General features: G+C 39.0%; 1 protein-coding gene across 4 annotated transcripts; it reads left to right on the plus strand.

Annotated features, from left to right (window-relative positions):
• Positions 1-42,460: 42,460 nt before the first annotated feature.
• Positions 42,461-181,821, plus strand: Scn2a (sodium voltage-gated channel alpha subunit 2). Of its 4 annotated transcripts, none has more exons than XM_052725825.1 (27): positions 42,461-42,689; positions 90,199-90,516; positions 91,384-91,501; positions 101,610-101,700; positions 102,645-102,773; positions 103,156-103,247; positions 104,315-104,587; positions 107,242-107,305; positions 108,071-108,212; positions 108,351-108,557; positions 109,803-110,090; positions 120,992-121,339; positions 125,502-125,631; positions 130,270-130,508; positions 132,938-133,111; positions 134,942-135,298; positions 145,347-145,826; positions 155,416-155,536; positions 157,683-157,837; positions 159,435-159,608; positions 162,333-162,455; positions 164,589-164,870; positions 165,808-165,861; positions 169,078-169,215; positions 169,740-169,844; positions 175,313-175,583; positions 177,965-181,821. In XM_052725825.1, exons 2-27 carry the CDS (start codon positions 90,250-90,252, stop codon positions 179,158-179,160), a joined length of 6,018 nt encoding a protein of 2,005 aa, XP_052581785.1. In that variant the 5' UTR covers positions 42,461-42,689; positions 90,199-90,249; the 3' UTR covers positions 179,161-181,821. The 4 variants fall into 4 exon arrangements, with proteins under 4 accessions (XP_052581785.1, XP_052581783.1, XP_052581787.1 ...); XM_052725823.1 differs by lacking the exon at positions 103,156-103,247 and adding an exon at positions 103,343-103,434; XM_052725827.1 differs by lacking the exon at positions 103,156-103,247 and adding an exon at positions 103,343-103,434 and having other exon boundaries at positions 90,306-90,516.
• Positions 181,822-229,760: the final 47,939 nt, after the last annotated feature.

Here is a 229,760-nt window from a genome sequence, read left to right on the forward strand (position 1 = left end):
GTCAAACCAGTGTATGGTTCTCTTAGCTACTTCCCCTTCTCGCTGGGGGATAAGCTCATGGAAACATATGCATGTAGAGAAAGCAGAATATGACCCTAGGCATCCCTTTCCTGTATAAGCAGACTGCCAAACCTGCCTGCTGAAGACTAAAATTGTCCCTGACCCGCAGATATTGTTACCTCTCCACACTTCCTAAGAGACCCATGCGCCCAATTACTCCATTTCTGCTTATCAGGATTAGCAGCCCATGCTTACAGCTGTTGTTTACCAGTGTTTTGTACCTCTACCTACCAAGTCGCATTTGTTTCCCTGTCCTTGGGAAAGAAGTCAAGAAATAGGTAAAGTCTTTTGAGCCTCAGTCTGGGCTGTGATGGACTGACATAAGCACCTCTCTACCTCGAGCGGCCATCTGTGCCCTGGAATTTCCAGGCACCGGAGGTCAAGCATTCTGAGTATCAGCCCAGCAAGGCTCAATGTCTGACACACGAGAATGCTCTAACTAAGGTCGCTTGTGGAGGCTTCCTTTCTTCTCCACAAACTTCCTTTCTAGCCTCAAAGAATCTGTTTGGATCTCTCATTCTATATCACGCCCACTGAATCTGTGTATTTTCCTCTCAGATTGTTCCTTCTGACACCTAAGGGATCAGGTATTAAGGACGCAATAACAAAGCATTGAGCTGGGTGGCTAAGACTCCAGCTTCTAACCTGTGGATACCATGACTGAATATCAGGGCTGTGAAAAATCTGGCAATTGTAACAGGTTTATGAATACACAGTGACAAACATGTTAATTCAAACCCAATATAGAACAGATTCCAGGTGTTTCTGACAAGGCTCCCCCATGTTGCATCCTGAAACTTCGATGCAATCTTGGTTCTTAGTATGCAGCAGGCACATTCCCCATGCCATCATGCCACAGTGCTAAGACATTGCCTGAGTCACCTGACATGAGACTGATCTGAAGGAATTGCAGTGGTTTTACCGGATATACAAAGTGTTCTGCTCTTACAGAAACATAATAACTTTATTATGGAAAACAAAGACTTTTAATATATTCCTACTGTCATTCCTCAGCAGGAATTAATTTTATATACCTGTGGACTTTGTTGTACTCAGATGTTTAATTTTTAAAATTGCTATATGAGTTGCTGACTTGAGCTTTATAAAAATCATTAGGTAAATAGTATCTTGGGATCAGGAAAGAATTCCCAACAATTTCTGAGATGTCCATAAACACCCATCTGCCATTATGATTACAAATTTATGGGGCAGTCCCAACATTGACAGGTGTAAAGTCAAACCATGGACCAACTCCACAAAATGTTGAAGACTCTTGGTGCTCCACAGTGTCAAGTCTCAGCTAACCCCTCACATTTACATTGAAATATCTTAAATTTAAAACACAAAACATTTCCACGAAGGCTATATTTGTCTTGAAGAACTGTCTGGAAGAACCAGGAACAGTGACTATATTTATAATGGAAAGAATAATAAGAAAATGAATATTTATTAGTATTATATGCTAGACAATGTTCTAAAAGCGTGTATTAATTTGAGTTTTACCCATAGAAATGGTATGATACACATTTTATAGATAAGCAATAAACTATAGAGGGAGACAGAAATGCACCAGTCAGTATTTCACAGATCATCTACAAAATAGAGTGAGGTATTTCTGATGCTATGAATGTTTGCCATGTGCTGGAAAAATGTAAGTGAAAATAAGTATCTATAGATTTAAACCATGGCTACTCACACTGTGGAGGTTTGAATGAGGAATTTCCACCACTGTATAGTATGTTTGGACACTTGGTCCAAGTTGGGAAGTGATGCCTGGTTGGAAGACACACTCTGCTGAGGCCAGGCTTTGAGAGCCTATCAGAGTTCCCCCTCACTGTGACCAGTGTGTGGATAGAAATGTGATCTCTCAGCTTCCCGGACAACCACTTGCTGCCAAGCCTCCCCCAATATTACAGTGTCTCCCACAGCAGAAATGTAAGCCCTCTCAAATTCCTCTTTCTATAACTTGTCTTGGTCATGGTATTTTATCACAGCAACAAAAAGTAACTAATACATACATGTCCCTAAAAATTGTGATATGTTTTATCTTATAATTTTTTCTACCATGAGATACCTATTTTCTAGAGACTTTTATATTTTTTTCTCTTCTAGTCATACCAAAATTATTCCCTTCTCCATCACTTAACTAAAGGCTTACTAACTCTTCTAGTCCCAAGGATAGCACTCGAATTTCACCACCACTCATATTAGTATTAGGTAGTGTGTTCATTCTGATGCTTACATACTTTTAAGTATCTAAATACTCAAACCGGTTTCTTGCTTATGTCAATGAAAGCATTGATTTGTGGAAGGGAGGGGATCCTAGGCCATATTTTAGTGACGAATGGGTTGAACAATACAAGAAAGTAGTAATCATTGTTTCAGTATATCTCACCACAAAAAGAGAAAAAGAGTCTGCAAGGAGATCGTCCCTCTATATTGCTGATGAAACTCACTTTTAAAAAAATTTTTATTAAATTTTCTATTCATTTTACATACCAACCACAGAGCCCCCTCTCCTCCCTCCTCCTTCCTCCCAGTCTTTCCCCACAACCCACCTCCCATTTCCACCTCCTCCAAGGCAAGGTCTCCCATGGAGAGTCAGCTGAGCCTGGTACGTTCAATTGAGGCAGGTCCAAGCCCCTCCTCCCTGCACCAAGGCTGTGCAAAGTGTCCCACCATAGGCACTGGGCTCCAAAAAGCTGGCTCATGCACCAGCAATGGATCCTGATCCCACTGCCTGGGGGCCCCCTAAACAGTCAAGCTAAACAACTGTCTTGCCTATCCAGAGGGCCTAGTCCAGTACCATGGGGGCTCCACAGCTATTGGTCCACAATTCATGCATTTCCACTAGTTTGGCTGGCCATCTCTGTACATTTTCCCATTGTGATCTCGATGTCCCTTGCTCATAGTATCCCTTCTCTCTCTCATCGAATGGATTCCTGGAGCTCGGCCTGGCACCCAACCATGGATCTCTGCATCTGCTTCCATCAGTCACTGGATGAAGGCTCTATGATGACGGTTAGGGTAGTCACCCATCTGATCACCAGAGTAGGCCAGTTCAGGCACCCTCTCAACTATTGCTAGTAATCTAAGATGGGGTCATCCTTGTGGATTCCTGGGAACTTCCCTGGCATTCTGTTTCTCCCTATTCTTATGATGTCTTCACTTATCATGGTATCTCTTTCCTTGCTCTCCCACTCTGTTCCCATTCCAACTCCAAACTCCCATTCCCCTATGTTCTCCCTTACCCTCCATTACCTCCCCTCGCCCCAAGTTTGCTCATGTAGATCTCATCTATTTCTCCTTCGCTGGGCAATCCATGCATCCCTCCTAGGGTCCTCCTGAAACTCACTTTATGTGGGCAGAAGTTGTCATTTTAATAGCAGAAAGGAAAAATGATGGTGAGGGTGACATGATTTGCCATGAAGTTAGCTTCGTGGTGGCTTTTGCACTCTCTACAGACAGAATGCCAGGTAGCATTTAGGTTATCAGTCAGTGGCTCCTGAGACAGTCTAGAGGATACTGATGACAAGCAGAAGGCTCTGTAACACCAGTGGTATCTGATCATGCTTGGTGTAGTAGTCAGTGGTCTCCAGAGGAAAGGAACGAACAAAATGAGGATACGTTAGAGATTTATTGGGTTAGATTACATGATATGGTCTAGGTAGTCCAACTGTCTCACACTGGAGAAGCCAAGAATCTGGGAGTTGCTCGAGTCATGAAGCTAGATGTTTCAGCAGTCCCCACCTGATGTTGAAGGCCTGGAGGATTCCTAGAGAGCTGCCAATCATTAGTCTGCATTGGAACCCAGAAGGAGATGGTTCTAATACAGAGGTTCTCAACCTGTGGGTCTCAACCCCTTATGAGGTCTAACTACCTTTTCACAGGGGTCACCTAAGGCCATCTGAAAGCACAGATATTTACATTGTAATTCATAACAGTAGCAAAATTATAGTTATGAAGTAGCAATGAAAATATTTTATGGTTGGAGGGGGTCACCACAATATGAGGAACTGTATCAAAGGGTTGCAACCTTAGGAAGGTTGAGAACCACTGCTCTGATATCCATGAAGAAATGTCCAGCAATGGGATAGATGAACTTGCCAGCAAGAGTGAAGGCAAGCAGGCAAAAGTGTCTTTCTTCCAACTCCCCTTTTTCTGGGCATTCGTCCAGAATCTGGGCTGTTCACATTTAGGGTGGGTCTTCAAATAATCTGATGAAGAAAATTCCTCACAGGTCTCCTAGCAGCATATCTTTTAGTTGATTCCAGATCCAGAAAAGTATATAACCAAGGTTAACCTTCACACTTGGTAAATAAGTCGTGGACAAATTAGAGCGATTCTGGGCAGAGCAGACCGACAGCCTCTAGGCACCTCCTTGGGATTCATCCACCCTTAAGCTTCCGTGTCTGTAAGGTCTGCAAGAACAACGTGGAAGAGCTTTAATTCTGCTTGACTCTGATTTTCAGAGCATCATAACCACATAATATTTTGTTGTAGTGCCTATAAACTCTGAAAAGATTCTAGGCATTTGGCCCCATTTCATATGTTCTAGAGCATGATGTCCCCAAAGTGGTGTTGAGAAGGAGGCCACTGTTGTGCTGAACAGTGAAATCCTATTAAATACACACTGGAATGGCTAAAGCTCAAAAGGCTGATAGTTTTATTTATAAGGATTCACAGAGACACTAGTGAGAATGGAAATTAGTGCAACCATTTTTTTTTAAATAGTGTAGTATTAGCTACAGCTGAACACAAGTGTACCTTTAGAGCAAGGGATACTACAAATGTGTGTGTGGACAAGAATGCTTGTGACCACATGACTGAAAACAGAACAAATGGGAAGCCACCTAAGGGTTCACCAACAAAAGAACGGTTCAAAGACTGGGGGCATGTCCTTGATCCATCATAGCAACATAGATGAAGTAAAGCCATTTCAGGTACCCAGAGAAACAAGCTGTCTTTCACAGCTGAGGAGAAAGAAGGCTGGCACACATAAACAAAACACTGTGGTTTTGTTATTAAATTTAAAAGCAGGCTAAATGAATTCTAATACCAGAAGTAAAGAGCAGCACTGGTTTGTCTTGAGATAAGACAGTCAAGCATGGTGGAGAGAGGTCATTATGTGGGTTGTATTTCCAATTCTCTATACACGTTGACGGTTTGATGCTTGCCACTTATAGAGATGGGAAGGGAGATGAAGGAGAGATGGATGGGACTTTCAGGGCTTCCTGTTTATATTTCTCTTCTACTTACATTTGTATTCCACACTTACATTTGTATTTTATTCATGTAAAATTTTCTAGAGCTGAGTGTTGCGATGTCTGAACTGGGATGACACTCATGACCCTCTTACTTCGGCCTCCTGAGGCATGTAACAGTACACCTCACTTATATCAGTGTCCTTTAAAAAAATAAGTGTAAAATGCCAAGATACTTTAAAGACACACCTTCATATCCATTATACGTGTATAACCCTTGGTCATTCCCTCTTTCTGTTGGGTATAGAATGATTCTGTCTGCTGTTTTGAGTGTGTTCTGGAATTCCTTGTCATTCAGCTCCTTTGCTTCTGTCCTGTTACCTTGAAAAAAAAGTTGTCTTCTGTGTGTTTTCATTCGTGGGAAATAAACACAGGTTAACTGGTCTCTTTCCACCCATGGCTTTCCAGCTTTGGAATCAACTTTACATTGCAGTCTTCTGATGATAAATCAGAATATAAACCTGAAAGTAGCACAGTTTAGCTCAATGCCTGGTGTGTGATATGTCATAATTAAAGGAACAAATGGTCCTATTCTGGGAAGACAATGAAAGACTTCCTTGGTTAGTACACCCCCTTTTCTATCAAGTGTCTTTAAAAATTGGGAAGTATAGATAATTTTCACATTTTTCTTTTAAAAAAAGTGAATACACTAAGCAAATGTTACATGATGGTAGAATTGGTTTTAAAGTCATGGTAATTGTCTGTTTAAAGTGTACTCACTAGAAGGACTGAGGAAATGATTCATACAGTTTATTACCTGGCAATTACAAGCATAAGGAGGTCTTGAGTTCATACCCTCTGAATCCACGTAAGAAGCCAGGTATGATGCACAGACCTCCAACCCCACTCTGTGGGTGTGGACATGTGTGGATGCCTGAAGCTCACTAGCCAGCCAGCCAACCTAGCTGGGTTCAGGAGGATAGTCTGTCTGAAAATATGAAAGTAGAGAGCAATCAAGGAAAAACGCTCAACATTGACCTTTGGCCTCCACATGTACATGCCCACATGTGTACGTGCACTTGGACACACACACACACACACACACACACACACACACACACTCTCTCTCTCTCTCTCTCTCTCTCTCTCTCTAGTGCTGAGTAAGTACACAACACCCACACTGTGTCCCACAAACGAAAAACAAATAAAAAATCTACCTATTCCACAAAATGAGGATATATCAAGGACTCGAATATTCCAGGTTTAATGACTAATTAGGTATGGTATAGTAATTAGATATATTTTAATTCAGCAACGTTAATTTATTTTGACTTTTATTATAAGGAGGAATACAGTAAAACATACTCAGTTTCCACGTGGCTTCTAAGGTAGATACCTCCTGCACCACGCCTGTCCAGCTACAGGATCGCAGTGCTACCTTGAAGGACTATGCCTCTGCAGTTGTGTTCCTTCCCTAGGAAATTGCTTTCCTTTACTGCCGTTATTATCATGATTTCCCTCTAGCACCTGGGCAACTGCTAATTACTCCAGAATACTCAGCTCAGGTAATGAACTTGATATCCTGTTGCTCTTCCCATAAATGACTTAGAAAACCTCCCCTTTATTCCCCAGAGACCACTTCAGCAGCATTTTTTTTTTTCAATTTGGACTGCACTGTAAATGCTGAGATCTTTCCAGTTGTCATCAGCAACACTTTCATTCACAAGACTATGGGTTCCTTGAGAACAAACACTGCAGCTTCCCATGTCTTTTTATAATTGCTTCATATGGTGCCTAGAACATGACATACAGACACTATGGTAGGATAGCACCATGATACCACCTATACGTTATTGTGTTAATATGTCTCTCCCATTTAGAGAAACAGTAGCGAAACCTTGCTACCCAAGGACTGGTTAGAACAAGAGTAAGATTACTCCAGCACCACTCATGCATGGCAACCTGTACTTCAGTGTAAAACACCAACTTAACTGTTGCATTTCACTGATCTACATACGTTAGATGTGGAAATGATACATTTGTTCAGATGACCGAATATTTTCAGGTGTCTGTAAATGCCCATGACTTATGGTAGAGTTTCATTAGAGAGAGACAGGTGTGATAAGGGCAGGTACGTGGAGCCAGAGCTGTACTTTGTGGCTTTCGGGAAGGACTGCTGGATAATCTGTTTACCCATACGCACATACTCTCCACTCTAGGGCTTTGTGACTAAGCAACAGACCTTTTCATTTTTCCTACACAAACTTTGTGAGTATGACACTGTCAGACTGTTGGATCATCCAAGCTAAAGGAAAAAAAAAACACTGCTGTTTTTCCCATGAGGCCTTGCATCTATTGCTAATAATAACAAGAAAGCACATAACACCTTCCAGGTAGACAATCTCTCATTCTATCATTTAATATTTAGTGCATATAAGTAACTATGCTCAATCTACATATGATTAACTTACTAAGAGAAACATTAAGATTTTAATTCTGTATGTTCTGTGTTTTGTTTTTGAATATTGACTTGCCTTATCATTTTGAGCTTCCTTTATACATTTGTTTGTTTTATATTCATTCATTATAAAGTAGATTATTTGGATAAAGGTTCATTTTATGGAAGATTTTTTTGTTTGGTTTTTTCATTTTTATTTCAGAGATAAACTTAGCAACTACAATACCAGAAAATTCCTCAGAGTCTCTACGCTCACTCTATTAGTGAAGAATGTAATTTGAAAAGACTTGGGGTTGGACTTGCTATGGATGATGCATATTGTCTGAGGGTTTTTTTTGGCATCCTTTGTTTTGCCCTTATTTTCTCTTGGTTGATGAATCACCTGGATCAGGTATTTTTCTTAGGGATTTGAAGCAAACAGTGTAATTCAAGATAAGGACTTCCTTTCCTTAGCGGCCAGAAGATGCAGCCCAGAACCTGGAGAGTTTGCTGTCTTGGCATTAATCTTGACTGTGGACGTGAGCCTAAGGTTCAGTCTGTAACTTACCCATGCAAGAAATAAATATTTGTTTTCATTATACAAAAACATTTTACTTCAATTTTGCTACCCCATCCAGTAGCAAAACACTCAAAATATTATTTTCAGGGCTTATTTCTCCTCCTCCTTGACTGCCAAAAGCATAAATAATTAATTTGTCAAATTTCCTCTAAACTATCTCTTCAACCCAATTCTTTCTTCAATAATGAAGTCTCAGTAGACACCAGCGTTCTTGTCCTAAGTTTGCTTGTGTGTGATCATGAACAAGTTGTTTGACATCCTGAAGATGTAATTCTAGTATCGTTAAAAGAAAGACAACACTGACACCTAGCTCATACACTTGTGTGGGTTTAATAATAATAATAATAATAATGAAAAGATGTGATCCACTTAACACAGGACAGCCATTGTCCCAATAAATATCAGCATTATATTTTCAGTCATATATTATTATTTTAATTATGGCACCATAACTGTGCAGCCGTGTGAAATAGGGAGACATTTTTATTTTCCTATTTCCTTGTATTTGACTAGTTTCTCATCACAGAAACCTTCCATTCATCAGCTTGTCACTGCTTCCACATCAGTGAGGTCCTCCTGACCAGCCCTTACAGATTCTGAAATCATTTTTCTGGTCAGTGGCCCAGCTCAGATGAAGCCCACCATTGCCGAGGATGCTAGCCAGAACACCACCATCAGCATGCTATTTTGCTCATCAAAATCTTTAAGGGGCTTTTGTCCTCTGCTTTAATAAGTCGAGTCAACCTTGGAGCCCTGAACCAAGTGCCTGTGCCCAGTAGCCACCACTCATGTCTAATCAACCAAATAGGGAAAGCTGTTTTCAGGGGGGAAAGGGAATTTTTAAATGGCATGGGCAAGTTTTTAAGTAAATGCAAGATATTTTATTTTAATGTGAGTAATTATAACATTGGATTTTATGAAAAGTAACTACATATTTGAGACATGCTTTCTTACTTATACAGGGAAATAACATCATAAAATTGGAAGTTTGTTCTAAAATGGCAGAAATAAAATGATTGATTAAACAACTTTGATAAAAATCTGAGTAATGACTGTATGCGATGATAAATGCACTAGACTTCTTTCTCTGTTTTTGAGTTTTTAGTTTTTATAATAAAATAGGCAATAAAAGATAATGAATTGGAAAACCCATTGCCTATGCTACATTTGACATTTTCTTAAGAACACTCTTTCCCACAATTCTTAAATACATCCTCCCTTTTATCATTTATCGTGTGTACACAGGTAAAATGATTATTAAATACGTTAGATCATTTTGATAGCTTGTAAATGTATGAAAGTTTAAGTGTCTTAGTGATCATTGTAATCACTAGGTTTTCTGAGGTGTCACTTGTGTTCATAGCACATGGTAAATAATTATGGAAATGAACATTGCAATCCAGTGAAATCCAGGACAGTTACCCAGGAAAGGGTTGTTTCTTTCCTCACACAAAAAAAGAATGCTTGTTGTAATCCTGCAGCATCGTAAAAACCAAGACCTAGTTAAGAAAGTGGCAGGGGTGGATGGGATGAAATTATGAGCCACTGTCAGCAGACTTCTAATTCAGGAAGCTTTAATGGCTGGAAACAGAGACGATTGCTTTTGAAATGGAAAATAAAGAGTTTACGGATAATGGTTCTCACAATGTGGCCCCAATGAAAGGGGCAGTGGTCACATAACTGTCTGTAGTTTTGGGGGGTTTTGTTGCTGTTGGCTTGTTTGTTTTTGCAGGAGGTCATGTCTCTTGGACCCCTGAATAAAATCTCAAAAGGAGGAGGTTACTTATGCCTGAAGCTAGGGTTTTGATAAAAATCTATGGCTGTTGGGTAGCATTATCAATATAAATGACATACTTGTAGTGTGTGTGTGTGGGTGGGTGGGTGTGTGGGTGTAATTTTAGGTTGACAATAATATGCTTTCTATGGCTTTTTCAAACATCTTTGATGTCTGTAGCTAGAGTTTTCCTGCCTGGCCCACAGTCAGGACAAATCTCTCTCACCTGCCAGTCCCACAGTCACTCAGACCCGACCAAGTAAACACAGAGACTTATATTGCTTACAAACTGTATGGCCGTGGCAGGCTTCTTGCTAACTGTTCTTACAGCTTAAATTAATCCATTTCCACAAATCTATACCTTGCCACGTGGCTCGTGGCTTACTGGCATCTTCATATGCTGTTTCTCATCATGGCAGCTGGCAGTGTCTCTCTGACTCAGCCTTCCACTTCCCAGCTTTATTCTCCTCCTTGTCCCACCTATACTTCTTGTCTAGCCAATGGCCAATCAGTGTTTTATTTATTGACCAATCAGCAACACATTTGCCATACAGAACATCCCACAGCAGATGTCATTTATCTGCCCTCCTTCCCTCTCTGTATTTGGCATCCCTTTTCCCTTCCCAACTAACTGCCTCTCCTCCATTTTCCATTTACAGCACCTGTATTTGTATCGTAACTCCCCATTCCCCTCTCTAGAGCCTCCCTTCCACATGCCACGACCCCTTTTCACTTTACTAGTTTCTGCGGTCACTCCATGTTATATACTCACATCTGAGAATTTGGAGCTAGGAACTGCAAGAACACACTGTGTTTTTCTTTCTGGGTCTGGGTTAGCTCACTCACTAGTTCCATCCATTCACCTGGAAATACTGTGATTTTATTTCCTCCTAGCTTAGTAGACCTCCACTGTGTATGTAGCACATTTTTCATTATCCATTCACCACTTGAAGGGCACCAAGTTGCTTCCATTTCCTAGATATTGTGAATAGGGCAGCAACAAACATGACTGCATAAGTATCTGTGTGGTGGGATGTCAAGACCTTTAGTCATATGCCAAGGAGAGGTATTAGTCTATAAAGTAGACCTCTTTTTTACATTTGTGATCCTCCATACTGATTTCCAGAGCATCTGCAGCATTTTGCAACTCCATCAACCGTGAATAAGGTGACGCTTTCCATACATCCTCACAAATATGTATTGTTTTCTTATCTTAGACATTCTGACCAAATGGGACGTAAGTTTACTTTGCACAGCTATGGTCCATGGCCTATTTTTAATTGGGTCATTTTTATTTTTGTAGGTCTTTTTTAACTCTTCCTTTTTGAGTTCTTTGCATATTTTGGATACCAATTCTCTATCAGATGTTGAGCTGATAAATATTCTCTGCTACCTCTCTGAGGACTAGCTCTCAGAGTACTGGAAGGTGCTGTGCAAACTGCCACGGGAGAAAAGCCATAGTCTTACCCAGATGTAATGCCTATGAACCACAACAAGGACCATAAATGCAAGATGACCTTGATGCTGTAGGAGTGACACTTATATCTTGGGGATAAGCAAGAGCCACGTAATTGGACTTAAGGTCTACTTGATAGGAGGAAATTTGTGCCCAGTATTGTAAACATAGCCAACTATTTCTGCCTGGAAAGGCCAGGGGATCTAGAGGAAAATCCACTACTGCCAATTATCCTAAAGCAATATAATTTCTAACTGCATTTTAAATATGTATTCTTATACCCACAGATAAGTTTAGATCTCATTCCTCATCCAAGAAGCCCCTTTTTTGCAGCAGAAATCTACACCTGGTCAAAATATAGAGAACAACTGACCCCAGTATGTCCAATTACAATTGAGACATTTACAGCCTCTGTACCCTAGGCTCAGGGAACATCCAGAGTAGAAATATCAGAGGACCAAGACCTCTGCTGCAAGTTTGTCTTCTATATATGACAGGAAAGCTGTACCCATGAAATCTCAACAGTATAGTTGCCTAAACAAGACCTGAACAATGACAACACCAGTTGACATGCCATTGTAGGTGAGGGAAATCTCATAAGGCCCTATCCTAGATGAAGTGCTCTATGTAATTAATGACTGTAGTCAGAACGAGAATCAGTTTTCCCTGCAGACAAACCCCCTAAATAGATATCCAATATCAAATGGTCAGCCTTAAAAATATATATGTAGAAGCAACATGAAACAAAATCAGCAGGTTGTATTTATTAGCGTGTGCAGATACATATATGCCATAATAACCAAGAAAAAGAGGCCATGAACTTGAGAGGACAGGTAAGATGCAGGACACTGGCACTGGAGCAGTTGGAGGCAGGAAATGGAGGAAGGAAAAGATGTAAGCACAAGACCCATATATGAAATTCTCAAAAGCAACTTTTTAAACTTATTTGAGAAAAAAAAAAGTAATACCTTCACCTTTCCTTAAAACATTCCCCAAGCTACGGGCAGAATTCATGCCAAATTGGCAATGTTTAGCCTTCTAGAAAATCCTTTCCTCGGTCACCTTAGAAGACAGGTGGTCTGGCTTTGGTCCTTGTTGGTTTGTGTCTCTGCACACCTGGCCTCAATTGCTCAGCCTCAGGTGGAGTGAGTGGGATGACACTGAGCTGTCACGAGGCAAAGAAACGGACTTAGCGCTGCGGTGTGCTCCTGCACCCAGCAGCCTGACTGAGCGGATGGGCGGGCAAAGACTAAGGGAGGCTCAGGAGGGAGCCAAACAGAACCACAGATAATGCAAACACAGACTTTAGAGTCTAGAATAATTCCTGGAATTAAGACCTAGTAGTTAAATGCTGGTTAACACCAAGGCAGGTGCTCCATCTTGGCCGGACGATTGTAAGCATTTGGATAAACATTGGTTGTTGATTTATCCTCACTGTTTTAAGAGTGACAGCTTCCAGCCTTCATGTAGAGTTTGCTAATTTACTCTGTCCAGCCCCTTATTTATTTATTTATTTATTTATTTATTTATTTATTTATTTATTTATTTGTAAGATTGCAGCTGAGAATGTAGCAGCCAAGTTTAAAGGAAGATTTATGGTTCACATTGTCTGTGTAGGTTTGGAAACACCAGCAAAAGGAGATAGCCTGATAAGCTCTATAGCTTACATATGGAAAATGGGAAGAATTGTCTTTCATCTCTGAGGTTTGATTATTAGGAGAAATCAAAGAGGTATTTTCAGTTTGTTTTGTGTGCAAACATAATCATATAGAAAATGACTAGGAAAGGATACACTAAGTCAAGAAAATTCTGAAATGTCAGGGAATAGTTTTAGACAGTGATGTGGATGCTTTGAAAATAATTTTGAGGTGTTCATTTACTCAAAGAACTATTGGATAAGTTGCTCCAGGCATTGTACAAGATGGTGGCATGCTAGAAAGAGAGGAATGTTCCCTGGACACAGGACGCTTGCTGCACATGGGAGAAGATTGTCAACAAAGCCAGCCTGCCTTTCAACATGCTGTGTGTGGGAAGGTGATGGTATGCACAGGTGTTATGGGACCCCAGATTGGGACTGCTCCTATTTGTGTGCTACAGAAACAGTTTCAAAAATGGGATAGCAGACTTAGAAAATGTAAATGTCCTGAAGTCAGAGACACTGCAAAGAATAGTGTCTGCAAAGCATAATAATGTGCACTTCTTAAAAACAATTTAAAGAAATTTTATATCTCTATTTTTGTATCAGTTGTATTTGGTGGCTTTGTGGATTGTAACTGGCTGAACCTTGATTAAAAAGGAATAAAGAGAAAGAGGTTATAAAAGCCTCATGGAATTAAAAAGGGCAGGGACTAGATGTACTTAGGACACGTTTGTGTCCAAGTCTTCAAATGCTGACATCAAGAGTTCATGGTGGCACATACCTTTAACTCCAGCTTTTGGAAGGTACAAGCAGGATGATCTTTATAAGTTCAAGATCAGCCTGGTCTACTTGTCTACAAAGTGAGTTCCAGATCCTGTTACAAAAATAAATATCCATTTCTCCTCATGTCAGATTCTATTTTCTCAAGTGCTTCCTTACCTTTCTGTACATAGAATACTCCAAAAATTGTGACTGACATCCAGCAAGATTGAAAAACAGTGAAAAGTAATGCAACTTACTACCATATGCCTACTAAAGTCCCAAGAAACACTCCAACCGAGTCAGTCTCAGAGGCTGAGATAATGTGAGACTGGATTCAGATGGCCAAACCTGGGTCCTGTAGCCATTTCAGAGAAGGAATCAGAATCTGCTCACCCAATCAGGTGTCCTACATGCAGATGGACAGTTAGTACCTGTAGGAACTGGGGCACTCTTCTTATGTGAGAATAATTATTGAATCGTGCTTCATGGGTTTATCTTAAATAATACTTTTGATTTGAGACCATTGTACACCCATAAGACTATTTTAAATGTCAAATCTTTTTCTCTTATTAAAAAAAATTACCGGGCTGGAGAGATGGCTCAGTGGTTAAGAGCACCGATTGCTCTTCCAGAAGTCCTGAGTTCTGGAATTCCCAGCAACCATGTGGTGGCTCACAACCACTTGTAATGAGATCTGGTGCCCTCTTCTGGCCTGCAGCGGCACATGCAGGTAGAATACTGTATACATAATAAATAAATAAATCTTGAAAAAAAAATTACCAACTTGCTCAATCAAACTTCCTCAGCTACTCTTAGAAACTACTGATTTAGTGATTTGTTAAAAGAGATTTCCAATTCATAGTTGAAATCAACATCTCTGCTTGGGAGACAGAGAGAGCTTATATTAATCTAGGATCTCCAGAAAATAGAACCTACAGCATGACAGGCAGGCAGAAAGCAAGACTAATAGATATAAGGCTAGATGGATAGACAAAGAGGTAGATAGGTAGATGATGATGATGATGATGATGATGATGAAAGATAGATAGATAGATAGATAGATAGATAGATGAATGAATATAGAAGAAAATAAATCAAGGTCTAAAATAGGTAGATGGAAGGACAGATGATATACTTACTATCAGAAACTCATTTGTGCAATTATGGAGGCTGAGGCTCCAGAGGGAGAGCAGACAACAAGCTGGAGACCTAGGAATCCCATACATTCTAGTCCAGAAGCAGGAAAGGAGCCTCATCCCTTAGATATTTAGGCAGAGATAAAAATCTTTCTTACTCAGTTTCTCTTCTATGCAGTCCTTAATGACTAAGGGGGTGCCTACCCACATATGAAAGGACAGCCTGCTTTGCTCTCCCAGTTCAAATGTTAATGTCATTCGGAGCCATCCTCACAGACACTCATAAATAATGTTCGACCCAACACCTGGGCACCCTGTGGTCCAATCAGGTGGACATGGGCCCTCAGCCTCACAGAGACCAGGTTCAATCCTAGAGTTGCTATTAAATCTTAAATATGAAGGAAAAACATGGGGCAAAAAGTAGAGATTTCTATGGTGTCTCTTGCACACATTAAGGGCATTGGCATTTGGTAGCACATTATACCTGCAGGATGCCTTCATGATGCTGTAAATATGCAAAACAATTACAAATAAGATTGAAGTCATTTTCCTAAAAGCCCGGTTCATCTGGTATGGTGTGTCCTATGCGTTAGCAGAGGCAAAGCCCTGTGCAGATGAGAAAAAAAATAAAACAAGACATGATTAATACGCCTTATTTATAGTTGAAAAAGAATCTCAAGTGCTGAAATTGAAACTACTTTCTGATTGTCATCACTGATCTGCTAGTGTTTCCCTGAGCACTTGGCAAATAAAAGGTTTTGCGTGCATGTGTGTGTGTGTGTGTGTGTGTGTGTGTGTGTGTGTGTGTGTGTTTAATATTGTGCTGTTTCATTTATGTGGTTTCCTCAAAGTCTGATCAATTACATTAATAATCCACATCACTTGGAATGAAAAGACATTTGTTAAGCCAACCTCAGCTTATGATTTATTCATTCATACACAGGGCTGCAGCAGCCTACCAAAAAGAATGCTCACTCTTTTTCTGATTGCCAAGAATCATACATCTTAGGAGCAATGATGTAGAATTAAAACGCCATCCAGATCTTGACACTTGGCTCCTGACCTTGACTAGCCTGGGCTTTGCTCTCTGGTCTGTATCCTTTCCTTACTACTGAAAGCACTCCTAGACATGCTCTCCTCTCTGACTCAAGGTGGCCTCCAGGAGCTCCAAGTTCAAGTCCAATTGAAAGGAAGGCACACCTCATATGATCTGTGCCAATGGTTTGCTTTTCCAATTCTTTGGCTTGGATTGGAGTTTATGTCCAATCTTGAACCAGTCTTGGTGACCAAAGGAAAACAGATTCTGACCAATTGTAAGTTACTCATTACTTGTCTGAAACTGAAGGTAGTGCAAACATCACTCATGCTGTAGGAACTGAGAACTTGACAAAATTCTCTGAAGAAATACTATGGGATGGAGATTAGAAGGTGAAGGGATGACCATAGGCCTTCAAGTTTGTCCAGTGCCACTAGACAATCCCAGAAGGAGACAGTGATGAAGACAGGGTGTCTTATGATGACATCTGCAGTCCTCAGGAAATAACCTTCCTAGAAATGGCTTCCTTAGAGGATTGTGCCCATAATGAAAATGTCTGTGGAAGTTAAACATCCAGAGGAAGTGGAAATGCCTTCTGCTGTCCCAAGGTCAGACAATGTTAGTGAAGATGCAGCACGAGTCTTCCTATGTCTTACAATATTTGTGTTTAAAATTTCAATAAAAACTTGCAGAACCCATCATTTTCAATTTTGTATGTATGTATGTGTGTGTGTGTGTGTGGACTTGTACACACTATTCTGTGCATATGGAAGTCAGAGGACAACTGGTGGAGTCTCTTCTCTTCTTCCCTTGAAGTGGACTTTGTCAAGTTCAGATCATCAGGCCTGGGAGCAAGCACTTTTACCCACTCAGCCATCTCGGCAGAATTTGTAGTTTTTGTGATGTTTTCCCATTTATTCTTTCATCTAGAATATTCCTAAGAACTTCCATCTCATCAACTAAGGAAAGTTCACTTTGCATGAATAGTGAATGAATAGGGGGTGGTCTGTAAAAGTGTTAGTTGATGTTGTAATTATCCATAACTATATTTTATATAATTTTATTAAACCATATATTTTATATAATTTTATTAAACCTAATTCACCCCATTTTTTGTCATTTTTTTTTGAGACAGGGTTTTTCTGTGTAACAGCCCTAATTGTCCTGGAACTTGCTCTGTAGACCAGGCTGGCCTCAAACTCACAGATCAGCCTGCCTCTACCTTCTGAGTGCTGGGATTAAAGGCCTGAGCCACCACTGCCTGTCTAATTCACCTCATTTAAAATAGAATATTTCATTTTATATTCCCAACTCAGTGGCCTGTATTTAAACCATTGTGTTTTTGTCTCTTCATTTTTTTAATAGTTGACTCCTTTTCCCCAGCAACTGAAATATTTTGAAGTCTATTCTGTTGTGAAATTATCTCCTTTTTCCTCTCTCTCCACTGCACATTGCATGGTCTGGGGTTAAAACAAAGCTTCAATGATTTCCTTATCCTTTGCCATATTCTTCTCCATCCAAAGGCCTCTGAGACAAAATATCTATCCATCACCAGGGCCAGACTTGAGGGAATGAATCCTATAACCTTCCCACGTGTGCTCTCTTTTAATGGTTGCTATGAACAAGAGGAAGTGGGTAATAGTTATAGGAAACCTCTTTCCTTGAAGCCCTCAAGTCATGGGGAAGATGAATATGCAGTAGTTCCTTTGTTGATTGCATGAAGAGGTGTCCCTCCCAGACCATCATCTACCTGGATGATCTGCCTCCCATGAATCTCAAAAAGCTATCAGGAAGAAAACTTAATGTTTTTTTGTTTTGTTTTGTTTTCAGTTCAAAAGTCTTCAAAAGGTGAAGGTTCGAAAACGTTCCTAAAGATTGGTGAGATGGCTCAGCATGTAAAGCATTGCTGTGCAAGTCTAACAGTATCACTTCAATCCCCCCAAACTACATAAAGATGGGGAAAAGACCAACTCTACAAAGTTGCCCTCTGATCTACACACACACACACACACACACACACACACACACACACACACTGTAGTAGGCATGGGTGCACACACATCATACACTTGAAAAAACAAACAAATGAAAAAGTCTTGTTGGCTTCTTTTATAAAATATAAATTTTAATTAGAGGATTTGCTCTTCCTGTTTTCAGCATCTACTGGTAAGCTATAGTAATCAAGACAGAATGGCAGCTCTTAGAAGGAAAGATGAATGTGTCAATAAAATAGAAACAACCACCCAAACGCAGAACCAGAGTATGAGTTGACCTATCCCATCATACATCCCATCTGTGATGTAAAGGGGTTGGGCCTGCAGACCCAAAGTTACAGCTCTCCATTGTGGGAGCCCACAAAGGTTCCTAGTGAGATCTGAGCTTGCTTTACACAGCAGGGCTGCATTAAGGGATGGCTTGACCACGTGCATGGTTACAGGTATTTGGAATGTTCTGTCATTAGCTGTGCTAGGGGGAGGTCTTTTGTTCCACCCCTTGGCATTCCTTTAAAAGCCCTTTAGTGGAGACAGAAGGAGCTAGTGGGTTTTGACCCAGGCCCTCTTGAGGCTATCCTGTGTTTCTATCTATCTCTCTCCTCTATATTTCTACCTAAATCTCTTATTCCTCACTCCTCAAGAGTACCCTGGGGGAGAAAAAGTGGGAGCAGGTCACCCACACTCATGACACAGAACAACAACAGGATATCCAAGAGGAGCCCCAGTGAGGGCCCAGTATTGATGATGTAGCAAAAGCCAGAGACCTCAAGCCAGACCAGCAACTCAATGCAATGAACACTTGCAAGTAACAATATATGGACTAAAGGACTGTGTGACTCACTGTATCACACTACAGCTTCCATAACAAGATTTTTCTTTTCTTTTCTTTTTTATCTTTTTTTTTATTCTGGGGTAGGGTTGTAAGGGTAGAGGGCAGATGGGAAGGGACAGGGAGATGAGTGGTATCGAGATGCATGATGTGAAATAAAAAAAAAGCAATAAAAAGTTAAATTTGAAAGAAGAATAAAATTTGGAGTCCAGAAATATACTCAGATGCTTTTGGTTAATTGATTGTTCTTAACACGACTCGCTGTTTTCCTTTATTTCAAGTAAAACAAAAAAGTGAACCATAATTATGGAATGTTTGATAGTCCACTGACAAATCAGCAGATTCATTTCCCATTGAAAGTATTTACAGTGGAGACAGACAGAATCTGTGTGTTTTATTTACCAGAATTTGAAAGTATTTAGTATAATAACTTTCTTAGGTATAATGTTCAAAATGTATAACATGGGTCCATTTTAGATCCAAGATTTAAGATTAGTTCCAATTGAGGATGTTGACTAGGAACGGGGAGCTAATACAGTGAGAGGCCTTTGAATCCTTGCCATTTGGGGACCATGTTGTAGAGGAAGAGGACAACATATGCTTAGGTAAGACAGGAAGGAGATTAAAGATTGGTCAGACTTGCAGGCCAGTCAAACTGCAACACAAGAGTTGCATGCACTCCAAGGTAGCTTAGAACGTGGTCCGACACAAAAACCAACTTTTAAAAACCATCATGAGATGTTGTTTGCTTTGTTTTGTAACTTTGAATGGATCTGGAACATGACCTTTGTATATGACAAGGTCATTTCCCAATGTTGGACCCATCAGACAGAGGTTGTCCATGGCCTGGGTATGTGCCTCCACAAATTGCCAGGGAAAGCAAGCAAAAGGAGTCATTGATACATCTCTTGCTAAATCCTTGATTTTTGCTTTTTGATTCCATCTCTTCTGTCTCCAGAAACCAGTTTCTCTCAAGTTACCAATGTGCTACAGTTACCAAGCACAAGGTCATATTTTTACCTTTACGTTAGATGACGTTCCTGAATTATTTTATGCCCTTTCTCTTTACTCATCTTTCTATGTAATTCTACTCCCCAATGGCTTTGGTGACTCCATTCATTTTAATGACTGTGATGGCTAATTTTATGTCAACTTGACAAAATATAGAGTTATCTGATAGGAAGAGAACCTCAATTGATAAAAATGCTTCCATAAGATTGGGCTGGAGGTAAGCCTGTAGGACATTTTCTCAGTTATTGATGTGGGAGAGCCCAGCCTATTATGGGTGGTGCCACCTCTCGGCTGGTGATCTTGAGTGTTATAAGAAAGCAGGTGAGCCAGCCATGGGAGACAAGCCTGTGTACAGCTTCATCGCTTCTGTTTCAGTTCCTGATTCCAGGTACCTCCCATGAGATCCTGCCATGGCTTCCAACAGTGATGGACTTATAAACTGTAATGTGAAATAAACCATTTCTTCCCCAAGTTACTTTTGTTCATGGTATTTATCACAGCACTAGAAATCCTAAGACAATGATTTTTCTCCTGTTTCTGTGTTCTTTCATTTTCAGTATCTTATTGCCCACTCCAGAAGCTAAAATTTAGCACTTGCATGTTTTACTTTCTAAACATGCTTAATTTTTTTTCCAGACAGGGTTTCTCTGTGTAACCTTGTCTGTCCTGGAACTCACTCTGTAGACTAGGCTGGCCTAGAATTCATAGAAATTCGCCTGCCTTTGCCTCCTGAGTGCTGGAACTAAAGGCAATAGCCACTACCACCTGGCTGCTTAATTTTATTTTTGATAACTTAATTTTTGAAATAATTATGATAGCATAAAATTAACTCACTCAAAAGTATACACCGAAATTCTTTGTCCATTCACAGAATTTTGCAGTGATCAACACAATCAACTTTTAATCACCGGAGTGATTAGAAAGAGAAAACCCTTGTTAATTGTGGGTTCTTTTCCATTTCCCCACCTTTCTTCACTAGCCTAGCCCTAGCCACCATCAATCTACTTTGTATCTCAGTTAGTTTATCTCTTCTGCATGTTTCAAATAAATTGAATCAATTGTACACGGTGTGGTATTTTGTGAATAGCTTCTTTCACTTAGCAAAATAATTTCAAGTTCATTCATAATGTAGTATGTATCAGTAATTCATCCATTTTGTGTGTGTAGTGTATGTACATGTGGGTGTGCATGTTCACATGTGTGAGTGAGCTCATGCATGTGTACATGCACAGTAGATGTCAAAAGTTGATGTTGGGTATCTTTTTCTATATTTGTCCACTTTATTTACTAAGGCAGAATCTCTGACTGAACGCACTGGTTCAGCTACTCCAGCAAGCTTGGTTAATCTAGTTAACAGGTTTGCCCCAAGGATTCCCTGTCTCTGCTTCCAGAGATCTAGGATTATACTCAGGCTGCCATGAGAGTCTGTTTTTTGTTTTTGTTTGTTTGTTTGTTTATATGGATGCTAATGACCTGAACTCAGGTCCTCAAGCTTATGCAGCAAGAGCTTTACCTACTGGACCATCTCCTCAGGCCTCCTTTTAAAATCATTGAACAATATTCCATTGTACAGACATACCAGATTTCATTTTCCCATTTATCAGCTGATAAACATTTAGACTACTTGTTCTTGTCTATTCTGAATACTACTACCAGTATTTGTTTACAAGTTTATATGTGGATGAATGCTTCTAGTCTCTTGGGCATATAAGTAGGAGTAGAATTGCTGTGTTGTTGTTGTTATTATTATTATTATTATTATTATTATTATTATTATTATGATTATTATTAACTCTATGCTTCACCTTTTGGGAAAACTGCCAGATTCTTTTTCCAACAAGGTCACACTTCTTTATTCTAATATCTCCACATCATTACTAATACTTGTTTTTTTATATATTGTTTAAGTTTTACAATTATAAACATCTTAGTGTCAGGGGTAGTTTAACATTTTAGTTTGGCATTTTCTAATGTGTTAGTTACATTTCTAGTGGTATAATAAAACACCATGGCTAGGACAACTTCTAGAAGAACAGGTTTATTTGGGCTTACGGTTCCAGAGGGAGAAGAGTTCACAGCTGTCATGATGGAGACGCATGGTGATAGGGAGATATGGTGACTAGAGTTGGAAGCTGAGAATTGGTAGCTCATATCTGGAACCATAAACATGAAGCAGATCGATCAGACTGGGGATGGTAGGAAGCCTTGAATCCTCCAGCCTGCTCCAGTGACACACTTCCTCCAACAAGGTAACACCACCAAAGCCTCCCCAGACAGTACCACCATCTAGAGCCTGGGTAGTCAAATGCCCTAGAATACAGAGGACACCTCTTTCAAACCCCAACATCTAATGATTAATATTGTCCTTTCCCTTACATTTAATGGTCACTTTTTTATATTTTCTTCAGAAAAATATCTACTGAAATACTTCAATTTGCCCGTTTTAAATAGTTAGGTGATTTTTTTTTTTTTTTTTTTTTTTTTACTATACGTATGTAAAAACTGCTTGCTCTATACACAAATCTCTCATCAGTTCTGTGATGTGTGAAGGCCGTCCTCCTCTAGAAGCCCTCTTTGCTTTCTTGGTGGTTCCCTTTGAATGGCAAAGGGTTTCCATTTTCACAAAAATCTAATCCATCTACTTTTCCTTTGTCACTTGTGTGCTCATCAGAAAAGTAGTTAGTTAGCAGAAGTTTCCTGTGCTTCCTTCTGTGCGATGTATGACTTTAGTGTTACAATCTAGGTCTGTGGTTTCACTTCAGTGTTCCTGTATGGTGTCAGAAGACATCTGACTTTGTTCTTTTAAATCAGTATCTCGTATACACAGCAGTCTTCGTGAAAAAGAATTCTGAAATTTCCTGGAATCATTTTCTCCAACCGTGCTTTGAGTGTACGTAACAGAAATTTATTCCCGATGCCAGGGCACTGGAAGTCCAAGATCAAGGGGTGGAAGCGTCTGCCTAGGGACGATCCACTTTCTGGTTCACAGATGGCTGTCCTCTTGTCTAACTTTACATGGCACACGTGGTCTGTGAGCTCTCTGGGTTCTCTTTGATAAGGGTATCAGTGAGAGCTCCATCTTCAAAGAGCCCATGTCCAGGATTAGATTTTCAAAATATAAACTGAGGCAGGTGGATAGAAACAGCACGTCTATGGCATATCTACCCCAAAGATGTTCTTGTCTCTGATTTAAAGACCTTATTGTTTTGCTCTGGTTTTTTTTTTTTGGGGTGTGTGTGTGTGTGTGTGTGTGTGTGTGTAAAAAGACAGACTATGTTTATTTCTATATCCATATGCTGATGTGAGTGTGTATAGAGTACCTCCATGTGTTTCCTGTGTGGCACCTGAAACAGCTTTTCATGAAAAAGATTACTTTTACCATAGATATTTAGAAGTTTCAGGGGAATTCATTACTACTTCATAACCTAAAGGACTAAATTCCTAGAAGCCACCTCCTTGCCCCATTCTGTAGGATCTGGTGTTGAAGAGAGGACAGAGTGACTGAAATGCGGAAAGCTAGCAAGTGTGGAGGAGGAGAATGCCCCGAATCCCTGCACTGGGTGCCAGAGGCAGGAAGATCAGGAGTTCAAGATTGATCTGGGTTGCATGACACCTTGTCCAAAGACACTTCAAAATAAATAAATATAAACTGAGGCCAGAGAGGTGGTTCAGTGGTTAAGCATGCTGGCTGCTCTTCCAGAGGATCAGTTTGACTCCCAGCACTCACATAGTGATTCACAGCCACTTGTAACTCCAGTCCCAGGGGAGCCAATGCTCTTTTTTTTGGCCTCCACAGGTACTGCATATACATGGTGCACAGACATACATGCAGTGAAAATACTCATACAAATAAAAAAATAATAAATATTTTAATTAGAAAATATATGTAAGTAAAATAAATAAGTTGTAAATGGAAAGTGTTCCTGTGAAAGTATGGGAAAGATTAATACATAGATGAGGCAAATGATAAAAAGAATACTGAGAATATGGCAAATTTTGATTTGTTTGTATTTTGGAGGAATTCAAGCATTGACTAGTTCTTTAAGAGACAGAAGCATAAATCTGTTAATACTTCAGAAGGGGCTTTAAGGGCCCTATGGAAAAAATATCTAATATGAATTGATTCTGAACTCCACTTATTTCTAAACATTCATTTGTTCCTCCATCCAAAAAGATACAGAGGAGGAATAAACCTTTTTCATAGTCTAGGGTATCATCTATAGAGATTCCATATCACAGTTAGTCAATGTCTGTCTGCTCTGGGCACTCTACTACATCCTTCACTTCTTCATGAGTGAGGAACATCTATCACATGTGTCCCTATCACATGACCTGACACTAACAATATTAATCAAAGCTTTCAGACAGCACAGAACTGGTAAATATTTGGGCCAAGATTTCTTCTGCTCCTATTCCATACTCTCCTAGTCTACACACACATCAAAGAATCAGTCTATTCTGCATGTCTCAGAATCAAGGCAAAATGTATTGTTCAGCTAATAAAAGCAATATGTGGTAAGATAGTCAGGAATAAGACCAGAAAGAGGAGAACAGGTAAGTGGGAATGGGGTGTCTTACCATGAAGACTAATGTGGCGTAAGGATATAGTTGCTAAGAATATTCAGCTGGGCCTAAAAAGAAATTGCCTTTTTGCTTCATCTCTTTGGGACAAATGTTGCTGCCTGATTTGACAGAAATGGTATTTTCTCTGCAGATACCTCTGAGCCATAGTCTGAGACACAGAGATAGTACTTGCTGGAACCAGTTCTGTCAGTATGCTTGAATAAGCAGAATTATTCCTTCAAGCCATCTGAAATGGAGCTGACTTCCCAATAAGCAAATCATAACACAGAAGAATGGAAAAGACAAACATTCATTCCTTCCAACTAGTGCTTGCATTAATCTGATTAATTAAAGCATGAATGAGAACTATTTACTTGTGCCTGTTGTAAAAGAGCAGCGCTGAATTACTTCTTCACCCTGGGAGACACACTGTGATTGTTGGCTCCCTTTCTGGTTTTAGCCTCACTGCTTTCTCGTGTTTCCCACTAGTTGAAGCTGGGCCAGTGCATGCCCACTGAAGAGGGTTGTGCAGTTTTGTTGGTGACTGAATTTAAAGAAAAGCAGGGTTTTTTTTCTAATGTCAAAATGGATCAGAATGCTTTCACCAGAGGAGCTCATGTGGGTGTGCCCAAAGACAATCTAAAAGAAAGCAAGAAGATAGAAGTCATTTTTACCTTTCTGAGGATATTTCCATGTTTTTAGTTCCCCACACAGGCTTGTCTAATCTAGTCAAATTTTCTCTACAAATTGTTGAAAAGCAGGAGGTTTAGTCCCAGTATCCTACCTGCTCCTTCTCTATTAGGCTTGCTAATGTGTCACAGGAGATAAACTGTTTCTGTTGAATCTGTTTCAAAGAAGGATGCGTCAGTGGCCAGTTGTGGTGTCATGTGCTTATAATCCAAGCATTGGAGAGGGTAGGCTTGCTACATAACAAGACCTTGTCTCATAAAAAGAAAAAAGAAAGAGGAAGGGAAGAAGGAACGGAGGGAAAGAGAAGAGAAAGGGGCTTCTTAAAGAGTCTTTAAAACAGAGGTACCTTATGAAATCTGGCCAAAATGGTTGAAAAAAGTTACTCTTATCAGGGTTCCATGCTAACTTCAGAATCTATTTGTAACCTGGCAATGTGTGTCTATCATAGCCATACTAAATATGAGAATGAGACTTAAAGTCATCTCTTGTCTTCATTTTCAAAAAATCTTTGTTTTCCTAAGACCATAAAGAATTAGTAGTTTTCTAACACAGTAATGAAAATAACAGCATAGGAAGTAAATTACAATCAGAATACATTTAACTCGTAATTAATTTTGACACAGAATGCCATAGAATTGAAACAATTAGACTGTCAAAATTTCTTAGCAAGAAAAGCAATATGCAAAGTCATACTTAAAAATACTGTCAAGGTTTATTTTCCTGAACATCAAGTTTTTTTAAGACTTAGACAAGGGCTGGAGAGATGGTTCAGCCGTTAAAGGCTCACAACCAAAACATCAAGATTTAGACAAAATAGAAGGCAAGAAAGGAAAGGGAAAAGTTTATTTAGTAACCTACAATATGTTGTAGCATTTTTCCCCCAAAATTGCAAGCTAATTAGTCAAGTGGCAAATTCATCAAACATATGTGGTAAAGGGATCTGCAGCACAAGAAGTTTGCATTGGACATTTCCAGAGGTGCACTAAACTATAGGCTGTTTTTCCTTTTAGGGAAGACGTTTGGTCTCTTCCTCGCTGATAACCCTGGAAGCTTACGAGTTATGTCATTTATCGTGCTCACTCATGCTATGAAATATGTCCTGTTTGGCCATTTGGTTGGGTTGCCTTCTCGTCCACTCCAAGGTTCCTTGCTTCCCCTCTGGGAGCCTGCAGGGAACACATTGATGTGGATGAGCTCAGGCACATGATGAGACAGGACCAGTTGGAAAGGGTTTGCTTCCATGTCTTTGGGTTCACACAACACACTCCCGAAAGGGCAAAGTAAGAGAAGGAGAGCCGAGGAGCTATTTCCAGTGTCGCTCTGATCCCTTGCTTCTGCCCACAGTGTTAATAATACTTTGTTCAGCACCCACACTCTCACTTTCATCCCAGCTGGGACTCTTCTGATTTGCAGTTTGCCTTTTGCTTTCACAGAGATTGAGTAAATGGAGGAGGTGCCGCAATGGCAAAGTTAAATAAATAGTGATAACACAGTGTGACAGTGCCTTACATCCATGCCAGCAGCAGAAAAGACAAGCCAGTTGAGTCCTGTGGACAATGTTATCAGGCTCTTCCTGGCAATACTTTCAACACAATCTCACAGCAGTTGATGATTTCAGAAATATCCCTGCAAGTATACTTTCATGTGATGGATTCTCATAGCATCCTTGTGTGTTTAGGTGAGGGAGGATAATACTGTGTGCTAAGGGACTTGGCTTATAGGTAGTTGTTGGGGGAAAATCTTCAGAGCCTGAGTGTTCAGCATCAGTGGCTTGCCAGATGGATGATGTTGGAAAAAAAAGAAATGAAAGAAAAGAAAAGAAATTTTTGAGAGAGAGAGAGAGAGAGAGAGAGAGGTGAAAATCCTTGTAACTATGAGTAGTCACCAATCTGTAAGCTAAGGGAACATCATGGAGATGAGGTAAAGGTCTCTCAGTAAAGATCAAAAAAACAAGAATGTTGTCGCCAAGTACATTGCTAAGCCCATAGCCTTGGACAAAAATGAGTCACGGAATGGATTTTAGAAGGGACAATTATGATTAGTTCTTTGCTTAGTAAAAATTATTCTGAAGACTGAAGGGATAGCTCAGCAATTGTAAGCACTGGCTGCTCTTCCTAGGACACAGGTTTGATTCCCAGCACCCAAATGGTGACTCTCAGACCCAGGGTATCTAACACCCTCTTCTGACCTCCACAGGCACCTGGCATGCACCTGGTGCACAGACACACATGCAAGCAAAACACCCACACATATAAAATAAGATAAAAATAAAACATTCTGATTACAGTTACTAGTGATTAGAACACAGCATAGATTTTTTTTTTCAAAATTTGCTACTCCAAGTTGAGAAGCAATTCCATCATCCTACCCAAAGCGCAGTTTCCAAGTTGCCAATTGTAAATATCTTTTCCTCTCTCAAAAAAAGCAAGCCACTCTGGAGGAAAGTGAGTGGGATTTGTGCTAGTATGGGGGGGAATCTTTAAAATATGCTTGAAGCTATATTAAAAAAGAAAGTGTCTATATCTATTAGTCCATTAGATATGAAGCCTCGATTCAGTATTGGCTTGAATTAAACACAGTGCTCTTTACACTCAAAAGACCCTTATTGGATAGAACTAGTGGGGAAGGAAAGGTAGAGAAGCACCCAGAGCCGAGGAGGAGCAGGAGGCCTGGGCACAGGCACACTGGGGAAACCTGAACTTTGCTGCTTCAAGCAGCACAACTGCCATTCTGTTTGTCCCAATGGCAGAACTCCCACTCGTGTATTTTAAGCACTCTGTGCTGGTACTCTGTTCTAAACTTACGAGGCTGGATGACTCCTAACTAACAAGTGTTAAAAATAATGATTGTAGCTTGGGGAATTTTTTTTTTTTAATATGTGGGTGGAGAATTTTCCTTCTTTCCAAAGTTCAATTGAAGAAGGCTTTTTAATGCTTATTTTCAAACACACAAATGTGGGAGCTATGAGATCAGTTCTCTGAAGTCACATGGATTCACTATTTTTCCCCTTTGGGACCCATGGCTGCATACGCATGCCAGGTTCCACTTCACCAAGTATTATGACCACACTTGAGGTGATGGTGACAGCTAGAGATCTCACTATCCTTTCAGGGCAGGCAAGCTATGTGGGCTGCTCCCTTTATAACTAGAACAACTTGATAGACCAATGTTTCCAATAGTGTGTGCTGTAGAACATCAGTCCCAGAGATGGTTCAAAGCAGAAAAATTGTGTCTTATAGAAGAGTCTCCACTAAAGAATCATGCTGTGGAATGTCATTCTGTATGCTGTGAATGTGTGTTGCTCTGATTGGTTGATAAATAAAATGTTGATTGGCCAGTAGCCAGGCAGGAAGTATAGGCAGGATAAGCAGACAAGGAGAATTCTGGGAAGAGGAAGAGCTGAGTCAGGAGTCGCCAGCCAGATACAGAGGAAGCAAGATGACAAGGCAGAACTAAGAAAAGGTACCAAGTCATGTGGCTAAACATAGATAATAATTATGGATTAATTTAAGTGTAAGACCTAGTCAATAATAAGCCTGAGCCAATGGCTGAGCAGTTATAATGAATATAAGCCTCTGTGTGTTTCCTTGGGGGACATGAGTGGAAGAGATTTGTTCCGACCACTAGCTGGCCAGGACACAGGAAGACTTCCAAATACAAAATCATCACAATTCATGCTAGTTCTTTGAAGACCTGAAATATATTCCAGGACAAATAAGTTTTCAGTTTATTATTTGCTCTCCAAGTCTCTCATTTTCCCATTGAATAGGATGTGGGCTTGAATGCCAGGTAACCCCAAATATAAAGTGGAGGACAACATCCAAGAAGGAAAAAACTCAAAACAGGCCCCAGACAACCTCATGAAGCTGAGCCCTTCTCAGTAGTCTTCTCTCCAGAGAAAGATAATATTTTATCCTTTTTGAGCTCAGATGTTTTCCAGTTTCTGTTGTTATACTGTGCAGCTTACACATCATTTTTTATACTCAACATTCTTAAATTACTTTTATTATTTTTCTCATTTTGTTCAGTATTTAATACTTAGACTAGTAGATATAGCATGCTATATCAATACATGCATTTTGCTGTCTGGAGATTCCAGCAGCACAGGGCTCAAAGGGAATCCACGGAGTTGATGTACTATGACATTTGTTTTTGTCTGAAGGGGTAAGGGAAGACACTCACACACTCTCTTGATGGTTTTCTTCAGAACTTTTCTTTATTTTTCTTTTGTATTCTGATTGTGTATTCTGTATTCTCTTTTCTTATCTCTATTTAGAGATGTCCCTTGTGTCTCTCTTGATGTTTTCCTTCTAACTGTATCTTTATTCCTTCCCTTACAGCTTATATACCCCAACAAAATCTTTCAGGCAATATAAAAATTGCAATGTGGTTGCATTCTGTTTTTCAAGTGAATAATTACAATGAATACAAGTAAAAAACAGTGTATTTTCCATGTCATTTACATGAATAAACATTTTATGTATTTACAGGTAAAAAAAAAATTACTTCCAATAACCCACTTACGTTCATACCCAGGTAACTTGTTATAGATTAATAGAATGTAAGCAAGCAAGGTATTCTTATCAGTCAGTTCTTCCGCTGGCAGGCTGCATTTTGTGGTTACAAAGCTAGGACCAGTCACATTATTTCTCATCTTAAAAGGTAATCTTATAAGGAATCTTAAGAAATCACAAACCTAAACTTTTATACATGAAAAACAATCAGTCAACTCTACTTTAAATCTTTAGGATACTTACCCACTCATCAATAGATTTTTATATCAAGAGATTGAAGGCAGAAATGGGTATAGGGAATAAATCATCACCTTTGGACATCAAACAATACTGGTAAGAAAGGCATGCCAGCTAATGATAATTGGGCTGCCTTGTTCTTGTTTCCTGACCTTAAAGAGTTCCTCACACAACTATGTGCCTTTCTAAAACTTTAGATCATCTTCTTGGGTTTTTCACCTCAAAGCTATATAACAAAAACATCTTAATCTAACTTTAAGTTATTTTCAAAGCTTTGTTTCAGCTACGATGCATACCAAAACCTGGGAACACATCTCCTAACATTATGATGAAAAGAATTTGAGTCAACCTAGCTCCTGGGACTCAGATGTTTTTCTTAATCATTAACCTAAGCCACAGTCTATATGGCTCCTCAACAGAAACTCATGTGTTCTAGCTGTGTGACACTTCCTTGTTTTTTTGTTTTTTTTTTTTTACCATCAAAACTCCATTTAACCTAACATTAGTATTATCAATTAGACAGTACAACTTAAGAAGAAATCATCTTCATAATCATCCACAGGTAAAAATGCCAGTAAAATGGGATATTTCTATGAGATAAACACACTACATTACAGGCAGTGGGGGATTTCCCCACATGATTCACACCATGCCAGATACCAGAGAAAGTTGGCAGTGAGAAACATGTAAAGGCACAGTAGAAGAAAAAGACATTCTGGAGTCTGTGGTCTGGGTCTTTGCCTATCTGAGATTCATCTGTCAGGGATTTACCTCCTGTTGCACTGACACCTCAAACTTTAATTACCACCTGCTGCTCCTCTGACATGGCCACCAACACATGCATACAATGCACCCATACATAATGATTAGGTGAGATATTGTATCTATCACCTCATATTTATCATTTCCTTGTGCTAGGAGCATTCAACGTCTCTTAGTTATTTTGAAATATAAAGGTAAAGACTTTATCGATCATCATTATCTTATTGTGATTTGAGTATTAGAAATAGACCCTCCTACTCAAATATACCCATATGTTTTGTACCACATAACTTCAGACAACTTTACCTGGGGGGTTGTAAAAAACCATTAGTATCTTGCAAATAAAATTTCTAAGAAATATATGTTCGACAACTCTAAGTCTGCCAAGGGAATCTTTGATTCTGGTTTATTGACTATAACCCAGGCACTATAATGCCTTAATCCACAATTTTCCTCACCATTCCCTGTTTCCTTGTTTATGCTACTTTCTACTTTCTATAAGTCTAGGACCTAGATTCTGTCTATCTAATGTCTTTTCACAAGCCTGTCCCTGGTCTTTTGGACCTTACTTGGATACAAGGAACAAAAGAGAATGTTGAAGATGTCATCAACACTTTGGGAAGGGACACCTGCACTGGAAGTGAACTCTACTTTTTTTTTTCTAGTGTTGGCTATCATTCAGTTACATATCCCCATAATCGGCCAGGGAACTGCCAACTGTAGTCTCATTATTTGTTGGGCAGTGCAATGAATGGTTTTGTGGGGGCTGGAGAGATGGCTCAATGGTTAAGAGCACTGACTGCTCTTGTAGATGACCTGGGTTCAATTCATAGTACCCACATGGTAACTCACAACTGCCTGTGACTCCAGTTCCAGGGGATCTGGCATCCTCACACATACATGCAGGTAAAACACCAATGCACATAAAATAAAAATAAAAGTTAAAAAAAAGAAAGGTTTTGTGAACATAGAACATCATCTCTACTGCTCAAGAGCTTGGAAAGTGTTAGAAATTCACATTGTCAACTGGTATGCCTCTTAGCAGTACTCTGTTTTGAAAATGACACTAGATACCTTCTTATGGGATAGAAGAAAAAGTTAAGTCCCCATGGAGAACTGCTCATTCTTTCCAGTCAGGCATTAGCTAGTTTGGTGGAAATACCTTTGCTTGGAAATCCAATGAGCAGGTTTCTAGTTCCCTGTCTGGAAGTAGTGCTAATGTTAAGTCACGGTTTTAGTCAAAGTTCTCCAGAAAGACATAATCAGTGGGAGACAAAAAGGAAGAGAGGAAGAGAGGTTCTCTATGATGAAAGGGGGTGATAGATGATAGATAACAGATAGCTATAGATGATAAATAGAGGATGGCTACATTTTAAACAGATAGTAAGGAGGATAGATAATAAGTAGCCTGGCTTATTATGAGAAGTGACGTGAAATTATGGAAGCAGAGGGGTTCCCCAGAAAGACATCTTTAAGTGGGAGAATGAAGGGAGGTGGTGGCGTAGCTCAGGCAGAACTAAAGTTAGAGTTTATGAACTAGAGAAGCTAATGGAATAAGACCTTAGCATGAGGTCAAAGGTTTGGTAGTATGGTAGACCACTGAACCAAGCCTCAAAGGCCAGAAGCTGTGGAATCTAGAAAACATATTAATAGGCAGAAGAAAAGGGGTACCTCAGATCTTGAAAGAAACAGAAACATTTCCCTTCTGTGTTTTGGTTCTATTTGAGCATCAACCATTTGGATGGTACCTTTCCGTACTGGGTGAACTCAAATTTTCTTCACCCAGTCCATTGATTCAAAAATGCCAGTTTCCTCCAGAGACAGCCTCAGAAACATACTCATTTTGTACTGTTTTCTGTGTAACCCTTAATGTTGTTACATTGATACTAAAACAATAACCACAGACATCTTTGCTGAGGAATAGTTTCCTTATTTGTGGAAAAAATATTTACATCTTCATCTGATCACAGTTTCTTGTCATGAGAGAGCTAAAGTGGATATAGGAGCCACCTAGCTCTCATTTAAAAATTATTTTAGCACCCCTCTTACTGGCATTCAAATTCTTGCAAATCCTGGGAGATTTCTTAATTCTAAGGCAACTATCCACTCACAGTAACAACAATTAGACCTTCATATTTGAATCTTTCTTCTTCCCCTAGAACCATTGTGAACCAGGAACCACCTTTCTGAATCTTCCACCTTTCTACTGTCTTAATATATATCTTAACATTTTCTTTCATTGTTCAGTATTTCCATATATACAAGTGTTGTTTTGGGGTATGTGCTCCACTCCTCCAGCACACAGCCTCATCATTAGAACGACACTTTCAGTGTGAGTTCAATTTGAATTTAAAAATTAGTATCTTTTATTCTTGGCTCACCATCATCATATACTTCATTTATGTTTGGTAGGGTAGCTTTGGACTTCGCTGTAAATATGGTTTAGGACATTTCTGGTCATTAACCTTTTATCTTTAGTATGTACATGTGTTTGGGATATGTGTACACATACATATGAATATGCAAGTGTACTACCCTGTTAGTGAACATGGGCATGCCAGAGGTTGAAGTTGGGAATCACCTTCTATCATAGTCACCTTATTATCCTAAGACATGGTCTCTCACTGAACCTTGGGTTCAAGATTGTCTTTTCAGTTTGACTAGCCACTGAGTCAGAGGATCCACCTGTTTCTCCCACCCAGTTTTGGGATTATAGTTGTGCAGCACCATATCTGGCTTTTATGTGGGTGCTTGGGATCCAAAGTCAAAACCTTGTGCATGAGAAACTGAAGCCTCAGCCCTAGCAGTACACAAGGGGTTCTTGTGTACATGTCTCCACAGGTGTGTAGACAATTCTAAATGAGGAATCAACTCTGGTTTAAGCAAACACGTCTTGCCATTTCTACCACTTTCTGCTCATTAATGAGTGACTACCAATTTTATCATCCTGCTTGTCACATTTACTGATTTCAAAAAGGCAAAATGTTTTATATGTTCTCTGAATAGATTTGAAGCCTTTGCTCACCTGAAAGGTCTGTTGCCTTCCACTCTGCATAGTGGCCTGGATGATCTGATGACTAGAGTATGCTGGGAGAACGTTGCTGTCTCAGGAGAACTCTGTCCCATTTCTGTTTATTCAGGATACTGGTCCTGCTGAGTAGAAGGTTCCACTAGAAATAAAGTCTCCTTTGAGGCCTGGGTTACTCTTTGATCTGTGTCACTGATTATGACTGGTCACAGACTGAAGGCATCACTGGTTGTCCAAGGCCCTTCTACATCCTTTCCCTGTACCAATGTATGTCTCTGGCAATACATAGTGTATCTCTGGCTATATATCTTGATAATGGCATTCTATTCTGGTAACAGACCCTTTTAAGCTATTAAATTTATTTTAATCACTATTTCTACTTTAGTATCATAGTGACTGGCTGCTCTTACATGGGGATTCTGCTAATTGGGAGATATGTTCAGATCAAGAAGATGTCCACTTAGTCAAATCAAAGGGACAACATTTGTTCTAAATAGACATGTCTTGGTAAGCTTTCTCTCCGTGTAACAAAATACCTTTAATAACTAACTTATGAGGAGATAAGTTGAAGGCCCACTTAAGAAAACTGGTCAAACCACCCAGTTTAGGCCTTGGAAAACTAAGTGCCTGTGATTGCATCTACTCATCCCACAGAGACAGTTCCAAAAGCTTTTGCTGAGATCAATTAGGCACAAGATTACTTTTCCCTATCCTGTGTTCACTAGGCCACTGAGAGCTGAAATTGCAAGAAAGCAAAAGCAGAGATTTACCTAAGGCACCTGAATCAAGCAAGTCTTTTTTTTTTTTTTTTTTAAGCTGACAATGACTGTTGTCAGTAATAACAGAGATGATGTTCTTAGAAACTCACTATAAAATGTGGCCACAAGAACTGTCAAAAAGGATGGACTTGACATTCAGTCCTCTGCCGGCCAGGGGGTTTTTGTGAAACTTGCTGAGTCTATTGTGGTATAGGGGTCGGAGAAGGTGAGTTTGTATAAGTGAATCTTCACCGTGCCAGATTTAGTTGTTTGCTCCAGGAAGAAAAAAAATAAACACCTCCCAATTACCAGTGTCAGGACAACCTAAACGTACTCACTTACCCGCAGCAGGGAGCTGCCAGCCAGCAGAACTGTATTTCTGGAGTTACTCACAGGGGTTTGTGAGTCTTACAACAACTGTAAGAACTTCCCATTGCCCCTGGGTCTTGGCATGCTGCTCTCGTAGGAAAGAGAAGGAAGCGGGGGTCCCTATGGGTCTTGCGCTTCTCCTCTTCCTCCACTGTCCCCCATCACCCACTTATTAGTATCTCGTGAATCTATAGTCTCTGTTCACCCTCATTCCTTCTGTTTCCTTTTCTGCTCTTCCTTCCTTCCATCCTTGGAGAACCTGTTCTCAAGCGCCACAGTGAAGAGAGACGTTCCCAAGGAGAATCTTCCATTCCCATCTCACCCTACTGACTCACAAAACCGATGAATAACTTAGGTGGAGACGACAATTCTAAAGGTCAGTCGAATCATCTCCTCCGTTTGTATCTTCCTCTCAAGCAGTGCCCTGAAGGAACACGAGCGCCAAGGACCAGGGTCTGAGTTAAGTTTAGCATGTGTCATTTTCCAGCTTTGTTTTTCAATCTGTAAAAGAGAATATAATTGTAATAAAAACTACTTCACAGGCCTGTTTGAAACTTAACGAGATAATTTGTGCAAAGTGCTTACTTAGTACACTGCTGCATTAAAAATATACAATAAATATTGTTTTGTTTTCTTTTTTAACATTCCCTCTTTCAAAGACTGGAAAATCTTCTGCTTGTCAAATTTTATGGAAGTTAGAAGGTCTTGTCAGCCTAGTTTCTGCCCCGCTTTTGTTTCTTCATCTCTCCATGCGTGACATGCTCTGGTGGTCAGGTTTTTGTCCATTTAAGACAAACTACAGTCACTTGGAAGGAAAGACTCTCACTTGGGGAATTGCCTCTATCAGATTGGCCTGTAGGACATGTCTGTGGGTCATTTTCTTGACTGATGATTAATGTGAGAGGGGCTAGCACGTTATGGGCCATGCCATCCCTATGCAGGTGGTCCTAGATTGTATAAGGAAGAAGGCTGAGCAAGTCATAAGAGCAAGCCAGTAAATAGTGTTCCTCTGTGATCTCTGCTTCAGTTCCTGCCTCCAGGTTCCTGCCTTGGGTTCCTGCCATGACTTCCCTTCACTGTGGACTGTAAGCTGGAAGGGGAAATGAACTCTCCCCCCCCCCAAGTTGCTTTTGGACATGCCATCTTTGACAGAGATAGAGAACAAACTAGGACATATAACATGAAATGTCAATAGCTTATGCTAACTGGAACTAGTGTGATAAGATTCTTATCTCATCAGTATTAGCAGACTTTGAACATAGACTGCAATAGCTACTCCCTAGGGCCTGAAAAGACACTTCAGAAGTTAAGAACACTCGATGCTCTTACAGAAGACCTAAGTTTGGTTCCTAGTAGCTACTTCAGGAAGTTTCCAACCTCCTCTAACTACAGCTCTGTGAGATTGGATGCCCTCTTCTGACCTCTCTGGGCACCTGCATTCATGTGTATATATTTACAAGTAGACACAAAAGCAGATACATAATTAAAAATAAAATAAATCTTAAAAAAATCTTCTCCTTGTATTGTGAATGTCTGTGATGCCCTAATGAGTGATAAAATACTGGAGAAGCAGTCGACATGGAATTAGAGTTTTCAAACTTTCCTGAGTTGGCAATGAAATATTTAAAAGACATTAGCAGACTTTAATGTGACTAAAACTATATAAATTAAACTATGGCTTGGAATTTTGCATTCACTTTTATTTCCTTGATGCATGTATTTTGCATATAAAAAATGGAGGCAAGAAAAAAGTAAACAATGTGAGGTATAAACAAGACTTTGAGTTTCATTGCTTCCTGTATCAGATGACTGATATGAATAGGTGAGTGAGAAATGGCAAAAAGAAAACATAAGAAAGCATGTCTTGATCAAGGATCAAAATTGATTTGAAGTAAAATAAGAGCAGTCCTTCTGCTAAACTTAAAATGATTTTGGAAACAAAGATATCAAAATAAGTATTTGACATTTATGGTTAAAGCAAAGCAACACAAGAGGAAAGTGTCGCTGGAAAATGACATCATGGGTTTGCTGCTGCTAGCAAAGTCAGTATCTAACTCAATCTGATTTCAGAAAAAAGTGTGCTGTGTATGGGAACACACACACACACACACACACACACACACACACACACACACACACATTCTTGTGCATAAACATACAAATACCTACCACAGAAAATAAAGTTGATATTTTGCATATTTTCTTAAAACAGATAAAATGTTCCAGATGACAATAAAGGTTCAACAGTCACCTCAAAGCCTGCTTACTCAGGGAAAGTGCTGGCAGGAAGTAAGAGCTGCTTGATGCTAATTTATCCAGATTTGGCCAAAATGCCCCTGAAAACAGCCCAAGAATGTAGCACTCTAGCTTCAAGACAGGAATTATCAAATAAATAAATTTAACAGATATTGTATGTATGTCCACATTTGTATGTGTGTGTGTGTGTGTGTGTGTGTGTGTGTGTGTGTGTGTGATCTAAACATATTTTAGATAGCTTAATAAAAGTGTGTGATATTTACTCCATTGATGGTCATACTTTATGCATGGCTATTAAGGAGAACATAGGAATTAAAAGATAAAAATCGAAGCATTTGTACAATAAAATTTAAAAAATGATGCATAAATTCTATTTGTGGACACTCATTCATTCATTACTCAGAAATAATTCGTGTTTCAGGTATGCATTAAAGACCCAGTCTTGTAGAAGTGGCCAAATAGAAGTTACTATAAAGAAATCAGAATAGAGAGTGAGGATATGTCCAAACTCAGATAAGAGACAAGGGTGTGGACAATACAGTGAGCACATGGCTAGACTTTGGTTTTAATGTGAAGGATGTGAGTAGCTACAGAGCATGTGGCATAACCCACAGTTTAGAGGAATTATCCCAGCCATTGCACCATGTAACACCATGGTGACTGAATATTGGTATGGAATAATCCTTTTGTATACTGTAAAGGTTTGTCACTTGAATTGGTTTAATAAAACTCTGATGGGCCAGTAGTCAGGCAGGAAGTATAGGAGTGGTGATCAAACTAAAGATGATGGGAGGAGAAGACTAGAGTCAGGAGTCACCAGTCAGACACAGCGGGTGCAGGAGATGAACATGCCATGCTAATAAAGGTACCACCACGTGGCAAAGCATAAATAGAAATATGGGTTAATTTAAATGTAAGAGTTAGCTAATAACAAGCCTGAGCTATTGGCCAAGCATTTATAATTCATATAATCCTCTGTGTGTTTATTTGGGACTGGGGCAGTTGGGACAGGAAACATCTGTTTACATAGGGTGTTCCAAAATGTGGCCAAAATTTCCAAATAAAACCTGACAAAACTTAAAAAAGAAGATTCTAGACATACAGGAATGGAGTCAAGCATGGCCTCTTGGTATCTGGCTTCTTGGTAGCTGCATTTTCTCCAGTGAGCTCTGTTTGCTGGCAGCTCCTTTAAGACATGAGATGGCTTCCTGGATCAGTGCTAGCAGCAAAAATGGGCACCTCTTTTAAGAGGCCCTGCTACCAAACATTTAAATGGTGTTCATGAGCAGCCAGTGGCATGCTACTCAGTGGTGGCATGGACCTAGAAATGTCTCAGAGTTGGGGTAGTAAACATGCCTCCATCATGAGACTAAGACTCTCAGGGAACCAAAGGGGAGGAGCCAGCACCAGCATGCCATGATCTAAGTTGCACAGCAGTTTTTTTGCTCAGCAGACAGAAAAGGTTACAGATGGGCAGTAAGGACAGATTCAGACAAAAAAGCCTCGAAATGGGTGACAATGTGTTTAAAAAATAAATGTAGGCTTGGGAGAGAAAAGAAAAAGGATAGAGAAAGTCCTTAAAAAAGGAATAGAGTAATAAAAAATATAATAAGCCACATAAAGAAGGAGAATACACAAAGAGTCTGGATACTGTATGTTATTGTGTTGTCTTTAAATTTTTTGACTGCTAATGAGCAAGTGATAACTGCTGAGAGACATTTAATTATAAAACTGTTATATTAAACTAACCTATAAATTTTAAAAATATGTTGACTTCAAAATTTAAGTCAGAAGGTATGTTACTTTGGGAAAGAGGTTCTGCTTTTATTTCCACAGGTAATGAAAAGCTGCAGATTCATTCTAGGTAAAGAAAAATCAGGTTTGATCAAGGAAGACCCCCTGAAAATTTTCCAGTGGGAACAGATAGCCCAGATGATCAAATGTTTCAGAGCACCTCTGTTGCAGTTTTCTCTGAGTTCTGCATCCAGAACAGCTTCAAGGATGTTGGCTGAGATGATCCAGCCTCACAGAACACTTCAGTCAGGACTTGATCATAATCTTAAATTTTCTCAGGTTCCCCCAAAGATTATCAGTGTCCCTTAATCAGCAGGAAGTAGTCTAGAGAACTACCACCACATTCTCAAAAATAAATTATGTGTATTTGTCATTGTTTAGGGGGTTGGTTACAAGTTGTCATTGTTAATGGTCAGGAAAAAAAGCTGAACAAAGGAGATTAGATTCAGTGATCTTGTTGCAAAAAGATAAGTGGAGATATAGAAATGACAGGATAAAAGGGTAGATTATTGAATCTACTTTAATTAAAAACAACTATTAATCTTACATATTTTACATTAGTATGGATTTTGGTTTATTGATACAAATTTAAAGTTAATTTTGTTATAGTATATATATTTCTACTTTTGTTTAGGGTATTATGTTTATGAAGCTCATTTAAAAATGTAATATATAATTAAGAAATACAGACTAATAGCCACCTATACTAACAAACTTATAGTCATGTTAATTAGGTTTTTAAGGTCATACAGAAATATATTTCAGATAGATAATCAATATTCAAACACTTCAAAGACCTATAGAATATGGCATTTAAAATGTTTTAATAACTTAAACTTTTCTTGACAGTAAGACATGTCTGCTCCTGGCAGCATCAATTACTTCAAAGAGAATGGTGGGCATCAAAGAAACTCCATATGGAGTTTGCTTCTTTTATGGCAAAAGGTAGTCATTTGGGGAAAAAAACTGCCCTTGTCTCAATTGCTGACAGTATACTGTTCAAAGTGGACCAGCAGGACACAAGAAAGGTGACTGCCAAACTTTGCCAAGACAAGGTAGGACAGTCCTTCAAAATTCCCTGCTTTACAGGGATATGCTGTCAGATATGCTAAGCCTATAGGCCAGAGTTGGATGCCCCAACATTACAGAGGAACTTTGGGTGACTGTCCAGGCAGCAAGATGTCCCTGTCATTAGGTAACATTTCACCCTTCTGGGGTGTTTGATGGAGTTGAAGACTAGATAGTTATGATTATAGTTTTCCTTAGTTATGATTAAAAGGTAAATTAAATATAAAACTTTAGACTCACCACGACAAGATGGATAATTGTTTTCTCTGATTTTGTCAAATACAAATAGACTAGATATTGTAAGTATAATTCCTGCTTGATAACTGTTTTCTTATACATAATTTTAATATGTTCAAGTTAAAAACCTCCCTTTTTGATTAGACATAAAGGGTGAAATGCTGTGGGATAATCCTCTTGTACACTGCAAAAAATTGTCACTCAAATTGGTTTAATAAAATGCTGATGGGCCAGTAGCCAGGCAGGAAATATATGTTCCAAGAGAGCCCGTAGTTGAGTTTCAGCACCACGGACAGCATTATAATCTGTGACTTGGTAACTGCCCACTTGATGGAGCTGGCATTGACAAAAAGACAGACCTACCTTTTTTTTTTTTTTTTTTAAATTTCAAGTGGGTTATTATCCAGGATTTCATAAACAATTGTAAAAAATTAAGTAAGCAAACTAATACATATTGACCCAAACTAAGGATGATAGGAAGGAGAAGGGTGGAGTCAGGAGTTACCAGCTACATGCAGAGGGAACAGATGAGTGTGCCATGCTAACAAAGGTACCACCATGTGGCAAAGCATAAATAGAAATATGGGTTAATTTAACTAAAAACAAACCTGAGCTATTGGTTGAGCATTTATAATTCATATGAGTCTTTGTGTGTTTATTTGAGACTGGGGCAGTCAGGACAGGAAATGTCTATTTACAGAAAATTGCATTTTTAGGAGCTTATGATGCTGTCTAAAGATACACAGAATTCTAGGACAGGTTAGGCATGTGCCCCTAAAGAGTAAAATTTGCTGTAAAAAAATTGGAGAAACACTTGCTTGTTAAGAAAATATTTAAATATTACATAGGATATTGTAAAAATCCCCATAAGTATAAATTTCAATTAAAATAGTTTAATGGTATTTCATGTTTGTAACAGCTTAGTATTTGATCATATCAGATAAAAGAAAAATTCTAAAAAACAGAAAACTTAATTGATGATGGCACAATCTATGTAACAGAACTTCAGCACACAGATAATAAAATCTAAAGTCATTCTTATTAGATTCATCAACATTATGACTTCTGAATTACGTGCATGCATATTTTATGAATAAAATATAATACAACTAATTGTGTATTAGATAATATTATTTATTGTTCCGATTTAGAATCTTTTACCTTTAAATTTCTGAGACATGTGTCTATGTGTGTATGCGTGTGTGTTTGTGACCGTGACTGCAGTGGCTGTAGAGTCTAGAAGAGAGTGTCAGATCCTCTGGAGCTGGAATTACAGGCAGTTTTGAGGCAACTGATGTAGGTGCTGGGAATCAAATTTAGGTCCTCTGAAAGAGAAGTGAATGCTCTTAATTACAGAGCCATCATTCCAGCCCCTGACTTAGAACTTGTGAAACTAAAATTTCTGTCACATTTTACCCAGATTTGATGTCAGCTAACCTAAAACCTAGCATTCTCCAAGAGAGCCCGTAGTTGAGTTTCAGCACCATGGACAGCATTATACTCTGCGACTTGGCTCCAGCCCATGCTTGATGGAGCTGGCATTGACAAAAGACAAACCTACCTTTTTTATTTCAAGTGGGTTATTACCCAGGATTTCATAAACAATTGTATAAAATTAAGTAAGCAAACTAATATATATTGAACAGATCATATACACAGTAAAACTTTGGTTTTCTGACTTATTTAACAAGTGGGAAATTTTTAATTCTACTCCTACCCTCCCAATGAGACCTAGCTTCACACTATAGTATAGCACAATTATCACATCTCAGATTGCCTGTACATTTTGAAATGTTTCAGAAAGCTTGAATTGACTGAAGGTTTTTCTTCTCATCCTTTATTATTCTGTTAATCACAAACATATCTGTTAAGAAAACATACTTCCCTACAGAGATCATTATTAACGGTAATTGTTACAATTATTTTCATATAGCAATTTTTAGCAATGTTATGATAACTTAGATTTTATTTAAACATAATAGAAACAAATCAAACAACCCCCAAAAGTTGAACTATAATTTTTAAAAATCAGAGTATAATGACTTTCCAGTGTTTAATTTGTGACTAATTCGAGTAGTTGAATTCAAATACATTAGAATTCTGAACTATATACATTACACCACTTAACATTATTTGTTGAATGCTATTCTGCCAAATGAGCTTGCATTACAGTGATTCCATTTGTGACCAGGAGATGGAGCTGTCACGCAAGCTGCTCTCTTAGATTTATTTATTTATTTATTTTAATTTAGCATGCTGTTTTCTAACAGACAGTGGGTACCATCGAGTGAGTGAGTGTCAGAACAGAAAGCTAAGGCAGAAGCAGAGAGGATGCAGTGATCGCCCTGTCTTGGCTTTTCTTTTTTAGTAAGGATATTGCACATGTGAGATTTTACTTTCTGCTGTAGGCTGAATTCTAGAGACCTGCATTGGAGACTGTTATATTCATCACGCACATGGATTCTGTGCTATGATTACCATTCCCTTTATTTCAGGTAAGCAAGCATGATTCTATTTTTGTCGCATCGGTGAATCACTATTCTGCCAAATGATGGCATTTAAATTAAGATGTGCTTTGTAATCTTGTATTCAAACCCAAAAGGTTCAAATGCTCTAATTCTGGCTGTTCTGCCTTTAAAAAATCTTCCTATGCTAAAATGATCAGTGGCTGTGCCATGTTGTATTTTAATGTTTCGTCGGCTTCTCAGCCTTTCATGTCAGGGGCTATATTTGTTTAACTTCGAAAGATAAAGCTTTCAGAGTGAGGGATGGGCCTTCTTCTCACAAGGGAAATACTGATGCCTAATGCGTTGAACAAATCATAGAGATGTAATGAAGCAGATTAACATGGCAGTGGCTCCGTCAGAGCTCACGGCTGAGCCCCCTGGTCACAGCCTCAGAGGCACTCCAGCATCCTGAGCTCAAGGCCTTTTGAACAATTGCTGCTGCTGAGATATTGGGATTCTGTAGGCTTTTGTTTTAACCTTTCAGAATGGTATATAAATCACTTCTCTCCCACGAGTGAAGGTTGATGTAATGTGTTTAATAGACTCCGAGTGACAAGATTGGACTCCCCCTCCCCCCATATGAGAAGAACAGTGAAAACTAATTAATTGCTGGGGGAAATGGATTTTCCTTATTTATGAAAAAAAGGACAGTGACCATTTAGAATAGTTCATATTGTGGAAGGTGTTCACATTTTAAATGATTTTAGGTCATGTGATGTTAGCTGTGCTAAAGAGTGGAATGACTCAGGAGGTGGAAATGGCATGCAACAACCTTTTTTTCCTCTGCTTCTTATGATTTCTCATAAAGATTCTTTTATGGCTATCAGTCTAATCAGAGAAGGAAATATAGAAATGTCACAATCAAAAGATGTGGTTAAAATTTGGCTCAACATTTGGCTTGATGTTAATGAATTTTTAAAATATATAAAAATATTTTTGTAAGATTGTTAGCTGCTTCACTCCCTGTTTTGGAGTGTGTGTGTGTGTGTGTGTGTGTGTGTGTGTGTGTGTGTGTGTGTGTGTGTGTGTGGTGTTTGTGTGTCTGTTGTGGTGTGTGTGTGTGTGTGTGTGTGTGTGTGTGTGTAGGTGGCAGGCAGTGGGATGCATGCATTCAGGATGTTTCTAGCTCAGTCATCATTTTCCTATAAAAAAGGTGGTTTGCTGTGTCTGAGATTGTGAAAGCTGTGGGTTTTCTGAGATGTTTAGGAATACTGAAAAAAATGTAATTTGACTATGCAGAATTCATGAAGAGTTTTCAGTTATATGTAGTTCAATACACAGGATGATTTTAGAATCACAGATTTCTATTTAGCATACATCTATCTTCCATTTAGAGAAGAGCACCAGTGGCTGACAGATTACATGGATTTTACATTAGGTGGATTATCACACTTAGAGTCCAGGCTCAGTTAAAAGCAGCAAGTATGACCAGTACTCTGACTGGCAGTTTTCAGTGTCTTCTACAGCAATTATCTCCACTGTGAACATACCCAAATGGCATATTCCAGGTGTGCTGATATTGACTCTGCTTGATGTTGACTTGGCAAATTCTGTAAAATGGTTTCTTTCACTGTACATTGCTCAATGGATTATCATAAACAGAATTAAATTTACTTAAGGTTCTTTCCAAAAGTCAGAAGAAAACAGCTTAATTAAACACTTATAGAGACTGCATTCCTTAATATTGTGTTTTCACTTTAGATTAGGGATACTGTCTACCTTGTGCTAATGAATGACATAGGCAGAGGCTTATAGAAGCCCATTATTTTATTTCTTCTATCCTATAGAATACTCTCTATATAGAGGGAGTAATTTGTAGATACTTAGATAGTACTGGGTACAGATTATATACTATTTCTTCAATATCTGGAGAAAAGAAGGGGATTAACATACGTCATTTCTACACAAATATTTGTGAAATACCGTATCTTTATCCAAGAATAGTTCATGGTAGGGACTGAAAAGTAATTACAGGAACTGGAGAGATGGTTCAATGGCTAACAGTGAGTACCACCTTTGCAGAGGGACCTGCATTCAGTTCCTAGCACTCACTCTGGGCAGCTAACAATCTTTGATAACTCCACCTCCAGGGAATCCACACCCTCTTCTGCCCTCATTGAATATTGTATTCACATGGCATGCCCATTCACAGACATACACACAATTTAAAAGTAAAACAAAGCTTGAAAAAAAGAAAAGAAATTTGTTTTTGAGCATATCACACTTCATCCTGGACTCTGTGGGACATCTACCTATTTACCTATACACCATTACCCCCACACATACTCTTTTACACACACTGACACACACATACACTTAAATAAAAAACTAAATAAAGTGGCCATGGTGGCACATGCCTTTAATCCCAGCACTTGGGAGGCAGAGGCAGGCAGATCTCTGAGAGTTCAAGGCCAGCCTGGTCTACAAAGCAAGTTCCAGGATAGCCAGGGTTATACAGAGAAACTGTTTCAAAGAAACCAAATTAAAAAAAAAAACTAAATAAATCTTAAATGGAAATATACGTGTGCAGATACTGTCATTGCTTAAAATATTATAAACACCAAAATATGGGATGGAGAAAAGGGGAGAGTGAGTGAGACCAGGGTATGAGGGCCTCTTTTATGCTCAGTACTGTGCAACAACTTGGGTTCAGAGTTGTTGATGATGTAAATCCTAGGAAAAAATGAATTTGTAGAAGATTAAGCATAATTAGATCTTTAAGAAAAAGTTGACTATAAGTTAACAATATAGATTTGCTCATTTTAGGGGTAGGGGTGAAGTAGGCATACAGGAGGAAACTGAACAGGAAATTATAGAGAATAAACAATGATCCAGCATGTTTGTACCTTTTGGGTTGCTTGGTGTATTTTTGTTACTATTTGGAGGGGGGCTAGCTACTAAAAGTGAAGGAAGAAATTTGGTTTTCAGTGTTAAGTATTCAACACATTCAAGTAAACTCTCGTGGGGGAGATTTGATGTCTAGATATCAGAGTATTTGTTAAGGCTGAACTTACAAACCTGTATGAAGTCATAGGGATTTATTATGACTATGTATGAGACATAGTCATAAGTCTCACATAAATGCAAATCCACAGGATATAGAAGTACAGATAAATAACTATGGTGTAATCTTCAGGTTTGGAGAGTAAAGGAAATCTGGAAAGGACATCAGTTCATTACAGGAAGTGATGGGAGAGGCTAGACAGTCATCAATATGATAGGAGTCACAGCAGATGAACTGTATTTCTGAACAAAAATCAGAAACAGTGGAAAACCCCTAAAGCGGTTGGTTGGCAAGGTAGCAGGATGAAAGCAATGGACTGAGTTCTGATTAGTAAGTCTTAAGCAGACTTTAAGACATTAGAAAACTGACCATGACCAGGGCCTCTGAGGGTTAACTGAGAAATGAGACAGTTAGGAAGTCTGTCTAAATATTAGGGAACTGACAATTCAGAGTTAAGGTGATGTTCTATAGCATGTAGAGGAAAGTGCCCTTGAGGAAAATTTCATTTCAGTTAGGATCAGAGAAAACTAAGACCAGAAGTCATTGGAGAAGAATTGAGGAGAGAAGCAACAATCATAGTGTTAGGAGAGGCAGGAAAAGAGGTTCAATGTCTGTTTAAAACCTGAGACCAGGAGGTTAGGGGCACTGGCTGTTCTTCCAGAGGACATAGGTTGGATTCCCAGCACCCACGTGGCAACTCACAACTGTTTAAAACTCCAGTTCTATGAGATCAACCACCCTCTTCTGGCCTCTGTGGGCCCTGAACACACATGATGCGCAGATATACGTACAAGACCCATACACATAAAATAAAAATAAGCAAATCTTAAGGAAAAAAAAAAACAACTCACAAGATCAGAAGAGATGGTGATGCTTCAAAATACTGCTATCGAAGTAATTTTGAGTGGTTTGCCCTTGTCTGTATGATAGAACATGAGATTTCTTAAATGTATTGATTTCTCAGAAAGGGCCGTTTGTGGCATATGGACTTGCTTGAAGGAATAATTAATCCTCAGTAGCAAAACACTTCCCTGCAGAACACAGTTTGGTCACATTAATCCTTGAATGAGCAGTTAATAACACTGCTTCACAGCAAGCACATCATGCAAATTTCCGTCATCTTACTCTTGTAAGTACCACTTAAAACTTGCTCTTGGTGGCTCCAATGCACACCTATTCCACACACAGTAGTTTAAATGGGATGTTCTCCGTAGGCTTAGATGTTAGAATGTTTCAGCACTTGGTTCTGTTCTTTCTGGAGGCTCAGGAGGGACAGCCTTGTTGGAGGAAGTGTGTCCCTGGAGGCAGGCTTTGAGAATTTAAAGACTCTCACCATTTCCAGTTCACTCTCTTGTTTCATGCTTGCAGTTCAAGAGGTGAGCTGTCAACTTCTGTTACTGCTGCCACGCTTGCCCCTTGCTGCCACGATGGACTCTTATCCCTCTGGAATCAAACCCAAAGAAAATCTTTCCTTCTATAAGTTGTCTTGGCCATGATGTTTTATCTTAGCAACAGAAAAGTGACTAAGACGATGTATCAGTACTCTGGACTAGTTTACTCACTTCTGAATGAATTGATCAAGCTCTTTCCTTAAGTCTCATTTCATTTCATTGGTAACCAGATGTGTGTAGAGAGAAAACAGTCTGCATATTCACAAACTCCTTTACTAATGTCTATGGAGCTTCTTATCAGATCTCCTCTTCTTTCTGTTGGCAAGCCCAGAATTCTCTGTGCTCTTTCTTAGAGTTGATCTCTAGTCAGTCACAGAATGGCAAGGTGATACCTTGAAGATGTTGATGAAGAATTTCGTCCTTCATATTGGAGCTGTTCTCCCAGTTCAGCCAAACTTGGTTCAGTTCAGAACTGGCTGAATAAAGTGTGGCGTCTGGATTCCAGAGCTCCCTGTATTCTGTGTGGTCAGAGTGAGGAGGTCAAAAGACGACATGTGAGATGCAGGATGTCTACTGAAGGCTTTCCTTCCCTCATTGCTGACACTGGGCAACCTGGTAAAGGCAGAGGTTCTGGGGCTTCCCAGTATTCTCTGTTTCCCTCTTGTCTTCTCCTGAGGACAGCTTAGATCTCTTCACAAATACCTCAGTTAATTCCTAAAGTGAGAGTATCTTTAGCTCAATACCTTGTTAACAAAATAAGATACAATTCAAATTGCATATGTGGTTTCTAAATTATTTCTTAATATGTTTTGGTTTTACAGCCATCTACAGAATTTATATCCTTGTAATTTTATCTGAATTTTCATACGACGGTCTTCTTAGAAGACTTAGCATGCATGGGGAGGATGGGGGATGGGAACATGAGGATCTTGATAGAGGGGGCCATTTGTGGGTCAGGGAGAAATGTGGTGCCAGGGAAAATCCCAGGAATCCACAAGGATGACCCCAGCTAAGACTCCTAGTAAAAGTGGAGAGGGTGACCCAACTGGCCATCTACTATAATCAGATTGGTGACTGCCCTAATTGTTATCAGGGAGCCTTTAACCAGTAAATAATGGAAGCAGATGTAGAGATCCACAACCAAGCACTGGGTCGAGCTCCAGGAGTCCTGCTGAAGAGAAGGAGAATGGATTTTATGAGCCAGGGGGCATCAAAGTTATGACAAGGGAACCCACAGAGACAGCTGTCCTAAGCTCGTGGGAGCTCATGGACTCTGGACCAACAGTTAGGAAGCCTGCATGGGACTGATCTAGACCCTTTGCATATGTATGACAGTTGTGTAGCTTGATCTGTTTGTGAGGCTCCTAGGAGTGAGATCAGGACCTGTTTCTGGCACTTAGCTGGCTTTTGGGAACCTGTTCCCCATGCTGGATTACCTAGCCCTGCCTTGATGCACGGGGAGGAATTTGGTCCTGCCTCAACTTGATGTGTCATGATTTGTTCAGCCCATGAGAGGCCTGCCCCTTTCTGAATGGAGAAGGAGAGGAGTGATGGGGAGGAGGGTAGATGGGAGGGGGAGAGGGAAGAAGATGAGGGAGGGGAAACTGTGGTCAGTAAGTAAAATAAATGAAAACATTTTTAATTTAAAAAATACATAGATGAAAACTTAAAGACATCTCACTAGGCTTTTTTGGTCCTCTCACATATGATTGTGTTTTGGTCAATGCTCATGATTCAGCAACTTTTTGAGGGAAGTTGCCTTTTCTATCTTTTCTTTTTTGGGGGAAGTTCTCTTTCTAGAAGGAAGGACAGTCTAATCTTTAGAAATTGCACCTTTCCAACTTGGCTAAATAAAGTCGAGTCTATCAAAGCAGCTTAAAAAAAAAAAAAAGACTAGCATGGGCCATTTGAATGTGTGATGGGTTAGGAATGGAAAGACTAACTCCATCTCATCCCACTGACATCTGCTGAACACAGGCAGTTGACTCTTGAAAGATGCCTCCATCTGGAGGTTCTGAAATAAGCATTAACCAGGAAGCAAACCTAAGTGATCATTTCACGGCTTGGAGCACTTCCGAAGGGTTTAATTGTTTGGTTTTGTTGTTATTTACCTTTGTAAACATCTATTTTATGAAACTGTGACTTTAAGATAGGTCATAGAAAACACAAAATAAATCTCACAGTCATGGTCTTCATTTTGCTGCTTCAGGCAAGTCTATGGGTAGACTAAAATTTCCGTTGAAAACCTTTGTAATGAATATCATACCACCCCTGGACACTTTCAGATTCTACCAGCTGAAAAATAAAAGGTCTGTTCCTTTTCTTGATGTCATTGCTTTGGGCAGAAATTATTAACACTTTTTATTTGACATGCTTTAAATACCAACAACAGTTGCAGGTGAGTTATTGCAAAGGAAAAGCAATTTTGTTAAAAACATAAACCAAAAGATTCAGACACAGACTCTACATATTAAGATGCTATCAATGTAGAATTTGCAGATGGCTCCTTCACATGCCTGTTATCTTTAGAATACGTGCTTGTATTTTCTTCTCCAAATTTTAATACAATAAAAGTAGAATTTATAAAAAAATAATTGGCTGATTTTTGTCTAATGATGAATTCTAATGTTTAGAATTCATAAATGAAAATCACTCATAATTTCCTTCCAAATAAGAAAAATGAGGACTTTAATAATGTAACTGCATATTATATTGATTTCAAAGTATCAAAGTTTTATTTACATTTTGAGGATAAAAGTGATTATCATTGACAATAGAGTGGTACCTACTGAAATATTGTTTTAATGTAGGAAAATACCACTTGAATCAGGAGCATGGAATAAAATCTTATTAAAACCAAAAAGTAAATTCATTTTCTTTACTTTTTTTAATAATCACACCACAATGTCATCTTCCCTTACAATTCAAAGCTGGAAAATACCTCAGTATGATATTTTATATTAACTTTCAATTAAGACCTTTAATTGAAAATTAAAGACTTTTGTTATGAAGACAGTATCATTATTGATGGCAATACAGACAGTTTTCAAATTTAATTTTTGAAACTTTCAGAGTTTAAGAGACAAGCATATCCTAATTTGTTAAATTTTTTGGATTATTTTTGAAACCGGGCCTTACTATGCAGTCCTGGTTGGCCTAGAACTTACTTTGTAGAACAGGCTGGCCTGGAATTCACAGAGATTCACCTGTCTCTGACTCCCAAGTGCTTGGATTTAAGGTATATGCCACCATACCTGACCTTGAGGAAAGCATATTTCAGTCCATTTTCTGTATCAGATTGTGGTAAAAAAAAAATAGTTTTTGACTGTTAAAAATATTATCATTTTAGTATGTTATTTAAAGTTACTAGAGGGTAAAATTGTAATAGAATAAAGTGACCCAAGGGAAAAATCACCCTCAAGAAGTGTATCAACCATTTCAATTACTATTACACTTTCGAGATCCTATATGTTGTTGCTATCTAGAATTGGCTGGGATTCTGTGTTCTCCATGTGAGCATGCCAGAATGGTATTAGCAGATAAGCGTGCAACTGTGTGAGTGTGTAACTTTACCCTACCTGCCTCTTGCATTGGGAGTTACATTTGAGAGGATAACAGTGAAACAGCAGAATTCTTATGAAGCTTGTGTGAGGAGTTGGTTAGACGGTCATAACAAAGGAGAGACTTTATTGTTAGATTTTTAAAGGTAACATGAACACTATTTCCTTTCTGTGGATAATTGATATCAAATGGGAAATACCTAAGACCCAAAGCTGGCCATCCAGGGAAGGTGCCAGTGATGTTGTTAACCATCCAACATTTATTACTAGATTGAATGTATTTCTCTTTTCCCGTGTCTCTTGTGGACTAAAGACTTGAGAGAGTCTAGCGTTAACAAAAACTCCTGAAAAGAAGCTGTGTCTGCAGAAGCTGATTGGCTGACTCGAGTCTCAGTTCTGAGGAGACATTGAAATGTCACAGGCCCAGAAGCTAATTACTTACATTGGGCTATTTCTGGCCCTCTGGAACAGCCATTCTTGGCCAACCTGTGTGAGAACTAACCTCTTGTGAGTAAGAGATGAAAACCTTTTGGAATCTATTAACTTAACTGACCAGTAGCTCCCACCGGCCCCAACAGTTAGACTCTCATCAGACGGCATCTTGGGCCTATAGAAAAGTTCCCCACATCTTGCTGTAGCCACCCTTTCTGCTGTACCCACCAATGTATTTCAAACTTGCCTTGATTTATGACTTTCTCTATTCTGTGAGAATATAAAACTTGATGAAACTGCTTCTATTTTTGAACATGGAATTTGAGGTAACCTAAGTTGTGTTCCTGGGCCACAGTCACTCAGAATGACTCCAGAAAAAATTGCCCATGACTTCCTTTAAGATGAAAGCTATTTAATTTAATTAATTTAAGTGGGAAAGTTGACCTTATGGTTTTTGTGTGCTTCAATTTCTTAGTTCTAGTAAATTTATTTAGTTTTTAGAATCTAATATTATTTAATCAAAATTACTCAACTGATTCTCTTATAAAGTAAAAATTTGTATATTATTCTAAATCTCAGCTTATATACTTTTTTCGTGTTGTCTTTTGTTCGTTTGGTTTGGTTTGCTTGTTTTCTCTCTCTCTCTCTCTCTCTCTCTCTCTCTCTCTCTCTCTCTCTCTCTCACTCTCTCTCTCTCTCTGTAGACAAGACTGGTCTCAAACTCACAGAGATCCGCCTACCTCTGCCTCCCAAATTCTGGGATTAAAGGTGTGCGCCACCACCACCTGCCCACTAGATGCTTGTTTTTGATGAACAGAAAATAAGTTTCCTTGAGCAGGCAAGACGGCTCCATCGGTAGAGACACTTATCATCTAGCCTGACCACCTGAATCCAATCCTGGGGACCCCATGAAGGAAGGAGAGAACCAATTCCTGACCTGCACAACCACACTGTGGCACACACTCACCCCCCCCACACCCCCGACACACAATAAACTTTTAAAAAATTTAGGAAGCATAGTGTGTGTGTGTGTGTGTGTGTGTGTGTGTGTGTGTGTGTGTAGATGAGAGGTCAATAACAAGTCTCTCCCTGAATCTCTCTCTCCCTTATTCTTGGAGATAGGATTTCTCATTCAATCTGGAGTTCAGCACCTCCAGCCAGTGTGACTGAGGTGTGTCTCAGGCATTTTTTTGTTTTTGAGCCTTTGCCTTCTGAGCACTGTATGGGCACACACTGCCATGCCCAGCATTTTCATATAGATGTTAGGGATCAAACTCAAGTATTCTTGCTTGTGCATTTTATGGTCCAGCCCCAGAACATTTAACACTTCCTGTATGAGCATTTACTGAAAAGTGTCCATTGAATGTATTTTTATACCTTATAAACATCAGAGTGTCAGTGAGAAATATCTTGTGACATAAAATATGATGAACAAAATTATCTAATTTTATGTAACTGAAATATTCCTTCCTTTATAGGATTCTCAGTTCTCATGTGCAGAATGAACGTCCATTACCCTTACTTATCTCTATACTTGTTATAATATAGATTAGACATCTGTGCACCCAGGTTATCATATCTCAAAAGAAACTTTGAACATTGGTGAGACAGATACTGTGTCTTTGTTTCCACGAAGCTACCCAGAACCGACACACACTTCTGTGTTAGTTGACCTTCCAATTGCTATGAAATAAAAAGCAGAGAGACTTCTAACTTAGTGTCAGAGACTCCTATCTATGGTGGCTGGGGGGGTGGTGGTGGTGGTGAAGGTAGAGTAGTATCCAATCCATAGCAGCCAGGGGCAGATCAGTGTAGCAGCAGGATGGAGGTGGGGCAAGATATAACTGCCAGAGACAGGCCCCAAAGACGTGCTTCTTCTAGCTAGGCCTTACCCCTGAAAAGAATAGTCCTTGCCCATCTTTAATTCATCAGTGGATTAAATAACTCATTAGGTCGGAGCCCCCATTATCCGATTGTCTCTGGAAGCACTTTCACAGACACACCGAGGTATTGCTCAGTTCAATCAAGATGACAATCAAGATTAATAATCACAGCTGACTTCCACCTTAGGCCATCAGTGCATCTGCAAGCTGAGTTATTAGAAGCTTCAATCCAGATACTGTTTGAAACGTCTTGTGTATGTAATGTAAATGTGCCCTGCTTCATGAAGGTTACTGAAATAAGTCATAGTAGTTCTTTTCATGGCTATGCCTTTAATAGTTTAATAGCCTCTTAATTTGGTTTTAGTTTCAGTTTACTCCTGTTGATTTGTACAGTGAAACAAATGTACTATACATAAAATTGTCAGAAGAAGATAATAACTATTTTTCTCACATCATCTGTCTCCTGTGTGCGCACATTCTCTCTGGAACTCCATAATTGAGTAATTTTTATACTCAGTGTCTTAGCTCAGTTTCTATTGCTATGAATGATAAAGACCATGACCAAAAGCAACTTGGGGGAAAAGGGGGTTATTTGGTTTACATATGCTGGGTTGCAGTCCGTTGAGGGAAGCCCACACAGGAACTCAAACCTGGAACCGGGAGGCCAGAACTGAAGCAGAAGCCATGAAGGGATGCTGTGCACTGGCCTACTCCCCATGGCTTACACAGCCTGCTTTTCTATCGAACACAGGACTACCCACCCAAAGGCATTACTGCTTGCCGTGAGCTGTGCTCTCCCACATCACCCACGTCAATCATTAATCAAGAAAATGCTTAACAGATTTGCCTACCTGCAATCTGATGGAGCATTTTCTCAACTGGAATTCCTTCTTCCTAAATGACTTCAACTTTTGTCAAATTTTGAAAAACAAGCCCCCCCCCCAAAAAAAAAAACCCAGCCAATCAATACATTCAGTAATAGAATTAACCAATAAAACACACACACACACACACACACACACACACACACACACACACACACACACACACACCATGTACATATGCAGCCCATATCTCCTTCCATCAGAACTGCAATCTAAACAATATAAAGACTTAACTTCCAGAGGGAGAATGAAATGCAGAGCGCAACACTCTTCTGGCATCTTGACTGCAAAGATGGTGGATTTGGCAACAATTTCAAATCTTTAACTGCAGAATTTAGACCACACTTTACTTATCTAGTCAGTGACCTCATGTTCTTCTTCACTTCCTCCCATCATTCTGCCATTTTGATTTTTTTACATTTGCTGACTCTGTCAAAGATCCCCTCTCCTAAAGGGCAACAAGTAAAGCATGGTACACCCCAGGCCAGCAGCATAGGAAACAAGAGCAAAGAAGAGTTTGCCGAATCCAGAAATCATTGCCCTTTGTGCTACTACACTGTAGGTGAGAATCTTTATTATTTTTGGTTGAGTCCCTTTGATTAAATGCTACCTTTTGGATATGTCATATATTTTCTGCCAGTAATTATATTGGCCAAATAACTAACATTTATGAAACATTTACTGCTATATAATCTTGTCTTTAAAAATTTGCAATTATTTCATCCCCATGATGATTCTGGGAGTTAGGTATTCCCACAACCACATTTAACATCAGAGGATATAAGGAAATTAGAAGTTGCATGACTCAGTAGTTGTTCAGTTGAGATACTTTCTTAGGTAAAGCAAAGTGCACAGCGATAGACATCAGATCTGGGCTTAGGTGTTGTAATAAATGATTTAACATGTTTTTAAAGATAAACACAAAGAACTAACAGAAGTATGATAGATCCAGCTACACCACTCCTAGGTATATACCTGGAGGGTCTAAGGCAATACACCAAACATTCAATAATTCTTGCACACCATGTTTATTGCAACACTGTTCACAGTAACCAAGATGTGCCGGGGCTGGAGAGATGGCTCAGTGGTTACAAGCACTGACTGTTCTTCCAGGATCTGGGTTCAATTCCCAGCACCCTTATGGCAGCTTACAACTATCTGTAATTCCAGTTCCAGGGAATCTGATACCCTCACACAGACATACATGCCAACAAAACACCAATCAATGCACATAAAATAAAAAACAAATAAAAGTAAAAATCATTATCGAAGATATAGAATAACCTAGAAGCCATCAATAGATGAATAGTTAAAGAAAATGTGGCCTCTGTCTATCCTAGAAGTAACTGAGGGCACAAAATTTCTTCTGCAGTCATGACACTTGGAATCCAGCAGCAACAATGAACAACAAACAAAATCCAAAATGAGCAACACATGGGGAAAGATCATTTACTATGTTGCCGATATATTTATCTTAGGGATAACACATTTGCTTTCTTACATTGCTCTCTCTGAAAATGTGCAGGGCAGCTCTGTAGCACGAAACTTAGACAGTCTTATTAATAAAATTAAACCCAGGAGCCAGGTATTGGGGTGAACGCTGAAAGGTCAGAGAAGCAGAACAAGCCACAACCACCTCACCTCACCAGTTCCTCAGCTGATCCTGTTTCCTCAGACTGAAAGCTTCTGAGTCCTTATCCAAATGAATCTCAGCTGAACTGTTGCTAAAAACTTAATGATTCAAGTATAGCTGAAAAAAATCCATCTACTCTTTGTGATCATTTCCATTGGTCAAAATCTATGACATAAAGAAAATTAAAAACTATATACTATTTAAATATTTACAGATTGGTTAAAGCTAATAAATTCATTTTATTCATCAATTATTATTCTGAAAATACATATTGTTCTTGTAGAATTATATTTATATTTTTATTTTTAAAAATCCATTAATTATGCAATTAAGACAAAAAGATTGACAGGTTTTTTGTATTGGAATGTTTTATTTTAGAATATTATTTTTTATTGAAAATAGATTTTTTTTTATTTTGCAATACAATTCAGTTCTACATATCAGCCACGGATTCCCTTGTTCTCCCCCTCTGGCCTCCCTCACCTTCCCCCCAGCCCACCCCCCATTCCCACCTCCTCCAGGGCAAAGCCTCTCCCAAGGAATGAGATCAACCTGGTAGACTCAGTCCAGGTAGGTCCAGTCCCCTCCTCCCAGGCCAAGCCAAGCGACCCTGCCTACGCCCCAGGTTTCAAAGAGCCAACTCATGCAATGAGCACAGGACCCGGTCCCACTGCCTGGATGCCTCCCAAACAGATCAAGCCAATCAACTGTCTCACCTATTCAGAGGGCCTGATCCAGTTGGTGACCCCTCAGCCATTGGTTCATAGTTCATGTGTTTCCATTTGTTTGGCTATTTGTCCCTGTGCTTTATCCAACCTTGGTCTCAACAATTCTCGTTCATATAAACCCTCCTCATTCTCGCTAATTAGACTCCCAGAGATCCACCTGGGGCCTAGCCATGGATCTCTGCATCCAGATCCCTCAGTAGTTGGATGAGGTTTCTAGCACGACAATTAGGGTGTTTGGCCATCCTATCACCAGAGTAGGTCAGTTCGGGCTGTCTCTCAACCACTGCCAGCAGTCTGTTGTGTGGGTATCTTGGTGGATTTCTGTGGGCCTCTCTAGCACTTTGCTTCTTCCTATTCTCATGTGGTCTTCATTTACCATGGTCTCCTATTCCTTGTTCTCCCTCTCTGTTCTTGATCCAGCTGGGATCTCCCGCTCCCCCAAGCTCTCTTTCCCTCGACACTCGACCTTCATTACCCCCACTCATGTCCAGGCTGTTCATGTAGATCTCTTCCATTTCTCCGTCATTGGGCAATCCCCGTGTCTTTCTTGGGGTCCTGTTTTCCAGGTAACCTCCCTGGTGATGTGAGTAGCAGTCCAGTCATCCTTGCTCCACATCTAGTATCCTCCTATGAGTGAGTACATACCATGTTTGTCTTTCTGAGTCTGGGTTACCTCACTCAGGATGATTTTTTCTAGATCCATCCATTTGTCTGCAAACCTCATGATGTCATTGTTTTTCTCTGCTGAGTAGTATTCCATTGTGTATATATACCATATTTTGTTTATCCATTCTTTAGTTGAAGGGCATCTAGGTTGTTTCCAGGTTCTGGCTATTACAAACAATGCAGATATGAACATAGATGAACAAGTGCTCTTGTGGTGTGGTTGAGCATTCCTTGGGTATATGCCCAAGAGTGGTATAGCTGGATCTTGGGGGAGATGGATTCCCAATTTTCTAAGAAAGCGCCATATTGACTTCCAAAGTGGTTGTACAAGCTTGCATTCCCACCAGCAGTGGAGGAGAGTTCCCCTAGCTCCACATCCTCTCCAGCATAAGGTGGTAAGATACCACCTTACGCATACGTAAGGTGGTATCTCAGAGTTGTTTTGATTTGCATTTCCCTGATGATTAGGGATGTTGAGCAATTCCTTAAATGTCTTTCAGCCATTTGAGTTTCCTCTGTTGAGAATTCTCTGTTTAGTTCTATAGCCCATTTCTTAATTGGACTGTTGGGCATTTTGATGTCTAATTTCTTGGGTTCCTTATATATTCTGGGGAAAATAGAATTTTTTTTATACAACAGATTCTAATAACAGTTTCCCCTCCCCCAACTCCTCCCAGATTCTCCCCAAATCCCTATTCATCCAAATTCTTTATTCATTTTTCTCATTAGAAAACAAACATGCATTTAAAAACTAATAATAAAATAAGATAAAATAAAAACAAACCAGTATAGGACAAAACAAACAAACAGACCCAACAGAAAAAAACAGAAAAAAGAACCAACAAGGAAGCATGAGGAACATGTGCAGAAGCAGAGGCACACAGGCTCACACACATAGACAATTCATAAAATTGCCTCTTCTCCTTTCCTCCTCCATCGTGCAGTGGACTCCTGACTGGGCTTCTCACCATGTCTTCTCACAAGACTTTCAGAATCAAGCAATGCCTGGCCAAGAAACAAAAGCAAATTGTTCTATTCTTCAGTGGATTCGGATGAAAACTGGTAACAAAATAAGTTACAACTCCAAGAGAAGACACTGCAGGGGAACAAAGCTGGGTCTATAAGGATTCACACAATGGCAAGACAGAGTTTATACTGAATTGTGGGTCATCAAGCAATCCTACCACATGGAGTTCAACATTTTAACCTGAAGACTTCATCGTGTTTTAAGTTGGGGGAGTAGTTTGTCCAGTAATAAAATGTAGAACCTTCCAAACTGAAAAAAAAAGAAAGAAAATTCATAAAATCAAAATGAAAAACCATGATATATAAGCAAAAGACATGTAAGGGTAAAAAAAAAGTCCAGATAAAGCAATATGAGACAAATATTTCCAAAAATATTATTGAGTCCGTTTTGTGTTGGCCATCTACTGCTGGGCATGGGGTCTGCCTGTCTGCGTGGTTTGTATATTCGGTTTGTGAGACTCAGCTGGGGAAAACTAATTTTCCCTTTGTGAGTGGCTATCAATTGCGGAGAAATTCTTGCTGCATTTCACAGAGAACTGGCACAGAAATTAAGGGAGGAGCTATTGCTATTCCATCTACAGAAAGGGGCAGAGGGGATATCACTACTTCGTGACCCATCACTTTTTCTGCTTGCCCTTCCTACCAGATGCTCAGATGTCACCTCCTGGTAGGCATCTGGTAGTAAGCACTCTTCTGAGAAACGTGTGACATTCTTCACATCATGATGTAGGCTTTGTCTGTACCATCCTCGATCTGGACTAACACGGAGCAGATTGCCTTACCACCCTCTTAAGCCATGTAGAGCCTAGGACAGCATCTAGCAAGTCATGGTCATTCTCTGACTCTTCTGTTCAAAAAGTTTGGGGAATCATGATGTGTAAAAATTACATTAAATTTGAAGTTGAGTGTCCATTAGAGCACAGCCATTTCATTAGAAAGCAGTCATGCTTAAGGTGTGTGTGTTTACAGCTGTTTCTACCTGAGGAAAGACTTACATATTTGCACTATGGACCACACGTATCCCTAAGCATTTGCTAAATAGTCTCTTACAAAAGGTGAACCTCAGACTCCAGTCTGTATTTTTACTTCACTATCAAGACAAGATACAGGTGATGCACAGCATTCAGATGACCACATCTAGTGAGAGATATGGGTATATTTACATTACAATATTGCCTATTAATTTTGCCACTTCTCAGCTTATTCTCCTCACTTAGTTCTAATTATAGGGTGTATCTCTAAATGATTTTTGATAATTATTTTTATGCTCTTCTTCAGTACTCACAATTAAGCTTCAATATTATTACATTTACATCAATACCCTCTCCTAGACTGGCAGAATTTGGTAAAATATTAGTTCTTTGAGGCCAGTTTTGTAAAGCTTCACCATTATCTTTCACTGTCATTAATGATATAATGTATGGAGAAAATTTTACTTTGAGACAGACAACATAGCCATGTAAGGGGATTCCTTTCATCTCAAATGAGTTGATGAGATACTTACTAAATACCTTTCAAGAATGTGAATATAGCTCATAATCATTTAGACACACCAAAAATAAAGCATTTTATTAGCATATTTCTAATATTATATCATTGTTTTCCTATTTTTGATGAGATTTTAGTATAGTATTTTATTAAGTATATGGTGAATTTTAATTATTTATTGTATTTATATGTTTTGTGCCTGTATTTAATAACAAATTTTATTGTAGATCTTGTTTTTGAGAGTACATTTGGTAACTTTTGATTATCAAATTTATATTTGCAGTTGAATCTATTATGAGTAATTTTCTATGTGTTTGTAAAATGTGAAAATGAATATTTCCAATCTCACTATTTCCAACCAAATTTCAATAACTTACTTATATAAAAACCTTATTTCATTTATTTTATTTTATCAAGGCAGGGTTTCCCTATGTAGCCCTAGAACTCAGAGATCCCCCTGTCTCTGCCTCCCACATGCTGGGATTAATGGCATGTGCCCCATACTGGCTAAAATCTTGCTGTTTTAAAGTAAATTTGTATATTTTAAGCTCCTTGTGACTTCTGACATTTGCACTTTCTTGCATCATTTTAACAGTCTTGTTTTCACAGACACACTTTTTCTATGGAATTTCAAAGAATTTAACACAGTTTTTCAAAGCAAGTTCCAATATGGGATTCGGCTATTGTCAGCTTTCTCATTTACTGGTGGTGTAGTTCTCTTGATTTTTAAGATAAAACTGACAGTTTTTTTCCATTTTATTGGACGTTTCATGGACTAAGTCCTAAGATACATTCCGGAATTATTCTGTTTACTGATTTATGGATTTCTTGTGCTCTTAAGTTTATTGCTCCTTATTTAAAATGATTGGTTCTTTTGTTTTGAAACAAATGGTTGATGGCTTTTCTGATTTAATACTGAATAATTAAAGAACGATATAAGGTCCATGAATTGTTTTTTTTGAAAACCACTGTGACCGTATCCCTAAAAGACTACATCTGTACTATAATTCTGAGATTTTTTTTTGAGCAAAGATTTTTTTGAAAGATTATTTTGTTTGCTTGCTTCTAGGTTTCAGATTTCAATTAACATTTTAGAGAATGTTGTAAATTTGATTAGTGTATTGTGGCCCAAACTTTTGGATAAAGTCCCCAAAATATTTCCTTTAAAAGCTATTCACAGTATGAAGATGTAATGTTGTTGGTAGAACACTTGCCTGGCACGCACAAAGCCTTGGGTTTGATCCCCCACACTGCACACTCAGCGTTGGGACGCATGGCACACACCTCTCCCTTCGGCCCTGCACAGGCTGGGGCTCGAAGGTCAAAGTCTTCTTCAGTCACATAACAAGTTTGTGGCCAGCCTGTCATGCACTGTCTCAAGAACCAAAAAATTGTTTTAAAGAGAGAGGAGGAGGTTATTCTACACGATTTGGGCTTTTATTATTTTGCTCTTTTGTAACTGCTCAGATTGATAAATTATAAAAAGCATTTTGTGTAGTACTCTTTGGTTCATTCTTGTTTTAAAAAAAAATCAGTCAAATCTCTAATGCCTACACGCTGCTTGCAGAATTTATCTCTCAAAAACTGAGAAAGAAGAATTTATGTGTCTCACAATTGTGTAGAATTTCTACCAGTTTTGTATAATGAACGGCTGCTCCTGATTTTGTGACTTTATGGATACTTTTATTCAAAATTTACCATTTTGATATGAAATTATCTCATCTATACATGAAGCTTTTTTGTTCCTTGATACATATTTTGTCTCAAATAACTTTGCAAAACCTACATTTCTGTTTCTTTTTGACTGATATATTTTTGCTCTCATCTTATTTTTAACTTTTGCAACTTGTTCCTTGCTCCTTTTGAATAAACAGCATCTGCTCCTCTCCTGCATTATGATCTAATTTGGTGCCTTTTATTAGTTAATGTGAATCAAACAATTCACAATTCATTATAACTGGCTGGTATCTTTGGTTTCTTGTCCGGTAATTTTTTTTATTGTTTCTACTTTTACTCCTGGTTTTTCTCTCTTTTTTTTTTTATTAATCTTATGGCTTTTACCAACTAGTCTTTTTCCCCCTCTGTTTTTTCCTAGTTATTTGTAATGCATTTGCATATATTATTTTGTGCCTGTTAATTTATCTTAAAAAGAAATTATGAGGGTCATGAATGAAACAATAGCTATTAGCTACCACTCTGTAAGACAAAATAATAATTATTTACTTACTTACCCAGCAATTTTCTCATAGATATGTGACTAGGGATGTAGTTCAGGGCTTACTTGGTGTGCTTGAAGCCCTGGGTATTTCCCCCTGCACGCCAATTCTAATCAGTCAGTCAATCAACATGTCATTTTATACGAAGTTCTGAGAAACATTTTTTCCTATTGTGATGTAAAGCCAGTGACAACCATTTGCACTTTGCCCTGTGGTTTAACTGGACTGCGCACTTCCCTGAAGTTCTTTTTGTTATAATTTCCCCCTTTCCTCTATCTTAAGTGTGTGCTCAGAATCACTTCCCCACACCACACAGCTCAGTGGTATTTTCTCAGCTGTGGCTGTGTGAGTCTGTTTTTCTAATGCCCTTATCTAAGTACTTTCAATTTTAGTGAAGAAAGGAAAATACAAGCCAATTCCAGCAGGGGCTGTGTAGTTTGATGTCCAGCATTAATCATGAGAAGTGATGCATTGTTTCCTGAATTCCATGCCTTCATGCGGAGCAGGGTTCCTGTGGGTGAGATATGCAGCATCCCACCACCAGTGCAGAACTTCCTCTTCCTTCAGACCTTGTCATGGCATCCAGTTGGGACTGTTGCATGCCTTAGCCGCTCTTTTCTAGCTGATCTTGGTTCTCTCACCTGGGATTGTGCTCCGCTTTCCCTCACACGGCTAGAGGAAGGGTTGTGTGCTCTGTGTAAAGCTCGCCTCCCCAGTTCTCTTAAAGGAAATATTTGAATTCAGCATATGAAGCACTGGTTTCACATGCATTTCCATATGTACTTCATTGACATTTGCCTCTCTTCCTTACTGCCTTTCCCCATCCTCCCATCCCTGCTGCTGCTCCTTCCCAAAATCCCCCCTTCAGCTCTGACGTCATATAGTCCATTACCCTCCCTTTTGTTCCCCCGACTCCCATAAGATATTTCTGACTCATGGTCTGTTCTCCAGTTTCATGACCTACACACACTACACACACACACACACACATACACACACACACACACACACACACACACACACACACACACACACACACACACACACATCCTTGCATGTTTTACAACATCCACATATGTTTTGTCTTCTCAATTTTTCCCTGGATGGTCAAGAATCTTTTGTTTTGCATCTGACAATAGAATAGGCAACAGGTATCTGTGATTTGTGACTATTTAGTCCAAATGTAAGTCTCTTCAAGTCCTAAAATTATTCATAAATAAAGAGCAGTTAGAATATAAATGTTCACAGACTCATAAGTGTGTTTTTATTTACTTAATAAAAAATTATTTGTGCTACCTTATCTTCAAATAATTTCTCATTCCCTTCTTTTTTTCAAAAAAAGAATCCCAGGCTCTCCCTCCTTCCCTTCCTCCCTTCCTTCTCGAATCTTGTTTTCTTTTTCTCCTCCCTCTCCCCCACCTCTTCTTTGGGGATGAGACCTTACTGCAGTGGACTGAAGCGCTGGAGTAGGAATCAGAAGAACGGATCTCAAATGTATTCTCCATAATGGTCAATTTTGTGAGCTCTGATTTTGTTACCCGTAACTTGGAAGGAAGAGGCTGTGTTGTCTATAAAATGTCGTAGAGTTCTACACTGCTTCCAGTAAATCTACAAGGAAAGGCAATGTTCTCTCATCTCATGAGAAGGGGCAGTCAGCCCTGTACCCTTAGTTTATGAGGGAAGTAGAAGTCTGTGCTGAGCAGTTAGTGTGCACTATATGGTTTGACCTTGGTTTGTGCTATTAACTTCCTAGTGTTTTATCACTTAGGAGAACAAGGTTTGCTAAGCCGTCTCAGTTGGTTATACCTGTGAGGTGAGATTGAGTTTGATGTGGCTCTCACCATACCTTGTCCGAGCTGCCCATGAATTTGGTCATGCTACCTTTGTGTTTATAATGCTGAGTGTTTTTCCAAAAGGAAACAAATATGATATTTCATTCACACTGGAGTGTTGCTTTATCATTGGTGTAATTATCTGCATTTGTTCCAGGAACTGGTTAATCTGGAAATGGGAAGGGTCTTTGAGTGCTTTGGTTACCTCTCAGGTGAAATGACCTCTGCTTTGTTTTTCAAGTGGTAATTACTGAAAAATGTCCCAAGTGAAACCATAATGAAAACTGATGTTTTACGCAAATGCTAATCCTGTCTGGAAATAATAGGAGGAGGCTTTTCTCATGAGTGTTCTGTGTCCATCTGTAACATCTAACAGTCTTCCACTCTATCCCTTAATTAAAACATTTTGTTAAATTTTAAAGTGTTGATTTTTAAATTAGTTTAAAACTTTTAAAATTATCGGTCCTTTGATGAATCTATAATTGGTCTTTTCCTTAAATGAAAACTATTTTAATTATGACTTAACTATCGAAAAAAATACATTTTAAACATAATGGTTTTTTTGTTCTTTAAAACTTTAACTCATATTTGTGATGTATTTTGATCATATTCACCCCCATCCCCTTGTCCAACGCCTCCCAGAGTCTCCCCCTTCCACCCCCACTCCAACTTCACACCCGCTCTAATTAATGTGTGTGTGTGTGTGTGTGTGTGTGTGTGTGTGTGTGTGTGTGTGTGTGTGAGAGAGAGAGAGAGAGAGAGAGAGAGAGAGAGAGAGAGAGAGAGCATCTTACTAGAGACTACACCTCCAAGGAAAATTGACTCTCCCCTAGCAACTAGCAACCATCCATAGTTCCCAGCAAGGGGTGCGACCTGGTGAACTCCTTCTCTTCTGTGCTAGAATGTTGATGGCTTGATCTTGTGCAGATCTAGTGGAGTCAACCACAGTTCCTGTGAAGTCATGAATGTCATGGTCTTGTCATGTCCAGAAGATGGTGTTTTAGCCCAGTCTTCCCCAACTCTGGCTCTTATAATTTTCCACCCCTTCTTCCATAATGTTCTTTGAGCCTTGATGGGGAGGTATGAAACATTCTTTCTTGATATTATTTTTGTTTTGGTGTGTGTGTGTGTGTGTTCAAAGAGACTTACACATTTTAAATGAAGAAAGACATAATGAGGACTTGGAAAGCCAGAGAATGTTTCTATTTTATCCACATCCAGTCCCCAAAACAAAAACCTTGGGGTCATCTTCAGTTTCTTCAGCAACTTCTCAAAAAAAAAAAAAAAACCAAAAAACCCAAACAACAACAAAAAAACACTTCAGTTTTTATTCAAGGAACCCTAGGAATCATCTCTCCTCAATCTCTATTGTGTCTGCCTAGATTTAGACTCTTGTTGTTTTTTCCTGGGTTTTTATCTTTTATAGCATTTTAAAAATCATGCGTACACACACACACACACACACACACACACACACACACACACACACACTCCACTGTATTCAGGTAATATCTAAAAGTAACTTGATCATGCTGCTGGCTTGAATCATGATCTTTGAAAAACCCCAGTGTCTAGCACAATATCTGTTTTATTAAACTTCCACATGAGGCAACTCTACCCTAAGGACACAAGCTTGAAGGTCACCTGGATAGAAAATCTAGGGAAATGACGATGGTTCTACATGTAAAATAAAAATCATCATCAGTAAAGACAGGTTGCTCATAATCATAATTTCTACTCAGTACAGTACGGGGAGTCCTAGCCAAAGTTACGGGACAAGAAAAAGAAATAAAAGCCCTTGAAACGAAAGTAGAAGTTATCAAATGTCTCTGGTTGTGGATGACACAATTTTATATGTAGAAAAGACTTGAGATGACATTTACATAACAACCATAGAACTAATAATGAACAAATTTAATAAAGTTACAGGATTCAAAATTAGAACATGAAAATCAGCAATTATTATGTACTAGCAATTGTTTATCTGCCAAAGAAATGAATAAAACAATCCTACTTAAAATTGTTTAAAACATTTAGGAAAAAAGATGAGGAGAGTGATGAATAATATCTACCATGAAAACTATCAACATCAATAAAATATATTGAAGAAATAAATATATAGAAAGATATACCTTGTTCACAGATTTGAAGAATTAGCATTCTTAAATGCCCAGTCTTCAGAAAGCAGTATAAAGATTCAGTGTAATTCACATTACTATTACAATGATGTTTCATATGGAAAATGTTTTTAAGTCCTAAAATTATATGAAATCACTAAACACAAATAAACAAAGCAATCATGTGCAGAAATATCAAAGCTAGAAACATTATACTAACTTATTTTAAAATATATTGTATGAAAAAAACCTATTTTCACGGCCGGGCGGTGGTGGCGCACGCCTTTAATCCCAGCACTCGGGAGGCAGAGCCAGGCGGATCTCTGTGAGTTCGAGGCCAGCCTGGGCTACCAAGTGAGTTCCAGGAAAGGCGCAAAGCTACACAGAGAAACCCTGTCTCGAAAAACCAAAAAAAAAAAAAAAAAACCTATTTTCAGTAAAAGAAAAATAAAATGCAATATAAAACTACAGTAATCAAAGCATCATGCTTCTGACATAAACCCTGATGCATTGACTAATAGAACAGAGCAATAGAGTGTAGAAGTGTGCCCATATGTTTATTCTAACTAATTTTGGTAAAAGTGTCACAAAATAGGAAAAGGATAATCCATTCAATAAATGACAGTTGAAAAACTGGCTATCCACATGCTGTGGGATGAAACGGAACCCTAATTTCATGCCATATATAAAATCAAACTTAAAACAGATTTACTTGAACAGTAAAACTACTAAAATAGAGCACAGAGGAGAGGTTTCATGGGACTAACCTGAGAAAGGATCCTGTTGGCTATGCTGGGGAAACACATCAGAAAAGAAGCTAAAAATGGACAAGCAGGGTTACAAAAGGCTAGAAAGCTTCTGCACGTTAATGCCAGAAGTCCACAGAGTGTAAGACAACCTGAAGACTGGAAGAAAGCCTTTGCAAACCAGGCATCCTATAAGAGGTTAATCCCCCAAATATATAAGGGATTCAAGCAGTGCAACAACAAGAAAACCAAAAACCTGATGAAGCAATTAATAAAATATACCGACATGCGTATGAATGGCTATCTAAACTGATATTTATTAAAATAATGTCTCTAATTTTTTGAATTAACATTATTGTTGTTGTTGTTGCTAGTAAATTCTACTGTAAGCAATGAACAAAACTCATTTCTGACTGATGGTAATTCAGATGGCCTTATGGAGCTAGAGAGCCAGCTCAGCCATTAAAGGCACCCTCTTGTCTTTTAAAGCATCCCGTTTCAGTTTCCAAATGGCCTTCTTATTCTTTCTAGCATTTCTAATTCTGTGTTGTTTCTTTTATCCTGTTTATTCAGGATCCTGCATGTCATGTTATTGAAAAGGCCGAGGTGCACGTGGATGCCATCTTTGCGTTCATCTTCATCCAGCCTCATATCCAATCTCCTTTGACTTCCCCCACATGCTTAAAGTCATCCTTCTTGGTTTCAACACTTAAGGATCGTCTTTGCTCTTGAGCTTATCCAACCCCCCCTTACTTTGAGAGAAATTCCTCTTAAACACTTCTCTTTTCCATGTGGATTTCTTATTCTCACTCAGTCTTTTATCCCTGTCTTCAGTAAAATGTGGCTCTCTCACCCTGAGAAATGTGTGCTTTGGTTGAGTTTTACTTTCCATCCTGAGTTAAAAACTTCCTAAACAAGTTTGGCTCATCTTATTACTTTACCTCTTTTTTTTTTTTTTTTTTTTTTTTTTTTTTTGGTTTTTCGAGACAGGGTTTCTCTGTGTAGCTTTGCGCCTTTTCCTGGAACTCACTTGGTAGCCCAGGCTGGCCTCGAACTCACAGAGATCCGCCTGGCTCTGCCTCCCGAGTGCTGGGATTAAAGGTGTGCGCCACCACCGCCCGGCTTACTTTACCTCTTTATAGCTCACTCACCACTTACCCACTTTTCATCATAATCATAAATGCACTGTAATATTAATATCTGTAATATTTTATGTGTCCTGTGGTGCATGTGTCTTATTATTTCACTGTCTTCCTTAAAAGCTTCAGCAAATTGCCAGTGACCTTTCATATCCTATTTGTCATTTTTCCCACTACACTATATTCTTTCTTAACTAAATCTGCAACTTGAACCTCTAGCCCCATCTAACTAACCTGCTATTGTCCCCATATGCCTCCTTTTCTATAGATCCAGAGCCAGATCCTGCTGAGAGCTGGGCTTGCTTATCATTTTTCTTTCAACTGCAATGTTCTCTTAGCTAGGCCATCTTTGGCAGCCCGGTATAAGTGCCACCTCAGCCAAGAAGCCATAGGAATCCCTTTGTATTAATTTCCGTTCTTATTGCTAGGAGAAATAAGCTGACTAATGCAACTTAAAGTAAGAACGGTTTGTTTTGGCTCGTGCTCCACCAATGTGGGGTAGGTATGGCTGCAGGAGCTTGAGGCAGCTGGTCTTGCTGGATCCATCCATAATCAGAAAGCAGACAGATAAATGAGGATGTTCAGCCCCCCTTTGTCTTTTTGCTAAATCTAGGACCTCAGCCTATGGGATGGTATCATCCTAATTCATTAATTATGACTCTTCCTGCTCAATTAACCCAATAGAAACTCCCTCACAGCCATACTCAGAGGTTTGTCTGCTATGCTAGGTCAGTCTAGAGCATATCAAGTTGATGATCACTGTTAACTATCACAGCCATCAGTGTCTGTAACCTTTTTCAAACAGAAAACAATCTCACTCTAAGTCCTTTTGGTTCCTGTTGAGAGGGACAAAATATAAGAACTAGTCTTGCTGTGGTCAATGATATATTTGACTAAAGTATCAAGTTGTTCATCTAAAATAATGATGCTCTCTATCCCTCATTGATCTCCCTCTCAGGACTAAAGTAAATGATAAGTAAAATAATGTACATAAAATCATGCTGATATATTAAATAGTTTATATAATACAGATAACAATTTTGGCAATATTTTTAGAAATTATTCTAATATTTTAAAAATATTTTTAGAAAATATTAAGCCTTAATGATTTTGTCACTAACAAATTGTTGGTGGCTTTGTTTTTAACTTTGTGTGTGTGTGTGTTCCTTTATGTCATTACTGGACTTGGTGTCACTGTCCTTTTTGTAGAATATTGTGACTACCTAGTTCACTAGATGGATTACTAGCTAGTTCTTTTTCAACTTTTACTTTTGGATATCAAATCTAGTATCTTGCACATGTAAGGCAAGAATTCTGCTATTGAGACACCCCAACCCTAATTATCTAAGTTTTTGATTTCTTTGGAGGCAGATGGTATGTTGGAGTCAACTCCTGTTTGTTTGGAAGCTAATTATCTTCAAGACATGATTGTGTGAATCATGTTTTACTTCCTGTTAAAGTGTGAATCCGTATCAGAGAAGCTTAGTGTGTTCCCACTGGTCATATGGAAACAGCAAACTGAAGGTGACCGAGAGGTGCATTCTGCCATTAGAAAGGGAGAGCAGAAGCTGGAGAATGAAGCAGATGGATGGCTGCCTCAACCCCCTTTGCCTGGCTTAGTGTAGCCAGAGTCCAGAAAACAGGAAGCAGACAAAGGTAATGGAGCTAGGATTCACGTTTTCTTTCACTGGAATCCAATTTCAATAAAATTAAATAAATATTTTTGAATATATGCTAACTTGAATTTGACCATTGTATTCCTCACCTGACCACACAATCTCAATTAAAACAAACTATCTTTGTGTCACCCAGTGAATCCCTTCTGCTCCCTGGCATATCACTGTACTTGGTCTCTGTCATGGAAGCATATTTTACCTGCTTAAGAACTTCACATGAATGGTACTATGGCACAATCCTTTTTTTTTTCCTTGGTTTCTTTGCACTCACCTTAATACTGTTTAAAATTGAACATTTCTTGTATGTATAATTAGTTCACAACTTTTTATTATCAAGGAGTATCTTTCCTTTTTCATTTCCCAGTTGATAATATTTGAACTGTCTGGGGATTTAGCTATTATATAAAAAATTAAAAATAAATTTAAAAGGTTGGTATGATCATTCTTGCCTGGTCTTTTGGGAAGTACAGACTTCATTATTCTTGTGACTATCCAACTTGAAAGACCAAGTTTTAGGGACAGGATTTTTCAAAAGGTGTATTTTAAATGTAATAACATGAGCAGTTTGAAAGTTAAACAGCAAAAGATACAGAGTGCAAATATTAAGCAAAAAGATGATAGGATTCTATTATTAACAAATAATGAATTATTTCTTGTCAAAAGATACTTATACAAAATAATCATTGGATAGGGAAGAAGTAATTCATTTGTTTATGTGCCCATTTGTATGTATGATGGTATATATCTGATGATGTGGTGCATGCCTACACTTGTATGTGTTTAAGTATGGATATGTTCATGTGTGCGTGGGTGCACATACACAACAGTGCACGTGTGGAGGCCAGAGGACAGCCTCTGATGGCAGCCTTTATCGTCCATCTTGGTTGAGATAGCGCTTCTCTTTTGCTGTTATCTGCTGTTGAAGCCCAGGTTGTGGATCCTTGAGTTGCTGGGAATTCTCCTGCCTCCAACTTCATTCTCACCACAGGAGCAAAAGGACCATCAATGTATGCTACCATGCCCAGCTCTATCTGAGTTCTGGGGATTCAGACTCACACTGACATGGCGGGCGCTTTTTTCCTGGAGCCATCTTCCCAACCAACCTCCGAGTAGGCAATTTTTAACGAGGAATAATAATTATTCAATGGTTTGTAAAACAACAGTCTAAAAACCTACAGCATAGTAAAAATTAGACAAATTTCTTTTTGTTAAAATTATTTTTTAGACAGAACCTCACTATGTTGCCCTAGCTGGCTTAGAACTCACTATGTAGACAGTGCTGACCTTGAACTTGAAATGATCTGCCTCACAGTGCTGGGATTATTTCAACAATCCTCTTCTAGGAACTGATAAGACAAAAAGACAAAAGGAAGTTAAAAACGGAAGAAATGAATAATACTGTCAATTATCAAACATAAATGTAATTGATATTTATTTATACCTCAAAACTTCAAGATATTATTTTCATTTTGCTGTACTGGTTTTGTTTAATTTTTAAAATGTATTTTTATTAGTTCCTTAAGAATTTTGTATATGTTTTGATCATTTTTACTTCCCAACTCCCTCCCAGATCCTCCTTCACTACCCACCAAACTTCATGTCTTTCAAAAAAAAAAAATAATAAAGACCAATTTGTGCTACCAAATATTTTTTTATGTGTTCCCTTCCATTGAAGTCTGGTTGACTTGGAAGAACCTATTCTCTTAGAAAAAAAAAAAACAATTCTTCCATTCCTGACGGCTATCAGCTATCAACAGAGGTAGGACTTCAGGTGCACCTCCCCTTCCCATGCTGGGATTTGATCTGGGTTAAGCATGTACAGGTCTTGTGTATGCTGTTGTAACTGTTTTGAGTTCATAGGCGCAGCTGCCCTGTGTGTCCAAAAGACAATGTTTCGTTATACATTACATATGGCTTTTATAGTCTTCCCATCTCTCTTCAACAAAGGTCCCTGGGCTTTGGGAGGAGAAGTTTCAGTATAAATGGTTCATTTAGGAATAAGCATTCATCAGTCTCTTATTCTCTGCACTTTGTCAAGTTGTGAGTTTCTGTGCCAATCACCATCTGCTGCAAATAGCAGTTTCTCTATTGAGGACTGAGAAATACATCAATCTGCATGTATAATAATAAGACCTTAGGAATCAGGTTAATGCTATGTCCACTTAAAAATAATTTTTAGTAGGTTCTTTCCAAGAAGGTCCTATGATCTGTCTAGTCATAGGTTCTAGGCCTGAAAATGATGCTAGGTATAGATTCTATCTGGTAGACTATGACTTAAATTCAATCAGAAAATGCTTGGTTATTTCTATGATATTTACACCATTTTTATTTTTTTTACTTTTAGAGAATTTCATTCATGAGTACCATATTTACATCATGTCCACTCTTCTCCCCCACTCCAGTGCCTCCTGGGTCCTCCATGACCTCTTTTTGTTTAATTACTATTGCTAATACATGGTTTTTATATATAAATATGTGTATGTGTTATGTATATATGAATGTATATATAAATATAGCCTACTGAGTCTATTAGTGCTGCTCACATATATATATTTGGGCTTACTACTTTAAGTTGGATAAACTAATAGGGGGCTTATTCCTAGAGAACACCAATTCTCCTTCTCTCAGCAACCATCAATTGTCTATAGCTCTTTATCTATGAGTTGGGCCTTGTGAGATTTTCCCTATCAACACTGGCATGTCAACTGATGTTGTCTTGACTATATATTGTTTAGAAAACATTTGGTAGAGATTTATTGGACACAGCTTCCCCTTCTTATATGGAAGGTACTAGAGCAGAGATCATGGTTCTCTGGTTCTTACAGTATTTCCACCCTCTCTTCCTCAATGTTCCTGAGCCTTAGCTGTTAGGGGTTGCATTGGAGATGATCTATTGGGCTGGGCATCCCATGCTCAACTGATCTCTGCATTTTGACCAGTTGTGGGTTTCTGTAATGGTCTCCTGCTGCTGCAAAAAGAAGTTTCTTTCATGAGGGGTCAGAGCTACACTTGAGGTGAATAAAAGGATGAATATATAAAATGCATTTAGGAGGTCCACTGGTTTAGGGAAATGGCTCTTGCAGTAGTAGGTTCTCTTCTAGGTTTGGTGACCTCACCAGCCATGGAAAGTGGACTTAGTACTTGGCATGGATTCCTTCCTGTTGAGTGGACATTATGTGTCCAATTATGTGGCTATGGTTACTCCTAATAGATAAGGACCACTATTGTACCCATGGAGACATCATATCATGCTGGTCATTGTGTTTCATAGGTTGAATAGGACGAGTTTATTGCTTTTTTCCCCTTAGTAGTTTGAATGTCACCCGATACCATGAGAGCTAGTCCTTAGGTAGGAGGCTTTGGGGGCAATTCCAGCTTGATTCCTCCAAAGCATGTGATGTCTTTAGCAATAGACTCTTACCTTTAAATTCTGGAATGCAAGAAAGGGCAAACGCAATAGTCTGTATCGTTTTGAGAGTCTGTTGGACTGCCTTGGCCAACAGCTCAAAGGGAGGCTTCCAATGGCTGATGTTGGAGTTTTGTTAGTCTCTGGCTCTTGCAGGGATCACTGACACCCTAGATATCATAACTTCATGGCATGCACATTTGTGTGTGTGTGTGTGTGTGTGTGTGTGTGTGTGTGTGTGTATAAATATAAACTAGTATGTTTCCTATGGCTTTTCAAACATCCCTTATGTTATTTATCACTCCTTCTTCACCCTCTGTATTGCCCTCCCTACCCATTTCTTCTTTCCCTTCTCAATTAAACTCCTCCCATCATTTTTCCTATTCCCTCCTGCACAGCACCTATATCCTACTATTCCCTCTGCAGAACTCTTTCTCCCTGCCTCACAATGATACCTTTTTACTTTCCTAGTTTCTGTGGTTGCTCCATGTAACCTACTCACATCTAAAGATTTGGAGCTAGGTAATTCACAAATAAGAGGGGACATGCCACATTTATTTTTCTAGGTCTAGGTTACTTTATTGACTATAATATTTTCTACTTCCATCCATTTACCTGCAAATATCATTTTTTTCTTTACAGAGCTGAATATAATTCCATTTTGTACATGTACCACATTTTCATTATTTATTTAAATTCTTTTCAATAGAACTTTTTACCACAGATCAAAACCTACCTATAATGTAAGTCTTGATCCATTTCAAAGATTATTTGATTACAGTGGATTAAATTAGAGTCCAAGAACAATAATATACATAGAAAAGTCTGTTTTTGAAGCTAAAAAGCACATGTTAAAAATAAGCAATTCATAGATTAAATGAAACATAGCAAGACTTCAAAACATCCTCTACTGAACAGTAATTAAAACAGTTTGTTAAAAATCTATATTGAAGCCTTTAGTCAATGTTGTGTTAGAAACTGTTCGAACAAATTATCACTTAATTCTCTTCAGAAGGCGTGAGGAAAAGATAGGCAGAGAAGCAGACAAGAGGCTGAGAAATACAGGAATGATGCCCACGTCATCCCATGTTGCCATCTTACAGCACATGTAATGAAGTCAGGGGGTCTTGACTAAATCACTAAGTAAATGCAAACATACAGAATGAAAAATAAATCTTTGGACAGCATTTCCCTAGAAATCCCCATAGTGTGGTGTACAACGATGCCAGAAATGTTTGTAGTCATAATCTACAATGTATTAACATTGAAGAGACCATGATGAAAGAAAAAGTTAGACGGTGATCACAGAGTTGAGTAGGAAGCCTAGGAGAGCTCTGAGATCTGTTATGAGAGATGAGACAAACCCATCTGCTTCTCCTGTCTGTGTAATCCATAATGACTATATTAAATTTGACTAAATGATCTGGTGGGGGTGCCAGCCAAACAAAATCCATTCTTTTCATTAGATTGACTCTGGTGCCAACTGAAGAAAAACTGTGCAAGATCATAAAGTAAGAGATGGCTCTAATTCCAAATCTGCTGTGTGTTCTAACTGACAAAGTCTTCTATTTGGAAAAATATTTTCTTTATAGAACACAAATCATTTCCCTCCCTGGCTCTCTTTTATGAGAAACCAAAAGGAAATTGGTTTGCAGTTTGTGATCATGATTTGAACTTTTCGAAAAAGGTGTGAGTCATCCCCTGCCCTTTGATGATTTCCAAATGACAAGGCTTTGCTTTTATGGATCAGTTCTAGCTTTTAGTTCTTTCAGTATATTTTTGCTTGGCTGGGGGTGAGAAAAATAAATGAGAAATGTCATTTATGAGTATAAGCCTGTTAATAAATTTGGAGAAAGCCAAGGGTCACGTTTTGGGGACAGAAAGATGGTTTTCAGAAGCTTTTGCCCTTTTCTTCTCTCCAGCAGACTTTTTTCTTTCTTCCTTTTTAAGGCATCTACTAAAGTCCTTGGATGGGGATCACATAAATTTAACAAGGGGTTGCTGCATCTGTGAACCTAGGTGAAAGTGCTATTTAAAAACTAGTCATATTATGAATTCTAACCATACTTTGAAAATTAGTGTATGTGGAATTGCTTCCAAAATATTTAAATATGGAATGCAGGAGATGACTTTTGTTTTAGATACCCTTCCTCTCCACTCACTGCTGTGGGCAAAACATGAAATTTAAGGGAAAAAATAAAAAATGAATTCTCAAATTCTTTGCTCTTCAAAAGAATGTTCTAATAATCTGGATTTTTTCCAGTAGCAGTCCTACGTGGAGTTAGCCAAAACCAAAGTTAATTCTTAATCTGGGGGAAAACAGAAGAAACAAAATGCAACCATGCCAAGCCTGATGGCCTGTGTCTGTCATCCTAGCCCTTGAAGAGCTGAGGCAGGAGGATCACAATGAATTTTAGATCAACCTATACTACATAGATGAATTCCAGGCCATCTTATGCTGTAGAGAACTGAAGCTAGGTGCATGTGAGGGTACCTGCCAATATATGGAATAGGTAGCACACTCCCAACATGGTCAACATCCTTTTCACTCCAGAGAGCAAGCAAACAAGTTATGTGTCAGTATCTGTTTTGTAGCTAGAGGTTTTGTTGTTGCTATCATCTATTCTGAAAGCTGTATCCTGGTTAAAAATAGTATCCCTTCTCCCCTCAAAGATGTTGACAGTGTTAAGGAAAGGCAACACTTTGTCTGTGTTTCCAATGTGCAGCTATTTCTGTGCTAAATGTGGCTACTGTGTTCCCTGTGTCTGTAAATCTGGTCCTGGATGCTGGCCCAGGCAGCCATACAGGTTTGGATTTTTCCCTGTATTCCTGGGCAAGCCTGTCCTGCATCAGCATCTCCTATGCTTGCTTAAGTGGAAGCCGAGGCAGCTGAATAACAGTGATTTTTCTTTCATGTGTGGGTTGATGGCTGGTTCTCAGGGTCTGGCTTGGGCTCTGGTCTTGACATTTATGTCACAGGTGTCGCTGGCGAAAGTGCTGTGCAACCAGATGGCAGGCCTTCCCGAGGTTGGCAGCATCTGCTGTTATCACTGCTACCTGTTCTACTTTCTGCTTCCTGTTCACTTGTCACTGCCTTGTGGTGTCAGTCCATGTGTCCGGTGCTATTTACCTTCCTCCAGGCCTTTCCAACTGTGGACACCTTTCCAAAAGTCCTCTCTGCCTGGAGCTGTCACATCCAGGAAGACTCACAGCAAGGCTGGTGGCTTCCTCACCTTCTTGCTTAAGCCACAGTTCTTTAGGGAGAAGCTCCCTCATCGCCCTACTTAAAATTGCAGCCTTCCCCTCTCTCTTCACTGTACGATTGCTCTGTGGTCCTACATTACTCTTTCAAAAGCAGTCACCATCAGCTTTTGTGTTCTATACTTAATTTACATATACATTACATATGCCTCTTCATTAAGTTGTATAAAATATAAGCCCACAAGGGCAGGATTTTGAGTGCCTAGCTCAATATTCAATGTTGAGCCAAAGTAGTTGGGAGAATGATGGTCCTCTGTAGGTGCTTAAAATTTTTGTTGCTTGGCTCACATGAAGCCTGGCTTGGATTCTCAGCAACAGCAAATAAAATATTTAAGTGTAATACAATAGAAACTGTTCAATGATTAACTGGATTATTAATACTGAAAATGTAGAAGACGGTTGTTTTACATTTAATTTTATTCAAATGGTCAACATAATGTTACATGTATAAGACCTTGAAAGGCACAGGGGCAAATGAATAGTCATAGCGTTCAATATTTTATGGGCATCGTCCAACTCTTTTAACCCTGTAAAAACCTAAGTACTTTCGTCAAAGAATCGCAACCAGAAAGCAGCAGAAGAAAGACGAGAACAGGTGCATCGGCACTGAAGTGACTGTCTTTCCAGAGGCGTGGTTCTACCAAGTAGCAGAAAGGAAACCCAGGTCTCCGGGATAGATGTTGCTCAGGCACAGCTGGAAGCTGAGTAGCAAAAGCACCCATGAGCCTTCCACAGACAAAGGCAACTGTGAAGGGAGGCATGCCCAAGTCTGGAGAGCTGTAGCACTCTGAATTAAGAGGCTGTATTTCCAAAATCATTAATTTGACATATTCACTGAAAATACATTTCATGTACTAGTCAACAGAGTAAAAGAAAGTTATTCCAGATGCTGAAAAAGATGTAAGAGCATCTCATGACATTGCTCTTGAATGCTTTTCGCACTCTCGTCCAAAACACTCATAATTAATTGCATTTTCTAAATTTATTCTTCTCTCATATATTGCATCCCAACCACAGTTTCCCCTTTCTCCTCTCCTCACAGACCCTCCCCCATACCCCTTTCCCCCATATCCACTTCTCCTCTATCCCTTCAGAAAAAGGCATGCTTCCCAACTAAACATGGCATATCATATTGCAATAAGACTAGGCACAGCCCCTCATATTAAGGCTGGATGAGGCAACCCAGTAGGAGGAAAAGGATCCCAAATGCATGCAAATGAATTGGAGATAGCTCCAGCTCCCACTGTTAGGTGTCACACAAGAATACCAAGCTGTACAATCATAACATAGGCAAAGAACATAGATCGGACCCATAGGCTCCCTGGTTGTCAGTCTCTTTGAGTCCCTCTGAGCCCTAGTTAGTAATCTAGCGAACCATGTTTACTGATAAAATAGTTCCTTACTTTGTCTTCTCCTCTGACACATTTAGATCTAGCTACACAAATGCAAATTTGAGTTCATTATTAATTCAACACCATATATTTATGAAGACCTCACATGATGCTCAAGTCATTAGAGACCAGAATTTCCTCACCAAGCCTGGACTAGCCATCTGCTCTGGAGGTGGGTGTAGGCGTGTGGGGCTCACCACTGATGAGGAGGATGAGATGTTCTATGGTCACCTCCAGAATTTGACAGAGGTCTTATCCAGACTTTACATAAATGATCTTAATAACTATAAAATTGTATTTTCATTTTTTATTTAGTAAGAGACAAATTACTAATAAATTATAGAATCTAGAAGTAAAAGAGGCTGGGTGGTGGTGGCGCATGCCTTTAATCCCAGCACTCGGGAGGCAGAGCCAGGTAGATCACTGTGAGTTCGAGGCCAGCCTGGTCTACAGATTGAGATCCTGGACAGGCACCAAAACTACACAGAGAAACTCTGTATCGAAAAACAAACAAACAAACAAACAAATAAGTAAATAAATAAATAACAGTAAAAGAGATTGTAAAACTTCATACATATGTATATCCAAGGTAAGAACATATAGCCAAGTATCCTGATGGTAGCATTTGCTTTGTCTCAAGCAGTGGAGAATTGTTAAGTATTTTTAAACATTCATTTTGTTTTGTGCAAGTCTTAGTATTTAACCATTGTTGCCTACATTTATTTTTTCTTTCATTGAAAACAGATCTTTTTCATACAAAATATTCTGATGAGTTTCTCCTTCCCATACTCCTCCCAGTTCTTCTTCACCACCACCACCCCCAAATCCTGATCCACATCCTTTCTGTCTCTTGTTAGAAAACAAACAGCCTTCTAAGGAATAAAATAAAATAAATCAGAAAATGATAACCGAACAAGAAAAAGAGCCAAGAAAAAGCACGCAGTTGCAGAGACACACAAGTTCACACACACAGGAATCGCATAAAAACCCAAAACTGGAAGCTATAATGTATATGCAAAGGATCTGTAATGTTAAAAAGAAATATGACCTGACTTGACATTATGAGACAAAGTAACTCCAAAGACGCCATTAAGTTCCTATTGTGTTGTGTTGGCCATCTACTGCTCCGAATGGGGCCTGCCCTTAAGAGTGACTTGTTGTATTTATAACAAAGTAAAGCTAAAGAATAGCACAATTTTAAGGTTTGTGCAAACATCAATTCTTCATTCAGATACCTCCAAACTGCAGATGATCTGGGGGTTTTGTACGAGAGCTAGCAAGTAGATCAAAGGAAATTTGCATTCAAATACACTGTTGGGACCCAATAGAAAAACCCCTCCTTACATAACAGCAATGCTTGGTGCTTCTGACTGGTTCACACTGGGTTGCATTTGCCACTGATAGAGGTAATTAAAAGGGAGGGCTCCAGTTGTGCTTTGTGTTTTCAAATCAAGGTGGAGATTATCATCTGTAAGGCCCAATGGTCTTTGACTTACTTTAGTATACAAAGAGAGATTTTTATTTAGTCAATATTAGTCTTAGATCTGCCCGTGGAGTCACAATAGCTTGTTGTACATTAAATACCCTCCAAGGTGTTCAGAGCAGAATCTCTGAAATCTCCTGCTATCCAACTGTTTCTCTGAGAGTTCACTGTGTGCAAGTCATTATTTTATGTACTAGAAGAATTACAAGGCAGAATATGGAAGAGCCTCCCCTCTTGGTAACACAGGTGATTGCCTCTATTTATACAAATAGTGCTTGGTTAACAAGTTTCCTGGAGCTTGAAGAAGTGAAGGAGCATGTTCAGTTGGAAAGCAGTGAAAATGTTCTTGGAAAATAGGATACTTGAGGCTTAAAGCTGCTAATGTTAGGTTGAACTGGTATGTGTTGAATTTTAGGTGATGGAAACCACATCAACTGACTCTTAGAAGCAGAATTACGTCAGGAAGCAGGCTTAGAAAAGCTTAGCTAACATGTCTGAGCAAGGTAAAGGTAGATAGAAAAGAAAAACCAAACAATCCATAGCACAATTTGTGCATCTTACAGATAGTAGTGGAGAAGGGTTGAATTCTTTGGTGGAGGTGACAAATGTGAAGTGATATGTTTATTATTTTTGGCCAAGAGTAGTTTGGGAGGTGAATTAAAGCCAAGAAAACTGTTTTCAAATGGAAGAATTAAAAGACTAATACCAAACAATTTTTTTTTGCTTTAGATGAGATATAAATTTAGATAATGAAGATCTAATTTAACAAAACTTTCCAGAGCAATTGGATATCGATAAGCTTTTTAAAACATCAAAGAGTATGGACTTTGTGTGCCAGTGAAATAAGACACAATCAAAAAGTATGCCCAGCAAGTGTATGTGGAGAACTGTGTGGAGGAGGGGTGGGTTGAGGGAAGGGGTGAAGTACGGACGAGAGGGGAAGAGTGGGGAGGAGGAATGAAAAGTCTAGTTGACTGTAGGTTGGGACCATGCAGGAAATGCAGCAAAGTTAAAACTAGAGAGGAATCCTACGTGTACCCAGTTACTCACACAGAACTTATAAATGAAACTCCAGAACATCAGACACCTAGAAGATCCCTTTTACCCTAATGAGGGATAGAACTGGAGAGATGCCTCGGTGGTTACGAATACTTTCTTCTTTTCCAGAGGACTTGAGTTTGGTTCCCAACATCTATGTCTGGCAGCTCACAGCTGCCTGTAACTCCAGCTCCTGGGGATCTGGCATTCCCTTCTGGGCTCAGTGGGCACTGAAACATACATGACCATACACATACAGATTACATGTACACACACATAAGTAAAAATAAAATATATGTTTTTTAAACTAAGAAGGAAGAAAGGAGTACCTTCAATGAAAAGAGAAGGGAGGCCTGCTCTTTTCTGAAGGAAATGGAGGAGGAGTGGATCTGAGGAAGAGGAGAGGTAGGAGTGGGGAACAGGACAGGGAGGAAAGGCAGGAGGGAAAACTGCTGTAGGGATATAATGTGTGAGAGAAGAGTAAAAGAAAAAACATAAGAAGAAAACTGCTAGGTAAAATATAGGTTTAAGGAAATTGATTTATTACTTGGTTGTGGTACAGTTTATCTCAGGTGTGATGCTCAGCTCAGTGATCTGTAAATCACAGAGAAAAATTAGATAAGATAAGGAAGATGAACTAAAAAGAGAAATATAAAAATTAAGCATCTACATATGACAATCACAATATAATACATAAATTTATATGGAAAAATCAAAATGGGCCTTCATTTCTCACTGATGTAAAGCTGAATCACATCAGTAACTTATATAAGGCCAAATCAATGAATTAACAAATGACAGGAGACCATTGGCTTCAAAGCTTCTGATCATTCCACTGCTCCATGTCTTGAGAAAGACAGACACTGCTTACAGAGCATGCTGAGACTCCGCTTTAAGGAGTTGATTTTGAGTTATTTGGTGGAAGTGGGAATATGTTGCATCCTAAATGAAACAAAAATACAAAGAGGAGAAGAATTAAGGAATTGGAGCAAAAAATAATTCATCTTAACTTGAATATGATCAGAGAGAAATAAGGGATGGAAAAAAGAGCTAAGAGTAAATGAAAAAAGAGAGAATGAAGTTGAGGATTTAACTATAAACATCTGACTTTCAAAACAGCTTAGTGTAATTGCACATTCTCTGTTTGCTCGGCTTCTTTTGAGATAACATCTGACTCAATAGCCCAAACTGGCCTGAGACCCACTGTGCAGCCCAAACCAGCCTTGAGCTTGTGACAGTCTTCCTACCTCAGCCATCCAAATGCTGGGATGGAAGGCATGAGCCACCTCCCCCTGTCTGTAATCACGTTTTAAAATGGATTCCACTAGAGCTGTATGTAAAGTGGACAGAGGAGGAACAGATTGAAGGTGACCAATTGCTCACTCCCTAGTATTGTTAACTGATAATGTGGTTCTAAGCTTGATGTTCCAAAGAAGGAGAAGAGAAGAGATGAGTGATAGTAATTGCAGAGGTCTGGTTGACATAATAGGATGGAGCAGCATGAAGAAGAGAGAGACAGAGAATGTCAACACTATGAAGCTTGGCCCAGGAGGTGGTGCTTCTAAAAGAAATTGAAAGAATAATTTGTCTTCATGAAAAGTTAACTTCAATTCCTCTGTGAATTCAGAGTATTACAGTACCTGTGCCCTAGAAGGTATACATTGCTTATCTATGTATTTGGTTCTGTCTATATATTTGGTTCCTGTTAGGGGCTAAAGATCGTCCTAAGAATAGGTGACACAGAAACAATGTTAGTTTCATTTTGACATCATATTGCTCTACCCAGTGCACGACCATGATAGTCCTTTCTAATTCTTCTTGTGATCTCCTGCCTCTCTATAGTTAGTGGTTTTCTCTTAGGATACTGTGGTAGTGTCACATTCTGGAGGACTGCCTTCAGATTATTTGAATCTCTGTTCTCACTTCATCAGAATGCTGGAAGTGCCTGGGAGTTTCTATTTCTTACATAGTTAGCAAATGACTGGTTACTACAGTTTCATGAAGGTCCAGGCAGGGTTTGGAAGTCAAAAGTTTGTTTGACTTCCTCTTCATCCAGATCTGCAACTCCATGAAATAACTTACTGTTTCATCCTAGGGAGACTTCCTTATCCCAATTCAGTATCTGCTTCTGGAGTAATTGACCTAGGGCGTGAACTTTGCACTAGAATTAACAGAGACAGACACTATAACTAATTCAACCATATAGTACTAACAGATGAAACAATAAAGCAAAACAAGAAAGACGATGCTGTCATGGTGTACATTTGAGTGTGTACAGATGGTTTGCAATTTTATACAGTATGCTTGGAGAAGGAATCATCATTGAGGAAAAATTTAAGCAAAGATTATGACATAGGAGGAAATGAGTCAAGCAGATGACTAGCTGTGTGTGTGTGTGTGTGTGTGTGTGTGTGTGTGTGTGTGTGTGTGTGTGTGTGTGTGTGCCACTTCAGGCAAAGAGAAAAACAGCTTATGTGTATAAGCTGAAGTTGTGTCTTGAGTACTTGAGAGTGATGACCATGTAGGATCATCCAGGGAATGGAAAAAAGATGGTAGAAGGTGGTAGTGGTAGTGGACAGATCTTCCCTACTAACATAAGGTTCTATACATACTCTGGTTCTGCCTTGAAAAGTGGAATTTCATTTTAGAAGTTTTAGCAAACTAGTGACTTGGTTTGTCTTGCATTTTAAGATAAGCTGGCTTCTACACTGAAGAGGTCAAAAATCAGTCAGGGAGAGCAGTTGGTTGAGAGTCCTAAGATTTGTAGGGAATCTTACCAACCTCAATGTTACAATGTGTCCCTGGTATCCCAAACTGATCAGCATCCCTGTTCCCATCTCTTCCCAGTGACCACTGTCACCCTCCATGGGGAACACTAAGTTTCTAATGGGAGGAAACATATTCTGCTGTCACTAACTTTGTTGGGACTTGGGGGCACAAATGCAGGCCAAGGTGCCATTAAAAACACACTCTGGCCTGCCAATGCCAAGGCAAGCAAGGAAGGTGCCTTCACATCACAGCCAACCCAGGTGTTCTCAGATGCAAAGGCTACGATCCACTGGAGAGGGGAAGTCTACCACAACAGTAATTAGAGGAGGAGGCTCACAGGAAGAGTAAATTGAATTCTCTGAGGGGCAGAAGAGACACAAGCCCATTTTAAATCAAAGGAGTCTATGCAGTTCAGTGCTTGCCCTGTATCTTATTGCTTTAGTTAGTGTAGCATTAAATAGCAAATAAAACTATAAGATCAGGAGAGCAGCCATATGTCTTTGTGTGTGTGTGTGTGTGTGTGTGTGTGTGTGTGTGTGTGTGTGTGTGCACATATGTGAGAGCACTTAAGCATGTGTGTGTAGTTAGTGTAGTGTATGCATGTATGTACACATGTGGGGGGTTGCAATCACCTCTGTGTACATTTGTGGAAGTCAGGGACTATCTAGTTAGGGTTTCTATGGTTGTGAAGGGACACCATGACCACAGCAGGCTCTTATAAGGAGAATATATACTTGAGAGGGCCAGTTTACTATTTCAGAGGTTCAGTCCATTATCATGGAGGGGAGCACGGCTGTATACAGGAAGACATGGTACTAGCAGAATAGCTGAGAGTCCTACATCTTGTAGGCAACAGGAAGTCAACTGAAACACTGGGTGGTTTCCTGAGCATAGGGGAACCTCAAAGCCCACCCGCACAGTGACACACTTCCTCCAACAAGGCCATACCCACTCCAACAAAGCCATGCTTCCTAACACTGTCATTCCTTATGAGAATATGGGGGCTAATCACATTCCAACTACTACGGGGACCAACTCTAGACATCTTCCTCTATTTTGGAGGGCACCTTATTTTGGAGGGCAGGGTCTCCAATGTGAATCGTGAAATTTTTGCTGGATTGCCTTGTTGACAAGTTCCCCAAATACACCTATCTCAGCCTCTCAGTGCCTGATTTACAGAAGGCATCACCATGCCCAAATTTTATGTGGGTTCTGGGAATCTGAACCCAGGACTTTATTCACTGATGCATCTTTTCAGTCTGAAATATCTCCCCTTACAATTTACTTTTTCAGAAAAAAAATTGCATGTTAAGTGATGTTTTTAAATTGACTTATATTTTCTCTGAGTTCATTATGATACAATTTGTAAACATTTCTGTTAAACAAAAAAAACAAGCAAAGACATAACGATCATTAAAATGAATGCTTGTCTTTAATAAAGATACTCAATGCATATAATATGAACACAAAGAACTGAAAAGGAGTTTGTCTCATATCAGAATGTATCTAGTATTGAAAAAGGAAAAAAATGACAATTTCCAAATGGTACATACTGCACTTTGGTTTTTCATATTGTATTGTGCTCCCTTCCTAATCTACCACAGAAAACATGAAAGTCTGGTTGTCCAGAACTTTCTCCCCCTTGGGGAAATTGTTCGTTACAGAAATGGGCTGGATTCGGGCTGAATAAAGAGAAAGGGAACACAAAGCCACCGCAGGTGACCACTAAAAAGCACAGGAGAACAGACTCGAACCTCAGAACTAAAGACGCTAAGAAATTCGGGGGCGGGGGAACTTCAAAGAAGATTTAACAAGTGTTACCTAAGTTTATGCACAGATTGAAGAAAACTAAGTCACTATTTTAAAACAGGACTTAAAAGGCGCTGCTAGAAACCCTTATTTCTCAGATTTTTCTCAACCTTCTTCACAATGGGGTGCCAAAGCCTCTAGGATGTTAAGTTATCCCAAACTATTAATTATAAATTACTACATGATTACATCTTTATCTACAGGAAATAATAACAGTCATTTTCTTGCTGTGTGTTTATCTTTACAGTACTTATTATATTATATAAATGTCAATTCTTAAGCAGAGAAATTAGTTATGCAATAGTTGCTACATAGCCTTGATTTTAAAATTGTCCCTTTATGTAAGTATAAGTGTATCATTTATATTTATATCATTGTGTATAATGAAATGGCATGGTTTGCGTTTTTCTTTCATCAGTGTCCCTTTGGCCCTGTGTGTGTTTATATGCATGTAGGTGCGTGTTTATGTGTCTGCAGATACAATGGGATGTGCAGACACATGTGCACATGTGTGCGGAGAGCAGAGGACAACCTTGATCGTTGAGTCCCAAGTGCCGTCCACCTTGTTTTCTTTGAGAAACACAGTCTCTGCTCTCATTGACCTGGAGCTTGCCAGGTGAGCTCAGCTGGCTGTCCAGGAAGCCCCAGGGATCTGCCTGTCTCCACCTTGCCGGCAGGGGGATTAAAAAGAAACAGCACTATGCCTAGACGATCTCACCAGCCTTTTATGTCCTTCTTTTTTATAATCTGGAAAACTAAAGAAAATAAATCATTGACAGAGAAGTAGTGGAGCAGTGGCAGTAGAATATAGAAATGCAATCTCTAGTGTTCTTTCTTTTTCTAACTTCTTTATATAATATTGCTCTCCCCAGTTTCTTATGAGGCTTCCAAAAATAAAGCCTCACATTAAAAGTTATTACAAAATCTTCTGCATAAAGAGTGATACAAATGAATATAGTTTTAAGTCTTCAGGTAACTGTGTGTATGTTCTGATATTGATGTTATTATTATTTGCCAAATTTTCAGGCATTGAAAGTTGACTGCTAGTATATTACTAAAGTACATATTTGTATTAATGTACCCCTTACTACACTAAACACAATTCTGGTTTTTTTTTTTTAAGATGTTTCATTTTTATTTGTGTGTGTGTGTGTGTGTGTGTGTGTGTGTGTGTGTGTGTGTGTGTGAAAGAGAGAGAAAGAGAGAGAGAGAGAGGCAGAGACAGAGACAGAGACAGAGACAGAGAGCAGAAAAGGGCATGGGACATACTGGACCTGGAATTATGAGAATTATGAGCTACCAACCAGCATTGGGAACCGAACCCTGGTCCTTTGGAAGAGCAGCAAGTGCTCTGAACCACAGAGCTGTCTGTCTAGATCACTCCCCACCCCATTCTGGTTTTGAGTACTTCTATTTCACAATATGACCTTACAGTTCACATGCTTTAAAGGAAGATTTTCTGCTCCAAAGCATGTGGCTCAGGCAAGTCCAGTTCACTGGAAATACTGCTATTGCTCTGCACAGAGTGGTCACTTAGGAGCCACCTAGAACTGGGGCCAGTGAGAGATAATGACAGCTTTTCTTGCTTTATTGTTTGTTTTGTGTGTGTGTGTGTGTGTGTGTGTGTGTGTGTGTGTGTGTGTGTGTGTGCAAGTGCATGAGAGCGTGCACACTGTTGCACTTTTGTTGTTTCCTATCACACTTGAGTTTGGGAAGTTGGCAGGCTGGGCTTTGTGTAACACCTATCACAACAGGAGCCTCTAAAAAGTACCTCTCACTATGGAAGTCAGAGCCAAAAGATCCAGTGTAACTCTGCACTGATGACATCAGCTGAGGTTCTGACTCACCCTATACTTAATGCTAGTCTTGAACAATAAACTACAAACCAACAAATCCTTTCTTTTTTTTTTAATTTTCTTTTTTGCTGCAACCAGTCTGAGTCACTTTCTCTTACAACCAGAAGATATCTGCCCCAGTGAGTAAAATACTACTTCTGGCTAACTTTTCCCCTTCTTCATTTCCAACAAGTACAATCTCCACTGAAAAGAAAACAAGAAAAAATGTGCAAATATGTATTTTTGGTAGACTAACTTCTATTAACTACTTTTCATGGAGATTACCAAATGCCTGACTTAAGGAGCACCACCCATCACGGTGGGGAAGGCATGGTGGCAGGAGGTGACAGGAGCATGTGACAGCTGGGGACATTGTGTCTGTCGTCAGAAATCAGAAAAATCTGGTAGTCAATTGGCTTTCTCCTTTTCTCCATTTTATTCAGCCTGGGACTCCACCTTCTGGGATAGGACCTCCTATATTCAATGTGAGTCCTCCTTGGTTTAAGCCTCTCTGAAAACATCCTCCAAAAACATGGCCAAAGGTGTGTCTCCTCAGTGATTCCCAACCCAGTCAGGTCAACAGTGAGGACAAACTTGCACTGCTGTCCAATGTGTAGTTCATGTTCACTTTGGGCTTAAGCTGCATGAGTGTTTCTTTTGATGACTGTGTAAAGGTTACAGGTTTCATTGTCAGCCTTTGAGCTTGAATCATGTTTACATGACTTCAGGAGACTTCTGAATCTCAGCGTAACTCTTCTCTTTTCAAATGCGAGTCTGGAACGTGTTATTTCATAGATTTATGGGACCGTGCAGGCAGGCATCTTAGCCCAATGACTGGCACATAGTAAGTCTTTCATTCTTATTATGTTATTAGTTGACAGAGTGACAGCTATGGTCTCAATCTCCAGTCAGAACTATTTTTTTTCCTGGTAGCTTTTCTTTTCTACATGTATTTTTCCTTTTGGACTTGTGTATGTGTATAGGGAAGTGGTTCTCAACCCATGGGTCATGATCCCTTTGAAGGTTGTGTATCAGATATCCTGCCTATCAGATAATTACATTACGATTCATAACAGTAGCAAAATTACAGTTATGAAGTAGCAATGAAATAATTTCATGGTTGGAGGTCACCACAGCATGAGGAACTGTATTAAAGAGTCACAGCATTAGGACAGTGGAGAACCACTGGTATGGGGTGTCTCTTTCAATGTGTGTGCATATTTGTATGTGTGTGACCAATGTACATGCATGTGTGGAGAGGCCAGCGATCGGAGCTGGGTATCTTTCCTGACTTCTCTCCTTTGTATTTATTGATCAACATCTCTCAGTCGAACCCGGAGGTAACTGCTTTGGCTAGACTGCCTAGTTCAGCTTGGAAACTCATGTCTCTGCTTTGGTAGCCCTGGGATTGCAGGTGGGCTGGAACATCTGTCTGCCTTTTTCTGTGGGTGCTATGGATCCAAACTGAAGTTCTCATTTTTGTGCAGCAAGTGCATTATTCACAGAGTTTGCCTCTCCAGACCCTCTGGTTTCTTTTCAGTGACCTAGTCTGAGAGAGAGAGAGAGAGAGAGAGAGAGAGAGAGAGAGAGAGAGAGAGAGAGAGAGAGAGAGAGAGAAAGCGCTTGGTGCATTATTAGGTTAAACATTTTTTACTGGAGAAAGTAACTTACAAAACGCAAGGGTTATCTCTTTGTTACATCAGCAAACAGTTTATTGGACCCCAGGTATTCTGGAACAGAGAGTAATGTTAAATCTGACTGTGTATAATGTGTCCATTACTATGATTTCATTAATGGAGTCAGCAATCCACTACTGAGATTTAAATGTTTTTAACCCTTGCCTATTTGCTTCTTTATACTTTTGAATTATTCATTGTGATTAAATGACGTTCTGGCTTAGAAAACACAAGGAATGAATGGAAGTGTTGCCAGTCAGCCGAATGCAGCTCCGTCGCCACCTGTCTTGATGCTCAGGTCTCCGACAGCTTGCAGACCCTCCGGGCTCCACCCCTGGACGCTGAGGGCTGCCTGCTGCGTACTCAGTGTTTTTCTAGGAAGGTGTTTTTCTTCACAGTTCCCAGCCCTCTAGTGGCAGTTATAAAAATGTCACTTTGTAGTCCCCACACAGGAAATGCCTGTTCTTACTTCAGTTACCAGAATCCTCTTACAGGAAGTTAGGTGTGGTCTTTAAAGGAGAATTTGGGAAAAAAAAATTTTTTTTTCTTTTTTTTTTTTTCTTTTTTAAAGCATGATGGAATTTTAGCTGCAGTCTTCTTGGTTCCAGCTTACAGACCCCAAACTCTGAGTCTAAAAGCTTCTGCAGGGGTAATGTGTTCCTCCTGTTCTTACTATGCTTGCAATCTGAGGCTTCTCTACCTTTGCAGTGGAATCCTTGGGGGGGGGGGGGATCTGCAGGGGGAACCCTTTCATTTTGAAGCTGGGGACTGCATGTTTTAGCATGTCTATCTCCCTAGAACACCAGGCATGGGTACAACAGTTTCCTCCCTTGAATGTGTTAGGAGCATCCTTTTGCCTGTGCCTACCGCTAGGCAGGAGAACCTGTGGGGATGAGTGAAGGAAAATAAGGAATGCTTTGGAGATCCTGTGATGCTGACAGGGCAGTCTGTCAGCCGGTGCCTGAGAGGTTCCGGGTAACTTCAAAAATAAATTCTATCTATACATACAGATTTATATATTTTTTTTAATGAAGCTATTCAGCAGCTTAGGGTGTTCAGATTTCCTTGTGTCTTTACCAGGTGTAGACTGCAGCAGAAATGAATTGGCAACTTGTTTTACTCTTAGAAGAGGCATTTCGTATATTACAGTGGCAACGCATTTCTGTAGTGTGGAGGTTAAAATGGATTTCTTTTTCTTTTAAGGAAAAAAAAGAAATAGATTAAGTGATTTTTGAAGAGATGGCATTCTAGGGTCAAAGATTTTGCTGTATTCTTTAGATAGCACAGAAATTCCTGTAACTGACTGAGGTCGCATTTGCAACCACATCTGTCAAGTTATCTGCCTTAATAAAACGTGATTATGTGATTTAAGTATCAGTTAAACTCCGTCTGTATCATCAAGAAAGCCCATGCCATAGAGGCTGTGCTTAAAAGAGAAACTGTGTTAGACTACTTTTTTTCAAGTCCAAATTCTGAAATGGATATTTGAACTACTCTGCTAGATTTTGTTGTGAAATGGGTCTTACTTGGAAACATGGTATCTCTCTGTGGTGTTTCTTTACGTACTGCAAATTTGTTAATTTAAGAAGCAATTACACGAGTTGGCAGCAGGTTGCTAAGCTAGGAGGCCCAAGCTCCAGACCTCTGATGTGAGGGACTTCCTGCCTGTGCTGGCAGGTGCCTGGTCCCTTCCTGTGCAGTTTGCCAGCAGTTCCAAACGCAGCCAGGCATCTCCTGCTCCTCCTTCCCACCACCACCACGACTACTACCACCACCACCACCACCACCCTCACCACCCCAACCTCACCCCCCACAGACAGGCCTTGCAGGATTTCCTGAGCTCTTTCCCAGATGACACAGTTTTGAATGAACTCTTAAAGGTGATAAATTGGGCCAAAGAAAAACTAGAAAAAGAAAATGAGAGAGAGAGAGAGAGAGAGAGAGAGAGAGAGAGAGAGAGAGAGAGAAGCAAGATTCCCACACAGCCTGCTTCTACGATTTTGTGTGATTTTTTTTCCTTCTCTTGTTTTGAATCTGATATATTTTCAGAAAGAATGCAGGGGGAAAAATGGCTCCCCAAAAAATATTCATGCGAGTGAAACAGCAAGCACACACCAGTATCTTCCATTTGCAAGCTCTGAACAGGGTGTTTTCCCCCAAGTAGCACAATCATTTCAAACATTTCAGGAGTGGGAGAATGGATTACCTCATACACACCTACTGGATGTGAGCGAAAGATCTCCTTGCAGGCAAATGAGTGCGTGCACCAGAGCTCACAAGGCTAGATGCAGTGGCCTTTTGGAAGTTCTCTAGCTGTTTGCTTGACAGACTTTATGCTCAGTGTCCTGTGACTGCCACCCTCACCTTTTATCTTAATGGTCCTTGCTTTTTCCCTCCTGTTTCTGTAGCACTTTCTTATGCGAGGAGCTAAACAGTGATTAAAGAAGCAGGATGAAAAGATGGCACAATCAGTGCTGGTACCGCCAGGACCTGACAGCTTCCGCTTCTTTACCAGGGAATCCCTTGCTGCTATTGAACAACGCATTGCAGAAGAGAAAGCCAAGAGACCCAAGCAGGAACGCAAGGATGAAGACGATGAAAACGGCCCAAAGCCAAACAGTGACTTGGAAGCAGGAAAATCCCTTCCTTTTATCTATGGAGACATTCCTCCAGAGATGGTGTCAGAGCCCCTGGAGGACCTGGACCCCTACTATATTAATAAGAAAGTGAGTCTTTAAGACCGGTTGCTTTTATTTTCCCTGTTACCTTAAGATGGTGAAGAACGTACCTCCTTCCATCTCTTAAAATATCTGTAGGATGCTGGCTGGGCCTGATCACACAGTGGAACAAAATTCTATGTGTTTTGAAAGTACTTGTTTGAGCCTGTGTTCTTGGGACAGGCAGATACTGAAGAGCCATCCTGTAAGAGGGCATGTGAGGAAGGCAAAGCCAGTTCATTTCTCTGAATACTGATTATACCGTAAATCGAATGCAGATTCACTATGATGCTACTGCATTGTGATGAAGTGAAAAGCGGAAAGTGGGAGCCTCTTATTTTTGTATCTCTAAGAGCGGTATCTAAGATTCCCCTGTAGCCTGGAACTTGATATAAGGCTTACCATCCTTAGCAGGCTTAATTATACCTTCACACCACAGACCATCACTTTCCTGTGGCTCCCCCCAGAAGAAATAACACCAGAGCTCATGTAAGTGCCAAAAAAGTCTAACGAAGGCCATATTTGGAAAACCCTGAAGTTTTCATGAAATTACCTAAGTGAAGAAGTTACGGCAGCCTCATTTTTACGTTTTGTGAGAACTATAGATATAGCTGAAAATATGAGTCACATACTTGGCAAAGACGCCAAGAATTCCTGTGATACTAATCACAAAATTGTCTTTATATTCCTTACCTCCTGAAGTCCCTTATCACATTTTGAATTTCCTGCAATGTCAAAAAGGAAAAGGGGCCATTATCTTGCCATGTGCTGGTAATGGTTACAGCACTTGTTATTTTAGAGAAGACTCTTACTCCCTTACGATGCCCTAGCTGTGTTCTGTAAATTCTGTTTCACGTGTTGTGTTTTCTCTTTCAGACCTTTATAGTATTGAATAAAGGGAAGGCCATCTCCCGGTTCAGTGCCACCTCCGCCCTGTACATCCTCACTCCCTTCAACCCCATTAGAAAATTAGCTATTAAGATTTTGGTACATTCATATCCTTTTAGTATTGTGGTCATATAAATGGTACTTTCTCTTTGATTTAATTATAAAGTTGAGGTCTTTTCAAGAATATGTGTGGCTTTGTTACCCTAGCTCTTCCTTTTCTTCTGCAGTAAGCCTGTGGCAAGGGGAGGACAGCGGGTAAGTAACACACTCTTCTATCTTCTAAGCAGCTTCTTTCTTTTCTGTTTCCTTCCCGACCACTTGCTACCTCCAAGACTTCCTTCATTTTAACTAGACTGCAAGGATAGCCTTTCATGCCTTCAGGTTTTACAGTGTTATATTGGAACAGTTTCCATGCATTAATTTTCCTCAGTGATTTATCATTTAAATCAAACAGAGGCACAGAATCTGTGCTGTGTATTTTGCGTCTTTTTGGTCAGAATTGTACAAATTTCTCTTGCTATGTTAGTGCTTGTAAACTCTGAGTTCATGGGGATTTGCCAGTGTGTTTCTAGGTACACTGGACTTCCCAATGGTTTTCCAGTATTCCCCAATGACATTTGTACTGACTTTCTCCTCACCCCCTCTTTTGACCACTTGCCCCCGTGTTTTATTCACAAGTTTAAGTCTGTTTGTCTGTATCTACTCAACTGTAGTCTTTATTCTCCCTATCGAAGGACATGATTCCTAGAAGCAGGATGGGAGAACTTGATGGGTAACAGTGATTTGACTTAGTCCTTGAAGTTGAACCCAGTAGCTGGAATGAGAGGTTTTATTCTAGGCAAAAGCAGCAGTCTGGCTGAGAGTCAGGCCTGGAAAAGCAAAGAAGCAAAGACTTGAAAGACCAGAGCTGTGCTGGGGAGAATGAGAAACGGGAGCACATAGAAGCCTCGAGGTGAAGAGTTGTGTGTTTCAGAAACCCAACACAAGTGGAAAAAAAGGAAATACAGCTAAGTTTCTATTAGCACAAACTCTTTCTTTGTTTGGTTTTTGGTTTTTGAAACTGGGTCTCGCTGTGTAGTCCTAGAACTCAGGCTGTCCTGGAACTCACATTTAGAACAGACTGGCCTTGGACTCACAGAGATTCACCTACTTCTGCCTCCTGAGTGTTGGCATTAAAGGTGTGTACCACCATGCCCAGCCCAAGACAAACTCTTAAATGTTTCACTACCTTATTTATTTATTTATTCATTTGGTGTGTGTGTGTGTGTGTGTGTGTGTGTGTGTGTGTGTGTGTACACTTGTGTGCACATGTACCTGCCATTGCATACATTTAGAAGTCAGAGGACAACTTGAAGGAGTCAGTTCTCTCTACCACGTGGGTCCAAGAAACTGACTTCATATCATCAGATTTGGTGGAAAGTATCTTTATCCACTAAGTCATCTACTACTCTAAAATTATTTTTATGTGTGTGGTGGTGTGTGTGAGGTGCCATGGTGCATATGTGGAGGACAGAGGACAACTTTGTGATATCAATTCTTATCCTCCACGTTTATGTTAGTTTTGGGGTTCTAATTCAGGTTGACTGTTTTTTAGGGCAGGTACTTGATTCACAGGAGCATTTCACAGGCCCTAACAAGACAAATACTAAGTTAGAGAGAGTCATGACTTGAAATTTTTGATATAGTCATACCAGGACCTGGATTTAAGGCTTACATCGTAAAAATCTCACCACCACCACTGGTAGCAGATGTGGAAGATGGTTTGAATCACATAAAGTAAGAAATTTGAAAATGGGATAAGCCTGATGCTGGGTACCTGTCTCAGGTACCATTTGGATGGCTATAAAACATGTCCCCAAAATTTGCCTGGAAATGTGACTAGTTATGTGTTTAGAAATGTATTACTGTGAATGTTTTTTTTTTTTTTTTTTTTTACCCTGGTGGATTTCTTCTCCAGTGTTCTTACAGATATCATCAACATGTTTTTCTTTGATCTTTATATTTAAGGTTTTAAAATTTACTATGTGTACCTTAAGTCAACAAAATTTCCTTCCACCTGTCCCAGTAAGAGAATCTAGTTACATATGGAAAACGTCTTTGAGTTAGCATTAGAAAAGAAAAATAAGTTTGTGATCTCTATCTTGGTCCCTGAGTTTAAAACTATGTTCTTTTATGTGTCAAGCTTTTAAAATCTGTGCACTGCATAAATATATTTGTAGGCTATTCATTGTATTTCAAACAACTATGTTTCATTTTTGTAAACATAATTTATTTATGAAATTATGACCATCCATCTAGTAGATGCAGATAGGATATGCACTAAGGAAAATAATGACTTAGAAAGATAAAACTGGAAAATTTGATATGAAACAGGTAGAAAAAAAAAGACCCAAATGGAAGAGAAAATCAGCTTTGTCCTCCCTCTGATGGAAGAAGTGGTAGCCCTTATAAAAAAGTATGAGTAGCCTTTGTATAAAAGAATGAGGCAGCATTTTGTTTTGGAATGTAAGGAGATCATGTCTTCTATAGAACAGTTCATAAAAGCTATCATCCTCACTTTATGAAAGTCCTTGAAAGTTATGAATCACAGGAGACAGCCCCAGTGGAGACATTCCCCACTTGTAGTTTTCAAGTTTGGACAGAGAATCTGGGTGTCAGAGACATTGCTTCTATTAGGAGCTCTCTGGAGATTCAGATAATACTCAGTTTTGCCTTTTATCATAAGGAACGCACAGTTATCAATAGGGCCAGCAGGCTGATAAATTAAAGCTGGAGCAAGCCAATCTATTAAGGTTGCTAAAATGAACTCATGTTTCAGTTTTAAAATTTGTTTACATTTATTGATTTGTGGGAGAGAGATTTGCACTTATAAGAAGGCAACAGTGTGGAGGTGAGGCCGACAGGTAGAGGTAGACCTTCCTCTCCTTCCACCATGTGGATGCTGGGGATCAAACTCAGGTCTTCAGGTTTGGTGGCCAGCTCTTTTACCCTCTTTTACCTACTGAGCCGTCTGACCAGCCTCAAGATGAACTCTTGACACTCCTGGAGCCTTTTAAACGATGCAGAGTCACAGATCCCCCCCCCCCCCCCCCCCCGCCCCGGAAGTAAATTAAATATAAGTTTACTCTCTCATTTCCTGAATTAAAATGTTATGTTTTAAATGTACCATCTTGGAGTAGGGATATAAGATGAAGCAAGGCAAGTGGGCTCATAATAAATGCAGACAAGCCCTTCTGTCTTTTGGTGACATGGTAAGAACTGAGCAGAGATCCCACTAAACAAGATATATGTGATGCTAAAATTTCTGGCTGGTTTTTTACAGTGGCTCTGTGCTTCACTCCACACAACGTGAAGCTCTAGACTCAAGCCTTGGTTTTGTGGTTCCCATAGCAATGCCTTTGCTGTACAGTAAAATGCTTGGGGACGGCCATAGGACAGTAGTTGACTATGGTTGAGAGATTCAGAGAGTCATCAAATTTAGATGTATATTGCAGGAGGGTTGACAGTTTCCAGAGAAACTAAATGTGGGCTATAATGTAGTAAGAGAAGCTTACTATGTACTTACTCTGGATGAGAAGGAAACTGGAGTTCCTGTGTACTAAGCCTAGAACGTCTCCGAGTACAACAATCTGTAGACAAATCAACTGCTTGTTTTTCAGCATCCATATTTGAGACATCTGTTAGATATTAGGGGAGGTACTGAGGCGTTCCATATATATGTAAATCTGAAATCCAGAAAGGGCCGAGCTAGAGAAATAACTTTGGGAGATGTTATTGTGTGGATGTCATATATGGTCATGACACCAGAATAAACCACTAAAATCCTGAGATATACCACAACTAACACTGAACTGTCCATCATTCACAAAGGGTAGGAGAATGAAAATTATTGGGTTAAGGATCAGAAACCAAGACTCCAATCTTGCCTCTGAGATTTATTTACTTAGTATATGTTGTTGATCACATTATAGGTTATTTTTTTATCTCAGTTTATCCGTTTGTAAAACTGTAGCCATAGTATGTAAATCATAATAGTAAATGCATTGTTGGCTCTGGTGGTACACGCCTGTAACCCAAGTGCTCAGAGCCAGATGCAGATGGCCCAAAAGTTCAAGGCTATCCTCAGCTACAATGTGAGATCAGTGACAGCCTGAGCTCCATGACAGGCTGTTACAAGAAAAACAGAGTGTATGACAAGTACCTAATACCAGGATCCATGACCAGCACTTAGGAAGTACTTGAGAAAGAGTACTTAGGATAGCGGCTGTTAGGAGCAGCTATAAATCGAGCTGCAATGGCTACAGCATCCACAAAAAGAAATCCTCCCATTATCTACATATTTCTGAAAGAATTCTGAATGCATCACTACTCTGCTCCAACTTGTCCTTGGAAAGAAAAGGTGCATATTCCACCAGCATTTAAAGCTTGAAATGACCACCACACATACAATCCCTCCAATCATCTCACTTTTTTGATGAGAAATGCAGCTGAGAGGTTTTTAATGCTTGGTCTTTATCTAAGATGTTTTTTCCTCTCTCCCTGTCTCTTTTTGTGTGTGTGTCTCTCTCTCTGTCTCTGTCTCTGTGTGACTGCATTTCTGTGTCTCTGTATGTCTGTGTCTCTGTGTCTGTCTCTTTGTCTGTCTGTCTCTGTCTATCTCTGTCTCTCTCTCTCTCTCTGTCTCTCTCTGTCTCTGTCTCTCTCTGTCTCATTCTCTCTCTCTCATTCTCTCTCTCTCTCCCTCTCTAGGCTCTCACTATGTAGTCCAGACTTGACTGGAACTTCCTGCTGGTGCTCAGACTTGCAGGTGCTTCAGTTATAGCTATGAACCAGCAGACCCAGATTTCTGAATGTACACTGTCAGTACTGGGGCTCAAAGTTAAAACAGTCATTCCTTCTCAGCCAAGTGATATTGCATTTTTCTTTCAATGGAAGAGAACTGATTTTGGAACCCAGATACAATATATTGGGGTATCAGCCATGCTCATCTCTATATTTTTAAATGTTCTTTTCACTGACTCCAATTATTGTATTTATGTGATATTTATGCAGACTTTAAAAAAATCAGTTTTATATATAAAAGAATGATACAGCTCTGTAGAAAAGAGAGTGATTCAACATAGCAACATCCCTTTCTTATGTCTTTAATAAGCAAAGGTTATGGCCTAACTATGTACCAACAAGTATTCACATGAAGTGTTAGTAGTAATAGCCAAACGAATGGAAACACATGAACTATGAACCAATGGCTGAGGGGGCCCCCAACTGGATCAGGCCCTCTGAATGGGTGAGACAGTCGATTGGCTTGATCTGTTTGGGAGGCATCCAGGCAGTGGGACCAGGTCCTGTGCTCATTGCATGAGTTGGCTGTTTGAAACCTGGGGCTTATACAGGGTTGCTTGGCTCGGCCTGCGAGGAGGGGACTGGACCTGCCTGGACTGAGTCTACCAGGTTGATCTCAGTCCTCAGGGGAGGCTTTGCCCTGAAGGAGGTGGGAATGGGGGGTAGGCTGGGGGGGAAGGGGAGGAGGGCAGGAGGGGGGAGAACAAGGGAATCTGTGGCTGATATATAGAACTGAATTGTATTGTAAAATAAAATTAAATTAAATTAAAAAAAGAAAAAAAAGAAAAAAAGAGTTAGTAGTATATGACATTGTATACACACACACATACACACACACACACACACACACACACACACATATATATATATATATATATATATATATATGACATAAATCAGAATTTTTCCTGGCTCAGAAATATGCTCATATATCAAAAGAGACCTACCTCACTGTTTAATCTCCACATTCAAGTTAGAAACTAATAACATGAAACATTTTTCTACCTATAGATTATATGTAAGTTTTTTAAATTCCTCGAACTTCTCTGGACATACACAAGACTACAGTGCTTTAGACCAGAACAGTCTCCTCTTCCTTGAGAGCAACAACAATAACAAAAATACTCCATATCTAATAACCCAAATTATTAGTGGTATTAAAATAGCTGATAATTATCTTAGCAGACAGCGACTGTATCTATCTTATGAGAAAAGTGTTGATACAATCATCCACATTAATATAATAAAACTGAACTTGCTGCTACATTTTTGCTACTGGTTCACACTGAATCACACCACTTGTGATGCCTACATGGCTAGTAAAGGATGAATCTGACCCTTGAGTGCTGGGCTTGAAGCTGGGGCTGTCCTCCTGGGCACAGAGATGGGGCTGTCAATGCTCCTTGTCAAAAGCTATACAATCATTTTCAATATAAGCTTTAAAAAAGTTTTTCCTTACCATGTATATAGAGAGAGTATTTAAAATTTGCCAACTGATGAGTTGGTATCTATCAATAGGTCCAACTACTTTTATTAACACTTGGTACAAAGAAACCAATAATCAAAAAGATTGCTTTTTCCTAATATGATACAGATTAGTCTGCTTGTATTTTATTTTATATAGCCAAGCTGTTATATGGAAGTATTGTTTCAAGATAAGTTGGACTTTTGAAAAATATAGTCTAGTTTATCTATTGAGAAAATCATATAGGATGTGTGTATTTCACTTCTAATTTTAGATCTTAAATATGTGCCTTGATGTGCAGTTTCATAGTTTTTCAATACATGGCCTAACCAATATAATGTTCATATCTTTATGATGTTTTTAATGTGGTTTAAATTTTGTTGAATTCTACTATTTTAGTCACTCATTAAAATCCAAAAATTTGAAAACTATATGATTGGTGAAATAATAACTGACAATAATTAATAAAGTAGTATAATTTGAAATTTTATATTTGCAAATACATAGCCTGCCAGAAATACCTGAACCTGACTCTATCTCTTATTTTAAAAGGAAAATAATTGTATTTGTTCAGTGTCTATCATGAGTCTTAATTAAAGTACATATTTTGTTATTAAAATGGTAACCATACAATATGAACAACACTGTTTTGAGCATGCTTTATTATCTGTAATTTATGAGAAATTAGTCATTATCTCTATTGTTTATCTTAAAACATATTTTACTTTCTTATATCTAATTAAATTTTCCTGTTGGAAATAGCATTTTATACGTATTATAAGACCATATCTCAGTCCATTATGTGACATTAATTTCATGAGGTTTTAATTTTCACTTTGTGTTTATTCTACATGTTCAAACCTTTAACAGTAAGGAAACTTATATCCATTGTGTATATAGACTTTGACATTAGGTGACTATTATAAGGTAACACAGGTAGACCTGATCAGATCAAGCACTGTTGTGAATATTAAACAGTGTGCATATAAAATGCTCATAACATCCCATGACTTTAAAAAATTAAAAGCTATTGGGATGAAGATAGTACAGAAAGAGCAAAAAGAGCTGAAGACATCTTAGAATCCTGACCTTATGTTAATACATTATATCATCATATAGTGATTATATCATATATAATCATTATATCATATATAGGGTAGTGGGAAGCTGCCAAAATGATCCCAGATACATTCACAAAATCCATTGGTGCAGTGTGTAGAATGGACTAATTCAGGTAGATTATTTCAGAGGAATGCACAATAATGTACAAGTCTTGTTACATGTACTGTTGGTCCTGATGAATATTTGGACAACTCAGTAATAGGGAAATGGAGAGTCATGGACTGAATCCAGATATAGATAATAAGATCAGAAGTGTTCTATTGGAGTTAGATATAGAAGTTTAGGAAGAGAGAGAAATCCTCAAGGCTAAATCATAAGAATACAGAGATTGTAAAGGAGTTATATTCCACTGTAGCAGAGGGAGAGGAAGGCTGTTAGTTCAGTTTGAAAACTCAACGTCTTTCAAAAGGTTTGGAAGAGCCAATGAGATGCCTAAGTATAGATGTCATCTGCACAACTGAGTGAGTGGACCTAGAGAGATGTGTCACCTGGCGAGAAGATTTGGTAGCTGTAAAGACACAGGTGACACCTGCAGCTTGCTGTTGTATCTGGTAGGATGCTGATAGCAGCAGACAGGATGGTGGCTTAGATTTTGTTTCTTTTCAAAAAGGAAAAATGAAAGATTCCAAATGGCACAGAAATACTGTTGCTCCCAAAGCATGAACAATTAATCAGGTAATTGAGGCCTCCTGCTAGCAAAGAGGAAAAGACTTCATGTAAAGGGGAGGGTCCATCTTTTTGGGGCTCAGCTGAACTGCAAGTCAAACAATCACTATATTATAGCTGTAGATTATCCTTTTCAGTGAAACGGCATAAAGATTTTTCATCTTTAGTTGGCAGAATAGCTGGAGGGCTGAAGATGGGATAGGTTTGTAAGAACAAGAAAGATAAACATCTCTTTCAAGAACTTTGGCTGTGAAGTGGAGAAAAGATGTGAAGCCGGAGTTGTGATGAGGGTTGTGGGTTAGAGAGACCCTCTCCCTCAAGATAGGAGAGACATAAGCAAGTTTGTGTTGCTGGGAAGAGGCTAAGGGACACACAAGTTGAGAGAATGCAGAGGTAAGATATTCCTAAAGCATTTGGAAAAGTTAACTGTCCAGAATACGTTTGAAGAGATGGGGATTTCCCCCACTGTAACAGGGGAAAGAGAGCAAGTCCCAAAAGAGAGAGCTTTGCCAATTTGGGGTGGGGAGCAGAATCTGATGTTCTCATTATCTCTCTGTGAAGTAAGAAATGAGATCATCAATTCGCAATGGAAAAGGAGGGAAGAAGAGGATTGGAAATTGAAGGACACAGAGAATGTTTGGAATTATCTTTGTGGGGGGTAGGGAATGCATCCAAGCTGGAACACACAGGACTGTGTTTAGGACCACTGTGGTTAAGGACCATGCATTTCAACTGTTGCCCATCTGCCAAGAAATTATGCATCCTTGCAGGGCCCATAGGGGCTTCTACTTCTTTATACTAATGGTAAACTATCATATGTATGTATCATATGCATATATATATGTACATATATTTCATTGTTTTCTCTTTAAAATTATGTTAGATTGTACTGCCCTCACGTGGCTGATCCCCATCACTCCTTTAGAACTACTCTTAGGTAGAGCATTTGAAGAAGCTGAGAATTAAGCATAAGCCTAAGAACATTATCACTAAAACCAAAAATGTCAGTTATTGCCCTGACTAATGCCTGATATAGGTGAAAGCTGTCTTTTTAAATTAATATAACACTACGCACTCCCTGGCCTTGAACAGGGCCTTTTTGTTTCATAAAAGGGATGAAATGGTTTATATCAAAAAAGAAGCAAGAAGGAATGTGAATACCATTATCCTATATCTGAGATTATTATGATCATGTGTAAGTTCACAAGAAGTGATGTTTATATACAACTGAAGTGTAATTTATGTTAAATGTGAACATCAATCACTTCCATTATTTGACTGTTGATCCTTTTTGTAAAAAGCTTTTTTTCTGCTTGTTTTCATTACTCAAAAGGAATACAAGATGAGTACTGGCCATACATGGGCAATGAGGGAAATAAACCAGAACATTATTATAATCAACGTTTTCTCTGTCTTTTGAGAAATAAAAAGAACTGTTGGCTGAGTATGTGCTCTCTGTAAGGTATAATGAGTTACAGGATATTTAACATGTTTTGCTAGTCTGGTTTTCACAGAAATTCTGTGGTATTTTTTTCTTCCTGTTAAAACCAAGTTGATCAATACTGAAAGAACTTAGTAACTGATTTGACTTAGTTACAAACCTAAGAGATGTCAGCATTATCAGCAGCCATCTTTTCTTACGTTTCTGGGTCTTTTGAACAACTGTTGTAGGTTGTACCTTCTATTTAGAAAGGAACTTTGTGTACAACATTCTCCCAGGGTGACCCTTAGAATAAAGTCATAATGCATTTCACTAGTTCTTTGAATCGTTTTATCAAACGTTTACCACCCCAGTTTATTTATAAAGTGAACTTGCAGTTCTGTTGTTTGGTGGATTCTATCATGAAGAAAATTTACATTGATAAGCTATTCACCAGTCAACTCACTTCTTTGCATTTTCTACTCTTAATTATTGTTTCTTACTACCCTAAAGATAGTTGATGGTTCTTTGAAAGTACATTTTACATGTGGAGTTGAAGTACAAAAATGAGAGGAATTTGTTGATAAAATAATAGGTAGCGTAAGATAAGCATGTTTTAGATTTAGTGTGGATGAAGACAGGGCATGCATGAAAGTGGTATTCTCCTACTGACTTCATTTTCCTTGACAATATATTCTACTTTATTCAATGTGCTCATTATGTGCACAATTCTTACCAACTGTGTATTTATGACCATGAGTAATCCTCCAGACTGGACGAAGAATGTGGAGTAAGTATAAAATCCACGTTTCAAATTATTCACTTAGTATTTCAAGACACTTTCAGTTTCCTTACTACTTTTTTCTAGTCATGTTAAACCAGATGATTTAAATGTATGCCCACCACTGACTTCCTCTGGGACAGTGGGTCTCACACTTCCTAATGCTGTGACCCTTTAATACAGCTCTCTGTATGTTATGGTGATTCCCCAACCATAAAATTATTTTTATTGCTACTTCAGAACTGCAATTTTGCTTCTGTTATGAAACATAATTTAAATATCTGATATGCGAACCCTGTAAAAGGGTTAGTACACACACACACACACACACACACACACACACACACACACACCGTCGCCAAGAGGTAGCGACCTACAATTTGAGAACTGCTGCTCTAGGACAAAGTGTTCAGTGGTTCAAATAGCTGCACTGATTTTTGCCTGTTGATATTTGTGGGCTTTCATCTTCCTTTTGAATTTTACACACTGGAGATCTCTGATATCTATTACATTGCTCATCTAGTGATTAGCATTGATCTGCTGAAATCATACTAAAAGTTGGCTGGTGTAGTTCAGATACTATCATCATACAGACTGGTGGGTTATTTTTTTTTTTTTACATCCTTTAGGTTGAGTAATATGAAAAGCAAAATTCCATTTATTTACAGTCAATAAGAATATCATTTGGAATTTAATGGGTTCATTTTGCCTTAAGTCTTGCCTAAGCACTCTATCAGAAACCAACATGGAGCCTCTCTTCATGTGTGTCATCTAAGTGATCTTTAGGATATGTACAATCAGGGCTTGGGTGTATATCTCAACAGCAGAGTACCTTCTTTACTATGTGTGAGGTCCTGGTTTCAGGTCTGGCACCAAAATATTCTTTAAAAATTAAATAAACGTATGGAAACCACCTACAAAATCTTTAATGTGAACTCGGCTATTTTTCTCAGGTATACTTTTACAGGAATTTATACTTTTGAATCACTTATTAAAATACTCGCAAGGGGCTTTTGTCTAGAAGATTTCACATTTCTACGGGACCCCTGGAATTGGTTGGATTTCACAGTCATTACCTTCGCGTAAGTATTTTTATAATGTTTTCCATCCTGGTAGAGTAAATGCAATTGGAGACTATATTATAGTTCTCAGTTGTTGGCTTCCTACGGCTCATACAGCATTCTTATTAGTTACCATGTGACTTCAGAATGATTTTTCCAATCAAATTATTCAGTTTGGAGAAATTAGGAATGATCCTAATGAATTATATGACTTTAGTTTCAATTAGCTGTAAAGTAATAATAACAATTCCCAAGTAACAGCTCATAGTCGATGGCAATGTCATTCTCCTCTTAATTGGGAAATCTGATGACAACACTTGCTGAAGTTGAAATGGTCTTGACTCAAGACCAACATAGACTTAGATTTCCCAAAATTCTGAATAACTCTGATTTAATCCTACAGGTATGTAACAGAATTTGTAAACCTAGGCAATGTTTCAGCCCTTCGAACTTTCAGAGTCTTGCGAGCTCTGAAAACTATTTCTGTTATCCCAGGTAAGAAGAAAATGGTATAAGGTGGTAGGCTCCTTATATCTCCAACTGTTTTTTGTGTTCTGTCATTGTGTTTGTGTGTGAACTCCCTATTACAGATATGTGACAGAGTTTGTGGACCTGGGCAATGTCTCAGCGTTGAGAACATTCAGAGTTCTCCGAGCATTGAAAACCATTTCAGTCATTCCAGGTGAGAGCTAGGTTAAACACCGAGGCTGACTTTAGCTGTACTGGTGCTCTGCTCACAGCTTTTTGGCAAAAGCCTGGTTGCTTGTTGCATACTGCGAGATGATGATCAAAAGCAGGAACTGACCCATCCTAGTTTGGATAGGTTTGATTACTTGCTTTTGAATGTTGCTTTCTCTCAATTTGTTCTAAATCAGCCTTTGAGTTTAACAAGTTTTGCATGAGGCACTTACAGTAACAGGCTACCTGGTTTGCATCTTACAGCATCAAGCTTTCCGCATAGAAGCTGAAATGTGAGACACGTGGGCCAAGGCAAATTCGATCAATTAGCTCAAAAACGGGCTATTTCTTTAACTGGAGTTCAATGGAAAAGCAAGACAGAGCATGAGCGCTGCATGGGGCTCGGCTTGCAGATGTCTTCCTTATATTGGCCCATTCTCAATTTTTCGAAGTTCAGACAAATCTATACCTTTGTAATTCAGTGGCTTCAAGATTCTTCCCTACTCCTCTACTCATACAGATTTTTCTCCAAAACCAATACAGGGTTAGAGAGTAAGACATCTGCAAATAAAAGCGAACTATTTACATAGGGTTGATCGTCAAGCATGAGTAACACAATCATATCTTTTGCTGTAAGGAGTGAGTGAAAACACATTTGGTTCACTTCCATTTGGTTTTCTAAAGAATGTGTAAGTTCCGCTTTCATTCATTTCCACCAGCTAGCAGGCTTTTCGTGACATTTTTATTCAGCCACAAACATTAAACTAATATCGTTGGCATTCTGCATGACATTTGTATTTTTCAGAACAAGCTCATGATATTTTTGTTGGGAAATTATCTGTTGAATTGGAAGTGATAGTCCCTCCCTCTGGTTTTATTTGCAGGACTGAAGACCATCGTGGGGGCCCTGATCCAGTCGGTGAAGAAGCTGTCTGACGTCATGATCCTCACTGTGTTCTGTCTCAGTGTCTTTGCCCTAATCGGCCTGCAGCTCTTCATGGGCAACCTGAGGAATAAATGCTTGCAGTGGCCCCCAGACAATTCTACCTTTGAAATAAATATCACTTCCTTCTTTAATAACTCATTGGACTGGAATGGTACTGCCTTCAATAGAACAGTGAACATGTTTAACTGGGATGAATACATTGAAGATAAAAGTAAGATATACTCTTGTAGCCATTAAGCTGTTTGGTTCTTAAAATATTAAAAACTGCGCTGTATGTGACAGAAAGCATCTAAAGTTTAGTATAAACCAAATGTCTTAGACTAATTTATAATAACTTCATACATGTACTAAGAATACCAAATTTTATCATTTCTTTTTCCTAATCCAACAAGTGACATGACGAAAGTAGTCATTTCAAAGTATATCATCTATTCCTAAATGAGAGCTGAAAGTGCTACCACATCGTGCTGTATATAATCAAAAATTTTTACCATGTGGGCATTGGGCAGGAGTATTCAAACATCTTAATATGACGTTGGCTAGACTCATTCAGTGCATTATGCTGCAGTGTGTCATTAGGAAGACCTGGAGAGGGGCAGGAAAAATAGTAAATAAAGTGCTTGCCTACCATGCAGCTCAATCCCTAGCACAGCAGAAGCTGAACATGGTAGCATACACCTGTAATACCAGCGTTAAAATGGTAAATGAAAGGTCAGAAGTTCAAGGTTATCCTCAGGCACATAATTAATCCAAGGCTAGCCTGGAATACATAATGATGAAATGATTTGAATCTTTTTGGTTGGCTCAGTCCATATGATCTATCAGGATTGAGAAAACATTTTCCAAGGTGAAATCCAAACTTGTGTACTGATCAGAAAGGTAAACAACCGTGACTTAGTCACTTGGTTACTGATGATTTAATTTTTGTTCCTTTGCATGACTCTTGGTATTAGAGTTATCATTATCATTTGATTTTATTTGAGGCACAGATATTACATCAGATTAATGTTACATTACAACTTATCATTTTCTCTTACTGAAGCTAGTGAGTCTGTCATTTGATGACCTAAGCTCCTCCATGTACTGCTAGATTCGCCGAAAGCCTCTTGATCACCTGCATTCCCTGGGGTTGTTTACTCTCTGATACCCTTCATGGTCAGCACGCTTTTTTAGAAGAATATGAGATTTTACCACAGCTCACTTGATACTACATTTATCAAGTTTACATTCTTATGAAGGTTTTACTTAAAAAGATTCATTGGAAAAAAAATGAGAAATTTTAACAGCCCAATATGAGGTTTTCTACTACTAATAATGTAATAGATGATGAAGAGCTTTGCCCATAAATCTTTTCTCTGCTTCTGTACTGCTACAGATGGATTTCTATTTATAGCGCTTCAGTGGGAGGGGTTGATTGTAGCTGAGAATGCAGAGACATAGTGTCCAATTGCTCTCCTAAGAGGCCACACCACTTCATAGATCCTCCACAGCCAGGCTCAACTCCCTGAACTGAGACCAATATAGATTCTCATCACATCTGAAAATCTTTTGGTAGAGAAAAATAAAAATCAGCACTTTACTGTTCTTTTTTTTCATTTGTTAATTAAAAGTGCAGAGAATTTTTAAGTATGTTTTCTAGCATCAGTGGCACGTTATGTATTTCCCACCATGTGAAATACCTGTTGATGTTTGTACTCATTATTTTACCAGGTGGTAGCGTTTTGAAGGAAGCCATAATGGATTCTTTATTACCAATTGTCTTTCATCAGGAGAAGTCTACTTTCCAGCTTATTTTTTATCTTATGGCTTGTTTGGGGGCCTCAAATTTTTAGGCAACCCAATCATCAATTTAATTTGTACATTTTTATCCTATTTCTGTGTTCATAGAATGCTTCTTAATAAGGGATTAAACAGAATGTTTACATATTTTACCTGTACAACAGTGATATATGTTTTTGGTAGTGTATTGGTAGACTTGCCTTTAAGTTCATAACAATTTAGACTTTTTGTAGTTTGATGGAAAGATCTAAAAATATTTTGTAAAATTATGACCTAGATTTTCCTACATAATCTATTCATGTATTCCTTGAATAAAGGGTTTTAAATACTCTTAAGTATCAACACAATAAATTTTAATGTGTGTGTGTGTGGTTCCTGGGAATATTTTTGAAACTTCTTAAATTTGTATATGTTGTACCTTAAACAAAATAAGTTGCATATATTTAGACAGGTTACACTGTCGGAGCTAAAAGTTTATTTTGCTCATTTCAAAGGGAGAGATCAAGCAAAAACAAACAAACAAAACAAAAATAAAAACAAAAAGCCCAACCAGCCATCATAAGGAGTGAAGAGGCACCTGAGCCCACTCCTCAGAAGAAACTAAATGACAATTGGCAGGAAAAATGTCTGCATCTATTTCGAGTCCAGGCAAAAAGTATTTGGAGTAAAATCTCATTTGCATGCCCACTGAGAAGAAACATGCATTCCTTTACTCTCCTTCTGTCCCAAGCCAGCTGCTTCAATGCTACAGCTTTCTCTTTAAGTGTTCCCCAAACAGTTTGGGTTTGTTTCTGTAATAAATTCTGAACCAAAAATGCTATTATTATTATTATTATTATTATTATTATTATTATTATTATTGCTTATGCAAAGATTTCTTTCTAAAGTAATTTTTTCAAACAGTATTTAGTCATATAGTTGCTTGATACTCAATTCCTATGAAAAAATTCATTTAACCATGACTTTCAATTATTTTTATCTATTTCTTTTATTATAACTAAACATATTTATAAGCTTCCTCGCCTGAACACAATGATTAAATATTTAAAGGCCTTTTAATGAGTCTATCCTTTGCTCTTTAAATAGGTCACTTTTATTTTTTGGAAGGGCAAAATGATGCTCTGCTTTGCGGGAACAGCTCTGATGCAGGGTAAGTTATACTTCTTATTGATGCTCAGTCGACCTCAATAATCTGCCACCTCCCACACACCTGACCCCTACTCACTCCTCATTCAAAGCTCTACATAAATTCTACTTCACACTGACTCACAGAATAGCCAGGGTAAGTGTGGATTCTCACCTCCTTCACACACTCGGAAGTAGCAATTATTTTTCCATACTAGGTCTCATCTAATCTTCCAAACTAGCACAATGGAAAATAGATACTCAGAGAAAATGCATTAAAATTCATAATCGCATACTAGTGTGTGATCATTTATTTAAGCTAATCTGATCTCAGTGGCTTAAGACATGAAATCCCTGAAGATCATGTCACTATCTGAGACACACGGCGACTACATATGCCTACCATATTTCAGCAAAACAAAGCGCATAAAGTAGACTGGGATGTCAGCATAGATTCAAATTCTGACTCTACCATATTTTCTCACTTCTGCTTGCCTTGAGTTTTTTTCCCATGTACAAATGGGGATTGTAATAATTCCATGGATTAAATGTATTAGTGAATTATGGCTACAATATAGAATTTTTTGTTATGCTTAACATTGTGGAAATGTTTGTAATTAAGAAGCATTATAGATGGGGGGAAAAGCTTGAGAAAGTTAAGAGAAATAGTTACCTTTCCCCATTTGAACTGATGTTACAAAACATAAGCTGTACAAAATCATTCACATCCAGTAAAATGGAAAAAGACTCATGGATGCTGAGTTCCTCTTTCCCTCTAATGTAATTGCAGCCAGTGTCCTGAAGGGTACATCTGTGTGAAGGCTGGGAGAAACCCCAACTACGGCTACACGAGCTTCGACACATTTAGCTGGGCCTTCTTGTCGTTATTTCGTCTCATGACTCAAGACTTCTGGGAAAACCTTTATCAGCTGGTGAGAACTGATGCAATGACTCTTTTAGGAAGCAAGGGATGCAGTGGCCAAGGGAACCACTAAGGAATCTTTTATTACTTAGAGAGGGAGCTAACATCTGATGTGAAATTTATGTACATGTTCCTTCCATTTTGACAGACCCTACGTGCTGCTGGGAAAACATACATGATATTTTTTGTGCTCGTGATTTTCTTGGGCTCATTCTACCTAATAAACTTGATCCTGGCCGTAGTGGCCATGGCCTATGAGGAACAGAATCAGGCCACCTTGGAGGAGGCTGAACAGAAAGAGGCGGAGTTTCAGCAGATGTTGGAGCAGTTGAAGAAGCAACAGGAGGAGGCTCAGGTAGAGTTGGCAAGCATAGAGACTGTTGAGTTTATCTCCATTCTCTGACCTGCAGGTTGCTGTTGACATTGGAGAGACAAAGCTGTGTGTGGTGGCAGGGACCTATTTGGTTGTAAGCAGAATGTTACTTGATTTGGTGATTATGATATACACTAAGGGCATCAAAATACAGACAATTACAGTTGCTTCCTTGATATGTTCCTCCTTGTGACATCCTGAGGATACTGACTGTTAGTACTCTCATTCAATGAGTCTGATAAAGTGGCAGAGCAATATGCTGTTGATGGAAGTGTTTCCTTAATACTCCAGCAAACAGGAATTCAGGTAGAGTGGCTTCTTCAGTACAGCCTCGCTAGAGGTGAGCAATGTCAGAAAATGCAAGTCACACTGCAAAGATTTCACAAATTCCGGAAACACAAAGCCTCATCTAATACGAAATCATGATAGCACTGACTTTCTCAGCTTCTCTTGCTGAAAACTCTTTATGTAGACTCCATGAGTCTTCAGAATCATGTGAGTGTTTTTCTAAACACATTTGCTTGACTTAATGGTATTCACTAACCTACTTGTCTGATTTTATCTTTTATTTTCTGTTGGATGTAGGTCTCTTACGTCACTATCATTCAATGTATTTATTTATTTATTCAAATTTGAATGTATTTATTAAAAAATAAAGTTGCTGAGATAGTAGTAACTACACTGAACACTTTTTAAAACCCATATGATTATCATTTACCAATCCATTCTGACATCCTGGGGTTCCCTATTATATAATCTGTGACATGCTTGCACATTTCCGAATTAAATAACTAAAGTAAAAGATTAAAGGTTTAATCAATAAACATTTGAATGAATTTAATTCCATAGCTCAGTTTGGTAGTCATTGTTGAATGTGATGAAGAGCAAATACCTTTGTTTGAGATGTAAATAGGAAAATTTAATTCTTAAATTTCTCTTTAAACCTTGCTTAGGTCACATGGGAAATGTTACTGTTTGTTATGTTCCTGTTGGTAGATAATTAGAATGCCACATGAGGTCAGAATTAAAAGATTTTATCGTTCATGTGTGTCTACTTCCATGTTGATTTTTTATTCTTTGGTTTATGAAAATGTTGTTTTCCAAAGTGTGGAACAGAATTACAGAACTGGATTTCAAGGTCACATTCATGGTATTCTAGATAAGTGAAGCAGTAAACGGTAACGTTGAAGGCGGTACACAAGCTATGCTCACTTTGTGCCCTTCTAGGCAGCAGCTGCAGCCGCATCTGCAGAATCCAGAGACTTCAGCGGAGCAGGTGGGATAGGCGTGTTCTCGGAGAGTTCTTCAGTAGCATCAAAGCTGAGTTCCAAGAGTGAAAAGGAACTGAAAAACAGAAGAAAGAAAAAGAAACAGAAAGAGCAGGCTGGAGAGGAAGAAAAGGAAGACGCAGTGCGGAAATCGGCCTCTGAGGACAGCATACGCAAGAAAGGCTTCCGGTTTTCACTAGAAGGAAGTAGGCTGACCTATGAGAAGAGATTTTCTTCTCCACACCAGGTACAAAAAGAAGAAAAAGAAAGAAAGAAAGAAAGGAGGGAGGGAGAGAGGAGAGGAAGAAGGAAAGGAGGAAAGGAGGAAGGAAAGGAAGGAAGGAGGGAAGAAGGGAGGAAGGGAAGGAAGGAGGGAAGAAGGGAGGAAGGGAAGGAAGGAGGGAAGAAGGGAGGAAGGGAAGGAAGGAGGGAAGGAGGGAGGAAGGGAGGGAGGAAAGAAGGAAAGAAAAAGAAAGAATGAAAGAAATAAAGAAAGAGAGAGGGAGGGAGGGAAAGGAAGGAAGGAAGGAAGGAAGGAAGGAAGAAAGAAAGAAAAAAGGAAAGAAGGAAAGAAAGATAGATTGCATTTTCACAACAGCGTAGCAGGGTTTCTCTTTCCAGCATTTAGTGGGGCTGAAGCTGTCTTCTCTTGAACTTCGTGGTCTCTCAATACAGTAATGAGCATCAAGGGTCGGGTTGCCATCTCAGAGATCCTCGAGTTTTATAACTTTTTTTGGAAGCACAAGAAGGCATTTTCATACTGTAGTGTGCTTGGGAAGGGTTGAGGTTTTGCTAAAGACTTAAGACTCTCTGGGCAGTGTTCCACATGGGGAATGATCACAGATGGTCCCCATCCCTTCTTAGCTACTGTGCCTGGACCCAGGGAGCTGTAGGTTTTCTGAGTGGCTGGTGCCCAGAAGTGGACCAGGGATGCTTCTGTGCCATCTGTGCCGTATTCCCTCCCAACCATGTGAAAGCTCTCGTGGAGAATGAATTATTCATTGTCTCAAAGGGGGCTGAAGTAAAATCTTTTCTAAACGGTAGCCCAAAGTCTCAGGTAGACAAGCACTAAGAAAGATGTGTGCCACTAACTAACAGCGATGTTTGACTGTACTTGATTTTCTGTGCCTTATGTTAAAGTTAGCCTCGAATTCAGAGAATTCACTGATTTACATATTGCAAGAAAATGTTTTCTGCATGCCTCTGGCTTATGTACCCAACTGAGCTGTTGAAATTTCACTATTTATGTTCCTTGGTTTTTTAAAGTTACCAAGAGAATTCCCAGAAATACAGTTCCTTGGAGGACAATTTCACTATGAGTGAAACTACAGTATTCATGTAGTACCAGTAATAATGACACCTTTGTATTGGTACCTGCAATATGAATTCTTAAGCACCTCAATACAAACCTAGGTAGCTAATAATTCAATTATTAACATCCAGACAGGAAGAGGGGAGGCTGTGTGCTTTGTTGAATGTTTTATGCACTGTTATCTACTTATTTTGAAATTTATTTTATTAGCATCTATTAATTGTAAAAAAAATAAAGGGTTTCATTGTGGCAATTTTCACATATGCATATATCAGACCTTGACCATATTCATCCCCCTATTCCATTTATCCTCTCTGCCTTTTGAATCTCTCCCTGGTCTCTTTCCTCTTCCCAAATCAAACTCATCCCATTCCACTTTCATATGTATTTCACATATATTATTTGTATAATATATATTTAGTCTGGCTCATTTCTGCTAAGATGATGATATATTATGTTATTAATGACTAATTATTATACTCCATTGTGTAGAGATTCCCCGTTTTCTTCATCTGTTAGTGATGGACACCTAGGCTGACTTCACAGCTTTAGAATTATGCGTAGTGCTGTTTTAAACATGGATACGCAGGTATCTGTACGATATGTTGACTTAACCCCTTTGAGTAAATACCCAGGTGTGGTATAATTGAATTATATGTTAGCTCCATATTTAATTTTTTGAGGAGCCTCTTTACCAATTTCCAGAGTAGCTGGACTGACATAAATCCATGCCCATATTGCATAATGTTCAATTTCCCTGATATCCCTGTAATTTTTGTTTTCATATGAGGGTGTCTTAGGGTTTTTAATAAATCATTGTAACTGAGATGAGATGGAATCTCAATGTAATTTTGACTCATGTTTCCCTGATGGCTAGTACTAGTGAACTTTTTTTTCATGTATCTATTGGCTAGTTGTACTTCTTATTTTTGAGAACTAACTGTCCAGTTCATTTGCCCACTTACTGACTTGCTTGTTTGTTCTTCTGATGTTTAACTGTTTTTGAGTTCTTGATACACTCTAGATATCAATCTCTCATTTTTCTCACTTTTCTCATCAATCTCCCATTCTGTAGCCATTTTTTCACTAAGGTAAATGTTTTTTTCTGCAGTGCCAAAGCTTTTTAACTTGATGCAATCCCATGTATCAATCTTGGCTGTTATTTCTTGAGCTGTTATAGTGTTTTTCAGAAAATAATTTTCAGCGCCCATAACCTGAAGCATTTCTTTCTGCTTTTCTCTGGTAGTTTTAGAGTTTCCAGTCTTACTTTAAGATCTTTGGTTCTTTTTTTAGAAAATATGAAAGGAGTTTATGTATTCAAAAATGTTGTCAGAGTAGCATCTTTTCACTGGGAAGATGATCTGAGAGATGAAGATTTGCACTTGAATGCAGAGAGTACAGAACAAGTCTTGTGATTTACTCAGTTTAATTACCTTGACCTCTCCATGAAGACCGTAAGATCATTGGCCATCTTTTTTGCTTTTGGTTTCTAGAGATAAGGTCTCGAGTTTCCTAGGTTGGCCTGTCACTCGCTGTGTACCTGAGGATGACTTGAACTCTTGGTTTTAACGCCTCCACCCTCAAACGCTGAGATTATAGGCACATGTCCCCACGAGTGGCTACAAACATTGCATCTTCTTGATGTGGCCTTCCCTTTATTAATATGTAATAACTTCCTTTCATGTCCTCCAAACAACTTTAGCTTCAGATCTGCTTTGCCAGACCTGAGTAGAGCTGTGCATCCTTGTTTTCAGATTCCATCCAGGTGAGATTCTCTTCTTGCATCTTTCCACTTTCCATCTGTTTCTGTCTTTCCTGGTGACTTGAGTTCCATGTGGCTAGCAGATATGTGAATCTTGTTTTGTATTCTGTTTATCCAGTATACATGTTCTAACTGGAGAGTCAGGACACCTTACATTTAGGAGAATTAAAGATACGTGTTAATTTATCCCTGACTCAGTTTGCTGTTTTCCTGAGGTTTAATGACTAAATGAATGTTTATATGTTGATTCCTTCCCATTCCTCCTTTTTTAATGTTGTCATGATTGTATGTATCTTTTTTTTTTTTTTGGTTTTGGTTTTTCGAGACAGGGTTTCTCTGTGTAGCTTTGCGCCTTTCCTGGAACTCACTTGGTAGTCCAGGCTGGCCTCGAACTCACAGAGATCCGCCTGGCTCTGCCTCCCGAGTGCTGGGATTAAAGGCGTGCGCCACCACCGCCCGGCGATTGTATGTATCTTTATTCCTCTTCTGTGTGGAGTAATGCTTTAAGTATCTGCTTCATGACTGGCTTAGTGGACATGAATTGCTGTAGTTTATGCATGGCATGGAAGGTCCTTTTTCTTACTCCATTTTAAAACAATCTTACTGGGTGTTGTAATCTTGTTTGGCAATTATTTTGTTTCAGAGACTGATATATGTTAGTCCCTGCTCTCCTGGCAATTTCCTCAGCAAAGTCTTCTGTTCTGAATGGTTTAGCTTTGAAAGGATCTTAGCACCTCCCTCGGGCTCTTTCTTCATTTTGTTGTGTCAGCATTTTTACTATGCTATGACCTGGAGATGTCACTTTCTGGTCATGCCTAGCTGGTGTGCTGCGTTCCCTGTTCACTCCCTGGCCTTCTTTGTTCCACTGGTCTAGTCAGTTGGACATGCTTTCCATTGATTTTTTTTTATTTGGTTCACAGAGCTTTTTCATTTCTACAAGTGTGTAGTCTCTATCTCCTTACTAAGGGTCTCATCCAAGTGGTTGAATTTCATGTGCAAATCTTGAGTGGATTTCCTTATTAAAGTTGTCTGTTTCTTCTAGTCCTCTTTGTAGTCTCAATGATTGTTTTTGAATGTTTGGCATTTTTAAAGTTTGGCATGTAAAGCATTCACTGTCTTTGGCTCTGGTTAGTGAGGGGTTAATAACTTTTGGAGGGATCTGGAAAAGCAGCTGAGTTGCTAGAGCACTTGTGTAACATGCATGAAGCCCTGGGTTTGATCCCCAGCAGTGTACAAATTGTGGTGGCAGAGGCCTAGAGCCACAGAACTTGGGAGGTGGAGACAAGAGGACCAGAAGTTCTAGGTTATCCTCAGTTACAAAGGATGTTCAGGGTCATCCACGGCTACATGAGAGCCTGTGGCCGAAACAAAACAACAACAGCAATAAAACATGGAGAAGTCCTGTTGTTGCCTTGACTGGTCATGGTTCTTACCTTTCTGCCCTTCGATTCATGCGTCTATAGGGATGGATGTGTGTTGTGGTTTTAATTTGGGGACTTTTCCATGAGAAGCATTCTTTGAGGGTTCCATTCTCAATAATGCTTAAATAGAAGCAAACGAAATGACATGATGGGAATAAATCAGGTGTAGAAATACCAATCATAGAAATGAAAACAACTACTCTACCTGCAACAGGCACAAAAAAGAACGTGATAAAAACCATGTAGCATAAAGTATGAAGTTAAAAGGATTAAGAGTGAAATCAATAACAATAAAAATGAAGTTAGTGTAAGGAAAGGGAAAAAGAAAGAAGCAAGATTTTAGAAATGAAGAGGGGGGAAACTCTACAAACTGTAGAGTTTGTGCACCTAAGGACTGCAAATCTCCAAACCTAGGCATGTCCCCCAAGGGCTTTGTAAAGTAGGAAAAGCAAGTACAGCTCTCCCTTAGAGGTTCTGCAGGGGAGGGGAGAAACCTGGGAGCCAGGCACTCTGCCATCCCAGCTCAGTACTTTAACTATCTGCCCGCTAAACTATCTTCAGTAGAGAAGAATCTTCAAAAATCAAGTCACCTGCTGGACCTGGGCTCAGAGCGTTTTGCCCCACGTGACAGTGAATCCTACACGGTATGGGGCAGCTGCAGAAGATGTACCCAGCTGTAGCCCTCTGAAGTATGAGGAGCAACAGAGTGGCTTTCTTCTACAGTTGGCCTGTCCTGCAGGAGGAAGTACAGCCAGCCAAGGCCTGTACTAGAATTGGGGCTTTTAGAGCTGGAGGTTTCTCTTGGAGCTATAGCTGCCAGCCTGCTCTCACAGGAGCTGCCAGCACACTCCAGACTCGCCCTGTGGATGGCTTCCATCACAGGCATTCGTTTTACCCCCTCTTCATCAGGGCTGACAGCTAGATGGCAGAGTGTTGCTTTCCCAATAGTCTTGGCTCAGCTGAGTTGAAGATCACCCAATGTTGGGATTATGAGGCTAATATAGTATTCAAACTTGGTCTGACACTGAATCCCATGGACTTTCTGCTTTTCCAGGCAGCCTGAAAAGCATCCTTTTAAACTGATGATGAAATGAATAGTTTGATTCCACTTAGAACATATACATATCTAGTTTTTTTTTCTTTCTCTTCTGTCTTATCAGATAAAGACTTTCACAAAACCAGATATTTAACATATGCACATTTTGGTAGGTGAGCTGATCCATTCTATCTTCTCAGATAGAGACTTTCACATAATCTAATATTTAACATATGCACATTTTGGAAGGTCAGCTGTTCCATTCCATAGCTGAACAATATCATAAATTCAGATGAACTGTGGTAAATTCAAATTGAATAGAATTTGTTTGTTACCAGAGAAAAGTACCTGACCACAACCCTCATGGTTCCATTTGTATAAATATTAATTGAGAAATATGACCCCCTTTAATGTTGGGCTCTTTTCTTAAAAGCATGATTATTTTGGAAAATAAAAAATGAAAAGGAGGGATGAAGGGAATGGAGGGAGAGAGTTAAGAAGAGTTTAAGAGCAAAAAGGAGAGAAGAAAGAAACTTATTTTGACTTCGCCTGAACTTAAATTTGTGTAAATTATAAACCAAGTTTGCCTAAATTTGAAGCTTCACAGCCACTGGCACTGCAGACATTTTCTTCAATTTGCTTCCTTCCAAATCTGAGAGAACTGAATCTAGTCTATGCATTATACCTGGGAGTGCTGATGCTGTTCCTGCTCTTTCTGTAGTTTCTCACAGATACAGCATTTCCTTTCCAGTGTCTGTACACCTCTCTCTGTGTCTGTTTCCCAGCTGGGTGGACATTGTAAGAGATCACTGACATAAATGACCTGCCATTTTTCATTCATTTTTATATTTGTTTCTTAAGCAATATGTATAAATACAGTGAACTGTTTTTAAAATATTTGTCTGATTTAAACACAATAGTTAGCAAGTTGCAAAGAAGATGGAGAGTTGTTTGCCACTCTAAAGGCAGTGGGACCTTGGTAAATGGAGTCGAGAGGCAGGCGAAAGTCTCATGTCATAGCCAACTTTATTCAGAGCATCAGACATTTTACACTCTGAGGGCTAAGAGGAGTCCCATGAGTAAAGTGGACACTCACAAAGGCAAACCACACATGGCAGGCAAGCTGCAAGCAGCAAAACATGTTCTTTCATAGTCATATAAACAAATAACAATAGCCAACTGTAATGAATAATCTGAAGTAAACTCACTTATACTGCTACATCTGGGAAGGACGCAAAAGAATAATCCAAGCACAACTGCATGTTTTTGAAGAAACTGAGGTCACAAGACTCTTCCCTTGGTTTCTTGGAGTTTTTTCACCCGAACTCAAAAATTCCTCACAGGACTCCATCTTGGACCATGTTCTGACAGAGAGGGGACAAGATGGGAGGGGGGAAAGGAAAGAGAAAGAGGGGGGAGAGAGAGAGAGAGAGAGAGAGAGAGAGAGAGAGAGAGAGAGAGAGAGAGAGAGATCCCAAATGTTGTACTAACCCCACTTTGAAAGAAGTAATACTGAAAATGTCAAACCAAGTAAAGAAATTTTACCTGGTAAAATCTTACAATGGTAAGATCCTCTTCGGTTTTGTGAGATATTTTCAAAGGTCACAGATCACAAACTATTAAGAAACTGTGCTTTATAATGACATAATAGGAGACTATGTTGATAACCACTTCTGCTTTCATACTGAAAAAAATGCATAATAGAAGCTTTTCCTGCAAGATTATAATTTTCACAGCAGAGTAGGTGGAAATGTGAAATATTTCTTAGACATCTCTGACTTGTAAGTGTGGGAGAGGGAAGAAGGGAGAAAGTCAAGAGTGCAATCTCTATCATGTCTCAAGGGAATCTGGATATTTTCTTTTGAAACTTTTCTAAGAATCAGGTCCCCTCTTTATGGCATGCTGATAGCTGCTGGTAGCAATGGCTTTACCAGAGGCCAGAGGAATATACATCAGATGGCAATTGATAGTTCAGGTGTCAACCTACCAGATGAATAATCCTCTGATGGAGGAGCCCCATTCAAGCAAAGCTTACGGGGTCACAGACTCTGAACACTGTTTCTGTCTGTAATTTCCCATATGCAAAAACAGCTGTGGTGTCTCCCCAAGACTGAATGCCTCATAAGTGACACCTTCTCAGATAATACACAAGGACAAATTCCTAGGTGTCTTATTGTACAACCAAGGTCAGGCACAAAGCAATTTTGGTGCCAGTTCTCTGCTTGCTAAAAGTCTGGCTGATAAAAACCTAACTCCCTGCACAAATTCCTCAGCAGCTTGTTGTCATGGTTACTTACTCCCCTCAAATGTAACTTTTTACATTGCTTTCCTGGGGAGGTATATAGGGAGAGATAAAACAGGAGAGAAGAGAAAGAGAGGCTTGAGAAAAATAAAGAGAATGATTACCAGTACATGTATGAGTCGTATTCCCTCAGATAAATAAGAATTACTCCTAAGTCCTGCTAGTTTGAGGCTTTCTCTTTGCAACCCTGGAGCAGTTCTGGGAGCTGGTCTCACAGGCTACAATAGTGTCATGATGGACGTCGATGTTTGTGATAAGCCAGGAGTTGTATTTTTGGAGATTCACTGGTAGAGAGGGTTTGTCTTCTTGGCCATCTTTCATTTAATTTACATCATAGCATTTTATTACTCTAAGTTTATGGAATCATTGTAAGCATGTCTGTAGTGTAAGCAATGGTTCAAATAGAGGAATGGGATTCTGTTTGACCCATTGAGAACTTACCTTTTACCAACGTTTGGGAAAGAGAGGTACCTTTACAACTGCGGTTGTTGAGATTGCTGGCTCTAAGCGCTACAGTGGGCATCTTTTCACACAGAAGGAAGTAACCTGGGCTGACATACGGAGAAAGATGTGGCTTGGTTATTTTTAATATAGCTAGCATCATATATAAACTCTGGACTTGAATGGATTAATGCACCTTTTAATCATGAGATACATTATGTGAACTTTTATTGAAATTATTTCCCTCTATTCATCTATGATGTACTTCAAGTTAACATATAAACTCTACTAAAAGTTCTACATATATGTTAATTTTACTATATTTCCTTTTAATTATTTTTATACCTCTCTTTTTAAGTTAGTGATAAATAATAGATTATTAATTAAGATAGGTAGGATTGGAGTGGTAGCTTGAATGAGAACATTTCCCATAAGCTCCTGTGTTTGAATACTTGGTCCCCATTTAGTGGAACAATTTGGGAAGGATTATGAAGTATGGCCTTGTTGGAGGAGGTGTGTCACTAGGGGTGGGATTTGAGGTTTCAAAAGCCTTCCTCCATCTCAGATATGCTCTCTGCTTCCTTTTTATGACTGGAGATGTGAGCTCTCACCTTCTGATTGTGCTGCCTTCCAATTGTTACCTCTAACAGGTAACTCTAACTCTCTGGAACCAAATAAATGATTTCTGCTATAAGTTGTCTTGGTCATGGTGTTCTATCACAACAAGAGAAAAGTAACTAAGACAGTTGGGTAAGGGGTAGGGATAAGAATAGAAAGAAATAACTTCTTCAGAGGGACAAAGTATGTATTCTTAAATGTTATTCTTTTGTGAATAATGAATAGACACATAACGTAAAAGAATATCTAACACTTTTAGAATGTATTGTAGATATTACAAAGATCTTTAAAGAAAAGATGATTATCTAAAAATAAAGTTGGAATAATACTTAGTGGTCAAGGAATATAAGAATATCGTAGGTACAAAATTTTATTTGCTTAAATTCTTCCAAGAAGAAAAAAATCAAACTCATCATATTTAGTTATGGAATTTGTTTTATTTATATTAATAATTATATACATACAACACAGAATAGCTTAAGGAAAGAACAGAATTATTATTTGAATAATGTCTATGAGTAGTTTTATGCAAGTATAGTGGTTTGATTTTATGGGGGGTTACAATTGTCTTCAGTCTCAGAAGCGATTTTGGACTTTGGATATTAAGCAATCTTGAGACTGATAGACTACGGGGATTTTTGAAGTTGGATTAAATGCATTATACATTTTGATATGGCTACAAGTCTGTGAGCACAAGGAAGTGGAATGTGGTGGTCTAAATAAAAATGGTCCCCATAAGCTCATGTGTTTGAATGCATTGTCACCAGGGAGTGAAACTATTTGAAAGGATTATAAGGATTAGGAGGTGTGGCCTTATTGGATTAGATGTGGCCTTGTTAAAGGAAGTCTGTCTCTGGAGGTGGGCTTTGTGTTTCAATAGCCCATACCAGACCCAGGCTATCTCTGCCTATGAATTGGGATGTAGCTCTCAGTGACTGCTCCACTATCTGCCTGCATGCTGCCATGCTCTCTATCATGATGATAACGGACTGTGTCTCTGAAATAGTAAGCAAGTCCCAAATTAAATTCTTTCTTTCATAAGAGTTGCCTTGATCATGGTGTCTCTTCACAGCAGTAGAACAGTGGTGACTAAGACAGCAAGTCATATACAGGGACTTGGGCCTAATCACATCTTTCTTCAAATGTCAGCCCAGATTTCTCCTATGTGTGTGGCATGATGCCATTGTAGCTCTTAGACCCAGTAATCTCAATAACCCCAGTTGAAAAAGCACCTCCCTTTCCCAACAGTTGGAAAAGGAAGGTTCTTAGTGGGCCAAGAAACACCCCGCGTTTCTCTCTAAGCCATTCTATATATTACAGGTATAAAGTGCTCTAGTTGGCTGTACCTGAGATGTTGCCCTGCTTCTAGGGTCAGGGATTGGATTATTGCCCCACAAACTAAATGATTCAAGAACTGAGGAGCTTTTCCTAAGGTACAGGTACTATCAACAACAGAGAAATCAGTATTGGTCAAGTGAAAGCATGTGTCACAGAGATTATAAACAGACTAGCATAGAGGAATCAATTCTTTCTTGTTGGGCAATGATGGTCAAAAGAAGAACTTGTTGTAGAAACAGGCTTATCATTTAGAAAATGGTAAGTGACTATAATCAGATTCTCAGTTGAAAACCGTTTTTTGCCATTATGGTGTTGTTTGGATTTCCTGAGACAGAAGAGTGGAAATCAGGAAATGAATCATACAGTTATTTCAGCTTGATTTGTTTAATTTATTCATGAAGGCCATTATAAAATATGCAAAGGGAGGGAGAGAAACTGCTCCTGTACTATAATTATGCAGGTCTACCAGCAAGCTTTGATTCTCCTCTAGGGAGAATCTGCCTCAGGGTGTGGTCACTTGTGAGCTCTTACTGAATCTATTTTAGGCTTCAAAAGGCCTAAATGTAGGTGTGTGTTTAATTACTTTTCATTCAATTGTTAAGTGAAATTCAGTTCTAAGAGAATGATTTAGCAAGTACTGCTGTTTCAGGCATCAGCAATAAGACTAGACAATGTTGTGGGAGTGCTTTTAACTATACTAAGGCAAAGAAAATGACCAAAGTGGAGGAAAATAAAGGAAGAAGGGGGAAAGTAAAATGGAAGGGGTGAGCACCTAGCACAGGAAGGGAACCTTCAGCACGTGTCTTGTGACTTATCCTGAGGTAGCCTGCAGCTATGAACCAGCAGGTCAAACCATTTTCTTCTGGGTGCAGGTTCTTAATTCCCTTCATCTGTTTTGTTTCTTTTGGTTGTTTCTAGTCTCTATTGAGCATCCGAGGCTCCCTTTTCTCTCCAAGACGCAACAGTAGAGCAAGCCTTTTCAGCTTCAAAGGTCGAGTGAAGGATATTGGTTCTGAAAATGACTTTGCAGACGATGAACACAGCACGTTCGAGGACAACGACAGCAGAAGAGACTCTTTGTTTGTGCCACACAGACATGGAGAAAGGCGTCCCAGCAATGTCAGCCAGGCCAGTCGTGCCTCCCGAGGAATACCCACTCTACCTATGAATGGAAAGATGCACAGTGCAGTGGACTGCAATGGCGTGGTGTCTCTGGTTGGAGGCCCTTCTGCCCTCACATCTCCTGTAGGGCAGCTACTACCAGAGGTGAGGCCTATTAAAACAGCAGCCAAGGGCACAGAAGGCAAAGGGGCATTAGTGCATTCAGGAATGAGGGGTTTGATTTCCACAGGCAATAATTTTCCTGCATCTTTTTCCAAGGCCAAGAGATTTTTGGTATTATCAAGCTATGAATTTATCTTGTCAAAACCTTCTACACCTTCAAACAAATTAAGATCATACAAGGAGTTCCATAGAAGCATTTGTTCATTATTATTACTATAGCTTGAAATTCAACAACAACAAAAAAGACAAACCACATTTTTGCTGTGCAAGCATGTAATTATTATTATTGCTATTATTATTACTATCATTATCATTGTTATTTGGTTCGTTGAAACAGGGTTTCCCTGTGTAGTCTTGGCTACCCTGAAACTCTCTTTGTAGAACAGGTTGGCTTTGAACTCAAAGATCTGCCTACCTATGCCTTCCAAGTACTGGGTAAATTAAATACATGCACCACCAGGCTGGCGATATGATTAACTATTAAGAAATTCATGTGCATGATTATGTAATTAAGCATTTCAAAGATTTTGCCATCCTGTTCCTTTAAAACAACTTCACACTTCCACTTGCTCTCAGGTTGTCACTAATTATATCTAAATCCCTTAGTCACAATTCTCTCCATTTTACATAGAGTGCCCTTCCCCCACCTCCTGCATCAACTCAAATGTCCCAGCGACTGTACATCTGTTAGACTTTTTCTAATGGATTTCAACTTTCATATTACTACCATAAAATCTTATATGCAAAGTTGCCCCAAATCAAGCATATGTAAAAGATTTTCAACTAAATAATGTATAACAGGATTCACCATTGATGGTTCCTTTATAAAACAAGACACTCTTCATGTTGGTGTTAAATAAAATGTCATTTGACCTTTATAAAATACTCCAGCCATATTGTTTGATCACATCACAGTGTCCTGAGCTGGGTTAAAATCTCCTTTATATAATTACTTTTATGCAATTTCATTTTTTTAAGGGGACAAGCCCTGTAGGATCCCATTATAATGGTCCAGTTAGTTTTCAGTCACTTCTTACAATAGCTGTTGCTCATCACTGATTTCCCATGGTCTCTCCTCAATTTTTGCTCCCGGAGAAGTTTCCAAGTATCTTGGAAAAATAGCAAGCCTCAAAAGTGGTAGAACTTCGTTGTGAAGCAGACAAGAAGAATAATGAGGAAATGTCACGTCTCCTTAGAAAAATAATTTTAGCCAACTATCCACTACACATTACCCAGAACACTGCAGAGCTAATACATTAAACCATCACAACCACCCATTATAATATTTACTAATTTATCTCCATTTTACAGAGGAGGAAACTGAGGCCTGTGCATGGTGGCGCTAAGATTTGCCCCCAGATGTGCTGGCTACAGGCCCTACTACATTCCACTCATAGTGAAATACAACACTCCATTGGATTTTCTTAAATGGGAAGAAGAGATGAGTAAGGAAGAAAATACGTTTAAATCAGTGTTTCCTCTTTTTTTTTTCTTCTTTTGGTTTTTGGTTTATCGAGACAGGGTTTCCCTGTGAAGCTGGACTCGAACTCACAGAGATCTGCCTGCCTCTGCCTCCTCAGTGTTGAGATTAAAAGTGTGAGCCACCACTGCCCAGCTAAACCAGTGTTTCTTTTTTATTTTTAAATTCTCAAAAATTAAAACACAGTTTAATTAAAATACCAGAGACACATAAAACAAACCAACAAATAAATCAAATGCCTTTGAATAACCCTAATGTAGGATGTGAAAAAGCTCTATAATGGGAACACTGATAAAAGAAAGTGAGGAAGACATTTGGAGACAGAGACGTGTCATGCATGCAGGCAAGTGCTATTCCAGCAAACTACTACGAACCCAGTTCTAAAATATTTATGGAGTACTAAAATGTTACTGTTTTAATGGGCAGACAAAGAACAAAATGGTATTTCTTAAGCTGTGCTTCAAGCTTTCTCAGATGAGTCTCGGAAATAGAAATTTCAATTTTTCTAGCTACACCCAGAACTACTCTGACTGAAACTATGAAGAAGGACCCTGGAAATCTTTTTCTTAAGAAACATTACATCCACATGGTTCTTGAATACAAAAGTAGTTCTATCATAGATCTTCATACCACTGGGATAAAAATCCCAATGTCATTTTGCATGAATATAAGTATGGATCCAGATATCAGTACTGTCCTGGCATTAATCATCATATGTGTATCCTATCAGAAAAAGTAGAATACATAAAGGCCCGTTGGGCTTAGTTTGAAGCCAAGCCTATTGTGCCCTGATAATCTGCAAATTCCCACACCTGCATTCTTTCAGGAATGAAGTCAATGCTTTGGGGCAAATTCTGTCCTGTGAAAGGAGCTGAAGGGACCCACACAATTGGCAGGCTTTGGGATCCTGCAGAGGGAACATGCAAACAGAAAACAGACAGCAGTGAGCAAATGGCTTGTCCCAGAGCACACTCTTTCCTGTTCTTTACACATATATTGCATTGAGACAATTAACTTCAGAGCAATTATCTGAGTAATATCACTAGGGATTTTGAAATCTATCATCAAAACTTACATAGATCTGGAGTTTTGAATGTAGTTTTGCCTGATGCAGAAGAGATGGAATGACATTTATGTGACCTCTACATTATTCTTAAAAGTGTTCCTCTTTGAGGAAGTAAAATATTTCCATTTTGTGAGCCCATCTTTACTTTAATAGTTTTATTTTCAGTGAGGGATTTTCTCTTTTCTTCTTGGTTCAACTTCTCCTTTATCTTGAAGTCAATTTCAGGTGACTGGATGGGTCTTTATCACCATTCATGATAACATCAGTTGAGTAGAAACCTGTTTTGAAAATACATGATTACGCAAATCAGTAAACACAGCAGTAATGTTCATTGCTCATATCACAGTGAGGTTCAGATTAATAAGCAGCAGCCAAGTTGCTCTTTAAGCAATGCAAAAACACTCACAGAACTGAGAGTATCTTATTTATGGTCAACTTACTCAGACCTGCATTTGAAATGCTTGAGATTTTCCCTTTGTCCTATGACAGTTAAATTTAAGTTTGACATCCTGAAGTAGGAACATGTTTCTACCCATTTCCAAACCTGGAAAGTTTACTTTAGAGTAGGGAAGAATTGAGTCATGGTATGATTGCTAAAATCCAAACACCACTGATTGGTATGTCCTGAGAATTTCAAAGTTTAGGTAGCTCATCTATAAACAGAGTTGTTTCATAAGAATAATATGAAAAGATAGTTTAGCTAAAAAAAATTTTGATATAGATATTAGCAAATGATATTTGTCTCAAAAAACCAGAAGTGTTTTACATGTGGATATCACATTTTAAGGGAACTATTACAGAAGCATATTGTATAATAAGGGTTTTTTTCACATCTGTCTGTAAAGATATAAAAGCCGAACCTGGGACCATCAGGAACAATGCATTTATTTCAGTTTGAAGTTGGAGGTTGTAATAGGTGAGATGCTCAGAGTTCATCCAGTAGATATTAATTTTGGTCCTTCCAACCTCAATCGCCAGCATGAAGGAAGCTCACTCTGGCAAACTTGGGCATCCCAGGAGACTGAGGATCTGGTAGACTTTCATAAACAATCCTCATATGCTACTTCTAGAAATGTCACCATGAACTATTGTGGTCTAGATATGAAATATACACCATAGGCTCACACGTTTTAATCATTGGTCCCTCGCTGGCAGCACTATTTGGGAAGGTTGTGAAACCTTAGTGGGTGGAGAACAGAAGGAGATGGTGAGTCACTGGAGGTGGGATTTGAGGCTGCATAGACTGGTCCTGCTTGCTGCTCACTGATTGCTTCCTGAGTGCAGATGTGATGTGCTGAGCCAGCTCCCTACTGCTGCTACTATTCCTTCCACCATTTCCTTCCCTGACTGCCACCGTGTCTTCCCTGCCATAGTGAGGGCTGAACCCACTTGAACCTTCTGTGAGCCAAAACAAAGACTTGTTCCCTTGAGTTGCTGTGGTTTGGTATTTTTACCACAACAATGAAAAAGCAAGACACTGCTTACATCTGAGAAAGCATGGTAAACTCTTAGTTAAGCAGCATCTACAAATGGGGTACTTTCAGGTTTGTTACCCAAGAATAGTGATTGTCTTGTTGTCTGGAATTTTGGGATTTCAGGGCACAACTACTGAAACAGAAATAAGAAAGAGAAAGTCCAGTTCTTACCATGTGTCCATGGACTTATTGGAAGACCCTTCGAGGCAAAGAGCAATGAGTATGGCCAGCATTTTGACCAACACAATGGAAGGTATGTCAAAAGTTCCACACCATCGCCCTTTGATAGTAGGTTGGTAACAATGTGAAACTCCTTGCCTAAATTTCAAGGCAATACTTCCCAACCCAATACCACACCACCACTTCTTTTAAAAGGTAAAGTCAAATCAGTGCATAGAACATGGAATCTACTGTTTTGTGTAGATTTTGAAACAAGCCTCCTGGAAACTGCTACAAATTCAAGGTACATTTGGAATATGACTGTCAGAGCTTAAATTCTAAACTCTTGAAGCTTGATGATGACATTAGTAACAGTGTAATGATTTATGCTTATTGCTATGGTGCTAACACATTTGACAAGCTATAAAATATTACAAGCTAACACTTTATAAAATTTATTGTCTCAACCAGAATTATAAATAAAAGTGTAAGTTAAGGTGTCATGCCTCGTTGAAGCTATATTTAAAATTTTACAATTCTACTTTTGTTCTTCTCTTCTTTCTCCCTGTCTGCATCTGTATCTCTGATGAACTATTATATCAGCTTCTACTTTGCTCGAAGATTATATCTGAATAGCTAGCATAGTATTTATAAGTCTGGTTTTCATACTACCAAAATGAAAGTTTGGGAAACAGCTTAATTTTACCACTTACAGGCTCTGCCACAGGTTAAATGTACTAATTTATGATTTAAATTTCATTTTTCCGCCAAAATGTGGACTGTAATGTTTAGGATTAAACAAGGCGACCCATGTAAAGCAGTCCCGTACTTTGCATGCTGAAGACCGTCAACAGATGCTATGGTTATTAATTGTTCTATCATGCTACTTTTGTGGGTTTTTATATTATAAGTGAAATCAACAACTGTCAAGTTCAGTACATAGAAAATATATTCATCTAAAATGTATTCATGTATAATCCCCACCCTGGTTGTTTGTATCTTTCTCATTTTCCCTTTCTCCTTTCATATAAAGTGTATTCAATCTCATCATCTTTTACAAGTCTCCCTGATTCCCATTCCCACATGTGTAAAAGTGTGTTTGAATATGTAATTCAAAAGAGAAAGCTAAGAAGGAGCATATGGGTGAGAAAAAAATGAGTGTGTGCATGACTTTATTTTTTAAAACTCAGTTCAAATTTTAATAGATATATACACTGTATCTTAATCATATCTCCACTCCCTTCCTCCTCTTCCCTGGCCCTCCTCCCAGTATATCTCCCTTCCCAATTTTAGTTTCTTCAGAGACTGGGTAGATTCTTAGAAAGAATACTTTTTTAGTCATAATGCAAAAATCTCATGATCTCAGTTTCAAAAATCCTGAAAGTCATAACCAGAAAAAATACCATAATAGATGACTCTGTCATCATAGACAAGATGTTGGTACAAGACCCAGTTTTCTCAGAGTCCTGATCTTTTCATTGGCTTCAATGGAATATTAAACTCTAGTCCGTTCTTCCCCAACCTTGCCTGCCTAGCTCACACTCCTTCTTCCCCCCAGCTGCCAGTAGCTTGCTCCTCCCTATCCCTCCAGGTAAATCTTTTGAAGAGTCTCTGGTCTTCTGCTCCTTGCCATAGCAAAACCACTGAGAGGAAGGGGCCAGTGGTGCTGCTTCCGATGCCAGCAGCACGGCTGCTCCCCAAAGCAGGAAGTAGAGAAGGAGCCAGGGTAAGTCTGAACGGACGGTCACACTTTGCCCTTCTAGTAGTGTTAAGTTTGAAGTAATGTAAGCAATAACTGAAGGAAAAAACAATCAAACCATCACCAGTTGGACTTGTCCATGGATTGACATCCAGAGTTCAGAATGAACACACACACACACACACACTCACACACACACACACACACACACACACACACACACACACACACACACACATCTTTCTCCTTGGAAACACGTCTCCTGGAGTTGGTCAGAATGAAAGGGCTGTTCTAGAAATTAGAAGAACTTAGGAAGCGACAGACTACAATATCTTGTTTTTTATGTCTTCAGAGCTTTTGTGTGAATGAAGTTCGTTTTAGTGAGAAAGTTGGTTAAACTTCATTCATTTTCCCCCCCATTTGTGATATAAAATGAAAGCCTGATATTTCCTTCTTCAGTTACATCTGAACAGTTTGAACATGACACTGTGGGGCAGCAGTCTTGTGCACATAGCATGAATAATAAAGTTTACTTTGATACAGCCCTGTTCTGTTCCCATTAATAATGGGGCAGTTTCTTAGCGGTTATTACCTGTTTATTTAAACATGGTTTCTTCTAAAACTTGGTTCATTTTCCCTTTCGTGAATGAGGCTTGTTAAAGTGGCTGGCAACTTTGCTTCCCTTCATTTCAACTACAGCCAACTCTCCATTATCCAAAGTAACGAATAGTTGCGCTTAAAGACGAGCAAAAATTATTTTAAAATGCAAAATTGCATAGAAATGTTTCATGAACACGCTTTGGGTGATGCATATGTTGGGGAATAAGTTTAAAGTTAAAATGAATCAACAGAAGATAAAAGCTTAGCTGTCGCTGCCTCTAAGGTGGGAACCCCCCACAGGAATAATGGAGAAGTGGTTGTAGTCTTCTTCTCCTGGATGCTTCGCTTGTTTCAAAATGGGAGATAGTCCTATGGGGAATTAATAATTGAATGATTTTATTTTAGACTTAAGGCAACTTTGCTCCGGCTTTTCCTAGAATCAAGACCATCAGCACCTGCTGAATTTCCCCTTTGAATGTTTCTCTAATTTCTTTTTTTCCCCCTGCTATGCTATTTGCTTCTCTTTTTCTGTTAAATCATAGCTTGTATAAATTAAAATGAAACTTATTCTGATAGCACATAGACAGAAATTTTGCAGCTTCTCTTCTATTATTTGTTGCAAATTATATGATCTTCTTTTATTTCCTGTGTGAATATGAACTTGTTTGGGGGTATTGAAAAAATCTATAAAGTAATAATGCATATATTAAATAAATAAAAATGGACAATAGTTTTATTTATGGAATTTTTTCTCCTATTTAACTGAAATATTCTTTACTGTTTGCCAAATTAAAAACTGTAAGAGATGGAAATACAAATGTTCACTTGAAGAATTTCAGTATCCAAAGAGAAATTTTAAAGTGTCTAGCTTTAACAGAATTCCACTAACGGAGTTAAGAAAATAAATTGATTTAAGAAAGTGATAAATTTTATAGCATAAATAAATAGCAAATGTTTTTTTTTAGCAGAACAAAGATCTAGCAACATGCTTCTCCATTTTCTATGCTGTCTCCTCCTTTATAAATTTTACTATATTGTAAACTATATCAGTGTTGACGAAATACCCTAGTTTCTACAAAAACAGTGCTGAAATGACTGGTCAGAAACCACATGCCCTGGAATGAACAAAAGAGGGGACTTCTTTCTGTTAATGGGAAGAAGGGATGGTCATGGCCACATGTTTGACAGAGCAGGCAATCTTCTGCAATGGCATTGGCAGAAACTAAGAGATTTGGTATCCTTTCCCACTGAAGACTTCACTAAGTGACCATCTTACCAAAGGAAGATGGAGATGATAATTTTCTACCTCATATTTCCCCCCAAAAGTCATTGTCAATGTTTACTAAACAGGTGACATCGAGAAGGTCTCTTAATTGCTTAATTTTATAAGAAGTGATCAAAAAGCCTTGTAGACAATAGTCAGGAAAGTTTGATACTACACTGCCATTCCTCAGCTTAAATCCTTCTTAAAAGCACTGCATGCCGGGCGGTGGTGGCGCACTCCTTTAATCCCAGCACTCGGGAGGCAGAGCCAGGCGGATCTCTGTGAGTTCGAGGCCAGCCTGGGCTACCAAGTGAATCCCAGGAAAGGCGCAAAGCTACACAGAGAAACCCTGTCTCGAAAAACCAAAAAAAAAAAAAAAAAAAAAAAAAAGCACCGCATTTTTTTTAACATTTTTTTAACATGAAGTTTTATGCCATATGTTTGATAAAATAGTTACAGATTTCAGTATATTAATATAAATGTATGAATTCTATGAATGTTTTGCATTAAATCTTGTATTTTATTAATAGTACTTGAATCTCACTTTGTAAAGTGTTAGCATGCTGACAGTGAGGACTCCAGTTTATTCAGTTAATTATTTCCCTTTTTGGGGGGTACTTTCTGATTAAATTGATGTATTGAGAACACACTAAACTTGTTGAACTTAACATGCAAGCCCATGTAACTAAAACCTTATTAATGTGAGAGTTTTTTTTAACTCAGAGGAGTTATTCCCTTGAATGTGCCTCATTAGAATCCCTCCAGTGATGTCTAAGAGACTGAGGTTCCCTGTGACTCAGTGAGGTTGTTAGGGTGTCTCCTGGGGAGCCTTTGGAAATACACCCCAACCCTTGTTCTATCTGGAATATAGATGGACGTGCGTATAATGAAAGTTCTGGATTTTGTTTCTTGTAACCTTGTAGACGATTTTTTAAATCAGTATTGCAGATAGAGTCTTAGAAACTACATCTATCTGAGAAACACTAGGAAATTTATTAGCCTTTCTGTGACTACAAACCCATAATTTTTTTCTGGCTCTTTCATCAGATTTTCATATCTTTAAAAAATACATTTAGATTATTTTTAAAGAATTGCTTTCAACTTAAACCCAGGACTGAACAATAGAAAGTAAAGGGTTTTCATGGATGTATTTACTTTTTCCTCCCCAGAGCTTGAAGAATCCAGACAAAAATGCCCACCTTGCTGGTACAAATTTGCTAATATGTGCCTGATTTGGGACTGCTGTAAGCCATGGTTAAAGGTGAAACACCTTGTCAATCTGGTAGTGATGGACCCATTTGTTGACCTGGCCATCACCATCTGCATCGTGTTAAATACGCTCTTCATGGCCATGGAGCATTACCCCATGACAGAGCAGTTCAGCAATGTGCTGTCTGTCGGGAATTTGGTAAGACTCCTTGAGGGCTCATCTTTCCCACTGGTTCATGAATGTTATATTAGTTTTATGTGTTACTGTCAAATAAGATATGAACTCATTGATCATGTTCACCTAAGACACCAAAATCTCTTGCATCTTTTTTTAAAACAATACAAGTAGGTTGCTACACTTAAACATAGTACAAAGGATTCAAGTGTAACTGGATTTAGAAATAGTCACTTCTCTACTATAATGATAATTATGACCAGGCATAATGACACATACCTGTAATGCCAGCAATTGGGAGACAAAGGCGGGAAGATCACACATTCTAGGGCCATCTGTGCTACATAGGGAGATCCTACCTCAAAGCAAACAAGGAAAGAAACATAAACAAAACTAGAGCCGTCCAGATGGCTCAGTAAGAAAAGGAGCTTCTCACCGTGTCTGATGACCTAAATTGAACACTGGACCCCAAAAGGTGAAAGAGAACCAACTTCTGTAAGTCATTCACTGACCTGTCACTTTATATATGTGCTCCCCCAAATACACAAGAAAAATAAGTGAAAATATTATTTAAAAGCAAGAATATGCTAGGAATCTGGGAATATACACTTACATATAATATGAAATGCTCATTAAGTGCTCATGAGCCTTAAACAAATATCTTAGAACATAATACATTTCTTATATTTGAATTACACACTGTATATATTATTTATTTTATTTCTGATAGATCTCAAGTGAGTCAAATGATAAAATATGTGCAATAAACACATATTTTATATCAAGTTCTACATTAAATAGCATACACACTCCATTTCTTTCCTCTCCTTCCCCTACCTTCCCGATGGAGACGATTTTAATTTAACAGTTCACTTGAGAAAAAAGACATTGTGGAACAGGAAGTGTTCCTGAGGAGACCTACTTCAAAGTGCTCTGCCCCATTGGATACGTGCCTTTGTATAGCCCGAGGAAAGGAAATTTCACACAGAAACAACCTCTTTGACTTATAGTGGTCCTTTACCTTAGATTTAAATTGGTCACCTCTGTTTTATCATCATGCTTTGAAATTAGGATCAAGGTTTTTTAGCAGCTCTAAGCTTTTGATCGGTTTAATAGATATTCAGCTGCTACAGTTGGCTGAGACTCAGTTGTTTGCTTATAGGGCACAGTCTAATTTAGTTGTCCATTTATTTAGAAAGCAAGGTAGGTTACAGTTTACTATGTATGTTGGCAGCTTCAGGCCAAACTTGTTCTCAAATTAAAAAAAAACTGCTATGGGACAAATTCACTTCACATCAATGCAGTAATTTGAAAAAGCATTCTGATAGTACACAAACTCTTAAAATGTATTGGTCTTTTAAGAAGATAAGAATGGCAGCAGCCAAAGGAGCAAGAAAGCACCGGAGAGTTTATTGATTGGTAGAGGTGGGATTTTTAAGGTGAGAGAAGGATGGAGTCTCTATTGTTTTTTTAAAATCCTAACAGGGAAGCAACCCGTAGTAGGAACAGATTGAAACTATAGGCCACTTAAGAAAGCAAATACCGCCAGGCGGTGGTGGTGCACGCCTTTAATCCCAGCACTCGGGAGGCAGAAGCAGGCGGATCTTTGTGAGTTCAAGGCCAACCTGGTCTACAGAGCAAGATCCAGGAAAGGCTCAAAGCTACACAGAGAAACCCTGTCTTGAAAAGAGAGAGAAAAGAGAGAGAGAGAGAGAGAGAGAGAGAGAGAGAGAGAGAGAGAGAGAGAGAGAGAGAAAGCAAATACCTCATCAAGTTCAAGAGACAGCTACCACAAAAGGGGAAAGTTAGCTCAGAACAGGGGTGCAGCACAATATGTTGGGCAATGAGAGACAACAGCGAGGTTGACTAACTTCAGTCACCAGTAAGAAATACTGAGAGTAAAGGGCAGAAAAAAAATCAAGGTATGTGGAGAAGAAAGAAGGTTTGAAGTAACTGTAGAAAATGGAAATGGAAAACATTGATTTTATTTTCCAAAATTGACAATTGATAAAAGTCTTTACTGTCTTGAAGGCCACTAGTGGCTGTGTTCATTACAGTTCACATAAAGTCTCCTTAGCACCAGTTTCATCTGCAGATCCATGGAAGGAGGCACACCTATTGTAATTTGGCAGCTAGTCTGTGCTTCTGGGCAAATGCTTGAAGTTTTGGAGGACAAGAGAGATTAACCACAGCCGAGCACAGTGTGCCCAGTGCACTTTTTTGTATGAAAATCAGGGTGTTTATTTATTATCTGAATCTATATTTTATCACCTGATAAACCTTAAATATAATGAACAATCAAATGTTGGGTCGAATATAAAACATGCAGAAGCATCGACTTGTTGTATGCATGCCAATCTTTAAAATCCAGAGTTTGTACTGGATCTGCTCTTGGGTGCGTTGCTGCTTTTTGAGAGTAGGCATTTCTAATATCAACTGCATTACTCATTTAGGTCTTCACTGGGATCTTCACAGCAGAAATGTTCCTCAAGATAATAGCTATGGATCCATATTACTACTTCCAAGAAGGCTGGAATATCTTCGATGGCTTTATTGTAAGCCTTAGTTTAATGGAACTCGGCTTGGCCAATGTGGAAGGATTGTCAGTTCTCCGATCATTCCGGCTGGTAACTAATTTGCAGTATCCATGCTTTCTTTTGTAATTAATTAGTCTTCATTCTTTTCTAATAGCAGGTTCAACATATTTCACAAATACAATATTATTAAAGACATATGAAAACGTAATTTTCCCTGAAATGTAGTTCTTTTTTCATGATTGCTTTGATAAATATACTGTTCTATTCCAATAAACAGCTAGTAATGACTCTCTCTAGCAATCAAATGACAGATTTGATGGAGAAAGAAAAAATGGGAGACACATATCAGTCCAGATTGCAATCACCATAGTCAACACAGTTATCTGATTTGTGTAATGATGCATGAGGCTCCACAGGGATCTTGGATTGCCTACTTTATCCCCTGAAAAGCTTGTACTTGGGACAGGGTGTATGGGAGGAGGAGAATAAAGACAGTACTCCTTGAATATTTTTTTCCTCAGCCAGATTAGGAAGTTATCAAACCTTCTCTCTGAGAAGCACTGCCTATACTGTATTTTGATAATTTTAAACTAATTATCTTTCATTTGATCTTTTTATTTCATAACTATTTGCTTCTTTTTAAAATTAAATGACTACATATCATTTGACACATTTCTCTTAAGGGTTTGGAATATTTTATTGCATATGCTCTAACTCGGGATTGGTTCTATTTTCAAATAGTAAAGATTTACTACAGTTACCAACAAAAGTTCTTGTAGGTGATCTATTGCACTGCTAAATAATCTCGAGACTTTGATTTGATGTCTATTTGGGACTTCCCTTATGAATTTCAAAGTTCAAATTTGTGCTGAGATCCTTAGAACTATAATATCTAATTTGAAACTAGAAGGATGCAAGATTTACAGAAAACAATTAGAATAATCATATGACAGGTTAATATGCACAACGAGTTTTTAAGAAGAATGTTTAGTAAACCTTTGTGATAATTCATACAAGGTAGGGAACTGGGGATCCCAGTATCATTAACAGCTTGTACAATGTACCAGGCACTTTTTTATAAATTATCTCTTGGAATGAATTAAACAATCTGGTGCTTCTACTTACTCCTTTGAGTCACTTAGGTGTCATTAGATAATGCACTGCTGTCTGCCTGATGTTTACTTAAGCAGCAGAAATGAAATGCTTCTGCTATTTAACTGATGGTGCTTTAGGGGCCTTTGCCAACCAATTCCACCAATTTGTCAGGTACAGTGGCAAGGGGATGTGTACACTCTGTAATGACTTCATTCTTAAGTTACAAAAGACATCAAGGTTGACCAAGTGCACCTTTCAGCTTAAGCCTCCTTCTAACATAATTCCTAAAAGGTATAGTCTAATATTATAGAAAGCTAGAGCTACAGCTAGATGAAAATCATGTAAACTCTCCAAGAAATGTTCATCTTTCGCTTTTAACTTATCCAGTGTGTGCCATACATCATGATCTTTCAACTACACTGAAAAACATATTCACACTGGGATGTTAAATAATAGGTCTACTTCTTTGAGAATGAGTCTCTGTGAATTACCTACATGATCTTTAAATGTCTTAGTTTAACTACAACAATCAAACAAACAACAACACTAAAAATATCCAAAAGCTTCCATAGGGCTCCCCCATGCCCATGTGTGTGTGTGTGTGTGTGTGTGTGTGTGTGTGGTGTGTGTGTGTACAATAGCTGCTACATTCATTAGGTAATTCTTTGGCACATGAATAACCCATCATTCTACAGTTGACACATATTCGCTATACATTTCTGTTGTAAATAAGAATACAGATACTTCTGCAAGGCAAGGTGTTAACAGGTTAATATGGCCAACAACAATATAAACATGTATTCTTACATGATTTTTTTTTTCTAGCTTAGAGTCTTCAAGTTGGCAAAATCCTGGCCCACACTGAATATGCTCATTAAGATCATTGGCAATTCAGTAGGTGCACTGGGCAACCTGACCCTGGTGTTGGCCATCATTGTCTTCATTTTTGCCGTGGTTGGCATGCAGCTGTTTGGAAAGAGCTACAAGGAATGCGTCTGCAAGATTTCCAATGATTGTGAGCTTCCGCGCTGGCACATGCATGACTTCTTCCACTCCTTCCTGATCGTGTTTCGTGTGCTGTGTGGAGAGTGGATAGAGACCATGTGGGACTGCATGGAGGTCGCTGGCCAGACCATGTGTCTCACTGTCTTCATGATGGTCATGGTGATTGGGAACCTCGTCGTAAGTAGTAAAATCATTTTTCTCCTATTCAGTCACAAATAATATGATTTTTAAAATGTTTGACTGAAAACGTTTTGTGTTTTAGGTAGGATTATTTTGTAAGGAGTTTATTTCCAGTTGTCTATTACTTAAAATTGCAAGAGTCACACATGATTTAGACTTCAGTAGTTTGCACACCCTCAAAATGCCTCTTGAACCAAAGTTCTTCCTTACTATTCTATGTTGAGGAACCTGCTGATTTTATATTTCCATACTAATGTGGAAGTATAAATAAAATCACTCACTCATTTTGTTTACAATTATTAACAATAATATATTTCAAAAATGTCTCAATTTTGGGTTTCCTCAAAATTCAAGTTAAAATCTTACTAAACATCTCAACTCAAGAATAGTATTCAAAGGCACTTTGTACCTAGAAACTACAGTATGAGTCAGTAACATTGTCTTGAAAAAAACAACTGCTGTCATTTCTGTAGAACATCAACTGTTTCCAGCACAACTATCCTACATCTTGGAAAAATGAGTATGATAATAAGAAAAATATGCCTCAGCCCAAGTTATTTGCTGAGATAAGAGTTCATGTTTGGAATTTGAAAACAAAGCCCTGTATCTTACCTTCACATAATGGAAATATCGTTTTGCTAGGGTGGCTCAGTTTTCATTAAGGAATGTGGATCTGAAATAGCTATGGTTGTGCTATAAAATTCAAGCTATAGGGAGAAAGACGATTGTCCCCAAACTAAGGAACAGTACACCCTACAGCTGGGAAACAGGGAGTAGATTTTGTAAGAAAGAGCAGAGACTCATATATCAAACACTGAAGACTGAGCAGTTTCCGTGGATGGAAGTTCAGGATTGGGGTATCTGGACTGTTTGAGCTCAGAGTCAGTCTTGAGATTGCTGTCAAGATGCTTACTGAGGGCACAGTCTTGATTGGGACGAGAGGAGCAGCTTCCAAGAAAGCTCCATCTCTTGACGGTTAGTGAGTGGCTCCAGTTCTTCTTTGGCTACTGGAGGAAGGACGCAGATCCTCCCCATAGGATTGTTGAGTGTCCCCATTACATAGCAGCCAGCCTCTTCCATTTCAGATAGTACCAGAGAGAGGGTGAGAAGACAGCCAATATATCCTAATCCTGGAAATCACACTCTATCACTGTGCTGTGATCTGTTTATAAGAAGCTACTTACTGAAGGGAATGCATATGGAACAGAAAATTAATGTTTAAGGGAAGAGTATCAGGTAATTCGTGGAGATGTTTTAATGCCACCAGAATCACAAATACAACTTTAAAGATGATTGCTTTTAGGAAAGTAGAAAAGGATTACATAGAACAGAAAGGATCAGTCATGGAGTCACAGGACCAGAAACAACAACAAAAAGGTCATGCCTGTGGTAGACAATCTCTCATTTCCGGTGTGTATTGGGCACTAGCTGGAGAAGAGCAGAGGAGGCAATAAACAGAGTCTTCGTGACAGTGGAGAATGAGTGGACAGAAACAGGAAGTCAGAGTGGAAAGAGAAAAAGTGAGTTGTTGCAAAGCTGGGTGGTGTCTAATCGATAAAAAAGGCTACTTTTATTCATTAAAAAAAGAAATTTCCTTCCTTAGGCAATTCAAAGCTAAAGATGCCTTTTTAAAACCCAGGAGTTGATGAAAAGCAAGTGGTATCTGAAACAAATTTATGTCAGGGAACATGGGATGAACTTGAAAAGAAAGAAACTCAGTCTCTTACCAATTACTGTATTGAAATAAAACAGGTCTCTTTGTGAATGTGTTGAGAATTGTTTCCTTTGTATTCCATTTTATTTGTTTATTCAATCATTTATTTACTTATTTAGTGTAGTGTGCGTGTACGTGTGTGTTTGAGTGTACATGTGGGTGAACATGAGACATGATGTGTATGTGGAGGCCAGAGGACGGCAGGTGGGAGTTGGTTCTTTCCTTATGCCATGTGGGTCTTGGGAACAGAACTCAGATTGTCAGACTGGGTGGCAAGCACCTTTATTCCCTGAGCCGTCTTGCAAGCTCAGGAGTTCAAGTCTAGAGAGAATTTCAGAAACTATCAAAAACTATGGTACAGATGACATTTAGTGTTAATATAGATTGTCATGAAAACATTTAACTAAAATAGTGCATTGTTAATATGAAATAGTTATTTCTATCCTGGATTTAAAGATCGAAATGTAATACTTTCAAGATAAAAACCTAAAAGGCCCTCCTTTCTTTTTTATAGGATTTTTTATTTTATTTTTTAATTGAAAACAAATGTATTACAGCTCCTAGTTTTGAGTTTTTATGTGACTCTGCATCTATGTGTTTCTTATGTTCTTTCTTTGGTTCTTTTTCTTCTGTTCGTATGTTGTGTCTTATTCTGGTTTGTTTGTTTTGTTTTATTTTATTTTATTAATCTTTAAAAAATAAATAAAAAGCTATTTCCAATAAAAGAAAAATTTAGGGCCGGGCGGTGGTGGTGCACGCCTTTAATCCCAGCACTCGGGAGGCAGAGGCAGGTGGATATCCGTGAGTTTGAAGCCAGCCTGGTCTACAGAATGAGTTCCAGGAAAGACACCAAAGCTACATAGAGAAACCCTGTCTCAAAAAATAAAAAAATAAATAAATAAATAAAAAGAAAAATAAAAAAGAAAAGAGAAAATTAGATGTATATGTAAAAAAAGAAAATACATTTTTTCATACAGTATATTCTAATTACTGTTTCCTGTAGCTGGAGTTTTCTCCAGTCGTGCCTGGCCCATGGTCAGGACAAATCTCTCTCACCCACCAGTTCTGCAGCCGCTTAGACCCAACCGAGTAAACACACAGAGACTTATACTGCTTACAAACTGTATGGCCATGGCAGGCTCCTTGTTATCTAGTTCTTCTATCTTAAATTAACCCATTTCTATAAATCTATACCTTGCCACATGGCTCGTGGCTTACCAGTATCTTACATGTTGGTACTCATGGAGGCAGCTGGCAGCATCTCCCTGACTCAGCCTTCCACTTCCCAGAATTCTCTTCTCTCCTTGTCCCACCTATACTTCCTATCTGACAACTAGCCAATCAGTGTTGTATTTATTAACCAATCAGAGCAACACATTTAACATACAGAACATCCCACAGCACTTCCCCTTTTCTTTTTTTCAAAAAGGAAGGTTTTAACTTTCACATAGTAAAATTACATATAACAAAACAATTATCAAGCAAGAATTACAGTTACAATATCTAGTCTATTTATAATATCTAGTCTATTTGTATTTGGCAAAATTAAAGAACATATCCTATCTATCTTATATTTGTGAGTCTAAAGTTTCATATCTAACTTATCTTTTATCATAACTAAGGAAAATTGCAACTATCTAGCTTCAACTACACCAAAGACCTCAGAAGGATATAATATTACCTGAGACATGGGAGAAGGACATAAGCAACTTTTGGGAGTCTTGCAAGAGTAGACAGAGACAGCTGGCAGCCTGAACAGTCGCCTAATGTTCCTTTGTAAAGTTGGGGCATCTGTCTTCAGCCCACAGGCCTAGAGTCTCTCAGTCATTTTTCTCTCTGTCCTGTAGAATGTCTGGCAGTTTCCTCTGCAAAGCAGGAATCTGAAGGACCATTTTGCCAAGCAAAGTTCAGTGGTCACCTTCCCATGGGTCCTGCATGTCCAGTCGGTCAAGCAGTCCAGGCAAGAACAGTTTCTTGCCCAAATGGCTATTTTTGCCAAGACAAAGATAAACTCCATATGGAGTGTCTTCGATGCCCATCCTCCTCTCTGAAGTAAATCAGTGCTGTCAGGAGCAGACATGCCTCACTATCCAGAAAGTCTAAATTTTTAAAACATTTTAAATGCCATATTCTGTAGGCATTGAAGTGTTTGAAGATTACCTACCTAATTGAATTATATCTATGTATACCTAGAAAACAACATGACTATAAGTTTGACTATCATAGAAGACTAATTATTAATTTGTATTTCTTAATTATCCATTACAATTTAAATGAGTTACATAAACATAATACCTCAAATGGGAATAGAAATATATATACAGTATAACAAAATTAAGTTTAAACTTGTATCAATAAACTAAAATCCATAGCATGTCCAAATCCAAACATTTTAAACAAATTGTTCTTTAAAAGTAGGTTCATTAATCTACCCTTTAATCCTATTATATCCATATCATTATCCCCTTTTCTTCTTTAGAAAGAGATTGCATTTATATTCAACCTGTTTTAAAAAAAAAAATATTGTTTTTTCTCTATCCCACACCAGAGGGCTCTTCTGATATGGGACACAAGAATCTTTCAACATTTTTTTTTAATATACTTGGGTTTAGAGAAGGAGTGAACCAATTCCATCTCCAAAGACAGCTTGGTATATTGGGCAATTTGGGCATAGCTTCTCTTACTACTTCCTGCTGGAGGGGGTGCTGTATCTTATGAGGACACAAAGAAAATTTTAGGATTATGGAGTAGTCTGTGAGGGTGTATCGTCTGAGCCAGTTGCCTTGAAACCATTTTGGATGTTGGATAATCTGGGCCATGGTGTCATCAGAGACCTTTCAGGCAGTCTTGGCTGGTCAAACCTGATGTATCTTAATCTGGAACAAATCCATAGCCTCTGGCTTTCTGTGGAAACAAAAGCAGAGCCTCCTTTCCAAAGTAACATATCCTTAGATCCAAATTTTGAAGTCAAGGTATCTTTAAAATATACATTTTGGTTTAACTCAACAGCTTTTATGATCAAATGTTTTTCTACAGTTAAAAATCCCAAAGACAACACAATCCAGATTCTCTGTGTAATATCCATCTTTACATGGCTTATTTTTTATACTACCTTTATTGTCTCTTTAAAGACTTTATTTTTAAAAACTATCTTTTTCTTTAGATAACTGTATATATTTCTTTTTCTCTCTCTTTGAAGCCTACGTACATTTTTATACATAATGTAAACCGTTTAAAGTCTTGTTCCATTTGAATCTGTCTTATTGTGAACCTATTGCTTTAAACTGCAGCATTTCTAAGACTAAAACGGCACTGTGGCTGCTGGCTCCACCCACCTTAGCTTCCCAACATGGTGGTGGTATAGTTTACTGCCAGCTCTGGGTCTGGAGCCATGTGTACCATCAACTATCAGAAGCAGTTCTATCAAAGTATCGTGTAGCCCAGAAACCTCCTTTTTTTTTTTTTTTTTTTTTTTTTTTTTTGTACTAGCAAAGGCTAAATCCACCACACAGCAGAGTAATGTGGTGCTTGCAGACACCTCATTCCCGCCATACTGCAGGTCAAGTATACATGCCACAAACTCGCCATACAGTAGCTCAAGCATGCAGGCTGTGGCTAACTTGAGAGAGACAACTAGGAAGCTGTTTTAGTTCCGTCCCAGAATCGTCTTTCTCAGGTTTTAGGTGGAAACTCGAGCCATTGAGCGCCATTTGTAGGTGGAGTTTTCTCCAGTCCTGCCTGGCCCATGGTCAGGACAAATCTCTCTCACCCACCAGTTCTGCAGCCACTTAGACCCAACACACAGACTTATACTGCTTACAAACTGTATGGCCATGGCAGGCTCCTTGTTATCTAGTTCTTCTATCTTAAATTAACCCATTTCTATAAATCTATACCTTGCCACATGGCTTGTGGCTTACCAGTATCTTACATGTTGGTACTCATGGAGGCAGCTGGCAGCATCTCCCTGACTCGGCCTTCCACTTCCCAGAATTCTCTTCTCTCCTTGTCCCACCTATGGCCAATCAGTGTTGTATTTATTAACCAATCAGAGCAACACATTTAACATACAGAACATCCCACAGCAGTTTCCCCTCCCCGGACTTCTCCCAGATCCTCCCTATTTCCCTCCTACCTGAAAAAAACATCTTTTCTATCTCTTCTTAGAAAACAGGCATCATAAAAGTAATGGTAATAACAAAATAAAATAAGATACAGTAAGAACAGACCAGAATAAACAAAAGCAGAAAAAAAAAACAAAGAAAAAGCACAAGAAACACAAAAACACTGACATTATATTCACACAGAGAGAAAACCCATTTAAAAAAAAACAAAACCAAAAACTCAGAAACCATAATAAACAAGCAAAAGGAAAAAAAAATCCCAAAGTGTTATGAGACAAAAATCCTCCCAAAATACCATTAAGTTTATTAGGTGTTGGCTGTTGGACATGGGGCCTATCTTTAAGTGTGGTTTTTGTACCCAGTCAGACTCCATCGGAGTGATGAGAGGAGAAGTGGACACAAGTCCACATCCCTAACTCAGAAGCTATCTCCGATAAATTTGTTTTATTTTTAATTGTGTATATGTGTGTGGGGGTGGTGAGTATGTGTGCATGTGCATGAGCCTCTCTTTTATTGCCAGTTAAAAAGTTCTTTGGAGATATCCCAAATATATTTATGCCATAGCTAAAGTAATATGACCATCAATTTTACCATATATATATGAGACAGGGTTTCTCTGTGTAGCCCCGGCTGTGCTGGAACTTGTTCTGTAGACCAAGCTAGCCTCAAACTCAAAGATCTGCCTGCCTCTGCCTTCTAAGTGCTTGGACTAAAAATTACCACTATTAAGAAAAGATTTTCATTATACCCTTGGTTGAGTATGACTGAGCTTCATGCACTAGCTTCTGCAAATTTTTCTTTCCACGTTTGCTAGAAAGATGGAAGAGCTTTCCATGGCAAGCTGGCATGACTTCTCAGTGCATTTGAACTGCTCTGTAGGTTTCCATCACAGTAGCTCTGAGTAATCTCTGTCAGGGCTAGCCCATATGCAATTGGAAAATGGGGCTGCAGACAGCCTATCCCCAAGCTAGCCTTTTTCCAAACCATTCTTGGATACTGTTTCTTCAGTAGTGGAGCAATAGCATATTTAAGGGATGTGAAGGCTTTGGGTTCCTCTCACAGGTTGGGAATCAGAAAGGAGAAAAGTATTAATACATGTATTATTTTTCATCTGGTACCCTAAAGGAAGTAGTTATAGTACCTTCCTTCTCTGAGACAACTTCACGGAACATGCTAATGAGTTGATTTCTTTTAGTGAGTTGACAATCTTCCCATTTGTCTGAAGGGAAAGAGTATTTAAAATTTCCAGCTGTCTCTGAGAAAGCTTGCTAAACTGTTCCTTAAGTCACTATCGGCACAGTAAACAAGGTCAGTTGGTTACAAAAGAGGTTTAGATGAAAATGTCAACTTATCTTTCTAGAAAGAGAAGACCAGGAGGAAGATGATGCTTTGAGGCCATGTTGGATAATGATACCAAAGACAGCAGTTAACCCTTCTCAAGGGTCTGCCATGATTATTTGTCATTGATTCTTTCTTTGAATCCTTACAACAACCTTATAAGCAGGGCACTTGAGAAACTGTATTTATTTACATGTGCAGAAACTAAGGTTGATACAGTGCCTATTGATAAAACCAGTGTTGAATAGAGGATAGAAACTTAAGTTTTATTCAGCACCTCAGCTCTAAAAGATGTTTTCCTCTGTTATAGAAAGAAGTGTGTGGAACTTGGGCTGGCAAGATGACTAAGTTGGTAGAAGTACTTGTCATAAGGCCCAAATTTCTTCCCTGGAACTTATAGTGGAAGGAACCAATTCTGCAATGTTGTCCTGTGACCTCGATATGCACGCCATGGCATGTACCCCCATACACAACATCATACACATCATCATAATAAAAATTATTTAATTAAAGAAATTTGTGGAGCTAATATGACTATGATATTTGTAATAAAATGATTTGCCTCACACCACCAAATGCAGAATGAATGCTTTGAGAAAAAATTCTATATGGGGAAAGGAGAGGTAGTTTTCTTTAAGGGTATGGTGCTTGATAGATTGACCATGCTTTAGCAAACAGTCATGTACCCATGAATATTTGGGCAATACAAATTGAATTTGCGGGTTATTGGAACAAGGGATGGAGGATGGGGAGGTATGGGAGTATCTAGGAGTTGTTATGGGGAAAGTAGGGAATAAAAATGACCAAAATATATTGTATGAGATCATGAAAGCTTAACAAAAGTATTATATTTTTAAAACTAGGGAAAGGGTAAGTTCACTGAATTTATGGAATAGAAAATTTACATAATGAGTGACTATTTCTCTGGCAATGGGATAACATTCAATTAACTTGTCAATTTGTAATAGAACATGGAAACATCTAGAAAAGTAGTAGCAATTTTTTCATACTGACTATAAATATAGCAGGAATTCGCAAAAAAAAATTATCAATGAGCAAATAGGGAATTCTATTTTCTTCATGTAAATAATGAAACTTAATAATGAAAAATATGCAAGTTGGATAGTCAATACAATGATGTACCTTTTTAATGTACTCATCAACTATGATCTTCCACAAATACTTAAGGTAAAGAAATCTCTGTTTTCTCATCTACAAAATAGTGGCAACAATCCCTGCTCTGCAGAATGGCTATGAGAAATAAATCATATGAACCTCATAAAATGCTCGGGCCAACACATTTACTAGGAACTCAGCAAAAAGTCCCTTTACTGTTATTGTTATCGGGAGTGGGCTCTGCTGTGACCCCACTCTGGTGCATACTTAGGAGCCTAACACAGTAGTCATTTGCCAGCAAAGTTGTGGAACCCACACTGGTGTTCTATTGTACAGTAGGCAATGATAATAGGCAAAACCCAATGCATTATATGCTCAAAAATAGCTAGAAAAGAGGAATTAAAACGTTCTCACCAAAGAGAAATAATGAATATTTAAGGTGACAGATGGGCTAATCACCCTTACTTGATCATTGTATAATGAACAGACATATTAAAGTATTATAGTATTAATCTACAATATATGTCAACATTGTATGTTGATCAAAATTAAAATAAAATAAGAAAATAAAGTCTAATATTGTACATTGTATGGGAGGATTCATTGATATAGATAAAATTCTTTCATGATAGACAAGGCCTTTACATTAGTAAACCCAAAAACTGTTAATTCAATGTTCTTACAGACAAAGACTCAAATTGAGTGTTTAAATCTATTTTTTCTTATTTTATCTATTTTTTCAGCCAAGTAAAAAATTCAAGTGAGTCAGTGTAAAACACAAGTGTATTAATAAATTTCTGAAGAAGAGGGAAGGTAGGTCTTAATATGACTGTGAGGAGCCATGGCAAGGAGACTGACAGATGGTCAGTATAGACATTACCTTCATCCTCACTGGCTCTTACCTTACACATGTCACTGTCATTTTCACTGGAATTTTAGCTAAAATCTCCCCAGGGTCTACTTTTGTACTAATAACTTTTTCATTTGGTCTCTGCTGTATTTTATTTTGATTCTGTGTTTGAATAATCAAGGACTGTGTCACTTAAACCCTGAGGAAAAAAATTAAGACAGTTATGGTCCCAACAATGCTTGATTCCTAATTTCCCTGCCTGGTCTACAGATTTTACCTGTCTGATCTACACACTTAGAGATGGTGATACTGCAAACTTAATTTTTAATTCAATATTAACAACATGATTATCATATAGCAACCACGTCTTTATTTCGTTTCTGTTACATAAACACAGCTACTACAAAGTTTTGTTTAAACAAAATTAAGGTTGTCAGTCTAATAATCAATATATTTTTCTTGAATTTTTCAAGTTACCAAAGTGAAAAATCTGGCAATGCTAAATAAAGAAGCCATATTACATTTAAGTGTATAGGAGTTCTAGTTGGTTCTAGGAATAAAATTACAATAAATATTCACTGTCCTAAGAAATATACATTATATGTTCAAAATAACAAGTGTACAAAATAGCATGTCTTTTTTTGCAGAGATTCTTTCTGTCTAGATTCTTCTGGATGTAAAGTTAGTATAGAAGTGTCATTCGATGGTAGCTAGTGATTTTGAAATGAACCTGAAATAAAGAGTGTGAGGAGTATTTGCTATCAGCCAGGTGTTGGTTTGTTTTTTCTTTGCTGTGTTTCTGGAGACACCATCCTTAATGGGATGTACGAAGAGAATTCCACGGCTTTCAGCTGAAGCAAGGCAAGCAGGCTGTCTGATCGCTCTTCCTCCACTCTCTTCTAGGTTCTGAACCTCTTCCTGGCCTTGCTCCTCAGCTCTTTCAGCTCTGACAACCTTGCTGCCACAGATGACGATAACGAAATGAACAACCTCCAGATCGCAGTGGGAAGGATGCAAAGGGGAATTGATTTTGTTAAAAGGAAAATACGTGAATTCATTGAGAAAGCCTTTGTCAGAAAGCAGAAAGCTTTGGATGAAATCAAACCCTTGGAAGATCTGAATAACAAGAAAGACAGCTGTATCTCCAACCACACGACCATAGAAATAGGCAAAGACCTCAATTATCTCAAAGACGGAAACGGGACAACCAGTGGCATAGGCAGCAGTGTGGAGAAGTATGTGGTAGATGAGAGTGATTACATGTCGTTCATAAACAACCCCAGCCTCACTGTAACTGTGCCCATTGCCGTTGGAGAGTCTGACTTTGAAAACTTAAATACGGAAGAGTTCAGCAGCGAATCAGATATGGAGGAAAGCAAAGAGGTAGGAATATTAAAATAAAGGGATATTTTGGTATGTACTTCTGTGGCTTTAACACTATTAGTTTATATTATATGTTGCTTCCCTATAAGAAAATAGGAAATATCTACTGTAACATTCATATTGTAAAGATGATTGACAAATGAATGTTAGATTATACTGGCTAGGCAAATCGTGATTTAATTTTTCAAATAGTCACTTTCCAAACTCACAATATTTATGTGAATTTTTCTAACCATTTTAAAAATAAGTTTAGATTTAGGATACTGCCTCACTGTGTATACTTTCTTCCTTATAATTCACCACAATAATGGTTTTAGTATGTACTAAAAGATAACTAATGGCAACATGGTTCTTATTCTCATCTTGGATTCTTGCCTGCAATGAAATACTTTATAAAAGAATAGTGTCTAGTTTTCCGAGCTCTATTAGCTCATGCTAAAGCTGACTTGGATCTTAGCTTGATAGTATTAGTTTTGTGTTTGCTAAAGTAGAAATTTTTTTTAAGGAAGAGAAGTTTGTGATAGGGAATTGTATCTAACCCAATTGAGTGTGCTCAGCCTGCTTACAAAGAGAAAGTCTCCATATGTTATTGAACACAAATTCTGAACTTACTGACTCAGTGTCTTCATAATACAGTCTTTGATTTTGAGATAATTGTGAATATTAGTGAATGCTTTGTTGTGTTTTGTTTTTAACCCTTGAGTCAAAGGGGAAAAAGTGAGGTACTGTCTATTTTGCAGTGTCAAACAACTTTTTGAAGGGTAGATAACTAGATGGACTCAGAGGGTGTAAAGATGTTTGAATTAAGTGCTCTTTCTCATTTTCCCCAAATTAGCTTGATTCTTTATCAGCTTTCTGGACTACCTCGAATATATCATTTAAAACCCAAGCCCTAATCCTGTAGGCTTTAACTCTCCTGCTATTTTGACTATGTTTAATGCAATTCCCGCTATGACTTGTGAGTGCCTGTTTCTCTTTTTAACTTTTGGAATAATGTTGAATCCGTGCTTGAATGATAACCTTTCAAAGAGAAATTTAGTGGTGTAATACGGTGACCTTCACTTCTGACCATTCTTACTTCTCACAGGCGTGAGACCAAGCTGGAGCCGTCAAGAATGCTGCTCTGGTGTTTTTTAAGCATCCAGAGGCTCAAGCCACCACTTTTACCCAGGTTACCAAAGCAAGTTGTGCATATATAAATATAATCAGTGTCTACATGACTTGACTGGCCTGCATGTGACTCAGCTATGTCCCTTGCCCATCCATTGGCAGTGCAATAGAACATGCACAGCTCTTCCTAGGTTGGGTTGTATAAAGCATGGTCAGGCAAGGCTGACAATCCCAACTTCTTTCTTTTGTTTTAAGGAAAATTAATTTAGCTGCTAATTTCTTTATGTAGATTTTAATAGAAAGTATACTCATTTAAAAGTGACAGTGCATGCCTTTGCAGAGTTTGTAGCTTCCACTTAATGTCACAAGTTTGGAACATGCTAGTGGCCTGGAAGAGGACTGTAGGTACTCTCTTACAAAAAAAAAAAAAAAAACCACTGAAGGAAAGCTTTCTGTCCTCTGCCTCTTTGCTTTTGTATTTGTTTTCTTCTACTACTTTTAAAATACATCCCCAGTAAGTGTGCTATGTTGATAATATTTTGCTCAGTGTCTGAAGGGTAATGTGCAAGTTAAAGCAATCCCTCACCCTCATGAAAACTTCCCAACAGACTTTCAATGTGATAATAATGTAAATGAATGGAAGTGTTTGCATTTTGCTGCCAGCAGCAAGGGTATAATTTTCATCCACTTCATTTTTGGGAAAAGGGCAATGCTTTATTTAGCAATTGACCAAAAGCCTTTTGCATTTAGAATGATTCCCTTAGAGATTCTGTTAATGTTTACTCTTAAAATTCCTAGAATGAAAGAAAAGAAAAGAAAAGAAATGTACTCATACATCAAAATAAAAACCCCCCAAAAGAGAAAGATTGACTTCTACCTATCTTTATATGATGTGCTTATTCAGAAAAGAGATCGTCCTCACCCCTTTACCCATTGCAACTTTCTCCTCCCTGACCCCTTCTCCACAGCACCTGTCAAGCTTAGTCCGTGGCATAGTTCAGGTGCGTCATGCTCCACAGCACCTCCATAGGATAATCACAGTCAACACTTGTCTCTGTTTGCTTATTTATTAATGAGAGAACCCCCACATAGTGTGTAACTGTTCTGTGATCTCTTTTTATTTAACTTTTCACTGTCTAATATTAATTCACAATTCTGTGCACAGATATTTAAACCAAATTGTTTCTTCCGGTTTCATCATTTTGTAACATTTTGTAGAAATGTTAATAAGAAACTTTATCACTTAGAATTAGTCACATTAAAACTGTAAAATAACTCATAATAAAATCATGCTGAGATTTTTTTGAAAGGGAGAAAATCCCATAACACTATTAAAACATTCTTTAATGCTTTGGAAGAAAATTCAGTTGCCAATACCCCTGTTTCTGTCAGAAGACCAGTGTGTAAAATATCTAAGATACAGATTCCTCCCCAATTATATGTTATTTTTTATTATCTTTAAGGTAATGATTTGCTTTTTCTAGTTTCTTATAAAGAGCCAAGGTTAGTTCCTTTAGTCTCTGAATAGTCTACTTTCCACTTTCTTTAGGGAAAGGCACTGAGAGAAATAATAATCAGGTATACAACCTTCTAAAGTATCAAGGCAATATATTAACAGATCAAAAGAGAATTGATTCTTAGAATTTTTAATTCTTTTTAAAAAGTCTTTTACAGTCTTTTTTTGGAAATATGGTTCAATCCCTAAAAGAACATGCTAAATTCCAACATGAACGGCATGAAGGAGTCAAAAGTATGTGGATTAGATCTGAGCAAGCATTGGTAGGGATGATACCAACGGAAAATAACTCAAGATTTTTGCCATAAAATGAGTAGTCCTCATGGGAAAGATTCTCAGTGGGGTAATAATAAAGCAAAAAACAACAAAAACCTTCTACATATCTTTAATATCAGACCAAAATGGGCCAGACACATTGGTAATCTGCTCAGGGTAGTCCATCACGATATAAGTTTTGGTTTTTTTGTTTTGTTTTGTTTTGTTTTTGCAACTCCACTAAATTTAAAGTCTGTTTCGTATGATTTAAAGTTTATAATAAAATATCCATCATAAATAATGAAATGGTTTTTTGGTTAAATCACCATAATGAACATGATATTTTGGGTTAGTCAACTTTCTGATTGTAAAGGTAATAACAGCTTTTTCTTTTTAGTGTTTTAATGTGTCACTATGACTGTAAGCCCATCACCAAATCAGACCATGCCCTCCAATGTTGTATGTTAACATTTTCCCTGTAAAATCAACTGGCGCTCTTTCAGTGTATGCTAGCTACAGGATCCAGGTCTAAACACTCACCATTCTTTAAGAGCAAAACAGTACACGCTGGAATACTTGATTTAATCTACATTTGAAGTAAACACTTTTTGAAATCCTAGTGTTTTACTGTTACTATTAAGTTAGAACATATTTTATTCTCAAAATTTTGGACAACGCTTACTAATTACATTTAAAAATATCTTAGCTTCAGCCGGGTGGTGGTGGCACACACCTTTAATCCCAGCACTCGGGAGGCAGAGCCAGGCAGATCTCTGTGAGTTCGAGGCCAGTCTGGGCTACAGAGTGAGTTCCAGGAAAGGCACAAAGCTACACAGAGAAACCCTGTCTCGAAAAACCAAATATATATATATATATATATCTTAGCTTCATGGTAACAAACAAATGTTCACATGAGAAACTTAATGTGAAATATAATTTTCTAGACTTTTCTCCAATCATAACTTAATTATTTTTAAAATTATTTATTTTCATTGGCTTTCTGGAGGGTTATTAGTTTGACACACTGCAGTTCAATAATAATTTATTTTTGATGTTGAAAATATAATCTTTAAAATTAAAAGATGAAATAGTAGGATCTTGAGCTGAGTAGTAGCTGGTGAAATGCCTGCTGTGCAGGAACAGGGATTTGAATTTGGATCTCCAGAGTGCATGTGTAAGCCAGGTACAGCAGTGAGTGTCTGTAGCCCTAGCACTGGGGAGAGACAGAGACAAGGGGATACCTGGGGTTTTCTACCTAGTCAGTCTCTCCAAATCACTGAGTTCCAGGTTCAGTAAGAGACTCTGATTCAAAACCTAAGGTAGCCGGGCGGTGGTGGCGCACGCCTTTAATCCCAGCACTCGGGAGGCAGAGCCAGGCGGATCTCTGTGAGTTCGAGGCCAGCCTGGGCTACCAAGTGAGTTCCAGGAGAGGCGCAAAGCTACACAGAGAAACCCTGTCTCGAAAAACCAAAAAAAAAAAAAACCTAAGGTAGAGAGCAATGGAGAAACACACAATATCAACCTCTGGCCTTTACATGCACACACACACACACACACACACACACACACACACACACACACACACACACATATACATGCACCAACATATACTTAGGCACATGCCCACATGACCTGTACGTACAGCACACATATACACCCCCGAAACATGAAATAGTGCAATTTGGTACTTATTAGATCATTTAGTGAAACATGATTCTTTTCTGCTTAGTTTATAGAATTTGGAATAACTACTGAATAACAAGAAGTCTCTTAACATCATAGATATAAAGAGTATATAAAATGTAGTTTTTATGCAAATATGTTTCATATTTCTAAGTGACTATGATTACTGCTGGTTTATATAGCAGCCTTCTATGACTGTTCTTATATAATCTATTATTCCAATCTTGTATTGCACCCAATTTTGTTCAAATTTAACTAGGCAAAATCTCCTCTAACAGTATTATTCTACCCACTTATTTCCCGGTAAGTTAGGTATGGGTAGTAATAAGGAAATTTAAATATTTCAATATTACCAGAGGGAAGTAGAAAACTCACTAAAGTGTGTCTATGAATAGCCCACTTACATTTTGCTTTCTTTGTAGCACTTGGCAGTGTGTGATGCCCAGATTGGGACACTACCTGACAGCCTGTAATGGAAACGTTTTACCTAAGAACATAAACTCCAGCTGGGCAGTGGTGGTGCATGCCTTTAAACCCAGCACTCAGGAGGCAAAGACAGGCGAATCTCTGTGAGTTTGAGGCCAGCCTGGTCTACAGAGGGAGTTCCTAGACAGTCAAGGCTACACAGAGAAACCCTGTCTTGAAAAACTAAAAGAAAGAGAGAACATAAGCTCCAACAGTCACTTATAATGCTATACACTTGACAGCTCAAAGAGGCAAATATGCACTGTGGTCAGGTTCATCATAACTAGGAACCAATCTGAAGCTTATGATTTTTATGTTCTTAATTCATTTCATTTTGTGGATTTTTTAATACATTTTAAGCAACATAGTTTATTAACATGATGGCATTTAACTAGTATACAACAAAATGATTGAATTGAGATGAGGAATTATATTAATCATCATTTTTGTTGTACATCTCCAGTATAATTTATGATAAGGTTTTTATTCGTAAGATATTCCAATGTATGTTTTCCTCATTCTACAGTAACACACACAGGAATTATGACTATGATTGGAATTGACACTAAGGTTCTTAGTTATGATTCATATAAGTCAGCAGTATCATTAACACTTATCTTGAATCTATAATGTTGAGTCATATATCCGGTCTACTAAATGTTTCAAATTCACTAAGGTTGAATTTACTGGTGAATCATCAGAGAAATTTCCTAGAACATTGTAGAAGAATAGAATACAGAAAGTGTAGGGCATAGCCACTCATTAACTCTGACATTGACAAGGTGAGTAAGCCCACTGGATAGCAGTGTGATGCCTCAATGTGCAGCATGGTCTTTGCTGTAGTAAATTAAACACCACAAGCATAAGTACACACACCAACCCATGTGGAAGACACTGTTATTGCACTTTGGGGAAGGGGAGATGTAGCTGCTCCTTGAAGGGTTCCATTCACTGTGGAACAGTAAATCTACATACTTACTGTAGGAAGAAGGGAACTAAATCTAAAACAACAGATTCAGTAGTAATTTTCCTTATAACTGACCTCATAGACTCTTCTTAATTATGAATGAATTCTTGGCAGCCTGATTTTCAGAGCACACTCCCAACTTTAAGAATTGTTGGTCATCATTTTAACATCCATGAATGTTCAAGTAATCTTGATACTCTTTGATTAATTATATTCCTTTGAACCTGGAAGAATCAGACAGGAAGTACTTAGAGGCTGAAGTCCATAAATAGGCTGCAGGTCACTCCTTCATTGACACAAGAAACATTCACTAACGGCAAGAACTGGTGATAGGTGCAAGGTGATAGGTGATATGATAATGACAAAAACATAGTCTTCTGCCCCCAAGCCTTAAATCTAGTGAGGTACATATTCCAGAAACACAAAATACACCTTAAGCTGCAGTTTGTGTAAAAGTAATAACCTCAGTGTTGAAGTTCATTGAAAAAAATCTGCTGTTACTTCTTTATTGGTACTAAGAAGCCGTATTATAATGAAAAGGAGTTGTGTATATTCTATTTCACTATGGTTTGAAGAAGAGAAAACACAGAAGTGCCTTGGATATATTATCCACAGATAAAGCCTGTAAACAGTTTTCAAAAGAACAGAAAAACACATCAAGAGAATTCTTGTTTACATTGAGACATGATGAACTCTGAATAGAGCAAATTGAGTTTCTCTAATATTGTTTTTAATTTCAACAAGGTATTGAAATCAAGTGATTGGCTTGGTGATTTGTTCATTCATTGAAGATTAAATTGGGACTTCAGAGTAAGCTCTGAGGGCTGAATTACATTTTTGTTGCCCCATCCATAGGGCTTAGGGTACTGTTCATGCCCTTAAATGTCTTACAATTATGTTGAGAAGACTTCAGTTTCTCTTACTCTGAAATACTTTAGCCTGTCTTTCATGAAAGGTGAAATTGAATGAATAAATCAAAAAAAGTTATGAAGTGTCCAGAACACCCAAGTTAGGGAAATGGTGGAATGGAAGAAATTGGGAACTGGAAGGACTCATGTAAGGGAGGAAGCGCAATGGTTGCAAAATAGTGAAAACCTGAATCAATATTGGTGATACTGGTCTTCATGACATCTTTTAAAATATCGACAACCCAGATACGTGATAAAAGGAGTGATATCTGGTGTTGCAGGGAAACTTCTGAAGATTTTGAATCAAGATTTCCTATGACATTTTGTGTGGTGACTACTCCGAATACAGTACCAGACTTCACTCTGTTATGAAGCCCTTTATTTATACATCCATCCATCCATTCATTTCTAAATAATATTTATTGAGAATGTATTACATACTTAGTATTGATTGTATTAGTCAATTTTCCTATTGTTGTGATAAAATACTCACAAAAGCAACTCAAGTATGGGAATACCTCTGCTCGCAGTTTGAGGATACAGTCCATCACAGGAAGGAAGGCACAGTGGTCAGAGTATGAGGCAACTGGTCACATAGAATCCACAGTCACAACACAGAAAACAATGATGGCTGGCTCTCAGCTTGCCTTCTCCTTTTATTTAATTATACCCCAGCAGCCCATGGGATGTTGCTGTCCACATTTGGGGTGAATCTTCTCACCTCAGTTAATTTGGTCAGGGAATTCTATCACAGATAAGCTCAAAGATTTGTCTCCTATGTGAATCTACCAAGTAAGCCATCAGATCAACCATCACACTGAGGAATATGCTGATATAGCCATTGACCAGTGCCAGCCTGAGCACATGATACAAAGAGGGACCCGCAGTTTTTTATTAGGAGTTCCATCCTGCACTTCCGATGTTATCCTCTTTTTTAAAAGGAATATTTTCCATTCTTACTGTGTATAGTTAAATCAGATGTGACTGAACTTCGGTTTGTCTGGTTACCTGTACTGCATTTCAAAATCCTATAAACGACAAAGCCTGTATCTTCTGGCCTCTAAGGTAGTACAACAACTTGATGTTGCATGATCTCTGCAAGAGATGTGAGAATGTTTTAGGGGTCAATTACATGACTGCAAATCCAAGTATACTTACATAAGAAAGAGTCAAATCTAAAAGAAAGGATGTAAAATTAGAAAAGGCCCCAAAACTTGGAATACTTGTAATAAATTTTATTTTGGTGTTTCACCAAAGAACAAAATATATTCAAATTTTAATGGCAAAGACATTATTATCTGCCTAATATCATAAAATGTTCAATGAGGAAAAAAATCAACTTATAGCCTTTAACAATATTTAGACAAATTTTAAAGTAATTACAAAACTAATTCTTAGGAAACAGGAGTATATAACATTTATACATCTATTATTGATGTTGTTAAAGTAGTTAAGACATTTCAATTTCTCATATAGGTACATAATACTTTCTTCATATGAACTCAAAACATGCTGAGTCCACACTTCATAAAAATAAAATTATTTTCATGCTGTAAGAGAATCATCTCATTAGGAAAGGATCCATATAATTCTTATCCAAAGTGTGAGTAGGATCTTTCCGGTAGAAACTCCAGCAACTATTTGAATCCAGTGTTCCATGTCAGTGTTCATCTTACCATGTGCTTCCCTCATCCTCTCGGTAAAGGAGCTCTTTGAGCTCAGCCGCCTCCTAATGTTATGCACTAATAGTTATAACATTGTAACAGGTTCGAGAATGCTGTGGCCTAAACTACTCTGGTTCAGCGTGGCACTCACACCTGGCCCTGCACCATGCCTGTGGCATCTTAAGAACAGGTTTTAAGACTGGGACCCCATCCTTTATGCTGGTCCCGTGGATAGACTGACCTGGATAAAGTATATGCATGTCAATATTTAAGACATCTTCTTTCCTCTGTAGTTTCCTTTGGATGATTTTGATTTAAGCCAAAGGAAACAAAATGACACACCATGACCCATTTCTGCCATTTCTAAGAGGACAGGCAAGAGTGCCAAAGTAACAGGTAGTTTCCAAATGCACAATGAAACCCAGGAGTGCATTGGCCAAAGAGAATGCGAGATACCTGCTCTTGCTGTATAGCTAACAATGTGCTGCTCTTTTCCAAAATAGAAAGTTATAGAATGTCTTTAATAATAACCAGTAGTCTATGTTTTCATGTCAATGAAAAGTGGAAAAATTTAGATTGTTGCTGTTTATGTGCATTTGACCCAACCTTTTCTACATTTGACATGAAAATACACTTGTGCGGCTTTTGTTGGACGGGTCACAATTTTAGAATAAAACAAGCTATACCATTTACAAATGAATTTGCAAAAGCAAAATCCCAGTGACCATATGGCTGGCAGTTTGCATAAGCTTTCTGTAGAATTCTATTTCAGAAACCTCATAGATACTTAAACAAAAGTTATTTAAGTGGCACTGTGTCTAAGAAAAAAAAAATTCTACAGTGCTGTATCTAATCTTGTGACCCCCACCTCTCCCCAAGCAGATTGGCATTATGTTTAAGTTATTCTTAAATTACAGATCAAGAGAATGCATACAGAAGACTAGGGGTGGGGCACGACTTAGGAGTCTTTGTTTGGATTAGAGAACATGTTTAAAAGCTTTCCTGTGGGATTGGTTTTCAGAAATTGAATGCAACTAGTTCATCTGAAGGCAGTACAGTTGATATAGGTGCTCCAGCAGAGGGAGAGCAGCCAGAGGCTGAACCAGAAGAATCCCTTGAGCCAGAAGCCTGTTTCACAGAAGGTAAGCAAGCAGTGGGGTGGTGTCAGTAGCCTTCTCTTGTCTATCCATCTTTCCTGTGACCTGTCTACATCTCTCTATCTACTGCCTCTAATTACCCATGCCTGTTTATCTACCAACTATTCATTTATTTGCTTTGTTTTAAATCTCAAAACAAGGACAATTTTTCTGACTATAGGCTTAAATGATGTAATTAAATTCTTTTGCTTTTGAAGGTATTGATCACCTCTGCAACATGCTGTTGGTGTATTAGTTTGTTTTATGTTGCTGTGATAAAACCCTCTGACCAAAAGCAAAGTGGAGAGGAAAAGGTTTATTAATTGGGCTTACATTTCTATGTCACAGTCCACCATGAAGGAAGTCAGGACAGGAAGTCAAGACAGAAACCTAGAGGCAAGGACTGAAGCAGAGGCCACGGAGAAATGTGGCTTACAAGTTTGCTTTTCCTGCTTTCTTAAACAACACATGACATTGGCCAAAAGGTGGCTGCACCCCAGTGAACTAGGCACTCTCATGTCAATCATTAATCAAGAAAATGCCCCACAGATTTGCATATACATCAATCAGATGGAGGCATCTTCTCAGTTGAGGTTCTCTCTTCTCAGATGACCTGCGCTTGTGTTGACAAAATAATCCAACCAGCACGCACAATTGACTCTTCTGGCCTTCTAAATTAGCTAACAAGAAAATGCCCCACAGGTTTGCATACACATCAATCAGATGGAGGCATCTTCTCAGTTGAGGTTCTCTCTTCTCAGATGACCTGCGCTTGTGTTGACAAAAGAACCCAACCAGCATGCACAATTGACTCTTCTGGCCTTCTAAATCAGCCAACAAGAGAGATAGCTAAACCAAATGCATAACTGGTAAAGTTGTCAAAAAGAAAAGGAAAAGACAAGTAACTAAAATGAGTAAGGAAATAATCTGACATTTCCTAAGTGGCCATAATATAGTGTACTAATTGATAAATACACATTTCAGTCTGACCTTGAGTAATAGTTTCCTGTATCAATCAAGGTCAAATATTTTTTGTGATTTTTTTTCAACAAAGGTGAAAGGTATAGGAAAGCTGAAATATACTACATACTTTCATATGGGGCAATTGGCATCATCAGAGTACTCTCAAAAGGATTCTCTAAAGAAAGCTAAAATTACATCATTTCTGATGAGGGTCAGTTGTATCATGTAACAACAGTGCTGCATAGGAAACCATATGAAGCCCTCAACTCTAAGTCACTCACCTGAGCTTGACTGCTAAAGTTTGGGCATGATGATCAGTCTTTCCCCTCCCTAATTTTTGTTTGGATTTCTTAATTGGTTCTTATAACTTCATGTTATCAATAGGACTTTTATATAGCTCCTAAGATATAGCCCCAAATCCATTTTATTCCATAAAATTCAGAAATTAAAGTTTATTGATAAGACTTTAATAAGACTTTATGATAATTGTTTTTGTGACTGTAATACTTGTTGAAAAATCACTCTCACTACAATGTACATTCCCCGAGGGTAAGACTGTTTTACATACTATAATTTTATTATGATTTTCCAAGTACAATTCTTTGCATACAATATCTCTTCAATAAATATTTGTTGAAAAGCCTTTTACTGAGTACCTCACAAATTACACATAGATGCTTATTGCATTGTGGTTGATAATGATCAGAAACAAAGCATCCCAATTATTTAATAATAGTGAACATTTATATAAATTCCCATACTCTTATGGAGAGAAACATAATAGCATCTTTCACAAACCTTATGGTTAGATGGAGAAGTTCTATTAAGCTATGAAGAGAACTAATCAAAATTCAAATATATGTAACTTTTATACAGAGTAATAGGATTGACTCATAGGACAAAGGCAAAATAGAAAGATAAGCTGGAGTTTTGCTTTATGTTTTTCTGCATTTGAGTGTTTTATGGTATATTATAATACAGTTACATGCACATAAAAATAAATGATCATCTAAGAAATCATCAAAAGGCTAGACTGTTGGTTTTGATTTCTGTAAGCAGAAGCTATCTTTAAAATAAAGTTGTTTTCTAATGCACTGTGAAGTAATAACGTAGGTGCGTGTCCCACCTTCACAGTGATGCACGAAGAGTAACTGATGGCCTTTCTTTCATACGCTCTCATGTCTTTTAGACTGTGTGAGAAAATTCAAGTGTTGTCAGATAAGCATAGAAGAAGGCAAAGGCAAGCTCTGGTGGAACCTGAGGAAGACATGCTACAAGATCGTGGAGCACAACTGGTTTGAGACCTTCATCGTCTTCATGATCCTGCTCAGCAGCGGTGCTCTGGTAGGTGATGCAGGGCCCGCCCCTTCATCGGTTTCCTTCTCCCTCCGTTGAACCTCACTTTACCCATCTGTAGAACAACTGTTGGGAAAAGTGAAAGATGTGGAGGGAAGGGCCCTCGAGAGCAGTCTACTGCTCTAGCTGGAGGAGCCAGAAAGGACTACACTCAGTCAGCGTGTGCTCCCATAATATCTCAGAAAGAATCTCTCTGACTTTTAGTTACCAGGGGCAGATCCTTTTCTTTATTTTTGATAGTGAATTTTATTCTTGTATTCTCAAGTCCATTACTATACTTTCCAGTGCCTACTGAATTTTAGATGTACAATACAATGTAAACGCAATCGGTTTCTTATTTAGGAAATAGATTTTAGAGTGTCCATGCAGTGCACCTTCTGGCAAAGGGAAAGATCAATGGCACTTCTTCAGAAGGGCTAGCTATGCAGATACGATGTGGGGTTGCCAGCTGAAGTGCAGGCTGCTTAATAGACGCCCCTTGCTGGAGCAAGTCACCTGACTGGTTCACACCAATTCACCTGCCAGCCACAGTGAATGGTGACCAGGCTTACTTAATTTCTAAAAGCATTACAAACCTAGTTTGCATCTGACTTCATGGAATAGGATGAATAATTTAATCAAATATTCACTAATATTACAAAATGGGGTGACCCATTTTCCCATTTTGTGGTGTGACAGGAGTTGCATTTCCTTTACTTTCAATTCACTGAAATTGTTTGTGAGTAAGTTTTCATTAGAAGGATGGCTTCCTTGCTTCTGGGGGACCTTAAGCCCACTTCTGCTTTGACTGAGTCCTGCATCCTGCCATCTGCTCAGTTAGGAGAGTATCTGAGTCCTCACCAGCCTGTGAGTTTCCTGTAAGAGCCCTTGGCTCCCTGGTACACTCAGTCACAGCTCACCAAAACACATGCACTTGCTCACACAGGAGCTGGCTTCTCGGGGCTTCCAGCTTGAGCTCCATTCTAAGCTCCAAAGCCCTTGTGCTGAGCCCCTCATAAATCTAGATGACCTCCTTCTCTAAAAAGAAAGATTTCTTAGTTCCTTGATCCAGGCCACCCCACACTGTTTTGACGTTTCCTCTTAAAAAAGGGTTGTGTTAAAAGGTCCTTTCTTTCTAAAAGGCTCAGGCTCCTTTTTTTCCTAAGAGATACAGAATGATGGCAGCTTCCAAAGACACTCACAACTGCTGGAGAAAGTAAAGAGATCACATTTTCCCCTTTCCCAAGTTCAGGAGACTTCTTGTCACATATTTACACAGTCTTGGGAGGGGGTATCAGTCACTCTGGATTCTGAGATATTTCTAAATGACACCACCTCTTGCTTAAGAAAGGAACATCTGACCTTCTCTTACACATCTTAAACTCTTTGAGGATAGTCTCAATATCCAGATTTTAGAATTGAGTGAGTCTCACAGTAGGCTGCAATGCCCAGGTCCTCTTCACATGTGGAGATAACTGTGAAGCCAGGGCATCGTGATAGCCCTCCTGCCCCTGACTGAAGAAGGCAGCTTTTCATTTCCTTTTTTTTCAATACATAAAGTAGAAATTTTTCTTGACAATATTCAATGTCATGTTATCATTTGTAGGCCTTTGAAGACATATATATCGAGCAGCGAAAGACCATCAAGACCATGCTGGAGTATGCTGACAAGGTTTTCACTTACATCTTCATCCTGGAGATGCTTCTAAAGTGGGTTGCTTATGGTTTCCAAATGTATTTCACCAATGCCTGGTGCTGGCTGGACTTCCTGATTGTTGATGTGAGTACTCTGAAGTTCCCTCTTCTGTTTCTTGGCAGAGGATGATGAGCATTGGTCCTGGCTGTGGCCAGCAGTATGGAGCAGACTCTCTGGGCAACACTGATTTAGTCCAAATACAAGTGCTATTTTCTACTTCTCCAGTGGAATTATACCTAAGACACATTTTGTCAATTTAAGTGCCACCTTATATTTAGTGACTTAGTTTGAAAAATAACATTTGAATCAGTATATTACATTCTAAGCTATGCAAAAGTAAAGTTGTTTTCTAACCTTGTTTTTAATTCTCACATTTTATATAGTTACAGTTGTTAAAATTCTTCACGAGCATCTTCGGCAATAGAATTTGTCCGCAGTTGAGCCTGCTCAGAAATATGTGTCCCATATATAGAATATTAATTGCATGTGAATTTGAAAGTCCAAAACCAATCAATATCACTGGATTTATCTGGTGATTAAAAACAGATTGGCTAACCAATATTTAAAGGATTTATTAACTTGCATTGGTGTTTAAAGGTATTAAGATGGAATGTCAGAATACAGAAGGATTTAAAGTAATTGAATATGGTAAATTATTCCTAAGTGTAACACGCAAAGGGCACATGAAGAACTACATTAAAAATCTTCTTGAAATGCAGAAAGATAATAAACAAAAATTAAAGACACATATGTTTATGTTTGACAATTACAAACAGCAAAATGAGTATGTCAAAGATGCTACCACACTTTCTCTCGTGTGACAGGTCGCATAAGACACCATTCTTTTCACTTTTTTGTGTGTAATTGTGACAGATCAGTAGTTTGATGACAGCATAGCTAAAATTTTATATATGTAAACAAGGATAAGTTATTATATCCATGTTAACTAAATATAAAGAAACCCAAAAAGAAAGTTAATTGTCTCGCTGCCTGAACTAACATTGTCTAATATACATCATCTAATATGAACTCACATTGTCTACTATACTCTGAAATCTACTATTTTAGATTTGTGAATACTCTTATGATTGTACGTTAAACTGGTTGATACTTTGTTTAAAATCAAATATTCTTTCTAATTATCTGTTTTCTTATTGAGCTATAAGTAGAAATGTCACGTCTCTGGTCCTAAGGGAGCTTAAGGTTGACCAGTAAGGACGAATGCACAGTTTCCCTTGAGGAAAGGTTTCTTGAGAGTAGAGTAAACCAGTGTTTGAGTGAAAAGAATGCCAGTAACTCTGGAAGAGAAAGGGACACTGACTTGTGCCAACCCTGAATGGTAGTGCTTGAGGGTGGGCAGAGGTCGGGGAGTAGGAGGCAAAGGTCTGTAAGTGGAAGACAAATTCAGAAAGACAAGTGCTGGGGGAACCCATGATACCATCCAAAGAAATGTGAACTTAGGGGTTTAGTGGACAGGAAGATTCTGAAGAATATCTTCCAACAAACAAAACCGCAGAAGACTAAAGATGTCGATGGTGATTCAGGAAGACCCAGATGTGCCTCCTATTCAAGTGCGGCTAAACAGCTTACTGAAAGTGGTATGGCTTACCACTTCAGTTCTCTGATAGTTCTGGCCCAGCTCAGAACATATTTCATTTGTCTAACTGTTCTTTTGTCCATTAATGTACGCCTCTCCCTCGGATTCTGTCTCCAGAGAATGTAAAGCACTCTAGATCCTCCTGGCTTGCATGTGGAAAGCCTTCACATGATAATTTTAATTTTTGTTTATTATCTTTTTGCATTTCAAGAAGATTACTCACTTTATTCCTCAGTCATCTACAAAGAGAAGACTTACAAAGCCCTGAACTTGATGAATTTCATACCTCATTTCCCTCTTACATTTGAAGACTTTGCTTTCAGATTACACATACAAAATTAGTATAAACAAACGAAGGTTTTGTCAAACAAATTCTGTTTACTCCCGTCATTTTTCTTAGAAAACATTTTTCAAATACTTATACTTATTATTGCAATACTTTTAAAAACTATATTATGTATTTGTTTCTGCTTATCTGATTTTCAAATTTTGGTGTGCTTTAGAATGAGATAACTTTTTTTCTGAGTTCATATAATAGTTATAACTCTCAAAGGTAACTGGGTATTTTAGTGATGACTATGACAGTTTTTTTTTCCCAACTGGAATTTTTAGAATTTTTACCAATAACACCAGTAATCTGTGTAAATGACTAAAGAAAATAACAACCTTAAAATTCTGTAGTTATACTAAAATCTCAACTTTTCTTTATTTTCACTCATTAATTTTACTTGCTTTAACTAGTGATAAGTCCCAAAATGTGATTTATGAATCAGCACTGTTGCTTTTACCAGAGAACTTAGAAAAATATAAATTCTCAGGCCTTTTCCCGAATGTACTAAATCAAACTCCACTAGCTCTCAATGTTTTTTTTTAAAACTGAAATTAGACTTTTTTTTCCATACAAATTTTGATCACAGCTTCCCATACCCCAACTGCTCCCAGATTCTCCCGTCCACCCCGGCCCCCAGATCCATATCCTTTCTTTCTTTTATTAGAAAACAGGCATCTAAAAAAAGGCTGGGAAGACAAAACAAACAGAGAATAACATTTCTGTTATAGCACTTCGTGATCTTAACCAGTTCTGTGTGGTGTGGACACTCGCCCAAGTTTGAGAACTACTTGCTTCTTTGTTGCGTAGAGCAAGGTTGAGGGATGTGTAGACACTTTTATCTATAACTTTTAATCAGTTGTCTGCTCTTTTTTTTGTATAGGTATCATTGGTTAGCTTAACTGCAAATGCCTTGGGTTATTCAGAACTTGGTGCCATCAAATCCCTCAGAACGTTAAGAGCTCTAAGGCCTCTCAGAGCCTTATCCCGATTTGAAGGAATGAGGGTAAGACCAAACATCTTAGAATCTGCTGTGATTATAATTAAGAACAACCTGAAACTTTCTACAGTAGGAAGGGCAAATCCATCTTCATGTTCACATAACCAACCAATCAGCAATATGAATTCAGTGTCCCTAATGCATATCATCATTTGACTCAACAGAACACAATGCTCAATGCTCTTAATTCCCTTCATTTTCCTTAGGGAATTCTTGATCATATCTCATAGATTGCTGATCTGTACCAAGATTACCTATCATCCCTCTATTTCGAAATGTTCAGGACCTCTTACTTGATGTCATTTAAAACTAACCAATCATGACTCATTGTTTCTTCACTCCACTTGTATTATGTACTTGGTGCCTGTTGAAGTCTGAATCTGGCCTTTTGGTTTTTAAGCACAGACAGAGATATCTAAAAAGTAGGTCAGCTGTAGAAATCTAGTACTCCCCTAGAAAGGCAGTACAAAAGACCAGGAGGAATTCAAGCTGACATTTGTTACCCCTGGGACAAAAGCCCAAGAACACATATCATCACCACATAGAAAATAATTGTACCCTGTCTCCATGGTATTGAGTATTAAAAAAATTGTAGAAATGGATGCTTTTTGTGATACTTAAAAGTTTCCTGTAGGGCTGGAGAGATGGCTCAGCATTTAAAAGCACTGGCTGTTCTTCCTGAGGTCCTGAGTTCAATTTCCAGCAACCACATGGTGGTTCACAACCTTCTTTAATGAGATCTATTACCCCATTCTGATTTGCAGGCATACTTGCAGACAGAATACTGTATACATAATAAATAAACATTTAAAAAAAAGTTTCCTGCAATCCTAGCACTCAAATATTTGAGGCAATAGGATTGCCAGCCTACATAGTCAGTTCCAAGCCAGGCTGAACTACAAAGTGACACCCTGTCTCAAAAACTCTGTACAAGACAAGACAAAAACAAAAACAGAAATGAAAATAGTTCCTCAGACTTCATCAGAGTATTATAAGCACAACCATAGAGGAATGTTATGAATGTATGTAGGCATGTTTGTGCATGCTTTTCTATATACAGAAAGAAATGATTGGTTGGCTGTTGGATTTTTTTTTCTTTAGCAATTAAATAAAGCCATGCTTTTGCAGTAGTAAGCTTAATAAACAAAGGATGCTAAATCGTTTGTACTATAATATGTTTCATTTTCTGTGTCAAATTCATCTTTCATATACTCCCACTTCCTCTTTCTTGGCCTTGGGACCAAATCCCAGGTCTTGTGTATGATAAGCAGGTGCTCTGTATCACACTATACCCTCAAATGTTCTCCTTTGTTCTCAATTTAGTATTGCGCACTTAGTATTGTTCATATAATGATTTTATAAATTTATGCCATTATTTGTTGTCTTAATTACTTGTTGTTTTTAATTATCTTCATTCCTTGTTGAAATCTCCTCCTACATATACTTGCTTAGCTGCTAAGAAAGTATTCCACAATGTAAAATTCATTTCATATTCTTCTGAAATTTAGAATTTAAAAAGTCTTAGATCAAGCTATTGGATATTCCTACGTAACGTTCAACTTTGACGAGTGACATCTTTTTTCTATAATTTGACTATTGTTTTCTTTGTTATACAAAGTATTATATTTTATATTATGTGTATGGATATTTGCCTGCTTATATATGTGTGCACCACATGTATGTAATGTTGTCCTTAGAAGCTAGAACAAGGTGTCTGAATCTCTGTAGCGAGTTACACACAGTTCTGAGCCTCCATGTTGATGATGGGAACCAAACCTAGATCCTCTTATCTAGGAGTCATCTCTCCAGACCATTATTCTCTCTTTTCTTTTTTAAGATGCACTTATGTATTTTCTCTGTATGTTTGTATGCCAGTGTATGTGTGTGTGCAACACAGGCATTCAGATGCCCTTGAGTCTAGAAAAAGATGTTAGATCCCTGAAACTGCAGTTACAGGAGAATGTTAGCCACCTGACATGGGTGCTGAGAACCCAGTCTAGGCATTGTCGAAGAGCAACAGTGCTCACAACAGTTGAGCCATTTCCCAAGCCGAAATCATTATTTTCTAATAATATTCGAAAGTCAGTGAACATAAATACTTGTCTTTTCATGGGTTTCTTCCCTCTCCTCCTGTGCCAGGTTGTTGTAAATGCTCTTCTGGGTGCCATCCCATCCATTATGAATGTACTTCTGGTCTGCCTGATTTTTTGGCTAATATTCAGTATCATGGGTGTGAATCTCTTTGCTGGCAAGTTCTATCATTGCATCAACTATACCACTGGGGAAATGTTTGACGTGAGTGTGGTCAACAACTTCAGTGAGTGCCAAGCGCTCATAGAGAACAACCAGACAGCCAGGTGGAAGAATGTGAAAGTCAACTTTGATAATGTGGGACTTGGATATCTTTCTCTGCTTCAAGTAGTAAGTGACCACCTGATAATTGCTGGCAATGTGTCTAAAGTTTTTTCCTCCACAATTAAATGTTCCCTCACTGCTGTTAGAGTGACTGTCCTCAAAGAGAAGAAAGATAACACGTGTTTACTGCCACCTGCACACTGTTTGTGGTAATGTTAATTAGTAAGCCTTGTGACAAACACTGAAGGGATCCTTCAAAAAAGAACTATCATATGACCTGGTAATTCCAGTCCTGGGCATGTGTCCAAAGGAAATGCAAGCTCAGTGTGTGAAAACATGTCTACATTCTCATATCTTTCACATACATACTGATTGCCATTGCAGCAACATTATCCACGATAGCCTTCTAAGTCAATCAGTGGATGAATGTCTAAATAAAATGGTATATGCACACATGGAATAAGATTCAACCCTGTTTCATGCTGATACTCTGTTCCTGAATGCTTTCCTAGGTTCCTTCTAATAATCACATCAGAGTCAAAGGCTGTTGAGGTGACTTTTATGATAGTATGATTTTACGATCATATGATCGTATGTTGAAATGACTTTTGTGACGGTGGATCAGGATATATGTGTTAAATATGCATAAGAAGATTTTACAAAGCATTGCATCTATTACCAAATACTGTCTACAGAATTTGAATAATAACCATAAACCGTGTTATACAAATGTATTTGAATGAATCTTGGTTACCGTCTTACACATTTTTTTAAATCGTTTGTCTTTGTAGAGCTCTACATGTTAATACACATATACACTGTGTAGTGTACACTCAAATGAAGCCCATCTTTCACCAAACATTTGCCATTTTTTTGTGGTGAAAATATCTAGAATACTGTCTCCCAGCATTTTAGTCTCATCTTTTGTTAGTACTTCTACCCTGATGATTTATTTTCTAAACTGTAATCAAGAAAAAAAGTAAGTATTTTGACTGTTTTACAGGCCACATTTAAAGGATGGATGGACATCATGTATGCAGCTGTTGACTCAAGAAATGTAAGTCTATTGAGGCCAGAAATGAATATATCCATATTATTGTAAATTGTCAATGGCAAACAACAACAGAAAAAAATGGTATAGTTATAGGTCAATTTAACAGAACACAACTATTTTACCAAAATAAAGTACTTACATTATTTCTTTTTAAAAAAATATTGGTTTGGGATCCTAGTCTTTAGTTACAGAGTTAAAATTTCTTAACATGCTAAAGATCTAATAGTCCCCTTAAAAATAATTAGTAGCCCAAAAATTGAAGATGGCCAGTTTTTCAACTTTTAATTAAAAAGTTTTTCTCAAGTCACTGTAAATATTTTATAAGATTTATTTTATTTTACGTGTGTCAGTGTTTTTGGCCTACTTGTACGTCTGTGCATCACACATGTGCCTGGTGCCCACAGAGCCCAGAAGAGGGCATTAGATCCCGTGAAGCTGGAGTAACAGACAATTGTGAACCACCATGTGAGTGCTGGGAATTGAGCTCTGCTCCACTGGAAGAGCAACAAATACTTGTAACTGCTGAACCATCCCTCCAGCCCCTCACTGTGATTTCTTCTTTTGCTTTTCTCTCTTTTTTTTCTTTGTCTTTTCTAATAAGCTTGGGCCCTGATGCTTAAATTTTTATGAACTGTATTTTTGAAATGAGACATTTTATTTTTGTGAACAGAAATCCTCCTCAGGGCGATTTTCTTCATGTGCCATACGTTTCCTCCAGCATCTGATCTTCTGTGGGGTCGGATATGACTAATAATGACAAATGGTAGGGAACACAGGAAACACAACAAACAAGCCAAAACTTACTAGTGTCTCCTGACAGGAGGTAGAAGTGTGTGAGAGAAGGCAGAGATTTGCAAAATCAACCTTACAAATGCAGTGGAGTTTTGTGCTTTAGTTTTTATTAATTTCATACAGTTGATCAAGGAAGAAATTGACATTTTGGAAAGAGATTGATTTCTAGTTTACTAGAGTCCCCAGATTACTCTCAAAATGTTATTTCTCTGTACCAGCAATTAGCTCTGTATTAAAAATCCCTGAGTTGTTTTTACCAACCTCATAAAAACACACAGAAGAGAGAATTGGATAGAAGACCATCGGAGGCAGAAAATGCTAAAAAGCCCTGCAATGCATCAGCAATCCCAGCTATGAGAGTTTTCTGAATCATGATTGAAAATGTTTTACTTGTCACTCAGAATACCAAGGGCAACCTCATGTTATCCCGCTTAATTTTGCACAGTAGCCTTGTGTGCTTGGTGCTAACTCTTTGCATTATTGAAGCAGAGAGGCTCAACACACACAATACAGAACGTTTTTTGAACTCTGCCCAGAAACTGTGTTTCTACAGGAGCTCTCTCTACCTCTTTGATTAGTTCATCCAGAGCTATTTCTACCTTAGCAACAGTGCCTACATGGCACACAGCTTACCATGCATCTCTATTAGTAACCTAGCAGAAGCTGTCTGCTACCTAAGCACTCACACTCATGCATACGGCAGAAGACAAAAGCCAACTGGCCACTGAGACAATGAGGAAGACTTTCTGGCTTTTTCTTTTACTTTCATTTTTTATTTAATGTATTTATTTGAGACAGGCTCTCACTGTGTAGTCCTGGCTGACCTGGAACTCTCTATGTAGACCAGGCTAGCCAGGAACTCACAGAGATCCACCTGCCTCTGCCTCTTGAGTGATGGAATTAAAGGTTGTGCCACCATGCCAGGTTCTGCCTTTTACTTTCATTAGACACACACACACACACACACACACACACACACACACACACATACACACACACACACACACACCACTAGATAAATAGAATAAAATAGTTGGGTATTAAGATATTATTTGCCTTTTGCAACATATTCTTGAGAAATTTTTACTCCTGTGCAAGTGTATAGGACAGTTAGTCTATGTATAGACGTGAACAAAAGATTTTGAAATGACAAGAACTGGAATCAACTGAAAAATAATAGCGACAAGTAAGTATTATATAGTGGTAGAAATGAATGTGAATGCATTAAGACACAGAAACTGCATATGCATCACAATTGTGTTTATTGGCTCAAAACTGGTACAAAATAAACCTACTGTTAAGAATATCAAGGTATCAATTCTCAAAAATGGAGGCTAATGTTGCTACCAGCGATGGTAGCATCTACGTTGTGGAAGAATAAACCCACCAGGATTTCTGAAGTACCTGAGTTGTGTTTTTCTTATAAAAGGGGGTATTTCATTTAAGCTTATATGTGAGAAACTTTAGTATATTGCATTTAATTTTATGAAATTTGAAAATATATTACAATGTTATACATACATATACATATAGATAAGTCAAATGATCGGTGAACAATACCTAGTTTTACAATCATTTTGATTTCTACTTTATCATGTTTCACTTCAAAATGTTTGTTACGACCCTTAAAATTGATGTCACAACATGATAAGCTACAGCTTACATTCTTTATCACTGATAACTGACTCACTGAGTTATTAGAAGTGTACTGTGAGACTTGACCTTTTTATTACAGCAGAAGCTTTTTTATCACTCATTTTTCTCCAAGGTCTGGACAAGCAGAGGACTGTTATAATACAGACTGCACCTACTGGAGAGAGCGGGTCACTCTACCCACTATCAGGAAGAACAAACTCTGCCAACCTACTCATACGTACATGCACAATGTGGTTTCTAGCCTACTTGGGAAGTGTGTACTATTAAACTTTCCATGACTATCCATCACTATTGCTTGATCTTGGCCTTAAGCGCTTTTCTACATGTTAACATATTTAACTTTCACAAGCTACTGTAAAAGGTATAGGTTCGAGTGTTTCCATTTCACAGGTGAGAAGACTAGGCAGAGAAAGTAAATATTAGCTATTTTAAAATAGCTAAAATAGCATAATGGGACTCTGACTTCTCTACTGTGGGGTGAGGCAACTCTATCTACATGCCATGTTGCGATCTTTGCTTATTAAGGAGAAGAATGTTCACAGTCTAAGGGTTTATTTGGTGAGACTATTATAATTATTTAAGCTTCTGCTTGAATGTCTTCATTTTCTCAAGTCAGCGAGTAGTCTTTCAGGATTCAATAGGCACATTAGACCTGGTTGCTCCTGAAATCTGTTCAATATTTGTCTGTTTCATATTTAGAGATTTGAAAATTCAATGATGTACTCTTTATGAAATTATTCAATCTAATGGTTACCATTCTTCATATTTTAGGTAGAATTGCAACCCAAATATGAAGACAATCTCTACATGTACCTTTACTTCGTCATCTTCATTATTTTCGGCTCATTCTTCACACTGAATCTTTTCATTGGTGTCATCATAGACAACTTCAACCAACAGAAAAAGAAGATAAGTATATCTATGCGCTCTCTGCACTGGGAGGCTTGAGCTGAGCCCATCACACTGCTGCCATTGTGCGGCAAAATGTGTTTGCCAAGGACAACAAGGCAAACTTCAGAAAGTCTTTTGTGATTTAATGAGTTGTAAGAGATTAGGTCAGCCAGGCATGGTGGTGTAAATGCCTTTAATCCCAGCACTTGGGAGGCAAAGGCAAGCAGATCTCTGTGAGTTGGAGGCCAGCCTGGTCTGCAGTGAGTTTCAGGACAACCAGGGGTATGCAGAGAAGCCATGCCTTGAAAATGAAAATTAAAAAAAAAAAGAGTGTAGGTCATTTATAGTTTAGATTCAACACTTTGAAGGCTCCCATGAGTGAATGTGCCTGCTATGACATAACTAACATGTTGACTGAGTGTTGATCTTCACGAATGATCATTAGCAGCATTAGGAGTGCCGACTTTCTCACAGGCACTCACATAGATTTTCCAGCTAGTAAAGAACATGGTTTTAACAATGTTTTGTTTTTCTTTCTTTACTTTGGAGGTCAAGACATCTTTATGACAGAAGAACAGAAGAAATACTACAATGCAATGAAGAAGCTGGGATCCAAGAAACCTCAAAAACCCATACCTCGACCTGCTGTAAGAACAGAATTCTTTCTTATCAGTGAGAGCTGTGGTTTCTGTCATTTTCTTTTTTCTTTCTTTCTTTTTTTTTTTTTTTTTTTTTTTTTTTTGGTTTTTCAAGACAGAGATCCACCTGCCTCAGCATCCCGAGTGCTGGGATTAAAGGCATGCGCCACCACCGCCCAGCTGGTATCTGTCATTTTCACAGCCAAAATTCCAGAAAGGAATAGCTTTCTGAATTTGTAACCCCATATTTATATTCTGACTTGATAGCCTAAATATGTGCCATATATCTGCATATGTCAAAATCATTATTTTTTTTTTTTTTGGTTTTTCGAGACAGGGTTTCTCTGTGTAGCTTTGTGCCTTTCCTGGATCTCGCTCTGTAGACCAGGCTGGCCTTGAACTCATAAACATCCGCCTGGCTCTGCCTCCCGAGTGCTGGGATTAAAGGCGTGCGCCACCACCACCCAACAAAATTATTTAATATATAATGTTATATACAACCATATAAAACACATGTAAATGCTTTTTTAGTCTAAAATGATGGTAGATCACAAAGAATTAGAGACATTAAGATATTCTTATAATGTAGAGAAGATATTACAAGTGTTTACATATGTCATGTGGACACAATGGATGCCCTCTGACTGCCTTACATTTTGATTGGCACAGCTTAGGTAGTCTCACTGCCTGCTCAGCTCGTGAGGTTGAATGAAATCGTGAATGAATCACAGCTACGGGTTTTTTTCTTCTGATTTTAAATATCATGAATATTTGTATTTTCCCCAACTCCCCTGCCCTGAAGTGGGATCATGCCATGCCTTTTATGATTTTTATAGCTTTTCCAGTTGTCCGTTTTTCTTTTCTTTTCTTTCTTTCTTTTTTCTTATAGAAGAGTTTGTTCAGGGCTTACCGTTTCAGAGGGTGAGAGTTTGTGACTGTCATAACAGAGAGCAGGCGGGCAGAGTACTCCATGGTGCTGGAGTAGTAATGGAGTAACTGGGAGCTAACACATTAATCAACAAGTATGAGGCAGAGAGAACTAACTCAGAATGATGCTAATATTTTGAAACCTCAAAGCCCACCCCTAGTGACATACCTCTTCTAACAAGGCCACATCTCTTTTTTTTTTTTTTTTTTTTTTTTTTTTTTTTTTTTTTTTTGTTTTTGTTTTTCGAGACAGGGTTTCTCTGTGCAGCTTTGCGCCTTTTCCTGGAACTCGCTTGGTAGCCCAGGCTGGCCTCGAACTCACAGAGATCCGCCTGGCTCTGCCTCCCGAGTGCTGGGATTAAAGGCGTGCGCCACCACCGCCCGGCACAAGGCCACATCTCTTAATCCTTTTCAAACAGTTCCATCAGCTGAGGACCAAGTATTCAAATATATGAGCCTATGGGAGCCATTCTCATTCAAACCACCACAAGATATTTTGTCTTGATTTTTACATCTTTATGCCTTCTCTATTCTTTTTTCCTTCTGTATGGGAAGATTATTTATGTTAAAGAGATGATGGAAGCATTATGGCATGTCTGGTGAAGGATGTAAAATTAAGCACTTTCTAAACAGGGAAGCTACATTCTACAGCAACCAATTACAACACTGTAGTTTTTATGGGTGCCTAAAATGCAGTTGTCCAATTACTGCCAGTTCTTTTTGGAGATTGTTGAGGGGGTCCCTCAGTTCTTCCATCATTTCTGAAGGAATACATCAGATATTAATTCTTGGTGCTCTCCCAACTCAGTACCCACAGTTTAAGACCAATTAGTAATCTCCAAGATTCTTGATTTTATGAATCCATTGACAACAATAAATAACTAGGTTCAATCAAGTTTTCAGTATGAGAATCTGCCAATAGCTCAGAGGCAGTGGGTCACTACATTAGACAAAAGAAAAGTAAAACTTGAGCCCAATCTTTAAGAAATAATACAGTTTGAATAGTTGGAAGCTAGTAGAAAGATAGTCCCTATATGATAAAATATATACTCTGAAGCCTTAGAAATAAGCATTTTAGGAAGAAGAGGAGTCCATTTGAATTCCTAAGTGGTAGGCTCAAGGTTTGAAACATAATCCCCAGTTAACAATGTAAATAGAATCTTCTTGTAAGAAGAGCAGAGTCCCATGAAGAAAATGAAGGTTACTGAAGAGCACTGAACCTGGAAGGGAATGCTAAGGCAGAGACAGCACAGGGCTAATCCAGATGTTGTCAAAGTATCACGTCAACAAAATGCACACCCCACAGAAGGCGTAGAAGCGTTCAGCTGTGGATGCTGATAAATGAAAGAGAGCTGACTAACCAGGGAAGCCTTTTTGAAATGATTCATTACTGAGGAGCCAAGAAGAATGAAGAAGTTTCAATAAGCAGCATGGCTGAGACCGAGCCTTGTATAGGTGAAAGCCCTGACAGGAAAGCCACATGGAGGGCAGAGAATGGAAGTCCAGCTGAGTCCTGTGGGTGTAAAAAAGTGGGTCACCATTTATAGGAATTATCTCCACCCTAAGACCACTTGAAAGTCATTAAAGTGATCAAGTCATCTGGGGTTTTATGATGATCACTCAACAAGTTTGACAAAGATGGAGGTATGTGCACTACAGACAAAGTTTGGAGCTACTTTGGAGGTCATAGGTAGCCAACACCAGAGGGAAAGTGGGTGGATTTGGGGACTGCTGCTGATGTAGAACTAAGAGGGGTCTACTCATCTAATACAGAAACTAAAAGTCAAGAACAGGAGTGATGAACTGTCACTGTGCCAATGAGAGGCTCGGAGATGCAACATAGGATGTATGAGGTGAGAATCAGGGGCGTCAGTTTGTAGAATTTTGCAGCCAAAAATGAATAGAGATGAGCAAAGAAGACTTAGATGTAGAACAAAGGTTTCCTAGGATTAAGAGATTAAGTTTGAAACATAGTGAAAGACATTCTGGAAAGGAGAGAATTGCAGAATAAATTGCATAGGATGGGAGCAAAGAATGGACAGTTCAGGTTAGAGAAGAAAAGGAATGGAGTCCTTTAAAAGGTGTTGAGTGACACAAGAAAAGAACATGGGAACTCAGAAAGTATGCAATGAATAAAGTTGTTGAAGAATATCTTCTTCCCCCAACAACAAAAAAGGAAGAGAAGTAAAAATGTTAGATAAAAGAATGTTAAAGAGGGACAGAGGATTGGTAATTAGTGCTTAGGACCTAGATTAATTTACAAAACACATGCTTTGGTAAGCCAAGCCTTCAGGGCTATGCAGTTTCTTGCAGTACACCCAGTGCCCTAAGACTTAAATTGGCAGGGACTCAGAACTGATATTGTACATGAGGCATCCCATTAAGATGCTATATGGGCAAGAAATCTGACGGAGCTTTGTCTAGTCATGATGACAAAATTAAGACCAATTGTTGCTTCTAAGAGAGTCTGGATTAACTAACCCCTGGAGGCGGTGTCTGTGGGGAATGTGGTGTCACTTTGTCCCAAGGATGCTCTAAAGCAGAGGAAGAAAGAATAAACTAAACAAACCAAATAAGAGCCAGCCATTTGCAATGCAATGCCACAAATTTCATGGTAGGTGAAAGAACAAAGTCTTCTGAGAGTACAAGACATCTGGACCTTAAGCAATGTCATTCACCAGACAGATAAGGGGTGGCCCTTATTTCAGAGAAGAGATAGATGAGCAAGCTAAAATGACAGGATGGAATTTGTGTGGTGGACTGAGTGGTGGAGATAAAGAAAATACAGAAAGCTTGCAAAGACAAACTACAATGAGTAGAAACTAAGATAGGAAGTTGGGGTTGGAAGTAGTCAGTGAATGGAGGCCTGGAAGGAAAGAACCGTATGAAGAAGTAGAGGTTCAGCCCAGACAGCTAAAGGTGTATTCAGAGAAAAGAACCAAACAGAACAGTTGCCATTTGGTGTCCAAAAAATTGCTACTAAAAGTGATGAAGACTTGCATTGGGGAGTGGGCCGAACACTGTGATGGAGAGTACAGACCAGCAAGTGTCAAGTTCTGGGACAACAAGCTATTGATGTGTAGGCAGCAGGGCACCAAGTCATTCTAACTGAGAAGATATAATTCACAAAAGTCAGAACAAGGCCTGAGCTGCAGTGTCTCAGAATTCCTAAGCAGATACAGGCAATATGGACAATAACAGTGTCTCTTGATGACAACTGTTTCCACATGAGGACTTACTTTCACAAGCAAGACAAAAAGCCAGTCACTTCTTGAAAATAATGTTCAAGCCAGGAATGGTAGTACATGTCTTAAATCTCAGCACTCAGGAGAGAGAAGCAGGAGGATCTCCCTAAATTTAAGGTGAGGATGGTCTACACAGTGAGTTCCAAGCTCCCTAAATTTAAGGTGAGGCTGGTCTACACAGTGAGTTCCAAGACAGCTAGAGCTACATAGTGAGACTCTGTTTAGTAAAAAGAAAGAAAAGGGAAATGAAGTTCAGATCAACTGACACAAAGTTGACTAAGTTCTGAACTTGTTTTTAACAGTTTTTTGTTTTTTACAAGAGTCACTCTGTGTATTACCTGTGGAAAGGGAATAAGAATACCTTTTATGTTACTACAAAAAAGTTATCATAGCCAAGAAATTAACCTTAATAGACTATCACAAAATATAGAACTTGATTCCATTATATCAGATTTCCCACTAAAATACTTTTTCTTCAACTGTAATTTAAAGTTTATCTATTATAAACTTGACAATGGAAGATAACAAAGCTTTTCGGAGAGAACAGAGTTGAAGGAGGCTGGGGAGAAAGCAAGAGGAAATCCAGGACAAGTGTTTATTCACTCATTAAAGGTGGTGTTAATATCCATCTCCTAGCACATGGAGCAAAAATGTTTATTACAGCTACAAATACTTACTGACTGTCCATCACAATTACATACGGATGCTTGGGGTACTGAGACCATCAGCTGTTCTTAATATTCTTTTTTTTTTTTTTTTTGGTTTTTTTGAGACAGGGTTTCTCTGTGTAGCTTTGCGCCTGGGCCTCACTTTGTAGACCAGGCTGGCCTCGAACTCACAGAGATCCGCCTGGTTCTGCCTCCCGAGTGCTGGGATTAAAGGCGTGTGCCACCACCGCCCGAATATTCTTTTTTATAAAGTTCATAGTATGAATAGTATTCATGAAGCAAATTCATTTGAGAAAAGTTGGCTATTCCAATACATAAAACTTGACAACAGATAACACAAGAATGGTATATTTTCACAGAAGATAAGTTTTCATATTACTAAGTTGAAATCAGGTAAGTTGAATGAGTTTTTTTGTTTTGTTTTGGTTTTGGTTTTTGAGATGGGGTTTCTCTGTGAAACAGTCCTGGCTGTCCTGGAACTCACTATGTAGGCCAGGCTGACCTTGAACTCACAGAGATCCTCCTGCCTCTGCCTCCTGAGTTCTGGGATTAAAGATGTGTGCTACCATTCACCACCCAGCAAATGAGCTCTTTTTCAAGTGTTGGTGAGTGTATTTGTCTGTGTTGTTTGTTCCAGAACAAATTTCAAGGGATGGTCTTCGATTTTGTAACCAAACAAGTCTTTGACATCAGCATCATGATCCTCATCTGCCTCAACATGGTCACCATGATGGTGGAAACTGACGACCAGAGTCAGGAGATGACCAACATACTGTACTGGATCAACCTGGTGTTCATTGTCCTGTTCACTGGCGAGTGTGTGCTTAAGCTCATCTCCCTCCGCTATTACTATTTCACCATTGGATGGAATATTTTTGATTTTGTGGTGGTCATTCTCTCCATTGTAGGTAAGAAGGGGAGCCTTTACCTTCTGCGCTAATAAGGCCAGGTGTGGGGCAAATGCCGTATTTGAGAGGTTGGAGCAAATATAAAATTCCAGGGTAGTCCGGGCTGCGTAGTGAAATCCTGTCTCAAAGCACAAACGAAAAGACAGAAACAAAGTGAAAGAGTATTTGATAGTGATAGTCTATCATTAAAAATGCTAGAGGTATTTCTTATCATTTCAAAATTTTAGAGAAGGCATGATCGTCCATTCCTTTTGGTTTTTCGTATTTGTTATTTCATCTGTTCATGAAAATTATGCACTTTTTTCTTTTTACTATCTTGCCTCAATTTAAAAGCCAACAACTGCAATTTAGATTGTCTCCTTACTCAGTCACATTCTCATAAATAACTACTGCTTTGAATAAACATCTAACACTCACTTATGCATAAATCCTTAAAAGTAGTCAGATAATGCATAGATATGACCTCTTTGATAATTGGAGTGGTATATATGTGCATTTGTATACATTGACACACATAGGCTTCATGATTTCCTGGAGTTCAGATAGCTCCCTATATAGTTCACAATATTCCTTTTTACAAGTAGACATTATAGGCTGGGCGGTGGTGGTGCATGCCTTTAATCCCAGCACTCGGGAGGCAGAGGCAGGCGGATCTCTGTGAGTTTGAGGCCAGCCTGGTCTACAAAGTGAGTTCCAGGAAAGGCTCAAAACTACACAGAGAAACCCTGTCTTGAAAAACAAAACAAAAAAACAAAAACAAGTAGACATTACATTCAGAAATCCAAACTATATTCATTATCATCATAATTTATTGTTTACTCATATAAAGGATATGAAATAAGAAGCTAAAATCAAATATAATAGGATTTAAGGAGAGGAGAGGCTCTTATTTTATTATTACTATTATTATTATTATTTACTGATATTGAAATGAAACCTCAGGACCCTAAACATGTGAGGAAAATTATCTACCAGTTACTATGAAAGTGAGATCCCAGTTACTAGGTTGGGCCTATTAGAGGAATAGGAATATAGATACTAAGAGGGAAAAAATACGTCCAGGAGTACCTCATGTTTTTGCAGTTTTCAGATAATGCATTCTGTGCAAACAGAAGGTCATGACAGCTCCACATTTGGCAAGTCAGTCTGCACCAGTTTTTCAACAGTTTAGATGATGATAGCATTTTTTTAGCAAGAGGTATTTTTAATTAAGATCCACAGGTTTTTTTATGGACACAATGCCATTTTATATTTAAACTGAAGTATATTGTAATTATAAACATTTATCTGCACCAAGAAAATAACCAGAAGATTCATGTAATTTGTTTTCTTAAAAAAATATATGTGGAGGGCAGGAGAGATGGCTCAGAGATTAAGAACATTAGTTGCTTTTCCAGAGGTTCTGAGTTCAATTCCCAGAAATCACATGGTGGCTCAGAATCATCTACAGTGAGATCTGGTGCCCTCTTCTGGCATGTATGCATGCAGGCAGGCAGGCAGAACACTGTGTACATAATAAATAAATAAATCTTTTTTTAAAATGTGTGTGTGTATTTGTGTGCACACACATGGTTATGGGTATTTTGCCTGCATAAATGTCTGTGTACCACGTGCATGCAGGGCTCATGGAGGTTAGAAGAGAGCACTGGATCCCCTGGAACTATAGTTAGAGACAGTTGTGAGCTGCCTTTGTGTGTTGGGAGCAGAAACTCAGTCCTCTGGAAGAGCTACAAGTGCTCTTAAGCCCTGAGCCATCTTAGCTCTCCCGTCCTATAATTGGTTTTCTTGTGTATGACTTTATTCCGGTTATCTGAAACCAGAGTGCTAAGACTAAGAGGAACATGTGCATCAAGAGTTGGATCTCTTACCAACACTGTACCACTGTGCCAGAGTTCTGTGAGGCAGCCAGATGGGGAATACAAAAATCTGACCTCATAGGAGGGGAGAATAAATGGGTGGTGAGCCGAGGCTACAGAGTATAAAGGGGGAGAGATGGGAAGAGGCTAACCAGTAGGAACCAATGAGTTATAGTGTCACAGAAAACGGCCATTAATATTTTCATTTAGAATAAAGACCTCAATGGTACAACACCAAATATACCAAAGTTATTTTAGTGAATAAATATTGCAGTTTACTTGCATACACAATTCGTGTGTATGTATATGTGTATATATATATATATATACGTATTTATATATGCATAGGCATACACACATATCCATATTATAGCTATATTAGGTAAAAGCATTAATAAATGTATATTTATTGGTATTTTTGTAAGTCTTGTACGTTCAGTTTGCAAACTAGATAGTACTTGTCTTAATCATATAAAACTTTTCTTTGCTGCTGCCATTGACACTATTGGCTATCATTTTTCACAGGAATGTTTCTGGCCGAGCTGATAGAGAAGTACTTTGTGTCCCCTACCCTGTTCCGAGTCATCCGCTTGGCCAGGATTGGCCGAATCCTACGCTTGATCAAAGGCGCCAAGGGGATCCGCACGCTGCTGTTCGCGCTGATGATGTCCCTTCCTGCGCTGTTCAACATCGGCCTCCTGCTTTTCCTGGTCATGTTCATCTATGCCATCTTTGGGATGTCCAACTTTGCCTACGTTAAGAGGGAAGTTGGGATTGATGACATGTTCAACTTTGAGACCTTCGGCAACAGCATGATCTGCCTGTTTCAAATCACCACCTCAGCAGGCTGGGACGGACTGCTGGCACCTATATTAAATAGTGGACCTCCCGACTGTGATCCTGAAAAAGATCACCCCGGAAGCTCGGTGAAGGGGGATTGTGGGAACCCATCCGTGGGGATTTTCTTTTTTGTCAGCTACATCATCATATCCTTCCTGGTTGTGGTGAACATGTACATCGCCGTCATCCTGGAGAACTTCAGTGTCGCCACGGAGGAAAGTGCAGAGCCCCTGAGTGAGGACGACTTTGAGATGTTCTATGAGGTCTGGGAGAAGTTCGACCCTGATGCCACTCAGTTCATAGAGTTCTGCAAGCTCTCTGACTTTGCGGCTGCCCTGGATCCTCCCCTTCTCATCGCAAAGCCCAACAAAGTCCAGCTCATTGCCATGGATCTGCCCATGGTGAGCGGAGACCGCATCCACTGCCTGGACATCTTATTTGCTTTTACGAAGCGGGTTTTGGGTGAGAGCGGAGAGATGGACGCCCTTCGAGTCCAGATGGAAGAGCGGTTCATGGCTTCCAACCCCTCCAAAGTCTCCTATGAGCCGATTACCACCACGTTGAAACGCAAACAAGAGGAGGTGTCGGCTATTGTCATTCAGAGAGCGTACCGGCGCTATCTCCTGAAGCAGAAAGTTAAGAAAGTTTCCTCTATATACAAAAAGGATAAGAGCAAAGAAGGTGAGGGAACGCCCATCAAAGAGGACATCATCATCGATAAACTAAACGAGAATTCAACTCCAGAGAAAACTGACGTGACACCTTCCACCACGTCTCCACCTTCCTACGACAGCGTGACCAAACCAGAGAAGGAAAAATTTGAGAAGGACAAATCGGAAAAGGAGGACAAAGGGAAAGATATCAGGGAAAGTAAAAAGTAAAAAATAAATAAATAATAAAATTAAAATAAAAAAAAAAACAAACAAGAATATTCCATTTTGTGATCAACTGTTTACAGCCTGAGTTGGTGATGTATCTGTGACTCCCTCAGGAGGTCTATGCCAAACTGACTGTTTCTACAAGTGTATACTTAAGGTCAGTGCCTATAACCAGACAGGACCTCGGGTCAGCCGACGGGGACTCACTCCACCCGACACACAGCAGGGACAGGAGGTTTCTGTTTTCACAACCAGCTGACATTGCTGAAGAGGACAGCGATGGCTACTCAGACTACAGGAACAAGGGACACGGGGAGGGAAGTTCAATTTTGATGTAAATTTAACACGTGACACTTGATAGCAGTAACTGTCACCACTGTTTGTGTTTTAACTGCCACACCTGCCATATTTTTACAAAATGTGTGCTGTGAATTGATCACCTTTTCTTTTTCTTTTTAAATTCACGGGTTGTTTACTCTTATACGTGACTATTTTTGTAAATGGGTTTACGTTTGGGGAGAGGGATTAAGGAGGGGATTCTACATTTCTCTATGTATAACGAGATCTATTTTCAATGAAGGCATGCTGCAGTTCTCATTCACACGTGAAACTATCCCATCACACAAGGAAAGGGTTCACTTCTTATTTCAGGATGTTTTTAGATTTTTGAGGTGCTTAAATAGCTATCCATATTTTTAAGGTGTTTCATCCAGAAGAATTTTAATGTGCCTGTAAATGTTCCATAGAATCACAACCATCAAAGAGTTGTTTTATTTTTACATATCTCATTATATGTACATGTATATATGTATATATGTATATGGCCGTGTATATACATATATATGTATACACACATGCATACACATGCACACACAGACCATCACATGCTCAGAGTCCTGGCAGCATGACTGTAACATTTTTTGATAAGTGTCCTTTGGCAAAAAATATCCTATCAATCCTTTCTAAGAAACCCGAACTGACCAAAAACCATCCCCACTGCCACTTTCTGAAGCTGATTCTGCTTTCTCCTGCAGTATTGTTTAGCCATCTTCTGCTCTTGGTAAGGTTGACACAGTGTATGTCAATTAAAAAAAAAAAGTCTGCTTTGTAAATAGTAATTTTACCCAGTGGTGCATGTTTGAGCAAACAAAAATGATTTAAGCACAGTATTACTGCATCAAATATGTACCACAGTTAAGTATAGTTTGCAAGCTTTCAACAGGTGACATGGTGTCATTGGTTCCCTTAGAATCTGAAGCTGTTACTGCTGCATGTCTCTCTTGCTGATGCTGCTGTATCTTGACCCTTCCGCTGTTCAGAAGTCTAAAAGGGAAGCCATATGTCAGAGCGAAGGCAGGCAAATCATTGCATCAGGAACGCATTCTCCATGACACTGAGCAATGGGTTACTACAGTAAATGAGGAAGAGCTCCCCTGTTCTATGTCCTCTCGACCTTCACTGAACACTCTGGTGAGAAGTCGGACCGTGTAAACAAGTGGCAAACTGCTGAGATCTGTTGAAAGTGTATGGTTAGAGTTTTCTAAGAAAATATAAATATTGTAAAAAAGGGGGTTCATTTTACGTTATTTTTCAGCCTTTTGTACATAAAATGAAAAATTAAAAGTATCTTCAGGTGGATGTCACAGTCATATCATTAGTTTCTGTTCCCAGCACTTCTTAATTAAGGCACGTCACAAAGTAAGAGATGAAGACTGAGAGGCGGTGTAGGTTTCTGCTCTCATTGTTGGTACTGTGGACTTGCACGTATTTCTACAGTTCTCAAGCCAAGTCGAGTGTTCATTTGCTTTCAGTAGTAACGCCTCATCATTGACAAGAGGTTTCAACGGGAGCAGATGATACTCTTGGCATGGCTTGAATGGGATGTCCTCACCTAGCATTTTCCCCTAGAATTCATCCATCTTTCCTAATGTTTGTTTACACAGATAGATAGATGGATAGATAGAATTTTACTGACCCACATGGCACTAGAGCTGTATCAGATATGATATAGGAACCAAACTTCCTTTCTTCCCTTCTTCCTTCCTTCCTTCCTTCCTTCCTTCCTTCCTTCCTTCCTTCCTTCCTTCCTTCCTCCTTCCTTCCTTTCCCTTTCTTTCTTTGTTTCTTTGTTTCTTTCTTCTCTCTCTCTCTCTCTCTCTCTCTCTCTCTCTCTCTCTCTCTCTTTCTCTCTCTCTTCTCTCCCACAAAACCAAGTAGTGAAATGATATTACCAATTACAGCAAAACATTTTGTTTCACAAACAACATTCAATGTAGTTTCTTTATACTAAAGCTATTGACTTGTAGTGTGTTGGTGAATGCATGCAGGAAAATGCTGTTACCATAAAGAGCAGTAAGCCACATTACAATCAAGCCAAAAGAATAAAGATTTTTGCTTTTGTTTCTGTATTTATTGTTTTGTCTGTGTTTCTATCTTCGAGATGCCATTTAGAGGTAAATTTCTATCGTGTAAAAATTATCTATCTGAAAATTTAAATGTAAAAAGTACACATTAAGTATAATTATTCATCTTTAAATTTTTCATGGACTGGAAGCTAAGAAGAGTGTATTGGATATTTAGTTTTAATATTGGCCAAAAAGCCCCAGCTATGGCACCTGGTAGAGTAGCGGGAAGTTAAAAAGATTAATAAAAATTTGACTAACATTTTAAGTTGTGCTTCTTTTCTCCTCCCTGTCTGTGTACTGTTTGATTTGATTCCCCCCTTTCTTCTTGTATTTCCTTCCTTGCATATTCACAACTGACTGCCCTGCGTCCTTCTTTATCCCTCTCTCAGACATTGGCAGTTTTCCTGGAAACTCTTCTCCTTGGTTCTTTTCCATTCACTAAAATCTTGTTTAGCCCTGTCCACACGGACCATTCCCTTAAAAATATTCTGCCACTTTGTGGATGACACACACAATCTGTATATTCATTTTTTTATAATTTCCTCAGCAAAACTTCTAGGAAAGCGTAGATATCAGTTTTTCATACTATAAAATACATAATCAAAATTCACAGGTTTGCATTTCCCATTTAATTATGAACAGTTTGAGAAGTGCCTCTCAACTTTGATTGCGTCTTTGAATTACTTGTGAAGCTTCTAATAAAAATGTCAATGTCGGATGAGCAGGCCAATTGAGTTCCTATCTCCGGAGGTGAGACCTAGTCATCTAACATCTTTAAGACTCTCCACTGCTGATGAATCATAGCAAGATTGGGAATCAATGTCCAATAGGAAATATTCTACATAAAAAACATCTGCCACTTCCACAGCCTATTATTTAGCTCAGTATGCAGTGAAGGTGTTGCTATGCTTCTGAAGTATTTATCTTCCAGTATAAGGAGTATGAGGAATTGATACTGATCCACTTAAACTCCTGTAGTATTCTATTTGGTGGAAATAATTAGACTATTAAAATGATCCTGAGAATGTCAGCAAGACACATATGTGTTCAATATGACACCCAGCCATCCATAATGTATACTGGGTAATTTGAATTTGAGAGTAGTTTAAGCAGTATTAGGAATTCATAAAAAAAAAAAAAAATAGACAACTCTAACATGCCCTGGTGCATGAGAACCAGTAATCAGGACTGATAGAAGTTCACAGTGATTAGTCAAGTTGTCATTAACATTCAAAGCTAGACAGTAGGGCTGGGGATATGGCTCAGTAGTTAAAATCACTTGCTGCTTTCCCAGAGGTCAGGTGCTTGGTTCTCAGCACCTTCATGGTGGCTCCTAATGGTCTGCATCTCCAGTTCTACGGATGCAACATCTTCTCTTGGCCTCTGCAAGAATAAGGCATGCCCGTGTGCGCAGACACACAGGTAGACAAGCTTTCCATACTCACTTTTTGAGAAGACTAGAGTGGAAAGACTCCAAAACTCAACTACTCTATTCTGGAAGCTCCTCATGCAATCAGTTGTTTTCCTGAGCTCTGTGGTGGACAGACCAATCTACAGCAGGAAAGACAATGGGAACACGGGGAAGAAATGGGAGAGGCCTCTTCCTGAATGATCTTGTGGGAATGCCTGCTGTGGGTACCAGCCGCTGTGGCGGCGAAAGGGCAAAGCAGAGAGGCATAAGGAAGAGAAAGCGTTCCTGCTTGTCAATATTGGGGATCTGTAAAGTAAAACCACATGTCCCTCCTATCACTTTCTGATGAAAAATACCCGTGTAAACTGTGAAGAGGACATAGTGCAGCTGATGGTTACAATGACCCCCTGGATCCACACACCGTGCTTTTGTAGTTGTTGTTATCCTGTTATTATGCACTAAATACAACTCAAAGCATCTACTACAAGTCGACTTCATAAGCAGAGCTGAGGGATACAGATGAGCCACCAGACTCCAGCAGTGTGGCTCCTGCTAACAGGACCAACACTGTGAAGAAAAACAGAAACAAACATGGATTTTTTTTTTTAACTAGCTCTCTGAAGGAAGAGCAAGGTGTGGCCATTCTACAAGATGTATTGGCTACCTTGTTACAAGATGCTTGTTGGCATTAACATTGTACAGAGTAAATGACAGCACTCATGAATCAAGCTAATACATTTGTGCTTCTAAGAATACCAGGGAAATCCCAGCCAAGATCTTGTGACAGTGCTTCAGGGAATGCAGTCCCACAGAGCAGACAACTAGTTTCTTGTGAGAAGCAGTGCTTACCCAGAGACTAAAAACTAAAGCAGTTTATCTCATGACCTTACAAAATTGGGCCTTAGCCTGGGGACAGGGAGGCAGGTGCTGTCCTGCAGATTTTGCACAGAGCGGCTGTTACATTCCGAAGGTTCCTGATAGTATTTCTCTGACCTCTGAATTCCTGGTTGGCTGAGTACTTCAGGGAGGTTCCCTGTTCCCCAACTATTGGTTCCTCCCGACCACCCTATTGGTTCCTGATTCTGAGCCTTCTCTTGTGTCTATCCAGAAGCTCTTCTGATATGTGTGTGGTTCAGCTGCTTCTGGAGGCGGTCCACTCCTGGGATGCACTAAATGAGCTACACAAGCAGGAATCAAATGCCTGCTAGGGAAGCGTGGGCCTAGTGCCTCCTCATTATTTGTGATTCTCTAATGAACTCTTAATGTACCTCATACTAAAAATTGAATGTAATGATTGACTTCTTACATCCTATGAAAGATGAAGTATGTAAGCATATATAGATCAGAGATACTTCAGAAATAACTGAGGAACAAAGTCTAAAGCCATTGGCAATTGAAAGAAAGTGTCAGTTTGGGATATTTTAAATGCTTCTTTTTCAGGCCAGTGAAAGGACTCAGCAAGCTAGAGTGCATTCCACCCTTACTGAAGACCTGAGTTCAATCTCCAAGACACACCTGGAGGAAAGAGAACCACAGCATTTGCACGTTTGCATGTATGTGTGTGCACATACACACTCGTACATGCACACACACACACACACACACACACACACACACACATTATGCACACACTAAATAAATGTGATTCAAAATATTTCTTAAAAACAAAACAATAACAACAAAACCACCACAGGATCTATAACTTCTTGTGGTAGTTTGATGAAAATGTCTCCCATAGACTCATACATTTAAATGTTTGGTCCCCAGTTAGTAGAACTGTTTGGAAAAGGATTAGATGTGGCCTTGTTGGAGGAAGTATGTCACTGGTAAGGGTAGGCTTTGAGGTTTCAGAAGCCAACACCAGACTCCTCTCTCTCTCTCTCTCTCTCTCTCTCTCTCTCTCTCTCTCTCTCTCTCTCTCTGCCTGCTCTATATAGATCAGGATGTAAAGCTCTCAGTTGCTTCTCCAGCCCTGTGCCTGTCTTCCTGCCATGATAATCATGGACTAATTCTCTAACACTGTATGTAAGCAAGCCCCCAAACAAATACTTTGCTTTTTAGAGTTGCCAAGATACCGCTGCATAAAGAAAGAAATAAAAATTCTGAATGATCATGTTTGATTATGCTACAAAGTTTAGGATGAAACATTGATTATCTGCTTAACTCATTGCTGTGACAGCATTCATTTGCAAATGAGTTTGCATTTGGTTTGGCTGTGTTCGAGGCACAGGCTCTCATTTTCACAACTACCCTATTTCCCATAAGGGTGAGGGGTTTGTTTCAGCAGAAACTACATTCTGAAAAGTTAGCAACTTGAAGCAAATGTTTTATTATACCATTTCTACTTTACACTTGCAGCTGTAAGCTTTAAAAACCTAATCTTGTCTACTTAAAACAAGGTACTGCCGGGCGGTGGTGGCGCATGCCTTTAATCCCAGGACTCAGGAGGCAGAGGCAGGCGGATCTCTGTGAGTTCGAGGCCAACCTGGTCTCCAAAACGAATTCCAGGAAAGGCACAAAGCTACACAGAGAAACCGTGTCTCGAAAAACCAAAAAAAAAAAAAAAAAAAAAAACAAAAAACAAAAACAAAAACAAGGTACTTCCGTCTCCCCCTGATTTGACATCTTCCATAAAGGCTTTTCCTCTCCTTCATGTCTGAATTTTTGGGGGAATACAGGAATGCTTAGGTACTTTGTATGGGATGCTTTTTTTAAGTATTATAATTTTTATTACGTTTTATTATATACCAGGTCACAAAAGGCAATTTTAATGAAAGCATATGGTATGCTTTAAACTTGCCTGCCTTCTGTTTTGTTTCCCACTCCTTTCTCCTGGCCCTCCCATTTTAGTATCTTGTTTACCTAGACAATTTCATGTCTACTTTCATAACATTTGTACATACATGAATTAGATATCTGTATTAAACCCGGGGCCCACAAATGAGATAATGCCTGTGATATTTATCTTCCTGAGACCAACATAATTAACTTAGTATTGTTTCTAGCTGCAGCCGTTTTCCTGAAATCAATGTGACTTTATTCTTCTTTCTCTTATGTATATACACTACACCTTTTGATATCCATTCCTCTGTTGACAGAATCCTAGCTTTGAGACATAGCCCAGCTATTGTGAACGGAGCTGTAATCAGCATTGACATGCAAGGATTTCTGTGGCATGTTCACTTGGAGTCTTTGAGGTAAACACCCAGCAATGATATATCTGGGCCATGCTGTATCTATTTTGAGGATTCTCCATACTGACTTCCATAGTTTCTGGATAGTTTGCATCCCATCTGCAGTATATGGCAGTTCCCTTCTGTTCCACATTTTACCAGTGACTGTCATTCTGAAAGGGATGAGATGGAACCTCTATATAGTCTGTATGCAATTCCCTGATGACTACTGAGGTTGAACATATTCTTCGTATTTTTATTGGCATTTGTATTTCGTCTTTTGAGAACTGCCTCCTTGTTGCATTAACCCACTTGCTGATTGGGTTGGTTGGTTTCTTGTTATTTCATTTTCTGAGTTTCTTTGTATTTTCTAGATAGTAATCTTCTGTCATATGTGTAAGGAGCAAAGATTTCTCTCCCATTCTGCAGGCTGCCTTTTTACTGAACCACTTCCTCTGCTCTGCAAGCTTTATAATATCAAAAAAATCCCATTAGTCAGTTGCTGGCATTCTTTTGTGAGCAACCAGAGTCCAGAAAGTCTTTACCAATGTTGATACCTGAAGTGTTTTTCCCCCCTACCCAGTTTAGGTCTTACATCAAGATATTTGATCCATGTGGAGTTGATCTCTGTACAGAGTGAGATAAGGATCTGCTTTCACTCATGTATTTATTATTCACTCATTTGTTTATTTATTTGTTTTTGAGACAGTCTTACCTGTAGTCCAGGCTGGACTGGATCTCTTGATTCTTCTTCTCCAACTTCTCAAGTACTGTGGTTACAGGAATGAGACACCATTCCCAGCCCCTTGTATTTATCCTAAAGATTTCTCTATACACAGCTTTTAGAATAGTATATATTTTTAAAAGAATATGACTACATTTTAAAAAACATTTTATCAGTTTTAATTAATGCTCAACCTTAATTTTTACCCTTAATGAATTTTGGATTTATTTTTTTTTCTATGACCTTATTTACAATTTCTGATTTTTCAAATCCCATTCTTTCCTGGCCTCTTTTACATTGCAATACATTTCCTTATTTTGCTTTACAATATACCTGCTAGTTGAAAATTGTCTCATTGTAGCAGGTCTTTCTTGTTGGACTTTCTTTGGACTGTGAGTCCCCAAATAATGACATGGAGACTTATCATTAATTATGAAAGCTTGGCCTTAGCTTAGGCTTGTTTCCAACTAGCTCTTAGAACTTAAATTAACCTGTTTCTATTAATTTATGTTTTTTTCCATGTGGCTCTTTGCCTCTCCTCAGTACTGTGCATCCGACTTGCTCCACATCTCACTGGTGAAATCCACATGCCTAGTTTCATCCCCTGACTTCCTCTCTCGGCCCAAAAGTCCTACCTAACCTCTCCTGCTTAGCTATTGGCCATTCAGCTTTTTATTAAACCAATCACAGTGACACATCTTCATACAGTGTATAAATATCCTGCAACATCTCATAACCCCACCACCTTCCATCTTTCTTCCTTTTTTCTCTTTTCTATGTGATTATTCTTACATTTTAGTCATATGCCTGATGTAAAATATGACCACTATTTGTATACTCTCGCCTGAACCAATGGTGTTTTGTTTTAATACTAATAATATATTAGTACCATTCTCTTTCTTTTCGTGTGTGTGTGTGTGTGTGTGTGTGTGTGTGTGTGTGTGTGTGTGTGCATACACATGTGGGTAAATGTTTGTGTGGTTACACATCTGTGTGCATGTACGTATCTACATGGAGGCTAGATATTAAGCTTGGGTTCTCCTCCTCCTCCTCCTCCTCCTCTCCTCCTCCACCTCCTCCTCCTTTTCTTCCTCTTTGTCCCCCTCCTCCTTCAGGACAGATCCTCCTCCTCTTCCTCCTCCTCTTCCTCCACCACCTCCTCCTTTTCTTCCTCTTTTTCCCCCTCCTCCTTCAGGACAGAGTTTCTCATTGGCTTGGAGGTATCACTTAGGCTAGACTATCTGAACAGTGAGCCACAGGAATCCCCTTGCCTCTGTCCCCGGTACTGACATTACAAGCAATTGCCAGCACACTTGGCTTCTTTACAAGGATGCTGGGATCAAACTCAAGTCTATATTCTTGCATGGCAAGTGCTTTACCAACTGATCTGTCTCTCCAGCCCCCACACCTTATTCTTACAAGCTATTTCACCAAGTATTTCAACTTCAGCTTTGCTGACTCTTAACAACTAAACGGTGTTTTGTGGCAGATGTCTGTAGTCAAGACTACACATGTGCATTTTGAGAAGCCCCTTTCCTCAAATTTGCCTACCCTGAGGATGTCTTCATTTTATCTTGCATCTTTCCTCAGATTCTATCAGTGAGGACAAAGGAGACAAAACTAATGAAACTGGTCTTATTTCAGCTACACTTTTAAAGTATTAGTTTAAATTACAATTATCTTTTGTATTGAAGTTCTTTGGAGTCTAATCACATTTCACTACGTTGGACTTGGAATTCATCCTACCATAATTTAGAGTCCACAAATCAATTAGTATATTAAATTTAGAACATGTCAAAAAAATTTTCAGCTTTTAGTGTTTACCATTCCACATCCTCTATTTCATTTGCATCTGGAACTCCTGGGTGCTGTGTGTTAAAATCCCCTCCTAAATCTTCCTCGCATGTCCTAATGTCCTTCCTTCATTTTCAGTGCTATAGCTGATCACTTTAGGAAATACTCCTTCCTGAGATCATTTCCATAAGAATAGGTTTACTCCTCTCTTGAATATTGGTAAAAAGTAAGAATACTGGTAGTGGAAGGTAATGTGGAATTTGAACAGCGTGGACATTTTTAACTAGCTTTTTCTTTTCCTTTAAGCTTTAATGAGTTGTAATTTTGTAAGAATTTGTTCATTTAAGCAAATGATTTTTTTTCATTTATGATTTAAAAAAAGGTCTGTTAGTCTTCCTCTTGATTAGTTTCTCTAAGGAGTCTCCCACTTTATTTAGTATACTGAAAACCTTCCTTCAGGCTAGCAGTTTTATTCCCTGAGTTTTTAGACTCCTAATTCACAGGCCTTTGCTCTTCTCAACCTATCTCATACCAATTTCATTTTCCATGTTTACTGCTGTGGATGGCCATCCAGTACAATCCCAGAGAAGGACTGGGATGTATTGTTGTGTTTTGTGTCTGACCATAATGTGGGAAGGTGTTCAAAATCCACCTTTGAGCATGTTGCTTAGTGTCTGCTGTCATTGTTTTGAAGTAGACACCCACACACATCCTTTAGCGGATCTTACATTTTCAAGTGTTCTCGGAGGTTTACATCCTGAATGAACGCTGAGTTCTGCTACCATTTCTCTGAATCTCACTGATTCATGAAAGTGGTTGGTTACTCCCATAGCATTTGTACCACAAATGCAATAAGTGTGTGTTTCAGGCAGATCATTGCTGCTGGTTACAGGGTTGATAGCTGAGTGATACTGATGTACTCACTGGACAGCAAAAGAAATTGCCTTCTCTGTTCTATGAGGTGAGAACCTCCTTTACATAATCTTCCCCTACTGGGGTCTGTATTTATTAAGTTCTCTGAAATTTGGATCTTCACATGCAAAACCCAAATGTTGCTATGGACTTATATATCCCAAATATGAAGTTGAAATGTTTTTTTCTCATTTTCTGAAGTAACTGGTTTTTTGTTATTTGGAACAGAAAGCTTTATAGTCTTCATAACACAAAGGGTTCAGGAAAATGAGAGAAACTTATTGAGAAAGTGAAACACATTGGGGAACTTGCCAAAATCTATCGAAATAAGCATAAACGAAGGCCCCTATGTTTTCAATTCGATAAATCTCATACCGAAAGCAGTGTTAGAATATTGAGAGATTGCATGCAATGTCCTACTCTAGAAGTACATCCAATGAAAGACAGACTTTATCTAAAGAAAGAAAGATCTAGTGAGGACTGCCATTCTCCTACCAAAGTAAAAGTAATTCTTCAGGAAAACTTCAGAGTATCCTAGAAAACTATTTTCTGCTGTTTCTTAGTAGTATTTTTAATTTTTTGTTCAATTCCTCAAAGTTTTTACCCCAGAATTAACATATAACCCAGCAAAACTACCTCTAGGCATATACCTAAGAGAAAAGGGTACAGACGTTTCGACAGAAATGATACTCAAAGGAAAATGTTTATAACAGAGAAAAGTGCCCACCTGTGGATAGATAAATTTGAGCATATAAACAGAGTGGGCTTGTTCAACCACTGACAAGAGTGAAGTACTGATGTATACTCAAACTATATGGGCCTCAAAGACAGTGTGGTAAGAGAAGGAAGACAGAGACCAAATGTCGTGGGCAGTATGGTCCATTTGATGTGATATACCTAGACTGTGTAGATGAAAGGAAGACTGGGAGGACAGGAAAGAGAGTGGCCGGTGACGGGTGTGAATCACAGAGCTGGTGTCTGAATAACGCCGAAGGTATGCTAACAGCCTTCCAACTAATTTCTTCCACTTTGAACTGGTTGGATTATGAATTTCAAAACCTCAGCGAAATTTTATGAGAACAACTATTTGGGTGCTTTTCCACTAGGGGGTGCTGTTTCCATTATGAACCGTGAAGCTTACTATTTGGGGTGGAATGGCTTTTATCCTCGCACGCCTCCCCCCTGTTTATTTTGCATGTATTTTAGGTATAAACAATGGAAGAAAAAAAGTACATTTTAGTAACTGCTAAAAGAAATAATGTTACATTTGAATTATCTCTTAAAAAAGGAGTTTGTGAAGTGGCTGTCTAGTAAATATGTTTTTCCTTGAACACCAATCTCATGGTTACAAAGCGAAGCCAGCATAAACAAACCACAATATTAAGGAAATGGCTGATGGAAGCAGTTCAAAGTCTCAAGTGAGACAGAACAAGAGAACCCTCCAAGTATTTACGTCTTCAGGGAATTTCAAATATTTCTTCATGACCAGTGTAATTGACGGAACCCTGAAAGCATTTTTCTCGTAAGTAGAATAAAAATCATCTGCTCAAATTAAAATGACTTTATTAAAGTTCTTCCCAGAAGCTACTTCTTGTAGCTCTCCCAAGAATAAAATAATTAGACCATCGTGTCCTCGAATATCTGTGGCCAGTGGCTTAAGGAGAATAATGTAGTGCCTGCTGTGTATCCGCCAATGTGGAATTTTTTTCCAGCTCCAAAACCACAAAATACATGACTCTTTCTGCAATGAGAATGCCCTTTCTCCACCAGCCATAGCAAAATCAAAAGGCAGTACGGAAAGTCAGGCATGGGGGAAAACACAGGCTCCAGAGGAGATCTGAGTCAAGACACTCCGATTAAAGCTTCTAATTACAGGCCTGGCTTCTATATAAAGCCAGCGGTTCCCATCTTCCAAAGCATGGGACTGGGTGGGGAAGGAACAAGCTGTTGAACTGCAAAGACCACACGGTAAAGAAAACCAGAAAGCACTGGCTACTGGATCCTCTAGGAATCAGAAAGCAGCATTTCAACAGAGTAGAATGATTTGGAAATATTTAAGAAACTGTTCTTAGTAAATAATGTAAATGGTATGTCACTTTCCTAAGTCCCTTCATTTCTGCCACTGTGAAAAATAAACTACTACTGTTAGGGTTGGAGCATATTGTCACCCACAGGCTCATGTGTTCAAGGCTGTTGGTATGACCTGGGCAGACGAAGCCTAGCTGGAAGAAGCAGCTTACTCCTGGCATGGCCTGGAAAGACATCTCATATCTGCAGGCTCTCCCTCTACCCACTTCTTCATCCACTATGAAGTGAGCACCTGACACATGTTCCAACAGCCATATTGTTCTGCCTCACCTCATGCTCAGTGAAATGGGTTCAGTCAACCAAGGGCTGAAACTGTGATCCAAAACGAATATTCTCTCCCTCTAAATGGTTTCTCTGAGGTCTTTGTCATGCCCGTGAAATGCAGGCTAATGAAGAAGAGCCGTGCCACAAAGTGAGGTCACTGCTGCGACTTTACCTGACATGGTGGCTCACAAGCCTTTACAACTAGCTTGCGGGAAACATCTGGAAAAGTTTAGAGGTGCAGGCTAAGTAAAACAACCCAGGGTTTTGTAAACAAAACTTACATAGGCAATTTGAGTGGAACTTAGTGGACCTGAGCGTGACAAGAACATGGACAGTAAAGACTTGGCTCACAGTACCTCAGTTTGTAATGAGTCCACTTTGGTGAATTGGACTACAGGCTACTGTCTAGAGTTTGTCTGTATCCTAAGACTTTGTAGAAGGTCAACGTTCAAAGGTAAAGGAATACTTGGCAGGGGAAACTTCAAGACACGGCACCATATTTAAGCTGTGTGGTCGACTTTGCTGGTTGCCTTCAACCAGGATTGTAGTGAAATTGGAGTACCAAGTTCAAAGAGAAACATTTTTTTAAACTTGTGGTTTTGTAAGAAAAGGAACACTGTTGAAGTTGCGGCTCAAGAAGGCATGCTTTCCGAAGAGATTAGCACCATCACAGAGCACCCAAGTACTTTTAACTAGGAAGCTGGGAAAGATGCTTGGAGGACATATGAAGTATCAACAAGAGGCCACTCATCCAAGCTTTACACCTTTAGGGTTCAAAAGTATAAACTCATTTAAGACTTTTCCTGAGGAAGAGAATATTGCCTCAGGGCTGGCATTATGCTCACATTGGGTGGCCTAGGAAGCTGTCTAACCTAAGATTTCTTTCACTGAGCTAGGCCACCTAGGTACCCATTTCAACATGCTCAGCCTCCATGGTCCAAGAGAGACAGGAAGCTGGTTACTGCTTAGGGCAGGACTTGGTATGATGCTCTGATGGCAATTTTGCAGGCACGAAGAAGGCAAGAGCCACAGGCTCATGAAGCTTTCTATCATTAATTCATCAAAAAGCCCAGGAGGCCTAGCTACACAGGGAGGATTCGGAGTCCCTGAAAACAGTGTGAGATGGTAAAGCATGAAGCTATGAGAGTGAAGCATCAGATGCAGTGCAGGCCCAATCAAGTTGGAAATGTCAGACATATGGATTATCACTGTGGTAGTGGTGGCGCACGCCTTCAGTCCCGGCACTCAGGAGGCAGAGACATGCAGATCTCTGTGAGTTCAAGGCCAGCCTGGTCTACAGATCGAGTTCTAGGACAGCCAGGGCTATTAGACAAAGAAATCCTGTCTCAACAAAGGGGTGGGGGGAGAAAGAAAAAGAAATATGAATTATCTGTCAAGGAAATCAGTAGACCCATCGAGGAGCTAGGCCATGTAAGGTGTATCTGGAATGGGGTACTGAAGCCTTTTAGAGCTCACAGCATATCATCACATGCCCTGGTTGCTATACATGTAACCACAGGATTTAATATTTATCCTGCTTGGTTGCAGTCTAGATTTTGTCTGATCTCTCCTTTCTGTATCTCATTTCTTCCTTTCAGAATTGAAAATACTTATTCTGTGACAATTTATATGAAAGTGTGTACCTTTTTTTTTTTTTAGTGAGGACTCACAGCTAAGAATTCACCTTAAGTCTTAGTGGAGAAGTCAGACTTGAACTTCTGAACAATGTTATACCTGTGAGAGTTTAGGGTTTCTGGGAGATAGACTAAAGACATTTGCATATAATTATGAAATGTGTATGAGCTTTGGAAGGCTAGAGTCAGAATGCTATGGCTTGAATATGAAGTGTCCCTTATGGGGTCATATATTAAAGGCTCAGTCCCCAGTTTTTTGGTTCTGTTGGGAAGGTGGTGGAAATGCCAGGAGATAAGGTGTAGCTAGGAATGTAGATCACGTGGGCTTGCTCTGGAAGGATTTGCCTTGTCCTCAGTCTCCTCCCTTCCCTTTTTGTCCTCCTGCTTCCTAGAGACAATGACAGGGACAGCCTGCCCCTATGCTCCTGCCACTCTGATAATTCTTCTCTTCAGGCCCAAGGCAATTCTTCTTATACGGGAAATAAAGGGAACCTTTGGAGACTACTGATAGAAACATGAATTGGTCCAGCCACTGTGAAAATTGGTGTGGAAATTCCTCAAAAATACTAGAAGTACAACATGTATATATGAACTAGGAATATCCCTTTCCCATCTACACCAGAGAACTCAAGGTCCATATTTCATAGAGATTCCTGCCTTCCCATGCTTGTCATGACACTATGCACAAAAGCTGCATCGTGGCATCAGCCAGCAAACAAGTGGGTTTAAGAACTTGGTATATATACACAAGAAAGAATTATATAGCCATAAAGAAAAGGGCTGGGCAGGGAGGCAAACACCTATGATCTCAGCACTTGGGAAGGTGAAGTAGGGGGGATCATCTCATGTTCAAAGCAAGCCTAGGCTATAGAACGATATGGGCGCGCATGATTTTCAAGAGAAGTGATGGAACTGGTGTTGGTTTTATAGGCGGTGCTGTTATCATGTGAGAAAGGTCACAAGGCATGACAAAACCCAGTATCAGAGCTTTATTGGGGGGGGGGGCAGAAGAGAGCGTGGCCAGGCCTGTTGGAAGAGACATGTGAGGAGAAGGGAGAGGTGTGGAGGAGGAAAGAGAAGAAGGAAGAGGGGAGGAGTCTGTGACCAGCTTCTTAAGGATTCCCCGCACATGCGCATGTGGGCTTATGGAGCTACTCCACACATGCGCAGGTTGCATGACCACACAGCGCACGGATGACTCAAGATGTAAGGCCTCTTCCTTGGCTACTGAACTGCATATGTTCAGTCATGCAGCTGTGGGAGTGGCCAGGAATTCTAACAACTGGAAATTCTCATATTAAATCAAATAAGCCACGAACAGAGAGATCAATATTGCACGTTCTCACTCATACGACAAATCTAGAATGTCTTGTTTTTCAAGACAGGGTTTCTCTGCGTAGTCCTGACTGTCCTGGAACTCAATCTGTAGGCCAGGCTGGCACTGAACTCAGGGATCTGTCTGCCTCTGTCCCCCACCCCCCACCCAAGGCTGGGATCAAAGGCATGTGTCACTATGAATGGTTCTCTCTCTCTCTCTCTCTCTCTCTCTCTCTCTATATATATATATATATATATATATAGAGAGAGAGAGAGAGAGAGAGAGAGAGAGAACCTAATCTCACACACACACACACACACACACACATAAATAATAATATAATATAATATAATGTAATATAATATCTTCTGCCTCCACACAGTATAGTCTCCTTCGAATACTGCAGATTTAAATCCAGATGAATTCACTTTTTTGTGTTGTTTTTTGTTTTTGAGACAGGGTTTCTCTGAGTGTAGCTTTGGAGCCTGTCCTAGAACTTGTTTTGTAGACCAGGCTGGCCTTGAACTCATAGAGCTCCACCTGACTATGTCTCCTGAGTACCAGGATGAAAGGCATGCACCACCATCGATGGGCCAGATGAATCATTTTATGAGAAAATTTTTTATTTGAATTTTGGGAAGGAAGGAGAGAAAGAGAGAGAGAGAGAGAGTGCTCAATCACCATGAGCAATAGTCACATTATGAAATATGCCTAGGAGCTGGAATTCATTTACTGACCCACTTAACAGAACACTTCAATTAGCACTTTCTTCGTATCCCAAGGACTCAGGATCATGAATGATCTAGGGAGCTCTTTCATTTGGGTCCAGATGCCTTCGAACTCACCTCGTTTCTAGAAAATAACTACTAAACTGATTTTTTTAAAAATAAATCTTACTTTTACAGCCACAAAAAAAAAGAAAAGAAATGCTTTTGATTTTGAGATATTGTATTGAGGGCATTAAAAGGAGTTTGCAACCCCAATGAAGAAAAGAACACCCAACTAACATAAACATAGGATCCCATCAAAGAGTAGATCGTGAACATTTCATGACATGGCCAGTCACAGATGTCCATTGAATGGGTGTTGGCCATTTTCTATAAATTAAATATTTCTACATACAGCCTTACAAGGAGTGTATGGTACTCTGCACAGACCATAAACAGTCAGAGGGATGAGACAATCTCTCAGCAAACCCTTAACAAACCACAGCACAGATTTAAAGGGACATGTGAGCCAGGCGGTGGTGGCACACGCCTTTAATTCCAGCACTCGGGAGGCAGAGTCAGGCGGATCTCTGTGAGTTTGAGGCCAGCCTGGTCTACAAAGCAAGTTCCAGGAAAGGCACAAAGCTACACAGAGAAACTCTGTCTCAAAAAACCAAAATAAATAAATAAATAAATAAATAAATAAATAAATAAATAAATAAATAAAGGGACATGTGGTTGTATATGTTTCAATGAAAATAACACAAATCTTAAAAGGTCTTATTAATTAAAAAAAACCAACAAGAACAAAAAACCCAGAGCCAGATACTGGGGTGAAAGCTGAAAGATCAGAAAAACAGAATAAGCCAACCATGTTCTTACCTCTACGAAATCCTCAGCCTCAAGAGAGAGACTTCCTGTTTACTCATGCCTTATATACCTTTCTGTGCCCTGCCATCTTCCTTCCTTCCTAGTGCTGGGATTAAAGGCGCGTGCCACCATGCCTGGCTGTGTTCCCAGTGTGGCGTTGAGCTCACAGAGATCTGGATGGATCTCTGTCTCCCAAATGCTAAGATCTAAGGCGTGTGCTACCACAGCCTGACCTCTATGTTTAATATAGTGGCTGGCTTTGTCCTCTGGTCCCCAGGCAAGCTTTATTGGGGTGATTATATATCACCACAAATTACTATCCTAAAATTTACACTAAATGGAGTTTCCTTTCTACATGTTCGTGTTCTTAGGAAGAGCAAATTGGAAATAAAACCCCAAACATCATTTATCTAAATTCTGTGAAACTGGGTACAAGAAACTGACTTTTAGTCTTCTTTGAATGCTCTTCTTACATGTTTTGCTAGGCAGGTCACCATGTCACTATTTGGTGGTGGGTCCTCTGATGATGTCTTTAGAGCTGCATGACAGAGCACGTATAACAGGATGAGGGCAGGTCCAGAGTCACATTAGGTGGAAAAATGAGAACACAATAGAGGTGGACAGAGGCCCATGGTGGGAGGGCATAGACATCTGGCATGATGATCGACTGACAAATACCCAATTGCCTTTCTTTTCTTCTTAATAAGTGGAATATAAAAATAGGACAGACCTATAAAGGGCCTCTTAGCCACTTGGGAGCTCATGTGTATGAGAAGGGAGGAAAATATAAAATTATAATGGCCATTAGTTGATCTTACCTTTGTACCGAAATATTCAGGTGGTAAAGGTGAACTCCATTTGTATATTTAACAGGGTGTTCCGAACTAGGGTTACAGAATTCAAGGTCAACATCTTGTCAGCTTTCGTCTGTACCCTGTGGTGGCATAAAAGAGTGGGTGTGACTCCCAGAATCAGTGTGGCAAGGGATAGGATGGCAGGGAATGGAGTATCCTTGTTTACTAAGAAAAAATAGTAAACTGGACATGATGGCGCACACCTTTCGTCCCAGCACTCAGGAGGCAGAAGCTGGCCGATTTCTGTGAGTTCAAGGCCAGTCTGGTCCACAGAGAGTTCCAGGACAGTCAGGACTACACAGTGCAACCCTGTCTAAAAAAAACAAAAGACAAAAAAAAAGGGGAGGGTGGGGGAGAAAGGAAGGAAGGAAGAATTAGTGGAATTCTAAAAAGAGATGTGAGAACAATTCAAGGAAAGAAGAAGGAGAGGAGAGAGAGAAAAGTGAAGAAGAGGAAAAGGAAGAGATGAGGGGAAAAGGTAAGAGAGGAGGGGAGAGACTAAAGAGTATGAAGTCTATGGGAAGATAAAAATTGCTATACGTGTGAGAGGGAAAAGTCTAATCCACTCTGAGGGGAACTATGAAGTCACTGATGTGGCCAAAATCTAAGACAGTGAATGGATACCTCAAAAATAGTGATGACACCTCATTTCCACCCTGCCCCCCATCTTAATTTTGAACCTAGAGTTTTTTCAGAGTTCAAAGGCATTTACTTTGTGCAGGATGCTCATACTTTGTACTTCGTCAAAAGCAGAAAAAGGAAGAGAGGAAGGATGGGAAAGACAATAGACATAGTTCCAATAACATTAGTAAGACTACAGCGTGTAAAATACTTAATTATGAAAAGCAAATATCTATAGTACTTACTTTAAATTTAATAGTAATTCTTCTTAAAATAATGTTTTCTCCTTGTAAGTGACAACAAAGAAAAGGAGATAAAGACAGAAAACCTCTCTTTCTACACTGAAGCTGTGACTTTTTACAAAGGATAATAATAGAAGGGCCGGAGAAAAGGCTCAGTGGTTAAGAATGCTCATGACTTTTGTAGAGGAGTCACATGGCAGCTCATAACTGTCTGTAAATCCAGTTCCAGGGAGCCAGCACCCTCCTCGGGTCTCCAAAGGCACTACACACATGCTGTATATACACACACGCAAGCAGGCAAACACATATAATAAAAAATAAATAAATAAGTTTGTAAAAAAAAAAAGAGAGGAGTAAAATTTATAATTCAAAAGCTTTAGAATTTTAGAAGGTGGCTGTTCTTGTTTGAAAGTACCTTCTTAGATTGCTTATAAAGCCATTCTAGTGGAAACTGGAAACTCCGTCTTTGCGATTACAGACGACTCACTCCTTTCATGACTTTCAGCGACTACCTGTGGGTGAGCACACGTCAGGCCATGTGATCTTTGTTAGTGGACTGCAGCTACTTATTACCAATAAAAATTCACCAACTTGGGATCAGCAGCCATGACAATGCATCCTGTGAGATCACATTTGCTTTTACACTATGACTAACTAAATCTAGCAGGTGAATTAATTAACTTATAAATAATAATGACTTGATTTTTCCATTTCAGTAAAACTAGTCTCTTAGATAAAACTCTCCTCTCCTCTCCCCCTCTCCAGTTTTTTGCTGTTGTTATTGTTAACTTCAGAAAGCATGAAAAAAAAAAGGGTTTTCCTTCCTTTAAATCCTTGAAAATGGAACATTGCATTATTGGAGACTGCCTTTAGTGACTCTCCCAGGCTGGAGACCAAACAAGTGAGGAAGCAAACATAATCAAATGGAACTTGGTATGCAATTAGCATTAGGAAAAGCTTTTTATAGTTTTTAGAATGTTGCCCTAAGCCGTTTCTTCTTTAGGGGGGCTTAACAGCTCTTCCCAACTGTGAGGGACCATTCTAGGTAGCCAAATTTGAAATATTTTAACTAAAGGCAAAAGGTAACAAAGTAAAAGTGGGATAGACTGAGAAATGCTCACTTCTCACGCGGCTAGTCTAAAGAAAAGTGTAAAAAGTCTGATGGCTATATAACCTGTGTTGCTATCACTACATTTTCAAAGAACCAGTCTCAGTGTCAGATTCTGACAGTGACTTTTGCCAAGCTCATCACTTTAAAGTAATTCACCGGGTCAAAGTGCAAAATGGGAAGAAACAGTGTGGCGGATTGCACCCATGCACATCTACTGGCATCGCCTCCTGATGTCTGAAGTCACTCGATGTACTCTGATATAGGAACAAAACACGCTGATCATAATAAATGTGCACATTTGGAACAAACTGAACTGCAATCCACCTACTTGGATTTTATTGTTGTTGCTGCTTTATAATTTTAGTTTTATCAGCTCTGTAGAAGTTTCTCAGCTCTATTGAAGCTCACATAGAAATTGTAATAGTTTGTTTTTTTCTTTTTTGTTTTGTTTTGTTTTTGTTTTTTCAAGACAGGGTTTCTCTGTAGCTTTGGTGCTGTCCTGGATCTTGCTCTGTAGACCAGGCTGGCCTTGAACTCACAGACATCCACCTGCCTCTGCCTCCCAGTGCTGGAATTAAAGGCGTGCGCCACCACCGCCCAGTCGTTTTTGCTTTTTCAAGACAGGGTTTCTGTGTGTAGTTTTGCATCCTGTCCTGGAACTCACTCTGTAGACCAGACTGGCCTCCAACTCAGAGATCCACCTGCCTCTGCCTCTGGAGTGCTGGGATTAAAGGTGAGCGCCACCATCGCCTGGCAAAGTTGCTTCTTGTTGTTCAAGTGTAACAAGACCAATTTGTAGCCACTGTTTGCTTAAATTCTGTCAAAATTCCTTGACTGTTCTCCTGTCCTTTGTCAGTCCTTCGCCTTTTTTCAGACTCTCTGGTGAACTTGAAGCAAATGTGAGCCCAGGGTCTCTGCTGATGGCATCATTGCTCCTTGGGAAGCTCACACCACTCCACCTGGCTGGGCATGGCCTGTTTCTAATTATTCACATGTGCAGCTGGGCTGGGGGATGGAAGCATCTTTGAACAGATAGAACCGGAAGGAGGACTTATAATTTTGTTTGTTTTCACTTTAAACTCAGGAAGAAAATTATCAAAATGTTAGCTATCTTAGCTTAAAAAAAGACAACAAAGAAACATAATAACAAAATTTCTACTGAAATACATTCACAAGCTTAAAAACAGTGGCTTTGTTGAGACTTCAGTGCCTAAATCTGGTCCCTTGGAGACTGGAGATTGTTCATGTAGATGAATTAAGTCTAATGATGTTGGGCAGCGAAGTACTTTCTGATCCATAAACTTAAAGGATTCTAATCTGTACCTGAATTGAAAAGAACCAACTAGAAGGCAGTGGGAAGAAAAGCGTAACTAGCACACTGTTCTCATGGACCCTCAACGGTTGTGTTTTGTGAGTGACTCATGGGCTAGATGAGATAAGTATTGCACTATAAATGTTCCCTTGTGGTTAAAAAGAAGACAACATCTAAGGTGCGGTGCACAGGAAATGATTTGCTACAATAAATAGCATTAACTAAGAACTCTGGGACAAGTCTTGGGGCAAGTATACACACTCAAAAAGATATACTTCAAAAAAGTATTATGTAAAGCAGGAATTAATTTTTTTAGTTAGAGATATTTAATGATGCTAAATTGAAAACATCACTACAAGTGGGTGGGTCTAAAAACTTGCTGTTAGTAGGCAATGGAAGAATTTGTTGCTGGTGTGGACCTGTGTCCCAACAGTTAGCATTACTAGAGGGGCTCACACTGAATCACAGCAGGAGACCTGGAGATGACAGTCAACTGCAGATCTGCGATCAGACAAAATCTAAGATGAGCCAATCGTTAGGGATCCCAAGACCAACCCCAGGTTTGGAGATTCCAAAAGAAAGTTCAGAAGACTCAGTATGTGTTTATAAAAAATATAGACTTCTGTAAAAACAAATGAATGTTTAGCATTAGCCACATTGTTTAAATATATACTCCAACCACAATAAGCCAATTGGCTGTTCTTTTTTTTCGTTATTTTATATTATTTTTGTGAAGTTGCATATTTTCACAAGACATTGTTTGCCAACAAAGTTCCTAAAGACTAGTCAGTGGACAAGCGACCAATCTGGCCATTCTAAATAGAGTAGTATTGGGAGACAAACTTTTCTGTGCAGCTTAAAACCTGTATTTATTGTCAGACAACAAAAGTAATATTTTTTAAGACCTGAGGAAAGGTCAGCCTAGGGATATTCAAGCATCAAAGTCATGACAAAATGAGATTCTGTATATGAATGTATGAATGTATCTATGTATCTAATATATCTATCTATCATCTATCTAATCTATGCTATATCAATTGATTGTTAAATAAATCAGTGCCATTAATCACTGTTGGATTTAAAGATGAATGGAATTGATGCAGCAAAAGAGCCTAAGACAAAAGGGATACTAAACTGATATCTACATCATGAATTTAGTATAAGTAGCTAATATATACATGGCTTTTTAATATTCTTTTCTCTCCCTCACAAATAAGAAAAGACTTGTTTCATTCAATACCAATCAGGATGAACTCTTCAATATCCTGCTTCTCTTTTCTGTACTGAGAAAAGGTTTAGGACCTTGCACATACAAGGCAAGTTCTCTACCATTGAGCTATGGGACCAGCTTCCATTATACTTTGGATTAATATCCATCTTAATAATCACAAGTGATTAGGTTTAAAAAACAGGGCAAAAAAATTACACTTCTGCTATTTATTGATTTTAGACACTTGGTCTCTGGCAAAAGGCTGAGAATCGATATATTTATTGATTTGTCAGCTAATAGTGGACACAGTACAGCAGCAGTAACTCCAAGTAGATGCATAAAGGTTAATGCTCCTGCTCCTCTTTGGTCTCTGTCCCAAACAGCATACAGCTTTCTCTTACTAATCAATGTCAAGGAAGATGAGAGTTGGAAAACTCAAGACAAGCATTTAAGAAGTAATAGGTACTAGTGAGAGGAAGCTGTAAAAAGTAAACGTCCTACTTGCTAACCACTTGTTGAAGAGAGAGACCATGGCGATGCATTTCTGGAGTGAAGGCCTGGGGCTAAAGTGCTTAGACAAGTCTATTGTGTTACTTCAATGTCAGAGAACCATTTGACAGGAGTACTTGATCAATAAGATTCTGCATCCTCCAGAGTAGGTCATTCTCGGAGTGGAATGCTGACCATCCATGTGTTGAGGAACAGGTTACTTGCTGAAGGGTGGCAAATATGTACATCAGCTACAAAGTCAGTAAAACAGCTTTAGAGATTTCTCAACACCAGGTGAGCAGTACCTTACACCAAACAAAGAGGCCGTGGTATCCACAATTCCTACCAGAGAGGCAGGAAAGTCTGACAACAGTGAAATGCAAAAACATGGAGAACTATCCACTGGGATAGAACATTAGCCTTGTCAAAGGATAGGGTATGAGCACACATTGTGTTCCTGTGAAACACACAGATGTGAGCATGTGTACTTCTGGAGGGGAATCTTTGAGAGGCTTGAGATCATGTAGAAGTCAACATAGAGGACCTAGAAAGATTTGGGTAGTTAAACCTGGCCAGCTATGTGGTTAACGTATATGCCGTACTGAGAAAAGGTACTAAGCCATGTGGCTAAACGTAAATTAAAAATATGGGTTAATTTAAGTGTAAGAGCTAGTTAGTAATAAGCCTGAGCTACTGGCTGAGCATTTATAATTAATATAAGCCTCTGAGTTGTTATTCAGGAACTGGTGGACAGGAGAGAACTATCCATTTACAGAACTGGGTAAAAATTTAAATAAAATACCTTTGTATAACACATACTTGAACAGTACTTAATTGGCCAATCAGAAGAGGAAACCTGGTAAGGGTGTGAATGTAAATCCTGTTTACTGGGCCAAGCAGCCACAAATCTGAGCAAACCCAGGGAACACCCAATTTTTTTTCTCAGTTAAAAGTTCTAGAATATTGGTGAACCAAATTTTGCATGCTTTTATTTGTATTCTCAAATTATATTTTGAAGTTATATAATTCAGAAATATAAATATAATTATATATGTTCAATTCCACAAGTAGGTGTTTAAAATATGATATATATATGTGTGTATATATATATAAATATATGTGTGTGTGGATAGGTTTATATATATACATATACATATATGTTAAATACAATTGGCTATTTTATGCATGCTGCTGGGTTGCTGGATGGTTTTTCAAATCATTAAAAATGGTATCTTGAACATATGGAACATATACTTTTTATTTATTAATTAATTCATTTTGATATTTTGTTTGATTGAAAAGTAATTCTTCCAGACATATAAGGAAAGCAAAGGACAAGCAAAAACATACAAAGGCACTGCTTCAAGTACAAAGACCTTGAGACATCTGATACAAACTCAACATGCAGAGAGCAGAGAGGGAGTAGAGATTCATTCCAACTGTACGGCCAGCAATTGAATCACTCATGCCTATATATCAATACTCCAATGAAAACTCTAGACATCAAAGCTTGGTGATCTCCACGCAGCAATGCTTTGTATATGGTCACACCTCACAATACTGGCAAGATGACTCACTGTGACTCTACAGGGAAGCTGGGGCAGGGAAATGGACACTTTCATGTTTCACCCTCTGCATCACTGCCTTTGGGGAGTTCTATCGGTACCATTTTTGCTATAGTAAAACTATAGACAACAACACTTCCCCAGGGTCTGAGAGATGTTCTGTTGAATAATTAACTGAACCAGGGGAAATAGGAAGAGTTGTCAAAAATGATACTTTAGCTTATCAGAAGTGATGATGGAGTATGGGGGGTGGGATAGGATGGGAGGGTTGGGGGTGGAGGAGAATTCACAGCTGCTACTTAAAGTGAGAACACCTTTGAAGGAAACCTGTGTTCATATTCTGTGAAATTTGACTCAGCTATGGTTAGAGTCCCTTAAGTCATCCCAGTGGACATTAATATGCCCTCCCTCACTTATTAACACCAGGCAGATCCTCACCCCAGAACCCTTACCAGAAGGAGTAACACGCTAAAGATATGAATTCTTGTTGGGTGGTGGTGGCGCACGCCTGTAATCCCAGCACTTAGGATGCAGAGGTAGGCGGATCTCTGTGAGTTCGAGGCCAGCCTGGTCTACAAAGTGAGTTCCAGGACAGTCTCCAAAGCTACGCAGAGAAACTCTGTCTCAAACAACAACAACAACAAAAATTCTCTAGTTCTTCCTCAGAGGTACTGAATCAAAGACTTGGGAGTAGGGTCAGAATATGTGTCTGGTTAAGGTTTCTGGGTAATTTAGATGCATATTAGTACATTAGTATAAAAATTATTGAGCTGAAGAAATGTTACCTACCTTAACACCCAATCACATTCCTCTTCCTCCACCAAAGACTTGTTAGAGGCCTAGAAACATGATACTCCTGAGAGCTCCCAGATCATCTGTATTCTAACACAGAGGTTTCAGTTTTTTTGGCTCTAAAGCTCTCTTGAAATCCGGGATTCTTCAAATCCCTTGCAATCTTCAAGAAGCTTTTTTGTGTACATGGAACATATTTATTATGTTATAAATTTAAAATGAGATAATTTAAAATAAAAACAGAAACTATGTTGGCATAAATTATTTTTTTATGAAAGTTACCGTCTTCCAAAAACAAGTGAGAAAATGGCATTGGTTTAATATCTGCCTGATAGAAGACAGCTGAGTTATTATGTTTGTTTTTATGCTTAAGCTGTTGAAATATGTTGTTTTGGTTGAAGTAAATCAGGAAAACTTGTCCTCACACAGACCTTTAGTATAGACAGAGACATGTTAATAGCCTCTGCAGATCACAATGACTGCTCTTGACTGCTAGTAAAAACTTACCAAGGGTAGTGTTTGAAAGGCGAGTTGCAATGTGAAGTTGGAATGGCATTACCTTCATCTTCCTACTCTACCACAATGAAGTCCTTTGTTCTCTCTTAAATGGCTGTCCCACCATAGCACTTTTTTTAACACTGTGTCTTGGTTACTTACTGTTAAACTGCTGTGAAGAGACTCCATGACAAAGCAACACATAAAAGAAAGTGTTTAACTGGGGTGGGGGGTGAGGGGTGAGGGGGTGCACTTACATTTTTAGAGGATGAGTCCATAACCATTATGCAGGAAGCCTGGTCTCGGGCAGACAGGCCATCAGGCATGGCGCGGGAGTTTACATCTGATCCACAAGTTGGAGGTAGAGAGCTAGAGACTGGGTCTAGTATGGGCTTTTGAAACCTCAAAACCCACTCCCAGTGACATACCTCCTCCAACAAGGCCATGCTTCCAAATGCTTCTCAAACAGTCTACCAGATGGAATCAAACATTTAAATATATGAGCCTATGGGGGCCATTCTCATTCTAACCACCACACAACAAACAGTCACTGACTCATTGGGTTGTGAAGAACATCAAGAGTTGTCATACTGCCTTAAGATAAATACAAAAATAATCTTGGTTTTTGGCGTCTTTGTCAAAAATTATATGTTCGTAGGTGTGCGGATTAATGTCAGGGTCTTCAATTCGATTCCATTGGTCCACATGTCGGTTTTTATGCCAGTACCAAGCTGTTTTTATTATTGTAGCTCTATAGTAGAGCTTGAAGTCAGGGATCGTGATGCCTCCAGAGGTTGTGTTATTGTACAGGATTCTTTTGGCTATCCTGGGTTTTTTGTTTTTCCATATGAAGTTAAGTATTATTCTTTCCAGGTCTGTGAAGAATTGTGTTGGTATTTTGATGGGGATTGCATTGACTCTGTAGATTGCTTTTGGTAAGATTGCCATTTTTACTATGTTAGTCCTGCCTATCCATGAGCATGGGAGATCTTTCCATTACTGAGGGATCTGGATGCAGAGATCCATGGCTAGGCCCCGGGTGGATCTCTGGGAGTCCAATTAGCGAGAATGAAGAGGGTTTATATGAGCGAGAATTGTTGAGACCAAGGTTGGATAAAGCACAGGGACAAATAGCCAAACAAATGGAAACACATGAACTATGAACCAATGGCTGAGGGGTCACCAACTTGATCAGGCCCTCTGAATGGGTGAGACAGTTGATTGGCTTGATCTGTTTGGGAGGCATCCAGGCAGTGGGACTGGGTCCTGTGCTCATTGCATGAGTTGGCTGTTTGAAATCTGGGGCCTAGGCAGGGTCGCTTGGCTCGGCCTGGGAGGAGGGGACTGAACCTACCTGGACTGAGTCTACCACGTTGATCTCAGTCCTCGGGGGAGGCTTTGCCCTGGAGGAGGTGGGAATGGGGGGTGGGATGGGAGGAAGTTGAGGGGGGCGGGAGGGGGGAGAACAAGGGAATCCGTGGCTGATATGTAGAACTGAATTGTATTGCAAAATAAAAAAAAATTAAATTAAAAAAATAATAATAATCTTGGTTAATGTTCCCATCTATCTTAGAAATATCCTGATACATTGAAAAGACCTCAGATTAAGTGTTAAGTTACTGTTAAGTGGTAGACACATTTCAGAATTCCAGTCTTTGCTGAAAAGCTCAAATTATACCACTGGCAACAAACAGTATTCTTTGACTTGACAGACTCATTTCCTTCATATTAATGAAACTGCCCATAAAATCCCCAAATCTAAAAAGCATAGTATGTCTGTTAGTCATTATTTCAAGTATAAATGACTCCATGCGCACACACACACACACACACACACACACACACACACACACACACACAGAGGCATATACACACACTTTTTGCTTAGCTCCTGGCTGAAACAATACCACATGCCTTTTTCCTTAAGCAGTCATCATGCTGTGGTAGCAAGTAGAAGTGACTTAGCTATACTTTACATTTAATCACACAGAGTATTTGAAAGGCAGGCATTCAAAGGTTAGGACTCGGTAAATTGATTTTTACTGCTTCATCAAAGACAAAGTGAAGCTCACTTTTATTTCCCTCCTTCCCCTCCTCTCTCTCTCTCTCTCTCTCTCTCTCTCTCTCTCTCTCTCTCTCTGTCTTTCTCTCTCTCTCTCTCTCTCTCTCTCTCTCTCTCTCTCTCTCTCTCTCTCTCTCTCTGCAGAAGAACACAGTAATCAAAAGAACAGATCCCTTTGGTTTCCTCTGGTGTTCTCTGCTGGAACATTCACACCATCACCACTCTGGTTTCTGTGCCACTCATGCAAATGTTGGCACAGGGAGGAAGGCAAACAGTGTCTTTCATGCATTTATGAAAAGCATTTTGACTTCATGAAATCTCAGAAAAGGTCCTAGGAACACTTCCAAAAGAATTTCACTTGGAGAACATATCTACAGCTGAGCTTCCTGGTGCCCGTGATATGGTGGGGACCTCTAGGGGGCAAAGGCCTGTCTTCTTTGGCATTTCATTTTAAAGCCAAGGAAGCACAAATGGCACAAAATAAATAGATTTAGAACAAATAAGTGGCTTGACTGTTGGCTACGTTGGAACTTGTTGCTCTGCTTTACTTCTAATGTTTATCTAATAAATGTCTACCAGCCACTGTAGGCTGGTAGGAAAAACCCACAAGCAAAAAGAAGCCAAGCCATAAAAACCATGTCTTAGAAAGTTCTCTCCAGCATGTGAAAGATTCTAAAGAGCACATTACATTGCCATAAGAGATTGTGTCTAGTTTCATTAGGGAATGAATCTGGTACCTGAAAGTGAGAGGCGAGGTTTCTGGGGTGCTAGAGTAGAGTATTCTCCATCACAGAGACCTTCTCCGATACCCAGCTTTTCCATGGCAACCTCTCTTTAACAAATACTGCAAAACATAGTCTTTCCTTTTGCCTTACATGTGTTAAAAAAAAAAAGTGGTGATGAGAATTATTAATTATACATTTAATGTCCATGCACACTTCTGAGTACTTTATTTTCAGAATAACTGTGGCTTATTTCAAGTTTTCAGTCACTACAGAAATCATTGTATTTCTCACAATAACATTCTTCTGTGTCGTTTTTTTTTTTTTCGTTATTTTTTTCTACAACAAATTTATCAAACTTTAAAAGCACGTATCAAAAGTCGCCGTGAAGGAGCCAGTGCCTCCAAGACCTCCATGTATGCTCTCTTCTCTCTGTGGAAATGTCTTTATCCACTTCCAGACAAGTGAAACATATCGTCTAAGCCTGTGTTGTCAGCCTCCTGTCCCTGTAAGAAACACTGCATACAGTTGGTTCATAAGGAGAACGTGTCTACCATCGGTGGGCTTCATTGCTTGGCTTTGTGTCCAGGCAGCACACAGTGGTGGCAGCACAGGGGGAATCAAGCAAAACCACTCACTTCACGGCCAGGGAGCTTGAGGAGGAATGTTCTAGGGTCCCACCAGCTTTTTCAGAGACATAAGGGTACCCCTATTATGCCCGCCTCATGAGCCCCCCAGAGACCACCAGGAGTCCGAGTTCATATGCAAAAGCAAAGAGCCTTTATTGCAAGCTTGAGCTTGGGCTCTCTGTTCGTTCCAACATAGCAGGTGGATCAGGGAGAGCCCTGAGCTCAGTTGAAGCAGGGTTTTAAAGGAGTAAAGGATAGGGGATAGAGGAATTCTGGATTCAGATGGGGGTTGAACTCCTAATTGGGCAGGAGTGAGGTGACAGAAGTTTTGTCAAACAGTGATTGGTACTGGCATTGCTGTAAGGAAATCGGCAATCTACATGCAGATTACGTAAGCTGTCCTTCATGTTCTAGTCCTTGTTTGTCTCAATTCTGATTGGTCTTCCATGGGGTACAGTCTGTGGTTTTTCCTGGTTGTTGTAAGGGTGAGGCCTAGTTTCAGTACTGTTAGCCTGCAGCCTGTCATGGCTGCACTAATGTTAGGTTGGGCCTCTTCCTACCTGTTCCAGGTTCCACTGCCTTCCAATATTGGGAATTAAATCAAGTCTTTAATGCATGGACCTTTGGGACTCGTTCAACAGCCAACCTGCAGCAAGCTCTGACTGAAAATTACTCTCTTTTCAGGTGTTGTTTAATGGGGATGATGTAATTTCTTTTTTTTTTCCTTTAAGAAAATTTTTTTATTCATTTACATACCAATCACAGATCCCCCTCTTCCCTCCTCCCAGATTATGTAATTTCTAAACTTGAGGTCCCCAAGATCTGTGTTTAAAAAGCAGCCTTTTTTTTTTTCCCCAGAAAGGGCTCTATAGTGAATCCATCTATGAGAGCCAAATTAAATTTAAGTTTTAATTACTATGCCTTAGAGAGCCATGAAACAAAAATGCCTCTGATCTGCAAGGCCCTTGCCCAAGGACAGATAGTTCCTGAAATGCTGGAGACTATTGTTTATCGGAGATAACAAGGCACATGTTTTCACTCCCTTAAACAAATTTGTTTGACTCATCTGCACTGGATGTGCTTGATCACATGTGGGCAGGAGGCTCACAAGGAGGAAAGACACCAGGATGTGCATTTGCCACTGATTGGATGTAGGCCAGGGGTACTTCAGGATGCATGCTTGCCCCTGATTGGACCTGATGGGAAATACTTGAGCTGTTGCAAAGCTTGATTCAGGGCCATTTTCTAGAAACCAAGAGGTGGCCAAAGCCCATCTACAGGGCCAGTATTTAATTAAAGCTTGCTTCAAATTTGGCTTTAAATTGTGGTAGTGTTATTATTCTCGCCCAGTAGGATTAACACATCCAACTGGAAACAAAAAGTAAGAGTCTATCTAGAAAGAAAGAAAAAGATAAGAGGAAGGAAGGGAAGAAGGCAGAAAGAAAAGAAGGAGGAATGGAGGGAGGGAAGGAGGGAGGGAGGAAGAGACAGGCAGGAGGTGAAGGGAGAGGAGGGGAGGAGAGAAAAAAAGAGCCTTCTGAGTTGTTAACACAGTTTTACCTCCCCACCCAGCTACACAAATTCTGCCTAGGATAAAGGCAAGCAAACAACAAAGCAGCAAGGAATAGAATGAAGAACTCTAAACACTCATCATGTGCGTTCAGAAAGAGAACAGTCACCCTGCAGCTCGTGGTGTGGCTTGAACCAGCCCAGCCCATCGCTGCAAGCTTTTAGACATGCAGAGTGCAGCATCACATTCTCAAAGTCCACATTTTAACAAAATTTCTGGGAGATTTAGGTACTTATGACACTACTCTAACTTGGTAAAAACAAACAAAAAGACAAAAAAAAAAAACCCACCTCATTCATTTCTTTCTTTTTAAAGCTCACCAGCGCAGTTCCTGCGCCATCACTAATGCCTTAATGATGAGTGATCCTAACGTTCTGGACATTGTAGCATTTCCAGAAAGGAAAACAAATCCTCACCTCACCCCTTCTCTCCAGGAAAGGAGACAAGAGAGCAAAGATGAGACATGGAGCATCTGGGGAAGTATGTGGAAAAATATAAGCTTCCGAGAGAAGCTTCAAGAATCTGAAGGCAAGATGGCGCATGCCTTTAATCCCAGCACTCGGGAGGCAGAGGCAGGCAGATCTCTGAGAGTTCAAGGCTAGCCTGGTCTACAAAGCGGGTTCCAGGACAGCCAGGGCTGTTATTCAGAGAAACCCTGCCTCAGGAAACAACAACAAAAAAGAATCTGTGTGGTTTGTTCTATTACACGGCCAGTAAAAGTGGGACAGATTTTATTCTTATCTTTTTCTTAGCTGTACACTCAAACTAAGTATAGCAGACCATACTTAGTTTGTGAGACTACAGATTACTTGGATTCAGAGTGTTAGAAAAAAAAATAGTAATTAAACTAGGAAATCACTGTTGGAGATAAAATCGTGTGAGTTCAGAGAAACACTTCAGCGTCTCTGGTCTTTGAAGAATAGCGGGATGCACTATTGATTCACTTTAATTGTTTAATTTCCCCTCACCTGTGTGTGATGGAATTTAACAATGCAAAAGAGCCCTTTTAAAGGAGGGTATTTTCTCTAGATGTAATAATAAACTGTTTGTTTCTAGTTCTAACACAATCCTTGTAGAAAAAGATGAACCACAGAAAGGGATGAATACAGGTGATCTGAGAAAACCCAGATGTAGATTTTTCACAGCTATGGGGGGAGGGGGGCGCAAAACAGCTTGACCTCCCAGCTGCCATGACAGGCTTAGAGGACCAGACACAGCTTCTGGTAGGCAACACCTGGACCCAGGAAAAGCCATAAGCTGACCCCACCCAGTGGGGCCTGAATCTAAGGGGAAATACCTGACATTCCAAACATTCCCTAAACCCCTAGACAAATGTCAGCCAATCAGGGTCCTGAACCCTGGAAATCCCCTCACCCCAACCTCTGCTATGATAAAAAAATAAAATAAAATAAAAAACAGAAAAAAACCCACCCCACCTGACAGGGCTCTCTGCTCTCATCTGTGCAGACAGAGAAACCAAGCCCAGAGCTTGAAATTAAAGGTTCTTTGCTTTTACATACGGGATTCAGTCTCCCTGGTAGTCTTTTAGGGGTCCCCTCGATCTGGGCATAGCATTAGCAATGCTTATTTTGTTTATTTATTTATTTTTTTACATTTTATTTGTTTGCTTGTTTGTGTGTGTGTATGGGGCGGGGAGGGTACTTGCGCATTATCCAGCATGCCTCTGGAGGTCAGAGGACAGATAACATTGTGTCCTTTAGTTCCTACTTCCACAGTGGAATCAAGCAATCAAACTCAGTTCATCAAGCACTTGGTGGCAAGTGCTCTCTCACACACACACCCCCAGCCATCTCCTTGGCCTCTTACACTTATTAATTTATTTATTTCAAATAGATAAGAGTCTCACTAGGTGGCCCCGGTTTGCCTGGAACTCATAAAGATCCCCCTGCCTGTGCCTCCTGGATGCTGGGATTAAAGGCAAGCACCAAGACATTTTTATCTGTGTATTTATTTATTGTGTGTCTGTATATTATTTAGTTTTGCATATGGTCATAGCTTGTTGTTTCATATTTGATCACAAATATAAATTAAATTTCAGACAACCCATTGAAAGGATGTCGGCGGGCGTGGCGGAAAAGTTACAAGCCACAGCTATGACTACCTGAGTTAGAAAGAGCTTTGTTAGAAAGAAACCAGACCTGGAGAGACAGAACGATGGCGAGAGCAGAGCAGAGAGGAAACAGAAAAGAGAGAGGGTGGGGGGTCGATGTGCGGCTTTTTAAGGCAGAGATTGCCTGACCACACTGCCGTAGGAAGTCGCCGGCGTCCCCCGCCCCCATGATGTATAAGACGTTAGACCCAGAAGAGTGAGAGCAGGATCCTAACACCCATGCCCAGAAAAGAGTTTTTGTGTAGCTTAATCCTAATACACTGAAGTACCCTACACAGTTTTGTCAAGTGTGAGGTGAGGCATTGGACAAAATAAGTAAAACTATTATTACGAGACATATGCAGTTGTTAGGCACCTCCTTAAGTCAATTCAGACTTCTAAGCCTGTCTCTGTCCTTTCTGCAACAGCGTTGAGGATACAAGTTACTTCCCACGCCAGCTTTTTATGTCGGTTCTACGCATCTGAACTCGGGTCCTCCACCCTATGCTGCAGGCAATTTGCTGACGGAGCCATCTCCACGATCCAATTCTGGATCATTTTTCTTCCCCTCACCTTCTGAAGACATCCTAAGCATCTCACTTTGAAGACTGATATCTGTGGTCACCGTCCCCAAGTTCTTGATACAATCCTGGATTCTCCCACCCCATCCAGACCCAGCAAATTGGAGTGCCTGAGTGAAGGGGCACCGTTTCAAGGGAAACCATACAGCACAAAGTGACAGCATGACCCAAATCAGTTGTTCCCTAGATAGAGGAACAGGCTTGCTTAGTAATCTACTTCTCTTGGTGACAAAATTAACCTGATACTGAGTTCCGTCCAGGACTGTCTAAAACTGGTCTGTAGGATTAGAACCTGAAAATTTGCATTTCAAGGTGATTTTGTGTGGAACGCTGGTGGTTTCTAAGCCATGGTGGTCTATATAGTTGGTGAGTCTGCAAGAAGAATTTTGTCTTATTCTTCTCAAGATGCTATTAGCAAACCTTCAGAATTCTTTAAGGCTCACGGTTTACATACGTTTCTTAATTTGTGTGTCCTGGGTCTGCACCAGCACAGTTATCTGGGAGCTTTAGAAATACAGGTTCTTAGACCCCCGCCTGAGAGACTAAATCAGAAACTAGGGGGTGAGGGCCAGGGACCGGGTTGTAACAAGCTCTGCATGGAATTCTGATCCAAGTGTACATGGGAGACCACTGATTTTGGCCAAAGAATAAAATGACTGCACTGTTCTTTGTCATCTTTGGTCTGGAAGAGATTTTATTTTTCAGAAACTGTATGTTTAAGAGCAAATTTAATGGTGGAGAAGATGTATTCTTGGCAGTGAACAAAGCAATCCATTTCCTCTCTGTGTTTCCCTTTTGTGTGCCTGCAGATGTTGGCAGCAGCAGCGACATTATAAACATATGCGGTGGGAGTGCTCAGGACGAGAACTCAGGAAATCTTTTCAGGTTAAATTCTCTCCAATACTTCCTCTGGAAGACCTTGTGCCAGTTCGTGATTTCCAGGCAGATGTTTTCCATTATACTGATACTGGGTCATGACAGGCACTGCCACAGTTTGCAGTTGCCGTGACAACCACCGTTTTGGGTCTGCAGAGAATAGTATACAGCTCAGAGGTATACATTTTCTTTCCGTAATGGAAATGTTGGTCAGCTGAAGGAACTGATTAGGCTGACAACTGTCCATTTGGCCTACCGGCAGTAAATTCAAAAGTTCACATTTATTACACAAGCTCTATCTCACGGGCAGTCACATGTTTCCTCTGTTAATTTTTAGACAAACGAAGATCTGTTACTAAGAGCACCGTTCTTTACAAAGCCCGCTTTTCCATGGAGATTCTAGAGAAACTCAGTCACAAATTTTTGCAATTTCTGCTTACTGTTTACAGGAATGAAAGCAAGTATTAATTTGCAAGGCAATGATAATCTAATAACACTCTAGACTTGGAATAGTGTATGTAGTATCTAATTGTAAATTCACTGGGGAACTTGTTACCTGGGGTATCACCAGATTCTACAAACACAAAAATGGTTACAGCAAAAACATTTTCAGAATTAAGTCCCGTTGAAAAAAATGAACTAATTATCATTTTTAAATTAAATCAGACAAAAGGTTTTTTCCCTCCTTTTCTACCAATGTATGTTTATAGTTGGGTAATTTTTCTTCCAAGTATTTTTTAATTAATTAATCCGTAAACTGCTGAAATCATGCTCTGCTTGGTTTATGTCCTATACAGAGAATGACCGTCTTTCAGAGAGCGGTATTTCAAATTATGGTAATTACTTGTAGTACCAGTTCCCACGGAGCCTGAACCAAAGTCCTGTGCTCTTGTACTACGCTGTTTCTTTTACTACAACAATGGTTGCAAAGAGGCTCGACTTTAGGTTCATAGTCACAATGCTTTGGTGTTTTGTGTCCTGTAATAAATATTTTAATCAAGTAATCAGTCTTGCCATTATATTCTAAATTGCAATATAAACAATCGTAACCCCGAAATTGCTTTATTTATTTACTTTGTTTTTGTTGCACTGGAAACTGTGACATTATTTGCATGCTTTCTTTGCAAGTGACTCTGAATCACAGACCTTGATGTTACTGTATATGGTGCTTTGAATAGGTCTATTTTCTGGCTTGGTGTTAGTGGCATATAAATTTACTCTATTTCCTCACTGTAGATTGCCTGTTTCCTGAAATTCACTATTAACTTGTTGGTTTATTTTGTATCCCTTGTAGTATCTAATGCACATAGAGGTGCTCAATAAATCCTGTTATAATCACTTGAAAAAACAAATGCTCTTACCCCTATACATGTATGTGTCAATGCTCCGTGTATAGGCTTATGCTCAAAACATCCTTGCTGAGGTTTAAGAAACATAAATACCATGATGGATGTTAGTCTGGTACTATTTTAAGTGTTTCTGAAATTTTAAAATATGATCAAATGACATGTGTTGTTTTGTGACCTGAAAAGAAGCACATGGAAGATACAAAAATAACAAGGAAAATGAAGTTCCTCAGCTACCTTTGTGACTTGTCATTCTTCTACCACACCACCTGGGAAACATGTGCCATTCCAACGCTTCTCTCACTCCCACGTCCTCTGAGGTTGAGGACCATATCTGTAAGGGAGTACGACTTCTTTTCTGAGGTGGATTTTTACATCTTTGTGCAGGAAACTGAGCAGTCCCGGCTCCCTTCACTCTGTGCTATTCCCTTGATCTGCCCGCACTCGTTTGTAATCTGTGTTGGGAAAAGGAGAATCAATCTCAGAAGTAGAAGGGACCTAAGAGTTCGTTAGACCACAGAGGAAGGAGTCTCGCGCTCCTAGCGTCAGGCAGCTCTGAGGAAAGTGGGTGCTGACTGCTGACTAGGGACCACCGCGATAGGTCTCTACGCCTTGTCAAAAAGGATCATGAAGATGGTGCCTTCTCATTATTATCACGGAAGAGTACAGTCTGGTTCAGCCAACTGTGTCTAGAGGATCCAGAAGTGGATTTCAAATAAGGTACCCAAATTTTAAATATTAGTTACTTGTGCACACACACAAAAAAGGGTACAGCTTGTCAAAAGAGACATGACTTCAGGCTAAAATTAGCCAACTAGCTATCAGTTTTAAAAAATATGGTTGGGCAAAAACTATTGTTTCACAAACTAGGAAACAGTCCAAAGGGACAGAAAACTGTATTCAAGGTCATCCTGGGCAAATTTAAACCAACAAAGCTCCTTCATCACAGATGTCGGCCACCTGAAGCTGCTGTTTCCTCACCAAGGCAGAAGGGACATTTGAAAGCCTGTTCTCCCACGAGGACGAGGCTGCAGGAATCTGCATCACATCTTTGACAGTGGAATGAAAAAGGTTGGTTTGTGAGTTAAGAAGTAGCAAGAAGGTTTTGTTGGTGATTTCTGACTCCTAAGGGTAGAGGAGAATAACAATATTGACTTCGTGCTCACTCCATTCTTTGACAATTCCATGGATTTTCTGTTTGTTTGTTTTGTTTCCTCCCAATGCTCAGAGAGCCATTATAATACACAGTCCACCTGTTAGAACTAAGTTAGAATTAAACAAGAATGCTAGACATAGAACTGCAATTTCTACATGGCAGGGATGAGCACAACCTTTGGGTAGAACCTTGAAACCTATCTTAATGCAATGTTTTCATAACAAAATACTAGTTGTGTCTAAATGAGATGCCCTTCTGCAGTACAATAAATTATGGTACCACAAAAGCCTGATAGAGACTCCAGGGCTACTCATGCTCTCTCCAAATCTCTCTGGACAGCCTGGAAACTTTCTGCTTGCAAAAGTAATGCTTCAAAGACAAGGTCACCAGCACCACCTCGATGCTGAGTCAAAATGGGTTCTACAAGTGCAATCTCATGGACGCAGAATCCCCACCTTCTGCTGCTCATTATTCACTCTCGTAATTCATTTTTTTTTCCGTAACTCATTTTGAGCCCTCCAAACAGCAGAGTGCTTATCCTTATCTATGGAATAACTTGCCATGCACTTCCTTCCAAGGAAGGTTAACTTCAGGGTTTCATGGTAGTTATCTGTGCTAATACTTAAAGATTTGTCATTTATCTCTGTGGAAGAGGGAAATTGAGGGCTATGCACATTTGCCTATGTTTAATCTTTAAGGGATTCCATAATTTACATTTGCTATTCTGTATACCCTCAGATAGAGGTTTATAAGTATAAATAACTGTTGTAAATGTATGTATTTAACACCTGACCTCAGCTATATTTGTCTAGTGAGCACAAAACTATAAGTCAATGTTTGTTAAACTGCTCTGGAGAACTAACTTTTTATGGTTGAATCATTACATAGATGTTTAATGCACATGCAAACACACACTAAAGGACTTACTGGCTTGGGATATGCTGTCCTAAAACAAATGTAAACTGGCCTATTTGTTCTAATGTATGAAAGTCTATGCCATTTAACACCAAGGAGAAATATTTTGAGTAATCAATCCACTTGGCGGGATCCTATGAAATGACTGATTTGGGTGTGGAGGGGGGAACTTCAGAAAGTATGTTCTACATGTGAACTGGACAGTCAGGGACATTTACATCCCATCCAGATTTTGAAATCTATTTTATTCACTAAGCCATCTGGGTGACTACAGATAAGCCACTTGATTTCTTGAGTAAAAATTAGATAAATAATGTCTGTCTCACAAGATTGCTCTTAGATTAAAAGAGAAAAGTCGTGTGAAGACTTTGGAAGATTTTCTCAATCTGGACAAGTGTACATTCTTTCCCACCTCCCACACAATAATCTCCTGATTGTTCTCCAGGGCATATGCCTATGCATTTGTATGAGTCCAATCAGGTTTCACATATGTGTCTTCTTCTTACTCCACTCTTTCGTGTGCTATGCATGTGGCTCTGTGTTGACATGGTCCATACCACATACTCGGGCAGCTAGTATTCTTTGGTGTCAATCATTAGCTTCATTGAACACTTCTTGTTGGGCATTTGGATTATTTTTACATTTTTCCCTTTCATAAATGGCTTTGTGCAAATGCTTGAAACGAATCACTTGTTTGTTTTTAGATTATTTTTGAGGAGACTATTCCCCAAAGTGAAATCACTAAATCAAAAGGAGGAAGACATTACATAGCTTTTGCCGCATGTAGCAAGACAGAAAATTTGAACCAATTTATAATGTCATTTAAAATACATTACCCTCTCTCTACCCTAAGATCAGTGGGTTTTTATTGCACAGAATGTATTCCCTGTTGCCAAGTCCACTTGGCCAGTATCTACTCTGATTTATTGATGTTGCACAGGGATAGTTGTCTGTTGCCAAAATGGAAACTTGTTGGGGAGAGAGAATGTGTTCTTTGACTTGTTGAATGGATACGACATTAACTTCCTTTTTGTCCTAAGCTTTAGCAACTATAAAATCATTTTATATGTTTCTAATTGATGAAAAGCTAGGTGACCACAATAAATTCTAAAACCCTATCATTCCATAGCAAAGTGTGTTAGTAACATGGCAAGAAGAAAAGCTTTCTTTTGCCATGACAAAATAAGGACTCACTTATATGCATACCCATGACTCAAATACTGACCTCTCTGTGTTGGAAAATATGTGGGCTTTATAAAAGAATAGTTTATTTAGGACTATGTACTTAAAGAAAAGAAACAGGGAAGTGAACTCTGGAAATGGCAACTGGCCATCATCTGCTGAAACAGTTCATTAAGTGTCACCCTGTACTTCAGTCACATTAATGTTTTCATGAGAGCCAACTAGTTGGAAAGGTATATCCAGTTTCCTGCTAAAGAACTCTTATTACCCCCAAGCTGAAGTTGCTTTAGGCAATCGAGTTTAGGGCCTGTAAGTTTAGATGCTGGAGAAGTGATGTTATTATGCTAAATGGTTATGCTAAATGGTTATGTAATTTCATATAATGCATCCTGATAATAGGATATCTTGAAAACCAAAAACCAAACAACAAAAAAGGGGGAGGAATGTATTTCCTTATTATCTTATTTCCAAGGAAGAAAGTATAAGGTTTTGATACATTCTTCCAGAATTCTTTATGCACTTGCACGTGCGTGCGCACACGCACGTGCACACACACACATATACACACATGTATGCACACTAAGACATTAGGACATAGAGTACATCTTATAAACTTTTAGAACGTTAACACGTTTTTCTATGGTCACACAATATCAGCATAATGATGTTCTATGTTTGCGTTCCTAATAATTTTTTTTTTTTTTTTTTTTTTTTTTTTTTTTTTTTGGTTTTTCGAGACAGGGTTTCTCTGTGTAGCTTTGCGCCTGTCCTGGAACTCACTTGGTAGCCCAGGCTGGCCTCGAACTCACAGAGATCCACCTGGCTCTGCCTCCCGAGTGCTGGGATTAAAGGCGTGCGCCACCACCGCCTGGCCTAATAATTTTTTGTTTTAATAGAAGTGTCAATACTGGAAGAGAAAAGTGATCATCAGTGTCACCCAGCTGCAAACCCTGTGACCTACAGTAGCTACCCGCCTGCAAGAATTGCTAGTGCAACGGTGGCACAAAGGTTACAGGAGTAACCAACCACTTTCTACAGTTGAATTTAAGGCCCATTCCCTGAGATGGACCCCATGCCTGACACCGCTGAAGTAGGCAAGAATTTGAGACTAGATAGGTCATGGGCCCTAGAGGAAAACCTACTACTCTTATTCTGCTTAAGGAACATAGCAGTTAAATAATTTCTAATAGCATATTGCTAAACCTCTGTATCAGTGCATTGCTCAACCCTCATTAAAGAAGTTGCTTCTTGTTGTTTGTAGATAGTAATTAACACAGAGATCCATAGCTGGACAATGTGCAGAGAGGGCAAGACTTTGGAGCACTTAGCTCTAGTGGGATGCTCTTTTTCAAACCACTCCCCCTCAAGGCTCAGGGATCTATGCAGAATAGATAGTAGAAAGAGTGTAAGATCCAGGGGTGGTGGGTGACTCCAAAGAAAGCATCATGTAGACACAACGGGAATGTTATACATATGAACTCACAGAGAGTGGTAACACAAGAGCTGCAGAGGTTCAAAGCAGACAAATCCTGGCACTAGCACAGAGAAGGGCGAGTGGATACAAAGCACCATCCCCAACCAAGAAGCTATTTGCAATTGATGCCTGCTAGGAAAGGGAAAATTTTTTTCTTCAGCACAGTGTCACTGAAGATTTCAACCACACTCTGGGGCAGACCCCATGCCCAGGAATAATTGAACAAAATGGACTTTTATTTGTTGTAGTTTTTTTGTTGTTTGCTGTTGTTTTTAAGAGAGAGAGGGAGAGAGAGAGAAGGAATATGAAGTTGTGTGGGTCAGGAAGTAGAGAGGATCTAGGGATCTGGGAAGGGTTGGGGGAGGGAACTGAATGTAATCAAATTATTATAAAAATTTTTAGTAAAAATTAATAATAAAAATGCAAGCTTCAATGGACTTTATTATGTGTTCATATTAATGAGTATGGCATCAATAATTCTAGTTAAACTTATTTTGAACTTTCATGTAGAATTGTCCTTTGAACTCCTTGTCTAGAATTAAAATAAAATATGATAGTAAGCCAAATATTTCATATAAAAATTGCTTACTGCTAAGATTTCAATTTTCAACTACCTACATTCATTGAACAAATTCTTAACTTCCTAGAAGTTGAAATAAGCTGATAGGACTAAATTATGTTTTGTTTTTGTTAATGGACATGAAATAGTTTTATATATTCAGTTATATGCTGGGATAATTTTAAATCGTGCGTGTGTGTGTGTGTGTGTGTGTGTGTGTGTGTGTACTTTGCCGATAAGCCCCTCTACCAGCCCTGGCACACCGTTTTCTTCAGACAGCACAGTGCTATGCAATGGTGACCCAATGATGAGTATGAGTTCCTTTTCAATCTAATCCAGTGGCTAAGGTACATACTAAGCTGTTTCCTTACATCTGTGAAAGAGTGACAGTTCCATGAGCTTTCTTCCACACCCAGCACGAGCAGAGTCTACTCTCAAACCTGGTTACCACGGGCTCCTAAAACTAGGTATTCGAATGATAGCTGCAGCATGCTCCTAAGTTGTACTGAAGAATCTGTGTCAGTTTTATTATTTATTCTTTCATCAAATATTTATTTTAAAGTATCTGACATTTATTTAAAATTATGAACTGCAGGCATTGTACTGAATGTGTGCCTGGAAGCAAACATACATAATATAAACACTTCCTTAAAATGGCTCTACAAAGTGGATATTAGTGTTAATCTCACTGTAGTAACCCGAAGAGTTAGGTGTAACAAGATTATAGGAGACAGAGCTATATCTAGAATCAAGACTCTGCAGCTAGAACATGGGATTTTTTTTTAACTGCACCTTACTAGATAGTGAGGAATAATGATGCACATATTCAAATTTCCCAACACTTCATGGAATGGGGTGTAGTCAAAGAGATAGACTGTGATTAAATTATTGCAAATATTAAAAGAGAAAAAAATAGTAATATGTTCTTTAAAATGGAAATACAGAATATTAAAATAAAACAAAAATGGATTAAGATAGAGTGCTGGCACTGTATAATATTGCTGTGGGATGTTCTGTATGTCAAGTGTGTTGTTTATTGGTTGGCAAATAAATCACCGATTGGCCAGTGGCCAGGCAGGAAGTATAGGCAGGACAAGGAGGAGAATAAAGCTGGGAAGTGGAAGGCTGAGTCAGAGAGACACTGCCAGCCACTGTGATGACAAACAGCATGTGAAGATGCCAGTAAGCCACGAGCCACGTGGCAAGGTATAGATTTATGGAAATGGATTAATTTAAGCTGTAAGAACAGTTAGCAAGAAGCCTGCCACGACCATACAGTTTGTAAGCAATATAAGTCTCTGTGTTTACTTGGTCGGGTCTGAGTGGCTGTGGGACTGGCAGGTGAGAGAGATTTGCCCTGACCGTGGGCCAGGCAGGAAAACTTTAGCTACATAATATAGTGGTGCCATATTGGTGGAATTATTAAGGCCACTCCACGTAGTTAAAAGGAAAGTTTATTAGTGGCGTAACTTACAAATGAAAGGATAGGTAGGTCACAGGGTCTGGGGAAGGTGTATCGCAGTCCAGCGGTGTTCTCTGGAGCTCTGCTCAGTCAACCTCCACCGTCCAGGGTCCAGGAACAGAGAGCACAGCCCGTCCCGATCTCAGGTCTTCAGGGTCCTCTCTTGGCCCCGCCTTGTAGGCATGATAGTTACCGAAGCCTCAATGGGGTTGGAACTTCCAGACCAAAGCTGGAATGGCTACCCACTACAGTGGCACATGCCTTTAATCTCAGCATTTGGGAGGCAGAAGCAGATGGATCTCTGTGAGTTTAAGGCAAGCCTGGTCTATAGAGTGAGTTCCAGGACAGCCAGAGCTACACAGAGAAACCCTGTCTTAAAATACCAAACCAAATCAACCCCCAAATCATATATATATAATCAATTTGCAAACAAGAACATTTATTACCCATAGTTCTAGAAGCTGAGAAGTCAAGATAAAGAGCTCAAACAGACTGTGCCTGGTGAGTCCTCTCTTCCTTGTATCAAGTGGCCTTTTGTGTCATTTCTTAAAAAAGGCACAGGGGCCATCCATAAAACTCCAGCCCTTGAGACCTAACGTTGTCCAAAGGCCCAGCTTGGAAGGGGGCACATTCAAACTAGAGTCCTGGGAAAGAGAGAACGTTCCTTGAAAACAAAGCATGTGATTTGACATGCATTATGAGCATAAGCAAGCTTTAAGCTGTTGAAGGTAATGGAAACGACACTGGTGGCTAAAAAGCATCTGCAGATTGAGAGCTCTGAGGCAAGTGAGCACACGGTAGGAGAAAAACAATGTGAGCCTTCTTGAAAGAAATGGGGAACTCTTCAGAGCAGCTGATGTCTGGTCAGAGATACTGTGTATAAGCAGAATTTCCCGAGGTTTTGATAGTGGTAGGAAAAAAATATGTGCTGGGTGGTGGTGGTGGCGGCGGCGGGGGCGGCGGCGGGGGCGGCGGTGCACGTCTTTAATCCCAGCGCTCCCAGGCAGATCTCTGTGAGTTCGAGGCCAGCCTGGGCTACAGAGTGAGTTCCAGGACAGGCTCCACAGCTACACAGAGAAACCCTGTCTCGAAAAACAAAAAACAAACAAACAAAAAATGTGCAGCTACATGGAAAAGAGAGGATGTCACAGAATTACAAATGTAGAAGTTTAGAATTTCAGAAAACAAACTGCGTCGTGGGGAGAAGACAGGACAGGTGTGCAGCCTTTGATGCAGCCAGGGAGGAGAAGTACCCATTACAGTTTAGGGATCATGGAAAAGGAGAGTCTCATTCTCCCAGAGGTAATTACCACCGCCCCCAACAGTCAACAGAAGAAACGGTCTGTATCAAATCACTAAACTGGTTCTTGAGAACGCTACATTACATTCAGTTCATGTGAGAAATTGCATGAAAATATCGCTCTTGATATTATCATAAAGAAAGATACGTAGAGACCAACCAAACACTTAAAATTTCTATTTTCATGGAAATCCATAGTCAGGAAAAACACACAAGAAGAGAGATGATTAATATGTATGCACAACGATTTGGCTCCTGATAAGCAAGCAATAAGATAACATCAGGTCTACTCAGTACATTAGTGCAACTTGGCAAGATTCGTGACTTGTCTTAGCATCCTCCCCAGGAAGTGAAGTTTGGCTGAGGCAACACCATCTTAGGAAAGGCCAGATCTGCATATTATTAACATTTGTGTTGGTGGGTTCCCAGAAACGGGTGGAGTCTCACCCAAAATGAATGCTATCATGGAAAAACTGTACTTGTTCTCAGAGTGTGAAACCATCTGAGGGAAGCAAAAAAAAATGAGACATTTCTTCAGCACAAATGGCTGATGTCAAAACTGGCTGCAGGCATCTCTGCTCAGCAGCTGCATATGCATGGTAAGCAGGGATCTATCTGGCTATGAATGTTGGTTTCTTACGTCGGAATTCAAAGGGGAGGATGGAACAAACCATCACGGCTCCTGGAAATGAAATGGGCTTTCCTTCTGCCCTCCATGGCTTCAGGCTGAAGCTTGGAGAGAGAAAAAGTCACGATACAATGGTGTTTTCCTTTGTTTAAAAGAAGAAAAAGAAAAGGTGTCGGGGGCAGTTGAGATGGCTCAGTGGATAAAGAAAAGCACATGCCTCTTAAGTCTGGTGGCCTGAGATCAATTCCCAGAGACCACATGAAAAGTGAAAGGAGACAACCAATGCCACCAAGTTGTCTTTCCATTTCCGTAGGAATATCCATGGCAATACACACATACACAAAGTCACACACACAGTCACATACACACACACATGCACACACACAGTCACACATATACTCATCCAACACATACAGTCACACACACAACACACATAGTCACACATATCCTCATACAACACATACAGTCATACACACATACTCACACACACAGTCGCACACACACAAACAACACACACAGTCACACAAACGCTCACACAACACATACAGTCATACACACACACACAGCCATACACACTCACACACATACCCTAATAGTAATAATACATTTTTAAAGAAGTGTCTTTCTCTGCTGAGAATAAAATGCTGTTTAGTTTTTTATCAGTCCATGCCACAGTTATCTTAGCTTTTCCTCTTTGATCCATCTTCTTTAGAAACCAGAATTGGCCTGAGAGCAATTTATTTAATGCTATACAAAGCCTTGTTTCTCAAGCTCAGTTAACTGGAAAGTCTATGAAATGGGTGTCTTAGCAGGCTGAAGAAAACAGATTTTTAAATCCAGTTTGTTTTCCAGTGAAACATTACGATTCAAGACTGTTTTCTGTTACTTGGAGGAGAACATAGGTTAAAATATTAATGAAGAAATATAAGAACATTGTAGATCTTGCTCTATTGGGGTTGAAGGGGACGTTGAAAGGTCCACATTTGGAAATAAGGCTCGCCCATAGTGCCTTACTCATCATGATCTTAATTATTTGGGAATCTTAAGGAAAAATCTGAAAATACGTACAGATAAACATCTTTAGCAGCTGTTCAGGCCAGATGAATAAGTCAAAAGCAGAAAAGACCAATAGGTCAGTCTGTAATCCCCAGCAGATAAAGTCCAGGAGTTTCATAGTCACTGAGTCTTAGCTTATTCATAGCCTTCACTAGAAGATGGTAATAGATTTTCTAACCCACATATGACTCTTTCTCATTTTATAAAATGCTTATTGTTTATAGTTATTTTCAAGGGACCTGGGATTAAGTTACGTTTTGTCTCCAGCTGTTTGAAACTATAAAGACAAACTTGCCATCGATGTGAAAAAAAAAAAAAAAAAAAAGGCTAAGAATTTGGCAAGTCAAGTCAAAATAACTATACTTTGGGATGAAGATGGGGGCTGTTGGCAAAAGTGTTCACATGGGGGCTGGAGAGATGGCTCAGAGGTTAGGAACACTGACTGCTCTTCCAGAGGTCCTGAGTTCAATTCCCAGCAACCACATGGTAGCTCACAACCATCTGTAATGAGATCTGGTGCCCTCTTCTGGCCTGCAGAAATACATGCAGACAGAACATTGTATGCCTAATAAATAAATAAATCTTAAAAGAAAAAAAAAGTGTTCACATGGAACACAATCACAAAGCAGGAATGGAAAAGTGTGGCTTTCTCTCTCAGTGTGTGTTTGAGCCCAGTCTTATGGGGCAGGTCTGTAATCTCAGTGACTAAGAGACTCAATCAGGAGGCTCTGTGGCTGGGCTACTGAGGAAGAAGCTTAACTCAGGCCTAGGTGACTGACTGATACTGCCTTAAATTTTACATACATAATAAGTAAATGTGCTGGAGATATAGATCAATGGTAGAACGTCTTCCTATTCAATCTCCTAGCACCACAAAAACAAAACAAACACAAGATTTTATTTTTTTTAATTTTTATTTATTTATTTATTTTGGTTTTTCAAGACAGGGTTTCTCTGTGTAGCTTTGCAGCTTTCCTGGAACTCGCTTTGGAGACCAGGCTGGCCTCGAACTCACAGAGATCCGCCTGGCTCTGCCTCCCGAGTGCTGGGATTAAAGGCGTGCGCCACCACCGCCTGGCAAAACACAAGATTTTATTTGCCCAGGTTTAAATGCCTACTCACACAATTGTAATTTTGGATTTTGTGGTGATTTGAATGAGAGTGACCCCATAGGCTTATATGTTTTAAACTTGGCCCCCAGTTAGTAGAACTGTTTGGAAAGGATTAGGAGGTGGGGTCTTACTGGAGGAAATGTGTCACTGGAGATGTGCTTTGAGATTTGAAAAGCGAACACCTGCCTGCTGCCTGTGGATCAGGATGTAAAGCTTTCAGCTCCTACCCCAGGGTCTCGCCTGTCTGCTTCCCACTGTGATGATAAGGAACCAACCCGTTAAAATGTAAACAGACCTCCAATAAGATGCTTTCTTTTACTAAAGTTGCCTTGGTCATGGTGTCTCTCCATAGCAGTAGAACAGGGACTCAAGCAGGCTTGTAGATAAATTCACACCTCTGGAAGTCTAGAGGTTAGAGACACAGGGAGGCTCCTTTTAACATGACCTTTTAGAATCTGATCTAAAATGCCAAACATGAAAGAAATTGCATAAAGTTACAATATTTACATGAAAAAGAATGGAGAAGACAAAATGTTAAATGTCATATAGCATTTGAAAGATAAAATAATGCAAGGTTCTTTTCAGCAGAGGAAAGAATACACTTGCGGAGATTTACTAAGGACATATCATACAGTATGCTAGGCAGTTTCAGGATGTAATTTATAACTCCTTGTGGAAAGAATATATTTTATTGGATGCTTCAGAAACTAAATTTAAATCATATGTTGAGAGGCAAGAGACAAGGTAAAGAGACTTCAGAACTTCTAGCATTTGGAGAAAAAAAAAATGTCCAAAAGTAATCATCAGTTTTTATCAACATATTCCTCAGGAAGAATCTGTTTCCATGCATTCTAGACTGCTCCCTTTTATGTCTAAGGTCAGATGAATTTGGGTTCAAACATTGACATTCTCCTTAAAATGAAAGTAATAGTAACTTCTTGATAAAGATATTTTTCATTTTGAATAAACTGTTACAAATAGTGAAGGTAACTAACTTCCAGCTGAAAACATAATAGTCAATACGAGAAAATCACTAGTAATAAATTCAAAATACAGTAACAAAGATTTGGACATTGAGAAATAAATGCAATTTCATTACTACTTAGTATGAAACAGTGTAAATACCTTATAATACAAGCATCTTTTTTTTTTAAAAAAAATCATTTATTTATTTATTCATTTATTATATATACAGTGTTCTGCCTGCAGGCCAGAGGGGACCCCAGATCTCATTACACAAATGCTTGTGAGCCACTGTGTGGTTGCTGGGAATTGAAGTCAGGACCTGTAGGAAGAGCAGCCAGTACTCCTAACCACTGAGCCATCTCTTCAGCCCTAATACAAGCATCTTGAAGGGAAAAGAAAATATTTAAATAGCATATTACCTTATTGGGTATTTTTATTGGTTCCATTATATAGTTAGGTATCATATTTATTCTTTTTAAATTTATTTGTAGTTTTGTGTGTGTGTGTGTGTGTGTGTGTGTGTGTGTGTGTGTGTGTGTGCAGGCTATGTTTGTACAGCTGTCTGTGGAGGCCAGAAGAAGGCATCAGATCTCCTACTGAAGTTGCAGATGTTTGTAAGTTGCCTATCCTGGGTGCTGGGAAACAAATCCAGGTTCTCTGGAAGAGCAGCAAGAATCTTAGATCACTGATCCATCTCTCCAGCCCTCATGTCTATTCTTTTAAAATCAAAAAGTCTGAGAAAAACTCCTAGCTCCTCATACATCTCAGCACTGGCAGGCAGAGCTAGGCAGATCTCTGTGCATTTGAAACCAGCCTGGTCTACATTGCAAGGTCCAGGCTGGCCAGAGCTACAATAATAAAATAGTATGAAAAAAAAAAACCTAACTAAAATAAGCATGAAGAGAAAGAGGAAAAAGAACAGACATTGCAAGCATACAGGAGATCCATGGAAAATGAAGAGATGGTCCAACACATGTGTGACTACAGGCTTCGAGGTGAGGAGAAAGAGAGCATTGCAACACAATTGCTGAGGTGTTTCCAGGACTGACACAAGGAACACAGAGTTGAGTGACACTGCAGTCACAAATCACAATCACAACAATAAGTAGCAAACCTCCAAACAAAAAACTAGACCCACCTGCTGGGTGGCGGCGGTGGCGGCGGTGGCGGCGGTGGCGCACGCCTTTAATCCCAGCACTCAGGAGGCAGAGGCAGGCGGATCTCTGTGAGTTCAAGGCCAGCCTGGTCTGCAAAGCAAGTTCCAGGACAGCCAGAATTGTTACACATAGCAACCCTGTCTCAAATGACGAACAAACAAAAATTCAAAACCAGACACACTAAAAAGTCGTAAAACTGATTAAAATGAAAATGCCATTAATTATTCATCTCAAAGAAACAGAAAAACACACCCAACGTAAACACAAACCCAAGAGTAAGACACAGCATACATGGATGCTGAACAGTTAAAAGCTAACTCAGAATCCGTTATTAGGTGTCCTTATTAGAAACATCAAAGAGAGTTTTCAAGCAACAACAACAAAATGATGCTATGCAATAATATAAAAAGAAGAGAGAGCAATATAATAACAAATATGTGGATGCCTCTAAGTGGGTATATGCTATTTAAGATGATAATGTCCTGTGGGACTCTAATGGCTGCAGTGAAAATTCACGACAATAACTCAAAGCCTGGAGAGACGCAAACAATTCTAGTGTTTGGGGGATAATGTATAAAAGAATTAATAAATATTAGACTCTAATAATCTGTAGAATAATCATTGTTTAATGAGTAAAACTATGTAAATAAAAAGAAATAGAAAATGGGACAATAGAAAGACTTGGCTATACCAGAAGAAACACAGTAACAGGAAGAAAAACAAACAAAAATGAGGAGGCTGCAGGGATGGCTCAGAGGTTAAGAGCACTGGCCGCTCTTCCAGGGGACCCGGGTTCAATTTCCAGCACCCACATGGCAGCTCACACCTGTTTGTAACTCCAGTTCCAGGCAGCTCACACCTGTTTGTAACTCCAGTTCCAGGCGATCCGACACCCTCACACAGACACACATGCAGAAAAAAAAAAAAAAACACCAATGGGCATAAAGTAAAAATTAATAAATAATTTTTAAAAAGAAACAAAATTGAGCAAATTGAAACTGAGATGCTAGATACAAACTCATTATTTGTAATTACATTAAATATAAATGCAATTTATACAAACTCCATAGTCATATATACTACCAGATCCATATACAGAGTCCTGGATTTTATGTGATTCAGGCCCAGATTCACTCACAGTTTGTTTGGTCTCATTCATAGATGTTGTTTAGAGGTCTTATTAAAATGCCAGCTATGTGGATGAGTCCAAAGTCACTTTAAGTATATCACGAGTGGCCAGAATCTATTCTGGCTTTTACTGTGTTCCTTCATTCTCACATCTAAGGGAAAAATTCTTTCATTCCTAAACCCAGATCTATCCCAAACCACCTATTACTTCTTAAGAAAAATGGTTTTCCTTACGAAAAGAAACTAAACAACAAAATTCCCCACCCAGCTTATCTGACAGGAAATTAATTTTGTACTTGAGATATTACAAACTTACTTCTTATTTTTCACAGTTGCATTCTTCTGTTAATGTATCACTGGAACTCCATCACAGATATCAAAAGAACCCTTCATCCTGATCCAATTCAAATCCAAGCACACGGCTACATCTCTTAGGATCATGCACACAGCTCATTGGATCTATTTCTATGCTACAACCTCTTTATTCAAATTTCAGTATCTCACCTACAGTATCGACAGACTGTCAAAGGCTTGACAACATCCTCTATTGGGAAGGCTGTGACAGAATAAATTCTCTCAAGCATGGCTGCTGATGGCCATACAAAATGGCAGGATGTCCCT

Source organism: Peromyscus californicus, unplaced genomic scaffold (assembly GCF_007827085.1).
Source record: "Peromyscus californicus insignis strain IS unplaced genomic scaffold, ASM782708v3 Scaffold_7__1_contigs__length_154581171, whole genome shotgun sequence".
Classification (NCBI taxonomy): Eukaryota; Metazoa; Chordata; class Mammalia; order Rodentia; family Cricetidae; genus Peromyscus; species Peromyscus californicus.

Excerpts from the sequence above, each read along its gene's own strand:
- Scn2a (XM_052725825.1), top strand. The coding sequence starts at position 90,250 with ATGGCACAATCAGTGCTGGTACCGCCAGGACCTGACAGCTTCCGCTTC. Across the intron at positions 110,091-120,991 it reads GATTTTCTTCTCCACACCAG|TCTCTATTGAGCATCCGAGG; the intron begins GTACAAAAAGAA and ends GGTTGTTTCTAG. Across the intron at positions 157,838-159,434 it reads TGCTCAGCAGCGGTGCTCTG|GCCTTTGAAGACATATATAT; the intron begins GTAGGTGATGCA and ends TATCATTTGTAG.